Raw genomic sequence first — 276,731 nt, forward strand, 5'->3', positions numbered from 1 at the left:
TTCAGCGTGCAGTACCAGGCTGCACTCAGGAAAAGAACCACCTGAAAAAAAAACAAAACCAGAGAACATGACACTCTGCTGGCACTATGTTTTGCATGTGAAGATTCGGCATGCTTTGAAGGTAAATGGGAGCAGTCATGCAGCAAAGGGATACCCAAGGGGCGTTTGAGCTGGCTTGGCTAGGAGAGCCTCAGAGGCTGCAGGGAGACGCTGGCTTCCACCATTTTTTCCTGAAAATCAGTGGCCACTTGTTATTGCCCATATCGCCGCAAAAACCACTCACAAAAGCTTCTTCAAGAAATCTCTTCTCCACTGGATCCTGTATGAGTGTCAGAATGCTTCGGCCACAGAAGTTAGGCATACACTTGGACAGTCTTTGCTATTTAGGGCCATAGTTTGGTACTTCATCACCACTCTAAACAAGGTGAGATACTGTTTTTCTTTGGAGGGCGTACTGCTTTTGCTGGAAAAATACATTTGATTCTGGCCTCTCCATCTTATACCAGTGACTAAAAAGTTTCCTATATCAGTTCCTATACTAGGTGGCTTATAACTGCAAACAGGTTTCTTATGAGTCCATAGCTGTTTATCCATGTCATTCTTGGGATTCCCAGCACAGTGGGACCTTCATCTGTTACAAAGATTCCTTCGCATAACTACAATAGAAAAAATTCAGTGAAAATCTGTAGGATGCAGGTGGATCTAGCTGCTTTGCTGATTAGTTGTGTTCTAGTAATTTTCAATTATACACAGCAAATGCACTATTTAAAGATTTAAAGATTTTTGTTTAAATGTATTTGAACTTATGGAAAAACATGGTTCCTCTTAACATTTCCCAACCATTCCTGAATGCCCTCGGGTTAGTTCAGTAATGTTTTAGGCTCAAAATTCTTTTAGAAACATTACTTCATATCCCCTAATGAAATACAGTGCTTGCTTTAGCAAACTGTAAATTTGTCAGCACGTGTTCATTTTAGTTTTGTTTGCTTTATTTGGTTAGGAGCATGTTACTCTTCAATCAGTGTTGCAGTAATGTTATTTATCTTGGCACAAAGGGGACACAAAATTCCCACAGAAAGAGAAATCACCCTACATAAATCTACAAAACAATGGGTCAATACAGTCATATGTAACAAAAAAGGTTAAACACTTGAAGTTAATTTCAAAGCCACATAGAATGTTTCTGGTTTCAAGTATTAACCAGATTCATGCAATTATTTAAGCCAACAAACGTAATTGGAACTGCTTCTCAAATTAATTGCATCTAAATTCATAATAGCACATAGAAAAGAATTTTTTATTCTTGCATTAAAAGTGAATATTTTTCAGTTGAACCTGTCCTAGAATAATAGTATAATACTGAAAGTCTCAGTCCTCAGGAGTCATCCTTTCTAAATCTTTCATAAACCCCAAACATTTATAAAGAGAAAAATCTGCAGATACAAATTAAACCCTACATTTTAGTGGCTAGAAAATACTGCTTTTTTTTTCAGCATTCCAATTTTCTGTATTCTTATAACTGCTCAATATTAGCTACAAGTAGCTTCAATAGGAGCTTTGCATGTAAATCTCCTGTGCATAAGTAGAAAAACAGATGAGTTTCCTGCAAGTGCTTAATTATTTTTTCTCTCTCTTGAGATTCCATTTCCTTAGTATGACACTTGTTACTGATTCACCAAGCCAGACTTATTCCTATTAATGTGTTTGAAAAAATCATATTTTATTTGAGTATAAGCATGTCAGATTAACAAATAAAGGGTTAGTTACCATTTAAATGTTTAGGGAAAGCCATGTATGGTCAAATCAAGTATGGATGAATTAGTTCTGAGCAGGCTTTTATTGTCCTTTTCAGATTTCCAACAGTCTGGCAGTTCAGATAAAACAAACTTAAATTTCTTAAAGCATACTTTGTTCTTTTAATTATGAAATAATGTTATGATTAATGAAAAACAAGTTGAAGGATTTAATCTGTATACACTGGGGGCTCAAGAAAATTTATCAGCAGACTGATTTCAAGATACTGAAGGACTAAATAGTTTTACCTTTAAAAAAATCCACTTTGGTGAGGGTATAGTAACATCTGATTATCTCACCTAAGTATTTGCTTTATTAATGTCGTCTTGAACTTCCCGTAGCCTGAAGTGTCTCTCCATGACGCAGAGCCACACTACAGAAATTGTCGAAAGAAGTTAATGAACTCATTTATTATTGGCTTTACTCAGCATTACCACGGAACTGTTTTCACCAAAAATTGAACGGTTTTCATGAAAAGTTAACGTTACTTCACCTCTCAGTTGCGGGGTTTTATTGCTGCGATGACCGCCCTTCGGTCAGGGGTCGGTACATGCCGAACCAAGGGTGGTGCTAGAAAAGCCGGGCGGCACAGCCGGGCCGGGGAGAGCTGTTAGCCCTCAGTCAGTCCCAACAGTCCCCCCCAGCTGTCCCCTCCAACGGCCCCCCAACGGCCACCCCTCGTGGCCAGGGGCCTTGCCCCATCCCCAGTTCTCGGTTGGAGGTGATGGCCAGGTGAGTGGATCCGGGGGGCTCTGGCTGCTTTTTTGGTGCGGAAAGAAAGCTTGAAAGATCGATCCCTAAACGCAGAAATATTAAAGCTGTCGCCTGTAGTGGAAAAGTAGGGCTTCTCTTTAGCCGTGGCTTAGCTTAGGTTACCTTTCCAGCTTTCCTGCATTTAGAGGGGGGTCCAATATGATGAGGGGGGCGGAAAGAAGTTGACCGTGCCCGTTAAAGCCACTGAACTCTTCAGGACAGTAAGAAAGCGAAACCGACCCTGAAGAGTGTAAGATTTTGTGATACTACAGGCAATAAAATAAATTACCAGCTGAGGGTTACTAAACCCGTATAACTGCTGGTTCAAGGAGTGTCTGAGGGCTGGTTGTTGGCAGCGTGGCTGTACGAATATCCTAACGCTTGTGGGCTGTCTTTGAGCTTGTGTCGCTGGTCCTTGTTAGAAAAAGCCAAGCAGTTAAGAAAGGTTTGTGTTTTGTTTCTTGAAAACATGGGTCAGCTGTAAGAAGCCATTAAATAGTTTCCAACTACAATCAGCTACAAGTTAAACAAGCATCTTACAACCGCTGAGGGAAAAAGGTCCTGCAAGGTAACACTGAGGTGTCTTGGATATCCTGTCCCTCTTTACTACAGCACCAAACTTGCAGGTTTTCATTTAGACTTGCCTAAATTTTGATATGCATAGATACAAAGATATCTACAATACAGGTAGAGACTCTAACAAATCATACGTTTTTCGAGCAGTTATGCATTTTATTAGTTTCTCAACATTTTTTGCTGGCAATTGAAAAGGTCAGGTATTTCGATTGACCATCAGCTGGGTTTCAACTCCTTATATTATTTGATCAGCTGAGTCCTTAATAAATTATTGATTATTTTTTATACATTGACTAATAAATTTTGATCCTTGTGCCAAAGCAAAAGGCAGTTTTAAATTTTGTTTCTGTTCAAGAAAACTGAATGGTGTCTTCAGTCTTCTTCAGTTTCCCTTCCTTTTTAGTTCTGCCATCTTGCTATGCTCTAAAAGTTAATTAAATTAGTGGGTCATAGTCATCCCCTCTGTTTTCTCCAATGAGGTTACACCTCAAGCTTTTCCAGGAGGAGCTTGGGGGTGTAGCTGGAAGGGGGTCTGTGTGGACCTGTAACAATAGATTCTTAGAAGAGATGTGAGATAATTGCTGTTAGAGGTACTCATTACTTCTGCACGGCTATTGCTAGTATAGCTGCTTCTGTATCAAAAAATGTTTTGCCTATATAGTGTCATTAGCATATATGCCACCTCAAGGCATGATTGCAGTCTTTTCGGATCTAGCTGTTATGGGTAAGGAGTTTATATTACTCAGTTGGAGCTTACCGCTTCCACAGTTGAGATAACTTTGCCTGTGGACTGCCCTGATCAATTCTGGTGCACAGTTAGTCGTTGCATTGGTATGAACCCTCTGTTCTGCACTAAATAGATTGAGGAACATGCAAGTGACGTCTGAAAGTGTACTGGTTGTGCGAATATTAGCTACTGCTTGAGTGGTAAGAAATGGTAAGGAAACAGCAGCACTTCGTATTCTTGGGGTGTGAAGGGATGTCCCGGATCTAGTAGGAGTGGTTTGAAGGGATTACTGTCACCATTTGCTTGCAGCTGCCTCAACAACTAATTCTCACAGCACTTCCCTGCTGAAACTTTTAGACTGCTAGAAACTTAGTTTATAAAGTAATACTACAAGAAGGGGGAAAGTGCCACTTCCCACCGCTTTTATGTTGACAAAAAACTAATGTTACCAGATGTTCAGAAACAGACTAAACTTCCACATTAATATTAGATCAGGATTCAGCAAACCTCTTCAGCACATGATGAAATTTAAGGTATGTTCATGCTTTACCATCTTGCACTTCATCTTTAATCTAATGAGCACAGTGACCTGCTGCCACTGTGAATGCAGCTAGATCTGAAGAAGATTGTGTGGTTTCGGAAGAGATCTCAGCCACTGAGATAAGACAAGTCCTCCTTCCTTCCATTTCCCAGTTTGAAGATCAACTGAGTGACCTGAGCCCTGATGCACAGGGCTAATTGTGGATCCCAGAGAAACAGGAGAAAACTGAGCTCAAGAGATCAGCTAAGCTCGCAGCCTCATAAAACTATGTTCTGCTGTTGAGGTGCCTTAACTCCCACTGGGATGAGCCAGCCTGCTGCATTGGCTTGTTACACTGCGTTTCAAAACCCCAGACCAAAGACGCTGTAGCCAATGATTAAGCCTCTTGCTATTCAAATGTGAAGCAAGGCAAGATCTTTACCTCTTTCTATTTTATCTATGTCATACGCTTTCTCTTGTGTAATATACAATGGCAACTAACACTTCAAGCAGCTTTTATTCTTCTGCGTACTCTGTTTATATCACTGAAAATGCAATATGGAACATAATTTCAGTGGTGTTTCTTGAATTTAAGTATTTGGCCTGAACAGTTCATAAGATTTATAATGGAATGCAAATAAAACATCTTTTTCTAGATATCAGCTATTGGGACATCAGTCACTTTTTTTGGTGGGAAATGAGAGTGTTCAATTCTGTGAGATACGGGTTGTAAGCTAATAACATATGAAATATAGATGATGAAGGAACTGCATGTCCTGTCAGACTACTTTCTCCTTACGTATCTATCTTTGGTCCACCATGAAGACCAAATCAGTGCAAGGAGAAAACTGCTTTTTCTTGACCCTTTTAAGCAAATGTCAGCACAGAGCAGATTTACAAGTGGTGAATACAGCACAAGCTGGTTTTATACAGTGAGCTAGCATATGTTGAGCCAGATCCTACCCTTAGTTTTGCAGAGGTTGATCTGCAGTAATCTATTTTGATCTAAATTTGATTTTATACGTACATATTTGCAGTTCATAATTAACTGTTGCAAATCAGCTTCTGGAGATAGAGACACCAGTTAGGGTTTATAATACTTAATAGTTTTACCATGTTACGTATTATCATGTCTGGGCTCTGACGATGCTGTGATTGAGGCATGTGAGGGAGTGGAGAAGGGGGGCCTAACTGGGAAACTAAGCTAATATCATATCTGAGTGAGACTTGCGAGTCAGGAAAGAAGACCTCTGCTCTGTCCTGGTTTTGAACGCTTTTTTTACTTTGTATTAATGTCTGCCTGGTTAGAAAGTACAATGGTCTTTTTGAACTGCATTTTTTAGATTACTATTTTTGGCTGGATTCAGGATTTTAAAAAATCCTCAAAATATCTTTTCAGACTCTTTTAAACTTTCCAAATATACTGTATATAGTATATGACTTAAAAAATTCAGAATTTTTTTTTTCTTGTAGAGGTCCTTGTAAAAACGTGCATTCTTCTTTCATCTAAATTATGATTAATGCAGTAAACGTGTTTGCCTTTATAGTTCTACATTATTCATTTTTCAAAGCAAATAAATGTTTAAATTGCCATATTAATTGCCATAATTAAAATAACTGTTTTTAGTTTGTCAACTGTGTGAACTTTCAGTTCCAACACTGCAGAAGCAAATATCCAAACACCACCTGATTTCTAATAAGGCATGCAGATCTTCTGAAGTATAAAGTTCACGCTGAGGGCATAGTGGGGAGACAGTCACTGCTGCAAGTTTAGTTCAGTAGATGTTTTCTTACTGTTAGGATGAAGAACACCTACTCCAGATGGATGAGCGAAACAAAATGTTGAAAGAAAAATTAGTATCTCGTCTCCGGTTTGAACCAGAGAGGACAGAGGTACTGCTTATGGTAAAAGGCAGGTATAGTGTGTGTGAACCGGCTGACGGCAGTGAAAAAGACAACAGTGAACTGGTGAGAATGTGCATGTTTTTAAACTAGACTATGTGTTAATATTTTAATTGCAGTTAATATCCTCCTAGCTATAGTCCCATTACACTGAAAGTCTGACTTAGAGTTAACTATTACGATTATACAGTCTTAAACTAGAGTTAAATACAAAAGCATGTACGGTCCTGAATCCTTTCTAAATCTGGGTGCCCAAAAGCCCAAAATTAGGTCTTTAAAAATTCTGGTCGGTTGCTGCTAGTCCTGGAGTCGGGGTTAGCTTGTGCACTCATAAATTGAAGCCAGCACTGTTGCATGTGCGCTTCTAGACCGAACTCTGGGCCTGGGCAGCTGTGACTCTTGACAGTGTAGTGTTGCTGAGCTGTTAGAGATGTCTTAAGAGTGGTCCGTAAGTGAAATACAAGCAGACTTGTAGTAGAATATAGGGCCTTGTAGAGTCTCTGGGAGTTTGCAACAGTGGTAACATTAAAGTAATTTTTGCACAACTGATTTTGTTTGCCAGTGCAGCTGTGGGGATATTGGGATGTTTTGTAAGACTGAAAAAAGTGATGTTAACCTAATGTGTGGGCAGGCATCCTTTGTATGGACAACCTTGGTATACATAGGATAATCCTAGATTTAGAGTATTTTCACATACAGCTTTTTTTTTTTTTTAAATCTGGCTTCTGTCTGGGAAAATGTTATAAGAATACACGTTGATCATGTGTTTAATGCCTGTGCAGCTGTGGGAGTGAAAGTCTTCCTCCTAGGAACCTTGCAAGGAAAACTTCAGAGACTGCCATTTATCTTGAGGCATTTTCCTGGAGGAAGTATTTGATACTGAGTAACAATTAAAATATGGGAATTTGGAAGAAAAGTAGTTTTGCTTAAAACCCAGCTACAGTCCTGCCATTGTTGGTGGAATCTCCTTAATTTGTTCCTGACCCACTACCCTCTGTCCCTCCAAAGCAGAGCACAATGGAGGGCCTCACATTACTTAATTGCTCTTACCAAATATGCTACAGTATGAGTTAGCCTTCATCATTTAAAATATCTTCTCATAGCACTAAACTGTAGCTCTCAAATATGAAACAGAGGTATTATATTCTGCTTTCCGTTATCTTAGCTTTTTCTTATCCAGTGTAAACTGTTTATTCTCATCATTCATGTAAGGTACCAAAATTCTATTTTATGATGCTAATTTGAATAACCGAAATCAGACCTCTACATTTTATATATGTGAATCCCTTACTCTCTCTATAAATCCATGTAAATTAATCTAATTTACATGATTAAGGGAAGTATTTTCATTTAGTTAGTGTTTGGCTTAAGTGTCCTGAAAAACAATGATTTGTTGTTCCAAATTTAGAATTTCTTTTTCTGAAGGTTTGTAACTATTTCAAGCTTAGGTTGATGGAAACAGGAGAAAGCAATTTTATACTCCATATGAAAACACTAGACATTAATTTTAGTGCTCTGAGCACCGTTATTTTTAAGTCATTTATCAAGATTCTTTTTATAAGTAAATTTTCATGCACGTAAAATGCTGTATATCTTAACTCAGAAAAATTCTGCAATGAAAGCTGAGTTAAGCCATCAGTTGGTTTGCAAATGTTTTCCATAGCTGTTAGATAAATGCCTTCTTTGATTCTTTTTAGATTATAATATATGACCACTCACTTAATAGTTATTGAAATTAATGTATTTCTCTGCCCTTTGTTCCCAGTCATCCTCAGTAGAGAAGAAATATGCTATTCTTCGCACAGCAGTTTACAGAGCAAGCACAGAAAGGAAACACAAAGCAGCAATAAAAGAGGAAGGCGTGTGGTTTGGAAATGTGTATGTGTAATTATATTTCTTTATGATAACTTTTTGTTCTCTGCTACTTAAAATTGGAAGCAGCAATGGATGTCTTCTCCTGAATTATTTGACTGCTTCCTTGCGAATTCTGTGAAGCCTGGATTGACGCTCCAGTATAAACTTTGTAATTTTCACCCATTGCGATAGAGTCTCATCTCATTTATGTGACTGAAAATCTGGAGAAGTGCTAGTGAAGTCATTGCAAACGGAATACAGTCTAGTCAATGGGGAATTATACACTGTATTAACCTGTGCAAATGTATTCCTATGTCCTGTGTTGCTTTCATCTGTATAAAAGATGACAAGTAGTAGTATTTTTCAAATTTAATGATGGAATACGATGACTGAGTTGATTTAATTGTTTAATGTTTATTGTCTTGAAGTGAAACTACAGGAGTGTCCATATTGCTCTCAAATACTGTATCAAACACCTTTGAAGTAGCATGACAAGGTGAAGGGATGATGTATACTTGCCAAGAATTGAAGGTTCAGAAAAATTGCTGTAGTGGGATCAATGAAGTCCAGGATTCTGTCTCTAACATTAGCAGGAGTAGAGGCCGTTCAGGGAGACCACGCAAGCCTGCCTGCCTGCCTTCTGCAGTCCATTTCCCTTGTACTCCCCTAGCATCCATAATTATTGGATTATGAATGTTTGGGGCTGCAGCTCTGCCGTATATCTGTTTATGAACCTGTTGACCATGAACTTGTCTTCTCCCTTTTTGAACCTCCTCATACTGTCATCCTCCACAGATACCTGTGGCAGGAAGCTCTAGATGTTCATAATCCCCAGTCTTCTGGCACAGTTCATCTTTTGGTTTCCTTTCCCTTTCGTACAGATGGTGAGAAAGGAAAATATTTTTCTGAGTCTGAAGTGACAAGAATGCTTTCTTACAGGCAAACCCCATTCCTGAATTTTGTGGATTGGATTAAAACCACAGTTGGGGTATTTTATCCTAAATGCCTTTTTTAAAAAAATGAAGTTTGTCTATCAGTTTCTTCTCAATGGATTTTGAACTAATTGATCTCTTGCATCTAAACTTATATGAAACATATAGACATCTGGAGGATGTGAACAACTTCTCAGTTTGTGAAAAATGATTTTTTGTGTAATGAAACCACAATTTTCATCAGTTCTGAGCCAGGCAGAATGGTCTCCATCCCAGATATTGGAAAGTATCTGACCAGTAAGTATCTGCATTCTGGTTTGTATCACCAGCCACAATACATGCTGCTAATTGTCTAGTTTAATTAGTAGGTGATGTGACAGAAAGCTGAGAGGAGGAATCCAAGCATGGAAATTGAAGATGGAAGTATTTCTGGGGAGTGTTTAGGGAGTATTAAAGCACAGATTAGGAAACTGCTGGTCTTCATTAGTTTCAATGCTCCCGGTACAACTTACTTTGTATTTGTGTATTTTGCCCAGAAAAAAATTTTGGCTTTGTACATTTGTCTTCAGAAAAGCACGTAAATGCTGCTACTAGTATATCAGGGGCTGCTAACACAGATTTCTGTCTCATCTTTCACATACTGGATTTGACTTTGCCAGCACTTTATCATTCTTCAGTCAACAGAGGAATTTTATTCGGGGTTGCCATTTGCTACCTGAGGTTTCACTTTTTTGCTCTCACACTTCTCTTTTCAGAAGGCAAAGCTCCTCTTAGCACAGAACTCTCTGCACTGGCTGTACCATCCAGTTCAGTACCGTCTAGTTCTCCACTCCTTTTTTAGATTTTTCTGACAAGTTTCTTTAAGAAATCTTCTCTGCTCTAACTGTGAGACTGTGAAGAAAGGATTCTGTGACAGTTAGTTCCTAGCCCCCAAGACAAAGGATGTCCTTGTATCTTTGAATTGAGGAAGATCAAGTCTCCATTCATAGGCTCAAGTACAAGATAATTGTTAAGCACCATAATCCTTCTTTGCAGCCAGGGAACTGGTTTGCACCTTTTATTTTTTGGAGTAAGTTTTCATATTTGATTGCATGTTATCACACGGAAAATGTAATTCGTAGTGAATGAGGGCCATTACTGAGGAAGATTCTACTGGTCTAGCAGTCTCAGTAAGACGACAGCAGACCAGCACAGTGCAGCACTATGTCCTAGCTAGAGAAGAGATTAGTTTAAAAAAGGAAAAAAAGTGTTTCTTCCTAACAGTTAGCAGAGGACAGCTGCATAGTCTTGACCAAGGGAAGGGTAAACATGCAAAAATCAAACTTTTTTCTAGTACAAAGAATGCAATTTATAGGACCACGTCAGAGTTTGGCCAATTTACCCTTCCTCCAAGAATTCCAGATCTGAGCGGACATTGGTGTCTCTCATCGTGACAGTCTCATGAGGGAGATGAGGATTTACTTGTCTCTTCTGGGCCATGTTGTCTTCTGCATCTATGTACTGCTGTGTGACAGATGTGTCTCAGATACGTGCAAGGGAGTGACTGTGGTCTCTGCCAGATAATCAGTAAATTTATTGATCTCTAGATAATCATTGTATATGGTTATCTAGATAGTAGATAATCACTGCTCTGTTATCAGGCCCTCTCTCACTTTTTCTCATCTTTCTGGAAAGTGGCTGCTGTTCCCATTCTTTCTGATTAGTCCCTGAACTAACACATGGAACATTCATGGACAGCTTCGAGGTTCAAGATCTCTAGAAGAGCCATACTGAGAATGCTAAGGTAGCTGTTACATCTAGCTAAGACTGCTGGCATATCAGGAAAGCTGCTCTTTTTGCTGAAGACCTGAAATCAGTCTTCAAAAGAACAGGCTGCTGTTGAAGTGCTACCCACAGCTGAGTGTGCATGTACCACAAGAAAGAAGTTACGGTGAACAAGTACCAGGAGAAGAAAGAAGTTATGGAATAGAGTAGCAACGTTGAGATGTATTTTTGGTATGAACAGTGCTCACCCTGTCCTTCCCTTTAATAGTTTGTATTATGGAATTCTGTCCTGGAAGAGAAACTTCAAGACTTGTGCATTGATCTTTCATGCTCTTGTGGGAAGTGCGTCGCATAGTGTGGGGCTGCTGCTAAAGCAAAAAGCTCTGACACATGAGCTTTAGACAATTTCAGCTGCTCTAAGTGATTCTTCTTTGATGCCATTGCCACTTCGATATAATTTAGGTTATGAATTAGCCTTTTCAGTCTGAATTATATAGCCTGAATTTTTTACAGCATATCCACAACTGAGTTGCATCAACACTTAGTTGAAGCATAGTTATCTTAATTAATTTTCCCACCACTGTTCCTGTGGTTTATTTTTGGTTGCTACTGAAGGTGTAATTGGTTAAATGAGAGTAAGCTGTGCATGAAATCATTACTTCCTTCATGGTTTTTACATATTTTTCATTTTGTCCTCACAAGTAAACTTAGTTGGAACGTCACAGATTAAAAATATATCTAAACTGTGTATGCTTTAGTCAATGCAGAAGCTAAGTCACCCACATGATGTGTAAGAAGCTGGTGTAGCTGACTCTTCTCTGTCCTTTTTTTTTGCATTTTAACTGCTGATAGTTATTTTTCTTATGTTTTCATACAGGCAGGCTAATGTAGTTCATATACTTTTCAGAGCGCTCTAGCTTAAACTTGAACTACTTTTTTATGCATATTGAACTTACATAAGAGATTTTCAGATTGGTTTACAAATCTAAGAATGAACTTGGAAAAAACCCAATATAATACAAATCCTGTATTACAGGATTCTTATTTTTATGCTTTCTCTAGGAAAGAATATAATTTACAAAATACGACTTATTACCTTCTTTCTGCTTTCATAGTAGATATCATGCTGTTGGAATTACTAAGAATGAGAACAAATTATAGCATTGACCTTTTGAAGCATTATTTTCTTAGTTGTGTTTTCCAGAGCTTAAACTTAGTTTAATCTTGACGCACTCTTACCTTTGAGGCTAATGAAAATAACGATCAGGTTTTATGCAATACTACTTCTGATGCCTATAGTGTCAGAGCACAAGAGGTAGGGCTGTAATTTTATGTTGATTCCTTTCCCCACCCTCACTGTATATTTTATTCATCATGAATAAAGCTCTAATTCTGTACCAGAGGACAGCTGTATCTTAATCATAAATGCAAACCATGATACAAGTTGTATTTTAGTTGATTGTTCTCTTTTGCCTGTATGACGGAATCTTCAGGGTTTTTCCTAAAAGAGTATATTGTTCCATTTTAGACTCCCAAGAATGCACAAGGAGGGAAGGGAGGAATCTGTGTGTCAGCCCGCTAGCATGTCAGAGCATGAGACAACGAAGTTAAAAAGGAGCATAGCAAAACCGGTGTCCGTCGTGTCAAAGAATGGGAATTTGAAAAAGACACTTCCCACAGCTTCTGCTTGCGAAGGCGTTCAGCATGGTTTTGGCGCACCACCTTCGTCTTCTCTACATGGTAAAGTACCTAAAATGACAGCAAGCGGGGTAATAAAAGGCATGACTTTCTTTCATTGTAACAGTTCTTTTCGAAACGGTTGTAAATATATAGTGTCCTCCAGTGCATTTCTAACAGAGAGTGCTGTAAGCCACAAGCATTCCAGTTTTTACGTCAAGTGTGGTCTGATACTCCTTCTTCTGCCAAAACCAGCAGACTTACTGGGCTTCTGGTATTCGGTGAGCTAGAATATTGCAGTGGGCAGCTGTAGCACGAACATACGCTCCGTCCTTCTCTCTGAAGCCTTTAGAAGGGAACGCTCTTCTTTCTCTGGGCATTACAGGGGATGCGGACGACACTTTCTTTGTGGGCTGTGAATACATAAAAAGACTCCTGCAAAGCTTCACATCTTTCAAAAGAAAAAAAAAAGAAGAAATGGAATAGTGGAGGTGTAACGCTGGCTTTAATTCAGTATACCAACTGCAAAGTGCATCAGAGGATGTGTTTATCCTGGTTTTAGAAAGTTAAAGTTATCCATACTTCTTTTCTGTGCAGATTTACCTGTTCACAGTTTCTTTCAGCGAGAAGGCTGTGCAACGGGTCTTAAATATGCTTTTTTCCCACATTTTGGGAAGTAGACGCTGCAGAAACGTCAACTTGTCGGAAGGTTAACTTAAATTAGAAAATGATTGCGCATGGTGATCTGCTTTAAATGACTGACATTTTCCTTTTTAATGGGTCGGTTGCAGATAATATTGGAAGGACTGAAATGCAAACAGCTGTTTTGGAACCGAGTTGCTGTAAGAAGACTTGTGAGCAACCGAAAGGTGAAAGATCTTCCAAAAAGCCTTTGAGAGAAAAAGTTTATTCTTATGATAGAACAGGTACGTAAGTCATCGCACCGGGGGGGAAGACTGCTCTTAGTTGTGCCTGTACGGCCTGGGTATTTACATCAGATTTACACTGATGTAATGCAGAATACACCCAAGTGCTACAGTCTGTCCTCACCCCTCTCCTGCCTTTAGAGTAAGAGAACATGTGTAGGGGAGAGCTGACACAGACGTAAAAGAGGGAGTGCTGTCACTTTAAGCCTTATTTCAAAGGCTGACAACTTTATCCTCCCTATTCACCTTCTGATGGTTTATTTTTTTATACCTGACCTCAGAGCAGAATTTCCTTTCAGACAGCATTTGAATTCTTATTCTAATGTTGTGTCTGTTTGACAGTTAGCTACAGGGAGTTTTCTTTTAATTAGAAGATTTGTAAAGAACGGTCACGTTTTCCTACTTATCTTCCAGGATTAGTGTTGGGAAAAATAGATTTTGATCATTATTTCTCCATTAAGAATTTCTGTCGCTGCGTCTGAAAGTTGTGGGGGAGTGGTACCACAACTGGATTCTAATTTTTTTTCTTTTTTTGCAAACTTTTTTCTATGCACATTTTAATGGGGATTAAAGACTATGGGCAAAACATATTTTTAATGCTTTCCGGGACTTCTCAAATTGTTTTCCATAATGTTATAGAATCTTTTGTTCAGCTGGAGTGTTCTTCTCCTGCACGGGACTAGATAGGTCTGATTTCTAAAGGGGTAGTAGGTTTCATGTAACAAGGAATTTCTTTTAAATATTAGAAAGAAAAGTATTATTGTTATTCTTTTGTTTTCAACATTCTTTTTGTTTAGCTGAGATTTTGCTCCGTCTTCAGAAGCCTTTTCTCATTCTTTCAGTCTTTTCAGCATTTGAGAAGGTCTTTGGCCTGCAAATCCTATTTTTTCTACCGAGTACTTTGGATTTTGCTGTGTAAATTACACCAAAGATCAGTGCAAAATCACTGGAAATTGAAATTTCTTTGAAGCAAATTGAGCCACTGTTCTTCAATTGCAGGAAAATACATTTGGAATATCTGATGGCTTTTCTTTTCTTTTCTTTTCTTTTTTTTTTTCGAGAAAGGCTTTCTAACACACGTTTTCAGTGTCTTCCAGCTCGGTCTGAATAACATTAGACCAAGCCTCCACACTTGTTAAGGCTTAGGTAAGGAAACTAAAGAATGAATGGCTGGCTGGCTTGTGCAATGAATCTAAAGATTTCATGTTTAAGGGGAAAAAAACCACCCACTTTTTTTTTTCTTTTCTTGATGTACCAGAACCAGTTGATGATGATGTTATAATGCATATCTTGAGGCTTCGAGGCAAACTTGGCTGGCAAACAAAGTTACCGTCCTGTGAATGGTTAGCTAGAGAGGCTGATGTGGCCAGACTCCAGAAGTTCACACTTGAGGTGACTTTCACTTTCCCTTCTCCACATCCTGTGCAATTACACGTTCTAGACATGATGCTGGTTATAAATCCAGAAACACTTATTTCCTGAAAGCTTTTGCCTCTGAAGAAGGATAGATCTGTTCTTAGAATCAACAAAATGTTTAACAAGAATAAACTCTTAGAATGCTAATCAGCAGGATTGAATTTGAATTTTTAAAAGCAGGAAGTGGAAGCCAAATTACGCTTTGCAAGGGTCAGAGCCTTAGCAGAGTTCTGGGAGGAGATGGCCAGAATAGCGGTACCTAGAATTATTTATTCCGCCTCTGGGTCCATAGCGATCGCTTAAACTTGGTACTTAGCCGGTCCCCACAGCTGAGCTATTCTAGCCCTAAGTCGAAGTGTGATCGTGTCTGTCCTGATCAGACGTGCCAAGTACGAGGCCAGTATTTGTGGTGAGTGGGACTGGGCGGTCTGCTCTTGATGTAGCCAAATGGGGCGCCGCCTGTGTTCTCTTACTAGTTTGGTGCATTCAAAGACAGACAGACACATATCTGGTTTAATTTTCATTTTGCATACATGCTTTTTCATGAACAGAAAAAAGTAGGCAATACAGCAAAAAAAAAAATCAGGTTTCTTTCAACGTGCACAACGTTGTGAAATATTTTGGATGCACAATAAAAATAAAATATGTGTTGCATTGTATCCCTTGGGACTTTTGGTTTCAGATGTGGCTGCAAAATACTTAAGAAGCATTACAGTTGTCCACAAAACTAAAACTTCTTCCAGCTATAATGATGCATTTTCAAAACAACTAGATACCACTGATATCTGCAGTCTTTAACTGTTAGATGTTTGCTGCTTAAGAGCTTTATGGTGTTTTTTAAGCTCAACAATGCTTACCACTTTTTATCGATGGAGAAACTTAACTACTAAAAGGTTTCTTCAAGTTTGCATAAAAAATGTGGAACACTAGCAGGGTTATATGAGACCTTTCTCAACAGGAAACAGTAATATTGAAGTAGCTGCTGGTGGAACGGGAAAGTAATTATTTAGAGTGGAAACGATAGAATAGAAAAGTGGGATGATAATAGAATAATGTTCTAGTCAATTCAGTGTTATTACTAAGCTTGTTATAAGAAAGTTTGGATACTTCATTTGCCTTCTCATAGTAAAATCTATAGATATATAACTTGTAATCATGAAAAGCAAATTAGATAGCTACGTATAACTGATATCCTCTTTTGACAGAAACCTTTACTGCTGAAAGACAGTGGGGAATATATATATTGTCTTCAACGAAACAGGAACAACCTTAAAGCTCCCTACAACCCATACGATTTACAGGCTGTCTCTACGAACACAGCTATGCAAAACAAAGAATATTGGACTGTCACAGCTTCATTTGTGTCTGAGGTAACATATTGTACAGCACACAGAACAACACGAACCCAGAGGTTTCCACAGAAAGAACAATTTGCTTTTCGTTTAGTATCAAGTTGTGTTCCCATGGCAGTTATGTTCCCTTCTTTGCTTAAGAGCTTACTGGTCCCTCCTAAAGACAAGTCCTCTGTTGGCTTTGAGCTGAGCACAGCTCATCTTTCTGCTCTGGCATATGTTTAGCTCTTGAGCTACGGTATAGTTCAAGACTAGGTGTCTCAGAAGATGGGTAACTTAAAACTTTGCACCCCGTAATCCACTAACTATCTGCATTTCTGGGCATAGTAATGCACAACAGGGAATACACTCGCACCCTGCATGTCCTGATCTCAGAGAAGGGCGTACCCTCTGCTGATAGTTGTGCAGTTGTGGAAACTGGTAACGTTCATGACTTGTCGTTGCTTTTTCTGTTCTTTTACTCTTTGCATTGTAAACAGGTAAGCCCTTAGTGACTTATTGATTACTCTTTGTTTAGTCTCGACAGCATTATCTTTTTAAAAAAAGAAAAGACCAAAGTTTATTCTCTATCTCAGAATGAGATCTCACGGCTGATTTAAGCCTGCGTAAGGCTGCTGAGAGACCGGCTCTAAGCCACCCTCTCCATTGCGTTGGCACTGGCGATTTCGTGGCCGGTATGTTGGATCACCTCACTGATTTAGCTGAAAATGAATGACAATACTTTATATGTGTATTTGTCGGCTTGCCGGGTTAATTTTCAGTCAGATTAGAGAGCTAATCCGTCTCACCAGGAGCACAGAGTACCGATACGTCTAAAAGAAGCACTAAAAATAATACCGTGTAAGGTTCTGAGCACCACATTGCCTGACGTTTCATCAGTTCCCAAGTGCCTTTGAAGAGAACTCAACTTTGAAGCCCTTTTTCTCTTTAGCGTCAGTGAAGTTTAAAACTAGTACGAGACTAACTTTGCATGGAGGAAGTGATAATTGCATAATTTACATAATTGGATTGTTGCTGGATGCTAAAGTTAAAGTTTTTGTTGGATGTACGAGCTGCATGGTTTGAATGTCAGGAAATTACAGACATGGCTTAGGAACTGATGTAGCTGTTGTTAAAATGGGGAAGACGTTTTTGCTACCAGTGGAGGTACTAAGCTTTTATAAAACCAGACTGGAAGAAAAGAATAACTGTTGGGAACCTGACTGGGAAAAAAAAGGCTGCAACCTTGTTCCTTTGCCTTCAGAATGCTTGCCGTAGCACGTAAACCTGAAGTACAGTCTTGATTTAAATACAGAGTGATTTGTTCCAAAACGTCTGTAATCAAAGGCCTGCTACTTGCTTTGGCTAAACCGGAGAATGATGCATTCAAAACAACTAATCAGTGCTTGGTAGCCAGTCTTCTCTCTCTTACGTTCCTGTGAAAGATAACAAAGATTTCTATGAAAGTCCATCCGCCCGTTGCCACTTTACTGTATCCTTGCCAGCCAGACTCCAGCCCGTGATTTGAAAAGGCATTATGCTAATTCACAATTCCTAATGTTTATACCCTGTCACACAGGTGTGAGCATTCTCTTTGGAGAATGAAAATCTATTTGCTTACCCTGTTGTTGGTTTGGTTCCAGGAGGCTGTTTGCCTACCTGACAGATATGGCGGAGGTTCGCGGAAAGGTTTTTTTGGAGTTTGCTGCCAGAAGGTGTTATGGTGACCACCCTCTGGGTGGGTCTATCTGCCCACATTGTATTGGAAGTCTTTCCACAGGTCTAATTCTCTTTTCCTCTTATTCAGTGTTTTATCACGCAGTGATGGGAAGAAATGGATATTCCATAGTTTTACTTGCTAACAGTAAATAAGGGCATTCAGATTTCTCCTTCTTACATACTTTCTGTGAGATAGGGCATTTTTGTACAAGAAAGGTATTCACTAAGCCTAAACAAATGGATTTTAAAATGTACTGAGGGGCTTTCCTAACCAGGGACAGACTCAGGCATCTGCCTGAACACTTTCCTGAATAGTGTGTATGTGCCGTAATGACATATTTTGAATGATAGAAACATCTTAATATTTAAAATGATGAAAACATCTCGTAACTGTAAGCTTGTTCAAGAATCAAACAAAAACTGCATTGGTCGACAAGATAAAACATGGTGAATTTTGTCACCGCTGAGGTCATCAGCATTCATGCTTTTTGTCTTTGATAATGAAGATTCAGCAATGCTTGTCAAATTCTTTTTGAAAAGGAGTTGTGTATTTCTTCCTAATTTTTTCCCTAGATTTCTGCAGGCCGTAAATTAGGAGAAACGGAAATAACACCGGTGCCACAATGGCTGCATGAAAGACAGCTGTATTATAGGTTACTCAACTTGAATTTCTTTTCCAATTTCAGGTAAGAAAATGAAAAAAAAAAATTGACGTTAGCCAATCACAGTAATAATTTTCAATATCTTTGTATGATAAAATGCCAACTTAATACTCTGTTAATTCCTGCATAGGCATTTTCAAGAATTACAATATCTAAAGACTACTCAAAATCTTTTCAATTCTTATGTCTAAATCATTAACCGAACCAAACATCCTCTTTTCTCTTTTGCTATTTTTTGTTTCTTCTTGTTTATTTATTTAACCTCAGAAAAAGTAAGAATATCTCTAGTAATATCTTCCAAAGCACTAAATTTTAGGAGGCAAGTTAATTCTTCCATTTGTTCTCTTCCACGTTATATAGAATGTATGAAATAGCTAATACCGTTCACCTTATATAGAATGCATTCAAGCAAATCATGTAGTGTAAAATAGAAGAAAATATTTTAGTGGCTGGCTCTTTTGGAAACATCAGTAAAAACATGATAGCTGAATTTTAACCTCTTGCTTAGACTAATATTAAACATCCACCTCCTGCACATTTGGCTCAATATTTTACTATCATTAATTTTTAGTGGGAGATACTTGTTTCTGGTTTATTTTTTACTTTTATCTAGAGAATATTGCTGGAAGTGATTCAGTTTTGGTACTTGACCCTGTGTCTCATGTTGGATTTGTGCATGCAAGTTTTTGTGCGTGCATCAGTCCTCACAATGATGGCATCACAAATTTCACACATTTTTGAAAATGCATTTTATGTTTGCCAGTGCCACATTCCACATATAAAAATTAACCAAAGTAATCATGATTTTATTTTATTAAATTGCTCCACAAAATTCTGATAACATTTGTTGTTACTGAGTATGTGTGTGTATGTGTCAATTAGAGATGGGAACGTTTAGAAGACAGACAAGCCAATTTTAAACTTTTAAACAAAATTTTACTAAACTGACATTCTTTAACTATGCACTTTACGTTAATGCTTAGATCATATCCATTATCAGCCATTATCACTCCATAGTCAGTTAATCCTTCACAATCTCTGTCTGTGAGTATGAAGTACCGCAGACCTGATGCGGTGTGTTTAGCACAGTTCTTGATTACCTCGGTCACTGAGGTTGAGGAGATGAGACTCAAAACCCGTCTACCAAGGGAAGCTGAAACGATAATGAACACGCTGCATCTCTTCTCCTCGCCCAAGCACGTTGGGGAACCTGCCCATTTATAAATGTACTGTGTTTATATTGTTTCTAGACAATCGGCCTCTGCCTCTGGGCTAGGTGTTGCAAAAGCTCAATGAGCACTTTCCCAGACTGCAGTAGGTGTGTTATCCTGTAGCTTAGCTGGGGTTTTTTTGTTTTGTTTCTTAGTTAGCTGCTATTTCTTTTCTTAAAGCAAAAGTAATGTTTGCCCAGCTTTGGAGGTCATGTTTTATCACTGCCCAGTAACTGACCATCAGTGAGTTATGGGTTCTGGGACCCTTTGCTTTCAAACTGTGGCCATATTTTCAAGGCCTTTACTGTTACCCCGTGCTTAACCTACATCCCGACAAGAAATGTCTGGTACCAAGGTCCAGTTTACACAGGAAGTTCTCAGAACAAGTTGGCAACAAGCCTAACGGGCCAGGACAGGGGCTTGGTGCAGCTCGCATGAGGCACAGTTAGCTTAAAGCTTCTCGTTTATTAGTGGCAGAGGCGGTACTATTTTTACTCGGCACAGAAATGCTTATGCAGTTATGGTCTATTAAATATGCTTACGTTTGGGTTTAAAACAAGCTAATATTAATGTTTGCCTAGTGTACTTTGTCTTTTGTGAGTACAACAGGCCTCTGCTTTAGCTATACTTTTATAAGTCTGTCATGATAGATGAAGAGGTGTGGAGGCAACGTTTGGGAGCAGATTTAGAAAGTAGAAACTGGCTAAATAGATCTGCATCTGTCTCCCAACAGCGTAAGTACAGTTAATGAGCTGTTGCAACAGCAGGTGTGACCGTCTGCAAAATTTATATGCATAAATAATTATTTCTGTTGCTTCTAGAATGAGGAAATACTTTCTAGTCTGGAAAATCAATGCTAGAAGAAGCAAGACGAACAAGACCAAGTCAGTCTGAATGTAGGTTTTTCATGCGAAAAGAATTAAAGAATACTTCATCTCCTGCTGTACACTTTACCAATCTTAGTTTCCTTAAATACTTTATAAATCAACAAAGACCATTACACAAATGCCAGGCTACCTGTTGATAACAGCATGGAAGACTTACTCTAATAAAATTTTTATGGTACTTTTATCTTGCTGTGAAGGAGCCTGGAATTTTTATCTGGAGAAACCTGAGCTTTAATTTGATGTTTGTCTAGTGCCAAGCACAGTGGGATTCTGCTTTATGACTAGGGATTTTCACCATAAATGGGATGAAAATAGCAATTAACATAATGTTATATTGTAAAATGAGAATGGTTGCACCAAATCCAGGCTGAATATGGGCTGAATGAGAAGATGGAATTCAGTCTGTATGTTGAGGTGAGTAAACAAAATCCCATCACACTTCATCTATTCTCCTTAAGGGCATCCATTATTAGCATGTAAATAATATTTGTATTATGTAGGTTTGATGATGAAAAAGACATTGTTAACTTCACAAGAGACTTCTTTCCCCTTTTATGGAAAAGTTTCCTGCAGTTAAGATTATTCTTACAGGTTTTTAATTAGCCCTTGTGTTAGGAAGAGACTTCCTTCTGGGGTTTATATCAAAATGATTAGCTTTGTGCTGAGAGCATATGGATTAGATCTTTCACTTATACCCTGGGGTAAGGAACTGGGAAAGTTTGATGGCCTTTTTCTTCTATTTAAACAGTCAAGTGGAAAAGGCATAAACTGTCAGGTAGTCCTTTGTCTGTCTAATTCTAAAGTTACTGAAATAGGAAAGGTATTCAAGTAAACAGGGTTTTTAACTGCATAAAATCTGAAAACTGTCATTTATGGAATGTGTCATTGAAAATAATATATGATGAGTCAGCTTCTAAAAAAAAAATCAAGTTTTCTCTTTGCTTGGCATTAGTCAGAGACACGTTCATTAATTCATGATGAATTAATGCTTAACAGATACATAGCGCTTTCCCTAAAAGCAGATTTTTTGTAGGTGGCAAGTTCATCAAAATTCACTTGGGGCACTTTAAATGACCTGACTATAGAATATTTTTAGTATGTTTTGCCAAAATCAGATTTGTCTTTTGAAATGTTTTTATGTCCTGAAATCATACGATCTTAAACTGTAACCCTTTTATAAACTAGAAAGTAGTCCTGATGCTCTCCACACTTCAGCATTTGAATAAATTTCTGGGTGAGCTGTTCCTGTAAACAAAGATGGTGAAAGAGAGCGTAGTCCCTCTAGAGTCCATAAATTTGTTTTCTTGAGTTTTTGGTTTTGGTTTTATTCCTCGGTATGTTGCTGCTCACATAAAATTATTGGACCTTCATATAGGTAGATTAGTGCAGGACAATTTTTCAAAAGGAAATCACAGAAGGACTTCTATTGCTACGTTGACTACACAGCCTGTTTATGCAACTGATTGTTCCTAAAATGATTTAGATCCCTATGCGTTAAGAAAAGCAATTTAAAAGTTATTTTTTTGGATTTGTTCAAATTCTTTACATTTCTTAAATGTCATGTTGAGGCAAAGTTCTTTGAAGTTTATTCATGCAATAAATAAGTTTGGTTATGCTATTCCTTATTTTAAAGTAATTAAAAAGAATGCTCCAAACATGGATAGTGAAACACAAACACCTTTGAATGGCACGTTGACAGTTCGCTGTCTTTTCTGTCTTCTACACAAAGGTGCGCACATTGCTTCACACAAATCACAAAAATAAAAGCAACCTCAGAGTGGCTATGTTTTGATTTGGAGACCATATAATGGCTTTGTTATCAGAAATAAGAGATTGTGATCTTAGCCCACTTATATATTTATCCTGCCCATTATAGCGCTCCTTTTTGGTGTGTATTCCCCCACAGAACTTGAGCTTAAGACTTTGTTACCAGGAGCATCTGCTGAAGAGACACCCTCCCTTCGAATATCCCAGCGCTATCAGCCAAAGGCATAAAACTTAGTGCTGCTTCTCATCACCTTGCAACTCCTTCCTGGTACTCAGGGTGACATATTTTAATGGTGTTATTATAAAGGAGTTATCTGTTAAATAAAGGAATATCTGGTATCATTTTAGTTGCCCTAAATTCTCAGATTTTGGATTATTCATGGTTTCAGTTATTTATGCCATTGAACAATGGGTTACGTTAATCCAGACAAAACTGTCTAAGATTTATATAAATTATTTTTAAAGAGTAGAGAGAGTTTAAAGGAATCTTACGTAAAATAAAAAGAAAGCAAATATTCTAGAAAAGACCTAGCACTTAGCAGCTCTCTGAACTTGCTAGGGTAGAACATAAGATTATGCCTCATGGAAAAAGTGCTGTATCTAGTTGTTCAAGGATTTTCACAAGTATTAAAAACCAGTCCTTCCCCTTTAAACAAAAAATAAAATCTTTAGACGACAAAGGAAATCAGGAATGTCAAAACCAAAGCAACACTGGTCTCCCAGCCATCCCCCTTAATGGCTTTTAGATTCAAGGTCCATAAATCTCCTACAGCCTAACTGATCCGGAGGGTAGCTCAACAAGGATCCATTCAGCAGCTGATGATAAAAGCCACCAGGACGTCATTTGGTATCTCAGTGCTCACTTGCTACTTACTGCTGCTCTTGCAAATGTGGTGAGAGTGGTCTAAGTCTTGCTAATTCCACTGTTGATTACTAGAGTGCTGCTGTTTATAGTAACTGCTCCAGTAGTTTCCTATGGCAGTCCATAATCTGTCGCTGTTCCCCTGCAGTACCACAATCAACCACGTTCTGCTCGATCTGAGGACTAACTAGTGAGCGGCAGCAGTTTTTCTTTTTTATGGTATCAGTACTAAGCTCTCCTTTGCTTGTATCTAAAATTGTTTGTAGCCTGGTATCCAGCGTTGGTGTTAATCCTTTTAGGGCGTGAGAGAAGCTCCCCACCTCTCAAGAGCCATGCCAGTAGCAAAAATGAGATCCTGACCATGTTTTCCTTCCTTGCCAACCAAGCGGGACTGCTCTAGAAGGAGTATAAATCAGATGAATAAACACAAGAAATCTGTCTTCACAGTGTTTGATAGCAGCCTGCGTGCTTGCAAGGCTACTATAATAATGTCTGCTCTGGAGGTACGGGTTGTGAATAAAATCTTTAACCAATGGATATTGCTCTCACTTCTGGTTAAGGTTAAGTAGATCATGTGTTAATGGGAACTTAACCAGACATAGCCATGTTGCTATGACAAACCCCTTTCTTCAGAAAGAGAAGGCAGCTACTTTCAGATTTCAGGAAGAGCTTGCCAAAGAGAGCAAAGTCCTACAAGTAAAAATAAAAACTCAAATAATAAAAGGAGATCTTTAGTAAGAATAACTGCTAATAAGAAAAAACAGTAAAAATGGAAATATCAAATTATTGTCTTGCAGACAAGATACGATTTTGTTAATTGGGATTCTTCTAAGTTTTCACTTTAAAAATGTCCATAATAATTGAAGGTGAAATTAAGATTTGTTATCACAGAGAAGGTTAACCTCAGGCAAAAATAGTACTGGAGGAAACCCTGAAGGTGAAAAACAAAATCTTCTGGCATTTCAGTCAAGGAAGTTGTTCAGACCTTTCTGACACCATTTTTCTGGAATGTCAGCAAAGATGAAAACAACCAAAGTTCCCCCATTTTGAAATCATAAGAGTATTGCATACTTCTAAGTAGAGTATTTGTCTAAAGTAAAAAGAACACAAGCTGTAGTCTTACTAGATGCCTCTAACAAGAACCAGATCAAGGAAGAAATACAAGTTTTTTGCAAGTTTTTTTTTCCCTCTCTGTTTACTGCTGCATTATATCACTAGTCTCTTAAAAACTTCAGGCCAGTTAATTGGTCATTCCAATTGACAAATGCTATGGATTTTTCTGTGTCACTTCTTCTTTAGGTACAACATTTCAGGAACATCAACAGAGTAATTAAACAGACAGTCATTCAGTTGCTCTGCCTTCTCCGCTTTCATTTTCATTTTTTGTTCTTATCTAGGACTTTCTCTGTCTCTAGCGTAAGCGCCTTCGTTATTTTGAGTTTTGAAATTGCGATTTGCTTTTTGGGGTGGTTTTTTTAGATGTGTGAATTAGATATGTGCTACCCTGGTATACTGTTTACTCTGACATTCTGGAGAGCTTTTTTAACTCATTTCCCTCTACAGCAAAGTATTTAAATTACTTGAAATTCTTTATGTAAACACACCGGTCGTGTGATATAGCTTCAGCAAGGGACCTATGTGCAACCCATGTCAACCACCCTTATTTTATGGTGAAGGAACTGATCAGTGAAGGAAGAAGATCTGCTTTTTACATTGTTGGCTGAAGATTCAGGGCCATTCACAGTACAACCAGTATCCTGAAGGATGCTCCAGACCAAAATGTTCTTTTTTTATACAGAAGATGCACAAAAATAGAATAGGAGAGTATGTAAGAGAAAAGATACTTACTGTACAGTAACTGTAATTCCTTGAGAAAATTCCCCAAGAGGCAAGGCTGAAGTTTTTGCTCTGTGAACCTTCTCCATCTGGTTTGAGTAACTCTACAGGAACCTGTGTCGCAGTTCTTTACTATGAAGGCTGCAGTGAAGAAGGGTGAAAACAGTGTCTAAAACCATGACCAGATTGGGAACTACTTGTAGGAACAGTCCTGTGCTACCAAAACAATGCATGTGTCACAAGATTAAGTGACTTGCAGCTTAAGTGGCAATGGTACTTTAACTGTAGAAGAATAATTTCAGATAGTCTATATTTAAGGCCCAGAAGTGTGTGCACTGCTATATAAAATGAAGCAATATCTGTCCTGAAAAGTTAACGTTATAATAACAAAACATTGAGGGAAAACCTGAGAGGGAAGTAATACTGAAAATGTTGATATCATAAAGCAAGAATTTTTAGGCAGACTTTGAAATAGTTTGAAATGATTGCACAGAATAACAAGTTGAGTAAATGCAAGAAAATACAATTTTGTGCTCTTTACAGCAGTTTGCCTTTTTGATAAGGCTATTTCTCAGAGCTGCAGTTGTTTAGAATGTGTTTAAGTAATTGCTTGAAACTGAGCTCCTCATTCTCTCATCTTACATATGGCTCTGCACACTTCAAGAACATTACAATTGCAAGTAGAATGTGTCAAAGTAGTCCTTACTCTAACAAAATCCTAACAATTCTTAGTAGACAATTGGTTGCAGTTAAGTTAGACATTTTTAATGTACAGAATAAAATCTACAGTTCTTTCTCTTGCAATGTTAAATCCACAGACGGCAAGTCTTCTGCCTCTTAGTAGTTCAATGGCACAAGTAGAATCCTACAACAGACAGTTTATATTATCTTAGCATGGTGAATAATGCTAACATTACAAACATCAAAATCAACACTACAAAAGGAAGTATCTTCAGAAGATTTCAAGAATATTCTAGTTAAGTATACAAATGCTATGAAATACGTTGTAGGAATGACTACTGAAAAGCATATCCATGTGATCAAAGTCAAAAGCTTTAACTATCAGAAAGACTGCCTTCTATATTTTGACAGCCTTCCATTTGGTTGATATAACACATTTGTCTATGAATAATAAAATTGAAGAAATTAATTCACATCTCTTTCAATTGAGTGGATTTATAGCTGGTAAGACATAAACACTGATGGAGATAAATGAGAATATGTTATGTGGTTGTATTCCATATATAAAATTCAGTGATACTTTGAAATCAAATGCTGCTTCTTGACAATGATGTCACTAGACATTTATGTCCGCTTATGGCACGCTGAACCGTATTCTGTTTAAGTCATGGTTCTATCTCGAAGCGACGTGTACAATAGCCTGTATGCATATTTGTAAAGTGGATACGCATGTGTCTACTCTGTCAAGACTTTTTATTACGACGGTCTGTGGTGGGCACACCGATGCTTCGCTTCCCTTTCTCCTGAATACATGAGACATAAGATAAAGTCATTCTAGTTCCTTTCAGTTACCAAGTAGCGACAGACCATTTTATGTCTGTGCTTTTCAAATGGTTCAGCCACCTGTGACTGCTCCCATGCCTTCTTTAAACGTTACGCTATTTCTGAGCCATCCAGCACAGATACAGTACTCGACAGAGTGGTCCTACAATTATTTCTGTGAAGGATTCCAAAACCAGCTGCCTAGCACAATTGTCTAGAGGCTTACTTTTGGAATCATCCATCATGCAAATACACATTGCTCAAGGAAATTATGCCCCCTAACTTTATTGTTTGAAGTCTGTAGTCTACATTTCCTGCTCTTCTCCTCCTCATGTAATCTCAGAATAACTCTGATATATTTGTGGTTCTGCATGTTCTAAGACCGAGATGGCATTGCATGTGCTCTGCCTTGTATCCCTGTGCATTCCACAAGAGAGGATGGCGTATGGATGCCTGTTCTAATATACTTCAGCGAGGAATCTCAGGAATAAAGTCAGGAATTGCAAGTCATAAAAACACTACATTCCATTTTCCCCCTTCTTTATCACAACAAATTCCCAGAGTGTTCCATAAAATCTATCTTTCAGAGCGCCTCACATTGCCTAGCTTTGCCTGGGATTTCTGTTTGCTTGCTTTTTTCAGCAGTCCCTCCAGGTAACCTTACCCTCTCACTGACATGTGTGTTCTTGTTAGCAATATTTGTGCAATATTTATTGAACATAAGACTTATTTTATGTTAACGTTTCATACCTCTTTCACTCTTTAGACACACAGTAGTAAAAACTGTCTGGTAATGTTGAGATTTCCATCTTGTTCTTGTTACCTTGTTCCTTTTGGGTTTTATATTGCATTCTTTTGCTCATTTCATAGCAAACATACATAAAGATTTAAACACTAGAATCTTTTTTCTGTCCTGGGTAATATTCTGAGGGACGAGAACTGTGTGTATAGACAGAAACATTTGTCCAGCCCTTTTAAATTAAGTGATCTTAATGAGAGCTCTTGTGAAAATATTTTCCTGCACTTAGGACTTGAGCAGTACTTACATTGATACACGCTTGAAGCACGTGTGGTATCCCACTGACCGCAGTTACACTGAAATAAGAATCTCTGTAAGCTCAAAATCTTACGCAAAATCAACAAAGGGTAGTCCAATCTGATCAAAGAAATTACATGTATATAAAAGTGGAGAAGAAATTACAAGCTTGGAAACTGAAGATAAGTTTTCCCCTGTCACATGTCATTGCTTTTTGGATTTTCTTTTCATATAAAAAATTAAGGAATGTTTCCAAAATAACTTTCAGTATTGATAGGTAAATGAAAACATATGCACAGATAGATAATATAAAATTCTGATTTTAAATGCATTAAAACTTATAAAATGTTTAGTGACAAACAATCAGACAACTGAATAGTAAATTAGCTGTTACTCTTCTCATTGCAAACTTCACATTTACAAAAAAATGTTGCAAGGGGATAATATTAGTACTCCTTTTCAAATATAATCTACTGTTTGAAATTGCAACCTCTTTATAAAGACTTTTTAATGAAATGTGAGTAAAACATAATGTGTCGCTTCGCAGTTTTAGGTATTTTTGAAATATCACTGTGGGATTAACTGCATACATTTTCTTCAGTCTTAGAAATCAGCATATGCAGGACAGCAAGGACAGCAATTATTGGTGCCAGTAATTGGCCGACTCAGGTAGAGAAGTTCATACAGTTCCACAACCAAATTTTGGTAAGTGTGTCCATATGAAAGCAATAACTCGTTATATTCTTAGCTGTGCTTCCTTGAAACCACATACTGGAGTTAGCGAACAACTATTAAAAATTTCAGATTTTAGTATCTGTTCAGTAGAATCCAATGTACCTTAACAACCAAATTGGGTTAAACTTTGCTTTATTAATTTACATAAACACAGCTTACTGCCAGCATCAATATTTTCTACTTAAATTTCTGCCAATAATTTAAGGTATATTAACATTTATTAGCATAAAAAATGTCATGCGTTAGAGGCATGAAATCAGAAAAGACGTAAGTGGAAACTGAAATTTTTTCAGTCTGTCCCTGGTTAGGAAAGCCCCTCAGTACATTTTAAAATCCATTTGTTTAGGCTTAGTGAATACCTTTCTTGTACAAAAATGCCCTATCTCACAGAAAGTATGTAAGAAGGAGAAATCTGAATGCCCTTATTTACTGTTAGCAAGTAAAACTATGGAATATCCATTTCTTCCCATCACTGCGTGATAAAACACTGAATAAGAGGAAAAGAGAATTAGACCTGTGGAAAGACTTCCAATACAATGTGGGCAGATAGACCCACCCAGAGGGTGGTCACCATAACACCTTCTGGCAGCAAACTCCAAAAAAACCTTTCCGCGAACCTCCGCCATATCTGTCAGGTAGGCAAACAGCCTCCTGGAACCAAACCAACAACAGGGTAAGCAAATAGATTTTCATTCTCCAAAGAGAATGCTCACACCTGTGTGACAGGGTATAAACATTAGGAATTGTGAATTAGCATAATGCCTTTTCAAATCACGGGCTGGAGTCTGGCTGGCAAGGATACAGTAAAGTGGCAACGGGCGGATGGACTTTCATAGAAATCTTTGTTATCTTTCACAGGAACGTAAGAGAGAGAAGACTGGCTACCAAGCACTGATTAGTTGTTTTGAATGCATCATTCTCCGGTTTAGCCAAAGCAAGTAGCAGGCCTTTGATTACAGACGTTTTGGAACAAATCACTCTGTATTTAAATCAAGACTGTACTTCAGGTTTACGTGCTACGGCAAGCATTCTGAAGGCAAAGGAACAAGGTTGCAGCCTTTTTTTTCCCAGTCAGGTTCCCAACAGTTATTCTTTTCTTCCAGTCTGGTTTTATAAAAGCTTAGTACCTCCACTGGTAGCAAAAACGTCTTCCCCATTTTAACAACAGCTACATCAGTTCCTAAGCCATGTCTGTAATTTCCTGACATTCAAACCATGCAGCTCGTACATCCAACAAAAACTTTAACTTTAGCATCCAGCAACAATCCAATTATGTAAATTATGCAATTATCACTTCCTCCATGCAAAGTTAGTCTCGTACTAGTTTTAAACTTCACTGACGCTAAAGAGAAAAAGGGCTTCAAAGTTGAGTTCTCTTCAAAGGCACTTGGGAACTGATGAAACGTCAGGCAATGTGGTGCTCAGAACCTTACACGGTATTATTTTTAGTGCTTCTTTTAGACGTATCGGTACTCTGTGCTCCTGGTGAGACGGATTAGCTCTCTAATCTGACTGAAAATTAACCCGGCAAGCCGACAAATACACATATAAAGTATTGTCATTCATTTTCAGCTAAATCAGTGAGGTGATCCAACATACCGGCCACGAAATCGCCAGTGCCAACGCAATGGAGAGGGTGGCTTAGAGCCGGTCTCTCAGCAGCCTTACGCAGGCTTAAATCAGCCGTGAGATCTCATTCTGAGATAGAGAATAAACTTTGGTCTTTTCTTTTTTTAAAAAGATAATGCTGTCGAGACTAAACAAAGAGTAATCAATAAGTCACTAAGGGCTTACCTGTTTACAATGCAAAGAGTAAAAGAACAGAAAAAGCAACGACAAGTCATGAACGTTACCAGTTTCCACAACTGCACAACTATCAGCAGAGGGTACGCCCTTCTCTGAGATCAGGACATGCAGGGTGCGAGTGTATTCCCTGTTGTGCATTACTATGCCCAGAAATGCAGATAGTTAGTGGATTACGGGGTGCAAAGTTTTAAGTTACCCATCTTCTGAGACACCTAGTCTTGAACTATACCGTAGCTCAAGAGCTAAACATATGCCAGAGCAGAAAGATGAGCTGTGCTCAGCTCAAAGCCAACAGAGGACTTGTCTTTAGGAGGGACCAGTAAGCTCTTAAGCAAAGAAGGGAACATAACTGCCATGGGAACACAACTTGATACTAAACGAAAAGCAAATTGTTCTTTCTGTGGAAACCTCTGGGTTCGTGTTGTTCTGTGTGCTGTACAATATGTTACCTCAGACACAAATGAAGCTGTGACAGTCCAATATTCTTTGTTTTGCATAGCTGTGTTCGTAGAGACAGCCTGTAAATCGTATGGGTTGTAGGGAGCTTTAAGGTTGTTCCTGTTTCGTTGAAGACAATATATATATTCCCCACTGTCTTTCAGCAGTAAAGGTTTCTGTCAAAAGAGGATATCAGTTATACGTAGCTATCTAATTTGCTTTTCATGATTACAAGTTATATATCTATAGATTTTACTATGAGAAGGCAAATGAAGTATCCAAACTTTCTTATAACAAGCTTAGTAATAACACTGAATTGACTAGAACATTATTCTATTATCATCCCACTTTTCTATTCTATCGTTTCCACTCTAAATAATTACTTTCCCGTTCCACCAGCAGCTACTTCAATATTACTGTTTCCTGTTGAGAAAGGTCTCATATAACCCTGCTAGTGTTCCACATTTTTTATGCAAACTTGAAGAAACCTTTTAGTAGTTAAGTTTCTCCATCGATAAAAAGTGGTAAGCATTGTTGAGCTTAAAAAACACCATAAAGCTCTTAAGCAGCAAACATCTAACAGTTAAAGACTGCAGATATCAGTGGTATCTAGTTGTTTTGAAAATGCATCATTATAGCTGGAAGAAGTTTTAGTTTTGTGGACAACTGTAATGCTTCTTAAGTATTTTGCAGCCACATCTGAAACCAAAAGTCCCAAGGGATACAATGCAACACATATTTTATTTTTATTGTGCATCCAAAATATTTCACAACGTTGTGCACGTTGAAAGAAACCTGATTTTTTTTTTTGCTGTATTGCCTACTTTTTTCTGTTCATGAAAAAGCATGTATGCAAAATGAAAATTAAACCAGATATGTGTCTGTCTGTCTTTGAATGCACCAAACTAGTAAGAGAACACAGGCGGCGCCCCATTTGGCTACATCAAGAGCAGACCGCCCAGTCCCACTCACCACAAATACTGGCCTCGTACTTGGCACGTCTGATCAGGACAGACACGATCACACTTCGACTTAGGGCTAGAATAGCTCAGCTGTGGGGACCGGCTAAGTACCAAGTTTAAGCGATCGCTATGGACCCAGAGGCGGAATAAATAATTCTAGGTACCGCTATTCTGGCCATCTCCTCCCAGAACTCTGCTAAGGCTCTGACCCTTGCAAAGCGTAATTTGGCTTCCACTTCCTGCTTTTAAAAATTCAAATTCAATCCTGCTGATTAGCATTCTAAGAGTTTATTCTTGTTAAACATTTTGTTGATTCTAAGAACAGATCTATCCTTCTTCAGAGGCAAAAGCTTTCAGGAAATAAGTGTTTCTGGATTTATAACCAGCATCATGTCTAGAACGTGTAATTGCACAGGATGTGGAGAAGGGAAAGTGAAAGTCACCTCAAGTGTGAACTTCTGGAGTCTGGCCACATCAGCCTCTCTAGCTAACCATTCACAGGACGGTAACTTTGTTTGCCAGCCAAGTTTGCCTCGAAGCCTCAAGATATGCATTATAACATCATCATCAACTGGTTCTGGTACATCAAGAAAAGAAAAAAAAAAGTGGGTGGTTTTTTTCCCCTTAAACATGAAATCTTTAGATTCATTGCACAAGCCAGCCAGCCATTCATTCTTTAGTTTCCTTACCTAAGCCTTAACAAGTGTGGAGGCTTGGTCTAATGTTATTCAGACCGAGTTGGAAGACACGGAAAAGCTGTGTTAGAAAGCCTTTCTCAAAAAAAAAAAAAAAGAAGAAAAGCCATCAGATATTCCAAATGTATTTTCCTGCAATTGAAGAACAGTGGCTCAATTTGCTTCAAAGACATTTCAATTTGCAGTGATTTTGCACTGATCTTTGGTGTAATTTACACAGCAATATCCAAAGTACTCGGTAGAAAAAATAGGATTTGCAGGCCAAAGACCTTCTCAAATGCTGAAAAGACTGAAAGAATGAGAAAAGGCTTCTGAAGACGGAGCAAAATCTCAGCTAAACAAAAAGAATGTTGAAAACGAAAGAATAACAATAATACTTTTCTTTCTAATATTTAAAAGAAATTCCTTGTTACATGAAACCTACTACCCCTTTAGAAATCAGACCTATCTAGTCCCGTACAGGAGAAGAACACTCCAGCTGAACAAAAGATTCTATAACATTATGGAAAACAATTTGAGAAGTCCCGGAAAGCATTAAAAATATGTTTTGCCCATAGTCTTTAATCCCCATTAAAATGTGCATAGAAAAAAGTTTGCAAAAAAAGAAAAAAAATTAGAATCCAGTTGTGGTACCACTCCCCCACAACTTTCAGACGCAGCGACAGAAATTCTTAATGGAGAAATAATGATCAAAATCTATTTTTCCCAACACTAATCCTGGAAGATAAGTAGGAAAACGTGACCGTTCTTTACAAATCTTCTAATTAAAAGAAAACTCCCTGTAGCTAACTGTAAAACAGACACAACATTAGAATAAGAATTCAAATGCTGTCTGAAAGGAAATTCTGCTCTGAGGTCAGGTATAAAAAAATAAACCATCAGAAGGTGAATAGGGAGGATAAAGTTGTCAGCCTTTGAAATAAGGCTTAAAGTGACAGCACTCCCTCATTTACGTCTGTGTCAGCTCTCCCCTACACATGTTCTCTTACTCTAAAGGCAGGAGAGGGGTGAGGACAGACTGTAGCACTTGGGTGTATTCTGCATTACATCAGTGTAAATCTGATGTAAATACCCAGGCCGTGCAGGCACAACTAAGAGCAGTCTTCCCCCCCGGTGCGATGACTTACGTACCTGTTCTATCATAAGAATAAACTTTTTCTCTCAAAGGCTTTTTGGAAGATCTTTCACCTTTCGGTTGCTCACAAGTCTTCTTACGGCAACTCGGTTCCAAAACAGCTGTTTGCATTTCAGTCCTTCCAATATTATCTGCAACCGACCCATTAAAAAGGAAAATGTCAGTCATTTAAAGCAGATCACCATGCGCAATCTTTTTCTAATTTAAGTTAACCTTCCGACAAGTTGACGTTTCTGCAGCGTCTACTTCCCAAAATGTGGGAAAAAAGCATATTTAAGACCCGTTGCACAGCCTTCTCGCTGAAAGAAACTGTGAACAGGTAAATCTGCACAGAAAAGAAGTATGGATAACTTTAACTTTCTAAAACCAGGATAAACACATCCTCTGATGCACTTTGCAGTTGGTATACTGAATTAAAGCCAGCGTTACACCTCCACTATTCCATTTCTTCTTTTTTTTTTCTTTTGAAAGATGTGAAGCTTTGCAGGAGTCTTTTTATGTATTCACAGCCCACAAAGAAAGTGTCGTCCGCATCCCCTGTAATGCCCAGAGAAAGAAGAGCGTTCCCTTCTAAAGGCTTCAGAGAGAAGGACGGAGCGTATGTTCGTGCTACAGCTGCCCACTGCAATATTCTAGCTCACCGAATACCAGAAGCCCAGTAAGTCTGCTGGTTTTGGCAGAAGAAGGAGTATCAGACCACACTTGACGTAAAAACTGGAATGCTTGTGGCTTACAGCACTCTCTGTTAGAAATGCACTGGAGGACACTATATATTTACAACCGTTTCGAAAAGAACTGTTACAATGAAAGAAAGTCATGCCTTTTATTACCCCGCTTGCTGTCATTTTAGGTACTTTACCATGTAGAGAAGACGAAGGTGGTGCGCCAAAACCATGCTGAACGCCTTCGCAAGCAGAAGCTGTGGGAAGTGTCTTTTTCAAATTCCCATTCTTTGACACGACGGACACCGGTTTTGCTATGCTCCTTTTTAACTTCGTTGTCTCATGCTCTGACATGCTAGCGGGCTGACACACAGATTCCTCCCTTCCCTCCTTGTGCATTCTTGGGAGTCTAAAATGGAACAATATACTCTTTTAGGAAAAACCCTGAAGATTCCGTCATACAGGCAAAAGAGAACAATCAACTAAAATACAACTTGTATCATGGTTTGCATTTATGATTAAGATACAGCTGTCCTCTGGTACAGAATTAGAGCTTTATTCATGATGAATAAAATATACAGTGAGGGTGGGGAAAGGAATCAACGTAAAACTACTTTTCTGGGTTTGGGGTTGTTGGGTTTTTTTTTCCAGAAAAATTTATATCAGGATTTTTTTCCTGACAAAGTAGGTATAGAGAAGACTCCAGACTTGACAGGCGGTCTGATAGCTTAGGGCATTTATCTGTTATTTGAGACGTGTGTTGAAATCATTGTTTTACCTGATCTGTTGCATTTTAAAATTAAGCAATTTCTGTTTGTAATTAGCAATATTTCACATCTACCTAGTGTTCTGAATGCAGATATGAGCTTGTCGTATCCATGATTTGAGTTAGTAAAATGTAGTGCATCAGAAATATTTTTAATTTTTTTTCAGTCGTTTGGTTGGTTGGTTGGTCGGGGCTTTTTTCCAAAACAGAATTGGAAGGGAGTGCTAGATGGTCTTACCTGATTCATTTCAGAATTGTGTCAAGACATTGATTTCAATAAAAGAGGGGAAAAAACTCATGGTGGCTGTTCTTTCAATGCCACCTTTATTAATATTGGCAACCTGTTTTCAGGCTTGTGTTGGTATAATACTACTTTGGCCCTACAGGTGGAGGGAAGGCTAGAAATTGAAAGATTTTGGGAAAATCTTTGGTACTTCTGCATACTAGAGATTTTGAAAAAAATTCAGATGCTGACCTTGCTTTGCACATAAGGTTTTTGGGATGTTTGCTGCTTATAGTTCAGTTTTAAGAGGATGACTTTGCAGAAAAAAAAATATTGCATAGTTTATGCAGAATTATGAAACAAACTTTTGAAAGTAAATAAATTAACATGTATTTATTTGAGTTTTTCACTAAAAAATAATGCTAGAAATGCCACATTGGCATCTCCTTATGGTTATGTTTCCCACGCAAGCACTGGCCCATATAAATATAAATCCATTCTGGTCCCTGTGATGGTTGTGATTAGGAAGGTAGGTTAGATACAACAGTGAATGGAAAAAGAATGAGCAGTGTGTGACATCTTTAGGAGATCCTGGAAAATGAAAGTGATAATGACCCAGTGGGGAATCTGCAAGCACTTGCCGAAAGTGAATCAGGGGGGTGTGTGTGTGTGTGTGTGTGTGTGTGTGTGTGTGTGTATATATATGGCACAATGTGCTGTCATGCAGAGATTCTGCATGAGATAATCCCATAATGGAAAGAGCACAATTTCCTAAGTGAGGTCTTCTGCACAGGCTGTTTTGCCAGCACTGCTCCTGGAGCTCAAGCTGGGTGTGATTCTACATGTCACTGTTAGTATAGATATTTCCTAAAAGTGAAATCTTTTAGATTACACATCTTGAACTGCAGTTGCTTTGAGATTAGTAATTGTTCTTTTTTGTCCTTGATTTTTAAAATGTCCAGGGACATTTTGTTCTCAAAGACTTGGCATATTAGTGCACTTGATGAGACTCAGCTAGGGCATCAGAATTGTTGCTCTTGTCCACGCTCCTTAACCTTAAAAGAGAGCTATTTCAGTCCTAGAAGTCATTCCTGCTACATTTGTTGGTGATTTTGAGCAAGATGTGGAAGTCAAGATAAAACTAACAGAAATCAGCTGCTATTTTCATAAGAATTATGTTTGAGTCCTGCATAAGTTAATGTTGACTTGTAAACTGGATTAGCTATAGAAATTTTACAAGCTTGATCAATTTAAATCTATTTTCAACTATGATATGAAACAATTTTTGAAGTTGCTCTTCCAAATAAAAAGTTAATCTAATAAATTAACCTATTGTGTCACCTAAGATCTATTGCATTTTTATTATTTATTAGAATGGAATCAATATTTCATCTTCAGAAAGCTGCAGATACATGTCACGTGTCACATTGTACCTTCCTAGGCATAGACGCAGCCATTGCAAGTATCTAGGCAACTGAACAGCTTCTTTCCGCAAAATGGATGTAGAAATATTTCTGCTTTCCGAGGAGAAGAGTGCTAAGTTTGGCTGTAAGGGTTCTTTTTGCTTTCTTGCTGGATCTCAGTGTTGCTTGGTCAGACTTGAGAGCTTGTTGTAATTATGGCCCCTAATAATTTAATTATCAGCCTCCCCAAAGCCTGCTGTGCTTTTTGGGACCCTAAAATTCCAGGATCTGTAGACTTGCTCCAGATATTCCTGTTCTGCTCCAGCAGGTCACCTTTGCCAAAACTTTAAAAAAAAATTCAAAGAAAAGGTTTCTGACTGTATTATTTCTATCACAGGGGAATTTTCCAGCCTTAGTTGAGGTTAGGAACTTAAATCATTTGCTTGCCACAGCCGTCTTGTCTAGCGTAAATGACTGGAATGAGAATAAGAAACTCCTCTAGTATAACCATTTGGAAACTTCAGCACTAGGCAGTACTTTCCAGCTTATTACTGAGCTCATGGAAATCGCTAGGGAGGGTGCAAATGCTGAGCTAATAGCTTATGCAGCAGAAAGGAATACTTTGAAATGTCTGACCATGAGAAATACGCACATCTGCCGTAACTTTTCCTGATGATGAACTTTTGTTATGATGCTAGTAATGGGAGCTCAAGCATGGACATGAGAGTTCTGTTTTACAATTACTAATTTTTGTGCTGGTTGTTTCTAGAATGTGATACAGTTTTTTGAAAATCAAATTGTTAAACTAATACATATGGAGAACAAAATAGTGCTTTCATCTGTCTCTCAATAAAAACCAAAATTAATAATCAAATTACTATTAAAGAATGCAATGGAACCTTTATTTGCATCTTGCTCATTTACAGAATATTTCTTTGACCATGCAGTTGTGCGTGTATGATGACTTGATATAAATATGCTAGAGCTCACTTGAGCTGCATGGGAATTGGAAGCATTGTCTAACTAAAATTAACAACTTGATCACGAAGACTAATAGAGTTTGCTTTGGGGTTTTTTTCTGATTTTTTTCTATTAAAAGATAGGTTCTATTTACAGGCCAAAATTAGCAGTCCTAGTCATGCTATATAACCTTTTCCACCTCCAACAGTTATTTTTCTTTGCCGTTTGAGAGCTGTAGCCCACGAGGTCAGGGAAAATACTTCTGGCAAAAATGCTAAAATAAGACATTCAGAAAAGTTTGACTTGGCAGCCTATTGTTCTAAATAATATTTGCATATTCTGAATTGTACACAGGGTGCTTAATAGCAATAAGGTTAACCGGGACAGAGCATAACCTTTCTGTCTTCGAGTCACAGGGTACATGTCCATTCTAACTGCAGGTGCCCTTGAGGAAAGTTCCTTTTCTCAAGTCTCTGCAGTATGCAGCTGGTGAGCTCCGGCAGCTCTGGCAGTACCTGAGAGAATATATTGGAGAGAAGGTTTGCTCCAAACTTGGACTACCTGGCAGCAAAGCGGATAACAGAGCTCTTGGTACCAAGCCATCCATGCATTGGTCCTTCCTTTTGGGCTCACAAACGTCCCGTAGGAGGTTGTCTGCTGATATGCTCTGGCTTTGAAAATAGTATCCCTTCTCCAGAAGAGGATGATTTTAGGACTTCTTGGGACCATAAAGCTGGCTGTCTTGTAAACTGTGCACCAAATTTGACAGGCTACCTACTGTAGCTCTATGCCAAAAGTCTTGATGGAAGATATTGGATCTATGTGAAAAATACCGATTTTCCTTTCCCGTGCTATCCCCTCGCTTCAGTTAGTAATTGCAGCAAAGGAAAGGTCAAAGACACCTGAGAATAACTCAGGCAACAAAATGCACTGGGTTTATTCTTTTCATTTCTTAAGTTCAGACTCGCAAGCTATCAAAAGCTTTTTGTCAGATCTGAATTTAATGTCATGACATTTTAAGGTTATGTCAGTGGGCTCCAGAGACAGCTCTCCTGGCTTTCTCTTCAGCCTCCCTTTCAGGCTGTGACAGACACTGATTACAGTCTCTTGTGTGTTGGAGGTAACAACTGCATACCTGGCAAGTCTGGCGCTCTCTCACAGGATTCTTGAAAAATTGCAGACAGTTCTCGTCCCTTCAGAGGGACTGAATTTTTTCAATGACAAAACAAATCAAATGATCCTGTTTATTTAAGTAATTGCAGGCAGCTTACCCTGAACTATTTCCTGCTATTCAAGTCCTCACACTCAGACATCTGCAATACCTTTTGTTTCTGGTGTCTGTGCCATCACAACCCTCTTACCACCATAAAATTCAAGGAGAAAGCAAAATCGAAGCCGCTACCAGGCTGGTCTGGCTTCTTCTGCTTCAATTAATCTCATCTTTCTCTTTCCTTACCTCAAGGTGTGATTATTGCCATTATCTTCTGACCCTCATAAATGCAGTGATTCCTCCAAGAGACCCTGTCACTCTACAGCACTGGAGAGACCGTCTCAATTTATGCATTGCCATGTCCTCCCAGCCTTCTCTCGCTGATCCAGGTCAGTGATGATAGATCCCTTGGTCTTTGAATTGGGTGCCATACAGGCAGCTTGAGAACCCAGGACGTGTGGGAAATAGAGGAGACAAGCCTTAATATCCAGATATCCTTAATATTGTTAATATCTCTTCCAGGGCTCAGAACACTGAGAAGTCAACTGATGAGTCATGACTGCTGTCATACTGCGCTATCTTAAATTGAGAATGGGGATGGGGAAAAGGTCCTTTGCTCTCTGCTGAAAAGCTGTTGGTTTGTTGGGTGATGTTTCAGTTTTAGACTCTCAATAGTCTGTCTCACCAGCAGCATGGAGCACGTTGACAAACAGCCTGAGCTCATTTCAGATCATTAGCAGAAAATAAGGGAGGATGTTTCTTAGGACATTTTTTAAAAACAAGTGTATTGCCAGGGATGACTCCTTCCATGAGGTATGCTAACATAGAGAGGAAGACTTGACATTATAACTTACATGATTTATGTCTATAACATAGCTAATAATCTTGGACCCTAACAAGTCTCGCACATAAATAGAAATATTTAGTGAGAGTAGGAAGCAATTTACTAGATATAATGAACTGGCTATAGTGAAATAACTTCTTTTGATATTGTTCTACCAAATCTAAGTCCATGCTTTAGATCTTGATTCTTCTCATATTAAACTCCCTGCTTGGGCTGGAAGAATTCAGATTGTCCATCAGCTTGGACTGCATTTAGTCAGCAGAAACCTCTGCCCACTCTAGTGAGATTCTGAAATCCTCCTTTCTTCTCCATTCCAGTTTTCTTCAACTACATTAGGATTTGTGAGGATGTTTCCTTTCACCAGATATCTCTGCTGAGTAGTAACTGCTGGGTAGTTCTTTATGTCCTTTTTTTATTCTGCTAGTAATGTGTTAATTATTGCAGCTTTTTTTTCCTCTTCCTCCAGACTTCACAATTTCAGGGTGGATAAAACATTGCACACTGTGAACACCAGAAGTTTGTCACTTTACATCCAAGGTCAAATCTTTCAGATGCTGCCCCAAATCTTTTCATTTAATTGCCAAGGACCCAAGCTGTGTTTGTAACGGAGCTGTTAAGTTGGACAAAAGTCTGTATTATTTATTACCACTTATGCCATGATCTATTTCCAAATAATCACCCCACAGAGCTGAAGCTGTGTCAGCATTCTTGCCCGAGAATCGTTCCTTCCTAAGTATATTCAGAGAAACCATCTGGATTTCTGCTCCCCTCCAGTAGTATGTCATCCAGGGTCAATGCTGTATTGGGCAAAAGGGTGTCAAGGTTTGTGTTTGCATGAAGAGTTCCAAGATCTTCCTCTAATTTATTGTGCCTTTATGACATTCGGTATCACCTAAATATCAATAAATATATGTAATATAATAAATAATAATATGTAGACTATTACTCAGAGTAGAGAAAGTTATTACCAACAGCTGGAGTCCTTCAGGATACATAGTTTTACGCTACCTCCCTCCTTCCCATTTACTCTAGTTGAACACTCTAGGTCAAGCTGATGCTATCGTGACTGCAAGAAGCAAGCAAGCAACAGAGCCTGCTTACGGTCACCATAACTGCTCATGTGTAATTATGGAAAAAATGTCCATCAGTTAATGAAATCAATTGACTTGACTTTAGCTCATTTCTGCTTCTTTTCCTCCTCTCTCCACAGTGATGTAGCCAGAACCCATATATGCTTAAGAAGTTTTACTGAGACACTTCAATTTCAAATTGGTGTTTCCAACCCCAAGATCATCTCAAGACCAGCTTCTTTGGCTTTACATATACTTATTAGAAACTTACTCCACAGACAGGTGCATGTTATTAAATTGTGCAAAAATTTTTATTTTCTTAGAGTTGGGAGAAATTTAACAGAAGCTGGTTGTTGGTTATGAAAATAATAACCCGTTACAAGGAGCGGGTAGCAATATTCTTGGGCACTACATTTGAGCTACTACTATAATCTAGAACTCTCCTTTTCAGGCATATTAGAAACCTTACTTGTAGAGAATACTTTTGAGACAATTAGATCTTTTTAAACATATAGCTGGATATGCTTCTACCTGACGAATAAATCCTATGATCTTCTAAGGCCCCTTGGACCTACTGCAGTTTTTGAGAATGGTTATGTCCTTTCTGTCAGTGACGACAGTGTTAAAATTACTCATTTCCAAATCTAAGATAGACTTGATTTAGTGTTTCAATGGCTCCCTTTTTTGTCTTTTTTTTCAGCTTTATTCAGACACTGTGTCCAAAATTAAGAAAATTTACTATAAAAATGTGTTATAAAACTTACTACTAGTAAAAACAATAAAGTCAGAAGGAAACATGTATTTCAGCAAATATGTTAATAGGCTTTGTCTGGCTCCAGTAACAAGCTTCTATAGACAATAGGTGAAGCAAAGCTGAAAAAGTCTCTTTGTGACTGTAATATCACATATACTAAATTTAAAGCTTGAATTCTTTTGTGAAGCAGGAAACCCAGTAGAAGGATTTCATTTGCTTTTGAAAAGCTTTTTCTGACAAGTGTATTTTTAAATCAAAATCCTTAAACCATTAAAATGCATTTTTTTCCTTTTCACTGAGACAAGTATGGCATCTTTATTTTATGATGTATCTCATCTCTCTTAGGATATGACATTCAATTAAAAACAGCATTAGAAAAAATGTTTTTCTGTAAAAGAAGCATTATAAAGGCATGCTTTTCTCTACAAGCAGCATTATAAAAACATGTTTTTCTGTACCTTTTTTTAACTATCAAATAGGTGATTGGTATAATAGAAATTATAGTAACAGGGAATGAGCTGTATCTTACTTGCAGTATGCAAAAGACTGTTGCCTTATAGACAGATTCTGCTGCTTGTGAGCTCTTTGTGTCTATCAATCACACGTATTTGCCGTATGTGTGTGTGTTCATATATTTATATACATATGTATGTGTGTATATATAAAAAATTTACCATCGAGAGTCAGAATGATGTTTGAAGTGGGAAGTCTTTCTCAAGCCAGTACTTTTACTGCTAGTAGATGTGCAATCATTTTCGCAGTAACAATGTAAGTTTTTCTTGTTTTAAACAAGAACTTATTATTTTAAAGGTAAAAGGCAGACAAGGCACTAAGACAATAAGAGACAGCAAAATATTAATCTCAGGTACATTTGTGACTTAATGGGATTTTCAAGTTTTTGTGCTTTCTCCGCAATATTCATATGTACCATTTTAGTCTAACAAATCTATGCATGTAGCATCTGTTTTTTTAATTTAATAATCTCTTTTGCTATTACAATTTTACTCTTGCAGACTCTGTGTTCACATTGCTGGGTTGAGCATGACTATCGCCAAAGTCACCAAGATGAAATGTAAAAGGAATCATCCCAGGAGTAGCACTAGGCAACATGGTCACTCAAGGACATATATCTGTGTAGCAGTTCTTGTCCTGCTTTTTCTTTACTGTGTAATGATGCAGCAATTTTATTGTTTACTCTCTATGAAAAGCAATCTACCATGCCCTAAGGGACAGTTAAATGTTGTAGCAAAGGGGTAGTATGATTAAAGCCAGGCCTCTGCCGATTTCTTCTTCCAATTACTAGTTGAAACTAAGGAGTAAATATTAATGCAGTGACTTTAAGTAACTGGTGTCTAATTGTTTATTTGTGTTTGTTCATGGTCTTTTTGGAATCTTTGACAACAATAAGCATTTATTTCAAAGAGAGCAAGATTAAACTTAACAGGCTGCCCAGGGAAGTGGTTGAGTCCCCATCCCTGGAGGTGTTTAAAAGACGTGTAGATGAGGTGCTTAGGGACATGGTTTAGTGGGCATGGTGGTGTTGGGTCGACAGTTGGACTCGATGACCTTAGAGGTCTTTTCCAACCTTAATGATTCTATGATTCTATGATTCTGTATGTATATATTTATACAGACGATAAAGGTATTTGAAGATATAATGAAAAATGCACAATCTTTTTCATTAACAGAATCAAAAAAATGAAGGATGGGAACCCTTCATTATTAAAAGTTCCAAGCATAGTTACACAGAAACTTAAAAGTTTGTTTCAAAGAAGTTTGGAAAAGGGTGAAACTTTTTATCTAAACACAAAAAAAATGCAGCCATTTCTGTGCATCAGAAGGGTATTGTGAAGAATCTCTGTGTTGGACAGACTAAGTAAATAGTAAATAAGTAAATTCCTTCTAACAACAGTGATCAGGAGTTGCCTCGCATTTTTAAGAATATCTCTATGACATGATTCTTTAGGAAAGTTCCTGCTGTTGCAGTGAACTCTTAACATTGAAGGATAAAGATAAGTCATTAATCTTATATTAGTGCCATTAAAATAGGTGAAGTTTAGTTACTGCATTGAATTTCTTAATGGTATGTTTCTTGGTGTGTGTGGTCCAAGCACTCTTCAGAGTAACACCAGCCTGGCATTTTGGACACCGGCTTATGAAGTCCCTTTCCTATCTTTTGAGAGAACCCTCTGATTTTCTACTGTCTTGTTCCAAATTCCCCAAGATCCTGAACGGTTGCATGACTGAGTTTTATCTCCCCCATATTGTGTATTGAGTTTTCTCAAAGATACATAGGTTGCTGCAACCTGCTAAGTATGCAAGCTGAAATATTAAATGAATTCAGCTAATTGACTGTTTATAGCTGCTTTCAATTTAAGAATGTAAAGACCTAAATTTTGTACTTTATTTAAGAAGCAATCAGACTTTGATGCATTTCTGTTCCTTTCCAGTTTTGCTGACAGCATGCAATGATTTTCTGTGGACACAGACAGTCTTCTGCTGCTTGGAATTAATTAGCCTTCTAGTTCTTATCTATAGGTGGAGGTATGTGTAACATTTGCTATTAACCTGGGAGATTTTTTGTCATAACAATATCTGCTCCCTACTCTGCAGTGAAATCATATAAGAAAATATATTCTTCTAATTATAAAATTAACTACCCTTGTCTCAAGACTCCTTACTGCCCACTTTGCAACACGAAGATACTTCTTGAGCTGGAGGTTACATCCAGAACATCACAGCAAACAACTAAAGATGTAACTATCTTCCAGGAACTTGTCTGATCCCTTTGAGAAGACAGTTATACTTTCTGCTTTCACAGCATCCTGTGGGCAAAGTAAATGAGCTCTGTAATTTAATTAACAGTTGCGTAAAGAATGTGCTTTTATTTGGTAGTTTTAATCATGGTATCTGGTAATTTCAGTTGAGTCAATCAGTTTTCATTCAAGATTCACCTTCTAGATATTCTTGACTTTTAAAGATTGTAAAGTGTGCTGGGAGATAGCAAAGGTGAAGCCCAGATGTGGCTGAAGGACATTCTATAAGACCCTAAGCCACACATGTAGGCTCAAGAACATCTCTGGAGCTCCTGGCTCTTTGCTTATACTTTCCCATGTATTATGACTTTACAGAAGTTTCACAGTTGGATTCTGTATCTGGGAAAGTGATCTTGTGTGACCTGAAGGCTAATTAATATCTTAATCCATGGGTTACATGTATCATACATACAGGACAAATATTTGAAAGAGAAAACAGTTATTGACCAGAAAGTTATGTGAGATGGTGTTATCTTTGCACATTCTGCAGTCTGTTCCACCCCTATCTGGTTTTCCATGACAGTTGATACAACCTGGGATGCTCCAGCTGGAGAAAAAAAAAAAAAAGAACCAACCCAAAAACACAACAGATGATATGCGTGATTCTTTATGATCTTAGCAAAACACATGGAAGAGCAGAATGCACATACATAGTGTGGACACTGGTGGGACCAAAACCAAAAGACCACCAACGAGAAAAAAACCTCAACCTCAAACAGGTTACTGCCTGTGCACCTATAGTGGAGTGCTAGTGGGGTAATCTACGCTTTTTTTTCCCACCCGAAAATGTGGAACAGTTATTCAGAAAGCAGTATAAATCTAAACCCGTACTTTTCATATTTCATGCATTTTGAATTTTAGTAGCAGTACTGCAAAATTATTTACCCTCTTACTCTTAATAGTGATTGAATGTTTCACACTCCTTCTAGTAAGCAAACGCTACCAAAAATGCCAGCCAACTAGTGTATACGTTTATAAAACTGTGTGAAATGTATTGAAAAGTCATAATATATGTTAGTTTACGGCAGTGAAATACTCGAAGATGATTATAATCTGCTTAAATTATTGATCTTTTTTTCCTGTTTCATTCTTTTCAGGAAACAAAAAGAAATAATTTCTGGAAAAGTGTTCTGATAAGTTGCAGCCATTATCAGGGAAACTCCATATATTTGCATTTACTTGGGCAGCTGGAGGTGTTTTGGGATGAGAGGGTGATTATGAAGATGATTCTCTGATCAGCATAAGCACCTTGTATGAAACTCTTGTAAAAATGACATGAATAACATATAGTTTCAATAATCTTGTGCATGACATATTTGAAGGAGACCCACCCCTTTGTAATTTTCATATATGAAATATATTACATGTCATTCATTAATATTATTGTGTTTCTACTATGCTATTTAATTTTTTCAAGACCAAAACCTTCAATTAATATGCATGATTGGTTTTTAAAAGCCTTCTATTTGAGTATGATTTTGTACATTTAAGAAGAAAATGCAATGAGTAATTCTCTCTCTATTTTCAAATTCGGTGCCAGCTCGTCTTCCACAAACCATGTCTGTCCTTATAAGGATTAGACACAATCATATTCAAATTAATAGCATGACTGAGAAAAGAGAGAGCATTAGGTTATATCCACCATGGTTTCTCCTTTGAATGATATTTTTTGTGACTTGATGAACATCCTTCATAAAGCAGCAGATTATTAAATTCTAATAACTTTTGTTATAAATTGTGCTTAACAACTCATGTAGTCCAATGTGTCCAGAAGAAAATACTGGCGCCAGCAGAAGGCATGAAAAAAGTTTTTAAATCAGATTTTCAATGAACATTACAGCTATTGCATTCACACTCGCGTTTAAATTTGTAAGTAAAATCATGGGTTTGTCAATTACTTGACTTCTTTTAAATATCTGGGTCTTAAGTCCAAAAATGATCATACGAGATGATGTTACTAGGTAAGATTATGCCATATCTTTATTACAGAATGCAAAAATTTGTGAGGTTACCGGCAGACCGAATAGCTTCTGTAGAGGTTTAGTATGAAGTGCTTTTGTGACACACAGCTAAGCATCTTGGAAATTTAATTCCACACCAGGCACGCCTGTCAAATGGTTACCGCAGTGGCATTGGGCAGAGTTGTTTTACAATATAAAGCAGACATCATCTGTATTCTGCTTGTTCCTCATCGTAAGCGGTTTTTTATATTTATTCATATGAACACTTACCAGCAGGCATTTGAGAACAGCATCCTAGGCACCGGTGTGTTAGAGAAATCTGGGGTTAACTGGGAGGTTAACTCCTGTCCTTCTTTCGCGTATCTCTGAGACTTGAGAGAGAGCAAAAGCATAAAGACTATTTCTTTGACCTAACCATGTCACAGACAAGTCAACAAAGTGTTATGACCATAAATACCAAAGGCCATTGAAAAACTCTGCCTGATCTTCCGCTTCTGTCCAACGCTAGAGGGAAAATATCAGCTGAAACAACAGCTTTTTCGGTTTTATGAATTTTGGATCTATATTTTTTGGCACAGATTAAATAAATGTGAGGACTGTAGATGACAAATTGACATGAAGCAATTCTTATCTACATACAGAAAAACACAATTGTTCTTTATGGTGAAGGTTGGAATCACTATCATTTCTCTCTTTCTGGCAGCCAGCTGATTTTACAGTATCTTTTTTATCACAGAATGATGTATCAACTGGAAATCTTGAGAAATATTGTTTTACAGTCCTTTAAGATAAGTTAATGTAGGTGACAATGCAAATGGTAGTGCAAGTGATTATTTAAAAATCTGACTTTTCCTATTTCACTGTAATTTTGATAAGGAATACATTGAAAATATTTACCATTAAAAGTAGTGGTAAAATATCTATCTGCTTGTTGTCTGGGAAACCATATACAAGAATCAGAACAGAGTTAAGAAAACAAACTTTGACTGCTAGATTTTTTTGCCAGTTAGGAAAATAGTGGTAGTAGAATACTAAGGATATAATAAAATAATAAAGAAAGTAAGATCGATGATCTGTCAGCTTTATTTTGACTTTTAACTTTGTTTGTGGCACAGAAGTCACCATGAAGCTGGCTAAACAGACATTTTGGCAATTGATGTTAGTAACATAACATCATTAGTTGACTTTTTTATCTTTGCCCCTCACAGATCCTTTTTTTAATACTAGCTTTTAAGAAAAGCATAAATATTTGTGTTAATATTAATGGTTTTCTGCATTCAGAATTAAGTTAGAAGTATTTAATTACTCTTAAAAATAGTTGCAAATGAGATCATTTAGTTACTACTGAATCGTTTTACTATGTCCAAACACTTCTTTTTCTTTCCCCCATGTAATCTAAAGATTACATATTTTTAGGCAATATTTTAAAGCTGTTATCCAATATTGTCTCAGAGATAAGTTTCCATTTATTCGAGATGGAGCAAGAACATTTAAAGGTAGAAAAGTAGTAGCTGTAATTACATTTTGTTTTCTAAAATTTGATTTTATTTTGAAACGTTAGCTCAGTATTTTAAGTTTTTCTTTTTTTCTTTTTTCTTTATTCATAGAAGGCCTAGGATGTTTCCTTGGGTGCAGACTGTGCCCCTCCACGCAATGGAAGAAATTAGATCAGTTACCATCTTCTCTCATATTTTTGCACATTAGTTCTCCATCCACCTTCTTTGCAGTCCTTGTAACATAGTTTTCAGGTAATAGGTCAGATATTTTGGAGGAATCAGCACATCAGATGGATACTTAAAAAAGAATGAATACTCTAACATTTTGAGCAAAATAGTGTTTTTCATATTGCACTCTGAAGTTGCACGCACTCTTTGTACAATAGAGGGGGAGGGCTTTTAGGTATTGAGAAATCAACTGTGGAGGATGTCGTGGTTTAACCCCAGCTGGCAGCTCAGCCCCACACAGCCGCTCGCTCACTCCCCCCGGTGGGATGGGGGAGAGAATCGGAAGGGTAAAAGTGAGAAAACTCATGGGTTGAGATAAAGACAGTTTAATAGGGAAAGCAAAAGCCCCGCACGCAAGCAAAGCAAAACAAGGAATTCATTCACTCCTTCCCGTGGGCAGGCAGGTGTTCAGCCATCTCCAGGAAAGCAGGGCTCCATCACGCGTGACAGTTACTTGGGAAGACAAACGCCATAACTCCGAAATGTCCCCCCCTTCCTTCCTCTTCCCCCAGCTTTACATGCTGAGCATGACGTCATATGGTGTGGGATATCCCTTTGGTCAGTTGGGGTCAGCTGTCCCGGCTGTGTCCCCTCCCAACTTCTTGTGCACCCCCAGCCTGCTCGCTGGTGGGGTGGTGTGAGAAGCAGAAAAGGCCTTGACTCTGTGTCAGCACTGCTCAGCAGTAACGAAAACATCCCTGTGTGATCAACACTGCTTTCAGCACAAATCCAAAACACAGCCCCATTCTAGCTACTGTGAAGAAAATTAACTCTATCCCAGCCAAAACCAGCACAGAGGATAAAATGCAGGAAGACATTCAAGTATTTCCCCAAAACAGATTGAGATTTCTCAGTTGTGAGAAAATTTTCTGTTACAAGACAGTGATCAAATTGCCCCTCAGCACTAAGAAGATTTTAAAGTTTGAAAATAACTTCAATTTAAACTAGAAGTTGTTTCATTTCTCTTTGAGTGAAACTGAAAACGTATCTAAACTTTGAGGATCCATTGTTCTGAAAATCAATCGGTTTTATTTGTATTTCTGAACTTACAATTCTTTAAGCCAAAATGTTGATGGAAAAGGCTGAAATAGTGTACGCTGAGTGCTCTTTGGTTGCCACAGCTATGCTTGGTCACATACATTTCACTGTGCTCCTGATATTTCTGATAAACTGTATCCCATCTCGAGCCGAAATGCCATCAATCACTGTGAGTTACAAAGCCAAATGCACTACACAATTTGGACTGTCTCCTAGAAGGAATTTAGATGGATTCATTTTTTATGCTATATTGGATTTGTGTCGTGATGTTGATAAAACACCCAGTTGCATCCATGCATAAATGTTACAGAGCCCCTCTGCAGCTTGTACCTATTCAACACAAAAGTCATTCTTCGTGCGTGAGAAACTCAACTGAAAGAGCAGAGGCATGGATGAAAAGTGTGAGGAAACATCCTGCAATCTTGGGTGGCATTTAACTGCATTAAACTGCAGTCACTTTAGCCGAGCGTATCTTAATGACTAGCTTTTACTTACCCAACATTCACAAATTATTAGGAAGTTAAAAGAAAAGAACCAATTTAATCAAATCAATATCACAGAGGCCCAAAATTTCTGGCCAACAATTTGCCAAGTCATGAATGGAAATTTGCAATGAACTTTCCACAACAATTTTTTAGGACTAAAGGTCTTCCAGGATCAAGCTTTTTTCTTCAGAGATCAATAGGAGACACACAAAACTATTTTCCGGAGTCACTCTCTTCTCTAGATCTGTTCCTGATCCCATGGTAGGAAAGTTTATTCAAATTTCTCTGCTTCCCACCAGGAGAAAAAGAAAAACAAAGCAAACTGCTGATCCTGCTCATCACCGCCTGGCCCAGGTTGTTTTTATTCTGTTAGTGACATGGTAGTATTATTAGGAAACTGTTGAGAAAATCTTTTTGTCAAATTGGCTACGTTTTATGGCAGGGTTTACAACCAGATCGCATTCTTCTGTGTTACCATTCATGTCTTCAACGCTGGACTCTCTTAGAACTGAAAATACCTCCTAGATCTGAAAAAAATCAGGTCTCCATTAGATCACTCAGAGTTTATTTTGCAGCGTTTTCAGCCTTGTACCTCCAGATCCGGAGTTTGGGCTTGGGACTAGGTGATCTTTAAAGGCCCCTTCTAACCCAAACCATTCTGTGATTCTATGATTAGATTGAAGACTGTTCCGTTTTTCTCATGGTATATTTCTAAGGAGTTTGATTAGAGTTTTTTCCAATCCAGCCCACCAATGGGACTTCAATGTTATAGGAAATCCTCTTTACCTCTTAATAGGGAATTCCTTTATGGCAAAATTTTCCCATCTTCATTTGTCTTTCCGGTAGCAACTGCATTTGCTAGAGAAGGAAAAAATCAGATGTCTGATAGCTGTTTTTCTTTATACTGCTTTTTGAGGATGAAGTAACTGTCAGGACACTTCCAAGCGCCTTGCATGTGTCTGTATTCCAAGTAAGTCACAAAATTAATTTGCCTGTGATTTCTTCCAAACCCGTATGAATCCACTGCAGGAGCTTGCTGTCATATACTATTAGTTGTGCTTTATACCCACAGGACAAAATTCTTTAAAGGCATTCCTTATCTTTTAGTGTCAGATGCTGAGAAGTCCTAAGATTTACATATTTCATTAAAGAGAATTTCTCCCTGGCATAACTGACTTGTGTAAACATGTTACGAGATCATTAAAAGGGAATCCTTTGCACCAGTTTGGGCTCATTCAGTAAAAGCTCAGGCAAAAATGGGATTATTTTTTTCATGGAGTATGCCTGCAGTTGGAAACTGCAAGGCAGCCCTTTGAAACTCCACTTAATTCTTAATTTGCAATATGCTCCCACTGAGCTTTAATAAGCCAAACCTGAACTCACAGAAATCAGGACTACAGTTTTACCCATTGCTTTGGTGCCTGTCTGGATGTTGGCCTATTCTCAATGTTAAACCACTCTGTCTCTCTTTTGTGATTTAAAATACTACATAACACTAGGAAAGAAGCCCAGCAGTATAGTTAAATGGCCACGCAGAGTCTTTGTGGGATGCTCAGGAAGGTTCTGTCACTTCTTAAGACCTCTTCCAGCAACCGTAGCAACTTAAAATTGGGGGGCTGTTCACTAGTTGTGCTAAGGTACATTTCACAGTCATTTCTGCTTGTCACCTGTCTAAAGATGAAAAGTGGCACTTTCTTATCTGACTACAGTGAGATTCCTTGGGTGCTTGCTCAACCAACTCAGACTAGTTAAGGATCTGTTCTCAGGAAATATAAATTCACTTCTTTTAGCCTTCATGGGGAAGCCCTTCATTCTTACTACACTTCTTAGTGTCCTTTCTTGATGCTGCCTCGTCCAAAGCAGTAAGAAAAACTCCAGGCTCCTGTTGCTGATCTGCTCTTTTGGGATAAGGTTGTTCCCAGGATGCAGCCTAAATTTCTCCCTACAGTAGACTCCAAATTTTACCTTAGTCAGGAATTAATTTGCTGGTGGTCTTTCCTGGATCTTATACCACGACAGCTCCAGCATCTTTTAAATTCCTCAGTGTCAGACATGCCCAATCATTCTACTTATGAAGTAAAAAGGCTTTCCTCCTTGCTGCATTGTTTCCACAGAAGAGATATTTGGATGTGCATGTGTATATGAACAATGCTGCTTCATGGGCATCCAGATACTGACAGCAATTGTTCTAGTTTTTATGCCCATTTTCTGTAAAAATGGATGAAAAATTTTGTCATCTGTTGTTTATTTTAGATTTTTTTTTAATTTTAGATTACAAAATGTTCTAGGCTTTGATGTTTTTATTATATGTATATTCTCCCAACATGATGAGACCCTTAATTATTACAGTAATACAAACCCAGTGATAAATATATCTAGTCAGACTGAAGAGACCAACTTCAATCTATTTTTCATGAACATAAATCATATTCCTGACCTGTGATGATACTTGCCTGAACTGGGAGGAAGCTTGCAGGACACTTCCTCGCAGTGCAGCTGAGAATAAGCCAGTAGAACAAATTAGATGTGGAGTAGAAAGACATTTATGAGGAGAGGCAGACTGGGAGAATCAAGCAGATATAGTATTCTAGCATCTATTTCACATGTTCTCTGCCAGTTGCTATTTTATTCCATTATTACTTAAAAGCTGGGTTTGTTGGTGGGATTTTTTTATCCTATTTTCTTATTTTCTCACTTAACATTTCACTCAGAAGAAGCTGTGAAAATTAAGTATTTCTGTAATAGCAGACACAGGCACAACACATGACTAATTTGATGGAAGAAATTTTTAGGCAAATGTATTTATGGAGGAGCTTGTGTATCCCTAATCTAATATTCTGTAACTTCTCAAAATAGAAATGTATAATGGAGAGACCTGATGCAGTCTTAAACATAGTATTGAAAACGTTACACTATTGTGATTCAGTAAGTCATATTATCTATAGCACTATTACTATTTCAATGTTAATGGTGACTTATCATAATGTCATGAAGAAGTACTTACTTTTGTTTCATTTAGTTCCATTCTCTAAATGGCATAAAAGAATACCAGGTACACTTAATAAAACAATGATTATCATGGAATAGATTGCATTTTTATATTACCTTTCCTTTTTTATAATTACTTCTCTGAATACAGACATACGTTATCAGAAATATTAATGAATGTAATTAGAGTATGGATTTTACATATATATAAGCTATTGGAGTCATGTAGATAAATGGGGAGTCTCTGCATTACCGGTGTATACAGCTAGCAGTTTCAGAAAGAGTGTATTTATTTAACATACCTTTTACAGCTCAGATAATGGCTCGTTATGGGTAAAAGTTGCTGTAAATTGTGCGGACTGTGAAATATCAACTGGGGGAGCACTGCAGCCAAAAAGCGTAGACTTCATAAGGTACAGCTAATGTAGCTCAAATGATATAATCAAGTCCTTACTTCAAAAGTTAATGAGGTCTGTAGTAAACTACGGTTTAGACTGCTGACAAAAACTGTGAGGACATTAAGCAATTTCTTTCACTTGCTAGTACTTTATAAAATAGCAACTGCATTAAAGGAACTGGGCACATAAAAATACCAGGTAAAGCGTGGAGGTGAGGAATGAGATTGGAAATCTGTGGGTTTGCTATTAAAATAATGGAGAAAATTTTGTTTTGTTTTAATAAAGACATTTAAGAAGCATACCTACATTTAGGTAAATCTGGAAACGTACGCTTGTAACAATAGAATTTACCTGAGGTTCAGAGATGTAAGGATACGTCAGCATCTTCGTCCATAGCTGTATTCAGCAGTATGTGTCACAACATGCCTCCAACACCAGCTAAGTGCTATCACACGTTTAATCAGTAAGATCTCTTCAAGCTACGCTGTATTGCTCTACGCATTCAAGAGCAACGGAAGAATATTTTGGATTGCGTGTAGACTAAACAGGAAAATACAGAAGTCGGTAATTTTACTTTCACAATTGTCAAGGCTGTTCAAAATGTGTTGCTAAATGCAAAAGGAAAACGGAGGATGGGAGAGCTTCAGAAGTAACCCCCTGCCCCATGGAGAGTCCGGTGAGCCCAGGAGGCGAGTGGGAATAACCTTTCCTACTGCCGTAGGCGTTCTGGCTCGGAGTCCTAGGAACGAAACGCTCCTGGTGTCCTGTCTGTAGGCAAGCACGAAAGGACCTGGGCCAATTTCAGCCTCGACCAGAAGGTGCCGTAGCTGAAGCTTTTGCTCCCTAGTCAAGTCCAGCCTGCGCGTAAGAAATCGCAAACATTTAATATACCTGTTCTCATATGATGGGCGCAAGGGACAAGCCTTATAGCAGCATGTGTTTTACTTGATTGTGTATTAGTAGGGTCAGTTGCATCTAACCTTTATTTTCACGGAGTTAAGGGATATACTGGGGGAAGTGGAATACAGTGGAACTATAACATCACTAATGATATGGTAATTATAAAGAGGAATATAATTCGCATTTTCTTCATATGCAGGAACAAAAAGAAATCAGTTGATACTTCTGTCAAAGGAGCTATATAATTATTTAAAGGTAATTTTTCCAGGCTTATTTAACAAGAATAATCATCTGTGAAATTGATTTTAAGGTTTTTTAAAGATTTTAAGGTTTTTTTAATATTTATTTAGAAAATACTAATAATTATATATGCACACATGAAGGATTATAGTTTGCTCTTACATGCCAAGAGCTAAATCTGAGCAGAAGTTTAAGTTGTTCTTTCTACCTCCTTAACTTGAAGCAAGCAAAGCAACGGCAGAAAGCCTTGCAGGTTTCAGGAACGCCCTCGAGGAAGCCTTGTGGAACCGGGACCACAGATATGGGATACTGCTGGAGCAAATCCCGTGCTTAAGAAAAGTGCCCCCCCCACTCCCACGCTTTTGAACCCACAGACAGGACCGTGGATTCACTTCCAAAGTAAGTATATGTGGTGGAACTGAACACAGGTATGGGCCCCAGACCTCCAGGGACACACCCTGGATTTCAAAAAGCCACCGGCTGGTGCCACTTGTCACATTACAAAAGCAAGCAGCGGCTGAAGAAAGCAGCCAAAAAAGGCTCAAGTAAAAGCTTCTCTGGGAAGAAATCTCCATCCCTACACTAGCCCTGCCACAAAGGCTTGGGAGCTGCCCCAGGCTGAAGCTTAGGTCGAGGAGCACATCTCCAGGTTGGCGGCGGGTCTCTGGCCATACGGTGGGGACAGGGACAGCGGGCTGCGGCGCACACCGCGATTTCTAGATTTGCTCTTCCCAGCTGCCTTCGAATGAAGTCTGATATATCAGAGCCCTCTGCCGGGCACGTACAACAAATGGGCAACGCCACCAAAATGCTTTCAGCTAAACAGGGGAGTGCAGGAGGTCTCGCTGTATAAAATAAAGACACTGTATGAATTTTTTTGATGCTTCAACAGGATAATATCTCTTCTTTCGTGATTTAGAATCTTGGCCCGATGCTCACTTCGAGAGCGTTGGTTCTCTCTTGGATTGCGCTCTCTCCACAGTCTTCAAACTTCGCCAATGTACAATGCCTGGGAGTTTATATGGATTCAAAGAGGAAAACTTGTAAGAGAAAAATTTACTGACCGCTATTAAATACAAAGATAATGTCTTTCATTTAGAATGTTTTAGAACCATGAATTTTTGGAGACAAACGAATACCCCTGGGGAACGTGCTTTCCAGCTGTAACATCTGCTCTCCCTTGCTGGTTATGGGGCTAAATGAATCTTTGGACCGATCCAGTGGAGTTTTTCTTTTGAATGGAGATCAAGACAAACAAATCTAACGAAATGAGCATATAGGCAGTTTTGATTACAGGTTTAATAACAATGTTGTGCTTAATAATAATTAGTGATCAAAATTAATTAAAAATAATTAGTACTAATGAGGCTTTGTGCAGAACCTTACCCTTTCTGGCACTGCCGAAGACTTTCTGTTTCTTCACTGCATGATTGAAAGGAACAGAAAGAAGTTGCAGCTTTGGCACGTTTGATCTCTAATTTAACACTTTCAGGTCTATAGAACAGTTACATCTGTTCAGCCTAAAGGACCAAAAACATTAACTATAAGAAAATTAATCGGTACCCTGCTTGTTTAGCTAATAAACAGTCATTGCATGATTTTTGTAAATTATGTGTCCCATTTACTTAAAGGGGAGATGACCAGCACTGCAGCACGGCCTGTGCTTTAGGAACTTGAGGGAGGCACCTCGCATCATTTTCCTTAGTGTCAGGGTGATTGTGATGAACCTCTGAAGCTCTTTTGTGGTTGCTCATTGGTTTGGACTGTGAGGAGGACTGTGGTTTCATCACTAAGCTCGACTAAGGCTCAGGTTACTTCTTGATTTAGCAAAAGGCATTTGAACTGGACTGATATTTGGCTCTCTGAAGCCGACTGAGGACCGACAGCTTTTCTTTGCAGGCTACTGCTCTGAGATCCTCAGATCCAGAAGCCAGAAACATGGTTAAAACACGTAAGTTGCCACTCTCGCTGTCGATCCTGCTATGGCCGCTTCAAGCAGATGTAACTCTTCCATGATAAATGGTCAAATTATCCATCCAAAAATCTGTGATTGGACTCCTGAGAACTGCAATCACAGAAGACCTGTCAAGCCCAGCATTGACTATGTCACTTCTCAGAATCTGGATAATTAAAAATTAACACACTTTACACTTTACAGATCCTAATAATTAACCCACTTTAACACCATGAAGCTTAGGGGAGTGGAGTTGTAAGGGTTGTTTAAAAATTTTCTAAATCTGTGTTATTGTTAGTCCATCTGCCTCTATTTCTGCACAGCTGTAAATTTCCTGTAATTCATGTAGGGAGTCTGCATAGCGCTGGTGGCATCAGTGAGGCTGTGACAGGAAAAAGCATGGGAAACTCAGGCTCTTCAGTACCTGGAACAGAAAAAATGTGCAGGATTTAGGCAGTGACTTGTTCTTTACAAGTAACTATTTTAAAAAGAAAGCAAGAGATTTAAAGGGAAAAGAAATAAATACCTAGCTTTCTTTCCGTTAACAACTTAGCAGCAAGAATTGCCTGTCCCTTGCAGCTTTTCTACTTATATTCACCAATTTCAGCTCTTTTTTCCTAGTTAGTTACCACAAATGTCATGCAGTTGCTGTCTCATAGAATGAATGAAGTGTTCTTAAACTATCCCAGACTCCCACAGTGTCCATGGAAGCTGCCGAACATCTTAGAGGGGCAGCAAGGGTTTTTCGACAGCCAGGTGACCACAGGGTTGGTAGGAAAAACAGTCTCTTCTGAATGATCCTAAAAGTAAAAATGTATGATCCCTGTGAAAACAGTTTTTCCATTCATAATCCTCACCTGTTCTGATGAAGGTTACTTTAAGCTGTCTGCCCCTCTGTGGTCTGCCTAGTAAGTGCATCGTAAAAAATTGAGCTAATGTAAAAGTCTTTAGCTTCTTCATCCTAATAAGCTGAATTTTGTATTCTAAAGGAAATTATTTTAATGCTAAATAATGTTATAAATAGATTAGGAATTTTTTATTCTGCAGGTCTTACATTTCAAGCAGGGTACCTCCTGACAAGCTCTTCCTTTTCTAAGCACTAAAAAAGTTTTAGGAAAACTAAAGCTGGAGGATATAGCCTTGGCTTCTCTCCTTTTTGCACAGTAGCAGGTCAAGACCTTCCCCCTTCAAAACAGTTTTCTCTTTAAATATGCCGAACTGTTTCAGAGGTTTCTCAGCCCTGATGCTCTCAGGGACGGGAAGATGATTAATTGATGTCCTTCACTAGGAATGTTTTTTAGGAGATTTAAGCTGCAGTCTGAATTTTGGAGAAGTGCTTGATTTGTGCAAGAAGGAGGAGTTGGATGGTACTGTTGTGAAGCTTATAGCTGTTGCTGAAAAAGCTAATTACTCCAACAGCAGAAAAATTCTTCTTTTAATTTTTCTGTAGGTTCTATGTTAAGCATTAATTATTTAAAGTGTTGAAACTTCTATTTAGGCATTTAGTAATTTTTCAAAAGAAAATTAGTCTCTGAAGTCAGTTTTCCGTGTTTCATTTATGATTTTTAAAATGCAAGTTTAATTCTGTTGTATCCCAAAAAGTACCTCAGCTTGGGCCACTTGATATTTGATATTACACATGCATTTGATATTAAAGATATGTTGGGTTTTTTTCTTCATGAGAACAACAAAGTGGTGGTTTGCTGATAAACTTCCACTATAGCTGAGGTGAATTCCTAATATTCTTACAAATACAGAAAAACAGTTGATTAAGAAAGATGCCCACATAGGGGCTGCAGGTTTAAACAGTGCCATAAGCGGAAACCTTCCTTAGCGTTTCGCACGTCTAGTTTTTCTTTTAGGCAAGGTAAATAATGTTTTGAACCATGGGTTTGCAGAATCAGAGTGTGGGATTTAAAAATGATCACCTAATTTTGTAATTTGTTTATAAACACTAATAAAAAGTGGTAAATTTAGCATGCTCTTCAAGGCAGCTAGAAAGCTGTTTTGAACCCGGTGCTGTTGTATGTAACTGCTGTGAGAACTGGCTTGAAAAAGCTCCTGCATGTTGCAAAAACCTGCCTTAGCCATGACTGATTTTTAATCAAATTGAGGTAGTGTAAATAAAGTGTATCTTTTCTCTTTCTTTCCTTCTTTCCTTCACCACAGTTACATTTTCTCATGTATAGTTAGTACAGAATTCAGATCTAGAAGGAGCTGAAACTCTACAACTAAATTTAAAAAATTGTTTAAATGGTAAATTTGATTCTTCTTGGTCCGATTATATGAGTACAAATCAGAAATGATTCCATGGAAATCGATGTGGCTGTAGTAATGTAATCTCAATAGAACCTGGAAAATATATCAGCCCACAGGGTACAAGCTTGTAATAAAAAATGTTTGTCATTTAAAAAAAAAAAAATCAGGATAGAGATATTCTTGCTTCTTATTGAAAAGTAATTTTGACTTTAAAAATATACTTATTGCACAAAGCTGCTCTTTATCAAGGAAAACAACCTGCGTGCATTTGGTGTAAAGTGAAATTTTATGTTTTCCAAAACTAATCAAGACTTTCGTTTTTCAACATCAATGCATATTTTACCCAAAGCTGTATTATTAAATTCAACAATTCAGATTATTTCCTTTAAGTACACTATTGTAATTTGACTTCATTTTTATCACTTTGTAACCGATCGCAGAATTCAGCCATCTATATTGCTTAACTTTCTTGTCAGTAACCATACGGTATTCCTTTTAGCATGAAATGCTTGTAGGGGCTAACATAAATACCAATATAGCATGTTTCGGTATACGTAACAATGTCAATTAAATGTAAATCTAAAGTACACCTAAATTAAAACCTTAACTACATGGTTTTACATTTTTTCTCTCTTAAATTGTACTCTATTCCAAAATTTAACCACCTGAGTTGAAATACACAAAAGCACGTTGAGGATAATGAAGAACCACTTGACCAACACAACAAGGTGGGACTAAGTCACTCCTAGTCGCTACCTGAAGTTCCCAAGGACCTTCACCGAGGATGAGGAAAGGGCTGAGGTACTTAATGCCTTCTTTGCCTCAGTCTTTAACAGGCAGACCAGTTATCCTCAGGGTACTCAGCCCCCCGAGCTGGAAGACAGGGACGGCGAGCAGGATGAACCCCCCCCATAATCCAAGAGGAAGCAGTCAATGACCTGCTACGCCACCTGGATGCTCACAAGTCTATGGGGCCAGATGGGATCCACCCGAGAGTGCTGAGGGAGCTGGTGGAGGAGCTCGCCAAGCTACTCCATCATTTATCAGCAGTCCTGGTTAATGGGGGAGGTCCCAGACGACTGGAGGCTTGCCAATGTGACGCCCATCTACAAGAAGAGCCGGAAGGAGGATCCGGGGAACTACAGGCCTGTCAGCCTGACCTCGGTGCCGGGGAAGGTTATGGAGCGGTTCATCTTGAGGGCACTCACAAGGCATGAGCGGGACAACCAGGGGATCGGGCCCAGCCAGCACGGATTCATGAGAGGCAGGTCCTGCTTGACCAACCTGATCTCCTTCTATGACCAGGTGACCCGCCTAGTGGACGAGGGAAAGGCTGTGGATGTGGTCTACCTGGACTTCAGCAAGGCCTTTGACACCGTCTCCCACAGCATTCTCCTAGAGAAGCTGGCGGCTCACGGCTTAGACAGGTGGACTCTGCGCTGGGTCAAAAACTGGCTGGACGGCCGGGCCCAGAGAGTTGTGGTGAATGGAGTTACATCCAGTTGGCAGCCGGTCACGAGCGGTGTTCCCCAGGGCTCAGTTTTGGGGCCGGTCTTGTTCCATATCTTTATCAATGATCTGGATGAGGGGATCGAGTGCACCCTCAGTAAGTTTGCAGACGACACCAAGTTGGGCGGGAGCGTTGATCTGCTCGAGGGTAGGAAGGCTCTGCAGAGGGACCTGGACAGGCTGGGTCGATGGGCCAAGGCCAATTGTATGAGGTTCAACAAGGCCAAGTGCCGGGTCCTGCACTTCGGCCACAACAACCCCATGCAGCGCTACAGGCTTGGGGAAGAGTGGCTGGAAAGCTGCCTGGCGGAAAAGGACCTGGGGGTGCTGGTCGACAGCCGGCTGAACATGAGCCGGCAGTGTGCCCAGGCGGCCAAGAAGGCCAATGGCATCCTGGCCTGTATCAGCAATAGTGTGGCCAGCAGGAGTAGGGAAGCGATCGTGCCCCTGTACTCGGCACTGGTGAGGCCGCACCTCGAATACTGTGTTCAGTTTTGGGCCCCCCACTACAAGAAGGACGTTGAGGTGCTGGAGCGTGTCCAGAGAAGGGCAACGAGGCTGGTGAGGGGTCTGGAGAACAAGTCTTATGAGGAGCAGCTGAGGGAACTGGGGTTGTTTAGCCCGGAGAAAAGGAGGCTGAGGGGAGACCTCATCGCTCTCTACAACTACCTGAAAGGAGGTTGTAGCGAGGTGGGGGTCGGTCTCTTCTCCCAAGTAACAAGCGATAGGACGAGAGGAAATGGCCTCAAGTTGCGCCAGGGGAGGTTTAGATTGGATGTGAGGAAAAATTTCTTTACTGAGAGAGTGGTGAAACATTGGAACAGGCTGCCCAGGGAAGTGGTTGAGTCCCTGGAGGTTTTTAAAAGACGAGTAGATGAGGCACTTAGGGACATGGTTTAGTGGGCATGGTGGTGTTGGGTTGACGGTTGGACTCGATGACCTTAGAAGTCTTTTCCAACCCTAATGACTCTATGATTCCATGATTCTCAAGATGACTAGAGAAATCAGAGAAGAAACCTCTGCATAACAGGTGACAAACCAGCATCATTTACCTGTTACACACTTTGCCTGGAGCGCCCGTGGTACCGCAGCAGGCAGGCCTCATCTTTATAGAGAGAAACTTAATCTCTGCCCATGAAACCTGCCTGCACACGTATACCAGTGCTGTGCAGCAGGGAGGAGCGGTCCAAAGTTTACTGCAGGTAACTATGGAATATAAAGATCTCCATGGTGACAAGTTCAATGTCTATTTGTTTCTTAAAGCACCCAAACCTCCACCTTTTATTTAATCATTGCTTCAGCTCTACATTCAGGGTTATCCCCAAATGATACTAAAAACAGCCTAAGTGCGTTTGTTAGGTAGAAGTAGCTAAGCCTGTGTAAATTGTACATTGTGTCTCCCTATAATTTCACGAGGGCAGGGACACACGCAATTATTTAGAATTATGACTTACTGCAGGAGTAGATGAACGCCCCTGGTTACCTCTGCAGGCCGTGCTGTATGTGTGCAGCTGACGATGACGTCCTCTGAGCTGATGGAGGGCAAGTTTTGCCAATCTTCCACTGCCACAAAATCTCAGCTGTCAACCCGCCAACAGATGTTACTCAGTATTAAAGGCAGTCAAAACAGTGGGCTGAATCTGGGCTATTATTTCTAATAGCAAACTTAATACAACTGTGAAATGCACATTGCAATTAATTTTATTTTTAGGGATTGTTTTCATAATGGCCTAACCAAACACAGAAGCAGCACTTTCGGTTGCAGAAATGCAGGATGAGTTACTGGTCCTTGGTCTTCAAATAGAACAAAAATCAATGGTAGTTCAAATATATTGTTGCTTTTATTCAGTACCTTTCCATATCTTCAGTGTCACCTTGTATTATTTCACCTCAAAATCTAATTCCTATACATAAGTCTGTGGTTTGCTCTTAAAAATTAAAAACCTTTTTTTTTCCCCCCATCACTTCATGGCTGAAGAACCATAAGCATATACAAACTTTTGGATTTTTTCAGTCATATCCGTTTGATCCAAGAGAAGAACTCTCTCTCTCCATACATATGTGTGTGTGCGTGTGCCACGCAAGAGATTGTCACAGTGAAACCCAGCAACATTCCTTGTTGGCTTATTTCGGAGACGTCAGTCACTCAGTAACTCTGTCATATTTTCTTGAAATTCTGTCAAGGAAGATTTTTTCCTGAAGCAGGAGACCAAAGACATTGTGGAAGCTGCAGGGAGACTCACTAGCCATGAAAAAGATTTGAACACTTGTTAAATAAGATGAAGAGGTCACCGTTGTAGAAACAAGGATTGTTGCAGAATATGCTCGGGTACAATGTCCTTAGTGATCGTTTTCAGATTTGCACTTCCACAGATGCGGGCTTATTAGCTGCTAAGACTTTCAGCTCCCATTTATTTTGGTGGGAATTGAGAATTTTTAGTCTGGCAAAGTTCCATTCCCTGCAGGCTGTGATAAGCAGATATAAACACATAGAGAAATTGCCATATGATTCCAACGTCTCCCTTTTGTCTACAATATTGGTTTGCTTTCAGAGGAGTCTTGACAAGATTATAAAATCACAAGTAGAAAAGAGCATGAAATAGTTCTGCTTTGGTTCTTTACATCAGTATTCTATTTGAACAACTTTGCCTGAGCATCATTTGTCTTATGAGCAGAAAGGCTTTTCTATTAATAGTTACACTATGGGCTTTTTTTAAAGCTGTTGCCAAAAGCAAATGGTTTGAATTTTAATGGAGCTTTGAGTTCAACTTTTTTCCTTTTTTTCCCTTTCTCTGCTCATTAATTTCCGCTTATATTCCTAAGGACCTACGAGGTACTACAGTACTTTTCACAGGCATTCACTTCATCTGATTTTAAGCTTTAGGTGGATTCTCTTTCTGGTCAGTTTATTAACATTTAAAAGTTTCTGCAGTTTGAAATACAAGAGCAAGAAGGTCCTTAGCCAGGCTGACTAAACCTAGGAATATCCGGCTCTGTGTGCACAGCTCGTGTCTCGGGGATCTCGAGACAGGCTGGTCACGTTAATATTTGGTTGCGTAGAGTGAACAAGGCATTCTAAATATATATAGGTTTAAATGTCAGAGCGTGTTTCCACTGATGAATGTATGATCAGCCGTGTTTCTCACCCTTGGGATCTCTGTGAAATATTCCTCCTGAACATCTGCAAAGACAATTCTCATGGCCGTTGCATGGACTGACTGAAATTCTCTTGGCATCTGCATCTTCCACAAGAAGTATTTTACAAGGGAAGTACTACTGGCTCAAAATTCCCCATTTTCAATTGCAAGTCGTCTCCGTTTACATTTCACACAGGTCCCCAGGATGAGCTTATGATCCAGTAGCTGTTCTTTAAAGCATTACTGCTGCACATTCAGCTTTCCTTTCTTCAGCCGAGGCTGAGGAGGGAACTGAAGAACACGTGGACTCACTGAACCATTACCCTCCTACAATCCTTTATGCAGAGGGCAAGCAGAGAAGCAAGTGGTTCCACGGAAAAATGTCATCTTCCGACAGTAAGGCATGCTATTCATTAACGTGAACATGCGGAGCCGACACTGTGAAGTAACAAGCAACTAGTAAATAACCTGCTCCACCAAGCGTATGTAATTTGATATGCAACACTGTAAAAGACATGAAAAGGTTTTGCTGCAGTCCGCCTGCCCGTGGCCGCAAACGGATCGTGCCATTTCCTATCCCTATTTAGATGGCAGGAGAACAGACTACCTCAGGGTACAAAAGGAAAATTACTTGAAACATTTGGCTACAGTGGCGCTGGATAGTCTTCTCAGGAGAAAAGAGGTTGACACGATGCGAATGTGACAACCAGACACACACAAAAAAGCAGCTGGAGTACCAATCCAGTTCGGCAACTTCAGTCTTTTCTTCAAAAGGTTTCCCCACTCCCGCGATGGGGCACGAAATACTTTTCTCATGGTACTCCGTAACATTGTTATTGCTTACATTTTTATATACAAAAACGAAGAACTGATGTTTTAAAAAAACTTCTCAAAAAACCAAAAAAAAATCCAGTGCTTAGCTTTTCTGAAATATTGAAAACATAAAAGCACTATCAAAGTATTTTCTTCTAATTTTAGGGAACTTCCCCACCAGAAAAGAGCGTTGGAGTTTTTGATTATAAATAGACAGTGCAAGATGTTCTCCATCCACACGCTAGAGAGGTTTTACACCCACTCCCTGAAACAGCTTTCACTCCCCAAGAGGTACCAACTATGCTTCTGATAAGGTTTTAATGAGCTATTGTAATTTTAGCAAACATTTTTATTACCTGTGGTAAGTAACTTTCTGTAGGCAAAATTATCACTACTGTTCCTTTAGTCATCTATCATATTTCCACTAGAGTCTTGTTTGCATTAGGTCAAATTAGCACAAAACTTATTTCCTGCGCAGTACCCCTTAGGTTGTATCCCACGAATACATGAAATCGTTGTTTAGTTTTGACTTCTAACAGAAGCTGTGGGGAAAAATACAATACAATGCAGGCAAAACAAGGATTACTTCTGTCTCTTTACAGTTAAAATTAATTTTATTTTTGGATTAACAGAATGGAGGAACAAAAAGAGATAACGCATTAGCCTTGCCCACTTCACTGGGCTCCCTAAAGACCCGGGGTACCGTCACCTCCAGGCTTACCAATCCACTTTGTACCAGCAGTCAATCTACCGTGCGAGCAAGGACAAAGTCAGAGAGTCACAAAAGCAGGTGCCCTGCTGTGCCGGCTCCGTGACTGACAATTCTCAGACATGTTTAATGATGAGTATTTATTTCTCTGAAGCCATCATCTTTTCCAGTAGAGATAATCACTTTTTCCTAACTTAGTAACAACTGAAGTTACTATCCACTGAGGTTTTCCAGCCCGCTTTTCCTTCCCCTGCCATGCCACCTACTTCTTAGTGCTTTGATTTTCTTCAGTCCAGGCAGATGAGCAAAGTAGCTGGCATAGACAGAGCTGATTCAAAGAACAAATGTGCTCTCAGGCTGACAGTGGATCTGTAAGCTTTTGCATAAAGAGAAGCAGAAGAAAAGGGAGAAACAGAGATCTCCTTTTAAATGGAGATCTCCATTTAAACCTCCTTTCCTTAAAATTTCCAGACAGGCTAAAAGAAGCACCACACGTGAGCTTTTAACGCTCAACCCACAACCACAGATACAAAAAGGAACTTCAGCAACCTTGCATCTTTACTTAATAAGATAAATCAATGTTTTGGTTTTTTTTTCAGACACCATCATGAATTGGAAAAAAAAAATGCACTAAATTTTAAGCAAAAGCTTTATTTTAGTTTATAGGCTTGTTTATATTAGAAACAATGACTTCAAAATCAAATTCACATAAAACTCAGCATGTAAATAAACTGAAGTTATCACTGGTCAAGATCTCTTTCTGAAAGACAAGGGCTCCGAATTAAATTTTAACAACCTTGCGTGGCAACAGATAAAACTGGGATGGCAGTAGCATCTCCTAGTTTACAGGCTGAGGAGTTAAAGTGTCCCCCCCTTCAGTACATTTTAAAATACCAGCTGCAAACCGGTGCAGTTAAACGATTGCTCTATTTCCCATTAATCCATTGAGCAACCATTGAAAAAAGCATCCCAGGTTAATCTGCTACTTCACGGGAGCGAATGCTCGTCAATGTTGTTACAGGCACTGCTATTTTCTTCCAGGAATCAAAGTACTTATCTTAAAACATTTTCCTTACAACCCCAACATACAGATCTTCAGAGAAGACTGTCACAATCAAGCTACATTATATACACTTCAAATGTACAATTATCTTTAAAAAATGCCTGTGTACAAAATAGAGGGTTCTTTTATTAAAAAACAAAAAACCACCACATGCTAGATTTCAATCACATCAACATTTTAAAAGAATTGAAAACAACTGATGAATAACAGCAACAATCTGACTTATTAGGAACCTTCCTGCAAGCAAGTGTAGAGGTACCTGCGCTATATTTAAGATTCTAATAAGCTTTTTTGGACAATTTGTGCTATAAACCTCATGTATGAAGTATGTGAAAAGCTCTCAGTTGTGATGACAGAATAAAAGCTAGTTAATTAACACTAGATTATTTCAGTAAAATATAAAATTATTCTACTTATGAAGTAAATATTGCAAGGGCATCTGATTTACAGCCAGTTAGACAAAGAACACAACTAGTGACTAGAACACATACATTAGTTAAAAAGTCAAATATATACAAAAATATATTAGAAAAGTGGTTGAGTTTAACCACAGGTTCACGTAAAAAATGTTGTTTTAAATAGCAGTAGCAAAAAAATAGCTATGAAAATAGCTAGAAAATAGCTATTTTCTCTCTCTGCAACAGTACAAAAAGCAAAACCTACATATGAGGTAGCAATGCCAAATTAAAAAAAAAAAAAAACCACAACTTTGGACTGAGGACCATTTCCTATATTTTCATAGCATATCTGTCAATACAAATATTTAAATGAACACTTCAATTGTTTCAAGAATTAATACATTAATTTACAAAAACCTTTATTCGATTAACATTTTAAAAAAATTACTGGAAACTGATTTAGTTACTGATTTCTCCTGTTTCTAAAAAAGCTATCACATTTTCAAATGCAAACACTGTACAGCAAAAACGTGAGGCTTTATTATACACACTTGGTAAACGCTATGGTACATCAAGCCATAATTTACAAAGATCAGACCTAAGGCAGCTGTGGTCATTTTATCATTTTCTGACAAATACTTGTACACTGCACCTTTTGCTACCGGGTGTTCAATGCTAGATGCAGGATTAGGGTTCACTAATGCCTTCCACAGCTCTGCCCGCGGCTGAAACAAGTGTTTGTATCATCTACCTTCAGGAGTCTGAGCCAGAAGCGTGGCTTCTCTCCAGGGTCAGGGGTGCTGCCAGGCGGCAGCTCAGAGTCCCCCTTGGTCCGTGCTGAAACTGCACTGAGGGGACTGTCCCCTCCCATCCCATCCGGGGGATGGGACAGTCGTGCCCCTCCACTTCTCCCCCCGATCCCATCCCTTCCTCCCTCCTGCAGGCGCAGGGCAGGAGGGGCCACCTGAGCCTCCCTGACCAAAAAAATCCCATTAATGAAAAGCCAGGAGGGGGACAACCACCCGGCTGAGCTGTGCCAGCTGTGGGCCTGGGGCTGCAGGACAGAACTGCCAGCGGCACGGGCCCCTCGTGTGGGTCAAATCCTCTGCCTCCAGCTCCACTGACCAAAAAGACCCTGCTGCTCCTCCAATTCAGGCCACTAAGTCAGACATCTGAAGTTAGATGGTACAAGTAACACCAAAAAATGAACTAAATGGAATTTCTGTATTTACTGTATTAAGAAATTAACATACTTTACATCACAGTGCTTAATTAAATGCAATAAAAAATGTAAACTCAGGATTCGAGATAAAATTTAACTTGAAAAATTAGGGTTCCAAGACTTTTTAAAATTCACAATTTTTTAAAAATTGAAGTCACAGACAGTCAGTTCACATAACTCACATATTTAAGATTACTTGTACATATGTGTTGATGCACTCCACTGTTTGGTCTCTCTCTCTTTTTTTTTTTTTTTTTTTAAAAAAAGCCTAAATAACAAATAGACCAAGTGCAAAGGTAAGAGGTATATTTTTATTTGCAAAGAAACTAACTTTAGAAGTAATCTGCAAATCAGGCATCTGGAGTGCTCTAGTAGATGTAAGGAAATATGCGGTATGGTACACGCTGACAATACCTTTCCCATGCCACGCCATATTTTTGCTTACAATGATGTTCATCACGAGCTTCTCGATGAACAAGCAAGCAGATGAAATATATCACGTAGAAATATGGTAAGATGTGATTAAAACCTGTAGAATAAAGTGAGAAAGTCACTTTAGATAAAGCAAAAAAGATCCAGAAACATTAGCTATTAACAACATGTACTAAGCTGGTGACATATACTTGTTATGGACTGAAGCATCTTATACTCCTATTGTAAAGCATCAAATACTCAACAGGATAGTGCAAAAATTGTGACATGTTCACATGCAGACAGGAAAAGACCTACAAAAACCCCCAAAAATAATCCTTAAAATTCAGAGTCTCAAAATCTACCAACTTCACTCTCAATGCATGCAAAGCTGGCACATACTTTAAGTTCTTTAGCTATAAAAACCAGAGAAATAGTTAAACCTCTGGAGCACTGAGCTGCCCCACAGAAGCCCCACAAGGTTTTCTCTATTTTGGCTGTAGATGGTAACTCTAGCTTTGCTCAGAGCACACTACTTGACTTGTGGATGAAAAGCTGGACATGAACCGACAATGTGCGCTCACAGCCCAGAAGGCCAACTGTATCCTGGGCTGCATCCAAAGAAGCATGACCAGCAGGTCGAGGGAGGTGATTCTGCCCCTCTGCTCCGCTCTGGCGAGACCCCACCTGGAGTACTGCGTCCAGCTCTGGAGCCCTCAGCATAAGAAGGACACGGACCTGTTGGAGCAGGTCCAGAGGAGGGCCACAAAAATGATCAGGGGGATGGAACACCTCCCCCATGAAGAAAGGCTGAGAGAGTTGGGGTTGTTCAGCCTGGAGAAGAGAAGGCTCCAGGGAGACCTTATTGCGGCCTTTTAATACTTAAAGGGGGCTTGTAAGAAAGATGAAGAAAGACTTTTTTAATAGGGCCCGTAGCGATAGGACAAGGGGTAATGGTTTTAAACTTAAAAGAGGGTAGATTCAGACTAAATACAAGGAAGAAATTTTTTTACGCTGAGGGTGGTGAAGCACTGGCACAGGTTGCCCAGAGAGGTGGTGGATGCCTCATCCCTGGAAACATTCAAGGTCAGGTTGGACGGGGCTCTGAGCAACCTGATCTAGCTGAAGAAGTCCCTGGTCATTACAGGATGGTTGGACTAGATGACCTTTAAAGGTCCCTTCCAACCCAAACTATTCTATGATCCCCTCCCACCCATCCTCACCCCCTCCACAGTTACAGCAACACTTCCACTTCTGTCATTACGATGCTGACAGAGGATTCGAGTCCCTCAGTTTCATGGGGGAAGCCTCTTCCAGGATACTGCCTACAAGTGTATACGCTAATCTAGCATTGTCTACTTTCAATTAAAATCCAAAATAAAATTAACCCCTGGAGGAACACCCGAACTCCAGCATCCTCTCTCAGCTGATGCTCCTGGTCAGGGCATTAAGCACTTGGTGACAAAGTCCCACTCTACCAAAACTCCCTGTGTCCCACAGTCTGCAAACGCCAGACTGTGCCATGGGGTGCGGGGTAGCTCTGCCTCAGCAGTACATCTGTCACGCTCATTTCTGTGATTTTATAGAAGAGAAACTGTTTCAGGCAAGAGAGGAGCCCAGAGCCATTTTTCAGACTTGAATGAGAGGGGGCAGGACTACCATGATCAGATGTATTTTCTGAAACTCACTGCTCTTTCTAAGCTCTTGCAAAGAATCAGGACTACAAAACCCCATTAGATAAAAGGCTTCCTAATTTCCTCCAAGTGTAAACTTCATGAAAACTAGGAAGAATTCATTAACAAAAACTTTGAAACAGAATTCCATGCCTTTGATGACTTTTTTTTTTTTTTTAAATAATGTATTTTGCTTAAAGTCCATCCCTGTACGTGGTAGCCCTTGTCTCCAAGAAACTCCCACTTTTTGGGAACTCCCTTTGAAAACACTATAGCACAGCCACTAGCCTAAAAAATGTAAGGAACAACTTATTAGTAAGCAAGCCCCATCGTTACTGAATGATAAAAGTGTCTGAAAGAAGAGTCAAATCTACAGTTAGATACAAAGGATAAGATGTAAGAGAAAATAGGTGCTGCATTAAGCTTACAACACAGAAATTTGCCCTTCGATTAATTACAGGTTTTAGTACCTCAAATAATTACCACTTTGCATTTCAAACCCAGTCAGATGCCAAAACATACAAGCATTTTTGATAAAATTCACTTTAGTTTCAGGAACTCACCACAGGGTAGGGACCACGCTAGAGCCATGATGATGTCACCAAGATAATTAGGGTGACGAACAAAACCCCACCAACCCGTGACAAGAAGCCCTTTTCCAGTTGCAGTGGGTATAAATTTCAGATCTGTGAATAGAGTACTATAGTCAATACAACAACTGAAATGTGTATTTAAACAGTACAAAGAGACATTGTATAGCAATTGAACAAATAAAAAATGCACTTACAGGCCAATCTGGGATCTGCCGGATTCCTTCGGAAATTATTTTTCTGAGAATTTGCACTACGGAATACGTAATACCCAATACCTGAAAATAAATATTATTTATTTTGCATTTTCAGTATTTTCTAGTTTTCTTTCCTTCAACAAAAGCACTCATGCTCTCTGCCACTCTTACTACATTGAAGTCTTTTCCTCAGAGATGTAATTGATATTCTCGGGTTCTCAGAGCTCTAACAAGACAGAAATGCTATTGGAAACCTGCATTCCATATGCTCTTACACATTACTGACTAACTTCTAAGATTTTGGAAAAGCTTTATTTTCACATCTGCTTTTACATTTATATCTGACTTATAGTTTATTAATGTAACATTGAGTTTGAAATTCATGTAAGGTGATGTGCTGCAGTTTATAAGATTACAGCTCTATTAGCAGCCCAGTATTTTGCTACAGTGCCTACTCCATAAACTGACCAACTATTTACAAGTTCACAATATTAAAAGAACCAGACAATGAAGTATTATCTCGTTTTGAAATTCACTTCCCCCATCATTTTCACAAGGCAGCTTAAATTTTCTTTTTCCGAGGCTGTATTGAAAATACATGATTACAACATACTTGAAATAAAGGTGTTTAAAAAAAAAAAAAAAAAATCTTAACTGAAAATGAAAAAAAGATGTTGTATTTCTCAGGATTGCACATACTAAGTTGTACGCCTTCATATTCTTTCCAAGTATTTAAATTCTTTGTCATGTCTACAAAAAACTTTTTCTTTTAGGTTCACTATTTAGATCAAAGGGACAAACGACAAGGCCATATTGGTGCAAATTTAAGGTCCCCTAAAGATGCAAGATCCTTCCGCAAAGCACTCTGCTAGAAAAAATGAGATGTTTTCCATTGACATGAGTTTGTAACTGTGAGCATCAGGGAAGGAGACGCAAATTGTTAAACAACAAAACCTCTTTTTCCCTAGGTTCAGTAAAGCATAGCCAACAAGCTATTGACTTCTTTTTTATGAGTCACTCACAGTCACTCAGACTGACTTTAAAAGGCATCTGCTACACTTCATTCAATATGTTTTAAGTCACTTCCGCAACTCCAGACAGCATCCATCTAAAGATCCCTCTCAACAGAACAATTAGGTGTCCAGAGTCTCATTTATCCTTCATTTAATAAAATGAGCATTTATTATATTCTTTGTATTGGACAGTAGCCAGACACATGCTTCCATCAGCTATGGTAATACAGAAAACACAATCCCTGCATCTTAGCAAGAGCTTCACCTCACACCTCAAAGAAACAAAATCAGTACTACATTGTTACTACCAGCAACAATAACATTTACTATAACTTACAGTTCAGAATAGTAATTGCAGCAGCAACAGGCCAAGAAATTGCAGTAGGATGACCAACTAAATAGAAGGCCTGCAGACTGTAGACAAACGGAACCCACACCAAATCTCCGAATGCTAGCATGAATCCAAATCCATCATGGGTAATATCCATTGTAGTCAAAATAGCTTCCTAGAAACAAGGAGGAAGGCATTTAGAATTTACAAAGCTTCGTTCATTTAACATTGTAATTAGAAATGGTAACAGTTTAATATGATGTCGTCTACCTCATTCCAAAGAGCATCCACCACATACAGAAGCTGAAAGCTGTTCACAAGTATCATTGACAGAGACGGCATACTTTGATTGTGTATCTTCATCTCGGCCAAGAGCATTGCCAAGTTTATAACAACCTGGTTTAGAAAATATATTATTACAAATTTTCCTTGTAAAAGAAAGTGATCTTTTCTATTACACTGTAGGACATTTTAATACAGATGTTTTTGACCAACGTTTAAGTTTAAAAGAATAATAACCTATTTCAGAAGCCACAGATTGCAACTAACTACATTTCTGAAGCTGTATAACCTCAACATATGAATACTTTAAGAAGGGTTTTCATTTCCCACAAAGCAAAGAAGTTAGAATGTAGACATTTTCCTAAAGTGAATAGAAATGGTCATTAAAAATGTGGCAACATGAAACCGTTTGTAAGTACTTTTATCCTGTTTATAAATACATAACCTTAATACCATTTTTTAATATATATATAAAAAAAAATCCATTTGTGTAATATTTAAGCAAATAGAATAACTAAGATTACTGACTCACCCAGCCAATTAATCCTGGACGCAACTCACAGAAGTATTTGAGGTCAAAACTGCCAATACGAGGGTTTAATTCATGTCCAGTAAAAAAATCATAAACAAAATACCCTGCAGATAAGACACGGTCTTTGTTAGCAATACTCTTCCTTTTTATCTGCCACTACACTCCTCCCCATAAAGCAGTTCCTACTTTCTACTAAAGTTCTCTCATTATAAAAAAAAAAAAAAGCCTTTAGATTGGCAATAAAAATGTGAGAGTATATGCAAAATACAAAGCAAAACCCACATGGTTTATATTTTAAGAGGCGCAAATATTTTATTTATTAGGAGGACTAAACACTTTAGAAGTTATTGTAGGCTTAGTTCTCCTTGACACTTGTTCCTTCTTTATTTTCAGCCTTACCCTGAAGCTCACATCACAGTTTCCATGAACACGATCTTACGGTATTAATTAATTCTACTGTTCCTCCTACTTCATTGCTTTTCTCTGGGAGCAAGAATTCCTTTAGCTATGTCAATTACCTGCCCATCAAGAGAGATGGACAACAAGGAAAATACAATACCTTGACTTCAAGATAACCTGCACTGAGTTAGCAAATAACAAGCACTTTGCAGAACAGTTACAGAATGCTACTATGCCCCTTACAGAGACTAGAACTGCACTTTTCAAAGAAAAAACAATTTATCATCATTTATTTTTTCCCTTCAGACACATATATGCTGCACTGACAAAGGAACTGAGGATATTTGAATACTTCATTTTAATACACTAAATGTTCTGTCCATAAACTCCCTTTCTTAGTCACCCTATCATCATTTTTAAAAGCAGTTTGTTTAATATTCAATGCTAATCAACTTCTCAGTCTATCCTTTGTCCTACAAAAACACAGGCATATAATTGATACTTTCCAGGTAGGCAGTCTCATGACTGAATCAAAATTTCTTTTGAAAACTCAATTCAGCTAACTAGATTTAAAAGTGCGCAGCAAAATAAAAGTTTAGAAATACAGTGCAATTTCAAGTTCTGTACCTGACTTCCCACTGCCAAAATGTCTAGATTTTTCAGTTTTTCTTTCCATTCCCAGCTGTTTCAGGAAAAGGCCCACCAGCAGGGGCACTATGAAGCAAACTAGACAAGCCTCTCAGACAAATGCTGAAAACGGAAAGGAAGGAACTGTCTTCTCATCGCTAGCGGACTAGACCAGCCAAGACATTTTTACATAAACTATGCAAGATAATCCAACTAAAATTTTAAGCATTTTACAGTATCTGAGTGTGAACAAAAAAATTGCCATTTAACTTGCAACATGAATTTTACATTGGTAGAAAGTAAAAGTCACAGTATTATAAAAACCAGCCCTAAATCTAGCCTTTAATTCATAAAAATGAAACTGTAGCAAATAATTGGAAAGAAATTATCCAAAATACTTATAACTCACCAGAATTTCCACCTGGTGCTAGTTCTTCCTCAGGTGCTTTCAGGGACCGAATATACAGATAAATGCTCAACACCATAGAAAAAGCTACAGCTGACACTGCAAACTGCATGAAGTGATCATACAAATAATGAAGTTCAAACTGAAAGTATAATAAAGCTCCGATAGCTGCAGCAGTCAAAATAAAAGCATAAAATCCTAAAGAATGTAGAAGAAAAACACATTAGCCAAAATAAAAAAATCATTGTAGTAGAACCTACCCAGTCCAGCCTTTCTGCATTTTTACTTCTTCCAAGATTTGTCTATATTCCAATAATGTCTTACATGTCCCGTGCTCTTGAGGTTCAAACTTCTGGGGCACAGCAATATACCTAAGACATTCCATCTGTGCCCTGAAATTTCCTGTACTCCTCATCAAAAGGACAAGAGGCAGGAACATTCTGAGTGCTCCTACATGTTTTACAACAACATAGGATCCAATTTCAGATTTTAGTGGAAAAATGCACACCGACACTACTACTGGATAATGATAGCAGGTCACAAAATCTTATCTGTGGGACAGCTCAGAGAACCATATTTTCTTCTTCGAGGAAAAGGACCTGGGGGTGCTGGTCGACAGCCGGCTGAACATGAGCTGGCAGTGTGCCCAGGCGGCCAAGAAGGCCAATGGCATCCTGGCCTGCATCAGAAATAGTGCGGCCAGCAGGAGTAGGGAAGTGATCGTGCCCCTGTACTCGGCACTGGTGAGGCCACACCTCGAATACTGTGTTCAGTTTTGGGCCCCTCACTACAAGAAGGACGTTGAGGTGCTGGAGCGTGTCCAGAGAAGGGCAACGAGGCTGGTGAGGGGTCTGGAGAACAAGTCTTATGAGGAGCGGCTGAGGGAACGGGGGTTGTTTAGCCTGGAGAAAAGGAGGCTGAGGGGAGACCTCATCGCTCTCTACAACTCCCTGAAAGGAGGTTGCAGCGAGGTGGGGGTCGGTCTCTTCTCCCAAGTAACAAGCGATAGGACGAGAGGAAATGGCCTCAAGTTGCGGCAGGGGAGGTTTAGATTGGATGTGAGGAAAAATTTCTTTACTGAGAGAGTGGTTAAACATTGGAACAGGCTGCCCAGGGAAGTGGTGGAGTCCCCATCCCTGGAAGTATTTAAAAGACGAGTAGATGAGGCACTTAGGGACATGGCTTAGTGGGTGGTGGTGTTGGGTCGACGGTTGGACTCGATGATCTTAGAGGTCTTTTCCAACCTCAATGATTCTATGATTCTATGAGTTATCTTCATATATACCTCGATACAGATAGCAGTAATTAAAGTATTAAAATAACTACCAAGTCAAAACTTGAACGCAAAACTCCTGTACTTAGAGTATAAAATCATGTAGAATGGAATGATGTCCAAATATAAGCAGGCAGTTCTACACAGCTCTCACCTAAATACCTTCTATGAACCCTTTCACAGGGTCACAATGGTTGAGGTTAGAAGGGACTTCCAGAGCTCATCTAGTCCAACCCCCCTGGCTCAAGCAGGGCCACCTAGAGCTGGTTGCCCAGGACCATGTCCAGACGGCTTCTGAATATCTCCAAGGTGGGAGACTCCACAACTTCTCTTGGCAAACTGTGCCAGAGCTCAGTCACCCTCACAGTAAAAAAAGTGTTTCCTGATGTTCAGACGGAACCTCCTGTATTTCAGTTTGTGTCCATTGCCTCTTGTCCTGTCACTGGTCTTCTTCCTTTCCTCAAGAAGGCTTTCAAAGTTGCTTTGAGAATTAGCCTTTGAAGCAGCAAGAAGATGGCTTCTGGTTTGTTTTTTTTTTTAATTTTTTCCTTTTTAAACCATCCAAATCATGTAGCTTATTTCCTTCCTCCCTTTATCAGAATAAAATTGCAGGACTATGCCCCTACTAAAGACAGAAGTCCAAAACCAAAAAAGTTATGAGGCAGCCTCAATATGACTCACTTCTGCAGGATGTAATTCACTCTGCTTCTACGATTTACAGCCCTATTCCGACTTTAAAATAGTGCATCTTACCAGACTATGACAAAACCCCACTTAACTTTTTAATACAACATTTGGATTCCACTACTACCAGTCAGTGTCCTTGAACTGACTAATTAATCAAATAGGTAGTCTGGAATACCTGCAAGGCAAAGTACACTTTTCTATTTAAGCCTGAAAAAGCAGGACTGCTGAAATATGTTAAACCATACTCTAAACCTACATGAGAAGCCTGCCTTATTCATAGGAAGTGAAATCAGATCTGAATAAGGACTCAGAACTGTTTTTTGCCAAGCAAGAATAAGAACGTCTTAAATCAATTACAACACACTTCTTATCAGTCTGTAAATCAGAGACATCCAAGATGATCTAGACACATGGGATAAGATCTCTTCAGATCACTCCTGAACATCTCCTCGGGAGCAACAGTCCTTGTCACATGAGCATTACTAACACTTCCGACAGGCGACTGCCCGTTTAGCAATTATGCAAGGAATATGACAAGAGTCACCAGTCACAACTGGATGCAGACCAGGTGACCTGTATAGCGTAACGTCTTGCTCTTGGGGCAGTTAGTTCCTGATCATTACCAACCACCTTCTTCCAAGAAAAGGCTCATCCTACTTTATGAAAGATTTACAAGATACCTAGTTTGACCATAGAGTGTCTCTTTCATCATTTGTATCTTATGGTACTGAGCACTGCAAATCAGACAGCGGTATCAAATTTCAGAATAAGAAACTGCAACATGCTTACCATTTATCCGGTACTGCAGTTTCCTTCCATTTGAAAGAGGCAGGCCTTCTACAACCTAGGAAGAATAAAATACTAGTGTTTCAACAAAGTACTTTCCGAGGGCACTGGCAGGGGAGGGAAATCAAGCCTATCTCTGCCACAAAGACGTTCAGTCAAGGTAACCAGTTGGACACATTCAAATCTGAAGATCATGCACTATTCTCAAAAGCGTACTTTGGATATCAAAAAAAGGGTAAGTTTCAAATAAAAACATTTAAAAAAAAAAAAAATCTCTTCCTAACCAGCCTCAAGAAACAGAACAGCTCCAATCACTGTAAACATGTATAGCAACAGAACAACATGATTCAATGATCTATTTATTATAGTGTTCTTTCAGAATCTGCCAGTATCCCTCAAGTCACAAAAAGAGGGAAACATTTGCCTGATATACACATGGCTAGAATGGTTTATAGCTTCCCATAAGTGAAGATTACATTCCAAAACACTGGATATCAATAAGAAACTGAATATCAGTTTGTCGATTTGAAAGTCAGATACCTAAAACGCTTCTAGAATTCTACCAAGCAAATTTTAACCGTGCTTTGATTTGAACTCCTATATAATGCCTTCTGCCTTTTCTACTGTAAGACTGTGAAATGCACAGCCATTAAAATTCTTAAAAGACTGTGCTATTTTAAGCTTACAGAAATCTGCAGTAGCCATATTCCAGCTTAATATGGAACGCTAATTCACTGCTTTCAAATTCACTGCAATAAGAACATACCCCACCTTCCAGCCTAACGCACAAATTAATTATCCATAAAGACCCAATCGCTACTGAAGGGCTTACCTTTCCAATTGGCAGCAAGTAAAACAGAACTTGAAGGAAAAACCACAGAAGAAAAACACCAAACACCCTAACCTCCCAAAGACTTTCAAGTGCTGGGAGAGGAGGAGGGAAGTTCATAAGACTGGGGTCATCTTGTTTGCACATCAACAGCAAGTATAATACAGTAGCAGGCAGGAAAAATATCAGCATGAAGGTCCCTGTAAACAGAAGTCATGCCATATTAGAAGATAAACATAGAAAATAAAAAAAAAATCGTTTCAGTCCCACTAAAGCAGCTCGATATTAAGTTTAATAACAAAGAAGAGGGTGTCATTATCTATTCCTGAAGCAAGACAGCAGCAATCCCCCAGTCCCATAACGGGATACAGGGACTTTCTTCTCACTCCTATATGGGGTCATATAACCAAACCGAAGGATCACACCCAGTGTATTCCTTTAAAACTGTTCAAAAAACTGTATAAAGGATACTTTAACATCGAGTTTGAAGCACCTAGGTTTTGAAAATGTTAAAACTTTGCTAGTTACTTCTTAAATTTAATTTGGAAATATTTAAATCCCACTGTGCAATGGAAGGCTCAAGGTCTTCACTATATTTCACAGGAGAACCAAGCATAATAATGGTTCTTTGACTGCCACCAATATGAGTACAGACTACGTGAAGCCCTATCAGATGACTCTGGATTCTGCAATCAGGGTCCAAAAATTGGAAAAAACAGTTCTTGACATGACAGCATGGTCAATAAGTTAAAAGTAAAAAACCGTAATTTAAATATGTTAAAATAAAATATATAAAGTATGAAAATAAAAAAACATAAAACCCCATAAATCTTCAACTACTATGACAACTTGCACGCATACCAATTCTTCCACCAAACTCTAGCTCCTTTGTTTTTGATGATGCTTTCTCTATCGTTTTTATTGTCTCAAAAAACTTTTTCTCCGAATGTCTCTCTTCTTTTTTCTTTTCTTCTTTTCTTGGATGCAAGCTGTACTGTTCAAGCACACGCTCTATTTCCAGGTCTGGTTTCAACTTTTGCTGTTAATGAATAAAAAGAATTTACTAAAAAAATTCCCAATTATTTTACTCCAATATTTTTTATTTAGGAGGACATTATTCACTATAAAACACCAATATACAATGTGTTCTACTTCTATACAGTACTTAAGTTTATGCGTTTCTATGAAGAGACTGCTAAAACCAATTTCACTGTGATCACCTAGGCCACGATTACATATCAGCAACAGTTCCAGCACAGGTCATCCATTCCTGCCCTCCTCCCCTCCTTTCTGCCATAACACTGTGCATTAGCTAACAATCAGGACTAAAGAATGGATTTGGCTTAAAAATAAATAAATAAATAAAATTAAATCAAATCACTTTCTATGGCCAAACATTTACAGTGTAAAAGCATGGGAATGAACACAAGTAACCAGCGAGGGTTTGATGGAAAAAACAAACAAGAAAAACGAATGTTACGTAGCTCTAGTACTCTTCCCTTCTGACAACTTCATCTCCCTCTCCCCTGAACTTAGTTAGCTGAACAGTAAACTTATTTGACCTCTAAGTTTTATGTTGCATTCTATTTCTCCTTGATTATTGTATTGCCCTTTTCTAGGGATTTCCGAGAAAGTTAAGTTAGAATGCGACATAAAACTAAGAGTAAAGACTATGTTCATACCTCCAAGATTATGCAGGATGTGTCATTCCTTTCTGTACTGTCAGGTTCACCATTGTACCTTCTGGTGTTATTCTCACTCAGTTTCTGGTTAAAAGAAAAAACCTAGTTTTAGCTTTCTGAAAATAACAGCTGCATTATCTGTAAATATATAATGAATAATTAAGAACATTAACAATCCAGGTTTTTTTCAACTGCAACTGCTCCGGTTTTCTCCACAGGAAAACAAGTGGGTTCAATATCCAAAGCACAGCCAGTTTCAGCTCACAAACTAGGAAAGAAAACTCATTTAAGAAAAGGAAAAGGTTACTAATTTTTTTTTTAATTAACAGTGAAATTAAGAGAGAATACAGCTTCCAAGTTATTTTTAATTCATCATTAGGAACTGCCAAGTACAAAATACATGTCTATTTAGTAATTCTATTAGGAAAGCAGAGGAAATTTCAGTGTCCTATATATGCCACTGCTCTGCACGACTGAAAGTTTCGTTTTCCACTAAATGCCTTTCTAACAAATAAATCATCTTGCAAAAATCCTTTTAGTGAGTCTAGCTTACACAACTCTGGGAAGACACGACTCGTCTGTTTTATTTCAACTTAAGCTTTGTTGGAAAGGACCAGGTCACTCGTCATACAACCACCAATAGATCAATCCTACTCCTCAATTAGAAGCCAGGAGAAAAACACCAAAGATATTTTAACCTTTTTGTCCAAAGTAAAGTGTAGCTGCTGGCTACAAACTACTTAAAACAAGCATATGGTCCACAGGCTATGCACTGGGTCACACAGCTCAAAGTAGTTCACTGCAAAACAAAAACCACAGTAATTTCAGTGCCAAAGAATGCTTTTAGTAGTAGCAATTTACTAAACTATCTATTTAGTTTAGATTGGTCTGGTTTAGTTTAGTTGAAATCTAACTAAAACCTATCTATTTTCAATAGATCAGCAGAAGGCATTTCCAATTCAAGGGACTGTGTCTCAGACAAGTATCACTTGAAGCTATCTCAAGAGCACAAGAGGCAGAAAAAATGCTGTTTGTCTCTTAATAGAGAAACATCACCTCTACTGTGCTTCACTTACAGAACACCAGAACCATTTTTAGTACTCAATATAACCTTCACAAAAAGGCCAAGAACAAACATGATAAATTTCAGCTAAAAACCCCAGATATTTGATAAACTTATAAATCCTTACAGGATAGTTTTTATAATGAAAATAGTTCTGCAATATTATCAATCAGCAAGGCCATAAATATATATTCCACACTTGAATTCTGCAGCAATTCTCCCACAGAAGCTTCACATGTTTTCCATTACTATTGTAATGAACTGTATATGAAAACAGAACTCATTTCATTTCAAATTCGAATACCTACCTGCTATGTGTTCATCAATACATCTTCAAAGTAGGCTAACGTCCTTTGCCCCATTTCACAAGTGGGAGCATATGGCTAACTGACTTCAATATTAAAATATTAAAGAATTTGTGTTTGTTTGAATTCCAAGAACTTTTCACTGTACTGCCAAATTCAAACGGAACTTAACAACATACGTTTACGTTTCAAGAATTTCCTCACAACTCGGCAAGCTAGAAAGCCTATTTTCAAAGAAAAAAAGGCAGTTTGGAAATACACTTTTGCAGCCAATTATGTTGTTCAGGGAACATGAACTACAGCTAGCTTTTATAATAATAAACCCAGTATGCATAAACCAAATCTTTCACAAATAGCAAAAATTTGTTTTAAAAAATCCAACAAACCCACACACAAAGAACAAACAAACAAAAAACCTAATACCAGTAGAGCTAAGTTGGTTTCCTGAATGGTTTTCTTTTTGTCATCTTTATGTTCTCTGCTTTGGGAAGAAGAACGACGTCTGCCTTTTGCTGGCCGACCAGGAGATCTAGATCGAGATCTGCTAGTACTTCTTCTGGATGGAGAACTTGAAGAGGACTGGCTCTTCCTGTGCTTGAATGATGATTGTGACTAAAAGAGGGGAAGAAAGCAAAATCTTGTCTTAGATATTCCAAAGAACAATTTTAGAAACTTGTGGGGTTTTTGTGATGAGGACTCTGGCATATAGTTCTACAGAATTGTCTCTTATTTCCTTTACTGATGCTGTACAAAGGCTGTTAAGAAACGACAGCATACTATTTTGCTGGCCATACCCAAATAATCCTGTCCCAAGTCCAACTGCTGACAATTTCTGTCAAAGCTACAGAAATCAGGATATGGATGTAAGCTATCAGTGTGAGCACCAAGCTCTTAAGCATACTACCCTCTTAAGCCTTAAGAGATGGCTATCATTTCAATTACTTAGCTTTATTAATACATTTGGCATATCAAGATGCAATGACCTGCTTAAGGCAACACAGTTCAAATCAACATTAAAAAACCCCAAGTCAGCTAAATCAGATGAAGATACGTAAAGAGGAAAGGATGTGCTCATATACATATGACATGATCCTTTTTCATGACCCCTAATTGTCACAAATAGAGCAAAATACTTTATGAAACCTTTGGGGACCTAAAACAGTACAAGCTATTCACAGATCTTTTAAGTATGTGCTTAAAGGGTATGCGCTATTTACATTTACAGTGATCCTTAACTACCTGCTTGCATTTGTTTTCGAATTTTCTTATTTAGAAGTGGAAAAAAGTCAAATTAGTATCAACCCTCTGATTACTAGCTTTATAAACTACCCGAAAACACTTTTTCATGAATAATCATGCTATAGAGTTTCTGAACAATCAGACTTGTTTTTCTCCAAAGGTATCACTGTTTTTTCAACATAAAGAAAACAATCACGCTTCTTTAAAAAGAGGGTCAGCATTCTGAACTTCTACTTGAGATGTCACGTCGGAAAGAGCTATTATTTAGCACCAATTCCTTGAAGGCACCAATTCCTTGAATGAAAACTTGCAAGGCAACTATCCAATTATAAGTTCTATTTTTATCTACATCACAAAATCAATATAATCTTCCATTAGAAACACTGATAATTATATAAACGTGTACTCACCCTTATATCACTTTCTTTCAACGCAAGTTCAGTCCCATCTTTGTACTTAACAGTGTAAAGATGAGAAACATCATCATAACTAGCCACTTGTACTTCATAGTACAGAACGCTTCCTGGCCAACGGCCCATCACCACCTCGCCATCAGCAAACCTCCGGTTTGGCATTTTCCAAAAGGAATCCCTAGAAAAGAAATAAATCAATACACATGGCAATGAAACATGAGGCTTATTTCTTCCCTACCCTCTTTCCGCATCATTGAGGCTGGAACAGGGAAACTTTAAAGTCAACAACTCTTCACCTTAAATAGGCAAAAAGCTGCCTGTTGAGAAAAAAAGACAATGTATTTGCCAGAAGAAATAGGTTTAAAATAGAGCAAAGATTGAAGTTAGATGTTATGAAAAAATGTTCAGCTGTATTAATTGTACATCTAGACAGTATTCAGCTATGACATACAATCTCTATCATCAGACCACCAAGACCAGGCAAAGCATGTATTTGACCAAAATTACATAAGTGTAGTTGATCTTATCTAGAGGAAAAAAAGTAAATTAGGTGGTATCCGAGTCCTCTAACCTTCTTTTCCTGTGGTTCTACAAAAATTACAGAAGTGATGATTCCTAAATGTTAAAATAAAATGTCCCAAATCTATTCCGCACACACAGCCACATTACATACTTTCTTCAATTTGTTATGCCCAACACTCAGAAGTTAGCAAACACCAGAATTTAGGCTCCTGTCTGGGTTGAATATTTTCTCTTTTGCACCTATTTAGCAAAAGGCATATAATGCCTTTTGCAGGGGCCTGTAGGAAAACAAAAGTACAGCATCAGAGCAATCACATAATATCCCAAAAAACGAAAATTCTATCCTCCACCATAAGGTTTTTACTTGATATTAGCAAAACGGGGTTTAAGTGACTACCACCCTTGGTCCACCATAGCAGGGTGCTGGGGAAAAAAACCCACAACTGCAACTTAAAGGAAGTAATGTTTTCAAATGTAAAGTCCTGTATCACTCTTTGAAAAGTGCCTTGTATTACATCATTGCCATCTGAAAATAAGTATCCATAGCAGAAGATACTTTTAACCTGAACTTCTGTGATTCAGGCCTCAACATATAAAGTGAGGATATCTTAAAAGTCTAAGGTAGAATACATACTAACTCATGTAGTATCACCATTTGTATGATGAACACAGGAACTTAGAATGGGAGGGGGGGGAACAAACAAACCAGCAAATGTTTGTTTCAAAGCATTTTAACTTGTATGCTACAAATAAGATGTGAAGCCACACAAAATAAGGTAAAAACAAACATTTAACTAGATACTCATTCATTATACATTAACTAACCTGCAGCAAAAAGTTAGATTCTTCAGCAAAAAATACTGTTAATATGCAATCACAGACCTTCATGACACATTGGGGGATGGGGCTAAGTCAGGCTTTTCAATCAGCTTTCATTCTGGCATTTCCTGAAGCTGCTGCTGTTGTCGTTAGATTGTTGTAGCTCTCCAAGTCAAAGAAACCAAAAACTCGGCAGAACTCCCTCACGTGGATTTTACTGCTAATATTCCTAATTGCTTCAGAACAGAAACATCGGGCCATCTCCTTTGCTGTATAGTATTTGAAGGAGTGAAAAGGGTAAGTTTTATCATTTGGTTTCACTGATACTTGCCAGTTAGAGAAATTATCAGAGTTCTAGTCTACGCTTGTAGGCACACGCTCTTCCAGCTCATCTGTCTTCTACCTAGTGTTTCTTGTCCCAGTCTTTCGTTACTTTCTTATTCTTTCTGAATTCCCACTCCTCCGACTCTGTTTTATCCCAGTCAGTTTAACCCCCTCAAATTCTTACCCTTGTTTCTTGTGACTCTGTGAAATACAATTTCTGTATTTTCATTTCAGATTCTTCTTCTCCATTCTCTCCTTACCCCCCTTTAATTCCTTGGGGGTTTTCTGTCTTTTCTGCCCTTGTTCACCAAACTAGCTCCAGTTCCTCTTCGCCAGCGCTGAGCTCAAGATCTGATCTCAATCCCCATCTCTGTCTCCTTGTCCAGTTTTCTCACCCAAAAGACAGTTCTTTAGGACATCCACGTCTACTACTGCCCCTTCCCCAGTCTCTCACAGTTTCAGCTTCTTCCTCCTCTTCCATAAATAGTCTAAACACCGGTCCTCCACCAAGTCCAGTCACAGCTTTCATCAGATGTCATAACCTGATCTATGACTTCATTTCCTCTTTGCTGTTGTACTTCCTACACTCCAGCCAACTGTTTCTTCTCTTGACCTGGAACACCTCAGGCATCATCTGTAAACTCAGAGCCTGACCAGGACAAAGATGCCAGACCCTAGGACAAAGTTGTGAAAAACAGAATCTTTGGAGTTTAAGTCCTTTTTGAAAAAGGGAAACAATTTTTCACAAGGTTGTTACCAAGGACATGTAAACTGATTTTTACGATTTATAACATCCACTTCAAAATTTAGATATAATTTCATAGGGATAACAAAATGCAATTCTCTGCCAAACTTCAAAACCCAGCATTTTTGTACACAAACATGAAGACAGCCCAAAGAAAAGGTAACCTGATGATTTAATTCTTTTTAAAGGCAGATATTAAATATTAAAGCTTAATAATGGGATGAAACATTAAACACTAAAAAAAAAAGTAAATATTACTTCTTACCCTATCAAAAAATACCACCTTGTTCTGCACCCCTGTGCCTCCTGTGAGGGAGCTTTGCAATCCTCATTCCATATATCCCACTTCAAAAAGCTACGCCTTTTAAAGGCAGCCTTCATCTGTTCAGATAACAAAAACCATTCCTGGCATCAAGAAAAATAAATATAGGAAGTCTTTAAAAAAAAAAATACAGTTTAGAAATTACATTTTGAATTTACTGCTCTTTCAAGCTCTACACACACCCCTGATAATTTTCAGGGTATCAGTTGGCATCGGCCTATTGTTCACAGTAGTCCTATACAAACTTTTTAATTCACAGGGCTTCAAAATATATATCCAAGCGACCTCAGAAGAAAATTATTTCATACAGTGAACCCTGTACTGTACAGATACCTGACTGCAAGTATATTCACTTACTCCCAAGACGAAATGTGTATTTTCTGCACCATTACGATTTTCCTTTAGGAACCAGACTCTAAGGGAAGGGCTCAAAAGGATTTTGTATCCTACACCAAGCCAAGACAATTAACGCAAAACTCCCTGGAGCTTAAAAGTTGGTCAAGAAGAAAAATTACTGCTGATTCAACCAAGAATGAAACAATTAAAGAGAAACATGGCAGAGAAACGTATTGCCCCATACATCCATTTCTGGTCTTTCTTAATGACCCTCCCACTAGGTATGTGGAAAGATATTTCACTCCTGCCAAGAAAATAAGAAGAAAAAGACTGCTACCTTGTAGTCACTAGAAGATCATACCACATCACCAGAAGCTGGGTGCAGTTTTAAGAAGGAATAAATAAAAAAAAACACTAAACAAAGTTTTCCCTCTTGGAAGAGCAAAGTTCATGCATATCCAGTGATTCTACTTACTAATTCTGACATCTCACCACTGGTAGATAACGTTGCGTATGTCAGAGGAGGGAGCCAGTTGAATGCAAGAAAAGAAGAAATGGAGGAAAATAAAGAAGACATTGACACTCAAGGCTAACGACACAGCTTCCTACACGGGAAGTTACTACTGAATTCACCAAAGAGACCGGGCTGTGTAGGACCTTTTCCAGGATCACCGTTACTCATTCCACATTTCTAGCTCTCTGCCTCCATAATGGTGGAGGCATCTACTGCTGTTCAAGCTTGGCTCGACTAAACAGCCAAACTGGCCTCGCCGCTAAAAACAAGCGCAAATAAGCCTCAAGGTAAAATAAAAACCTATCAATCCTCAGGCAGGGAAACGAGGTTTTTCCCTTTAAAAAGGCTTTTCACCAGAAACACTGAAAGCGGAGGGAAAGCGCCAGGAACTTGAACTCCCCACGCAGGGCCGCGAAAGGCGGCGGGGTGAAGGCCGCGGCGGCGCGGTGTTGACAGGAAGGGACCCACGTGCCGGGAGAGGGGGGAGGCCCGGCCCCTCGGCCCCGCCCCGCCCGCACTCCCGGCCCGGGCCTGGCGCGGGGCCGCCGCCGTGGGGGAAGGGAGGGGCCGCGCCGGGCCAGGCCGCCCCTCCGCGCCTCTCCCACGGCGCGCCCCCGCCACACCGGATGGCCGCGGCCTTTCTCCGCGCCGGGCCCGGCGTCGCGCTGCCGCTGCGGAGGGGGACGGCGGCGTCCCGAACAAAGCGGGGGAGCCCAGCCCCCCTACCCCCAGGGCCCAAGCAAACGGTCCGGGCAGCGGAAAAGGGCGCCGCTCGTCCGCCCACCGGGAGAGAGGCCTGAGCGGGGCCGCGGCCCGACGCCCGCGCATGGGGGCGGAGAGAGACGGCGGCGGCGATTGGCCGGAGCGCTTCCCCCCGGGAAGGCCGCGGAGGGGGGTGTGTCCCGGCCCGCGCCTGCCCCGGTGCCGCCATTCCCTTACCTGGCGCCCGCCCCCACCGGGCCGGGCAGGAGGCGCTTCCGCGGAGCAGCGGGAGCCGGACCCGAGCGCGGCGCTCTCCGTCGAGGGGAACAACCGCCCTGAGCGACGGTTACGGCCGCACAACGGTCCGCCCCCTCGCCCCGCCCCTTCCCGCCCGCCAACCGCGCCTATTGGCCACAATGCGCCGTTTGAATCGTGGGTGGCCGCACGCTATTGGCTGCCGCGCGATGGCGCGGTCCTCCCGCCCGAGGCCCGCCGCCTGCCCGCCCCGGTGCGGGGACGAGCGGGGCGGCTCGGCCCCCTCACGGCGACGGGGGGGGCTGATAACGGGTGCGAGTACGGAGGGAAGGAGGAGCTCGGGGAGGGAGAGCGGGGATGAAAGGCCGCGGTCGCCATCGCGGCGGCAGGGGCCGCCTCAGGCCCCCTGCGCCACACAGGCCCCGCCGCCGGGCGGTAAACAAAAACGGGGGGGTTGTACGCGGAACGCTTGAGGCGGCGACACCACGAGTGCTCCTACACTGAGTGAACAACTGCCCGTGCTCCCGGCAGCGGTGCACCTAACGGGGCTGAAATGTGGTAAAAACACCACCTCTCTCTCCAAAAGAAAAATAAAAAAGGGCAAAAAAGCAGCGGTGTGGGGTTACCGCTGTCCTTCAGAGGCAGCTTTTCCAGAAAGGCCACTCAAGTTCCTGGCAGATTTTGAAATCAGGAAGGCTAAGCAATACTTCAGCAGGCAAAAGAAAAACAGGTTGTGAAAAAGTTCACGAGTCGTAATGCGCAGTGAGTTTTAATGTAAAATAAGTTGTTTCAAGTGTTTGGATCTTAAAATCGATTAACTCCTTTAAGGATGAAATACGGATGTGTTTGTACAATATTTATGGACCTCCCAAACTGTCTAAATTCGGACACAGGCTGACAAGTCGTATTCTGGCCTAACAAAGCTTCCCAAATCAAGGAGAATTCCCAAAAGACAAGACCACCGTTTTCCGATACAGAAGACTGGCAATACCACACAGGCACAGCAAAAATCTCAGATTTAAAAAAAAAAACTATCATCACCACAAAACAAAAAAACACCCAAAAACCACAACCAAAAATGAACAGGCATAAATAGGGCCTATGGTAACCATGGGCTTAACTTGTCTGAGGTTTGCTGTTACTTATTTGCTCACAAATTTGTGTGCTTTTTTTTTTTTTAAGTTTCTAGCTATGATGTTTGAATTAAGGGTATGGCAAGCTTTTCACCTAAGTAAATGAATGCAGGAAATGGGCCTTCATATGTGAATTATTTAAAAACTTATATTTTAATATTTATTCTGCCTAGTTTGGCCTTGAACTTTTTAATTTTCCCAAGCAATTTTTTTTTAATTTTATTTTGTATCCCCCCTTTTTTTATACCAAATAGGTCAGCTTGTATTTTCTTATGCATTCATTATATTTTTCACTACATGATGCAATAAGAGGTGTCTGAACGAGCTTAAAAGTTACTCAGTCACACCAGAGTCATGTTTAAGCATAGATTTAAATAAATGCAGTCAGAATAAATTTGTTCTGTAGTTGTGTTAAGGCAATCAGCTTTTATCTGAAAGACATTTGATAACTTACTATGCAAAAGAATGCAACTGAAGCTTCATTTCTGGCTTCACATAATGTTTTTGGTTCCATCTAAGATTTTTGCTTTATTACTATTGCATAGTTTATAATTATAGTGTTAAGAACTGTTTTCGGTAGATGTTTTAATCACAGCAACTAATGCTTGGAACGAGCCTGCTTCAATCTGTTGGTAACAGAGGCCTACAATTAATATGCTTAAATATGAAGGTTTTCAGTTGTAATCTCCTTTAGAGAATAAACATGCCTTCAGAGTAATGGTTTGCTTTGGGGATTGTTTATTGAACCTGGATTAGAAAGCTATCGGGCCATTACGAACTGTTTATCGCAATTCTGCCAGTTGACAATTGGTATACATTTGAGAGATTATTTCGGAAATCTTTATGGGACCATCACAGGCCAACCATTAACTGGGACAAATGTGAAGTCCAGTCAGACCATCACCATCAAAATGATACTACCTGTGCACTGCTGCAAGTTAGGTTTTCAGTGTCTGTATAAAGGCCTCAGAAGCAGAGAAATTTGCCAATCTAGACATAAAGCATCTCAATCCCATAACATAAAACTGAGAAAAGAATTCTCCAGGCTTTCATTTTAACGATAAATATTAAGCACTACAATACCACATCTACCTGAGAACACTACAACAGCTGTGTCCCCGTAAGATGTTGATCCTTCAAAATTCAACCCTCAGTTCTCCTTTTGATTTCAGTAAGACGTGTAAGAGGGCTCTGGTGCTGGAGCTGGTCCCACCAAGGCTGCCTGCCACCTTTCCTTCTCTGATTCCTGTCTCTGAAATACCCTTCAGCTGGAGGTGGAAAGAGGGGCAGGGGTTTGGGAAGAAGCCATTCAAAAAGCACTGGGCAGGGGGTGTTAACTGTGACAAGGCTCAGGAGAATGGTGGAAAACAATACTGATAACCAAAAATGGGATTGTTTTACTCTCTTCCAGCAAGGGCCAGGAAAAATTGCTTCAGATGTGAGTTACGATTCTCAAGTTTCCTCAGGACACACACTTAGTAGTAAAAAATGCTTAAGAGGAAATATAAAATAGTTGGCTATGTAGAAATTTAATATGAATAATATTATCTGTACTCTGTAAAATCTGAGTGTTGTCAAAGTGGAATTTGAGATTTTCTACCGGACTGAAGTCTCAAATAGCTCTAATTAACAGCTAGGAAGGCCTCTATAGGCTATGTTTACTTGCACGGTGTTATATACTTCAGTAGTCCCAGGAAGTTCAGTGGTACTGACTGGCCTTGGGAGAACAGGTTGGCTTTACAGAGGACCTCTCTCCAAATGATGAACCCCTCTAAGACTGGAGGCACTGAACTTAGTATCCCAAGATACTAAGTTATCTTTAATTTAATAAAAGATATTTTTAAAAAAATACTTAAGTTCAGAATTGGTGACCATTCGAGTCCCCTGAATTGTTAGTAACCAGGTTATTGCTGCCTGTGATATTATGAATTACTGGTATTACTGTGTGTACTGATATTTAAGCTAATACATCTGGAGACTCTTGAGATGATACATCTTAAGATCTGTTTACTCTCTCAACTGTATGCTTTCTCAATACCACATGAAAACTCAGGTCTCACAGTAGAGCCCTCAAATAAGTCAAATCTATGGAACTAAATTCAGGTTATAGCCAACCTGTCTTCTTTCAATTAATGATCTGTAAACACTTCCTGAAACATTAGATTTTACTATAAATCCTTTGACCTTTATTTTTCACTGTTACATAATAATGTTTGCATATTCAATGTCTATCTTGCATTTTTTCCCCTTCCTATTTTTCATTTTACATGAAAATGTGGCTGACAAGTAAAATAAATCCCATCTCAGAAGTGTTCTCATTCCAATAGAGTTTAAAGACAAAAAAATTAACTAAACTTCCATTGACCAGGTAAATAAAGTTCTTACATTCATTTTTACACTGTTTCTGTCCATCTACTTATCTCTTTTAATGTAAAAAGATGCAGATTTTGATTTTTTTAAAATATAAATAATAAAAAAAGACAATTCTGATACCAGTACCTATCTTTCACAGAATTAAACCCACTTTAAATTTACCAAACCACTTATGCAGCATTAAGGGAAAAGTATACAAATATTTCCAATATTCAGGAAATACAGCCTTAACACACTGCAGCAGTAAGAGCTGACCATGAACGCCCCTAAATTTGTTGAGCTCTGAAATACTTACAACATTTCTGGTCAAAGTTGATCTTTTTCAGTCCCGCAGCTAGATCTAGCAGCCCAGCTGTCCGGGCAACTCCCATGTTACCGTACCATACCTAGCCATCTCTGTGCTTAAGACAAGTATTACTGTTACTTTGGGGTCATTTTACCATTATTTTTTTATAGGTGCTGTAAAAAGGTTTGAAAAACGAGTCCTATAAAGTTGCCAACCCAAGAAGGTTGAGAAACGTTATGATAAATGGCTTTAGCAGAGGCTTCGGAGGTGGGTGGGGTAATGGGCTTCTATTTCCTCTCCCGATTAGCCCTTTGCTTCTGTGGAAGAAAACACCCGTAAGACTTGTAGTGAGGTGGGGGTTTTTATAGTCTGTTAAAAAAAAACAGGTATTTACATATACGTGTACTATATGCATATACTATATATGCATATACTATGTAGACTATAGTGTGTATATATATATACATACACACTATATGCTTTCTCTTTCTCCTTCTCTCTGGTATTATATATGATCAAAGCATCCTAGCCTGTCTAGTGAAAATACCTCTACTGTTTGCATGAGAAGCAGCAATCTCCTAGCTGGCAGCTGTCTTCACGACACACGCAGCCGAGCCGTTACCTGCTGCAGCCAAGTAGACGGTGATGAACACATGCGTTGTCTATTTTAGATCACAAAGCATAACCTGGGAGAAAAGGCAGACTGAATTCTGCACATTGACAAAAACCATCTCCTAGCTGCTTCTCAAACTGCCGTTAAAAAACTAAGGACAATCCACTTTTTAAAGCTGTTGTGAAGATTAAAGAATGCGAGTGTGCTCAGGCACTTTGGGGATTGTTTTGATTAGTATATGTAATTTTATTCATATTTTTTCAGTGATAGAATGGTTCTTAAAAAAGGAGCAGGAGATTTGGGATTAACCTCTGAATTTTCTTGAACTAAATCAATAGAGGTTTTGTTTGTACAGACCTCAGTAAGGCAGGGATTCCACCCTTGACCATAGAAGGAGTTTCTCATTAGATATTAATTTATGATACATTGAATTGGAACTTAAAACCCCCTATGAAGGAACAGCCTGCTAACAAACAGTACGGCTCTGGGTAAATTGAGTTGAGCGCTTGCATTCTGGGAATTTTTGCAAAATGTTTATCTTTAGAAACAGCTTTAAAAAAATGCCCAAGGCTATCAACCGTGCTGGGCTCAGCAATAAGGAGAGGGATACTGATACATGCAAACTGACTTCAGTTCTCTAAACAGGAGAAGGAGAAAAAACCACGTTGAAACTTTGATCTCCACAATAGTGCAACAAGCTTCCTTTCTGTATTGTATGTGAATTTATAAATAAGACTCATTATTGACTAAGGGAAGTTGATGCAATTCTCCAAGCAATGGGTCTTAAGATAAGAGTTTTGGCTACTGTATCTTCTGCTGGGTCGCTTACCTTCCCATTTTTGCAGCACGGCTCTTAAATTACTCCAGCAGTAAGGCCTTGAAACAGTCAATTTTCTGAAGGCTTATGGAAAACACAGACTACAGTATTTCCACATATTTGTAAGATGTGTCAGAGGTATGTGCATTAAAGGATTGTAAATGTTTAAACAGAAAGTGGTTTTAATTCTAGAGAAAGATAGAAAACTTTATTACTTTAAAATACAAAGAAAAGCCACTCTCGCCTCTCAGGCACCCCCTGACTCACAAGCAGTTTCACAGAAGGCTTCTGGCTTTGAACCAGTATCCTCTAGTCTTCAGAAAGAGGTTACAGAGCAGAGCGTGACTTCAGCTGACGCTGCAGCCATCTGGGATCTCCGCAGGATGGGAGGGACAGAGCGTACCTGATCCCGGTTCCTGTGTGACAGCCTGCCCTGGATGAAGGGAGAAATTTGGCCTGGATCGCCGTTTGTAGCACATTAACAATGTTACGTCCCTAAACCATGAAGGCACCCTGGTGCCTGGAAAGAAAAGCAAACAGGAACCTTGGCAAACGCGGAACAGGCAGAACCCAAAGGCTTTGAAGTGACAAGCACACAGGTATACGTGTGTGTGCGTATATTATACATACATGTATATGTATAAAGAGTGAACAAAAATGTTAGCTCTCTAGCCTTATTTTTTGAGCCAATTCATGATTTTTATGCCTGCGGCTGGCAGCATGTGCAACTCCCTGTGGCAGCTGAAACTAGTATTTAAGAGGCTTTGTAATACAGGCTGAAGAGAGCCCTTGGTCCAGAGTGAACAAGTGGTGGAGCTGCTGGTTCTCAGCCAGGCCGGGATCAGCAGCGAGGCTGCAGACCGGGCCAGGGCGGCGGCATGCGAGGCACTGCATCAAGGTGGAATATTGCACCCAAGGCCAGTTTTCAAAATTGTGTTAAAAATTCACTGTAATGATTTTAATGGAATTTAAAAAAGGAAAGCAGTGTACTTCTGGGAGGAAATATTTGAGGAAAATAATTTGGGTAAAATTGGGCAAATATTTGTAACAAATATTTCTAGTAATGGGATATGTAGAAAAGATAAATTCCTTACCAGAGTACAGACACCAAAGAAATGGTTTTATTTAACATGGCGCTCATATTCGGTCTCTTGCATGTGGTGCTGCTGCTATCCTCACACCTCTCATCTTCTTAGTTTAGAAAAAAAAAATCTAATTACTGAAACATGCAGGCCCAAACCAGAAGCGATAAATGAAGAAATCAGCTTGATGCATCTCGCAAAAGATGAGCTCGCATACCTTGGCTTTAGGAGCTGGTATTGCTGCATGTCTACTCCCAATTAAAGTGACTTCTTCTCTGATTAAACCTGTTCAACTAGTCCTGTTCATTTAATTTTTTTTAAATACAGTAATTTAAATGTTAATTAACTCTTTGAACTTAAACAGCTATATTTCTACTAACATGTTAAAATATATGCAGGTACTTAATTTTTCCACTGTGTTTTCTCACGGTGGAGGCTTCAAACAAATGCTGACGTGAAACAAACAAACAAAAAGGAAGATTCATTCAAATGCGGCCACCAAAACTGTAAATCCTGCACATGACATTTGGACTGGGTTCACATTATTTTTTTAGTATCTGCCACTGAAACTGCCCAATAGAGCTGGACAAAAGAAAAGACTTCTAAAATCCAAACTAGCATACATGCATCAAGTTATGCATTTTAATAAATATTAGTAATAAGTAAGTATTAGAGCAGAGCTTCAATGTGTACGTGTGATCGATCCTTCCTGGGCATTTTTCATCACTCAACTTTTAAAATTCTTGTTACAAAACATATCACATAAAATTAGTTTCATTACAAGCAATTTCAAGTAAATTAATTGGAACCTTCAGGGCAGAATTTGCCTGTACAAGCCTACGCCTCCCTCGTTTCTATAAATCTTTCTTACTTTCCTTCCCCACATTTTAAAGTCTATATATCTGTACTCTGGCCATCATTTTATGCATGGCTCGTTTATAACACAACAGCAGCTTGATCTCCAAATTCTTGGTTAAGCAGTGAGCCGCTAACACCTGGAACAGAAGAGCTGAAAGACAATATCGATGTGAAAAGTTTCAGCGAGGCAGTACCTGGAGACAGACAAGAGGCAAAGACAGTCGCGTACTCCAGAGTCTTCTCTTTTTCTCTCTCTCCCCCATTTCTCCCTCGTTCTCCCATTTGCAAGGCAGGATGAGCTGAGCCCAAAACATGAGCTATGGGAAGCAGAGGCTACTGTCAGACTTCTCATTTAATTAAAGGAGAAAGGATAATTAGGATGGTTTCTAGCCTAAACTATCCTAAAAACCGAATTCATAATTCTGGTACTAGGCAGACTGCCAGTTTTCAGACACTTCTTTCTTACGCTAAATTTTAAATGCAGAATCATCCCTGGCTGTTAATGCAACAGTCATCTGTTCCTGCTGTGGATACATCTCTAATCTTCAAGTTTCAGATAGCAGTTGCAGGCATTCCTAAGCAATAAAAAAGTCAGTATTCTGAAACGATTGACTCAGATATTTAAAAAAAAAAAAAAAAGAAGTATTTCTGTTATGACCAATAACCACACAATGTTTATTTGCTCAGCAGTACTTAACCACACACGCACAAAAGGAAACTTAATTTTGTTCTCAAAGAGAGCTAGCGTTGCTGCAGACATCGGTACCTTGGCTCAGAGTCCCGGTAGGGCAATTCAGGCGGCTCACAAATGTTTTTCCCAGCCTGTGCAGGACTGACCAGTCCCAGAGAGCTTTGACAAGGTTTTTAAGGCCAGAATTAGACCGCTGTGCACACGATGCAGCTGGCATTTTCGTGGGCAGTAGGTGGCAGGATTCTGGTTTAAGATTCATCATTGTTAAATACAGTGTTAAATACAAAAAAACCCAAAGACGCAGGTACCTGATACTGAACTGCATGAAATTGCTTCCTCCTTGCCAGGTGGGACGGTCTCGCTGCCGGAGCAAGACGTTATTTCGCTTGGCCAGAAATGCACCTCAGCGATAACCTGACCTGAAAGCACCCTTCCGTGTACAAAAACAAAGACGCTTCCTGCTCCTACGTGCTTTGCGTTTATGCCAACAGGCAACATGACTCACTCTATTTACTTTTAAAGCATGCTTTCCCTTCTAAATTACTCCGGCTAACCTGGCCTGGATGGATCCCTCCCACTGCAACGGCCAGAGCCACGGTGGTGCACGAGCCCACGTGCTGGAAGACCCACAGATCTTAGCAGTGCGTAAAACCGGGCTGCGCTGGACTTATTTTCCCTTTTTCTCGCTTTGTTTTTCTGAGATGAAGCTGCCGTTGTGTGGCTCGGAGGTTGTTCTTGCAAAGCATCAGCATTACTCATCTTACACACACACACTGCTGATGGAAACCAACACCACATGGCAGGAGGACCTCACAGTGCAAAGGCAATTGAGGAACCGAGTCTGAAAAACACACTGCGATCTAAAAAAATACCTGATTCGCTTTCTTACTTCTCTGTTCCTTTCCTCTCTGCTATATATAAAAACATTACCCGGAGCACGTTTCCCCCAGTTATGACCTTTGCCAACATTGCGTCGTCCTTTTGGTGAAGCTGTGGTGGCACAGGGCAGCCGGCAGCAAAGCGATTTCCTGGACTAGCTGAGTTCGGGCTCCATGGAGGTGCAGCATCCGCCCCGTGTTCACCTGCCGCTTCGGCACTGAGGCACCGTGTGAGCTTTCCCCTGAGAGAGGGAGGAAAAAAACCAAACAAACCCAGATGGAGTCACGGAGCAGCTACTGATGGCCAAAAAAGCCGGGGCTGCTTTTGCAGGCTGAAGCAGATAAGGTCTCCAGCAAGGCTAAACAGAAATCAGGAGATCGTCACTGCGTCCTCAAGCCTTCCTTCAAAGCTGGGGTTTTAAAGCATTTTCAAGTTTGCAGTAGAGATATTTTTTTCTGTGCAAGCCAAAGAGGATAAAACAGCATCAGCTGACATAAAAATATATCTTTCAATAGTCCCAGCGGCTCACACAGGAGTAGGTTGGGGTGGCAAAAACTTTCCTATTCAAGGTATTCAGAAACACCTTGCAACGTTCAGGCCACTAAAGCTGGTTTGTAAACAGCTATTGGACCACCCACGCATGCAGTCCCACCTTCCCCCTGAAGCCCTCACTTTAAAAATGTCAAATTCATTGTCCTGGTTTCGGCAGGGATAGAGTTAATTTCCTTCCTAGTAGCTGGTGCAGTGCTGTGTTTTGGGTTTAGGATGAGAACAATGTTGATAACACACCGATGTTTTAGTTGTTGCTAGGTAATGCTTACACCAGTCAAGGACTTTTCAGCTTCCCATGCTCTACCGACTGAGAAGGCTGGAGGTGCACCAGAAGCTGGGAGGGGGCACAGCCAGGACAGCTGACCCGAACTGGCCAGAGGGACATTCCATACCATGGGACGTCATGCTCAGTACATAAACTGGGGAAAGCTGGCTGGGGGGGCCGCTGCTCAGGGACTGGCTGGGCATCGGTCGGTGGGTGGTGATTCTCTTCCAATTCTCTCCCCCATCCCACCGGAGGGGGGGGGGGGGGGCGAGGAGTGAGCGCGCGGCTGTGTGGTGCTCAGTTGCCGACTGAGGTTAAACCACAACATTCATAAATGCACAAAACCTGGGAGGTTTCTTGTATTGCTTCAAAAGAAATCCTCAGGGAAAGGCCTTTCTCTAAATGCTTTCTTACCATGTATTTACATTTCGGTGAAGAAACTGTATAGGTCACCCAAACCGTAAACTTCGCCAATCACACTGCTGCTCTAGCGTTCGCTTGAAATCGAGTTTTGCTTTCAAGTTCAAGATGAGACGATTTGCTCTTCCTGCACACAGCTGCCAACCGCTTCTTGAGCCCTCTCAAGCGCAGCACGTTGTTTCCTTCGCCGGGAGAGGGGAATTTCCGCTTTTCAAAGCACCGAGACCCTCCCCGCACCCCGGTCTATCCCCCGGTTACTGTATACAACCTCTCAGAAGACCAAAAGAAATGCAAAATGCTAACTTGTTTGGCCCCTTTGTATTTATTTGGTTGCTTTGTTCGTTAACTGTACGCGTCTAAACCTTCCTTTCCTCCCCAGAGCAGGCAGGAGGAGTTAACATCAGCACTTAACTGCAAAAGGGAGCCCAGCTGCTGGTTTGCTTCCCTCCTCACTCCCCAGTTCCGAATAAATCAGCACCAGTGATTGCCACTGGCTTTCCCTTGCAAAATGAGAGCCCTGCTAGTCTTTAGAGACTTATGCCTGCTTATTCTATTTCTTTCACTTTATTTTTATTAGCACCGGAGAGCTGGCACATGCGCCGCGCTGTTCTGTTCCGGCTTTGCAATACTGCTTTTCATGTGCATGCAAATAAACAAGGTATCACCGCTCCCGAAGGGCCAGGGAGGAACCGAGTCATACGCTTGAGAGAAGTCGTCTTTAACTCGACAGTTAACAAATGATGCTGAGCAAATCAGAGATTACAGGCTTATAAACATGTAAGAAACTATGTTTATAAATACGTAAGAAATTTATAAGTGCAAATTTATATTATCATATAGGGTATATATTGCACGTAACCCACAATATAGAATTAATAACTACACAATTATGCACGATTATATAATTTATAATTATGGCATTTGTAATATGAAAACCCTATTACTATATATATGTAATATAAACACTTCAGAAATTTTATAATAAAAATTTTACTTGGTAAAGCCAGCTCTGAGCTTTCTCTGCAATTCTGGAAAGTACTTTTTACTTGAAATCTACACAATGCAGTTAAAATCTAGTTTATAGCTTCAGCATATTCAACGTGTAAAAATTTTGCCTATAAACAAGCATTTCCAGAAGCAACGTGTCTGGGCCGTATTATTTTGCTCCTCAGACAGGAAAAGTATTGCACCGTGGGCATCCTCAGCAGCTGCCCTAGCGAGGGCGATTCTGAGGTACAGTCTTCAGGAGTCCTGCTTGTCACAGTAATTTCTCCTAAGCTGCTGCCATTTACCCAGTTTGAGAACATGCCACAGTGCAAGTGTAAAACAAAACACAAAAAGAAAGAAAAAAACAGAGGAAGGAAAAAAACAGAGGAAGGAAAAAAACAAAGGAAGGAAAAAAACAAAGGAAGGAAAGCACTTCAAGCTTTTTATTTTTAAGCAGTTTTCTTTATTTCATTACTTTGCACATTTCTTCCCACCTCTCTTTATCACATTACAAAGCAGCCAAACTTGCCTAACACCCACACTAGTGGCAGAGGAGCAGAGCTGAGCTTTGATGTTGTGCTCTGGATCGGCGTAGCTTGATGTGGAGAGGAAAACAAGCCCTCAACCCTTTCTGCTAACTAAATTTCATCCTCGGGGTGTAAGCGCTTGGCTGCACGGCGCAGCAGGGGACGTGAGGAGGGAAGAAGCAGCACTGTGCCGTTCCCAGAGCAGCACTGCTGCAGCAACACCACAAACATACAGACTTGTTGCCTACACCTAAAGTATCGAGGGGCTTTGATTTGGGACCATCCGTTTGGGGCCTGGAAGCCCCACAAGTTAAAAGAGTTGTTGTTTTGTTTTGTTTTTTAACGCAACCTGTTACCTCTCAGTAGAAACACCATTTTTAGAGATGTTCTCACAGAAACCACTGACACCAATGTCATGGTGAGCTGCCTCTGGTCTTCACCTTATGGTCTCAGGTGTTGGTGTACTGCAGGATCATGGGGGGAAAAAAAATGGGACAAGGCAGAGAGGAGAAATTCTACAGAGAATTATACATCTTCTGCATAAAATACAGCTAGTTTATTCACAGCTGTAGTACTCTTACAGTCTATGTATTTACTCTCTGGTATGTATGATATAGAACAAAATAATATTTTAAAAATATTAGGGGTAAAATTAACAAATACACAGAACATTAAGGAAGAATCTTTTAATGGGAGCTAGAACAAGAGCTTCACCTGAATTGAGGGAAGCTGGAGTCCTGCCTATCGTGCTGACAAGAAACATGGGAGCATTAACCATATCCGATAGGACACCAAGGCTGTGGACTGCTCCACACCTCGCTGGTATTACTATAATTTCATGTTCCTTTGGAGTACATATTTCAACTGCTGCAGTTTATGCATGATTATTACTGAGCTGGATACCAACAGCCCCCTTGCCTGTCTACTTTATGTGCTTACACTGAAGTCCTGCCTTGGTGACCTGTGGACATTAGCTACTGCCGGCTGGGGCTTATTTTAGGGATGAACAGCCCACACAGTGTTCACAGCGTGAAAGAAAGGCATACAGAAGTTATCCTGATTTCTTCCCTTTCCTTCATTCAACACCACTCCTCTCAGCGGTCTCATCCTTCTCTACTGAAGCCCTCTGAAAGATGATGGATGATGCAGAGCAGTCACACGTGCGGCCATCCCGTCTGCGTGAGCACATCGCTGTGCTCCTTCCCAAAAGGACGTCAGGTAGCGAGCAACGACAGCCAAGTCCCCTCCACAGTTTTCAGCCCAACCAAACCTGAGGACTCTGCACAATCTGGTTGTTACGGGGCTTTCGCTAGACCACGGGGAGCGGTTTGCAAGCCCAAACTCTTGGCTCTGAACTGGGGGCTCACTAGGCACGGGGGAGGATGTCAGGATCCAGCTGGGCAGGCGTCTGTCCACCGCCGCAGCCGGCCCTTCCTCTCCTGTGCTTTCTGAGGCCCTTAAAAATCTTTCAGGGAGGCGGAAGAAAGAAGAACAATTCTTACACCAGTTTACTTGCTTCAGTATCTTGACAACCCCGGGAATTGTTCTGACTTAAAAAAAAAAAAAAAAAAAAAAAGGCTTTGATTCACTAGCTTGATAAATTATTTTTATCTAATACTTACACAAAGTTTCCTCTAAATTTTGTCTATTGAAATTGTAGCAGCAAATTCAGTCTGTTACAGCTTCCGTGGCCATTCCAACTCTCCATCCAAAGAGCCTTCATTACTAATGTTTGCAGGGAAATGTCTAGGACCGGATAAAAATACACAATTCTGTGACTGCAGAAGTTACCATTTATCTGAACCAGAATTAGATGACTGTGTGACGTGCTTTTTGAACCCTGCATCTGCCGCCCTCTCAATACATGTATTTCTTTTTTCTCTTCTTTGAGGAAGCCATCTGAAAGCCATCTCAAGTGCAACCTGAGACAGACAGACAGACGGGGGATGATACTTGGTAAAGCTATTTTTTCACATGCTACCTGAAAATTAGGATTTATTTGTCATGCACATCTAACAAACTGATGGCTACAGCACTGGCTTGAGTTGAGAAGGCTGCCCTGTGCCAGTGTTACTATTATATTATTACCTAAAGGGTATTTCTCAGTGTTAAAGCAGCCACACTGTTTGCTTTTTTAAAATACGTATCTGGGGACGAGAGATGGGCTCCAAGTGTTTTTGCGTCCAACCCCAACGCTCCGCAATAGCCTGCGGGTCGCACGAAGCAGCAAGTTGGCAGAGGGGTGTGCAAGTGAGCTCCCTTCGTTCTTCAGCTCGCTCTCCTCATTAAAAACCAGCTGAAACAGCATTTCACACGTGTATGCACGCAGCCAACCTGTAAACGTCAGGGCTGGGAGAATGGTTTTACTCCATTAGCCACCCTCTCTGACAGACTACCATGCAGCACTGTGAGACTTTAAGGTAAATTATGCTTCTCTCAGCAAAAATGCGAAGCAGCACGCCTCCACAGCAACCTCACATACAAAACCTGAGCAGATAACACAAGGGACCATTTACCGGTACCTTTCGTGCACATTAGAGCATGGACTGTGAACGTGCGGTTTCTGGTTTGAGGTGCTGCGATTAAACCAGGAGAAAGCAAAGCAACCAGTGTAGGCTCTGACCTCTCACACTAGGTGTGTGTTTAACACATTGTCATTAGCATGCCAATTATCCATGAGAAAAATGGCCTGTAAAGCCTCCATCCCTGTCTTTCCCTGGGGCGGGGGGCGGCGGGGAATGTACTTTCTATCAACTTGCTAGACTTTGCCTATATCTCACAGTATTTAACTTTTTTTTTCCTGTTTGCAGATTTCTAACAGGATTTTCAATGGAAGTGCAAGCCACTGCTTTGCAGATGTAGGACTCCGAACAAAAGGCTTACGTTTCTTCATTCTCCTCTGCATTTTCCTGAAAGCCTTTCACAGCTCACCAGAGGTTCATCGGCTGAGAATGGCAGCGCTGTGTTACAGAGCAGCCTGACCCGGCGGCTGCCGAGGCATAGCCCAGGATACCCTTCCCACACCGGGCTCCCGGCGCACCCCTGAGCTCACTTCCAAAGCCAGGAGCCTGCGAGTGCTCCCCTCTCGGATGCCAGCCCGGGGGTGACAACCACATGCAGAACCCATGTGGAGAACCGGGAAAGCCTTACTCACATAGTCCCTGGTTCCCCAGGGCATCCCATATACCTTTGGGTGAGGTGTACCTTCGCTAAGCAGGTTTCCTGGGCAGTCTGGTGAAAGCAAACAGGGTTGCAAGACAGTGAGATGAGTACACAGAGAGAGCGTGCGAGTGTGAGTGTGTGTGTGTGTGTGCGCGCGCCAGGGGTTGTGCAATCTTCCCCACGTGCAGCTGTGACCTTGTCCTGGCCTATTTAGATGTCGTTCTCAGGCTCATGCCCCGCTTACCCAGTAAAACCGAGTGTGATTTACTAGGTGTTGGCCTTAAACAGGCTGTGCAAAAGAAATCCTGAGGTTGAGGTACTTCTCATCCCTGCTCCTTCTCCCTCCCCGCCCTTGTTCGTGGGAAATAACTTACGGCTTAAAATCTTGATCTGATGCTTCTTTCGTGGTCTCTTCCTTGCCCGTTTTGCGACCTGTACCTGATGCTGCTGTGCCCCTTAAGGGGTGGATATTGTCCCGGTTTCGGCAGGGATAGAGTTAATTTCCTTCCTAGTAGCTGGTACAGTGCTGTGTTTTGGATTTAGGATGAGAACAAAGTTGATAACACACCCATGTTTTAGTTGTTGCTAAGCAGTGCTTACACTAGCCAAGGACTTTTTAGTTTCCCATGCTCTACCGACTGAGAAGGCTGGAGGTGCACAAGAAGCTGGGAGGGGGCACAGCCAAACTGGCCAGAGGGACATTCCATACCATGTGACGTCATGCTCAGTACATAAACTGGGGAAAGCTGGCGGGGGGGGGGGGTGGGGGGGGCGCTGCTCGGGGACTGGCTGGGCATCAGTCGGCGGGTGGTGAGCAATTGTACTGTGCATCACTTGCTTTGTGTATTATTATTATTGTATTATTATTATTATTATTATAATTTTATTTCAATTATTAAACTGTTTTTTATCTCAACCCACAAGTTTTTTCTCACTTGTGCTCTTCCAATTCTCTCCCCCATCCCACCGGGTGGGGGGGAGTGAGCGAGCGGCTGCGTGGTGCTCAGTTGCTGACTGAGATTAAACCACGACAGTCCTTTTTGGACTGTCCAAAAGTCCTTTGCCTCTAAGAGCAAAGACTGCATTTGCTGTGCCACAGCGCTGGTGTGTTACTAACTGTATTACACTTCTGCAACATGAGTGTAATAAACTGAAATGCAAAAACGTTTCTCTACCGTTTAACGAGAGTAATTTCAAGCTGTGGTAATACAAGGTCTCAATTTTTATCTGTGATTTCAGCATCATGAAATTTACTATTTGCACGTAGGTTAATTCACATACGAAGACACTGAGCAGTGCAGAAGAGATTGATTTTGTGCTTACTGGATTCACCATCAGCTTCCAGATAACGCAGAAAGCTGGGAAGGCTGCTTTGGCCAGTAAATTGGAGGAACTAATTGGATACGCTCTTTCACCGGTAAAGTGTGTCCAGTTCTGAGCATCACACTTTGAACAAGCAGCTGAATTTTAATCTGGAGAGAATTCATAAAATCACCAACCTCGGGGACCCTGAGGGAGTGGATCTCGTCAGAAGCTGCGGGTGACATACAAATCAAAAGCTACAGTATAAACGCACGAGAACACGCTTTTTCTGAAAGCCCGGGAAACTCCAAGGGCCCTAACGGAGTAAGATGTTGTGAACTCGGTGCAAAAACCCCAGCTGCCATTAATGCCCCCACGAAGCAGTCCTGAGACTGCTCTGACCTACATTGCTCTTACCAGCCCTGCTCCAGCTTCAATTAGGCTCCGCAGAAGCGAACAGGCAGCCCTCGGCTCTCGGAGCAGCAACAGCCGACGCAGCATCATTAGCAGGTCTGGCAGCCCACAGAGAAATAATTATGCACATTATGAAGCAGTGAGAGCGGTGACAGGCTCAGAAGGCAGTCCCATAATCAAATGAATGTATAGATAAGAACAATAATAGCATACGGTAACTCAGAGGAAGATAACAAGCAGGTTATTGAAATACGCTTCAAGGAGTAGAAAGATCAACTCAGACAGGAGGGAATCAAACTGGCATTTCTTTTGATTCAAGTTCAACCTCAGCTGTAATCTATACTTTCAGGGTTCGGTCCAATTCAGACTACCAACAGACACCCCCCACCCATCACCACTTCAGCTAGATCACTTCAGACCTCAGCTTCAGTAGAAACATTTTAAAATGTGAAATAGCATCCCAAAAGCGTTCAAAAGTGAGTTTTTCTTTAGACCATTTTTGTGTTGCTAAGCAAAAGATGTAGGAATCGTTCTGATTGAACCTTAGACCTGAGGGACAGAATGATAATTTAGATCTTGATATTGTTCCCCCCCCAAGTTGTCATGAGTCACTGAACCTGTCTGAATTATGGCACATTGAAATGTATACTTCATATATTGGTATATATAAGTATTGGTAGTCTTCAGAAAATGAAAAGTTTTAACGTACTGGAAGTTATATATGAAAAACCAGTAGCATCCCTTTAACATTACACCTGTGGCCTCATCAGCTGCACTTGGTAACAAGTTGTACAGGTTTTGATTTTGGGGTAAGATACAGCATTTTATGCTAAATCCTGAAGCTTGTCAGTTTTCATTGTATCCCATTTACAGTAGATACTTCTAGACAAACATGCAGCAAACCAGCATCAGCTCTTGCAGTACCTGCCTCAGAAAAAAGGAACAGAAAATAGCGGTGTCCCTGTAGAGTTTCTGGGTGCAGGTATGCCTATAGTCCTCTGTAGGCAGGGGGACATTTACTGCTTTCTTTCCTCCCCTCCCCTCCCCTCCCCCAAAATAAGCAGCACGCACTTCGATGTCATGTATTTGAATTCCTACAATTCCAACAACCAGGGCAGGACCTTCCCAGCAACGGGGCTTTTTTCCTTCCTAAGTATCGCGCAATTTAAAAAATAAAATAAAATTTAAAAAATCTCTGGTTCGAGTCCAGTATGTTGGGTAAAATTCAGATCATCCCCTATCAGCACATCTGGAAGCTGTAGGTGGATTGCGGGACACTGGGTGCGTAACAGACGCACAGCTAACCTGCGTATGGGCACCGGCTATACATCCAGGACTCCCGCGCCCGTTTCTGCAGCCAAGCTGCTGGGCTGCATGAAGTCAGACCCTCTTCCACAGGACCTGGATTACCAAGGAGGACTTCACTACTCAAAGCAGAAGAGATGGTGAATATGAAAACGGCGATTCAGGTTCAGTGAGAGTTCACGTAAAACACCGGTTTAAGTCTTCGGGTGGAGACAGACACAATGCGGAGTCAAGCCCTTTTCAGAAGGAAATGAATTTGCTGTGGTTCGCGAGGCTGCACCAAGCAGACACGCACGCTCGGGACGTGGCGCGAAGGTTTGCAGCGGCGTTTCCAACTTCATTCAGCTCTTGCTCACCGTCAGGACAAGCTGGTGGCATCTGAAAGGTGGGGAGGAAATGGCTGGGGGTTTTGTTCGGGGTTTTGGGGGTTTTTTTTTGGTGCTATGGCAGATGAAATCTTTTCACAGCGCACATAACTAGCTGTCCCAGCAGCGTGGTTTCTGTGCTTCAGATCGTTTCCTGTGCACTGCGACAGCCCCTTAATTTCTCCACGTTAGTGCTGAAGTGGTTGCCATGCGGTGAGGATTTTTGTCAAAAACAAATGAAGTTTCAGTAAGCCGTCAGGAATCAAACGCCCAGACGGTACGGCAAGAGTTATTTTAAATTAATATATTGGATCATTTAGGTCAACATTAAGCTCCTATATGCCTTTTGTTATTCTGTTCCAAACCAGATCCCATTGTAACGTTCCCAAAGCGTAATATACTGTATCAGAGCATCAGTCCTTTTGAGTTGCCTCAATAAAAACCTCAGATGCTACTTAGGATCAAATTCCGCTCTATTAAAATAGTCTGAGTTGCGCTGGGCTTATGCCGTTGCAGCTCTGAAACATAACACGAAAACAGTTTCATTTATATAGCACCAAGACCGTGCGCAGTAGGTTTCACAAAGCTTCATCAGCTCTTTGCTGTATAATTTCTCTATTGCTTCCTGCTGTGGAGAGTAAGTTGCACGTATGAATGGCCCTTGCAACTCCGCAGATAAAAGGTAAACAGTATTTTTATGATGCCTTTGATTTATTCACCAAAAATATGTTTACTTACCAAGTTATTATGCAGTACAGCAGTAGGCCCATCTAGCTAATTTAGTCTTTCACTACTATAATTATATGTATATATATATATTCTATACTAATCTGAAACACTGAACCCAAAGAGTATCTGTGCAGGTCTACTACGCTAAGTTAAAATTTTTGCAGTGGAAAAAGATATCTTTCAGATTATTCCCTTTTTTCTTTTTTTGCAATTGCTTAATTATACGTGATACATTTAATGCCATTTTAGATAAAATATGCAGCTTGAAACCAACCGTACAATTTGGGTCTTCAAAAGACATCCGTACCAGACAACATTGCTTTGAATTATATGATAAAATGAGCTACAAGGACTTTAAAGCTCCTAATACAACTGCTTCTCGTTCACCACTGACATTGTGTATAAAGAGACGTGTGAATGCATCTTTTCACATTAACTCCAGAAGAGTGAATCCCTTCTGTGTTTAAAAAGCAGATGTTGCATTCTTTCACGTGACGTGTGAAATTCAGATGACGCTGTATCTTTTCTGGTTGGGAGCCTTGGAGGAGAATAAAGGAGAGTTTTGCTTGTTTAGTTTAAATCACTGAATGTTTGTCTAAAAAGTAATTTGTTTCAGCATTTAAAATAAGCTGAGTGCCAAGTGGTGAACTGCAATTCCCCAGACTTGCACGGTATTCGACGGATTTTCACAGCAATGTTAATTCAAGAGTGATTTGCATCACATCCGTTCTCTCTTCTACGCATCCGCATCAATGACTTAATTTAACCTCCGAGAGGCTGCACACGTATATAGGATGAGCGCCAGGGAAATGCTTACACACGCAGCTGGAGACGTGCTCGGTATTCTTCAGGTACCTCCTTTTGCTTGCGTTGCTCCTTTCTGAGGACATATTGCTTGCTTCGATAGTGTCCCAGTGAAAAATACTGTAATTACCCGGCCTGACTGGGGAAACACGTTCACACGGCTCAGCCGCTTTTTGTCTGTGCCAGACTTCAAAGAAAGGTGACTTCAGCAGGGCTGAGATGTTCTAGGACTGACACTGATGCAGGGAAAGAAAATCCTTAAAGTAAATAAGTAAATAAAAATCAGTGAGTTTATTCCACGATATTTAAAGCAAAGAATTAAACTTGTAAAGTGGATTACAGGGAAATTCCATTTGGAACAAACCGGAGGAGTACCTTGTCCAACCTCTGGCTCAAACCAGGGTCAGCTGTAAGGTCACGCCTGCTCAATCAGAGCTTTAAATGTCCTTGATATGGCATTTTAAATAGGTTAATAAAACATTCTTTAGTGCCTGCACTAATACCCAACTATCCCGTCTATTATCACTGAAAACGCTGCAATTGTAAACCTTGCCAGCAGATGCCACTACAGTAAAGTTGTTATGAAATACACAGACAGTCGAGATGAAGACCTTTTGTTCCTTGGTACGTCTTGGTACCTACCCAGCAGCTTCACAGAATTACTTAAATTAGAAGCTGGTCATTGGAATAAAATCCCCCAAATCCTGCACCACCACCATCCCTCCCAGGGGACTGAGTTTTCTCGGGTTTAGCGCAGAAACAAAACCACAGCATTGCAAAGCATGAAGGTATTGCTTGATGCAAGCAGAAAGGCTGGACATGGCAGATGGCGATGGCTGCATTTAACCCACCCTGGCAGATGCTGAGGCGGACAACGAGGGGCACGACAGAAACTTCGAGAGAAAGCCACGCTTGGAGCATCATGCCTGCAGTTCGTGCTGCCTGAATCCTCGGAGACCTGCTGGTGCTCAGGCAGCCTGAAGCATCTCAGCTCCTTCCATAAGGAAGGGACTAGAAAAGGGCTTGGGTTTCGGTTTTGGTTTTTTGTTGCTCTGGTTTTGGACTTTCACCATAAACCGTTGTTTCTTGATACAAGAAACCTGGCCGGGCACAGGCATCAAAAGCCAGCAATCGGCAGGTACCAGCAGCCATGTCTAGGGAAGGTCAGACTCCACCTCAGCTGGAATATTTTCTTGGTCAGGTCTCTGTTTGGCGCTCAGTCTCTGAACAGCCTTACACTTTTCAGAGAAGGAGAGCGCAGCGCTATTACTAGTAAACTGGCCGGATGATACATGCCTGTCCTTGAAGAGGCTGTGGGGAAGCGGTGGAAGAACCCATCTGCTTTTCTTAGCCTACGTTAGCTAGACAGTTACTCCGTGATAGGAGAAGCCCAGCTGCAGAAACGCTCCTGCCTGCTGCCAGTTAGGCAACCTGAGAAGCCTGATAAGGCTCAAAATGCCATGCTGGGGCTTGGCAGCGGTGGCCTATGACTTATCCAAGGAGCAGCCTGCCAAAGCAGCAAGGCAGGCAACACCACGCCCCAACCTCCCGCAGGTGCCTGAGGATCTTGACTTTATTATTTTAAATGAAACTTACGGTTACAAAGGCGCCATAAAGGAGGTGGGAGGGAGATCAGGTACTGTGGGTCACGTACTATAAGAAAGGTTGAATGACACGGAGTGGGACCTTCAAATCACAGAACAATAATTAACGTATCACCACTTCTGAGCACAGTTGTGGTGGGCACAGGAAAGCAAGAAAACACGTTTATAATGGCTTTACTTAGAAGGGGGAATAGGAACAAGGCAGACATTGAAACAAAAAACACGGCATCCATGCAGTTCCTGGGCATCCTATGAACTGAGGGAGCCCACCAGCTTCTGAAGGAGATGGAGAAGGACACAGGAGAAAAGCACTCTCCTCCCAGGAGGAGAGACAGAGAAGTCTCCCCTGGGCTCTTGGGTTTCTCAGAAGGGAATTTCTCCACTCACGATGCCCTCGGGGCAGGAGGCACGTCCACAGGCCCACAGGAGTCCACCCCATGTTTAATGAGCCTCTCTTCCCTTGTAATCTCACTGATCTCAGGTTGGATGATAGAAACCTACTTATGATAGCACCCAAACCGCCAGCTGCACAGCAGTCAGGGAACTGGAACAAACTCCTTGGGAGAAAAAGAGCCAAAAGGAAGAGCTCCTTGAGGAACTATGGCCCCAATGGCCCCATATTGCCAAGCCACAGCCTGAGAGAGAGGAAGACTTCATCCTCTGGAGGTGCTGGTTTCTCTCCATTGACTATTATCTAGGCTGAGTAGTTTAGATTTGAAGGTCTAACCCGAGTGTGAAAATGGAGATGGTGCCAATCACTCCTGAAGCTGTAGATTTCCTTTAGGGCTATCAGCAGTACCCTTGGGAACTAACACTCCTGATCTTCTCCTGTTCCCAAGAGGCAGTGATTTCTTCCAGCCACGCTTGGGAAAAGAAGATGCCTCAGCACCGCCCCCAAGGTGCTTCTTTCTCTTTCTGTGGACAGAGCAGACTTTTAGGGAGATTGCAGATGGCATGTGTTCTGCAGCAAGGTGCTGAGGATGCAGTAGCTCCCCAACACACACCACTGTGTATTAGCGCCAATGTTCAGCTAAACAAATAATATTCCCAGGCTCCTGTCAGTGACAACTCTAGCTTTACTAACTCCCCAAAGCCTTTCTGCCTTACCAGCCTCACACTCCACTGGCCAGGGGATGGTACCGCTTGTACCTCTCAATTCTGAACACATTGGCGGGATTAGCAACCCTCCACAAGGCAATTTTCTGTGAACTTAGATTAATTGTATGTTTATGGCACATGAACATGTTGCCTCATGTCAGGAAATAACATAACTCAAACCGGAGAACCAAGATTTCCTTCTCTCTTTTCTTTCTTGCAATTTTAGCAGCAGGTTTTTGGTTCAGCTCATACAATGGTGTCACTGTCAGATTTTTGTTAGAAGGTAAAATGCATTTTTTTTTTTTACTGTTTGATTATTTGAAGGATGATTATTTTTGCCTTTCAGAAAATTCTACCTGAACATAATACCAAGGGCTGAGATCAAGAGCCATTCAGTCACTGGAGTAAAACAAAAGAAATGGAGGAATCCTTTAATAAAATCACTTAGAAGAATGAATGCACTTGAGTAAAAACATCACTAATTTGCACCAACTGCACATTTCACAGAACTGAAGCAGCAGATGCAGACCTCTTCTCCTTTCCCTCCATTGACTATTGGTATTTGATGGTCCTCTACCATCATCACTTGACATTTTAACTGCCCCTTTTGTAACACAACCTAGTATTTGTGCATGCTCAACATAAATTTTGGGCCACAGCCAAAGCAGACTAAACACACGGAGTACGCCTTGCTGCCCAGAAACACAAAGTCCACTCATCTGCATCTTTTCTGCTCTTGAAAAAAGCGGAAGCCATTGTAATCGTGGGCTTAAGTTAAGTAAGAGTTAAGATTTATGGATGAAAAGCCCATCAAGAATTAAATTGCTTTGCTAGACTAAGAAAATAGCAGATCCTGATGTAATGAAAGGAATGACCACAAGTTTCTTGTGATATCCCCTATGTAGTTTGCTAGGACGGTTTAACATGAGTATGAAAAACTCCTTTTAAAAAGTCTAATTTTGCAGTCCTCATGCAAGCAAGGCTTCAGTTTTGAATGAGAACTAAAGGATTAGATCTTCTAACCAAAAACTCTTCATTGCTACAGACTACTTTGCATTATTGCATAGAATTTCTATAGACAAATGTAATAGGTTATGGATGGGACCTCTAGGCGTCATCCAGTGAAACTCCTGCAGTGAGACAGGATCAGGGAAGCCTCGGTCAACATCATTGAGATCTTATGATAAAATCCTCCAGTGAAGAAGAATGCAAGATTTTTGTAGCCCGTTTCAGGATTTCACCCCATGAAATAGTTTTAAAGCTTAAATAAGTAATTTTAAAAACGTAAAACTATTTGTTAAAATTATTTTAAATTAAGATATTTCTTAATAACCTAGGTCTTCATTGCATCTAATGAAGATGATTGTCTTACTGAAAAGCAGCCATGGAGAACATGGATCTTCATATCTTTATAAAGAAACTTTTCATATTGGAAGACCAGTGTGCCTTCTCAGTCGAGTCTTTTCTAGGATCAACATATCCAGTTCTTTCTGATTTTCCATGAAGGTCATCCTAGCTCTCCCACATCTCTTATCCCTTGACTAAATTCAACTGTCTATTCTCCTCCTCCCCAGTTCCAGGTAGGATGGAGTGAATATTACACATGCCACCCATATATTATGCTTTTAAATGCCCCTCAGTTATTTCACAGGGGTCTGTTTTGTCTTTCAACAAATACTACATCATGGGCTCCCATCAGGTGTGACACCCAGCTTACTCCCCCCATTTTCCCCAGAGCATCCCGTTCAACTCACCCCCCACCCACAGCACCAGGTAAATGTAACACAACCATGTCTGTGGGTCTCTTGCACTCAAGTATTCCGCAGTTCATCTGCACTGAATGTCATATTTAGATTTTAGGCCATCTCTTCAATTTATCAGACTTATTCTGAACCCTCAGCCATGTATTTGAAATGACTAAAAGAAGCGAGCCCACGACAGATGTTCATCTGGATTCTACTTGACAGCATGTCTTCCTCCCTCTCCATTTGGGCAGGGAAATAAATGCTCCTTGCAAGCATCTTCTTCCTTTCTTCCTCCAAACCAGTCTGAGCCATTACCATAACAGCAGCGAGCTCTAAGCTACACTCTCAACTCCCTTAATATGGTCTTGCGTGACACTCTCAGAGCATCATTAAAGTTAAGATACAATCTTGAGCTCTTCCTCCTTATCAGCTAAGCAGATGACCTCATTCAAGGAAATGGTTTGGATAGGTTTGTTCTCTTCAAATCCGCGATAGTGCCTATTTTTTTTTTCTTTTTTAACAAAATTACTTTTTGAATACTTACAATCACACGTTTTAATAATTTTTGAGGATCAAACCTATACTGATGTGTCCACAATTCCTCCAGTCCTCCTTTTTCAACCCTCTTCTCATTGGTAATATGTAGACTGTGTTACCAAAATCAGCTGGTACAGAGAGCGCTTTAAACAATCATTTATGTTCAAACGTCAAACCACGTATTTCTGGAACCTATCAAACGCACATCGTAAGACAAAGAGGCTGTGAAGCTACAATGATGTTAATCTTTTCTTGTAAGAATGCCGCCATGCCTTAGAAAAGCCTCTTTTTCCATACAGTTTTACTGCTGCTTACAGTGCAGTTGTTCTGCAAAAGTGATTTATAAGAGCATTGTAAAGCATCATGCTTTTCGCATCAACCTTTCTACGACTTGTTCATTTTACAAACTAAGAGATGACTCTTCCAATTGTCAGGCCTAAACTTTAATCCTGCCTCTGGAAGTCAGCTGTTTCTTTTCTGGGAACCCCACCACTATCAACAGCAATTAACCTTTATTAGCAATAACAATCCTACAGCTGGAAATATCCCACTTGACAATTCTGGGGGCAATGCAGAAGCTAGAGTGTAGTTCAACATTACATCGTCGGCTCTGCAGGATAACAGGCACTAAAAAAAGTCGTCCCGAAAGCATAAAGGCATTTGAACTGAAGTGTGATATTCTACCTTTGCTTACAGTCAGGAAAAGAAACTAAAATTATGAACACAGATGCAAACAGTCGAAAGGAACTGCTGGTAAGAAGTTAGCCATTTAAAACAGAGGCATTAAATAGGCATTAAAATACCCAGCCCTTACTCTGGGGCTGCTTCTGAAAACGAACAACGCCGCTGACCAACAACGCCGCTGACCAACAACGCCTGCCGCTCGGCAGAGAGGAGCTGCACATCAGCTCTGAGGACAGAACCACCCTTTATTTCCTCTGACTTATCCCCAAACAGGTACAACCCTTTCTTCAACTCTCAAACATTTCCATCGTTGCTTCCCAGTTATTGTTTCATGAGATTGTCTCTGCCACCAATGACTTTTTTCCTTATCCCTGTCTTGGTCCAGTTTTGTCAGTGATACGTTTGACCCTCTACATCCCACACAGACCGCCATTTCATCAATTCCATTATAGCTTGAGATCTTGGAAAGATCTTTGTTCATTTTTTTCATTTTAAACAGAATCTTGTGCGTTTAGGAATAGGGATCATATGCAGGAACATCTTCTCCTAATTGCCCCATTGTGTTTTTGCTGAAGCTAGCAGAGTGTAAACACCCCACCCCACCCCCATTACAATTAAGACCTCTGTTTCCACAGACCTTATTTTTCCTCTTCATTGGCTCCAGCTATTTTACACGTTTCCCAGGACATAGCACAATATTGGGCATTGTTTCTGGAGCGGAACCGCCCTGCGATTTACTCCAGCAGCTGCCTTTGCTGGGTGATAACACAGCAAATGATTACTTGCTCGTTGATATACACAGGTGAGTAACACTCCAGTTTGAGCATTCTTGGGGGGCATTTCATAGGCTTTTATTTTTAAATTGCATTCTTGATACTGGAGTAAATGTTTGGGCGTTTGTACTACCGTGTCCTGAGGCTTGTCAAGTATTTCTTCTACTTGTTTAACGCCAAAGAGCATTATGCCAAGCAGCACAGTCCACATCACCTGCCTCCTCCCCACTCCTCCATAACTGCAGACAGACTATTTTTCCATTCATTACAGCATCACTATTTTTGGATATAACTGAAGATCCTGATATGGTGGGACTCTGGCTGTAGGGAACCAACACAATACTAGTATATGATTGCTCATAAAGCCCCAGTGAACTATGGTGAGGCGCAGGTCCTCTGGAACCTAAACTGAATTACTATATCCCAAATCACCTTAGCAAAGATTTGCAAAGTAGCTCCATATCTAGAGGCTCAGAACCACTCTTCGGCTAATGAGGCTCGCCAGAAAATCCCCACCTGTGCCCTGAAGTGAGCAGAACATCTCATCTGCTGCAGCCCTGAAAGCTCAGTAACTCTGAAATACTAAACTCTGGACCAGAGAACCTGAAAAGGTAAAAAAAAAAAAAAGAGACTCTGAAGCTCATATATATGATCAGTAGTGTCTCTAAATTCTGACTCGAGGACCCTTTCTTTGTACAAACCTGTATGGATCCCTTTATCCCCCAACACATACAATTTAAATATACAGCACACAAAGGAAATACCATGCTATGGAAGAAAGGTAATTGAGGCATCAGCAGAAAAGAATGCAGCTCCATAATCAGTATTTAGGTACTTAACGGTATTAATTACCATAAGTGAGATAAAGAGAGAAGTTAAGAAATCAAATAGTCAAAGTCAAGGCAGAAAGCCAGAACACACAACTGATCCCTTAAAGAAGGCTCACCCTGCTCCAACAGTCTTAGAACATGAATAACCTACATGTAAGGTGGCTTCATGTGGCTTCAGACAAGTGTCATTCTCCAGAGCAGCCTCGGGGCCCTCCCTTGTTTGCATCGTGCTGTTCTAAAAGGCTGCGGTACACAGCACAGTCAAAACATTAATAGAGAAAAAAACCTCTGGTAGCGAAGAGACAATTCCTGATTGACGTATAGGGAAAAGCACTGCATTCTCTGTAGCCCGAAGGATGGAGTTGGAGGTGAGGGCTGTTCATCAACTGGCATTTGGATGAATTGACGGGCCTCTGAGTGTAGGGGAAGGGGGTTCTAGATAGTCTATGGTTCTAGACCAGGTTCCGGATCACATTCTAGGTCAGAGGGTGGGTCTAGATCCGATGAAATGGAAGCTTCAGTAACTGCTTCGTTCAGCAGCCTGGACTTCGTTAAATGAAGTACATTTCTGTAAATTGTTGTGGTATTGACCTTGTATGTCTTCTGTATCTCAAAAGGCCGACAAAAACAGTCAAATCTTGAGTTCACAAGAAGCTACAAAAAGTCTTTTGGGAATATTTTGATAGTTGAGCAACAAAGCCGCATAATTCATGGCAATTTCTAGAGTATATCCTACTGTTTTGCACAGTGATCCGACTTGAAAATTACATAATTTATGTTGTCCACAAGGCCTTAACACTGCAAGGGAAAGAAATCAAGATGGCTCAAAGATCTTAAACAAACAACGTCCAGCCTCCAACACAAGACTTGCCTTGTGCCAGCAAGCTCAAAGGGAAAAATGCTGAAAATACATTAGCCACGTAGATGTTTTGTGCTTTATTATACAACAATCATCTTTATCTTCACAGCACCTGGGAGACATTTAGGTGTCTGATTCTATACTGTTTCCTACTATAAGCTTTGCATTTTTTACATGTAACAAAATTGATCAATTTTTAAGCATGACTTGCAAGAAAATAATTTTACTTGACCCACTTCACATTTGCTTCTCACCCTGTCCTCCAAAAATCTTCATATCTTTTGTCATACTGAAGATTGATTCTATTTGGGAAGATGAAGACCTAGATAAAATTAGTAAAGGACACCACAAAACTGCAACTGTGAAAACTGAACAATGGAAAACAGTAAATTTAAAAGTCTCTTTAAACCCATGCAAACATTGAGTGAAGTAACCCAGTCCCCCCTCTGAGCACATTTAGGCCTGTACGTTCCCATGTATTGTACATTTATTAAAAGTGAAGATAGACAACCTTTACAACCTGCTTAACCGGATGAGATGATTCGATGTTCACATCTCCAGAAACTTCAAATATATAACCAATGGCTACAAAGATTTCGGCTCCTACGCTTGAAACAACACTAGTCTCGAAGTGATGTCTTTTGGCATCAGATGAGATTCCTGCAACCCTCACCGCCAAGCAGGCAGACAAGGGCAAAATGCTGACGTGAAAGGGGCAGTTCATCCTTAGCGTCATGCTAGATGCTCTGCTCTCCCTGCAAGCTCTCTGCTCACGCCTTAGGAGTTTTCTTTGCCATCAAACACTGAGATCGTGCGTAACACAAAATGAGTTTGGAGGAAGAGCTGGCACATAAACCAGCCACATCCGATTTCTACCTTCTGTTATCTGACAAGATTAGAGTAACCGTGGAAATAGGTAAGAGTCCCTCCAGCAGTCTAATAATACTGCTCACGATCACTAGCGAAACTATGAAATGCTGTAGCGGAAAGGTATGCATCTGCTTTTGTTCAGTTACAAAAATCAAGGCAACAGAAGTACTAAGAAAAACCAGCTCGCTGTAGCTTAGGGGAAGGATGCTGCGCCAACAAAGCCAGGAGCACAATCCAGAATCCATATTGTGCATCCTCGACACAATACTGTTTTCTAGGTGAGGTCAGACAAATTCTGTCCTCCCCTCAGCACAGAATTCAAGTTTATAAAGCCACAGCTACCTTTGAATTAACACGTACTTTGTAAGTCAGTAGTTAACTAAAAAATGCCTTTAAACTATAAAAAAGCCTTTTTAGCTTAAATAAAAATGCCTTCAGGCTTACAGGGTTAGTCTCTACAGCTGTCATAACAGGGTTTTGTTAAACTTGGCTATGCTGTTTCTAACTGCTGGATGATGGCATGCTTAAGAAAAAGAGCCGAGGAGCTCAGTATGGCCGCACCGGCATGACCATCACAATTATCTCCTACTGCAACCTACGCGGAAATTAAGTTTCAGCAGCAGTATTTCAGCTTTTAGGTTCTTGTTTTGGTTAAATTGGAGTTGCTCCCTCAGTAGCATGGGGCAAATAATTTGTATTTTCTTGAAATAAGCTCTGTGATGAATATACACAAGAAAGGACGTAAAAGTTCACAAAGGAAGGAAAGCATTTTTCACATTTAGCATTTAATCAGGCATCTGGAGGCCTAAAGTTTTGGTAGGAAGGTTAAGGCTTGCTTCACAAGGTGGTTATTTGTATAAACCAGGCCCGATCACAAAGAGGTAGAGGTTATTCCCATCTCTTGGCAGTCCGGGCCGATCAACTGCCAGCCCAGCTCGCAGAAACAAAGTAGGTAAAAAAAAAAAAAAATAGGCTAGAGAAACTGAAATGCCTTGTTCCTGCCTCAAAATCCAGCTCAGGCTCTGCCACGTGTGCAGTAGGAGAGGACAACCTTGCTCAACAGGCAAGTGAGAGGCTGCTGAGGGAGAAGATTTTGGGAAGCCTGGAGGAAGAACATGAACCCATATCCATGTGTTTAAAGACGAATTTAAGCCTAAAAAGACCATGGCTGAACAGTCATCCCCTGCCTTTTCTGAAGCTATTTTAAGACTAAAAACTCCTGAAGGAAGTTTTTCTCCAGATTTTGAAGGGAACAGTTCAATTAACAGTTCATTGATGCTTCAACTGCACCGTAGGATATCCCCTAGGCTGAAACTATGACAACTATGAAACAAATCTATTTTGATTTTCCTCATTGTTCTACATGTTGAGCATCTAAATCCTTCGTTAAAAGCAAGCCATCGTAGAGCGGAGACTTTTCTGATTTCTGCCCTCTCTCAAGCATTTCAATTACCTTTCTACCACACCAGAAAAATCAGCAGTCCATAGAAAAGAACTACACATCTTACATTCATTCAAATAATCTGTACGTATTTCAGAAAGAAAACTGATATTGTGCTGTATCGGAATGGCACCTCTTCTAACCAGGAAAGCACGGATATGAGGAGGAAAAGAAAAATTAATCTGTTATCACCAAGAAACTTGTAACACAAGTGGTTTTTTTTTTTTTTCCCTCTTTCCAAACCAACATATTTTCAAGAGGAAAAACTGAAAGTAATGGGAACATGAAATCTATATGCAGTTCATAAAAATGGTCCTTTTATATTTTAAGTCACTGTTTGCAGTACAGATTCTCAACCCATCTATGATGCATCTTTGCAGCACTGCACTGAAGTTTTCCCCTGGGAGCATTAGCTTTGGCAACGACACCTAAAAAAAAAAAAGAGACTCTGAGATAACTCCGTAATTGGAGCATTTTCATTTTTATTCCTTTTAAAGCAGACATCAAACCATTTCTGAATTTAGTGAGGAATTTCTCCATAAAGAGCCGTTTTCCTTACCTCTAGCAAATTTAGTACTACTGAAACTCAGCAGCAGAGTTCAAAAGTCCCCTAACGCTTGTAATGGCTGCATCACCCTGTAACGCTGGCTCCAAAGTGCACCAGCTGCCGATGCTATCCAGCTCCTTACTCAAAAAGGAGGCATTACTTGTCAGTAATTGCTATTTATTTATTCAGTATCTGTATCTCAGTTATTTAGCAAATCAATTTTAGTTTAGAAATACTGCCAAATGCCTTTTATTCTTTACTCATAGCATACTATAGTATGTGAAGTTACTAGGACATTGATAACACACAACACCGTACGTAAAAGGCATGCCGTTCCGGAGCATACAGATTGGAAGTAAGCAATTAAAAATAGTTTGAGCCATTCTGTGCACCTCTGACGGCATTAGAAGCAGGATTCCCAACCTCCAGTAAAAAAAGCCATTTCCTGTAATTCAAGTTATGTTTTATTGCTTACATATTTTTCATAGATGCATATAAAATGCTGGGCAGTATTTACTAGATTGTATAAATACAAGACAGTTACATCTGATGGCTGGAAACATTTCAGACTAAAAAGACCAAACTCTGTAATACAATGCGTATCGACTTCAGAGAAGCTGAGAATACTCAGGGCTTGAAGATGTGCAACACTTTTATTCATGATAGCTGAGAGCATATAGAGAAACATTCGCGATTTGGGTCCAGTTAAACAAAGCACGAAACCTGTTGCCTTTAGAATAACGTAGAGGGTAAATATATAATGACTTATTTGCTCTAAAAGTTGCAGGCTGACCAACTGACACTTAAAGGCATTGTTTTTTTCCCCCAGAAGACCGATGACTTCATGGCAATGAAGCTGTCATTCAGCAGATATATAAAATGTAATTATCAATTTATTACGCAATGGAAAAGCCACGACTTTACCGCTGGTGCAGGCCGTGGTCGTGCTCATGGCTTCACAGACAGGCTGCGCTGGGTCTGCCTGCACAACATTCAGACCTCAAGCTGTAACACTGCGAGGCTCTGCGCTTAGGGAGCCGTGTTTCAGACCTGAACTCGTCTCCTTTTATATTAGTCAAATATGTAAAAGACATGACTTTGGTTATATATTTCACCTTACGTTTCTATGCCGTTAATGAAAAAATAAAAGCACGTAAGTAAAAAGTAATACAGCAGGAAAATGCAGTATTTTATTAAGCTCTCATTCCCCTCCCCTTTATTATTAACGATTATTAACATTGTCACCTCTGGTTTTCCTCACACACAATGCTTGGGAGTACATGAAACCCAGATGTTCCAACCAACATTCATTATTTTGACCATGCTAAATGTGCCACCATCTTCAAAGCCTTTTGCAACTTTCTTCCTTCATTTTCAAGGAAGGAATTTGCATTTTTGGCTGTCAGAAACCCTCTCTTCTGGAGTTCTCTCATTTGCCTACCACTGCTGTGGACTTGTGATTTCGTTACCTACTTTCCCTAAAGGTGCACTACCCGATTCCCATCCCTAAGCTCATCTCTGGACATCTCTACCTTCAGGTGACGTTCAGAGGCACTTCCATTACACCATGTCAAATAACTCATTCGAGAATTTTTCTTTCCAATTACCTTGTGCCACTACCAGCAAGTGGTAACCGAGCCCAGCCGTTCAACTGAACTCAAACAAAACTGTTCGTTCCCAAATGAGAGCCCAGAGCATCTTGCTGACTCCATGATAAATTATAGCAAGTAGCAGCTCACCAAGTATTACGCAAGTGAAACGAGATGGAAACAGATTTGAAAAGTAATACAAACTAACAGATTGAGTGAAGAACTGAAAACTCGTGTTTTCAGTTACAAGCAATAAATTGCAGAACCTCCACATTTTCAGCTTGCAAGTTATCATTTTGTAAAAGCCTTCTTTGAAGAGTGCTTTTCTTTTTTTTTTTTTTTTTAAATAATTTGTTTAAAGAGTACTTGAAAGCTGTCACTAGTACGCAGCCTGCGTGTTCCCGTTTCGTGTAGTTTGAAATCTGTGTGGGAATATGATCTTGTGAAGACTTGGTATGAGTTTGTCACTGCAACTTCACAGATGTTTGCTTGACTCCAGAGTATCTGAGAAGAGTATTTAAATCTCTGATGGATTTCCCCCCCCCCAATGAACTAGAAACAGGACAACCAAAGCAGACTTAGGGGGCTCACCCAGCAATGCTGCCTCCCAAAATGACCTGACCACACATTCACCTACCACGTTAGAGAGATACTCCAATCTCCAACTTTGCTTAGTGTCACTTACTAGCCTCTTTATTAACAAGCACTTCAGGGGGAAAAAAAACCAAACCAACCAACCAAAACAGAAGAGAAAAGGCAACAAGCATTTGATTTCCTTTTACTGCTGGAATAAGGCTTCCTGATGATCAAAGCCTGAACCTGCGCATCCCTAGCTAACTGCACTCTGCCTTTGGGTACACGGTATTTATTAGGCACTGCACCTCCGACGCACCTGAACTTCCAGTGTCTGACGGGATTGCACTCCTCAGCTTCCCCGCTCCTTCTGGGTGCAGTGGTCATCTCCTCTTTACATACGCTCCGTTAAGTCACATAACAGTGCTAATTTCAGTTTTCTAAGTGACTAACTCCTACTTCAAGTCACTTTTGGGAGGTCGAACATGTAAACTGGCTCCATAACCGAGAGATCCACTCCTGTACAGCCAATAACACGTAGCATAACGGTAGGATATAAAAAGGTTCGACTCTGACAATCCAAACACTGGCAAATATCTGAGTTAGAGAAAACAATGTTTAAGACCACATTATAAGCAGAATACAAAGCTTTGCCCTTCAGGTCAGGCTACGAGGAGTGTTGCGCTAACGCAGATTGTTCCAGTAATTCTTGAAGAAGATCTGCTGACAAAACCAGCATATGTGACAACAGTCCTTCATCAATGCCAATGTCCTTCTAGCATTGCGGGCACCCGGCAGTATCAGCTAGTACTCCTCAGGGCTGCACTTCTGTGATCGCTCACTCTGAACAAGGGAAAGGATTTTTCACGTACCCTGTGAAGCCCCTTGATGGACCAACTCCATTGGGGCTGGACTCCTCTCGGACCCCTCTCCGCTTTTTACACTGTAGCATGTTGTCAGCCTGTGGGACTGAGAGCCACGGAGAGCTTTTCTCGTTAGCAGAGCAAAGATTACTGGGCAGAGAAGGTAAGGCAAATTTTTGGCCAATTTTGTCTCAAATACGAGCATCATTCACTGGCAAAGATAAAGGTCTCAGCCTAAGAGCCAAATAAAACTCCGTTTCTCATCTGCTGTGGCCACAAGGCTTCATGGCAGTGACAGACTTCCCTAGATCCCCGTTCAGGAGGCATTTATGAGCGTGTCTGCACTCCCCCTTTCCTCAGGGCTACGTTTCATTTGCTGGGACTGGTTCTGCAGCATCACAGGACTTACCGGGCTACGAAGGGTCAAACTGGTTTCACAATACAGTACTGGGAAAAAACATCAAGCAGCAGATAATCTACCTTCAACACGGAGGCAATCTTTTTTTTTTTTTTTCTTTAAAGGTACTAGGCCTAGAACAATGGGCAAGCAGCCTTAAGATTGCCCAGAAAGCCACCTTTGCCGACTATCTAAATTTGCAGATTCCAGCAGCATCCAGACTGGGTTCGAAACCTGTTTGCGAGTTTTCAGGCCTCTTGCAGCCCCGCTCATTTCTAGCCGCTTCCTTCCCTGCAGGTATCAGCCTACACTGAACACTTCCAGAACTCCCTTACACTTTCTCTTCTTACACCCACCTCCCTGCTACTTTTTATGTTTTTCTCTGTCTGTGTCAGCAGCTTGCAGACGAACTCCTAGAGGCTCTGCAAGGAAAACCAGGATATAGTTCAGCACGCTCACAGCGTAGTTCGCATAGATAACTTTATTGCTGAGTTGAAAGTTGTTCAGAGAGTAGGTAGGGACTTAAGTGGCTCCAGCTGGCTGGTAATAAAAAAATTACACTTAAGATTTAAGATGGTAAACATAGGATCACGATGCAAGATCACTTCCAACTCTACCGTGCTCGAGCAGTTGCAGAAAAGACCTGCAGTCGCAAAGAGAAGTGAAAATGTCACACCAGGAACAGCTCTAAAATAGGTTGGGAAGGGAGGAGAAGGTCCACGTAACTGAACGACGGCGGCAGCAAAATTAAGCATCTCAACACAGAAAAACATCAGCCTGCAGCTGAGAGCTGCAACAGCCAGAGCAGCCATACGGTTCATCTGCAGTAGTTGCTCAACGTCTTTGCCATTTAACTGTTTATCAAAGTAGGACACCAGATAAAGAATACTCAGAGTAAGATTCAGGACACCAAGCTCCATAAAATAAACTTTAGAAAATGCATTTATTGACTGAGAGTCCAACTGGGATCCATTTATAAAATGGAGGTAATTTTACAAAGCTCCTCAACTTTCAGCATCACTGTGACGACCAGCTACCTGAAGAACCCCCTGTGCAATGAATGAAGGTGCTGATTACCAGGCAACATGCAGACACTAGTGCTGTGACTTTAAGGTTTTGCTGAGCTTTCCCAACATCTAGAGCTACACCTCCTTTTCCGTATCTTGGACAACTACGCCAAGTTCTATTACACTTTTTTTTTTATTCAGATTATAAACCCAAATCAACTTGAATATACTTCGTGACATGACGTATCAATTTCAAACAGTCTTCCGTGACCATCTCCAAGGCATTAAATACTTAACTCCTGTCAGGCATTCATATGGGCTAACTTAAAGAAATAGTCTTTTGAACGTAAAAAAAAAAAAAAAAAAATTGTGACAATTGATTTAACAAACTTGCTTCTCTCTCTTCATTAAGACTCTCCTAGATGGATGCAACTGAGCATTAAGTAATCCTCAGCACTTCCATACCCCAAAATCACCCCCTAAGAGAAACGATTTAAGTGAACTTTAGCCTGTTCTTCAAGTATTTTGCACTGGCCCCAGATCCACTGCAATCACTGATTCCTTCCCTTTTCACCTGCTCTCTATAAAAAACCCCACAGTGATATCCTATGGAGTCAGGAAAATTTACAGTCCCCCAAAGAATTGTTAGTCTTGGGTACAAAGCCAGTTTTGGAAACTTTTTCCTTGCTCCCCATCAGCCCAGTCTTGTTCACCTACCGAAAACGGAGGGAATCTTCTCTTGATTTTGCAAGCTTTGTAAGATTAGTTGTAAGAGACAGGCTGGCAAGTAATATTTAGCACTGGAACTGAGTCTACTTAAAACATTTTCAGAAGAGCCTATGTAAAGTGCTGATAATCACCAGTTTGATCAACCACAGACCACCTTCCTACTTTTGTAATACACAACTTTAAAAAAAATAGATACCGTACGTCTCTTGACACCGACAGACAGATTCTGTAACCGTGTTCAGAAATTTAAATCAGAAGTTTTTACACTTGTTGCCTAAACACTACCCCAACTTAGACCATTTTAGAATCTAGTAATAATTTTATTTAAAAAAAACCCCTTTATAACTCTTTAAGGTTGGTGCCAAACTTGGCATTGGTACCAATGGCTTGCCAAAGCTGTATTACCCCATTATCTCTCTGAACAAAAAAGCAACAGCAGAGAAGTACAGCTTTCAGGATGCTAAGTCAAGGACATTTAAACAGCTACTCTTAATATTCCGCTGTAAGACAAATAGAGCAAAACTGTCCTTAGTGTACAGAAAGCTACATTAATCTTTCATGGTATTGAAAATAAGTCACGAACATAAAAGCAGCAAGAGAAAGAGTCGGACTAACTGTAATTATTTTCCCCCGGTCTTTCCCTCTCCCTCCCTTCCAAGTTCTCCACGGATACAGAAACCGGTGTATGCCGTGTGAGAGTGTAAATCAAATCATACCTCTAAAATGGATTTGAATTTATGTACAGCAGTTACCGTTCACGAATGTTACACAGTCCCTGCAATTACATTCTTTGTAAGGTAGGTCTTCGCTTTTCTCTACTGAATCTTCTGATGGAGAAACAGAAAGGAGGGGTGGAATCAAGGAGTAAGGAATGATCAGTCATTAAAATTTCTGGGAAATCGAGTAGTAAACCTCGGGGAAGTTTTCTATGAAGTTCCAGAAATAATTGGTGGCAACGTGTATATATTGCAATTTTATTTCATTCGCTCAAACAAAACGTTAGCATGTAAGAAATTTAAAATGACACAATATGATAAAAATAGCAGAGAATGAACCGAGAAACTAAAAAGAAGGTAAACCTAAATGCATGAAAAGTCAACATTCATTAGTGATCATCTTCAGTCTTTGATTGACACTTGATGCTCGATAACTTTTTAAAACAATGAACTGGAAATCATTATGACTATCTGAAGAGACTTCAGCACCAGCACTAAGATTTTTACATTCAGTTGGTTTGCAGTTGACTTGGTAGCCACTTGTCTATAGTACAGGTTTATCACAGGTCAGATCACAGTGTTGAGGAAAGCAACGCCTTCCTGGCATTAGAAAGGATCCCTTAAACTGCCCTCAGCTCAAGACATCCATTGTACAAAAGCACAGAACCACCACAATATGGTTTTTAAAGAACTTAGTTACCGGTAAGCAAAATAATCTTAGCTTCTGCAGTTCATTTTCAATACTGAAATCTCTGGAAACGGCGCAACTGTCAGTAGGACAGGAAATGTCTACAGTAATCTTTAATTCAATCCGATTTTCTGGAAAGAACCAATTCGGCAGTTTGGGATTACAGAAAGTATGTGTGTAGAAGCAGCACAAAAGACGACATCCGTTCCTTTTTCTTTTAAACAGAAATCATGTTAATTGTAGACCAAGGCACAAAACGTTTAGTGCATAAGCCAGTTCCTTGCACAATCTAGTAGTTCATCCTTTAATTTTGGACCACTTGTACCCATTCACGCTATTCCACTATGCTACTCCTGAACTCTCCTAGAAACAAATCAAACATGATTTCTGACAAGGGTAAACTTCCTTAATGCTCAAAAAGTCCGTGTAAAACAAAAAGTTACAGCAACAAAGATGAAAATGCCTCCTCTTGTTTTGAGAAAAACAGTACCTGACAAGCTTACTACGGATTTTTTTTTTAATGCCTTCAATAAATGCATGCAGAAAAATGTTTTTGTTTTTCTTTTTTCTTTTTAAAAAATGATTAATAAATGGAGTTAGGCAATATTTCCACTGTAGTCTTCTCTTAGAATTTGAACCTATAGAAACAGGAAAAGTTTGAATTGGAGAAAAATTTCCCATTGAAGCCTTTCCAAAGCTGTAAGCACTGTTTTGCTTTGGTGTTCAGCACTTAAGACAGTATGTAATTGAAAGCATTTGTCCTACGAATGGAGCTGCATATACTTTTAAGCTGAAACATTAACGTCTCCAGAAGTTGTAAGTAAACTTTTCTTTTGGATCAGCACAGATCCCAAAGCAAACATGGCACTGTTACGGCTCAGAAAAATCGACAGTGCAAAGGAAAAGGGAAGATTTTGATCCATATTCTTTGTCCAAAGCACTACAGATCCAATTCACAGAATTTCTATTCCACTGAACTGTACCACATTAAAAAAAATAATTAAAAAAAATATAATTTACAAGCATAAAAACCTGAAAACCTTGGGAAACAGAAAGGTATCATCTCCCCTAAAAATGATTCTCAAATTGTTGACCAAAACCAATGGCATACCATTGCTGTTTTTCAGGGTTTGGGTTGTGTGGAGCTGTGGGGGTTTTTGCTGGTTTTGAGTTTTTTGGAAGGAGCGTGGCAGATAAATTCGGAGGAGAAGGCGACATTTACTGTGACCTGGTGCTCCGTCGTTCTAAGGTAACTAACTGCTGTCCTGTTTCATTAAACAATCAAAAAAGGAGTCTCAGAAAAGAGTGAAGCAGAGGGTCATGGTAAAAAGGTGAAGGACAATGCACTTACGCAGGGGCATCCTCAGTAATTCAGATGCCTACGTGTTTGTTCTCCTACTGAGAAATGAGTTAGGTTCACATGGGAGTTTCAGAACCGTTATGGAAGTATTACTGAATTTCAAATAGAAAACTGAAAAAGAGATACAAAAGGATTAAGTACCTGGTTCCATTAACATGGTTACTGATAAAAGTCACGTTTTCCTCATTATTACACATGCATGTAAGATGAAGAAAAAGTGTAGAAAGTAATAAAAATGTGTCACCTTCCCCCTCCCTCATCCCGCATCTTTCTGGGCATAAATTAAGCCTTACAAATGAAAAGGCTACTCTGTGACATGCAATTTTTCTTTTAATTAAAAAGCTGGCTGTGTTGTGTTACATTACAAAAATGTCCACATGCATAAATCTAAAAAAAGCCCCAAAATCTACTGTAAATCTACAACATACTAATGATTTACATTTGACTGCTGATTCGCATTATGTAGAAGTCTTAGATTTGGTAAAGCATCGTAACAATGTAGGAAGGCATCTACATCTTTAAACTCTGGACTGTATTTGCTTTTTTTATTTTCCTATAAAATTGCATGAAGGCTAACTAGAGAGGCTTCCTATCATAAAATTCCAAAATCTTGATATGTCATCACTGTCTAGGTCATTCACTTACAAATATTGCCCTTTAAAAGCACGCGTTTCTAATCGTTTCATGTTTTGTGAACTGAACTTCTACATGTCTGATCTTTTAAATTATTCATGGAAATATCAGATACGATAGGAAGACAAACCTGAGATACATTTGAAGTACAACAGTATAACTTGCTAACTCCTTCATTAATAAAGAAAACCTCTCTGAAAAGCCTTCCCGAGCTTTTCCCTGTTTTTTGTCTTAACAACAAATTCTGAAACGTGTGCAATTTTATCTTGACATGAGTAGACTTCAAAGCACTGTGATCTTGTCTGATAGGTGTAGGAATTTCTGCATAATCATTACAGTAACTTTAAGAGTCTTTTCCACCCTGCTGTAAAGGTCAGAAAAAAGCTGCAAACTAGGAGGGGAATAGCATATCACCAGAGTGATGTGTCTGAAGCTTTTCAGAATAGGTCGTTTCTCCCTCCTTCCAAGTGTCTGTCTGTCTGTCTCCGTTTTCTTCTAACAGCTCACGAAACGTAGTCAGTTTTATACCAAGTTAAAGAGTCACATCGGCTTAGTACTAGTCTTTCTATGCAGTATTCGACTTGCTGAGTTCCTGCCTGATAGCTAGAGAGAAAAAGAGAGAGAGAGAAAAGTTAACAAATCAAATAGTCAAAGTCAAGGCAGAAAGCCAGAACACACAACTGATCCCTTAAAGAAGGCTCACCCTGCTCTAACAGTCTTAGAACATGAATAACCTATATGTAAGATGGCTTCATGTGGCTTCAGACAAGTGTCATTCTCAACCAGGCAATACCCTTTTTCCTCCTGTAAAATTTTTGTTAACATCTTATTTTTCAGTTCTGCATCTCCAGGAAGTCTATGACCTTACCTGACGACAATCACTACCACTGGGATTATCAAGGAGTATATGCGTGGGCTCATTTATTTAATTTTTGTTTGTTTGTTTTAAGAGCAGCCTCAGGGCCCTCCCTTGTTTGCATCATACTGTTCTAAAAGGCTGCGGTACATAGCACAGTCAAAATATAGGGGAAAGCACTGCATCCTCCATAGCCCAAAACCAGCCAGCTCTTTCTATGACATCAGTTGATGACATCTGATATTTTACCAGCAGTGGTCAGTTTAATACGACTTTTTTTTTTTTCTTTTTCCTTCCCCCCCACTTTATTGTGGTATTTTCCACAAAGCAAAAAAAATGCACACCAAGGTAGTAAATCACACACAGAGTTTTATTTACTTCTCGACTGGTGGACCTTTACGATTATGCTTTCTCACTGATTTCCCTTAACTACGGAAGACTACTTCTTCTAGTAGTAGATAGGAAAATATCTTCTGTTAAAATAAAAATGAAAATTGTGAGAATTCTTTTCTTTGACTCTTATGTTACAGACCAAAGAGGAGAAGACTGAAAGCTGGAAGCACAATCCTAGTCTGAATATTACCAGTTTTGAAATATGCACCTCAGCAGCTCTGGATTATTTAAAAATAACCCACCTACCACCACATGATACTAAGGATAACTGCAAATCACTCAAATACAGCATCCCTCCAACCACTTTTAAAAGAAGTTACTTGGTGTCAATGTTCTATTAAAATAAAACACACAGGAGAGAAAACATTGAAGCACATCAATCAAAACAGGTCTGGCACAAATGAAAGTATGCTACCAGACTAAGAACAAAGCTACTTTTACCAATATATCATTTTCGGGCTAGAAACACATTATATTTACATTGTTGTGCACCTGTAGCTACTTACTCTAAGACTGAACAGCAGCAGCAGCAAACAGATTGATACCTACCATCAATTAGCTCTTCCTTTAATTTCGTTAACTCCTTCCTCATTTCATCTAAAATGTCCTATGGTGTGAGAGCATAAATAATAGATTAGTTTTACAACATGAACAGATTAGGTTTCCCACCTGTAATTTTCTGGAGAGAAATCTGAAATTCTTCCAACCTTTAATCAACCTTTAACCCTTCTGAAATGCATAACCCACCCTTTAGCTTCCAAGTTAATCCCCAAAATCTAAAGCATCCCTAAAACATTCTTACTGCAGGTACAATGAAAAAAAAAAACCTTCTGTAGAAGTCCTACAAATTGATTCCTGTAGAACTTATGAGAGGAGAAGGGACATAATGAAGATAGAATATTGTATTAATGTAATTGCTAAAGAAAAGAGTTAAAAAAAATACTTGGCACATCCCTTTAAAATAAGAAAGCTTTGCTACAGATGAAATGTGATGTGGAATGCAAAAAAAGTAGCTAACTAAAAACCACAAGCCAAGGAAAAAAAAAAAAAAGGAAGATCAAGTTATCAAAGTATTCCCAGTCGCCAAGCGGAATGTGAGGGAATGAACATGACAGAGTGAAGTGCCACCCCCTGCTTGCTGTTTTCTCCATCCTTTCGTCTAAGTGATGTTAACTGATGATTTGGTGACAATGTTTTTACAAGCAGAGTGGGGGGTAGCGTCTGCTTCTGCAGAGGAGACTGTCACCTCCTGGCCAAATCTGTCGTCAGCAGGAAACTAATCCAGAAGATTTCAGCTGTTTCTTTTTCAGCTTTGGGATTAGCATGCTGTTCGCAACTGAGCGTGCAATTACTCTAGCATACTCTAGACTTGCTGAGTCCTTTATGAGCTGTTGGTGGGAGACACATGCGTGGACACACCTTCCCTGCCTGAAGTCATTCTTGGCATAAAAGCGCATACCAAAGCTGCAGAGGTCGGTCTCCCAGTTTGCCAAGTCTTAGACAAGGAGCATGGCCACCAGTTGCTGGGAAGGGCAGTGGCAAGTAAGAGCTTGCCATGTGTCCAGTAGAAAGAGTGTGGGACAATTTTGCCTCCAGAGAAAAGAATCTTAACAGAGGCAGCGAGAGTCAGCGTGCCGGGAACTTGGAAGAGCTGTGCTTTATGGGATGATAGGATCCCCATCCTCTGTGCCTTCAACTCAAAAGAACCACACAGAACAAAAAGAAAGCGCCCCAGAAAACAAAAGAAAACAGAAGAAAAGAAAAAGCAGTCAGACTGCTATCAGCAGCAGTATTTCATGGAAGCTGTAGCAAGAGTACCACAAATCCTCTTGAGATGACAGAACAGGAGTACCCCTTGAACTAGATTCTAGAACCACCCCACATATGCTCCAGAACCACCCACTGGTCCAAAGCACAATCTAGAACCTGCTCTAGAACTGCCCACCAATCCAATAACTCAATCTAGAACCAACCACGGCACCAGAACCCCCTCTAGAACTTATCACTGAGCTGGAAACCCAATCTAGAACTTATCACTGAGCTGGAGCCTACTCTAGAACCAACCACCAAGCTAGAAACCTGCTCCAGAACCTCCCTTCCCACTTGGGGACCAGCCCATTGATCCAAACGCCACTTGAGGAACATCCTTCACCTCCAACTCCACAATTCACACCCCTCTAAAAACCACTGCCGCCAACACCATCACCATGGCTCTACAAACAACCACCCCCCGAACCCACCAAGTCTGGAACCCACCCGCTGCACAACCAACCACTGCTCTACAGACTCCTGAGTGTAGAGCCCCCTGGCAACAGCAAGCACATCACTCCCCTTTTCAAGGACAGGGATCCAACTTCAGCAGAGCCTTGCCTGCAAAAGGGGCAGATCACACCCACAATACAGTGTGCTCATAGTCTCTGCCAGAAAAGTAACTAGCATCATCTCAACATGCTCCCCGAGAAAAGGAGCTTCCACCAGCTCAGCATGGACAAATGTGGCCAAAAAATAGTAACAAGACCTCAAACATGACTCCCCGTACCACACAACTCAGATGGGCACTGAGAAAGTACAGTACTGCTTTTGCCGAAGCATCACGCAGCAAGCCACCAGCAGGCCAGCTATCCCCATCATACCACCCCTCTTCGAGACTGCCACCTACACCAGAGACACCATGCTGAAATGCTGCTCACCCACAGGAATCAGGCTTCCCTGCTGCACGTTGGCCTCGCAGTTGTCAAAGACTCTAAAGATTACTAGATGCACCACGAAGCACAACAGGGCAAAAAGACACAGTAGGATTCTTGCACATGGACAACTCCAAACACCTTACACAAGTCTACTCAGGTCAGCATCAGCCCAATGCCTCAGGCAACAACTGCTCTCAAAAGGACATCTGCACTGAAAGCACCTACCAGCGGCAGCAAAGATGATCATCCTAGGGCCTCCTCAGCAATGGGGGACTTCTCAGTAGTCAGAGGAACACAAATACCTTACACTCACTTGCTCCTCTGGGGGCTCCTGTTCTTAGGAATGTGGAACATTTGCTCAGTCTACAGATCACTAATGCTCTTAACTGATAGCTCCTGTCACAGGAGATCCCTTGCCGAGCCTCTGGTTGCACAGGTTTGTCTGTTTGGCAAGTGTACTTGACAAAGGCCTGTCACCTAACCAAACATTTTCCAAAGCATCCCATAACGTCTTTTCCTCATCTAACAGCAGGCGGCTGCTGCCTTCTTCCCACAAGACTCTCCTCTGCTCTTAGCCAGGATAGCCACACAAATGGTGGTATCACTGGATGCTCTTTCACCACCAATGCCCATGGGTGCTCACATCTAATATTAAAACATGGTGATACTTGTTCTGCTAGAACTGCTCTGAGGGCTTGTTGTTTGTTTGCTTGCTTGTTTGGGTAGAGAGAAGAGAAGGAAAGGTTTTCCAGGCAAACCAGTTTCCCAGTTCCATCCATAGTATCAACACCATCTTGTGTGTGCTGTCTAATGCAAAAGCAGGAACAAGCATCTGTGAGAAAGTAATGGGGCTGTGTAAGCCGCCATCCTACAGTTACAGCTCCTAAGAAACACGTCTGGGGAAAAATAACAACTAATAATTACTAAATCATTATTTAAGTTTGGAACTAGTTAACAAAACAGTTAAAAACTGGTATTGGACAGCTACAAGTCCTTATACCCAAGTTTTCTATTCAAAACATTATATACGTACCTGCTTCAATCTGTCATAATCTAGACCTTCTGACTGTACTCCATTGGCACTGGGTTGCCCCGTTGGTGTAGATTTTGGTCTGCAGTACAAAAACACATCCATGAATTACTGGTCACTCATTATTACAGGATACATAGGACTTCCCCATCAAACTTGCTAATATTCATCTATTGCAAACATAGTAAAGAATCAGAACGAAGAAAAAACATTGGGAGTGGGAGGGTGGGAAAATCAGGCAGACCCAAAATACCACACAGAATAGAAAGCAACAACCAAGAACATTTTCCACACACTGGAAATATTAATTACCATAAGAATAAGTTATTAGTTCAAAACAAGAACTTTTCAAGTAGCAGACAGATTTCACCGTCAGTGGTTTCTGATGTTTTCATAATGGGCATGAAAAGCTGAACACCTTCAAATGTCAAATACCTTCCCTCCTCCCTTTTCAACTGCGTACTCATTTCAAAAGAGGCCCTCTCAAAGAAACACTCCCACTAATGACTACATGTTGATGCTGTAACTCTATGAATTACAGGTGGAATCACCCTGGCAGATTTTCAACATTTGACAGGACATGGCTGAGCAACCTTATCTAACTCCCTTTCAACCTAAATTATTCCATCAATTGCTTTCTAAAGCTACTGAAAGCAAATACTGTAACAGCAGCAAGATTTATAAGGTAATACTTGAGAGGAAGTTCCAGTGTTTTGGACTAGGTCATGTTCAATGTTTGCTTACGTAATACTCTCAAGACATCGAAAACTTGCTTACCAAGATCATCTTGCATTTTTAACACACATTCCAGAGGAAGCAGTTTTTCTACCTTCTCACCTCTCTTCTCTGATCCCCTCTGTTTATACAAGGTGTAACTCACTCGTGTACTTACTATGCTTCCACAGGGCCTTGCATACCTACAGCTATGAGCGGAGACAGAACCTAGATGCTAACAGCAGGAATACAGAAACGGTTCTCCAAAGCAGGGATGGAGGGATGGGTGGTGTGGGACAAAGAGGGAGGAATGTTCTGCTGTTCTTAATTACTTTTTACATCTTGGCTAACATTCTCTCTCCATTACACTATAAAATGTTAAGCCAAAAAGAAGCTGTTGATAAAATTGCTGACAGTTCATGTCAAGAGGTTTCCCCAATGTTTAGAATTATCACAGTACGCTAACATTAAGGAAGGGCAGGGTATTAGTAGACTAAACTGGGTCCTATTTCATTGTCCTTGTATGTGGCATCACTGAACAAAAAAGCCTGGCCTAAACTCAGTGTCTCACTTCAAAATTCTTGCATAGGAGGAATTCATGAAACACTGCATTTTTCTGGATTCGTTACCTGAAGGTGCAGCCTTATTTATTACAATGGAAGGTGGCCAGGAACAAAAAAAGACAAACCAGCAGGAATGGCACAGTTCTGCGCTTTATATTCTCTCAAACACACAGTATAAAACTAACTTTTTCCAGAATAAAGCAGAATGTGAGGGACAAGCAGTATATCCATTGCTTTAGTTCTTCCGTTTATTTATGTATTTTTAATTTAGCCAACACAAAAAAAGTTTTGTTCGCACTCAGAAGAAAAAGAATAGTAAACCTATATATATTTCTTTGTTTTTACAAAATCACTACCTTCAGCTTTCATGCCTCTTCCCTTACAAGACAGCAGTTCATCCATGAAGAAACTGTCTGATTACACTGTCTTTTTCAGTACGAGCTGAATGGCCCTCATACTGGATTGTCTTGATGACTTTTATAACCTGACAGGACTATTTTCTTATTTGGTAACTGAAGGAAAACACTCAAAATGCGACTCCCAACAGAAAAGAGCTACTACAGAAACTTTCTCAGGTTTGTGCTTTTACCTCTTGCAGGTTCCCAGTGTGAAAAATGTTAAGAACGAACATGGGACACAAGTGTTGCCTATTTTTCCTCCCCCTAACCTGTAATAGGGCACACCTGTGTCACTGAAAAGCCTGGCACATTCAAAAAAATTCATGAAAACCTTCACACACATTCATAGCTACCGAGTAATTCTGGTGACAGAAAATTTTAAATTGGTACACCCGAGCCCATTCATCTTTTCGAAAGGCAATAACTCCAGTGTAGGTGGTAGAAAGCTCTCGACAATTTTTTTAGTGCTTCGTGGTTATTTCTGTGCACTGACAAGTTAGTTATGTCAAGCCTAGTGGCACCCATTTAGGAAAAAACTGCCGGCAGTTAACCACACAAAGCAGAGTGGTGGCAGGAACATTCTGCGTTGTTATACCAGCTCGGTTCTTCACTTGGGATCACAATACTCAATTGCTACAGCTGTTTAGACATTAGGTCTACAGCTGTTTAAATGTAGGTTCCAAGAGAGAAATTGCTAACATTATTATTGCTTGAAACACACCAAAATGAAATACATGATCCACTGAGTAAAACAGCAGATGAAATATTCAATAACTTGATAGTGGAAGAAGCTGGAAAATAGAATTCACCTTGCAACCACCAGGAAATCTACAGTGTGTGCTAATGCTATGAAGACAAACCACAGTTTAGGATCTTTTACAAAACTCTTTAGGTATCGACAGTGTTTAGTTCATTATGAAAGAATTCCTTGCTCAAAAATATTCATCAAGATGAGATCTTTGGCAATTGCTGCTGCATCACGTATCTGATATTTAAAGTGGTACTTGCAGTTTACACCTCAAACTGTGAACACGAACTTACTCCAAGCAGAATAGCATGAGTTTTTCAGATTCTCCATCTATAGTTTCTGATCATTTCCATTGACTGTCGCTTTGTTCCCGTGCGCTATGGCATTACAGCATTTACCCAACATGACTGAAAAAAGAATCAGTGTCCTCTCAAATGCAATTCCTGGCAATTGATAACAGGCACCTACTACCTGCCTTAATGGAAGAACCCAAACAAGAATATACTTTAATATTTTAATAAAATGTCTTATGTCTTTAATATTTTAACGAGATGACTTTAAAGAAGAGCTCTCCACAGACTGCTTCGTGTTTCTTTTGCTTCAGATCTTTAGAATAAAAAGACAGCTCTACCAATCATACGCTATATACTCCTGCTATCTGTCAAAAATCTCAAAAGGAAAGCCTCTTTATAAACTCTACCACTCAGTATTAAGAATGTATTCCATTTTTGCTTTCTGAAATGCAAGACATTCTTCATTCAAATATGAAAGACCGTAATTTGTCAACTACATAATTTCTAATCTCAGGCAAATCTAGCTGTCTTCCCCGAAAATTATCCTATTTTTCTTTCTTCAACTTGCTCAGAAGAAAGATTAATGGTGAATGCAGTTGCCATTAAGAGAAACATTAACTATTGAAATTTAGTGAATAAAACATCCCAACTATTCGATCCTAAGATGGCTGAAGAGCTCTCCCGTGTGGTTTTTCATAGCATTGCTTAACAGGACAGTGAGGCCACCTTGATAGTCCCTAAAACACCTTAAATCAAGCATGCAAGATAAAGATTTTATTCATGCCAACATGCAGAATACACCACCCAAGATAAGTAGCTAAAAGGGGAACTTTTCATACAAAAGATTAGGTAGTCACCACAATGAGTGCCTTCATGAAAAACAAAACTGGAATTGACTCAGTAATTCTGAGGGGCTCTAACACATTTACCTGTGGGAAGCTCTTAAAAGCTGAAGGCTTTCAATGTCAGTATTTTATGACTACCACTACAGAGTGTGAAACTGAGACTACAGCTTAAAATACACATGATGTTAATTCTAACTTGTGAATATGTTCCCAACAGAAACATTAATTTATGTTTAACAAGTCCTTTTTTTTTTTTCCCTTTCCGATGTTTAAGTCAGGCAAAATCTATTTGTTATCTTTACTTCATTTGCAAAAAGCAGATGTGAAAACTCACCTAGAAAATTAATTGCTATTCCTGTGTATCTAAACTTACATTTTTGAAAATCTGCTTCTCAAGACACTGCAAATGGTTCACTAAATCCTTGCATATCCAACAGGAATTTGTACCTTTGCAGGTGGTGACTACCAGAAAAACCAGTATTTAGTATGAATTCATAGCTAGTTCTTAAGCCATGTCAATTTGCCTTTGACACCATCTGCTTTTAACCAGTACAAAAATGGGCTCAACTGAACAAACAAAATGTCAAGAGGAACCCGGTGGTGCGTGTGGTGATTACCAATCCATGTAGAAAAAGTCCAACCCTGAACTGATCAAAATGGTTATTACAAAGTCTCAAATGCCAACAGGATGATACCTGTTTAATGAATCATAGAACCTGTTTTCAGAAGCAAGCAGATTTTTCCATGGAGATTCCCGTCTACAAAGGGGAGAAACACTACCTTAACAAGCTATAATAGGTCTTAATCTTGTTCAGTTTTAGCACCTTGAATACCATGGAGTTTCACTAGTAGTGTTCCAAGAGTTCTATTTGAATGTTTCAGAAAATACTAAAAGCACATAGCTTAAGTCTTTTCAAAGTCTGCTACAAAAAAACAGGCCTGATTTTAAACAGGACACTAGTTATTTTAAAATACTTAGAACATTAATTCTGAATAACAACTCCTTCATTGTCTACCTGTTTGGAAGCTCTAAAGAGAAAATTTTGCTTACTTGCCAGTTTCTTAGGTATGCTTTGTTTAATCCCCATAAATGACTCATATCCTCTCTGTAGAGGTCAGAAGCAGGTTCGCAAGCCTTACCAGGTGAAAGATAACCCCTTTTGGCAAACACAGTATTAGCGTTTCAAATAGCAGCACCCTTTGACTAACTCACTCAAAGAAAGTTACTTTAACTTGGCAACTGTTGAGAATTAAGAAAAATGCAAGGATATTCAAGAGAGACTTCTACTAATACCTTTTCTTTCTCGGTCCATGAAACATTCCTCATCCTGGCAGGGTAAACTGTCAACACTGACTAGAAAACTGTACCAGCACTCTTAAAATATATGCTATGGCACCTTCCAGCAGGTTATGACAGCACTAGAAAATAATACTGACATTCGATAAACATGGAATTCTTATTTTGGAAGTACTTTTAGAGTATACACCCAGTGAGGTTCTCAACAAGCTGAATTCTATCAACATTTTCCATTGGATGACTGAAGACAAAAGCTTGATGCAGAGATTTTCTCAATACATCTCAAGAGAAGTCTCGAAACTCCTCTGTACTCCTCTAGGTCAGAAAACATTTTTAAACAGACCTCAGTAACCTCCAAATGTCACCGGCTGAAACAAGATCAAAGAAATAGGATGCATAAAACAGGCTGTAGGAACAGGTAGAATAAAGACTTAAGGACATCCCAGACTCCCCAGAGGAGTTTGATAAGGAGCGTTGCCCTATTTATTAATCCTTTCACTTTCCTTTCTTCAATTGCTTATCCATAGGGTATCTGGATCTATATGGCTATCTATCTATAGCCAAAGGGCCACGTCAGCAACTATCTTAAACAATGTGAAATCTAAAATGCTCTTTAGGATTCCTTACACAAATTATTTCCGTGACAAGTTCCCTCTCAATGCCGTGTATTGATACCCCGATCTGCTTGAAAACAAGAGACCTCGGTTAAAGCAGGTAAGACCTACGGAGGGGCAGGGCAGGGGAAGAAGGTATGGGGAAGTCAAGGCTAAAGGTAAAGCAGTATTTTGTTACATTAACAATATAGCAGAGAGGACATCACCACCAATGTCACCTGCTTTTTGACAAAGAATAAAGCAAGCAACCAGAATCAAGGCTGCAGACATTTTAAGCTCCTGTACTTAGTCATTTCTGAAAGACAGACAAGGATACTGATATAGGATGAGAGTGTTTAGTGCTGCATTTTAGAACTGGAGACCTCGATGGCAACCTCGACCACAAGTAATGCCACTTAGAGAATAATTAGTTTTTCTTCTCTAATCACCAAATCTTGTATAGCTGTTTCCAACAGGACAGAATTTTAAGGAGAATTCAAGTCATTTCAAACACAGCATTCTCAAGTTTAACATGTTCTTTTGTTTTCTCTCAAGAAATTCAGGTAACTTTGTCAGATTATCACAGGTCAGAATCCTTTAATGTCTCTATGCAGAACATACAGGAATTCCAAAATGAACCACAAGCCTTCTGCTTAAGATAAATGGCAATTAAATACGGCATAAAAATAAAAAATATTGCTAAAGCAGCCATTTCACTCTTTTGCATTACTGAAACGCCTACCAAAATGCCCACTGCCTACCAAAGTTCCAGCTGACAAGTTACCAAAGATTGGTTAATGCAGTGAAGGACGTATAATATTTCTACACTTCTTTAGGATGGACTTCCTTGGACTGGTATGAGACAGCTACTGAAAATTGTCACAGAATCAAATCTTACCAAGATGGCTTAAGTATCTAGATAACCATTCTATGACTAGCACAGAAAAAGAAAGGAGAAAACCTATTCACTAGATTTACTACTGGATATATGAATCACAGCACTGAATTTGGTTCTCCCTTACAAGAAATTTCAGACTTCTTTAAAATTTAAAGAAGTAGAAAGAATTAAACATTGCTGTAGGCAAACATACACCTTAAAAATTGAAGTTATGCACCAGCAATTGTTAAGGAATCTTTTTGGGTTTTACTTTTGACTTTACTGTCAAAAATTTCATTTACTAGCATTCTCCAAAAGCAACTCTTCATTCTTAATTAAAACTGCCAAAAGCAGTTTCACAGCAGTAATTTTAAACCCATACATTTTGCTTTTAATACTATTAAGGTGATTTTTGCTATTTTAATCCAGTATCCTTAGCAGCACGAGCAACAACAGCAAACATAAGGAAAAGATAGCTGGTACAAAAGGGAGTACCTGGAGATAACAGGTGACTTGCTTCCATTCACTGTATTTGTTCTTTCCCAAGGCTTTCTTGTTAGTTCTGGAAAACATAACGCGAAGATTAAAAACTGTCTTTTTCTATTTGTTGTGTAATTTACGTGAGGAAACTTAAAGTACCTGGCAACTTAAGTCAGCCTTTTTTGGTGTTTTTTTGTTTGTTTGTTGTGTATTTTTTTTACTGCATTGCATTAGTTCTTTCATATTAAGCTACCTCCTGTTCTACCCATCTTATTTTTAGTCATACTACCATTTATGTTGTGATAGCATCTTAAAGTGTCACTTTTGTTCTAGACATTGTAAATGCCATTTGATTCTTAATCCAACTGGGAGAAGGTCTGCCTATACTTTATGTATTTTATTGCTTCAGTTGTGAAACATGGAATTCTGGAACCGTAGCCAAATAGCTTCAAATACTGGGGGAACATGTTTTTAAGCCACAGGAGTTTTCCTGAGCTGTTAATGAATTATGTAAAATTAATTCAGTGTCAATTTCAATGAAGCGATGAGCAGACCTCACTCAACTAGAACACCTTTCAGCAACAAGGTACTTATTTTCCACCAAAGTCTTGTCCCCAAAAAGATACTTCTAAAGTTGCAATATATCATTTCCCCCGTTCAAAATAATACAGATTCAAAACTAAAGGTACATTGGCCGTGGATCCAGAAGAAAGTGTAGTTTACTTGCCACCTGTGATACTAGACAAAGTTTTACTATGCATCTCTTCTCCCATCTGGGCAGTTTACACTCTAAGGGCAAGCACTCTTATTACACACTGCAGAAGAGGACTTTTGGGCCTAGTCTATAGACATGAGTGATTTGTAGTCAAGTTTTAAAAGCCCAACCTATCTTTATACATGCTCATGCTTAACTTTCCATTCTGGAGCCTGCTTTCAGTTCTGCTTAGAATCCTCTCCAATAAACTTTGACTCGCTACCCTGAGTTTAATACAGTGATCTAAAGTCCCATGTGAAAGCTAGCTTTACTGTGCACGTTTGTTTGTCAACAGCAGACAGGCAGAAATCACAGCCGAAACGGGGCAAACAGTTCAGTTAAGGACTGTTTATTTTTGTGTTCTTCTATGGTGAATAAGATTATTTTTATCATAGAATCATAGAATAGCTTGGGTTGGAAGGGACCTCTAAAGGTCATCTAGTCCAGCCCCCCTCCCGTGGGCAGGGACATCTTCCACCACATCAGGTTGCTCAGAGCCCCGTCCAACCTGACCTTGAATGTTTCCAGGGATGGGGCATCCACCACCTCACTGGGCAACCTGTGCCAGTGTTTCACCACCCCCAGTGTAAAAAATTTCTTCCTTGTATCTAGTTTAAATCTACCCCCCTCTAGTTTAAAGCCATTCCCCCTTGTCCTGCCACAACAGGCCCTGCTAAAAAGTTTGCCGCCATCTTTCTTATAGGCCTCCTTCAAGTACTGATAGGCTGCAATAAGGTCTCCCCAGAGCCTTCTTTTCTCTAGGCTGAACAACCCCAACTCTCTCAGCCTTTCTTCATAGGAGAGGTGTTCCATCCCTCTCATCATTTTCGTGGCCCTCTTCTGGACCCACTCCAACAGGTCTGTGTCTTTCTTATGCTGAGGGCTCCAGAGCTGGACGCAGTACTCCAGGTGGGGTCTCACCAGAGCAGAGGGGCAGAATCACCTCCCTCGACCTGCTGGCCACGCTTCTTTGGATGCAGCCCAGGATACGGTTGGCCTTCTGGGCTGCGAGCACACATTGCCGGCTCACGTCCAGCTTTTCATCCACCAGTACCCCCAAGTCCTTCTCGGCAGGGCTGCTCTCAACCCCTTCATCCCCCAGCCTGTATTGATACCAGGGGTTGCCCCAACCCAGGTGCAGGACCTTGCACTTGGCCTTGTTAAACCTCATGAGGTTCACACAGGCCCACTTCTTGAGCTTGCCCAGGTCCCTCTGGATGGCATCCCGTCCCTCTGGTGTGTCAACTGCACCGCTCAGCTTGGTGTCATCTGCAAACTTGCTGAAGGTGCATTCGATCCCACTGTCTATGTCATTGATGAAGATATTAAACAGTACTGGTCCCAATACAGCCCTGCGGGACGCCACTCGTCACCGATCTCCATCTGGACATTGAGCCGTTGACCACTACCCTCTGGATGCGGCCATCTAACCAATTCCTCACCCACTGGACAGTCGACCCATCAAATCCATACCTCTCCAGTTTAGAGAGAAGGATGTTGTGGGGGACCGTGTCAAAGGCCTTACAGAGGTCCAGACAGATGACATCTGTAGCCCTTCCCGTGTCCACTGATGTAGTCACTCCATCCATTTTTTTTTCCTTTTAGTGGTCTCACCTATGCCCTTCCTCAGGACATACCTATCACCACAGATGCTTCATTCCTTACGGATCAGGTTTTCATTCCTTACAATCTGCACAAGTTAAAACAGTCTTTCTGTAGTGTGAATTGTTATGACTTACTTGCTATTGTTACTTACTCAGGACTTTAATGCACCACTGATCTTATCAGTCTTTATTTCAGATTTTGGGTTTATTTATTTGTTTGGTTCCCTTTCTTTTGTATTGCTCAGCTCTGCTAAGCTGGGCAAGCTGAGAGGCAGAAATACTCTTTCAGAGTCTCATATTGACCAGGAAGTTCTCTGGGATGCAGCTAGACACTGAGTTGCAGAAGTCTGCTAGCATAGCCTGTGACGCAGCAACTACAGGTTGCCAGTGCTAGTAATAAGTCTTAAGCTTAATTTGATATGCCAAGCTTCAGGGCTTGTCCTTCCATAGGAGTTATTTCAGCAGGATTTTAGCTGCATCTGCAAAATTATTTGAGAAACTTTAGCTATGGCTGCAGCTTGCTCAAGGACCACATGATTATACTTATCTAGCTGAAATAGAGAACATTATCCAGTCATACATCTACTGCCTATCCCATGGTTTTGAGCTTGTTTTGTTTATATAATTACCTAACATGTTTTAACTTCGGTTTTACTTAGCTTTATGTGACTGTGTATTTCTTCCCCTAAAAGGAACATACCATATACAGAGAAGGACTAATATGTCTAAGTAACCACGGTGTAACTCTCCCTGTAAGCAACAGGAGAGAGAGAGAACACAGCCCCTTAGCAGAGTTGAAATGTATCAAAATAAACCAAAGGAGACGCAAGCTTAGGACAGAAGAAATGTCCCCCCTTTCAACATCATACTCCTCCTGAAAAAGACTGTGGAACTCTGATAGTTCACCTCAACGGCACATAGGAAGGGTAAGCGCAACACCAAAGAAAGAGGTAAATGCTAGCAAGTCTGTGTATAACAATTTCAGTCATATTATTAGTGGTAATTAGACATAATTACACAAATTTTTGACCTGGCCTCTGCTCAGTATGCCAAGCATTCCTCTTAAACATTTTAGAGACAAGTTCCAATGATGAGGCACAGCATTACCAGAGCATTTTACATCATCAAGAAATGAAGTGAAATCTCTCCATTGGAAGGAAACAGTCAAATCTCTGGATGCATGTGACATTTTAAAAAAGTTTGATGAGGCTTCTTATCATGACAACCAATTAAAGGAACCACTTCTCTTCCACTGTTTTTGATTTCCCTCTTTTGGGCCTATATTATTACAAGAAGTGTTCCAAAAGCAGTCATTTCCCCAAGACTAATATCATCTCTGTGTTTAAGAGAATGAAGCAGACTCCTACGCTAAGGGGAGGAGGAAGGATGAAAAACTTGATTTGTATTAAGTCATTTATTGCCTTGGAGTCTAATTTCTTTAGACTACCGGCTGTATCTCAATACTAACAGTTTTCCAGTTATTTCCATCCAGACACACTTAGCTCCTAGCTCTACTTTTTATCCCACAGCTGCCTGGGTTCTGTTCACCCTATAGCAGTGGTTTTCAATATTAAGGCCTGCACACCATCAAGTGGCTGAATCACCTAGTGAAGAAGTATACACATGGGCAAGTAATCAACAGAGAAAGCTAGAACATACTGAAGACTGGTATATTCATTACCCAGTCATTTTCCTTCTGCTTCCAGTATCTTTTGGGATGACAAACTGCAGGTTATATGGCACATTCTCCCCCTTTTGTATGCACGAAGGGGGAGGTTGCCAGGGAAGCGAAGGGTACAAGAAGGTACTACTAAAGGACAGGAAAAGGAAGTCTTGAGCATCACTTGAGTCCTTGGAACACAAGCATTTACAGTATGAATACATATGCATGCTGACAATACATCTTGGCCAACTACAGAATTGGTGAGATGTGAGCTTTCCTTACTGACTGCAGCAGAAGTGTTGGCTACACAGTTCCAAACTCTGCCACAAGCATACCTCAGCAGAGGACTCATGGTTAGAGAATTTCTACTCTGTGCACTTATATTGATTTAGAAAGGACACCTGCATGTGAGGGAATCTTTACTAAAGTACGTGGAAGCGGCAACTGTTTCTGTCTGACTCTGATAGTCTTGTACGTCTGCCTCAAAGGAAACAAACTACTGTCCCAACTCGTGTCCTGCAATGACTGAGACAACTTGCTTTCACATTCACTACCAACTGCTTTCTGTGCATCAGCCCCACAGGTTCAACACAGGAGAACCCTATACCAAGCACAGTGTTCCAGTGGATGTTCTTTTTATCTGTTATCTTCTGAAACACTCCTGAACCAGGACCCATTCTACAGCAAAATGCCAGGCTGTAATCATGGGGGAAGAGGCAGGCTCCAAAATTCAGCACAGCTGACTGAGATTTGTCATTAGGTTTTAGCATTATAGAGTCACAGAGTTCACAAACCTGTGCTACTTACCAGGTGTGCTTGTTGAAGAAACCTTAGAAGTTGAAGACTCTGATTCTTCCTGATCAAAAGGGAGGAGAGAGGGAAAAGGGGGGGAGGAGGAAGGGAGAAGAAAAAACAAAACACCTTTGACTTGTGAATCTAACAGATTAATCTCAACTGTTTAAATATTTATTTCACTTTTTATATAGATTTAAAGGGTTCTGCTCAATTGTATGTAGAAAATGTGCAAGCACTATGCACTTCACAAAATAGTGGTTGTGTGCATATATATGGTAAAGTAGAATCTTTCTCATAATCTAGTATTGAATAATGTGAAGTAGATAAAATTTCTCAACTCACATTTTTATCTTCTTTCTGCTCTGGTTCTGTTGATCCCTTTTCAGCAATTCTTCTCCTATAAGCAGAGACAAAAGTTACCAAGATCATCGTGGCTTTAAGATGGAAGAATGTTGTTTAGTGTAATTGAAGACATATACAGCTTGATAGCTAGAATATCGAAAACTAATGTTTAAAAAAGTACTTTCAAAATACTTTCAAGGACAAAGCCCTCCTGCGAAAGCGACTGGGCAATTCTTTCTCCTCTTGAAGTCTGTATCCCCTCCCCTACTGCTACACAAAGACTTACACAGAAGAAAAAGTACTCGATTACACTCAAGTAAATAATGGCTATTCACAAAACATTATGAACTTCACAAAGTTCATGAGCAAGCCGATGTTTATTTGATCCTTAGCCAGCTGCAAACAGGCACCCAAAATCCTACCTCTACGATGACTAAGCAGCTGGAGCACAGCAGAAACAGCTCTTTACCTCCTGGCCAGCAGGGCGCTCATTTCTTCCATCAACCCACTGCCTCCCAAGGGAAGTGGTCCGTTTCCACGGCCACTGTCTGTTTTAGATGAAGCAGAGCCGCCGCCTCCTCCTCCACTTGAACTGGAGGAGTCTTCACCCTTCATAATACACAAAATAACAGCAGATGTGCAAATGATAGCCGACAATGAAAGAAGCAAAGTTCACATACAAGAAAGAAACAACTGTACAAAGAATGCGATGGGCTGGTAGTACATCCTGTAATGCTTTTTTAATAATGAATTAAGCCTACCCCAAAAGTCTCGATACTGCTATTAATCTTGAACAAAAACTACAACCGGTTCAGGAAGACAGGATTTAGAGACAGGAATCAGAAGAAGAAACAGAGTTGTATTTACCCGTGAGACTTTCCTAAGTTTGGCTCCAGCAAGTGCAGCTGCTAGTCCAGTTAAAGGGCGATTTTCTTCGGACACGAATCCCACTGAAAATCCAGAGGTGGGGAGGGGTGGAGCAGGAGGTGGAAGGGGAACGGGAGGAACTTGGTTAGGAAGTGGAGGAGGTGGTGGTGGTGGAGGCCCTGAAGGTGGAAGTGGAGGTGGTGGTGGTGGGCCAGGAGGAGGTGGGACTGCTACTGAAGACTGAGCTGGGCCAGGGGGCAGGGGGGGTGGGGGAGGAGGTGCAGGTGGTCCTTGGACAACACCTAGTATCAAAGAGAAAACAAATAGACTATATTAAGGATTTAAAAAAGAAAGATCTTATTTCCATTGAAATACTGGTTCTTTTGCTCAGTGTATGAAACGTTAATACTGGTAAGGGTCCTTTTTATAGGCAAGAAAACACTGCAAGTTTCAGCAGGAGAGAAGCATTCTTATTAAACGCACTAAAAATATTACATAGTATGCTATGAGAGATCAGACAGTTTCAGAGACATTTACATACAAAACCCCTCCAGTCAGGTTCTGTGCTGCAACCAAGAAGAATCTTACACCAGGAAACAGGCAAAGCTTTTATAAGGAGTCAAGTAAGGCACGAGCATCATACCACGTAGGAACAATACTGTGTGTTCAAATGGTGCTAAACAGAGTGACTTCTCATTGTACTAACAAGCATTTAACACACCACCCAACCATCTGAACCCTTGAACTGTTTGAGTTCCAACGCTAATTTCTAAGCTGTATGAAAATATTTCCTCTAAAAAACATTCCAGGAATCAACTTTAATAATTTAATACAAACACTAATTAGTGAGTTAGAAGACTGACATATTTTAAGCTGATGGGAACAGGCTCGTCTATATTTTTATCTATTATTCCTTTAATGCTTTAAATTCACATATTGCTATGCAATACAAAATGTGTTTTGAAGAAAGAATATCTGATGATCACTGTGTTGTCATTATAGAACAGTTTAAGAAATTGTAACCAAGAGAACAGCCCCACACATCCTCCCCCCGCCTCACCCAAACTGCCATAAGCTACTAAAAATGCTGCGCAACTACCTTAAGCAACCTCTGCAGGCAGAAATGTCACGTGTCTTCCTGGTTTCCTACTCTGCTAACCACTGTGTGTAAATTCAAAAGCCTTTTAAACTCTCTTGGCGTCACTCACCATCCACGTGCACACTTTTATTCCATACTACAAGCGAGGCCATTTACCCTAGTTCCACTCCACCCCAGAGTAACTCATGCCTTCATTTAAGACGAGGGTATTACACAGGATCTACTCTGCACGGCTTGCGTGTGATGAAGCCATAGTCTGCTCATCCCCCAGAAGCCCCTCTGCCCACACCTTTAGCTCTGCTACTGCAGACTTACGTACATAAGACCTAAATCTATTAAATCAATATAAAGGCAGGATTCAGGTTAACAAAGACATTTGCATCTATGTAAAACACATTTCTATCATATTGGTAGAGTGTCCGTTAAGACTGTCACCTGCTTTACCAAACTTTTTTCCTAATGTCTTTTTAAGCTACACTGGCAGAATACCACAGGAAGACCTGTCTTTATATATATGTGCGCATACAGCCATATATCAAAATACGACCACTGTCCAGAAAGAAATGCTGTAGGTGTTACATACTACTTTCTAAATTTGAAACTACATAGAGTATCAAAGTGGTTCAGATTATTCCTCACTTAAGGTCATTCACATGTCTAAAGCTGCATATACATTCTTCCATGTTGGCTGCCACTAGGAAACTAATGATGCTGCCTGTTAACACCATGTTCCAAATAAACTAACAGTGCAAGATTTACCAAGCAAGTATTCGACAAGCTCTGTTCTCGACAGGTGAGAGCTTAAGAAATCAGAATTTTACTTATGACAGGCCACAGAACATCAGCTCTTCTCCGCGGAGCTTTGAAGTTTCCCTTACCCCAGTTTTCCAAATGGTATTTCGTTGTGGTATTAAGATCACTGCAACTTTGGAAGCATTGTATTAATTCTTCGGGGCAGTTACAGGCTTTGATACCAATTGGTTTCGACTGCATTCCTGATTAGTGCATTAGTAGCAATAACAGAAAGCCTTACCCTGCTGGGTCGTAGGTTCAATCGGCTGAGAGGCTGCCTGCAAGACTGGCTCAGAAGCAGAGGAGTCTCCCAGCACAGAGTTTAGAGAGTTCTCAACAGAGGCAGGGGTAGCTGCAGAGGGAGAAGGGAGAACACTAGGCTTGGATGAGGGAGTCGAGGCATTCGGGGAGTTGGGAGAAGGAGAAGCTTGAGGTCCAGAGAGTGACAGAGGCGGAAAGGAAGGCAGTGGGGGGGGAGGAGGTGGCGGAGGCGGAGTTGGACCTGAGGTAGAAGGTGAAGGAACTGGATAAGCCAGGTTTTCGGGAAGCCCGTTAGGAGCCGTGGGAGACGTGGACATTTGGGTCACTGGATTAGAAGCCGACACTGGGAGGACAGGTCTCGGACCAGTAGCTTTGCCTGGTGGACTGCTTATCATTACTGGAGGAGATGGGGGAAGGGGGGCAAAACTGGGCGCAGACCAGGCAACAGGCTTTGTATTTGGAGGCAAAGTCGCCGGGGCATTGACGGGAGAAGGGGGCCGAGAACTTTTGTTCAGCGGACGAGGAACCGTAGCATAATGGGGGAGAACAGGGTGGAAAGCTGAGCCTAAAGATGTAGCAAAACGTGATGCAGAGTGCCTTAGAGGCGGTGTAGGGGGAGTGGAAGTCGGTGGTGCAGAAGTCACTACAGCGTACTCCGGTGTGGCCTCTGACATTGGTGCTGAGACTGCTTTTGCATATGATGGAGGAGGTGCTGAAGGAGGCTGGCAACTGGAGTATTCAGGAAGTGGAGTGCTATACGGGGAGTTGTCGAAAGATGGAGCTGGACAGAAGATGGAAAGCAGCAGCAAAGGCAGGATAAAAAAAAGGAGAAAGAGAAAAAGGGAGCTAATGAAGCAACAAAACCAGCATTCAAACAAAATGTATAAATGTAGACTACAGTTAGTACCAGAGGATTAGGCACAAGTGAAAATACTGTTAGGAAAGTTTTACATATTACCAACAGCTGCTTTTAAATTTTTACCAACTATTTTTGTGCCAACATTTGAATTTACAAGTACGTTCTAGAGTAAGTTTTCTCAAATCCCATCTGTGAGATGGATTAGATACAGGGTTGATTAATGAGTCTTATCAGCTTTTATCATCATTTGGTTGCAAACTGCAAGCAAGTGTAGTGATCTTAACATTTGTAACAACTCCACTAACAAAACTCATACCATAGGCAGCAAGTATCATCTTTCTCTTCCCCAGAAAAAGCTCCATCGCAAACTTGAAAGTACCGGGAATAAAACTACCAATAAAATCCTCTGCTCTAAAGTGACTAGCTCTTACATAGTATTCCTCGACTTTTACCATCAGCTGACTTCTTATGTAAATTGAGTTTGTTACTAAAGAACAACCAAGCGCTTGACAAATGTTCCATTATATTACCAAAATGAGAAAGCTTTCAGTTATCGCTGGATACATTTCCGCAGGCAGTGCATTATCTTATCTACAAATACATATGATACATGTCACTGAAATGTTACTACAACGATAAATTAAGCAAGACTTCATACTGAAAGGCATTTCTTGCACCATTACTTTGCCTTATGTAGGTATATACCTTCTACATTTAACACACTCAACCTCATATGTTTGGGGTTGGTTTTTTTCCCAAATTATGCAGTGAGCATACATCTTGTTTAACAGAGCAAACAATGATAAGGTATTTAGAAATTTTAACTCATCATACTTTAACCAATGTTGGAGGTGCCCAACACAATTCAAGTTCTTCAAGAGATCAGAGAGTACGGCAATGGAGTGAGCAAATAGTGCAAAAAAATTTATTTCAGAGTTAATGGAAAATTATGACAGGAAAGTCAAGGATCTTGGACTTCTTGCCATAAAAAAGGAAGCAATTCCAGCAAATAGAAGCCTGAAATACTGACTGTTGTTGCACCACTGTACTCACTGCCCTTTGTTTCTTCTCTCTCACTCCATCACCCAAACACATAAAGAGTAGTCTAGTACTTGAATACACTCAGTTTTGAAATTCTTACCAGCATTTGAAATTCTTCTCTCTCTTTCCCATTCCAATTGTTCCCTTTCCAACTGTTCTTGCCGTTCTCTTTCTTGCCTTTCCCGTTCAAGTCGTTCAAGTCTTTCTCCATCCTGCCTCTCCTTCTCTTGTCTCTCCCTTTCTAGGCGTTCTTGCCGTTCCCTTTCTTGCCGTTCTCTCTCCAGTTGCTCCTGTTCTAGGCGCTCTCTTTCAAGTCTTTCCCTTTCTAGCCTCTCTCTCTCCAGCCTCTCCCGTTCCATTCGTTCACGATCCAGCCTCTCCCGTTCCAGCTCCTTCTGCCTCTGTTGCTCTTGCAACTGTCTACAATCGTGAAAAAAGGAAAAAGACTAAGCTGCAAAGCGAAAACCAAAAATATCAAGCAACTGTTAGAGGACAAGAAGAGATAAACTAATCAACAATCTTTGCACCAGTGAGAACAAAAGCACAGCATTTGTACCTACATAAAATTCTTAATTCTACGTGTTATCTTTCTGAGCTGGGTAATAGTTGTATTATGCTCACAGTAAAAAGAATCATATATCCAATTTCCTCTCAATTTAACATTCTGAGAGACAGCTTTCAAGACGTAAGAATAGAAAGCTGTTGCTGATAATTTACTAACTGATGCAATCTTCCCAGTTTGGGATATGGAGTTACATTTGTTCTTTGCACGGTATTCTATACTCGAAGCAGTGAATAAAAGTACAGTGAAATAGCAGTAACACGAATACTCAATAAAAAACCCCACCCCCAAACAAATTACGTTTTTTCAGATAAACTAGTCAGCTAGTATTTATCCAAATTTTACAGAAGCATCAAAATGTATACGTGTCCCTCTCCACCTGCATACTACTACATGCACATACAACAACTGGCGTCAAGATGAGAACACCCTGAAGGCAGAGGAAACTGCACATGGTCAGAAAAAAAAATCCAGGGTGCAGCAGCCAGGGAAACACTGCAGGGAGCCGGCAGGGTTTCCAGCTCACGGGAGTCTTTGCAAAGGAAAGCAGAGAGGGGGAAGACATGGAGAGGAGGAAAACAAGTAAAAGCCAGGCAGAGGAAATATAAAGAACTTCCTAAGGGTAAGAAGGAATCATGCAAAATTTGCTGCCAAAGCCACTAGGTTGGCTGAAAGAAAGGACTTTCCTTCAGAAATACAGTGGGAAAAGCTGTAAACAACCCTTTTGCTTTTTCTCCTCAACTTGTTTTACATTTTCTTTAGGTTTTGGGTTTTTTTAAAATTATATTAAAAAAAGACACGTTTCTAGTTGGCGAAAATATAGCTTTTTGATTTTCAAAGCTTTTTCATATCTTGGGGGAACTCACTACTAAAACAAAAATTAGGCACATCCTCCTCAAAGCTGTGGCCAGTATGTTCCTGTCAGTACATACCACTGAAAATGTTATTGTCCTCTATTTTAATTCTTATTAAAAAAAAAAAAATCATGACGTTTATATACAAGTTTTTCTTTTTAAAGCACACAGCCATTTTTTTCCACCACGCTTCAGATGCAAACTGAAGATAGCTTCTCACCAAATACAAAGCACAGGCAGCTTTTAACTATAAAGCAAAAAGGAGACCTAAATTTTGACACCTTAAGCTATTAGATATGTATTTTCTATGGACTGCCACTGGGCAATCTTATTTGGAAAGGTCATTAGTAATTCTATAGTATACGCTTAGAGCCATGTAAAACTGAAGCCTGAAAATGAAGGGAACTTCAGCTATTTCGTTCCTATTCATGCTCCGAAAATACTGGCAGAACTGGAAACCCCAGCTCATACACTGTTACTATTGAAGTCCATTTGCTTTCAGAACAATGTTTTTCCTTTAAAAAAACAAACAAAAAAACCCCTGTAAAATACTGAAGTTTCATAATTGCTATAAACAATTAAGTTCCAGTTACGTACAGCAAAAGGACTTTTCCCTACTGAACTTGTTACCCAACATCCTCAGAAGCTGCAAAATAGTTCTGCTCCTGTATCAATTCTTCCATCAGCTCCTGCTCTCCCATGTAACAAAGTTGTAATAGCAGTCATTAAGAAATTAGGGCTGCAACTCAGCTTGTTAAATGCTTGATTTTTAGCCTCTGAAGTCCACCAAAAAGTCTGGTAATTGACTGATACATATTTGGAACCAGTAGAGGATTTCTACAAAATATCAAGAGAATATAATATAAACCACAGAAATTTAAGCTCCAAAAGGGATATTAAGGATATTTTTGGATTACATTTTTGCTTGCTCTGTATTGTACAAAACTAGTTTTATTGTGTGCTCTTTTTCCCTCAGATAAAAATCTATTATTAGAGGAAAGCAGGGTTTCATCATACATAGCTTCAGCTTGGTCATCTTAGGCTCTTTTTTTGTAAAGGAGAGGTGGATACACTGCAGTTTGTAGCTAAAAGGCTATTCAGAGCAGGAGTCAACATTTACAGACTCCAAAGCAGCTTTTGTTTATTTTGTTCATTCTTTTTCATTCATTTGCCAGAAACCAGCATATTCTACCTAAGAATGTACACACTATTAATCCTAAAACTAAAATGTAGATAAGGCATTTGAGGTTATAAACATTTCGGGTTATATTTAGTTTATGAAACTAGACGGTATCAATTCACTGGGTTTAATAACACATCAAGCAGCTGGCCAGATATTGAAATTTTCTTTTTCTCAAGTTCTTCATTTCTTTACAGAAATAGAACCTCGACGTAGGTCACTTCTCACATAAGAGCAGTGTCACTGAGGCAGTTCTGCAATCAGCCATAGCAAGAGCTGTGCCATTTCGTATTTTCATAAGCAACCTGGAAAAGAAACAGTGAGGTGCTCTTGACTAAGCTCCTTAATATTAAATTTATTTAGGATAGCAAGGATGATGACTGATTATGAAGAACTACTGATGGGTCTTCTAATTCCAAGTAACTGGGAAATAAAATTGGCAAATAAAACTCAACTGAAATATAACTGAAGTGACGCAGCGGAGAGAGGGGAAATCTGGTAAATTCATATACAAAATGCTGGACTATGAGTTGACTACTGACTCAGGAGTGAGATGGTAGGGTCATGAGAGACAGTTCTATAACAACATCCATTCATTGACATGTTCTGTTCAAAACCATAAGCCAGATGCTACACATTAGGTGAGAATTACAGAGCAGTACAGAAAATACCATCATTCTGCTTCACAAACCCTGCATCTCTGTTCTCATCTCAAAAGGGTTAAAACAGCAGAACTGAAAAGGTTCAAAGAGCACCAACACTATGATCAAATGTACCAGTTTCCATTCAAAAAATAACTAAAGAAGCTGGAATTCTGCATTTTGGAAAAGACAACTGGAGGTCTATAAAATCCTGAGTGATGAGGACATCCTAATACAACAGCTGGGAGGAAAGAGTCAATGCAGCTAATAATAGCAAAGCCCCCAAAAATGTAAATAAATAAATAAAAAGAGTGAGCACTTCTGCACATCAGGCAGATGAGCCGTGGAACTCCTTGCCCGAGTGATTCAAAGAAAGAATAGGAAAAAGCCCATGGAAGAAAAAAAAAAAACCAGCCAAAAAAACCATGGAAGGTAATTTAGAAAACAGAAATTGTGTCATGCACAAGCAGTTGCTGAACCAAAAATGCCCAGAGGATTGGAGAGTAGCAGGGGAAAGTATTCCAGGCGTTTGCCCTGGCCCAGAAGGGTGAGGACTTCTGTTAGTTTTTACTTAAAGCTTTTCTAACTATTGAAAGGGGTACGTCTGTGTGTGTATGTACTATGTACAAGGAGGGGAGGAGGGAGACATGGACGAGGAGACTGTATATAAATGTATACTCTGTCTCCATATAGCATGTAATTACATGCAATTTTAGCTAAAGTGTAAGATGTATGTCTAAATCAAACTGTTTCTTTGGGATTGACTAGTTCTCCTAATATGTGTGAACACGTTCCTGAGGCTCACCTGGGGTTTTTCTCCTCTTTAGAGAGCTATAAAGACACACAATGTCCATGTGTCATAACAAAATGTATCTAAGCATTTAAACGCTTTAACCTTTATCCGAAGCAAAAAATATTTCAGTCAGCAATCAACACTATCAAACTGCATTGGCTGTCTACAAAGATTAGATAAACAGCAGTGAGTTAACCACTTTCACCTACACAGGACCTAAATGAAAGAGTTCTCATAATTAAATGAATATTGAGTGATTCAGTATTTAATGTTTTATTTTTGTAAAAGAATCCTCATTTTCCATTTCTTCAGGAAATAAAGGAATAAAACCAGAATTTTTTAAATGTATGAATAAAAAACTATGAACAAGTTGAGCACTTTGCTTATGATACAAATGCTCTACCAAGAGAGGGCAGCAAAATACCTTGCAAACATTTCCTATCTTATATAAGATTCCCATGCAGTAAGATATATGAGATGAAATACACCATCCTTGAAAATAATTTTAAGTTTAAAATCATTCTCATTATGTATCACTGAAGCATCCCTTTGTCAAGAAGGAAAAGAAAAAAACCAAAACAAACAAACTCAAAACAAAAACCACCACACACCACAACCCACTACATTTTTACAGTAGTTTTAACAATTTTAATAAACCTTTCAGATAGAAAACCGAAAGTGGCACAGGTCAAAAGATCAGTATGCCAGTAATGCAATCAAGTTGCTTCAACACAGCTTAATGAGCAAGGATGAATTTCATAAACTAAGAACTACAGCTTAACAAGTGTAACAGTTGTAGCTTAAAAAGATTAAGAACTCATTTTGCTAATTAAAAAAAAAGGATAAATTTGTTTGCAATAAAACCCCGCTTTGTTTAGTTAGCATTAGAAAATGTAATTTTATTTTAAAATTTTGTCAGAGGTCAAAATTATATTATGCAAAAGCATTAGTAGATTAAGAAGAGTCACTACACATCAATTAAAGCATTTCTGAAATGTCAAGACTTTGGTAGTTCTGAAGCATGGGAATGTTCAAGAACATTGTGAAAGCAGTACATAAAAATCCTTCAGCCTTAGAAAGCACAGTATCTAGCTATCAGGACAACTTTTTCAAAAGCTAAAGAGGTACTAAAAATGCCCCAGAAAGCTATCTTATAGTGAAATGCTAATTATGCTAAGGCAAAGTGATCCTAATTATTTTAAAGGTGTGAATTACTAGAATCTAAGAGCTAATTTACATTGAATAGTTGAGACAGTGCTATAAAACTGAACAGCACGTCAGTCATATAGGCAACGTAGGTACTGTTGCACGTTTAGATTCAAAGAGTCAACTTCTGGATTTCCGAATAGCTGCTAGCTTTATCACGCATTCTACTCATGAAACTTTCTTTTTGGATTTTAATTACTTCCATGCCAAAAACATCTTAGGAAACTTCACTTTGGGGCGTCGATGGGGACAGGTATTGGTTGGGTTTTGTTGTTGTTGTTTGTAAATTAACTTACTTCAATATTGCAACAGCTTTTAAAGTTATTTCCCCTCTTTTTCTTGCCTTTATACTTTTGTCCAATTAAAGAAGTATGAGGTGGTATAGTCAGAGGATGAAGAAAGAATCATATTTACAATACTAACTTGTGACTTTGAACTCTATCAGCATTAATCCTCCAGTTCTTTGGGCAGCCAAGAATCAGGAGCATGACTACATTCTTGAAATAACACAAGGAGAAAAATGCAACGAGTAGAGTTAAGTACACACTGTTGCATCCCTGCTGAAAAAACCCCCACATTTTGCAATGGTGAAGGTGTTTAGAATTTCTCCTACATGACAACTGCAAAACAGAATTGCTGTTAGTTTAACCAGGTGCACACAAAGCCTTCCTAGTTTGCTCTGAATCAGAGCATAAAGGAGAATAACCATTAAGAAGTAGTGCTACTATCTCAGCTCTTGATGTTGTATGAAATAAGCCAATACCTCATGTACACCAAGATCACTTTCTATCATGCCTTTCACTAGCAAGTAACATCATTACATTCAACAGATCATCACACACAGCAACTAGGAAGCTATCCCAAAATAATACTATTCGATACCTTTAGATCTGTATTTTGGGAGGGGAAGGTTGTTTTAACTTCTGCTCCTGGAGGTGAATGACTGACAGCTATCCTCTGGTCCCTTTGCTAAGGACTTCAACATAGTTATTCAAAAGAATTGAAGCCTCCATCAATTTTCTTAAAACATGACCATTACCACGTGGGTTGAAGGGAAGACAAAGATCTCAACTAGATTAAGAAACTTCAGTGTTCACTGGTAAAACGATATTCTCTGTCAGAGCAGACTTAATAGCCAGAGAGAACCTGTCTTTTTCTGGAACGCTTTTCATGTTTAAGCCCGTATCTTGGTCATCTGCAGGAGTTACTGCAAGTGTCTCAGCTTGTGGAAAGACTGTCCTTCCACCAAAGTATGCCTCAGCGTTAAGCAACTCTCATTGTGCCAAAAAACAGAGCTGTTGTCACAAGGGCACCAAGAGAAAAAAACCTACATGTAACAAATCCATTGCTGAAACAGTTTGTGAAAGCAAATAGCTGTCTGCTCTGGCAGGTCACCTTGTTTCCTCAGGTGGAAGTTTTTCTGTACATTCACATAAATCTTCAGGATTCAAACACTGGCTTGCTTTGCTCTTGGACGTGAGATCAAGCCATTAAATTTTTTCCTAAAAAGATGATAGGAAACTGCACCGAGAAGACCATATATAAACCTGAATAACAGAATTCAGTCACAAACCCGAAAGGCTTCTTGTCATGAAGCCAGATACATTAAAAACAGTGGTATTTCCATGAACAGTACAGACAGAAGCATCTTTGTATCACATCCAAATTCAACAGGCACTGAGCTGATAGACATTCCAAGATGAACAGAAACTGGTTTGAAGTATTTGATCATAAAACTCACTGTAGAAAACAAAGATCCAAGACAAAGCCTGCAGAAAACAAAATACCTTGAGGAACAGAGCTGACTGAAGTAATTGCTGCACTGAGTGAAGAGGTCAGCTGCAGGCAGATAATACATAGTATTTGACAGCTGTTAGTCATCATTTATGAACACACCAATTTCATATTCCATTCTTTCTTGGCTGAATAATTTGGTGTCAAAGCAGGGCATCAAATCACTCAGAAAGATCAATAGGAATACTATCCCCATTTTGTCTGCTTAAAGATACAACAAGGATGGGGGAAAAAAAAAAAATCACTAATAAGATGAGTGTATTGAAAAAGGACATAAAAAACCATCACTTGAGCCACTAAAAAAAAAGTCAAATTAAAAAAAAAAAATCTTAAAACAGATTCTCTTGAGGGGAGATTTTCAGGTTTGTGTCACACATCTTTTTTTGCTTCTTCTGAAGAACAGTTTCTTGTTTGTGCTGTTACCTATTCTAAAACAAACATGGCATAGCAGAAAACAGACACAAGGATGACACCCAAAAGGCAGCATGAAGGTTGACCATTGCTAGCTTAAAACATTGCAGTAATATATTCTGCACTTAATCTATTCTAAAAGTTACCGTTAAGACATTCTGTGTAAGAAACCAAATGCGATATAACAAAAGTATTCAACTACATACTCATCTTTCATTCTGTGCTTCACTAGTTTTTTTAAAAATGTAAATTTTATGACCCAGCATAAACAAGAAATCTAGCAATAATGCTACTATGTCAAAGTTCGAAAGGTAAGTGTATAATATCAACCATAATTAATTACCAAAAACCTGGATTCATCAACCCAAACCAATGGAGTTGTTCAAACTGTGTCGGTCATCTGGCCATTAAACTTACATTTACCAATTAAATAAATATTAAAATACACTTAACCATTAAAATATATTTACAAATTTTAAAAGTTGCATTGCAATGACTAGCTCTGCAAGAAAAAGTCCATAGTATTCCAGTCCTGGAGTCGCCGTATGCCTAGACTTTCAGGGCTGCTTTGAGCTCTTGCACCAGCTCCTCTAACCCTGCCTCAATCTATGGAGCAATAAACAAGACAGTAATGTTTGGAGTTTTATTCTAAAATGCTGAAAGCCCCAGCATGTGGGCATAGATACCATTATCTAATCTAACAGTCACTACCCACTAGAATACATCTCACATGATGGCTCTCCTCCTCCCAGCACTGAGTCACTGCACAAACAGCGCAGCTGGCTGCAGACAGGCTACACAACGCGTAGCTGAGCTAGAGGCGCCAGCACCAGATGCAGGGTGACCTCAGCTCCATCTGAAGCATGTTGTCGTCTACAGAAGAGCAGCTACCTTGTTACTGCAAGTAACTGCATGTGCTCTTGGACACAGATTTAACTAGATACAACCGTTTATAGAAAGAAATAAAGAAGTGCTTTAACATGCTGGTTATTTTGAACTTAGCTACAGTCTTTTGAACTTAGCAGTCTGCGTTTTAATAGCTTAATCCTCTAATCTTCTTCTGCACAAGTTCAGAAAAGGAAAAGGTGTGTCTGCTAGGGCCCTTCAAATTTGCAGGAACTTGTCTGAATAATAAAAACTGAATATAAACATTAAACTTGCACTTCCATCTTTAAATATCAAATATTTATTCATCATTCCAAAATTCAGCATTTACCACAGAGCTCACTCTCCTGTACGGTCACATAAACCTACTGAATACGCATCTCAAGACCTATACATTAATGCTTATGTACCATGGAATGAACACACACCACCCCCCAAATTTTGTAATTCATTAACAAAGAGGAAATATAGTCTAAATCATGTCAACACAGATTGCAAATTTCCATCAACCACAGGCAGCCTCCACTGAGACCGAGAGCATTCATGAATAAAAAGTACACTTGATGCATCAGTAACATGACCTCAGCAGAAATGATCAAAATTTAACCTCTTTGCATCTTCCTAAGCTCTCTCAGTTGCATGAACTTCACTTTGCATCACCTAAACTGAGCTCTTGCTATATGCTCTCACTAAAACTCTTACCAAGTTCACTTTATTTTTTTTCAAGTGCTAACAGTCCGGACAGCTTCTACCTGAGCATACTGCACATCATTTCAGAGAAACCCAGACAAGAGCTAGTCAACTTGATAAAAATAAGCAAGAAACAGACACTTAGAAGATCTGCAAAGTTTGACTGTTTAAAGGCAAGAGGTTTGTGAAGTGAGTTTATGTATATGCTCTGGAACTGACAATTACTTCCAGTTTCAACAGTGGTGGACCTCTGGTTCTTTAAACAGTAGTGAAAGGTGAGACTGTTTCATTTGTGTCTTTTTTTAAAGTTTGTATCAAAGTTAACAATCAAATTGTTACACTTAATGCAAAAATTATAAAGGCATTTTAATTTACTACATGTATCATGATTTTGAAACACTACACAAATCTAGAGGTCATTACAGCTACCTCCAATGTTCAAGCACCTATATCCTGATTGATCACCACTGCATGTAACACTTCCCCTGTCGATTTGATTTTCCCCATACACTAGTATTAAAACATCCAAAACACTAGTATTTGACCTACAGGTTGGGGTTTTTCCCCCCTAAAAAATGTCTGAAACCAGGACACCAGCTATGTATTATTTCTCATTCCATTGTGATCAAAGTCTGCAACATCATCCAACTCCTCCTGTTCTCCTTTGTACTTGCGTATCTCAACTTGCATCAGCAGCGAGGACTTACTTTGTTCAGCAAAACACCAAATAAAATGTGATCATTCCAAATGATGCAGGAGGAACTGCCTGTTCTTATGCTCCTCGCACTTCCACAGCAGTCCTCCCCTCTTCCACCTTACCTAGGAACCTCCCTCTCAGTATCTGTCAAATGCTTTACTGAAGCCCAGGAACACCCCATGAACTGCCTTTCTTCTTTTGTAAAAGAAAATATTATCCGGGTACAGTTTACCGTGCTATGTTTTATCTGGTTAATTATTCTTTTCTTCAAAAGTAGTTCTAAAGCTTTTCACATTAGCAAGGTCAAACTAAGAGGCTTTCATTTCTTTGATCAAAAGGGATTTAAGGTCTAACAACAAGCTTTTATGTTATAACCTCAAACCACATTAGTTGGAAATAAGAAAATAAGAGAAAGAACTAGGTTTTATCAGTCAAGCAAAAACTGGTAACCAACCACCACCACGATAAAGACATGAAGAGGCAACTATAAACCTGAAGGTTATTAGATACAGGATTTCTAATAGAGAAAGGGATATATTAATGCTCTTTGATCAAACCTCGTCAAGCCCAGTTTTCCTCTCCTTGACCTTTTCAACTTATTATGTAAACTAACAGAACACATGAACTTATCTGGCATAAGCCAGATTGCAGGAAGTCATCTATGCACATCAAATTTTAGAAAAAAAATAAGAATCTCAGTAGCAGAAAAATCTACTTCCATTGGCAACTCACCCTCAGTGGTATTGTAGTGAGTATGGTTGGGACAGAACTAATTTCATAAAAGGGAACCACAATAACCAAAAATCCTGAAAAACGTAGAACAGTTTCTAATCCCAATTTCATGTTTTGCATTAAACAGGAAAAAACCCACAGAAATGAAAATTTTGCAGAAAGGGTAAGATTTCAAAGAGACATTTTCAAAAGTGTTAACTAAGATACTTGTCAGAATCATCCTTCAAGCAACATCCATATTCAATTGCAGCAATTAAGGCATCAATTTTGCCAATGTAGTCAAAAGACTGCTTAATGGAAAAGCGCCCTTCTCAGTCTGCTAAACATGTCAATGTTACCCAACATCTACAGCTATTCAGTACTGTAACCAGACAGCACCCATTACCTCTCCCTAAAGCCAGTTATTAAGTCTCTGAAAGTTAGCCTTGACAGAACTAAGGAAAACTTTACTGTGAATGAGAAGAAACTGTGAATGGAAAGAAAATGAGAGGCACTAAAAAAAAAAAGTCGTTATTATACCAGAACTCTGTTTTCCAGAAACTTTGAGGGCAAGGCAAAAAAAAAAAAAGTCTTTAGGATGAGGTAAACAACACTGACTGACGGGTCTTTTTGCCTCTGTCTCCTGTCCTGCTATGCAATGCAGAGGCTGGAAAGATTGAAATGGCTGCAGGCTGTTCCATGAAACTACCTCAGCAAGCTCAACTTGAAAAGTTTACTGATGTAACTTTGACCTGCTGGAAACCCTTAGCTTAGGCATTAACAAAACCCCTTTGATTCCATCTAAACCACGTCTCTGGAATGCAAACTTCATGTAGATTTTGTAACATGCACAGCACACAATACAATCATATGACAGTAGTCTACTGACCACTCTTATACCCTAAACCAAAAAGCCAACTACTGTATTATATTCATATGCCTATCTCAGATTAGAACTGTTTGCTTAGTTACAATCTAATCAATCCATACACCTTTAAAGAAATCCTACTTCCTTAAAATAAGCTGTCAGATAAACGGCACAATTTCAAAAGCAAAGGAAAACTGGAAACAGTACATCTGGCCACTAACTAGGGAAAGGTCATGGGCTGTGGGAAATCAGTAGAAACCAGGCTACCAGGGACAGAAAGTGACAGGCAAACTTTCCTTCCTTTAAATTATTATACCTACATTGCTACTGAATTGTGGGATGCAGGTTTTTTTCTTTCAGTATTTCCACACGTTTTCAAAACAGCTCAGGAATTATATATGTAATAATTACTAATTTACAGGGTAAAAAAATGTAAGTTATTTTACCATAGTTAAAAATTAAGATTAGCAAAATCTCAGAAAAAATACTTTTAATCTGTAAAATCAAAAACATTCCTTTAAGTCCATCAGTAAATAAGAAACTGCTACCCTTGTCAGCCTCTGAACTTGTACTACATAAAACTAAGAAGCCTCTCAAAAGATGTTATGAAAACCACACCACATCAATACTACTTTCTAGCACAGTCACACACCAAGTTTTCTTTAACAGTATCATCCCAATCCACGATATGAACTTAAACTGTACGCAAACTTGAAGTATTTAACAATTACAAAACCCCCTAATATTCCACTGTCGTGTTCATGCAAACTTCTAACAATTTTGAGTACTTACGACAGAAGTCGGTCAAGTTTTGGTCCATTACGTCCCTGAAGGCCAACAGGGGGCTTGTATACCTTCATTATTCCTTACAATCTATACACTTTCTCTGTTTCTGGTGTTCTTGGTCTCTTTATTTATGAAGCAGTGATGATTTTGAAGTTATTTATAAACATTAACTCATTAAATTCCCAAGTGTCATATTAGATACCAACTCAGTGACTCATATTCCTGACAATATATTCATTACGGCTGGAAGAGAAGGTAAATTTACATGCACGAGTAGCACACAGAGGCATGCCATGAACTAATCTTTTATTTTAAAATAGTATTTGACATTAAGTAACTCTGAAGTTATTAACAAATACCATGTCAACTGAAGTTGGCTCATTATCAAACAATCAGTGGAATTTATAACACTGCCTGACTACCGCTCTGGCAAAATGAAAAATAACCCATACAACAAAACATCCCTTCATTTTGGAGGATCGAAAATGGAAGCTGGAGTGTTTTAGAGCTTGTTATTACTGTACTTAAATGAGTGCAAGTTAAGGAAAATTACAGTTATCTTCAAGTACTCCCTGACAGGGAAAGCATACACCATGTTTTAAGGTTTCTTAAAAGAAAGTAACAAAGTTATCAATTCACCAGACAAAATGATTTCATTGACCACCTTAGGTGTAATCTTGGCCTCAAAAACCCCAGTGTTTTAGATCGCACATCTGGTCCTAGTGGCTTTACAGATTGTCATCACTGCGCAGTAAACAATGCAAATGTTCAAGTAACAAGCTCTGCAGCAAAATAAACAAAGTAATATTACTACTTTAGCACTTTTACTCAAAATGTAAGGCATCTAAATCCTTTCTAAAATAGAGAAAAATCTTTGAACCAAAATAATACACTTTTGTTGGCAACGATCTAATTTAATTCTTCAGTTTCCAATTTCCCCAAGATTCTTGAACACTGGTTATAAAAGTGAAGGAAAACACCAGATCAGTTGAAGAGCTCTCTCTAACATGCCATTCTTCACCAGTCACTCCTTTGGCAAAACATTTCTGAGGAAATGTTTCTATTTGCGCCTAGGAAAACCCTGAAGCTACAAGCCACATAATTTAACAATGGTATTAGTCCTTCTTTGAGCAGAGGGTTGGACTAGATGATCTCCACAGGGTCCCTTTTTCAACTTTAACTTTTATGTAAGCAGATTTTTTTCCTCAGGCTTAGAATAATTTAAAAAAATATCTTCCTGAACTTAACATGGGAGTCGGTCAAACACTACTGAACCCAGGTACACTTAAGGGGAGAGATATGAGACCAGCTTTTAAAGACAACTATTATCAAGCCACATCTTAAACAAAACCTCCACCTCACAGACACATTTCACAAGCAATAGACTTAGCGAAGCCTGCCTTTCTACTGATCCGTCACAAACCCCATGTTCCTTCCTACGCAGTAACATTTATTCCCTTCTCTTGCATTCCCTGTAGTCTTGCTGCTCCCCACAGAATTCAATTCTGCCCACACCGCCTTTACCCTTTACTGAGACTGGAAGTGTCACTTGTAGATATGTTAAAAGTAATATACCTAAACCTTTTCTTCCCAACTATTTACTACTCTCTACATTATGGTAGTAAGACTATTGTTATTACAGTCTGAAAGCTGAAAGACAGTTACTACAGAAGAGAAGTTCTAGCTGAAAGTTAACTGAACTGTATTATAACCATATAGTTACAGTAGTAAAGAGACCGGAGAAGCATTTGTGAAATGTTTTAACAAGATTACGTGTTGTTCTTTAGGCTTAATGACACAACGGCAATAGCCTTTCCACAATCTGACTAGCAACATGAGTAAACACTCATTCCAGTTCTCTATCCTTCTTTAGGGGAAAAACAAATCAAAACCAGGACCAGACTTCAAAAGAGGACATTATATTAGATGAAAACAAGTAGAGCACACTGATCAAATGAGAAAGTGAAGCCCTAAGAATGCCATCTGATAATATGTCCTTTACACACAAAAAATTTCAAGATACTTGCAGCGCTCTTAATACAGGGCAGCACTTTTTTCTGAAGAGACGTCTATCTACAATGCTCCTCTGAAAAGTATTTCAGCATTATAAATTTCAATTAATACAGCCTTCTAAAGGAACAGGCAGGAAATAAAAATATTAAAAGTATTTTAAAAGTATTTTATATAAAAATATATTAATATTAATATAAAATTAATATTAAAATTAATTATATTATTAAAATAATAATATAAAAATATTATTATTATTTTCTGTAGAACAGAAAAAAATACCAAAAGAAAAAAGCTTTTTAAAAGTCTGTCAAAAGAAGCAACATAAAAGACCTTTATCATGACAGCAGACTTGCACGTAAACACAGACAGATTTGTAATGAGCTTCTTGCTATTTGTTTTTAAACAAGACGACTTTCAGATAAAGCGATCCCTGCTCAGATTTAAGAACATACTGCAGAAAAGAGACGGACATGTATGACCAATTCTGATGTCAAAACTTTGTTCAACACATATAGTTAGTTTATCAAATCTATAATACGAATTATTCCCAAACTAGCAATCTGGTTCTGCTCACCTCTGCATAAACAAACTAAATGCAAAATATCAAAATAGAAAAGACTTCAGTGCCAATTAGACCCAACATGTTAAAATATTTTTCCAGTTACCACCGAAAGCTATTAAATGCATTTACACCATCAATCTGGACCACTTCCTATTTATTCAAGGATCCTGTTCCCTGCATCTGCACTGCATGTGACCTAAATCACTCCCAGCATCCCTTCTGGAAGGGAACAGCTAATCTCCTGGGAATATTTTGACGGTAAAATAATCCAGGATTGCACCACAGGCAGTATGCTTGAGACAGCCCAAGGTCTTGATGTTTTCACTTAACCCAGTCTGACAGCACTATCCTAGAAGACTTTGCCATTTCATATACCCATATCCCAGACACTCAATCTACAGCACTAACCCATATTGCCACACAACAAAAGCGGGAATATGGCAGCTAGAAAGTTTGTTCCCAGAACTTGGGCACATGATCGATATGTAGCAATTATTAAAAGGAACTGAAAAAACCCGTATGTTAAAAATGCTACGGGTCTGAACAATATCCCACAGGGCATGGGACAGGGAACAGCTTAGCTTGGAGGAGTGCCGACTGGTCAGGGGAACAGGGACTACTCCCTGAGGGCAGCACAGATATAACCAGTATTGCTACAGCTGAAAGTTAAACTACTAGAGGTTCCATAAATGTATACACTGAAAGCAGAAAATGAAGGTTTCTTTGCTAAAGAACTAATATAGTACAAAGGCGAACAAGCTTTCCAATGCCAAACAATATTTTGTTCTAGTGCATCCACATTCAGGAAGAAAAATTCTGATTCTCCATGATGATTTAATTCTCTACTTCTAAATGTTAAAACATCCTTCCTTGCTTGCTACTTTCTTCTTTATAAGCATGTGTCAAAAACTGAAGGCACAACAGTCACTGGAAAATTAATTAGTCTGGTTAAAAATGACAGCAGTGAAATCTTCCAAGGCCTCCCATCTGATCTTCAACTCTTTCATGACAGGCCAATAGCAATTGCATTGTTTGAATGGGTGGAGGTCACGAACAAGGGATATAGCTACAATCAAAGTTTTTACACAGGAAAGCTGCACTACTGAAAATTGCAAACATACAAATGCTGCCCTAATGCAAGATAGCGATTTTAAGTCCTTGACATTTAATTTCTCATCATTAGTGAGGAGTTACTACATTCTTTAACTGAACACCTGTTCACTTATAATACCGTACCTTCTCTGGATTTCCAATTCTTCTTGTGATGGACCATTCTGTACTTGAGAGGGAAGCTGTGAATTCTGTCGAGGCAATGTAGGACCTAAAAGAGAGGACAGACCGTAAGTTAATGATTTAAACTTTTACTTTGCAAAAAAGCACAAAAATCAAAGAAAAAGGCCAGCCATCACATGACATTATAGGAACTGTTTACTTCTGCTTTTTAAGCCAAACAAGCTCAACAACATAATACAGCAAATAAAAACTGCAACAAATGTTACCTTACATATTTGCAGAATGGATTTATTTCACATGGATGAAAAGGTTTCACAGAAATGCAAAATAAATTTCATATATGATGGGACTGAAAAGCTTTGAAAAGCACTCCAAGTCTGAGATTTTCTTAAAACAATGAACAAATACTCTTGGGGGAACAGAAAAGGCTCAAAAAATTAAAACACTCACCTAAATAGAACACTGGAAATAAAAAAAAAAGAACAGGAGAAAAAAAAACATCAGAAGCTTATCACCATATTGAGAGAAGGAAGATAAAGTATGTTTCTACAGGTCACACCAAAATTTACTCAGATTTTAGCTCATCAACTTGGATCAAAGACCTTCCTTTGTGGATAGGCAAGTACTGCGTCCAAAGGAACAGAGGCATATAGTGAATGAACAAACCGTGCATTCTGCTAAGCACAAGAAATGCAGAAGAGAAGGACATGCAAATACATCTTCGACTTTTACTAATGGGCAATTCTGAATTATACATCTTTCAAATAATTGTATATGCCCGATCTGTCTTCTAAAAACAGAGGCTTTTCCACTTTCCTCACAAATGTCTTTACAGCACAAAATTATTTAAAAAGAAATAATAGAAGTGAAGGATGGAGAAATGTGGAATGGAATACAGTAGATCATGCATTGTTTCTGTAAGAATGGGCAGTAAAACAGGAAATTATTTAGACCATAGCTACACCTAAGATTATGGAATTCATAAGCAAATGCAGAATTGAAAACAACAAAAATGTATCCAGTTCTGAAAAGGTCCCAAAGCAAAACAGTAATTTCTTGCTGAGATTCCACCAAACTAGTTAGAGTGGTGAAGTTGTAATGAGATCTCCCCTATCTCAGATACCAAAATGTAAAAGTTGTTTGCCATCTGAAGTTGTGAAAGTCATCCAAAAACCATGAAGAGACCACGTGTGATATACTGAGACATCAAGGACAGGCGATCTGCCTCAGATTCAGCAAATGAGTACCCTGTTTAAAGGGTATACAAAAGGTTCATTCGTACAAAAGGGTATACAAAAAGGTTTATTTACTCAAAACAGCATAGTATTGTTTCTACTGTGGTCATAAAGACAACGAATCCTGAAAATTATGAGAGTGTATACCATCTACTGTACCCTACAGTTGAAAAGTAACGTAAGAACTTACTTCTAGAAGATAAAAGCAGGAAGTGTACTACAGAGGTTGTGTCTTCCTTATTTATTCTTGTCAGCAAGTGTTAGGTGTTTCACCTAAGTGTCAGGTCCTCATACCTAAGTACATGATGTTGCCCTGGATGTACTATTTTTGCTTGGAGTACCTCCAAGAGATACCCACAGACATAAACTGATATTATTTTTAATGCAAAAGATTTAACTGCAATGATAATTAATAATTAAGTTATCAGTAAGTAGAAACATCTGTCATATTGCTCATCTGGAAAATTTTTCTGCTTTAAAACTTCTGAAGTCACACATCCTCCTCTGTCATCTCCCCTGTGTGACAGGTGGTAGGCTTTTATGTCCGTTAAGCTATGACCACAGCTCCCAAGCAGCCGGGCGGTTTGCTTTCTGCACCATGCTGCAGCCTTTCATGGACTTTTAGAAGTAGATGCAATCCAGCAGCAGCTGTGTTGCTGCTTAAAGCTGCTATATACCACTGTCGCTTGCCACATTTAATATAGTCCCTTCCCTCAGATCTGCCGTTTCTCAGTATGAAACACATTGACCTAAAAATTAATAACAAAGAACAAAAATAAAAAGAAATGGTCATACTATGGCCATTTACCAACCGGAACTATTTTGTACAGAAAATACAGCAGAAATGAAAACCTCAAACTTCTACCCATTTAATCTTTAAGAGTATTTAACAGTCTTTTTGAACAAGGTATTATCATGCTGCAGTAGCTGAGTTTGGACTTCCACTCTACAACCCTTCTGCTAGTGTCCCCCCAACTCTTTATTTTGCTAGCACCACTGGAATCCGACCACCTAGCTTCACTTCCACTGGCTATTCAAACCAGCCTAGCTATCAGAAAACCTGTTCTCATAGTCTGAAACTTTGTTTTAGATCACGCTGTCAGAAAATCACATTCTCTGTAAATTCTGCAGAACACAACCGTCAGCAAGCCAAGCTAACGTAACCTGGCCAACCTACTCCAGTAAATTATATGCTTCTTTCATAGCTATACATGCAAGAGAGCCAAAAACAATCACCTGCTAACAATTAACATGGTTGTTCTAGTATTTCTTATACATTTTTGCCATAAGGAAATGCAACCTGAGTATACCAAAGGCTTTCAGGAGAGAAAAGTTCAGCTACCAAGTCATTTGGCCTGTTCTCTGACAAATTCCTCTCTGCAAGCATAGACTCTTAATAACCACCATGCTAACAAACACCAGCAAGTTAAAAGTACATACCAGGCAGAAAAGTAAGCTGACACGCCGGAGGGAAGGGATACCATCCAGAGGGACCTTGACAGCCTTGAGAGGTGGGCCTGCACAAACCTCATGAAGTTCAACAAGGCCAAGTTGCAAGGTCCTGCACGTGGGTCGGGGCAATCCCAAGCACAAATACAGGCTGTATAGCAGCCGTCAGTACCTGAAGGGGGCCTACAAGAAAGCTGGAGAGGGACTTTTCACAAGGGCATGTAGTGATGGGACATGGGGTTATGGCTTTAAACTGAAAGAGGGTAGATTTAGATTAGATATAAGGAAGAAATTCTTCAGTATGAGGGTGGTGAGGCACTGGAACAGGTTGCCCAGAGAAGCTGTGGATGCCCCATCCCTGGAAGTGTTCAAGGTCAGGTTGGATGGGGCTTTGAGCAACCTGGTCTAGCGGAAGGTGTCTCTGCCCATAGCAGGAGGGTTGGAACTAGATGATCGTTAAGATCCCTTCCAACCCAAACCATTCTATGGTTCTGTGATTCCATGTTTTATCCTATAAAATTAAGTTATTACAGCAAGCCAAGACCACCACTTCATTGCTGAAATACAACTGTCTGGATAGTGGGACAGATGGTATAATAAATAAATAAGCAGGGGCTAGCTAATAAAAAACTCTCTCAGAGGCTTTTGAACACTTCAAGATACTTCAGAAACATCAACCCCCAAGAGAAATATTCACAGATACTGCCTGGAAAAAAGTCTGATCCTCTACAGGATTACTTTATCTTCAGAGACCAGTACAAGCCAAGTAAGAGACGAGGCTGAATGGTCTATTCATCCTGAGTTTAAGGAAAACCTAACATCTTTCTTTTTCTAAAGAAAGCACAGATGGTGCACTCCACGGCACACTGACAGAGGATATAATTTCATACTAATTTGTTCAGCAGCCATTCCAGTTTAAATGCTTTCTGTTTTTCAGCTTATTCTCACCTTTGCTTCACCCTTCCTCTATGACAGTTCAGGCAACTGTGTAGTGAGAGATGGACTGGAAATCCAATGCATTAAAAATCCCAGGGGAAAAAGCCTGCAAGAAGTGTTTCCACCAGCTAGATCAGGGTCGGTTCTGGTTCTTTATGCAGTCACACAGACAACTATGCTGGCATAGCTCAGAGAATGACATCAGACTGCTGGGGGCTGCTTGAGCCAAATTACGCATCCCCAACATCACCTTTTTAAACCACAACCAGAGTTGTAGTTTATCAAACTCCTTAACTTCATTTTCACCTCCAGTTGACTTCTTACCTCTGTTCTCCATTCAAGAGCTGATTTAATCCCAGTTGCACAACCCTATGGAAGTATAATTAGCAAACTGGAGATGGAAACACATGGTTTCTCCTCCCTTGATGCCTTTCAGTTCCTCAGTTCCTTCAATCTTTGCAGTTACATTGTCTGCTTTGGAGTTTCACCCCACTTCTTTTAATGTCACCTGCCTTACACTAGCAGCATTGACATAGCACCTGGCTGACACTGAAGACATCATATCTCTATGAGGTAATAGACCTAAAATCCCACAAGTATCTACTGTTCAAGATTGGAACAATACATGTACTACAGGTTATACAATGAGCTACAGTGTGTATTTTCATTTGGCTGGACAGGCTTGCTTGGGAGCTGGTAACGTAAGGATAGGTGAAGTGGTTTTTGGGGGACCACTGGCAGTCAGATCACATGAAGTCTTCCTCCGAACCCCGCATACCCTAGGGTTCAAGAAAGCCGAAACACACACAAAAAACCCACTCCTGCAATTACTGTACTGTTCAGAGTACAGCATTAAAAGACAAAAAAAAAGTCTTATTTTTTAAAAATCTAGCACCTCTAGAAAAAGTTGGTCAACTGTTACACAAGAATTTGAGGTGAAGATCTCAATTTTTCCCCCAGAGAAACAGTTTATATAAACAACTCGGTAATGAAGAATTCCCACTCTTTCATTTCTCAGTATTAGTGCCAAAACTAAGCAACATTCCAATTACACAGTATGATATTCAAATCAAAGTATGACTGACTTTTCAAAGGAAGAATGAATTGAAAGCAGACAGCAAGTTAATTTATATAGGCATATGCTATAAAGATAAGTGTGATGACTAATTGTAATCTTTAAAGAAGATTTTCAGTAAGGACAGTTTGAGTACACCTACTAAGCAAAGAACACACCCCAGGCAAGAGTTCAAAACCACAGCAAAAAGATGTATTTCTGTTGTAGAATATAAGAACTTTAAAAAAAAGCAAAACAAACCAAAAAACACTGTATTTTACTAAATGCTTAAAGGTTTTCTGAATGAATGAAAAGCAGGCTTTTTCAGAGATCTATACTAGGAAGTAATAAGGAAAATTATTATGGTGAAGTAACCTCTTTCACTTGTCTCTAGCTCCTTCTCCTCCCATTCAGAGCCTGTCCTGCTCTAGGACATCACAGAACAAAGTCTGGGGAGACTTGCTAACTAGCCTTCCGCAGAAGCAAAACGGCACCACTCCTCTAGACCTGGACTTGTATTACGGATTTATAAGCAAGACTATGATGGTCAAAAACAGGGGCATTAACAAGTGACAAAACTATTATCTAGTACTTCTATTCGGTGAATCACCTTCCAGCGAAGACTTATCTTTCCTTCAAATATCTACTTCCTCATACACAGGTACCACTTTGTAAGTACCCTCAGCTGAGTTAATTTACTCATCACTTTGATTTATTTTAGCAGAGTGGTAACTATGTTGCATTTTCTATATTGACAGTAAATGTTTTCCATTTCACTTCACAAGCACTTTTACCTGATCAAGGTAATAAAAGGGACCAAGAATAACAAAAATATTCATTAAAATACATTTGAATCTAAGTAGAGATAAGCCTCCTATCAATGCCAGCAGAGCCTTGGAAACAGAGTGCTCATAACCCGGGTGCTAGGCTTGGCTCAGCACTAGCTTGCTGGGTGACCTCAAGCAGGCTTGCGGTTTCCCTCTGCCGTCCTTTTGTGCAGGGGGAGACAGAGACAAAGCTTCGACAGTAGAGTACTACGGTTGCTTAATGAAACTACAATATCACAATCTTTAAAAAAGCAAGTATCAAAAGTTAAATATATCAATGCCATCTATTGCAGGATATTTATTACTTTTTTCCCCCCGTTCTGTCAAAATCTGATTAAATAGCAACGTTATACATGACAACTGTCACTTTTTGCATATAATACTAAAGAAAGGAGCCTTTCTAACAAAGCTGTATTTCCACGATTATGCTCATGATTTTATGACAACATCCTGTTCCCAAAAGGCAGCAGATTTAATACGGCTACGACTTCTACTGGTAATATTTTTAAGACAACAATATAAACCCTCAAGAGAAAAATATATTAACATTCCCCAATATTTATTAAACAAAACTTTATCCACAAAATTAATGTACTTCTATGTATGTTTGACATGCAGTTAAGACCAACTACCAGATTTTAATGAAATTCTTCTGGTTGCCTAATCAAACTTTAATGCTTTCACCTGATACACCACCAATCCTGAAGAACCACACAAATCAGAAATACCACACAAGCAACCCTTAAAAGGGAGTATAACTCTGAAAACTTAGCAACTCTCTCTTCACTTCCAAATACCACAACTAACACTGATGATGCTTTCAATAATCTTATGTGCAATTAAAATGGAACAGAAGTATTTTGTCCAAGGAACAGTTAAAACTTCCTTTAGGTCAATATTTTGGCATATAAATCAGGATTAATCAGGATTAGCTATTATAGAATCTAGTAACTACAAAAAAATTTCTTTAATCAATCCCACATTTAAAAGGAAAAGAAAAAACTTACAAGCAAAAATAGAGATATTATCCATCTTCTGACAACACAGATAATAATACCACATCATGTTACTCCCATTCTGACAGAGAGTGCTGACAGCCTGCTCCAGAGGCTTGCCAACAGTACAGGTATAGCATAATTACTTCATTGCAGTAGCATCATTTTCCTCTCAAAACAAGTTTAACATGATGTGAACCACAACAGTACGAGGAAAAGCATTTGAAATCTGCCCCAAGCCCCGCGTATACATTTCTTATTTCAGTCTCCTATAGTCTCTATACATATTCCAATTAGGCAACCCCAGTTCTTGTTTCAGTTTGCATTTCCCAAAGACACTAAATTATTCAGTCTTTGATGTAAGTAAATGCATTCCCCTATCAGCAAGGATTTAATGAACTATCTTTGCTGTAAGAGAAAGGACCACACATTAGTATACAGCTGTGGAAAAAGCATGCATCTTTTCCCCATAAAGGTTTGATTATTTAATAACTGGACAACCTAACTTCTAGGGTTACTAATAATTTCAAAGAAATTTAACCTCAATTTTTTTTCCCCAAGGTAAGACTAACAAAATAAAGAGACCCTGGAAACAACAACAAAGCTTCTTTTTCCTCCTCCTCATTTTCCTACGAATTAAGTGTCATCTAAGGCAATATTAGAACAGCTTCACTGAAGCCATTCCTGTCCTTGCCTTTACATCCAGAATATCCCAAAATCTTTTCAAGAACCAATATATAACTGTTAAAGATTAGTACAAAAGCCATCATGAATCTTACATATATGTAATTCTATTAGAAAGAATTAGAATAGGCTTATTTACAGTTGTATGACATCCTTCAGTTGTTCTTTTGCCGCTTTCACCTTCTGCAACGAACAACCCAAAGTAACTCCTCAAATGCAAATTACACATATATAAATCTCATAATTAGTTTCTTATTCTCTTAGCAAGGCTTTCCTGGGACTGAAGACAGATGCCACACAAAACAACGCCAATTCCAGCTGAACTAGAAGGCACTTTTTGCAGCAAAACTGAGTATGATACCCCTTTGTTCCTCCCATCTCCCAACACACACTTCCCTTACTTGCCCTCATTCCTTCAAAGGAATAATCCATTTTCTCACACATCAGAGAATTTTCTCAGCCATCTAATTTCCCTTCATTGAGGCTTTTCTCTCATTCCAGAATCACTTTGATTGCAACACTAAGCTCTACTTAATGCAGATATGAAAATTTTCTTTGTAATGCAATGCAAAACCTTCGCAGAAAGCAGTTATCTTTACTCTCGACAATTAAGACCAATTACTGAATACCTGAACACACTGCACACAGCCTTAAAGCCAGAAATCCTCTTCAAATGACCTCTTAAACTGATGACACATACTTGTCATTTAATGAAGGTGTAACTTTTGACCACCTCAGACAACTATTTAATGAGTAAGTCTTTCAGTATTTTCCCAAATGAGTGCCAGAAACAAATCTTGGTTTGTTTTTAATACATCTCCAAAACAGTATGGGGCAGGAACTTGTAGCATTAGTCTACCCTAAAATTCCAGAAGAAAGTGCAGTTCTGCGTTGTCTTTCTCTTCTGGATTTGCAGGTGGCCTACAATCTGCTCTACTAGCTAGCAGCCAGCAGGAAAATAGGGTCTGGTTGAATAGCTACTAGCTAATATGATCATTCAAACCAGAACGGAGTGAAAACACTTTGACTTTTACATTGATTTAAATGTAAGTGTTCCAGCATAAGAGAAATTAGGACGATCACATGATCGGCACTGCAAAGGGGGGGGGGGGGGGGGGGAAGAGGCAGCGTATTTCAGACAATTTCACTTAACAAGGCAGCCATCAGTTCAGAGACCTTTGAGACAAACCTGTACTGTCTTTTAGAAGAAAATTGCCAGTTGCAGTAAAGCCTTTACTCTACTCCAATTTCAAACACTTTCATTCTGCAATCCAAACTCATTAGAATGACAAAAAGCCCGTCCCACTGCCTGCTCAGTGGTACAGGCACCCACTGTCTTCGCCTCTGCTTCTGTAGATCCACTAGAGGGAGATCCTAAATTAAACAACCTCAAATTATGCCACCAATACAACAGGTGAAGATGCCAACTGCAAGCAAAGATCAAGGACATTTTTCAAATATATGCAAGAGAAGGAGATTATGTCAATTTTTTTTCCTTTTAAAGAGTGAGAACAAGCCATAAGTAACAGCTGACTTGCAAACCAAAAGGATGTTCACGAAATAATCTTTAATATTCCTCAGAAGTCATTTAGATTCCTGTGAACTCTTGCATAAAGTTTGAAATTCATCTACAATTTTATGAATTTCTGAACAGTATGCTCGGCTAACATTAAAACTGCTTTCCTTTTATGAACAAAATAAAACTTAAAATAACCAAGCTAATAAAAGAAATTGCCAAAATGAGAAAACACAGCACAAAATAAGGATACTGCAAGAATCAAACTTTCATTGTAAGCGATTCTAGAGTAAAAGGGAAGTTATCTATATAGAATTTCTTTATTTTATGTGAGTCGGAGATTCTATATGCTGTTTTAGATATATTAGAAAACACAGCAATTTACATAAATTATTAAGACACAAGTTGTCCTCTTCAGGTACAGATTTTTGAATCAGTATCATCAGAATACCAACTATGACTGCTTATGTTAGAAATTTTTAAAAGTCTAGCAGATAAATTGGAAGAAACAAAACTATCAATACATAATGTGTTGATCTTCACATGTTACCACAAATTCTTTCATAACATATACCCCCCAAGACCTTTTAAAAAAAGGCTAATTTGTTGGGGGGGGGGGGAGAGAATAGGACACAGTTGCAATCCATTTCCTAAAATGAAGAGCTAATATTACAGCCTCAGAGCCAGTGACCTGACTAAGTAAATATTCAGCTATGTCAGAGATGCTTGGGGGGGAAAAACCCCAAAAAAACCACAACACCAAAGGATTCATTTCTAGCTGCACTTTTAGGAAATTATACCAACTATAGAGAAAAGAATGCATTAAACTGAGCAAGGAGTCCAATTAGTTTGTTTCTAAACTGCAAGCTACTTAGTATCCTATTCCATTATTGAAGCAGGCATGTTCAGAAAGATACTTGATCTTTTTTACTTCTTACACTGATACAGGTCAGAAAAATTAAGTAATATGTAGATCATACACTGACAAACCTCCCAGCTGATAAAACTTAGGAACACTTGTTGACAGTATTTCAACACAGATAAATTATGAATATTTATCTTTAAACATTGTCTGGAAGTAGTAACATGCTTACAAAAGCAATTCTATATGCATAATTATGAATTTTTTTACAAGCAGCAGTGCAAAACTACTCATTTTCAGACATTTGCTGAAGTGACACTGATAACATTAAGCTTTGTTTTTATTTCATCTTGATGGAAGCTAGAGCACCTACGTATCTGTGAAATAGGTAAGTGATAGCTACTCTTAAACAGCCGCAGTCCTTCTTGGCTGACAGAAGTTACAGAAGAACAGTTATCTCCTCCTGTGCCGATGGTGTCCACCATTAGTTTGTGATGCAGCTAATTAATGCATTTTGACTTGCACCTACTACTACCAGGTCAAATCACAGGAAAGAGAAACCAAGTGACTATCTTACAATTCAGAAAACTTAGAGGTTACAACCAGTCACTATCAAACATAATGACACAACTTAATTCATGTCCCTGTCCGACCTACATCTCAAAGCCGTTAACAACAAACTAGGTAGACTACAGCACAGTAGCCAGCAACCAGGATGTGATATTACAGTCATACTCAACTCTCATTTCATGAACCACACAAAAACCCACCTGAAAACAAAACAACCCCCCCAATCATCAGGGATTAACTGGTATTAAACTGAATGAAGTGGACAAACTCAAACTGAAGGGCCACTTCAGAGACCAATGAATAGACTACTGGCAGAACAATTTGGAAGAATTCAAGATTTGGGATGAGCAGAGGACTGAATTCTAAGTACAGTGGTTTTTTAGACTCATTGCAAAGCTCAGCTCCCCCCCTCCTCCTCCCATCATTTAAGAAATTACTGAAGTGATGCAACAGAAAGAAGAGTTATTTTCATTGAGTTGTTTGCTCCTGTGGAGTTACATTGATTCTAGGCTATTGTTTGAATGACATTTTCTATTATTAAAGTCACATTCAGGGAACCCCCTAAAAATACTTTTAGTTTTTTCCAAGTCTAAATAATGAGTCTTTATGAACTGAAGTGGCATCTTAGTTCAATAAAATTTCTACTTCTGCAGAATATAACAACGTAGCTGTTAGCTCACATGTACTTTGCATAAAACAGCAAGAGAACTAGTCATTAGACGAATTCCAATAATCTGTGAAATGAAAAACCAGACATACTGAGCAGTTAAAAAATGAGCACTGCCATGCCTGCCTGTCATTTCAGCCTCTCTGGTAACTCAGTTTTAGTGTTAGGAGAAGAAGGAGTTAAATTAAATGATGAAAAATATGTGTGTGTATATACACATACACACTCGTTTGAAACATGTTGTACCAAACTCTTCAAGTACAGGTAACAGGAAACAACATAAAATCCTCAAACTTGTGGTGATTACCATAAATCAGGCCTTTTCAGACTTTACATCAAATGAATAGAAACCAACACTTCGTGTGTTCCCAAATGTTGCTTGGGAGATAGATGATAAACAGTCAGAATGCATGAAATATTTACAGTCAAGTAACCCTTAGGGAAAGGAGAACTGAGGGATTCAGAGGAGAAAATATCCAACTGGGAGGTAGGAAAATGGGATACACAACTGGATTATTTTAGCTGGCAAAAAGAAACCTTATACCTCTAGCTACCCTTTATATTTTGGCCTCATATGCTGCACAACAGCATAAGCACTGCAGAACGTATCATCCTTCTTGGTCTAGGTAGCTTAGTTTCAAAAGGTAAGTCTTGAAACAACTATCAGAATGAAAAGCAGCTTGATAGTGTCACCCTTTTTTGCTGTAGTTGAGACAGCGCTAGTAAGGTTATCTACAGCCTCTCTTCTACACAAGAGAAAGAAAACTGGCAGAGAAGCACTATCTCTTGTTACACGGGCAATCTTTAAAGTTTAATGAGGACAAAAGAATTCTATTTGGTTACGAGAACACAAAAGTATCTTGAAGTCTTTTAAAATAAAAGCTCCCTCTGTGTGTGTCCCAGTGTTATACTGACCAATTTGCTGTAGAGCCTATCTAGAATATATTGCAGACACCACCTGGAGACTGAAAGCCACTAAGTTTTCCACCAACGTTTTAAACCCTCTATGTCATCCTGTTCTCCAAAGAAATTAAATGACAGATTTGTTGTCTAAATTATATGTGCTCATCTGAACGTTACCCCTGGATCCAAGGTCTCCAAGCTAGAAAACTCCGTATGGTAAGACCTGCCAAAGAAGATGACCTGAATTCCGAAGTTTGGAGGAAAACGCGTAACTTTTTCATAATAAACCAGTACTCAACGAGAAGGAAAAAATACCCATACACATTAAGAACACTGGATGTCTCTAGAAATCCTGAAAAGTACCCTGATTAAGAGCTACGCATTTGTTGGTCAGGTGTTTTGGTTTTGTTTCATTAAAAAAAAAGCAAAGTCAGCAAGTTTCTATATATAATAGATAACATGAAAACATGTTTACTTGTTAGGAATTGCATTTACACAGATGGCAGTCAAGTTGAGAATCGCTATTAAGCAGCAGCAGTTAGGCAGACAAAACACCCAAATAATTAAAATGGCTAGAGGCTGAATCACGACTAGAAACAAGACTTACTGACTTTTATGCATAAACATTTGAATTTTTTCCATCTCTGTATTTGAACAGTCTTCAAAAAAAAAAGTTAACAGACTCTTACCAGCTTCCTGTGAATTTAATACTTCTAAGGCATGCATCATGGCACTTGCGAAGACATTGGCATCTTCTTTGCTGCCAAAATTCAGACCATACACCTGCCTAGCATCCCGCCACTGGTGGAAGGTCTGTGTAGCCTGATTGTACTTCAGCCCTTTCGGAATGGCACAATTTATTACCACCTATAATCATAAAAAAGAAAAATTACTTATGTTTAAAATTGCTATTTTACCACAAGTTTCAGCTTCACGTAGATTTTATTCCCTAACCATGTAGGTTAACTCCAGCCCCCTGATCCACAAGATCACAATGTTGAAGCACATAGCCATTTCAATTTTAATTCCAATGTCACATGAAATCAGTGAAGAGAATACACAAGGGGACTAATGAGATATTTTGTATCAACTTTTGTAGCTTAAGCATTCTCATTTCAAATGACACAATGATGTTTCATAACAGCAGTGTAGTAATATCAACAGTTCTGACTTTTAGTAGCAGAGTACTTGGTGTGAATATGTATTTGGATTTCAGAAACTCAGTTTTCCATTAACTTCAGAGTACTTGTTAGAATTATGTTTTTTAATCAAGTAATCACCTTCTCACTGTGGCTGCTGCACCCCTAGCTTGCTGTGCTTTCAGTAGCAGTCTATGTGGACTTCTACTATGTATCACAAGGTATCATTTTGCAAGATCATTATGGCTCACACAAAAGGCTGTAAACTCAAGCTAGTAGGACAACCATTTATTACAAGCTACATTCCACTAAGAGGATCCCATTGCACTTGGATAACTATATCCTCTCACCTTTTTCAACTGAATAACATGAAAAAAAAACAGGTTTCTTCTCAGATGAACGCACAAAGATCATTTCATGCTCTTGGAATAAGTGTTTAATGACAAATCACACAGGAGATTATCAATCCATGCTTCAGGTGTGTGATAAATGACCAAGAACAGACCAAAAGAATTTTATGAAATGCTGGGAGAGAGGGAAACAGATATAGAAGCTTTCCTCAAAGAAAAAGATTAGATCTTTAACCCCAACCCAAGTATCACAAGGCAGAGCATATTTCAAGACAGAGTGCTAAGTTTGCCATTTAATCAAGATCTAATAACATCTTCATCAAGGAAATTAAGATGTAATCCTTGTTGCTCCTTCTCAACCTCTCAAAGTGGTAGATGATCAGCATTACCAAATGTCAGAAGGTTTTTTTTGAATGAACTGATCTGAGAAAATGAGAAATCATGCATCCAACTTTTCATAATATGGGAAGAGCTACAAGAGAACTGTTGGTACCTACGTAGACTGCAGCTAAGAGCAGAGAGTAGGGAAGAAGAAAAGTTCTTAGGCTGACACTTTGCCTTAAAGAGAATCCAATGACTTCTGTGTACACCACTAGCTTTTATATCTGTCTGTAGGAAGGAATGGTAAAGAGCCCACAAGGATATCGCCTTGGACGTATATAAAGTGCTTAGTTTATGGGGAAAAAGCCAAAATAAGCTTTTGCTACTTCAGTTCAAAATAAAAGTAAATTTTTTATTTACAGTTCCCATAATTTTACTGAAGACCTACTTCTTAATGTTAAAAACAATCACAAGAACAGCTTAAGGGGAAGAGAAGTTCTCTGGGGCAGAGGTACGACTGCTTATCATCTTAGTCTACTGTGCCTGGGAACATTTTGGCAAGAGCAATGGCCGTGCACCTGGGCTGGCAGATGGCCAGGGCATCCCTGCTGTTTCTGTGCTGCCGTACTGGACAGGCTGGAACTCCAGTGTGAACTCGAGTCAAAGGGACTGTGACCTGTGGATGAGTCCACGTGGGAGCAGGACACCCCGAAGCGTCTGTGGCCGTGGTCATGTTGTGCCGCAGCAGGTAGACCTCTGAAGGGATTGTGGCCCAAGGATAAGTCCATGCTGGAGAAGGTACACCTCGAAGCATCTGTGGCTGTGGATAAGGCCATGCTGCAGCAGGTACACCTTGAAGCATCAGTGGCTGTGCACGAGGTCACGCTGGAGCACCTCAAAGCATGTGGCCATGGATAGGCCCACGACAGAGCAGGTACAGCCCTGGAGGGACTGCAGCCATGGGTAAGGCCATGTTGGAGCAGGTTTACTTCTGAAGGGACCGTGGCTGTGGGTAAGGCCACGCTGGAGAAGGTGTATCTCTGAAGGCATTGTGACCCATGGAGAAGGCTGGAACAGGTGCTCCTCAAAGCAACTGTGGCTGTGGATAAGTCTATGCCGCAGCAGGTTATACCCCTGGAGAGACTGTGGCTCATAGGTAAGGCTCCACTTGGAGCAGTCTGTGGATAAGTCCAAGCCAGAGCCGGGGCAAGGGGAGGAGTTCACTGCAACGTTAAACGCTATAACCTGGCCCAAAGGGACCAGGGGTGGAGATTGTAATGGAAATACCTTTAAATTGTTGTAACCCAGGATTTGAGTTGCATGTTATAGAAATTACTACAGCAGGAACCACCCGAACCAATGGAGGAAGAAGCAGTGCCAGTGCAGCAGTGACCTGACCTGAGCTGGCTTTGGTGCCCAAAAACTCCACAGAACACACCACCTCCCGAGTGACCACCATAACAGATGGAGCCCAAAGTCAAGGACTAAATGAACTCAATGGGCATTTTGTGGACATTTTTCAGGGTTGGTCCATAGACTAAGGGAATGATACCTGTGTATTGTATCAAAGGATGGGAAAGGGGGTGGTGGTTAATGAGGATGTATTGGGTAGTGTGGGACCTGAGCATGACGTCAATGGTATGGAATAAGGGGTGGAGAATGTGCTGGTTTTGGCTGGGGTAAAGTTAATTTTCTTCACAGTAGCTAGTATGGGGCTGTGTTTTGGATTTGTGCTGGAAACAGTGTTGATCACACAGGGATGTTTTCGTTACTGCTGAGCAGGGCTGACACAGAGTCAAGGCCTTTTCTGCTTCTCACACCACCCCACCAGCGAGCAGGCTGGGGGGGCACAAGGAGTTGGGAGGAGACACAGCCAGGACAGCTGACCCCAAAGGACCAAAGGGATATCCCACACCATGCAATGTCATGCTCAGCATATAAAGCTGGGGGAAGAAGAAGGAAGGGGGGGGACATTCGGAGTTATGGCGTTTGTCTTCCCAAGTAACCGTCACGCGTGATGGAGCCCTGCTTTCCTGGAGATGGCTGAACACCTGCCTGCCCATGGGAAGTAGGGAATGAATTCCTTGTTTTGCTTTGCTTGTGTGCACGGCTTTTGCTTTACCTATTAAACTGTCTTTATCTTAACCCACGAGTTTTCAGACTTTTACTCTTCTGATTCTCTCCCCCATCTCACCAGGGGGGGCGGGGGGGGAGTAAGCAAGGGGCTGTGTGGTGCTTAGTTGCCAGCTGGGGTTAAACCACAACAGAGTCCTATTCCAAATTTTCAGATTCGCTTACCTGATGATCCTGAATCTTCCTGCCCACTACTCTGAATGTGTTGTTGCCTGTGTGATGATATATATGAACTCTGCTGAATCCAGTTGATCCACCAGCTGGTACCCATTTCTTATTGGCATCATCGTAGACCATTACAGCAGCTCGTGCTTGGCAGATACTCTGTTCACTGTTAAAATACAAGTATTTTAGAGTAGAACATAAAATTACTTATGGCAAATTATCATCTTTTTGGTTAACTTTTTTTTTTTAAACTGAAAATCTTGCAAGGAGTATTACTTTAACTTGCTGAAACATCCACCTTCCAAAATACAAAACCGCTAGCACTTTGACTTTTGCTTAAAGGTGTTCGTTCTGAAAAGTTGTGGTCAAGACAAACACACCTAACTACTAATCAAAGAGATCAAGAATAGATTTACTTTTTTTTTTTGCACTTTTTCCCCTTGCACATTTTCCCCCACCCCTTTCTCCTCACCACCGACCATGAAGTTTAATTAAATGCCATAACCACATAAAGTTTTCTGCAAAGACTAGAGAACAAAGAATCTGGAGTTGCACTAGCTTTGTACAGCTTACATTTTCCAGTGGCAATTACTTCTACGAGAAATGAGGATTGGAAGGCCCTTGCTCCTTTTAACATATATAGAAGAAAACACATACACAGGATAAAGTTCAGCACAAAAAATTCACCTACTCATAAATGAAATGCTTTTTGGTTTCGACATATTTTACAACAGTTGACACCTAGATGTAACATTTTTCTCCCTGAGAAAAAGTTCTATTGATTACTGAAAAGCACAATTTCATCAGTAGCTAATCCTGATTATGGCACTCATCTGGAAGCTAAGGTACAGCCTAAAGTTAAAAGGGAGTATAACATGAATGTCATCATATTAGAAACACAAGAAAGCAGAACATACCATAAACACACTATTTATTAGGAGAGGAGTGGGTGATACTACGCAAGTTGTCTTTACGGGAAATGTCCAGATGCAGACAGGAAATAAAAATAGAAAGGAATGATTTCTTATCAGTAAGTCAAATTCTCTGAACATACCACTCCAGCACATCCAACATTATAGAAAGCACATGATGCGTGGCTTGCAAGGAATGTGGCCTGCCATTCGGAAAACTGAGAAGGCTGAAGAGACATGCATTCTTCATAAATTATAAAAGGAAAGTAATGAAATATTTCTTCATATTTTATGAAGGAGGGAGAAGATGAGTCCCCCCCAGTCTTTCTTGGGTTTTTTCCATGGGTTTTTATTGGCTGGTTGGTTGGGGGGGGTGGGGTGTCTTTTGGGGTTTTTGTTGTGTTGTTCTTGGTTGTTTGTTGTTTTTTGTTTTTTTTAAAGACCATGCTGAATTTCCCAATATCTTATTTCCATCTCCCAGCACAAGAAAATTCAGCAGTGTGTCCAGCTGTTTTGTTAACTTTCAATACTGACATTTTTGAGAAAACATTGCATCAATTTCTATCACACTTTCCGTGACACTCCAACAATTAGAAAAGCTCTCAACACTGGGATGCTTTTCAAGGCTGGGGGAGAAGAGCGAATACTGAGATCATGTCTCTTATGCATGCGAGAGATTCAAGATCAGATGAGGAAATGTATTCTTAATTTTAAAAATGCACGTGTTCTAGTCTCATCACCTATTCAACAACTAGATCAGAATGGGATAACAGCCTCTAATTAGACCACCCTTTTCCTAGCCAGAAATTAGTTCAATATAGGGATGGTAAAATTATAATATGTGTGTATACAGTGCTTCTTTTCTAAGCATAGGTCATCTTCTAGATTACAGTTTTGACTGAAAGGACCACATCTGTTCCAAGAAGAAAGATTAGATACAAAGAAAATAAAATTAGTTAAAAGTTTCAGGTGTTTCACAGTCCCATTAAAAACATGCCACAGGTAAATAAGAAGGTTCCCTCATCTGAGAAGACAACAATGCAAGAACCTACTGAATTTCTTTATTTTTAGAGTATTTTGGCACACAACTATCTTAAAGTTCAAACCTAGAAACATTCTGTACTGTTCACAAAGTACAGAACAAACAGTAGTGTTTTTTCTAAAATGCATAACAGTTATTACAGAAAACTTCTGTAAAATTTCTGAACCCCAAACAAATTTTTGCTACATTTGAATTTGGATCTATCACAGACATGACAAACCATAGGTGACAGGACCTAGATACTGATTTGGAAGCAGAACCATGTGGTTTGCAAGGTTCTTGCCAAAAAAATAACTTCATCTCAATCATGTGTCAGACAGATAAAAAAATCATTTTGATTCTATTAAAAATTGAGACTATGAGTATAAGCTAATATGTTCCAATTACAACAAAGGTAGAACCAGAGAACGACTGAGTAATGGTACAGTGATCAGAACACTTAATTAATAGGACAGACCATCGAGTTCAGACATTATTCAGAGCATTCTCACTCTTTTTTGCCCTGCCATGGTCCTTCCACAGGCCTAAGTTTTTATAAAAGCTCTGGTTTTACAAGATTTTATTTAACATAACAAGAATAAAAACATACTCATTTTAGACCTATTTGGTATTCAAGTGGCACAATTCATAAGTGCAAATAAGATGACCTTGAGTAGAATTTCTAGCTTTTTTTAAACAACTGTTAAACTATTTTTAGTTCCACTTCTCAGGCTATGCCTTATAACTGGAAATATTACACAAGTCTAGATCTCAAATATTTCATGCTCCATTTAAAATATAAAATTCTTTAATTTCCTTAATAGCAGGGGATTATTCTTAACCATATAAAGGTACAAGATGATTCACATACTTTAAAAAAATGACAAATACAAACAATTTCCAGTTGACCTATTCAATCATTACACAATAAGCCTTCTGCCTTCATTTCACACAAATCCTGTAACTAAAATTTTAATGTTCCAGGTCTATAATTTTCATATCCAGGTACCAATCTGAAGGTGACATACTCCCCTCCTGCCAACAGTTCCCACCACCCACTACTTTGTTTATCAGACTGCAGCAGTAAAATGGAAAAATGAAGCTATCTCTATCAGAAACAAATTAAATCATCATGGTGTGCTAGCCTTTTTCCAGGGTTCAATAACTGTACATTACTAGACATAGGGGAGATTAATTCAATTTCTTTCTCTTAGTAGAAAGTTCTGCACTCTGAAGTGATTACTTTGTTTTGAAGAAAAGCATGGAGGCAGAAGCTTTAGCAAAGAGGAATTTTTATGTCTGCTCTTTAATGACCATTTGATAGTTTAATATTTGAGTATAGTATATAGTATATTACAGCAATTAGACACCATAAGTCTCAAAAAAAATTTTGAGACTTTTCAGAAATAAGATGCATACCTGAACTCCACTAACCTCAAAGGGCTACACCAAATTGAAAATCCATGCTATTAGCTCATGACTATCTTTGACAGGTCTAATGAAAAACAACGTTTAGTTTTCTTTCCATGATCCACCTTTTCCTAGGAAAATGCTGAGTTTAACATACAGACTGTTACTAGAACCTGAGCCAGTGCCCTCTGTATTCCTCTACTATATATGAACTTAAACTTCAGTTCAAAGGAGCAGGAGCTAAGCGAATCAGAACAGTGTCATTTACCATATTTCTTACTCTTCAAGCTTATTACACTTCCCTGCTGTACTTCTAGCAGGAGACAGGTCTTCAGTGATCTCAGGATTTATACATAAACTCTTCACACTCCACGGGGTTTTCTGCAGTACACGTCCCTTAGACTGCAGGAACTGACGGTAACATGCAAGAAGATGATTTATTTCATTCAGTGCACCAGAATCACTTTGGTCTCATCAAACACGCCCTTTTTTTTTTTTCTTTTTCCTTTTACAGACAGGTTACTTTAGCACTAGTGGGAAATAAACAAATTGTCTACATTCATATTGCAAGAGAAAAGGAAAAGGGTCTTCATCTATTTGCCATATCATTAGACCTTCAAAAGCATCCTACAGGGTTTACTTGCCTATCTACAAATTTTCCTTTTTCTGGTGTGCTGTACTGGTGTAATGGTTCCAGAAACCATTACACTTGGATTAGCCTGCAGCTTCCCAACATGAGAGCTCATTAGGGGATGAGAGAGAATGAGCAAAGGGATCCATCTCCAGCTTCAAATGCTACTGCCAAAGGCACAGCTGCTCAAAGAACTGATTGCTAACTTATTAGGGCAGTAGGTTGGGGAACTAAAGTGACAATCTAAATATTAACTAAGAAAAATTAAGAAATTTTCTGTTCCCAAGTAAACTTACCAAACTAAGTATATGAAATTATATGCAGAAAAAAGGAACATTCATAAAAGGGAACATTCACGCAAAACAGTGCTTACCAAAACTTAGGAAACAAGGTGTACAAGCTCTCTTCCCAAAATGTAAAGCTTGATAAATAGTTGGATAAATATATTTTAGGAGGAGTTCTTCTCTAGACAAAGATGTAAGGCTCTGATTGTTAAAGCCAACCATTATTCTGGATAAGTCCACCTACAGCAATACCATATAAAGCCAAAGACAGGGTGGTTGTTTTTTATTTGGGGTGGAAGAGTGGGGGGAGGTCTGGCACTCAAAAGGCTCACACAAATAACCACAGTAGTAATGAATCATAAGTATGAGATTATTCTTATGGGAGAATACACTTTCCTCCTCCAGTGATGAGATCATACAGAAAGCTCAAAAACCATAGCAAACTGAACCCTAACAGACATCATTCTTTCGCCCAGATGGAATCTGTTCATTCTTTCACATCCCAAGTTCTTAAGCTCAGTGCACAGTGACACCAATGCAGAGTCTGCTGACCTAAGCCTTTTTTTTTCTCCTCTCCCCAAAAAGTGGATCATTGGTTTTCCTCTCTCAAGAACTAAAAAGGATAAACAGATTTAAATGATCAAACTCATATGGAAAACAGCACGATTGCAGACACAGAAAAGATCATTTAAATATACTAACAAGAGCAAGGAAGAGCTGTAATTGCTCTGATTCTCAACCTTTAGTATTTTTGTCAGTGATGTAACAATGAGGTTTTTTGAAAATCATATCCCACTATCACTTCTTCTGGTGATTCAGGGGTTTTTTGCTATGTTCTCAATTTACAGAAACATAACAACATGTTCTTAAATGTGCAGTCTTTGTGGGGCAGAGGAATGGAAAGAGACGCTGATTCATCAAACGCCTGTTTAGGATTTTCAAACCATGTGGCACAAAGCTAGAAAGAAACTTCAAACATTTCCAATACTAACATCTTAAAATACACATTTCTAAAAAGCAGCTAAATGCTGGTCCAGATATCAAATTTTATATCTTGGCAGTGGTGTTTTGTAAGATGATTTTCCCTGCTTGTTCCTGAACCCTGACTGGCACATCACAGTGAAAATGTGCTTCCCGCTTCACTATTAAAAAAACCAAAAACAACCAACAACAACAAAAAAAAACCCCACAACATACCGTGTACTATACCACTACTTTCTATTAACTAAAACAGACACTTTGTAGACAAAGTTGTCATGTATTCTAAGCTGCTCATTTGGCTTAACTCAGTAGTTAAGCTACTTGTTAGTATCTTAAAGTTAACATAAGGATGTTTCCAATGCCCTCAAATATGCTCCTCACATTATGGTCTGCTGAGAACCAGACTGAACTCAACTACATACATTAATTTTTTTTTTTTTGGGGGGGGGGAGTAGGGGAAGGGGTTTGGATTTGTTGGGGGGGGATGTGAGTGGGTAGAGCAGAACTTTGGGTCACTTAAGTTTTTAACTCGTAATCCACTGCTTTAATTTTACTCATTTTCTGAACTTTAGCACTTTAGCCGAAAGCAAATCTCAGAGGAAGCTGAGTATAACAGTTACCATCTCCTCCTGCCAACTAGACCGGCATCCACGCCACCAACAGGACATCATGAAAAAATATAATCCATTTGGGCTCAGCAACAGTTAACATAGTAGTTCTTAAAATAAATTAATTTTCTCTGTAACTCATCCTCAGATGAAAGGTAAGAACCTCAACTTTTGCTGCATTACTAAAACCTAGCCGAATATGCTGCTGCAAGGGAACATTACGTGCTTGGTGCAGCAGAAGGAACTACGCTGTGCTATGCCACTTGCATCCAGCTTCAAATGATGTGGCTCGCCCACTCCAACACTTCAGCTAGTACAGAATTTAGTTGCTATCCAGGTTTTAGAATAAGACTAAATTGAGACAACCAGCTGACTTATCTGACTGGTTTTCAGCCAGATTCTTCTTCTGACACTATAACCCCCCCGAGGACAAGAGCGGTTGTTGATTTCTTCCAGCAGGTCAAACTCAAACAAGAGCTGCTGTTCAAATGGAGGGTGAATGCGGAGGGAGTAGTTCCAGATTGCTTCACTAACAGCTCTCCTGCTAATGAGTTAGTACTTGCCTGTGCCTAGAAAACTTTTGATTGATAACTGAGAGATTCATTCATCTCTCCCACTTTCTCATCTCTGATAACTGAGAGATTCATTCATCTCTCCCACTTTTTCTTCTCGTGAACTACTCAAAATACAGATTAGCTGCAACATCAGAAACCAGAGGGAAATCCTGTATGGGAAAGTCCCAACTGGAAATAAAACTACTACTGCTGAGGAGCAGGGGAAACTGAATCTAAACACTGGGATTAATAGCCGGCAAAGGAAAGGTGCTTTGCTTTTGACACAGAATTCTGCAACACTCCATTCCAGAGTTTTAGTTGGTACACAGTTTCTTGAAGCTAAACTTTCTTTGCTCAATGAGCACCTTCCACTGAAAGAAAATTGCTTTTCATCTCATGTATAAAAGCATTTAACATTAATTTAAGAGCAGTCTGCTCTTGAAGCAAGTGCAATTTACAGAATAAATTTATCTTGTTGCTATAAATCTGTTCCTTCACAATTTTGCAGTTTTAGCTTGCTCCATAGCAGCAGGTGAATATCAAACAGGTGAAGGAAATCATTGCAGGGCACTCAGGCAGAAAAAGAAATATTATTTACAACAACAGCTTGATGTCAAATGAAAGTCTACTTTTCACATAGAATTACCAATTTATAACCCTGGAAATTTTTTTCTTAACATTGTTTCACATGCCATATTTAACATAAGAGTATTTCATACAATGGACACAGTAATTTTGAGTTGGCAATTCAATATTGTCTCTAGGTTTGTCATATGCTGATTCACAGAAAAATTCACCTATTCTTTTCATTAAGAATTGTTCTTTCAGTTTGAAAATGCATGCTGGAGTCAGACTGAAACGCTCACAATCTAGAATACTCTTCTAGAAATACTCATCATCTTAAGATTTCTCTATAAATTGTTTTTCAAATGGACAATAACACTTAGAGAAAGCACATAAGCTGAAACAATCTGGATGGGAGACCTGAGAAATTGGAAGAGAGAATGGGTTCTAGCCACAGACAGTGCAAAGAGTGGCAAAAGCCACTGAAGTTACATGAACATTTCAATAGAGGAAGAGTACTGTAAAGTTTTGAACCATCTTAGCATATTAACTGGTGTTGTATTGGTGGTCCATTGTAACAAAGTGATAGGCGGACTTCAGAGCAATTTGACGTCAATAAGTGCTAATCCCTAATCTATTCACACTCAAAGGGAATCAGGGATATCTAAGAGAATATGACGACAGTCAAACCAAGAAATAGCCACACTACAAAGATGAACCTCAATAAAAACAAAGGATTGATAGGAATTAATAATAGCAGACTGAAAACCATGGATTTTGAATAGCATGAATCTAGTTATATTAACAATGGCTAACTGTGTATATAATATGCAATAATATAATATGCTATAATATTAATATATTATTACATATTATTCTACATACGTGACTAATCTTTAGTCACAATCTCCATCCTAAACTTAAATTCATAAATACTCTCTGAAGTCAACCTTCCAAGTTTCATCTCAAACTGAAGATGACATTAAAGGTACCTAGCATGTATACATTTCAGGCAAGGAACTATTCAACCAGTACAAGAAGTAATTTCTCAAATCTTAAACTAAAGAGATTGTATGATTACCTTAAACCAGGTATCAGTTTTCAAACAGGAACAGAAATTAAAGTCATTTAATAGACAAAGGAAGGTGTGTTTTTTTAAGCAATTACCTCAGCAGACAAAAAGGAATGACCATTTGCTGTCTTGTTTTTTTTAAAAAGAAAGAGTAAAATTCTTAACTTTTAGCATCCATAGTACGCATTTCCTTCTGTAAAACCAGAGATGCTCAAAACTATTATCTAAAAAACCATGATCCAACTCAGGACTTCATCTCCATCACTTAATTTTCCATAGGTTACCTGCTAACCTTGATTTTTTTTCCCTTTACTTGTTTGTATTACTGTACTATCCAGATATTTATCTATTTTTGTGTCTGTTAAGAGAAACAGTTTTTCACAGCTTGCACTTCAGGTTCAAGGTTTTCCTTATAGCTGATTTGGATTGAAAAAAATGCAGCACTAGAATATTATACGTGTCCAAAAAGCATGCTCAGCCTTGGTACAGACAATACTTTGGATGCTTAAAACAGAATGTGAGGTTTTAAATCTCAGTGAAGAATTTACTTTGAACATTCAGACATTATAAAGTTTGTCCAAACTTTACTGTCAAAAAAAAAAAAACAGGTTCACTTAAAATTCCAAGTTATGAGATGGAGAAGAGCTTGGATATACTGGAAATTTATACACAAGATTTGGTCCTTGCCTTGTATGTAAACCTAGTGATAACTTCATCGAAAGACTTTATTAGTAGCCTTCATTATTTAGCTTTGAGAGAAGATTTTCAATGAAGTAACCTGCAAATGACAAAAGCAGTATTTTCCCAGCTTCTTCTAGAATTTTCTAGATTTTTCATCCTATAAAGGATCATGAAGATTTTTTTCAATAGATGTTTCCAACAGATGTTTTGAAAAAAAAAAAAATCAGAACTACACAGTGGCTGGCTATTTCATTATAATGCAATTGCACTGCGGGGGGGGGGGGGGGGGGGGGGGGGGGCAGAAATCTTTTTAGCCATTATTTTTATACTGGTTAAAAAGTCTTACATTTAGACTCCATAGAACCATGAAATAAGATAATTCAGTTTACGCTTCCTCCATGCACTCATTCTTGTTTTCTTTTATCCTCTTACACAGGGTGTTCTTTTAGACATGGCATTTTTGGTAATTTATCCAGATATTTTTCCTGAAAATACTGCATTGTTATAATCAAATCCATTTTTCCACTAATTCTTCAAACACATTTCTCAAGGGCATTTACTACTTTACTTACACTAAAAGGTTATGCAGAATCTATGCAGTAATTTAAATAGATTACGTTTCCTCAATGCAGATTCGATACAGTGGCGTTGCAAGCCAAAGGTTTTGCCACAGTAAGGTTAATACTGCCTGAATAGCGATTTTACTCAGCAGTAAAACAGGAGCAGAAGACTCCTACCATGATCTTTCATCCATCTCAAGGCAGACTTTTATCAAAAATCAGTTTCTTGGTTTGTCTACCTTTTGACAAAGCTAATGGAAGACAAGCTCTACAGCACAATCTGGGAATGAACCAATTTGTAAGCACCAGGGTACGCTGTAATTGAACAAAGCTAACAGCCATAAAATCAATACCTTTACTGAATAGGAACAATCATGACAGATTTAAAAGTTCAAATCTTCTAACTTAAAAGTCTTAAAGACCAGGTCCAAAAGCTAGCCAGATACATTACTTCTTTCCTATAAATAGTCTCTTTTTGATGGCTTGTTGCTTTCCTTGCTACAATTCCATGAATCTGAGCCCAGTCATACTGTGGAAAGCCTTTTTAAGTGGGCATGAAAAACAACATATCTTCAGCAACTAGACTGGCAGTTGACTATTTCCTGTGAAAAACCACTTAACATACATTTCCTATCTTCTGTATGTATTTTAACAAAAAGTGACCTTATTATGTTATTTCTTAAGCTTTTGACACATGGTACAAATCACAGCTTTCAGAGTCCAGATTCCCCGGGCAATCTGAGTTCCCAAAGGCACGCTGCAACAGAATCCGTCATTACATTACCATCGCTGCGGATCATGTAACTCATTTTACTTTCAGATAAAGAATGCCCAACTCCCCCTGGAATAACAAGATAGTAGCATTTTTACATTACCTATTTAATATAATGGCTGCTTCTGATGTAGAGAGCTGTGTAAAGGGAACATGGCTGATCTTTGATTGAGACACTATAGCCCCAGTGTTAATATATGAATATGCAATTCACAGTTCATTACAAGAAAGATTCTTGTATGAAGTGTCTTTCTATTACTTAATTTCACCTAAAAATATGAAAGTAAAAATCATATTTTGTTAATTGAGCACTTGTTTTTAAACACCGAGTTGACATTAACATGAATTAATCAAGGAAAATGTGGGTCCACTGCAGAAATGAAACAGGTTGTTTAGCACCAAAGGACACAGAAAAGGGTACATGTATTTGCCTCGGTCTCTGCTGGCAAGTTTTGTTCTCAGACTTCCCAGGTCTGCATGAGTACTGGAGTACTACCTGCGATAGAGGAAAATTAAGTTAGGGGCCCCAGTCAGACAAATTGGATACAGAAAGTCTATTGAATTGAACAGTATGCTCCCAACGAGGGTAGAGGTAGCTAGGTGGTGACATCGTGAGGCCACTAACGCCTTCACAAGGTGATTAAGAGAAGTTCCTGAGAGTTGGAAAAAGGGAAATGTCATGACCATCTTCCAGCAGTGCAAGAACCAAGGTTCGGGGAGCCAGAGACTCAAAGGGTTGCAGTAAGCAGTTTGACATCTAACTAGTAAGCAACTACTGGTGAATTTCTCAGGGGTCAATACCAGCTCTGATACTGTTTAATGTCCTTGTTAATGACCAGGAAAATGGGATGGAATGCAACTTCAGCAAGTCTGTGGATGGCTTTCCCTAAATTGGGATAGATGGATATGCTGGACAGTAGAGCTACTGTTCAGAGGAGTCTCAGCAGGTTGGAGAAACCAGCTGACAGAAACCTCAAGAAATCTGAAGGCAAGAGCAAAAACTTGCACCTGGGACAAAATAACCACCTTGCTGCAGAAGGTGATTATTCCCCTCTATTCAGACCATATCTGGCATCTTGTGCCCAGTTTTGGGCTCCCCAGTAGGAAGAAAGACTTTGACAAATTGGAGCAAAACAAACAGAAAACCATTAAGGGGGCTAGAGAAAAACATGCATGAGGAGAGGCTGAGACAGCTGTGTTTGTTCAGCCTTAAGCTAAGGCAGGAACATAACTGCCATTCTCAACTACTCAATAGATCATTACAGAGAATACAGAGCCAGAAACTTCTCAAAAGTGCACAAGAGAAGGATGAGAGGTAGCGGTCGAAAGTTGCATGAAAGGAGCTTTCAACCAGGTAAGAAAAAGTTACACCAAGAGAGCAGTTAAACACTGGGACAAGCTGCCCAGAGGAGCTGTGCAAACTCCTCCCTGGGAGACTGCAAAATTCAGCTGGACAAGACCCCAAGCAAGCTGACTTAACTTAGAGGATGGCCCCTTCTGAGCAGGGGACAGGAGCAGATGAACTCCAAGAATTCCCACCTTGACTAAGTCATTCTATGGTTCTAGAAGAAATAAAATTCCTTTGAGAAGGTCCCACTGATTTGCAGACATATCATTAGTACCTTATTCATGACAATAACTGCCTTAGCACCTCATTTTATTGGAATGTTCTGCCTAAAAATAACATCATGCATTTCACACTTGAAGTTTCAACCAGCCTCTCCTTCTGTAGCCTATAAAGATCTTAAACACTAGTAGTAGTTCTAGTGTTCAGCGTCTAAAAGTAAGAGGTTTAAATAAACTACATAGTATTTATATCGCTGACCTGTACTACAAAATAAAAGTCTGAATATTTAAAATAGCATTTTACTAAGCTATTTTAGATTGTTATGATTAGCGGAGTAACTCACTGAATTTGATTGCAAAAGAAAATCAAAACATTACAGTTCTCAACTATGGATGGAATAAGGGAGAGCAAGACAAAAACCATCGAACTCAAGGATTTGGTAAAGAGTCATCATTCTTTCTACTATTAAGAAAACCACAATACACCGTGAAACTATTACAGGTATAGTGAAGTGAGACAGAGAAATTTGAGCACATTACTTCAACCGAGACACTGCTCGGAGTAAAGTGGAAGGATTACTCCAAACATCTTATATGCAATACTTATATAATCCTAATGGGCCCCCTCACCCCCCCACTTTTTTCAAGCACCCGGCAGATGCATAGACGGGACTTAAAATCAATACTCCCACTGGAGTAAGGCAGAAAAAGTAAAATGTGGTTATAAAAAAAGCAGGTGACAAATTGTTTTCCATGTACAGGAAAAGGAAGAAGAAAAAAGCTTTAAGAATAAATTTTGGTCAAACATTAGAAGAAGTTAATTATAACAGTAGTTATGCTCCAGAACAGTTAACAAAGGAGTTGCTAAAATCCCCTTTCACTTGAGATTCTTTTTCAGAAAAGATGAGACAAACACCTGTCAAGGCTGATCATGGTATTACTCACCTCCTTCCTCCAAGAGAAGACTGATTAGATCAGTGGAGCTTTCCTGTATGCCAAAGCTCTTTGCACAAGGACTTGGGGGTACTGGTGGATGAAAAGCTGGACATGAGCCGGCAATGTGCGCTCACAGCCCAGAAGGCCAACCGTATCCTGGGCTGCTGTGTTGGGTTGACGGTTGGACTCGATGATCTTAGAGGTCTCTTCCAACCTCAATGATTCTATGATTCTATGATTCTATGATTCTATGATTCTATCCAAAGAAGCATGACCAGCAGGTCGAGGGAGGTGATTCTGCCCCTCTACTCTGCTCTGGTGAGACCCCACCTGGAGTACTGCGTCCAGCTCTGGAGCCCTCAGCATAAGAAAGACATGGACCTGTTGGAGCGGGTCCAGAAGAGGGCCACGAAAATGATGAGAGGGATGGAATACCTCTCCTATGAAGAAAGGCTGAGAGAGCTGGGGTTGTTCAGCCTAGAGAAGAGAAGGCTTTGGGGAGACCTTATTGCAGCCTATCAGTACTTAAAGGGGGCTTATAAAAAAGATGGGGGCAAACTTTTTAGCAGGGCCTCTTGTGACAGGACAAGGGGGAATGGCTTTAAACTAAAGGGTGGTAGATTTAGACTAGATATAAGGAGGAAATTTTTTATGCTGAGGGCGGTGAAACACTGGCACAGGTTGCCCAGAGAGGTGGTGGATGCCTCATCCCTGGAAACATTCAAGGTCAGGTTGGACGGGGCGCTGAGCAACCTGATCTAGTTGAAGATGTCCCTGCCCACGGCAGGGGGGTTGGACTAGATGACCTTTAGAGGTCCCTTCCAACCCAAACTATTCTATGATTTTATCTTTCTCTTCCTTCTGTCCTCATCCAAAGCTTTCCCTTTTCATGTCTACTGTGCTACCTGCGGCAACCACCCCACTCTTTCACCTCCTCCCTCCTGTCTCCCTCCCTCCTGTCTCCCTCCCTCCTCTACTTTATGCTTTCTTGCCCTAGCAATTGCCCCCACTTCACTCACTCCACAGCCCTTGGCTAACATGACTGACTCCTCAAATCCCCTCATCCCAGATAGGTGCCATTCTCACTTCTCTAGGTAAGACCACCTCTCCCCATAACCAAGCCCAATACTAACTCCTGCTCCTCACTAGCGTCACTGCTTCTTGATCTCACCTGTCTCCGTCTCATCACACATTACCCCTACTACCAACTAGCAGTAAGATGAGCTGCACCTATTCTGCTATTCTGAACTGGCCCTGAATTAAGCCGTGCGGTGCAGCAGCCCCTAGAGGTGCAGATTGCACGGAGACCTGCACCTCATTTCCCTGGAGAAGACGTTCACTAGAGAGATGCCTCTCCCCTATTTAGAATCATAGAATCATTAAGGTTGGAAAAGACCTCTAAGATCATCGAGTCCATTTAGAAACACTGGACAAGAAAAGGCCCATTTCAAAAAATAGCATTCTTTTTCTGTATGCCTCAAACATGCACCTGATTTATGGCCTGCCAGAAAAAGAACTGTGAAAACTGACAATGACTAGCCTGCATTTTCACACAGCAATAGCTCATAGGACACAGAATTTATTCATCATTAAGTTCACAAGAAAGCCATGGAAGAATTCAAAACTGAACAAACTTATACTAGCCTTATCGATGGCAGTTTCTTTGACACAGCGGTCAATGTTTACTAAACACTGCAGAAGAAAGGGGTCAGCATACCTTTTTACAACACTGAGATACTGAAAAGTGATTAACTTTTTTTAAACAAAGAAAAAACCTGCATCTCCAATTAAAAACTCTAGCTTCATCACCATAACATTGTGCAACTAGATACCTCAGTACTCACAAATATTGTGCCTGGTAAGTCAGCACAGATGCACCTTGCTCACCTAGGAGGCCACCTTCCACTAAATAAACTGAACTCAGTTTTTAGTTTGAACAGCAGTGCCTGATAAACATCCTATTCTCCTTTCTGCTACCTAACCAACCAGCCCAGTGAACACCTCCAAAGTAGAGAGCGTCCTACTCAAGTGATTTAATTTCCGAGCAATGATGCTAGATGACACTTACTAAACATTACAGATGTGCTTATGACTATGACAAAGATTCTTCCTAAAGACTATTAGCATTTTCCAAAACCATTATAAAATTAGAAGAAAAATGACTGGGGTAGTTTCAAGTTACTGAAACAAAAAGCTTACTAACATTTTAATAGGTAAGTACAAAACCAGAGAAGTATCCATTGTGTTAGTAATCCTTATATTCTGAAAAAGCGTGCTGTACCTAGCACAAAGCTATTTTCTATTCTTCACAAAAAGCAGCAACAACAAAGACAAAGCAACACCTCAATTTTCTCAAGTCAATCTTGAAACACTTTCTGTTCCCTAAAATAAACGTACTGCTAAAAGCTTATAGTCTTGTGCCATATTTATTCTACTCCATCTTATTCTTCTTTAGAAAGCAATACATGTATTCTAAAGCGTATGCAAGAGGCAACTATTTTCTCTACTTGAAAGACTTAAGACAAATAACTTTCCTAACCTGGCACTTTACCACAGCAGCTTAGTAAACCATTCTAATGTTCATGCCAGTTCCTTATCTCACACACACACACACATTTTCAATACATACACTTCACATTTTTAGATTTGATATCTATTATACACAAAAATCACCTTTAAAAAAAACCAGGAAATATTAGAAATAAGAATAACTGATAATACTAAATTAACAAGTTGTAGAAATCTCTTAAATAGAAAAAATTAGGCTAAATTCATGTCAAACAGAATCTTACCATTTTCAATAATTATTTCTGAGACAACAAAAAGTGAAAAACATCATGGCAAAATTACCTATGGTCGGTCGACAAGACAAAAAGACGCAGCCTTTTGTGCAGTAAGCCTTGCTCCTTGCATACTCTCCTCCCAATAAAGCGTGTAAGATTGATTCATGAATTTCTGAAATCTCTTAACAAGTCAGTACTACAAAATACTTCAAATATAAACACACCTTTTGACAATCTTGTCCTTATTTCCAAACAAGTGAATTCTTAAGCAATCCAAGACAGTCATGGTGTAGTAAGCAAACACTGATCTGTAAAAATTACTCCAGCTACAACTGCTTGCTTGTACAGGAAGATCTAATAAGCATTCTCATGTTGTGTAGTCAGTATAGACATTTATGATAATCTGTAAAACAAAGGAATACTAAATTTCCACTTACACGCCTATCTACAGTAGAGCTCTGCTCCCCTTTCTGAGCACAGGTTTCCACGCACAAATTCCACCACAATTCAGGGAGAGATTATCATCATCAAGTTGACGCATTCTGCTTCCACTTCAGTTATGGTTTATTTACATTTGCCTTTGAACACAGTCAAAGTTATCACCTATATTAAAATACGAATTCAACTTTCAAGCCAAACTACTGCATTTACTCACTGAACAGCACATTTTTCTTTCACCCTTCCTTTCTTTGATCCAAATTACTTTTTGGCAAGTCTAATTCAGCCTTATTTTGGATAACTCTGATTTCTTTTCCACACCATTTAATCTCTGAATATCACTTTTCAGAAGAGTGATTATTTTTTTCACTCCTCCTATACCCTACCTATTAGTAATATCCTTCTTGAAGTAGTTACTCACACAGCTATTTCAGAAGCCCTTCTTCCAAGTTTGACTTCAAGTCAGTCAAGATTTTAGCCTCTAACTTGAAGAAAGTCCTGATTCCACCCTACACAAACCCCAATTCCTCACTTCTTTCAGCAATTTTTACTAATACACTTCCCTCAAGGTAATAAGACTTGTCTTTTCAAATCTAGTCCCTTAGGTATAAACCCACTTTCACACACTCTTCTATTAAATGCAGCTTAAATTAACCTACAATCATTCAGACCTGTGATCATTCTTCCTCTGCATATCCTTCATACAGTGCTATTTAACAACAAACAGTAAAAAATTTTGCACTTCCCAAAGTCTGAATTTTGGCTTCATCAGTTAATGATTTTGATGACAAGGTAGTAAAGGTGATTTGATTTAAAAATTCTACCACTGTTTTATGGTAGCCATGCTTGATTTAAAAAGAAAATCCTTTTTCAGGAGCTGGTGGAAGGGTTCAGATGACTCTGTCCTGTAATACATGTGCTACTGTAATTCTAACAGAAGGGACGTTACTTTTACATTAATGAGGCTATAAGCGAAAGGCTTGGAGGTTCTACTCTTCCTCTCCGAACTAGTAGCCAAGAACAGCACAAGCAGAAATATGAAAAATCAATGCTAGCATTCATTGCAAAAGTATTTTGAGTCTCGGTGACCCACTTTTAACTTTGAACACCAACAGACGATTGCAGTAACTAATTCAATCTAGTTAATAATTAACTTTAACATTTGTACATTCATTACATCTAATGTTCTGTCCTAGAAAAAGGGATGATCTAGATGCACCACAAACCATCGAGTAGAAGCTGTTTGATTTTCTCAATGTCAGCTATTTCACGCATCTCTTGCAATAAAAATTAAGCACCTAGAGTGAAGCGGCAGTAAGCACAGAGCCCTTGAACAGAAGTGTATCAATGCAGATGTGGGCTCTAAACACTTGTTTGAAGGGGTTTTATCCATGCAGAGTAGCTAGTATAAACGGACATTTGAATTGTCATCTCAATGAGTAAAACAAAAACTATTTTTCAACATATCTTGCCTCTCTGAAATAGGTCTACTATCAAAACTCTACAAAAATGGTTACCCTGTGAAAAAAAACAAAGAGCGGTCTTACTCCAGAGCAGACAACACACACATACAAGAAATGACCAAATCATGATGCAAGTTCATAAAAGTTGTAAAATTGATCAACATCTGTATCATGACATTACACACTGTTTTTCCAGAGAGCCGCTCTTCTAGTATTTCAAACCTCTTGGCAATATAATTATTGTTTAAGATTGCAATACTTTATTTCCCCCATTTTAGGATGTTTTGTTTGTTAGCTTCTTAAATATTGTCATTGAGATCTACCTTCACACCAGAAAAACAGTTACCAAGTTAAACAGTGAAAAACTGCATTTGCCTTGGTTTCCTAGTCTCAATTCCTAGGCGATTCAGCTGTCTCCCCAGTTGTTCTCTCTGCTTTGGAAATGCTCATGTTTCAATACAAAACCTGAATTTTAAGACTGAGAAGTTAACTCCATTTCACAATAATATTAATCTTAAATAAGCTAATCTGTTAAACAATAAGATCTACAGTAAAAGAGATATAGCCACGTTCACCTGAAGAACTTCTGTTCCCTTACAATATCACCTACCTCTACCACCAAGTTTTAGAAAAAACTATCACATCTACTGGTGATAGCAGCAAGAGATCGTATTTCCCGAGTCCTTTCAATTTAAAACTTTCCCAGGCAGGACAATTCATACCTTTCTTAAGTATATCTGCATGAACAAGCACAAATAATTATTCAACAAATCCAAACCTCTGCATGTGAATTTCTATTTGTATTTGGGCACAAGATTTGACTCCAGAGTGGGCTAAATCTGCAGACAACATTACTCAAAAAAAAAAGCTTACGGATTTTTATATTTTCATATGTTATATTGTATACATTATGCATTATATAAAAAAACTCCATTGTATAAGTCTTTTATACATAATGGTATTACCAGCACTACTCAGGAAGTCCCTTAAAGTTCTGACAAAAATATTTTTTCCTTGTAGGGCAGGGAGAAAAGTAGTTACTGGCTTCCTTTACTAGAAAAACAGGAAAATAAAGTTTTCAAACAGCAATAAGATCAAAAAACCCTGATCTAATAAGAGTGCATTTATTACATTACTATCAAAACTGGAAGAGATGTTTAGATACTTTTTTCTAGTATTAGTTATAATCAGATGTCAGTTATTGTATCTCCTTCTCTTTAAGGTGTGTAACTCCTTAACCTTATCTCACATTGAAAGCCCAGTATTTAAACCTAAAGTAGTGCACAGGTTACTACTACTTTGTATCTAATTTTTCTGATAATCTTTTCTTACCTAAGTTTCTTCAATGAATCACTAATGCAAGCAAATACTTCTCATGAAATTGAAAGCATAAATTCAGTCCAGAAAGCACCAATACAAACAGCCCAAACAGAACAGCAGCTCTAGCCCATTAAGGCTTTTATTCTATGGTTTAAATATTAAAAGTATTAAAAATAGATGAGAGGAATAAAAAGCTAGAGACCTATACTAATCACTACTTACCAACTGCAAAAAAACCCAACATTTGTAAGCTCCAACTGGAAAAAGAATATTTAAAAGCATAATTATGTATTCATTGATTATTTGTGCTAATAAATTATTTAGCGGAGTAACTATAACACAAAGGTGAGTTGAAGAATGATTTTGCTCACACTAGAAAATTAAGACTCCTTATCAGCATATCCATTGTTTAGGTTTGTGCTAACTGCAAGTGCCAGAAAGCTTTATCTGAACAAGGATTTTCACTAGTTCAGCTAATCCAGCAGTAATTATTGGAAAATGCTATTTTAAAGTATAAAAGCAGCACAATCCAGCTGGCATCCCATGGGCCTCTTTCATTGTACAAGATGGCTGTTATGGAGCTAGAAATTTAACGTGGCTTTCATTACTCTAGATCAACAGTCCAACCATTGTATTATCTTTCCTCTCCAGCTATAACTTAATTTTAGAAACCACCTTTTCCAGGCAATCTTGCATTATTTTAATCAGCATTTTAATTTATTATGTTACTGTCTATGGGAGTCATTTAAGTGCTAAGATACCTTAAGCTTCATGCCACAGGACAAAGTTCTGCTATTTACAGCATTTACTACTAGGTTGGGTTTTTCCAGTGTCATGACGCCCTTCTAACAAGTACTTCAGAAGTTTAATCTTTAAACCACACAGGGAGTGTCTTGCATCTTCTCTCTTACAGAAGGTTTGGGAATCCTACTCTCTAACCAGGGCCTTCCAGAAGATTTGTTGCATTTAGTCACCATCAATATCACTGGCATTAGCAGGTTCTGCTTGCAAACAAAGATTTTGAGGCAGTTTTGGTTTTTTCATTTGGGTTTTTTTTGGTGGGGTTTTTCTGTCTGGTTTGGGGCGGGGGGGGGATGTTTTTAACTCAGGCTATAGTCATATACTACTATGCTGTAGCACACACATCAGTTTGATAACTCCAGCTACACACTTAACAAGACTTGGTTACCTTCAGTTGTTACCCGCCCCACAAAAGCACTCTTTCAGGTAAGCGTTGCACAAGACAAGGGGCTTAACACGATATTGCATTTTCAGACTAGCTAAGCATTCATATTCTGGAATATATTATGTGATCAGCTGCAAACTTAAGGTAAGCAAACAAAACAGGCAGACTGCACTACCAACCATAAATATATATTCTGTGGGGAGACACAGAAAAGAGAAGTAGTTTTATTATCAGTTTTACGCCATATGTGGGCATATGCTACAACCACAGTTCAGTTAGCTGGTCCCTGATATAGTATAATCCATTTTCCATTTATGCATATTCAGTTGTCCAAATCCACTTTTTAAAGAGCAGGCGATGAAATCTAACAGTAAAATTAGGTTAATGTAACATGAAACAAAAGTCAACAGAACTTAGTTTACACTTCCGTATGCATAAAATGAAAAGGTAATGTTTGAGAAAACACTAAGAAGTCTATAATAGACTTTAGAAAATTATATACTTTAAACTTCTTTCCATTACGGCCTTTTTTCTCCCCTACATCAGCATATTAGTTGTGGGATTTCTTTGTTTTGTTTTTAAAGTTTATCATTGCCTTTAAAAGCAAAAAGGTAAACTGCTTGTTCTCCCTCCTCCTATGTACAAAGGACAGCATTCACTGCATCTATGAAGTACCTAAGGGTGGTGAGTCATTTGTTTTGGAAAAAAAGCTCCCAAAGGCTATCAAGCAAGACTGTTGAGATAAAGCCTTTCAAGACTTACATCAGGGTTTCCCAGAGACTACGTGTGCCAGTAAGTGCAGACTAATCACATTTTGTCAGACTGCACACTACTTCTGAATCCACCTACCAGCATGCCAGTGAGGATAATGTAAGCATAAACTATTAGAAGCACATGCTACTCCATGCAGCTCTTCTTCACACAAGTTGCTTCAGAAGTGCTTCATGGCTTTTTACAAAATTAAAATTAAGACAAATGGACTCATACAAAGCAAAAACAAGCGGGAGGGACTCAAGGTTCTGATTGCCAGCAGTGACTGAACAAAGCAGAAAGCTACACAAAGGCTGTTTTCAGACCGTAGGAGAAAAGAAGCCCCAGCACACTGGCTAGCTACCCTGTCAGCACAATCCACTGAATAATCCAAAGTTCTGGTTTGGTTTAGAAACCAGTTACTTCAGCTTTTATTCCAGCAATCAAAGGCTGCCAGTGACCTAGGCAGCCTAATCAAATCCAGGCCTTGTTAAAAACAGTAGTTTGAACATCAGTAGCTGTTTTTCTTATGGTACTCGGTAAGACTAACAGCATCATCTGTACTCAAAAGCAGGACACAAAGTTTATTTAAATCTTTTAGAAGTTCTGGGGTACAGATGGTTCCAAAATTCCTGAGCATGTACAGCTTCTCTTCACATGTAGTGCACTGTTAACTTTGCTACCAAAATGCTCAAAACACTCTGTTGTACTTGAGTTGTTCTAGAAACTTGAGGATGTTAGCCAGCACAAACATCTGCAGGTGCCTGGCAAGTGCAACTACGGCAATTTAATATCTGTTCACCACCTTACCTGAGGTTACACCATCTCCACAGCACAGCTGCAGAAGCATACATGCATTAGCTTCTCAGATGCTGCAGTCCATATTTAAGTCTAATTTCACTTCAGTTAACAATAACTTCAGATGTTTATCCTCTAGCTGCTACTACTGCCATAGCAATAAGTAACAACAAATGCTTGAAAAATCAGTCTTACCAATGTCCCTGAGAAACCAGGCATCAGTTCTCCTCTGAAATCCTACAGTATTTGAATAAATTCTAATACATTGGGACAACTCTGATAATGAGATTCAAACAACTGACCGATGAAGGTTGAATAACTATTAACTCGCTCTTCCTAAAAAAAGTTCGAGCATTTTGGATTTGTGGTATTTGATGCTGGTTCTGAAATCCACTGTTTGCTCTCCAAAGCTCCAGTCACTGTGAATTACCTGTCATGCTAGCTGCATAAATAGGTATAAAGGATGAAGAGGAAATACAGAACCTTCTCTTCTGCTTTTTGTAATACATTGGTCTGAATCTGTCTGCAAGAAAACAGACAAGAAAATTGTGCAGCAAAGTTTGCATGGATGTTCTTTGTCCCAGAATCAGGTTGGTGCTATCCATGCTCGCCTTTTGTAAACAAAGTCATGTTTTTAGAAATACTGGCTAATGGAAGCTTAGGTAGACTTAAAACTTGCATGTATCAGCAACATTTGCAGTCATTAAGATACATACAGCAAATTTATGGTTTTGAAAGTTTTTTTTACTTCAGCATATATGGAGAGGTTACATTTTTAACAAATTGAATTAGAAAAAAAACTGTCAGAAGGTACACAAGGTCTGTTTGCAGAATGCCTCCTCAAATTCCTGCTCTGTGCACGCCATTTGACTCAGTGCAATCTGAAAGACAACAGGTACTCGTTTTTCGGATACCAATTTTTAGCTTGAATCAGTGAAGCTGTATTGGAAAAATATCTTTAATTTAAAGAAATAAAGAAAATTCTCTCTCACCAAACTTTTAGAAGTACTTCAAATACTTTTTGATATTATAACATCACTTATTATTCTAAAGCAGTCTCCAGTCTTAAAAACTATACAACTTTGCCAGGAAAAAACCTGCCTTACAAAGCCCCACATTCTTGATTCTGAGGCTAAAATAACTTTCCATAAAGTCCTATACCTTAAAGAGTTGCACTCGGTTTCTGATGTCTCTGAAGCTTCTTTATGATCAGAAGCCAAAGCATTGACATTTATCATTGTACCACGTTTCATATAGTTTTAAGTGGGGTCTACCTAAATAGTAAGTTATTGCAGAACCCACTTAAACTTTTCCTAATGGCTAGGCTAAGCAGCCTGGGTGGGGCAGCCCTTGTGACTGAAGGCTCCCTCCAGACCCCTTCTCGGTTTGATAACAAGCCTGCTAACAACTAAGAACACTTACAAAGGAGAATTTCAATACACCAGCACTTTCTCTGAAGAGAAAGCCATAGCATGAAACTAATATGTACTGTAATGGTTAGTACTGTAGTCTAGGTTTAGTTTACCTGATGAAGCCTAGATTTAATTCGCTTGAAATCTCTATACTTACATTTAACTAACAATCCCATCATTTTGATTTTTATTGGAAAAATATTTCGTCTTGCTTAAGACTTTTTGTTCAGCTTGTTTTCTCTACACCAATGCAGAATCACAAGAGCCAAGAAATGCTGTTCTCTGCAAGATTTACAGGCGACAACAGCCAGAATCATGTCCATCCTTCATCAATATTCGATTTTGGGTACTCCAGTGATAAAACTCAAACCAAATGATTCAATTATAATAGCAAGTTGCTATAAAGAGAACTTCATTACCAATTTGTTGTCACTACAATTTTAGTAGGAACTTCAATTTATTGCAGTATTTTTTGTATTTTAACCTAGGTTATGGTATTATACATGCCTATGAAAACAATTATCAGAACAAACATTTATAGCACATTCTTGTATTAGAAAAACCACCAAATCAAACCTTGAACACCTTTTCAGTCAAGAAGTTTGATTCCCCAGGACAAAAAAAAAAAAGCATTTAAAAAGAAGTTACATTCAAAACATCCAAGTATACCCTAATTTTTCCAGCTAGTTGTCTGCAAAAATACTGCAGAGAAACAAAATAGTTAAACGCAAAGTTAGACATCTTAATTGGATCAAAGAGATAATTCATTAAGCTCACAACAGTTTTTAAAGGAAAGAAAAGGCAGAGTTTTTATGTATTATAAAAGCTATTCACCTTAAAATGGAGTTCTCGGTTATTTATAAAGGCATCTCATTGTGGTCAACATATATGCTTACTAGGTGCTACCTCTTTGTAATTCTAATATACGAGACAAGTAAGGCCTTTTCTGCATCATTCACTGTTCCAAAATCCAAAAGAATCTAGTTTGGCCTAAATTTAAATTATATAACCTCCGCTTCTTTCAACGGGAGCTTTACAAGTGTAAATAAAGACAGCTTGTGGTCCTGACATGGAAACTTAATTGAATTTTGAATGAACTAGAACACAACTACGTTTTCTTACATACAGCTACATTCATTCTCTACAGCTAGCAGCTGTCAGACAAGAATATTAATTTTGATGTAAGTAAATGCACCTTCAGTGTGTACACTAAATGTAAATTTTTTTAAACTGCATTTCAGATTCCCCAGAACAAAGCAGGAAGAGTTACTCATCAGTTTCTTGCCTGTACTTCAACATTAGGCTGTTAACCTCTTGAATACCCAAAGCCCAGCAACAAAATTGGCACCTTCCATCACTGAAGTACTACTCCTGTTCACAGAAACGGAGGATATGAGAGAGAAATCAAGCCCAAAACCTTCATTAGTGTCAGATTAAGACTTAAAACATCCAGAAATTTATGTTAAAATTCCCAGAGGAACCCTAACATTCATGATATACAAACTATGCCAACCCACAAATATAAGCAACAAAAAAATATAATCGCCACCATACAACTTTAAAGAGGTGTAATTTCAAGCATTTCACTAGATTCTAACCGTGATACTATAGATGGTGGGGTTTTCTTCCAGGCAATAAATACTTACACCTAAAACCTCAAGCGACAAGTAAAACACTTCTATCAAAGTCACACTATATAGAGTGCTGCCACCATAACTATCTTCTGAGGTCACCATGTTTTCTCCAGTTTGGTTTTACAACTCTCATAACAAGGAGATAGAGGAAAGGAATGTGGAAGAGTCAACTGATACTACTACACCATAAAATTTTACTGAGTTTTTTCCTGACATACAAGGGATCTGTGAATTTAAAGTTTAAGACGACTTAGTGCTAGCATTTCTGGATTGCAGGTCTAAACTTGCAAATTTAATATTCGTCTGTATCACAGGATTTCTACTTCAGTTTTCTGTGTTTTGCTCTATACACAGCTACCTAGGTATAGTTAAAAAAAAAAAAAGAAAGAAGAACAAGCAAAACTATACTGACCTGTAATACGAGTAATGAACGAGGTACAGCAGCAGGACAGCAACCTGAAGCAATAGCTGCAAGGAAGCCCTGCTCTTGCTCAGTGTAAATCGTAGACAAGAGCTGAACAAGTTTCAAGCTCTTCCCTCCAGACATAAAAATTACGCAACATGTACTGCCTCTGTGCTACATACAAAGAATACTTTTATAGAAACGGTTTCATAAAAATATTACAAACTGCTAGAGCAATCACTAAAGTAACCTGTCAAAAAATTGTCAAAATGTTTAGAAAGATCTTTCCTTACTACTGCAGACCTTCATTTGCTAAAAGGAATAAACTGGAAGGTGCTATTTGGCTAGTCTAAACTACTTCATCTGCATATCCATTTAATCCACACTGAGGGACATTAACAATGCCCTTTTGGCCTTACACTAGCACAAGCAACATGATTGCTCCTCCTTTTCATTTCACTTGTAGAGAAATAAATTCACTATACTGTACTACATACCATAAAACAGACTGCTTAACAGAAGCAGAACTCACAATGAGGGGAAAAAGTGAAGCCAGTTGCCAAATTTGAACTTTTGATTTGACTTAACATCAATCCCTACCACCCTAAAGGTTAAAAAGTTACAAAGACAGTGAATTTCTGGACTTTGTTGCTACAGGAAGTTATGGACGTAGATAAGATCAGCAAGCTCAAAAGGGATTAGAGGAATTCATGGATTAACAGGTTCTTAAAAAAAATAACAACAAAAGGAATCAACAAGCATGTTCCAAAACATCTCAAATCAGACAATGGATTCTAGGGTGCTGGCAGAGGGGGATGAAAAGGGATCGTGAAGTGGCTGCAGGTAGTTCCTTCCAAGCAGTTTCTCCTATTGCTACTCTCCCGGACAGAGTACGGGACTAGATTCAACCACTGGTCTGCCCAAACAGGACACTTCTCTCTTTTAATGCTATTCCGATACTGAAATCTCTCTAGTTCACACAAAATCTAACTCTTTCCATGGGCAGGGAATCCTAGAACTCTGAAATTTGCCTTGTCTGAATTATACATCCTGTTTTCTTTGTTTTGTTATCAAGGGAGTTACATCTAAGATAGGAAGCAAAGTCTTTTAGATTAAGAGTCGTTTTCTATTGTTTTAAGTAGTCAGAAGGAAGTCCCAGTTTAAATAAACAGCCATACTGCCCAGAGATCAACACCGGGGAAATCCTTGCAAGCTTTCTTTTTTTAATCTGACATTAATTTTAGATATAACAGCTTTCAAACCTATTTGCATGATTTCATAGGTAATCTATTGCTACACTACTTTTGATATATTCTTACCTAGTATTTCATAACAAAACACTCAGCCTACAAGTCCCTAAAAGCCCTGTTCTCTAGTTAGCAAGCAACATCAGAAAAGCATTGTTACATGCCCCTCTAATAGCATGTTATCAGATATAAGAAATTTAAAGATAACATGCTGAAGTACAATGCAGACTAAGACTGAATTTTAGACAACAAACAGATCTGTGTGCGCTCCACAATGTGTGAAGAGTTCAGTATCCAAATTCTACACCGAAGGAAAAAAAAAAAGATATGATCATCTCTTCTGCAATGGACAACAGCAAAGAAGCACGCATATGTGGGTCAGTGACACCGTTGTATTTACAGGCTAGATGTGAACAGTATTGTCCTCATTACTATCACACACAAACACACAGTGTTTAATCTCCGTGGTAAGGAATTATCCAGGAAGAACATTTATACTTCCAAAAGACTCTAAACCGAAGAGGAAAGCTGAACACAGTCAACTTTATAGGCTTCTAGAGATATACTGCCTGCAGTCATCTTAAGAATTTAAAAGCAAAACCAACCATGTAAATTATAGTCTCCCACATCTCAGCTCCCCCACAGCTACTAAAAGGATGGGAAGTCTGCCCATACTATCACCTTTAACTACTCAAGACCGATACAGCAGTGCAGCAGGTCTGGCTAGACAATGACAAAAGAGAAAAACAACTCCTGCTCTTGCTTCAGCTGGAGAGCTAACAATAGATGCAGTGCATTCCACACATCAAACAGAGCTGCAAATAATCCCAGCATTTTTCGCCATGGTCACATGGAGTACACGGGCTATGTCACTGAAGTTCTCCCCAACCTGGGGAAATACTGGGGGAAGTGTTGGGGTTTCTGTAGCCTGCAGCCACTTTTTAAAATGGCTTTTTAAATTATAATCTCTGAAGACGAGTGTAAGCAAATAGATTCTAAAGTGGTTTGAGCTGACCAAGCCTTGCCTAAACTGTAGATCAAGACATTCTAAAGCTAGGAAACAAAAGCTCCCATTTTAGACAAGAACCTGTTTTGCAAACAAGACCTATAAAAGAACTTTAAAAATGCAAACTGAATTTAGGATTGATAGTTGAGCTGAAGTTTGTCCAGTTAATCCCAAACACAGGAAAAAAAAAATTAAAGATCTTTATAAGAATAAAACAGCATTTTTTAAAATAGTTTTAATTGGCATTACAAAAAATAATGTTCAATAATAATAATGTTCAATTAACTTCAAAAATTTTAAGACAAGAATAACAGCAAAAAAAGCAGATATACAGTTTTAGACGAAAAATAGGATTCCGCTTCTATTTTCCACAAAGCTCACAATGAACTACAATTTTAGCAAGTGCTAGACATCGCTCATCAGAATTTACTGAAGTTTAGACAAAGCACAGATCAGATAAAAAGTTTCATAAACAACATTTATTTTGACTGAACATAATTAAGTTCCAAAACCCTGAACTGAGCTAAGTTATTGGGGGAAAACACAGAAAACAAGGAGAATGGCTATATGCATTAACACAAGTTTGAAAACTCCACTACCAACCAAGGCCTCTTTACCCTATTAAAATTTTTGGTAGCAGCTCCACGACCTCTGGGCTACAAAACCAAACTATAAAGACTGCCTTGTAGATGTTCTCCTGGTCATCCCATCTACAGGTATGTGTAAACCTACAGTAATCATCTGGAAAGTGCACTTGGCAGGCTGAGCTAACAGAAAGACGACTGCCAAGTGAACAGAGAAAGCATTTGTTTCGTTAAGAACTCCACTGACAGAGGTTTAAAATGCAAGTATCTATTTCAGATTTTCATTTGTGCCTTTTCTGGCCCTGCTAGTTAAGATTTACAGGTGGGAGTGAAAAGCAGCACTCATTTTTTGAAAGGAACGTGATACTACTGCTAAGAAAAATGGTCACTCACTTCGCACCTCTAGATTTTACTTAGTACAGTAAGTTAAATTCTTTCTGTACATGCATTTGCTAGAGCTGGATAAAAAGACTGGACACTCTCCCCACTCCCATTCCCTTTTTGATCTGTTCCTCCATATTATCTATGACACATTTTAAGCCTAACATCCAATAGGGAGACAAGCAGCATGGAGTTACTCACTTAAACCGAAAGATACTCAGCAGTGTACAGTAGATTAAAGGAACTCCATGAAAAGACCATAACTACAAATAGTAGCTTGTTGCAACACAAAAGAAAAGCAAAATGAAAAACGTTTCCACATTTTTGAGCCATTTTGCAGACAGAAGTTGTCATACTGGCAATTGTTAATGAAAATTCAGCTAGTTTCTAGAAGTAATCCATGATTACCAGTTTAAGAGCTTATCCCCTAAGTGTACCAACTAGCTACAGAGAAAATTAGTATTTGACAACCCTGTGTAGCAGTGTTTCCAACACTTTCAGACTGTTACGAAACACAAATAAGCTGTGTACAAAGAAGGCAAACTGTGCCTATCTTTTCAGGTAGTATTTTTGCTAGGTGCAGAAGCCACGACTACTGCTAATTACATCTCAGCAAAATTAACTCTCATGGTACAAAACAAAACAGCTTCAATCAGAGATTTATTTTCAAGTAAAACATTTTGCTCTAAAAACAATTAGCTTATACTGTAGGAGAAGAACATACTGACTATAAGTCACAAAATATTCTCCAATGCACTAGACCTCCTTGAAGTATGTAGATTCCTGTTATGACAATATACCTCATTCTGATGTAAACCTGGAGTTTCTCCTGAAAGTCAGAGCAAGTTCAAGCATTTTAGATTCAGTACAGAACTCTGCTACAATCCACTGCAGCATGTGCAGCAGACAACACCCTGGGTCAAACAGAAAGGATTTTAAGCAGGCGCCTACGACACACTGGTACCACGGGTAAGGGAACAAAATCTGAAACATACTGCAATTGTGTAACCATAGCAAGACAAGATTTTAGGTAAAAAGAGGGTTATTCCTGCAAAACCAACTTCCTTCCCTCTTTTAGGTTACTATCAGTAGGCTGTAGCCCAACAGCTTACCCCACAAACTGTTATACCCTACTTGGATTCTAAGAGGGTAATCCTTCTTGATGCGATGCCTCGAACATTACCAAGGAATCTCATACCATTCTCACTCTTTACACTTTACACTTACCTCTGTGCTACTATTAGTGATGCTAGCAACAGAATGCTCCACACTGCTTTTTACAAAGCTCATGTTTTCAACTGTGTAAAAGTTTGCAAGGTTCAACCACGACAGATGACTTCTTTGTATACTGTGTCTGCATCTACTATGGATTTTTTCCCCATGAGAAAACCCTGAATGTCATAGCTACAAGCCTGAGTTTTCAGAAGATTGCAGTTGTTGGGCTTAGACTGAACAGATTACATTCCAAGCTGAGGAGAGACTCAGCAAAATTTTCCCTGAAATTACTACCACTGTATTTTCAGACCATGGAGGGATGTTGGATCAGATTTGCAGAAGCCTGTGGCCCACTGGTTACCTCTCAGAGCAGATGTGAGGTTCTGAACAGGGAAGGAAGCAAACTGTCAGGTTTATAAAGTTCCTATGTTTAACTTGAATCCTAAGAAAAACAGCAGTACAGACTATTAGTAAAAACCTGCTAACAGATATACATCTTCAATGTTACTTAAGAACTAATAATGTCAAATAAGTTTAATTTCCTCTAGGTCTTCTGGAGTCCTATGCTAATTACTGTAGAGAAGTAGCAGATGCTGTAGTATGACTTGGTTCTTGACAGAATTTACAGGGCATTTTCGTAAGAAAGATATACACAAAAATTACTGTAAGGAGAGCAGAAAGAAGTTTTGAAAACCATATTCAGATAGCAGCTATCGATGCTACACTCGGAGAAAATACATCAAGTGCAGTTTTGCGATGCCTGTGCTGCAGCAGAACCATAAAGAAATGGAAGAGTATGCTTGCTATCATTAGAGAGGACAGAAGCCCAGAAGAAGATGCAAGCAGAAAGGAGGACAGGGTAAGAATTCTGAATAATACCGGCATACTGGAAAAGTGACTGGAGAAGAAAAAAGTTCAGGTCTACATTTAGATATATTCCAGTGAACAGATGTAAATCAATACATGACAGACTAGACAACAATCAGCCTTGGCTTCCAAATGATGTAGACCAAGAGGAGAGTGACAACTGGCAGGAGGTCTAAAAAACAGCCCACAATGAAACATTAATGAAATTGGTGATTTTAATCTGGAAAAGACTTAGGAGAAACATAAACCCTCACATACACTAGAGGTAGCTTCAAAGAGGAAAATAAACTGTTCTCTACTGTCCACAGTTAGTGGGTATGAAAGCCTTAATATACAGAAAGATTGATTTAAATCATGTAGTGAGACAAAAACTACAAAGATAATTCAGAATGGGAGTAAGTTTCCTGATAGAGGCGATACCATCTCAGATTACAGATACATTTAACTGAAGTGCCCGAACTGCAGCCTACAGACCAGAGCCTGCAAGAAAAATCTGTCTGCCCAGACTGCTCCCTGGCATCATTTTTCCCCAGAGCCTCCCAAGATATAGCCAGAGAACAGGTACAGTTATTTTGAAAACCTGTTCCTTGCTGCTCTGGGGGTACCACAACACCTCCCTCCTTAATAACCAGGCCTGCATCTGCCATGTAGCCAAAACCCATAGAAGTGACCCATTCCATCATTCATTATAGAGCAGCTGCACCTCCGAGTATCTGAAAGGAGTCACCTAAGTGGACTGTCCCATTATATAAGACAGGTGAACATTACCTGTCTTTTAGTTATATGGTAAAGGAGAGATCAAGATAGACCAATTCAAAGCATCTTCAGAAAAAGCCACATGGTCTAACCCACACAAAACACTAGAACAATGAGCTAAGTGTCAAGGTTCTTCCTAGTCCTATCATAAAAAATGACGAGTAAATATTGATGGGTCTTAGTTTGGTTGAAGTTAGTGACTCTGATTAAGCACAGTATGAGCAGAACGTAGATTCCTAGAGTTACAGTGTTCCTCTCTGGTAAGTACACACTGTTGTAATCACAGTTTCAGCTTCCTTCACATGCATGCTCTACCAGCAGGACAAGAACTACCAAGAGTTACTGATTTTAGGTAGCACATGTGGTTGAGAATCTAGCTGTTCCAAATCCATGCATATTTCAAGTATCATGGCACATTATGTTTGGCTTATTATTTCATTTTTTAAAGAACCTGAGAAATTACATAGTATGTTTAAAAAATAACCTTCAGAGTTAAAAAAAAGTACAAGAGGTAAGAATGACTAGAAGTGCTGGTTGCTTATATATGAGTGACTTATGGTTGTAAAACTATTAAAAAGTCTTAGTTATATACTTAACTCCTCTCGCCCCTCCCACCTTTTTTCTCAGACTACCTCTGACTTCGGATAGATGGACTGAGGAGTAAATGAACAGCTAGTAGGTTTCTTCATTATTCAATGTGTAGTGACAATTCTGCACGTTAATCAAAACTTGTTCTGAATACCAAATTCAGAAGTTATTCGTGGTTTAAGCACAGTGTCATAAAATACAGCATTTGAGAGCTTCAAACTTGAACACGCTTATTTTTAAGAAATTAGCAAAAGTTGGAAATTAAAGGAGAAACAGATGGGAAGTTGCTTCCTCCATTGGAGAGCTGAAGCGCAATAACTGGTGTACCAAGTCTTCTGATGTTGATCATTTAATCCAAGATGATCTAGGGCCTTTTGTCTTCAGTAGCCATATAATGTTCTCTGTGCTTTGAAGGATTAGGGTATATGCTGAATAATTTAACGTTTTGACAGATCAGGCCCGCAGTCTTAAGTTAGTCAATAAGAAAACAAGTCAGGACATTGCTAATGAACATCCCTGACAACTCCGAACAACTCAACCAGCACCAAAGGACAAAAACTCTTGGGGGGGGGGGGGGGGGGGGGGGGAAGGCAATCAGTTCTTGCGGAAAACACTGAGCTGAGACCATGAAATCATCTTATCTTCAAGCAGTTCCCTACCTCATTCATTAGACTTTCCAACCTCTGCAACAGAGAAGGACAACCTAAAACAAAAAAAAAAAGCAGCCTGCAAACCACAATCTAATTTTTTCTGCAATCCAGCCTCTATTGTAGGGAAGGAAAAATAGCATGTAATCGTTCACGTGCTTCCACATTCTTTTTACATAATTCTGCATATAGTGTATGCATACAGGTATTAATTAATGACCAAGAGCTGGTAGGCTAGTGTGACTGAGCACACATACATAAAGAATGTATTCGCTTTTCAACAGCCAAACAGAACTTTGGACTACTTGTATCAAATCTACAGGATTTGCCCCAATTTAATTTCAACTGGGGGGGGGGGGGGGGCCCGCAGATGATGGGTATGAAAAGCTGACTACTTTGTAATAGCCCTATTTATAGCAGCATAGCACCTGAGCTTAAGGGAAAAAAAAGAAATCAAAATAGTATGCACTACCCATACGCTGATTACTTTCATCTGGCAACCATTAACATGGAAATGGATTGTTACTTTACCTGCTGCATCTTTTTGCTCATTTTGGATTGCTACTCCATTATACTATGAAGCACAACAGTACAAACTCCTCAAAGTAAAAAAATAAAAGTAAGGAAGAAAAGATGGGAGGGAACAAAAGGAAAAAAAAAAATTTTTTAAACAGTGTTTGTTCCTAGCTGTTAATTTTTGCTGTCAATCATTTGCCTCTCCATCCCAAAGTTATACTTGGAAAATTTCTGTGGAGATTTTCGTTAGCCCTGGATGCTGTCAGCAAAATCATAGCTGTTACCAGACCTGGAGAAAAAAGGAGAGGGTGGGCTACATGATAATGGAAATTAAGAGATTACTCCCACAACATTACAGTTGGATTTAGGGTCCAATCAGATAGAAGTGGAGGGGTAGTTTAGATACCTGAAGATAAAAATAAATTTATTAGTTTTTAAAGCATTTAACATTTAACTTTAAATGTTCTTTGTCCTATAACGAGAGTGTTTTTAGAACATCCATTTTCTACTTTGAGTTCCTTTAAGATTTACCTAAGTAGCCTACCAATGCACTACTTAACTTACATCTCAAATTTCCCAATTTCCTGTGCATATTCTAGAACTTCTCCATTCTACACATTAAAATAAGTTCATTTCATAGAACTGTTAGCTTCACAATTAAATTATTTTCTGCCCCCCTCCTCAAGAAGAGGAGGCAGTCTTACAAATCCCTACTGTTTCCTGTGCCAAAAGATACCATTAAAACAAGTCATCATAGCATTGAAAGCCACGGGCAGTATTCTCATTCTCGCCAAACAGTTCTGCAACAGAAGCAAGGATTCCCCTTCCCAAAACAGAAAGCAAAAAGCCCCCAGGCATCCCCGTCCATGTCTTTAAATCATTTCTCTGCAACAGAGCTCAGGTTTGATCTCACCAAATATAGAATGCCCTAAGAATTTTTTTTAGGTTGCATCAGGTTCTCTTTGTGTACACAGAGAAATGGTTTTTATTGGGTCTGCCTGGGAGCAGGCATGCAGTGCTCTGGCATTGAGCTCCGAATTAAGCAGCAGACTACAAGAAAGAAAATGGTATTATTAAAGGCTGCTTGCTCCTTTAATGATGCTTTATATATTAGAGGCAAAACGAGCAAGAGAACAGTACTGAGAGATGTTTCGAATCTCTCCTAACTTCATTTTGACTCTTCCTTTTGACTTCTGCTTTATTAAGAAGCCACACATAGGTAAATTTACAATAACATTAAAAAACAGCTACTTACAAATCTGCTTCACACTGACAATTTAACGAGATGTTAGACAATGGCATATTTAAATTCTAAGAGCAGAAAAAGTGACAGTATTTGACCTGCTAATTTTAGTATCTAACTTAATTTCAGCTTAGATTTTGTAAGTTGGCTTTCAAAATCCACAACAAAACTCAGAGAACTGCTTAAAATAAGATGGATTATTACATAGGATGAACATCATAGCACGTAAGACACAATGCATGCATTTTATTCCTAAAAGCACAGTATTAAAAATCCACAGCTTTCAAGTTTCTGTATTTCAGCCATCTATATTGCATGACAGCCTTTGAAACAAAGATCAAATTAACATCATTCTAGCTTTTAAATACTATTTTTGCCTTTTCCACTACGGAAGTCTAACTAGATTATAAAATAATGCCTTACCAGATGTTGTCATTTGTCTATTACTTAATTACTGGTTCCAGAGCCATAGAAGATAATTTTCCCAAACACGCCCTGAACATTTATTCCAGAATCCATCTAGAGCGAATGTAAAGAGTTTGGATGCTGAGATTGGTTGGTTTTAGCACTGGGGGGAGTGGGGAGGTAGGGAGGGGAGGTATCAACACATTCAAATATCAAAGTTAATTCTAATCGTTAAAAATTAACTGGATCTTTTGGTTTAAAGATTCATACAGTGCCATCTGCATTAACTTTCTCTGCATCACATTTAAAGGTTTTCAGAATTCATAGCCTAAGATTTTTTCTGTACAAGAAATTTCTCCCTTTTGAAGTCTTAACATGTTGCTTGGCAATGCCATCCCACCTCGGGGAAGATAACCACCGCCCCTTTTTGTCTGGTTGGAAGCCTGATTGTGTCGCACAGGTGTCCCATCCATCCGAAAACAAAGAAAGGCTCTGCAAGTACGCTGACGTCACCGCAGCTACAGCAAATATATACTTCATACTACAGTCCTACAGGAAGTCAGAACCATACCCTCCTGTTAAAGTATAAAATGAACGTGCAGAGATATGTGCCGGGAATACAAATTTAATATATCCTGTACTAAGTGACATTCTGTTTGTTGCATAGCAACAGGAATCTACTGCAGAAAAACAATATGGAACTTTTTTTTTTACTTGCCAAGCTACAATTAACCCCAGTCTTCCTGAGAAACAGAACATCCACGGCATAACCATTACCTTCGTCACCAAACTAACCAAGATGCTATGTCCAGCACTTACTCTGTTTTACATTAAAACGATTCTGTATATTTACATGGTTGTAGGGTATGGTGCTGCTGAGAGAAAATTCATTGCTACAGTGCATATGGCCAGCAACATTTTAATTCTATAGTAATGTCTGATAAAAAGTTCTTAGATGCATAAAATTTCCATTCTTAAATGTGGAATGGTCTCATGATTTTATACCAGATTTTTGTCATACTATGTAAAAAAAATTAAAGCTCTCAAATTCTAGAAGAAAAGCCTATGGCTTTATTTCTAAATAGTTTTGCTTTGTTTTGTTTGTGTTGTGTGTGTGTGTTTGGGGCACTGGTTGTGTTTTGCAAAAAAATAAAAGTATCAACCCAAACTACTTTGAATTTAAGATCTGTTATGAATTTTGAAGCTAAACTACGTGTGGACACGTCTCTTCACAGGAGAGAAAGTTTTTTGTAAGACAGTATGAATTGCATAAAATGTCTCCCCCTTCCCCGAAGAATAGGAAAATTATGATCACTCAACTGGTTGGGAAATTGATACATTGATACATCGTAAGTTTTATGAGAATATGCAACACCAAATTGGGGAGATTCCCCTCTCAGTTTTTTGGTTTTTGGGTTTTTTAAACACCCTCCCCATCCCAGACAAGATCATGGTAAGCTCCCCGAGAGTTACAACCAAAATATCTAATGACTGGGCTTTGGGGTGAGTCCGCTCCCTACACCCACCCCAACTGCAGACATACTTGAAGACAGGAAGCTCAATTCAGAAGGAAAAAATTTCAATTATATGGATGTTGAATACTGAGATTGCCACTATATAAATCACCAAACCTGAAAGCATTCCTAAGAGTTGCACTAACAGCTCAGTCTTCATCCTAACATCACTTACAAAATATGTGCAATTTCTGTAGAAGAACAAGTTAAGAAAAGAAGTTATGAAGGCCTTACTATGTAAGACCTGGATAACGTAAAACATACCATTAATGAACAAGCTTACAAACACTTCCCAATCCAAAACAGCTAAGGATTTCTCATGCCATACAGTCACTTCTCTCCCTCTTTATTCACAACTAGTGAGCCACAAAACAGACCGGACAGAAATCAGCTACCTGATCGTAGGTGAAGATTGTGCATCAAATATTGGGAATCGTAAACAAGTGAACACCTTCATACACAGGCAGCACAGAGAGGTTAACAGTACGCATCAGGAAGAGTGTTTTCTTTTTATTGTTGGGGCAGGGAGGAATGCAAGAGGAGAGGTTGCTTGTTTTGCATCCATTTGCCCTAAGAAAAGGGTGCACATGAATTGAAGGCAAGATATTCAGAGTATTCAGAACTGGTTTAACTGTACACTCTTCTATCCTGTGATGACTAACTAGGGGCTTCAACAGGCCAAAATAAAATCCTACTAAGTATTATTAAGCATTAGTCATGTCTAAAGATACAACCTTGCAATGCAATCCACTTTTATCTGCATCTTACAGACTTACTATACACAAGTCACACTAGTGACCAAGACCACGTCCCCACAAAAATAACACAGATGGGCTCCTCAAACAAGGCACTCCAAGCATTTTTTTTTTTCCAGTGATCCCCAGTAGTCAGATGCTTCAAAGGAAAATACACCTTCACACTTTACACGGGAACAGTAACATATGAAAAGTATTTTCACAGTTTTACTTTTTGACATTTTTCTCTGCAATACAATCTCTACTTCCTTTATTCAGACATCATGTTTGCAGAGTAATGCAAAAACAAATTGCAATTTAAATAGTATCCTACAGCTGCTTACCTGTTTTCAAGCACCTAGTTCCGTATTCTTTGAAATAATAGTTATACCAAATATTGCTACTAGGTCAGACATCAAAACTATGAGCTACCTATAAAAAAATAAAACACACAGCAACATTCACCTGTATCTGCAACGTGCCTGCAACAATCCACACAGTACAAAATCTCCACATGGTGTCTCCAAAGAATTGAATAACTTTCTCAGGAACTCAGCACTTGATTGTCTAGAAGCTTGCCCGTTGTCCTGTTCCCCACCACTGCAGCAGTTGATCTAATAAAAGGTATTGCCTCTCCTTCTAAAACCTTTTTCCTGTTTATATCCTTAGAGCAACACAGTTACAGCAACAGTATTCATAATCTGCGAGACAACCTTTGTGTTTATCTTACTGTCATCCATTCATGGATTTAGCTACTGTTGGAAACAGTGGCAATTACAGGAACACGGAACTGTTCTATCAATGAATAAGAAATGTACAGAAAATAAAAAATATACAGGAATACGCTTTGGTTTTAAAGTTGCCTTTACAGTATGCCAAACCAAGAAGCCCGAGATGCACTATTCTTTGAAACTTTATGAAAAGACTACTCTAAGATATTGGCAAAATACAAAATGAAGTCCCTGAACCCAGTAGTCCAGATTTCTTCACCTCACAACTTAGTTGTAAGGTCAGATGTAAAGTTCAGCAGTAATAATTTTGAGTATAATTCATATATGATGCAGTTAACTGAGCTGATCACTAAACTAAAGGCTACTAGACTCATCACACCATATTGTGGAAACTAGGACAATGGTACTACCACAATCCTTCAGATTACAGCACAAGATCTTTAGGGTGCAAAATTTGTTTAATTTACTTATTTTATGTATTTGATGCTTTGGTCTTCTCCCTCAATCTCAAGTTAAAATTTTCATCTGAAACTCACTACTGCATTTCCAGACAGTAGCTAAAAACCCAACGAGACCACCGAAATGCTACGAAACCTCATGCTCAATTACTCTCCAAAACATGTAACGCTGAAGAAGCAGCTGAAGTACTGGATTCAACTTCTGCCTAAGTTTATCAGCAACAACTTACTGCTCGAGTGCTCTAGCCGTTCATCTGCTCTTCCTTCTACTCTTGATTAGACATGGATTTCCTGCTAGCTTTCTAAGATTAACCTATCTCCTCAGCCTTCTCTTGGTCAGAAGAACATTTAACTGGATAGGGTTTCCATGTCTTCACTCACCCCGCAAACAGCAGGCTCTAACCAAGAGAAAAGTATTGATTACTATACACAGTGACTACTGTCTCCATGCTCCGTTTCAGACCAGATGGTTCATATCTGACTAGGAAGGCAGTCCTGTGTTCAAGACATATTTCATATACTTTGTATCTCCATTCAGTGTGTGTATGTATCAGCTACTTCCTGCTCCGTCCTCCTGCTCTACTCACACCAAAGTGATTCAACTAAATACATCAGTGTATAACAATAAATTAAAATATAATAGTTGCTTGAGTTCTGACTATATTCTGAGACACCTATCAAAGCAGGAATATTCTGAACTAGAAAAGTACCTTTAAACCTAATTTCAAACAAACAAAAAAAAAAAATCAGTATTTTTGCTAGAGTACATAACAACCAAACTATGCCTGCTCTTAAGTAATATGTTCCATTCTTAGACTTACACATACAAATGCTGAGCCTCAGCACTGATCATTTTCATAACAGTGCTGTTATTCACTACTTTGACTTATTATCTCTGCCATAATTAGGTTCATTTGGATTAGGTTTCACTGTTTTGTCAGTCTGGCCACACCATCTATTTCAGACAATAGATAACAATGTTTATTCTGAAGTTGTAAAGTCCATTTAACTTAATCCACAGTAGCCAATTGCAGTTTTCTAAAAATGGGCTTTGTAAATGTGTTCAAGAACACAGTACAAGTTTTCTAGTAAAGCTTCACTGTGTTCAATTTTAAGTACAAATCCAGCAAGTTAAAAAAAAAAATCTGTTCCATTAACTTTGAGTACTTTTATAGAAGAGTCAGCATTGTTTAACGGACTGAGGTTTGCCAAAAGGATCATATACTTTCCTCGAATATCAGCAAGAGTTCAACATAGGAGAGGACATAAAAGATGTACACATCACTACGCACTGTTTATAAAAGACTCCAGGCTTTTAAAAGAAAGCAAAGAAGGGGAAAGAGATTTTTATAGAATGGGAAAAGATAGAGAGAAAACAAGTTTTCAAAACAAGTAGCAGTGTATATTGCTCATTGTAACGCATTATTGACACATCTACAGTAGCTAGGGAAAAAAAAAATTCTTGCTAGCCTAGAGTTGAAGCTTGGTACCTGAAAAACACTTACATTTAACAAAAGCAATTTCAAGCAGTAACACTACCAGGTTCAAGGCCCAGATTTACTCAGAGCATATGCACAAGTCAGATTTGCAAAGCCAACCAGAAAGCTGAACAGAACCTAAAAATACCAACCGCCTCTTTCTACCAATGCCAGTAAAAATACCACTAATACAGCAGTATTGAAAATTTTGTTGGAAATACATGAACTACAACAGAATTCTAATCATCTTCCCATTTAGCATTTGCATTTTCAATCCCATACAATAAGAAAAAATGCAACTTCAATGGAAGTCTCCACAAAATACACAATTCTAGCAGATATGACCACATATGAAGACATATACTGGTCTATACAACTGAAATATAAAAGCATTTACCTGTAGCCAGACGAGACCACAATAAAACATTTCCGTAACAACATGCCCTTCAAAGTGTTTCAGTTAAAAAATCTGGTATCACTGTACGGTAACTTGCAATAAAGTGACAGCAGTCAGTGGCCTAAAAAAATTTTAAGTATGAAAACTATATTTTAGGAAGTTGCTTTAAGGAGAATGACACATACATAGAAATTTATTTCCTCTAGAAAGAAAATTAAAATATTTCTCTAGTTGCTATAAAACTGCAACTAAGGCATAATAGAGGCTTTAGCTATACCGATGATTACTCTTGTTCTTTTACTATTCTGCTAAATTCCGAGTTTTAAAATTCGGTATTTTTTAAACTAGACGGCTAGTACGCTCAGAACATACAACAACCACACCTCACCTTCTTTATGGAATTTGCAATAAGTATAGATTACTTTGTAACCTGATTCAGGCAACTGAAGTTTCAAATTTGTGAAAAATAACAGAAGAATGAGAGAACATTTGAAACAAAATCCTTCCAATCTTGTTTGTGCTGCAAACTAGGAGTTTAGAGAGTTATTTCTGGCAGCATACCAGTCAAGCAAAGTAGCATTTTTGTACCACCCTCTGGAGTGCAATCAGTTTCCACTTCTCTTCCCCCATACTTCACTGGGTGTCAGCACCTTTCTTTACCATAATTTAAAAAAAAACAAAAAAGAAAAAGAAAAAAAATAGAAGAAAAAAGCCACAACAGCAACCTACACACTTAGCAGAGAAGCATACTAGTTTTGGACTAAACTGAAACAGTTTTTACTATTCTTCCTTTATATAAGCCAGCTTTGCCTGGAGAATTTTCAATATGTGAAACTAAGAGCAGATTTTTTTTTTTTTTGCATGAATATTGATCGTGTTCTCTTTTAATGAGCCCTGCCTAAAGATTACTCACGGAGAGCAAGAGAATCTTACTTCAACTCCTCACAGTAACTTGTGCATTGATTCCCAAAACATGTGCTTATTACTAGCAGCTCAACTGGAAAGACTAATCCAAAGTAGACTGACAATTCATCTCACATCACGTTGAACAGTCCCGTTTTCTCCACCAGGCTGTCACTAGCATTTGGGCAGTAAACCCAGAAAAATGTCACATCACCTCCCAAGGAGCAGTTCCATAAGCTGCCCGTAAGTGTCTACAGAACTATAAGATTAGGAGCAGCACATGCATAACAGTGTCAAAAAGTAGTAAGCATGCTTTTCACATTCATTTTTGGAACTTTTTAAACATTAGGCATGAAACAGCTACAGTGAAGGAGACTTGTAATAAGTCATAGTAGGGGAAAGGCTGATCAACTATTAGAACAATTAATTACGAGTATCTGAAATAAAACTCAGTGTTTTCCTCTAAAACTTGTATTGGTACAGAGCATTTTAAAATGAGGCAAAACTACTTCCAACTCAGTTACTTAGATATATGTTTTTATTTCTTCAGTTGGAAAATTTGAAAGTTAAAATAAGGTAGTGCGTCCATTTCTAAAAGGGAAAAAAGATTCTGTATGTTATTGAACAAAAAAAGCTGTATACAAACCTCGTTCCTTTCCAGGTTTTTGAGAACACATGGGAAGCTAGGTCAGGGGAGGGACATTAGGGACGCAACGCTGGCTTTTCATCTGGCAGGTTTAAAGTGACAGATACAAAAGTGGCTTTGCTCCCATATTAATCCCAAGAGAGGTGCCAACAGCCCAAGAACACAAGGTAGTTTTACACAATTCACAAGGACTGGCAGGGAAAGGCAGGGGTGGGGTGGGGGAGTGACATAGGCACTATTGAAAATTACTTAAATATATTGAAGCTGTTCAACAAGGCTTGTGTGACTTCTGCCTCTGCTACATTTACTTTTAGCGACTACTAAAAGTCAAATTTTTTGAATCAAACATAAGAAACACATATCTTCTGCTTTCTCTCAACACTACAGCACTCTTAAAACCTAAACACGTCTGGATGTTTAGAGAGCTGGCACATGTATTTCTACACTGCTGAGTGGAAGTAGGCATGATCTGTCAAGAGCAATTCTAGATGAAAGGTCAAAGTAAAGAAGGGAATAATTCTGTTTCACAAATACATTTGCTCTCTAGTAATGAAAGCAAATGACTCTATCCAGTGGTTCAGTAACCTACTTCTGTAATAGTTCTGCATGAAATGCACTGGCATGGCAAGAAGCAGTTCTCATTACTAAGTATTTCCAATCACATGCCTAAGGCAGCGCCACGATACGTCACTTGGGGCATAAGTGTGCGAGCAAAGCATCCGCCAAAACAGGTGCCGGAAGAATAATTCCTCTCCTGTTTATGGAAGTGTAGAAAAAAGGCTTTTACGATATAGCGGTCTGAAGCAGGACGCTAACTAACTCGGTCTTGTTTTCTGACCTCCAAACAACATGAAGCCCTGAATCAGAGTCAAGAAAAAACTTGTACATACCCTTCCAGAGAGCATTCCTGAATTATACACACTCCCAGACTGTTTCTAATTTTTAGAGGCTGACAACATAATTGCTAAGATGGTCATAAATAGCTTTTTCTAAAAAATTTGTATTCTGATTCCCACACCCTCCATTCACACAGTAACCTTTTAAAGACTTATACTTTTACTATCAAAATAATTCACTAAACTATCCAGAGACCTTGAGGGCAAACCAGTTGTCAGATTCCGTATCAGGTGGGCAGAAACAACCCGTCCAAAAATTACTTGCAACTGTCACAAATAAAGTGCTAACTAAAGACTGCACTTCTATCAGACAGATGACTCAGGCCATCTGTTAGTTTACTTAAGAACAAGGAAAGTAACCTGAATTCTTGCACTCACCTGAAAAAAAAAAAACCTGCCTACGCCACCAATTTTACTCTTGAGATATGAGCAATTTTAGGAACTGTATTGGTTGCAGTTATGCGTATCCAGTCTAATTTAACTGCCTGCTTGCACTTCCAACATTTTGTCAAATATTTCTCAACTAAATTAAGCTTTCTACTTCAAATATGCTATTCGTGCAAGTATTAAAACTAAAGCAAAGGCACAATTCCAAAGTGTTACCCTACATACTGATGTACACAATAATTTAATGCCACCGTTGAAGATAATGGCTTTGCTACTCTGGTATTTTACTACCTTAAATAACTGCAGTTATTGCAGTAGACTGCACCATACTACTGTCACAAATAACACAATGCTCTTGTATACCCACTTTTCTGGAAACCCTGGGAAACGTATGTGGGTTCCTTCAAGAATCCCTAGTCCTAATGAAGGTACATGTTTTGTTACTTCTGCTGTGGGCTTTCACTCATGTATTAAAGATGTAAAAAAACCAGTGAGTGTGGTATCGGATATCTTAGCACAACATTTGAAATACAATGAAGGCTTACTAACCCAGGCACAAAATACACTGACTTTTAAATGATAACATGGATTACATTCTAAAGCAGCATACTTGAGCAGAAAAGCTGCTGAATGTAAGTAAGTAGGAATGTTAATATGGTTTAGAGACCACAAATGTAGCTTTTTATCTTGAAAACACAAGTGAGGATATGACATGATTTTCTAAAAACTCAAAATTTATAACAATTTAGCTGCTTGCCCTATCTAAATACAAAATGAACATTCACACGTATGATACGCATAGTAGCCCATCGTAAATACAAATTAATATACTGAGCTCTGGAAATACTAGAATTTTAAATTCTAAAAAAATACTGTTTCTTTCCCAATTCCTGCAACTTGGGTAACAAAACCAGACTAAGCAGTCTGCTTTCTGACTAGCACACTAATGAAAAACAATTCTTTCCCACACAAAGAAATGGATGTAGTAATCCCAAGAGAAGGCTGTACAGTTTGATTAAAAAAAAAGTCAGTATCTTGGAAAGCTCATTTATTTTTATTGGAGTTAGCATACAAAATGAGCTAGATACCAAAAAACTAAAAATTTAAGAGAATGCAGCTAACCTTCACTGCAGAATCCCAGCTCTAGCAGGAGAGTTATGTTTATCAGCTTCCATAATACAGATTTCAACATATGCTTCAATAAAAGTCTGTTCACACACGTTCTGCTTGTACAAATACGATGGGAAGTTATGCTACTACTAGAACAGGGGCACCGAATTGTGCCGTTACCTAGATTTTAACTACCTTTTCCCTCCACCACATTCCAGTCAGCTAGTAAATGGAAACCTCACTGAATATGCCTATTCCTGGATACCTATTATGAGATAAGTGCATTCAGGAAAGTATATTAAGAGCAGTACTTAGTCAGCTAACCACAATACAGTAAGAACAACAGGTGTTCATGGGAATCAACTGTTTACCTAAAGCGGGGGAGAGAGACACACACAAGCCCTATTCAAGCTGGCTCCTGAAACAAGTAACTTCATACCTAGGATAGACCATTTAACTGGAATATTTAATATCCAAAGTTTATCAGCAACCTAAAACCCCTAACAGATGCTACTCAAATAGCACATGATTTTAATTCAAATACAAAACAAGAATTAATTCCTGTGGTCAATTTGTACGGCTGATGTTTGTGTCTTACTGAATTGCTGATTATTTTTGTGTCTTACTGAATTGCTAATTATTTTATTATATGAGGAGGCTCTTTACAATGATGTTTCATTTTATTTGATGTAAGGAAAACCAGTTTGCTCTTCAGTAACTGACCAACCACCCAGACAAGATGTGAGATCTTAACATGAAATCATCAGAATTATTTCAGGCTCGTGATGGCTGAAGAATAGGCTCTCACGCATGTATGTCCCAAAGGACAGAACAGAAACTGAGGGCTTTTTTTCTTCCTCCAGCTCATCTCAGAAAGACTTGTAGTATTTATTTCTTTTTGTATTCTTCGGAGCAGCAACTGCATACTTACTTGCAGAACAGCAATAGCAGAATGCAGTTTATGCATTCCAGGAGACCATCAATATCGTGTCAAAAGTATGTTTTTAGTATTAACTGCTAAGATTTAACACCTCCTGCAAACAGAGGAGCTATATATGAAACGCTGGTCACTTCTCCCGTCTACCTTGTCACTCCTCCCCCATCACGACCTGCCTTCTTGACCAGCAAATACACATTAAAAGACATTGCCCGAACAAAATACAGCGTGAAGATGCTGTTTAAACATGTTTCAGAAATATACTGTCAATCCTAGTCTAAACAAGTCCAAAGAGAGAGCATGCAGTGAAAGCTTGCCATTGTACTGGAGTCGGACCAATTAAACAAAACTGAGTCAATTTAATAGTGCCTCTATAGACAGAAAATACTTCTTTGACCACATCATTTTCCTAGCCTGTGTAGTTTAATTGGTACAGTTTGCTTCTTTTTTCGAAAGGCTTGGAACCGAGCGTTCTTGAAATCAGAATTCTTTGAAATACCCAATGACCACTCAGAGCGACCATCCAACTTGCAAGGACATTCCCTTTTACCAGCTTAACACTCTGCACTCACGAGCAGGTAGAAAGTTTCAGACTTATAATATATTCATTTGCCTATACTTACTAACTGCTTCAATTCAACTATTCAAACATCTAAATAAGCAACCTAAGGGTAGGTTCAACCTAGACACTTTCCTGTTATGCTGGTTAAGAGAAATATTTGTGCTCCCTCCAAGCTGGCAGAAGTCCTAGCACACATACAGTTACATCAGCGAAAGAGTAGTCTTTGCTGGTATAGCTTACTTCACTCAGCATCAGCCGCACAATTGAAGTACTTTTTGCCAGTAAGAAAACCAAATTTGTATCGGGCTTCTCAAAATATTTATGCCAACTCTGGCCAGATTAACAGCAGTCATTGTGTTAAAGACCGTCAAGATTTAAAAAAAAAAAAACCCACCTCTGTTTAAAGGATCTGGATATGAACTGTAAGTTTTGTAAGTTGTAACTTTTTATTTTCGGGGCACCTGACTTCTACATGAGCAACATGAATAAGTGAAAATAAATTATCACAAGCCAAACAAAGCTTAAAATAACACAGGACATAAATACCTACGGTTAACAAAGAAAGCTAGAGGGAAATACAGAACACAATTGTAAACAAAACAGCAGGGAGATTGTTCCCATGCTTCCCGCTGCAAATCTGCCCTTTCCATTGAAGGTGTGCACACACAGGGGGGGGAGGGGGACACCCTTAAAGTTCACAAAACGTAATTAGGATTTTACTGTAATTTACAGAGAATTCTAATGGCTCGTCAGTTTTTTGCAGCAGGGGAATTGGCTGGTTTTCATCACACGAATCTTGCCGAGCTATACCCCAAAGGACCTCACCACTTACGGTCATCTTTAAGACAAAGAAGATTCAAATCCAACTACGAGCCAGACAGTATCTTCCAGAGGAAGAAAAAGAAGAGTAACGCGGTTCCCCAGCTGTTTAACCGAGGGACGGGCCTACAGGGAGCACACCGTCCCCGGACAGACAGACCAGCGGCTCGGGCTACCGAGCCGCATTTCTCACCGGGTCCTGCGCCAATCCAGAAAGAAGATTATGGAAACAGAGCAGGCACTAAAAAGAGCTGGGGGGGGGGGGACGGGGACGGGGGACGGGCCAGGGAGGCAGAAAATCGCCTTCAAATGAATGAGCCGGCGGGGAGCGGGAGTCCCCGGCGGGAAGGCAGGCAGGCAGGCACCCACCTCCCTCCCTCCTCCCCCGGCCCCCAGCCGCGTCCACCTCTGTGTTTACATCCGAAACCTCCAAACGCGACACTTTCCCGGCTGCCGAGAGGGGGATCCCCCCCCCCCCCCCGACGCCTCTTTATTGATTACACAGGGAAAAGCCCAGCTGCTGCTGCAATGCAACACGCGCCGGTTAAGGCGGAGGGGAAGGGGAAAAAGGGAAAAAAAAAAAAAAAGAACACCGGGAAAGAAAGAAAGGAGACGGGCGACCGGGGCTCACGCCGTGCCGGCGCGCACCGCCGCGGCCAGCCCGGGGGAGGCGCCGGAGCGGGGCCGCACACCCCCACCCCCCCGGCCCGGGCCCCGCTGCCGCCCCCCGAACGCAACTTCGCCGCCGCGGGGGACGGGGACGGCGGGGCGGCCCCTCCCCCACCCGCCACTAACAATGGGCCCCTCCCCCACCGCGGGGCTCCCCTCAGCCCGGCCCCCTCCGCCGGCCGAGCGACCCCCCCCCCACCCCTCACGGCTGTGGACCGTTAGAGGCGGTGGGTACGGAGCACACACACGCACACACACCCCCCGCCACCGACCCGCCCGCTCCGGCGCCGGTCCCTCACCTCATGGTGCTGCCCGGGGTCGGGGAGCCGCTCCCGCTTCTTCGCTCGCTCCGCTCTCTCCCCCGCCCCGCTCCTCGCCGCTCCGCAGGGGCCGGCGCGTCAAACGGACAGCGAGAGCCCCGGCCGCCAGCGCCTCCCCGCCCGTCTCCGCCGCTCCCTCCGCCGCCGGGCCGGGCCAGACCACCGCGGGGAGCCGGGGGGTGGGAGGGGACGAGAGAGGTGGGGGAAAGGGGCGGGGAGGAGCGAACCAACGCGCGGGAAGGGCGCGGGGGGGGGGGGGGGAGGAGAATGGGCGGGCGGGGGGAGCGCGGGGGAGGCCGGAGACACCGGCGGGGCTGAGGGAGCGGCGGGGGGCGCGGCGGCGGCGGCGCGCAGGGGACGCGGCGGGGGGGGGGGGGGCGGGAGGAAGGGGCGGGTTGCGGAGGCCGCGCCCACCGCCGCGCTGCCGCCCGCGCGGGTGAATGGGGCTCGGCGGCCCCGTGCGGGGGCGGGCTGGGGGGTAGGACGGGCCGTCCTCAGGTGAGGCAGCGGCTCCCCGGGAGGCGCTCCTCAGCCCGTCCTCGGGAGAAGCGGTCGCCCGCGGCAGCTCCTTCCCCAGCGGCCCCGTGCCATTGTCCTGCGGGGCCGAGGACAGGCGGGGCAGGGCACCGCGGCGAGACCCTGCTCCCGGCCCGCCCCTCGGGCCGGGCGAAGCGGAACCGGGCCCGCCTCGGGTGGGCCCCGCCGGGAGTGCCGGCGGCGGGGCACGGGCCGTGACCCGGCGCCTGGGAGGCGTCCCGGAGCGGCGGGGCGGGCCGGGCTCCCGAGGAGCCGCGTCCCGGCCGGCGGAGCTCTGCGCCTCTCGGGGCTTCGGGCTCGCCAAGGCCGGTTCCGAGCATCAGCAGACCTCTTCCCCTTCCTCACCCCGGCCCCTCTGCTCCCGGCACCGGCGTCTGTCTGCCCGAGTAACCGGCGCTGGGTATTAGTGGTAACACTGGAGTCTGTGCGTAGGAAAGAGAACGCTTAACCCACGCAGCCCGCTGCGTGAGCTCGGCAGGTAAACTACTGCGGGTTTCTGTGACCGCCTCTCTGTGCCCTCGGAAGCGTGTGGCCTCAGACGCGTTTTCAGGAACACAGGAATGTTATTTCAGCTTTACATCTTTCGCTAGTCCCGCGTCTGTGCTAAATACAGGTTACGTTTTGCTTTTAGTGCTCCCAGCGGATCCGAGACGCGGAATGCAGATCTTTCTTTGACCCGGCTCATGTTCAGCTCATTTCTGTCAAGCACCGAATACCCATTCTCTTTTGTCTCCATTAATAGAGGTGATGAGCAAGTATCTTTGCAATTTCCAATGACGTTAAGGCATCTTAGTGCTTTTTTATCTCTGATTTCATTTTTCCCTAACAAATACCAGCGCTTTCTAGGGTTTAGTTATTAAAAATTTATTGTACATGAGAAATAAATGTACATATATCTTTTCTATAAATTTCTAGACTTTTAGATATAAAAAGGTAAAGAATTTTAGAAATACATGTATCTTCTTTATATACTTCTGATCTAGGTTTCACACATTTAAGTTTTTTTACCATGAATCTCAGTTATTTGACACTATGCGTACAACCTCTTCCTTGATCAGTATGGTATCTGAGCCAGGGTCATCCACTGTCAATTAATGGCGTCAGTAACGCAGTAAGAGAGGAGCTAGTCGATGAAAAAAATGGTCAATTGTTAGGAAATACTAATTCAGGAAAAAGGACAGGCTCTGAAACTGGAGCTAATGAATAACAGTTTAGTAAGAAAATTAACGTGTTTTTACTGGCATAGGGATGATGTCAATGAAAATGTTGCAGTAGAGGTGAATCACAAAATGCAGATGAGTAATCAGAAGAAAAGCAGCATCATACTCTTAAAAATTAAGTGGGTGCCTTTCACAACAATATAAACACAGTCTGAAAAAGGGGGCACAATTGAATCTGGTAAATAAATCTATCTTAATTGCTCCCAGCAAATACTCAGGACTCGAATGACTGACAATGGACCTCAGTTCTTAAGGAATCATGAATTTTCTAAGATCTGGGCTTCCTATCACCAGAACATCCTCCAAATATAACGTTTGAAAAGAAAGCCGTTCTGACAGTGAAAAATATCTTGAAGGCAGCCAAATATAAATGTTAAGATCCATATCTAACTGATATATCTGTGTATCTATATAGATATATGTAAGATATATATCTAACGGGCTCCAGAAGATGTATCAGTAGAAGGAATGGCAGAGACAGTCGGAAGAAGAAGGATTTTATTCTTAGATCCCAGTTGTTCTATACCAGAAAAAATCAGGATCATAATGTGGCTGTTTGGTTGGACTGTTTGGTCATATTAGTCAAATGTAAAAGAAGTTTGGCTGTGACAGGTGTCTAAAAACTACTAAAAGTACGCCTGGGCTACAAGTCTGCCTGAGAGGGAATGAAAATAGCCAGAAGCCTTACTCCTGCAAAATAAATATTGTCGTTATTTGTGTTATATTGCTTAGTGTTCTTAGCCAAATCAGATATGGTCATAGCTGGATTTCTCAAGACATACTCTGTGGTACAATACAATTTGTAAAAATGCCAGAAGGATCATTTTGCATGCTGGCATTGCAGATGTCACCAAGTGCAAAGTCATTCTGGACGCTAGCTTAGTCAAAAATCCCATTGACTTAATCTGTAACAAAATATTAAATCTGCAGTAACTCATATTAGCAGTTACATGAGAAGGAGGGGAGCCAAAATGATATAGGGCAGTGTGCTGGTTTTGGCTGGGATAGAGTTAATTTTCTTCACAGTAGCTAGAATGGGGCTGTGTTTTGGATTTGTGCTGGAAACAGTGTTGATCACACAGGGATGTTTTTGTTGTTGCTGAGCAGGGCTGACACAGAGTCAAGGCCTTTTCTGCTTCTCACACCACCCCACCAGCGAGCAGGCTGGGGGTGCACAAGAAGTTGGGAGGGGACACAGCCGGGACAGCTGACCCCAACTGACCAAAGGGATATCCCACACCATATGACGTCATGCTCAGCATATAAAGCTGGGGGAAGAAGGAGGAAGGGGGGGACATTCGGAGTGATGGCGTTTGTCTTCCCAAGTAACCGTCACGTGTGATGGAGCCCTGCTTTCCTGGAGATGGCTGAACACCTGCCTGCCCACGGGAAGTAGGGAATGAATTCCTTGTTTTGCTTTGCTTGCGTGCGCGGCTTTTGCTTTCCCTATTAAACTGTCTTTATCTCAACCCACGAGTTTTCCCACTTTTGCTCTTCCGATTCTCTCCCCCATCCCACTGGGGGGGAGTGAGCGAGCGGCTGTTGGGCTTAGTTGCCGGCTGGGGTTAAACCACGACAGTCCTTTCTGGCTCCCAACGTGGGGCTCAAAGGGTTCGAGATAACGACAGGTTTGATTGGAATCTGCTAGATCGAATTTATAGCTGTTACTGCTCTTTGGCTATTCATGGGCAGGCTCCTGTGCTTGCCATGGGGCTTGCTTGCCTTACTGTATATTAGAGTCTAGTGCTCGATTGTGGCTGCTTTTTGCTTTCGCTACTTGTTGTACTGCTGTGCTGCTTATCACCTTGCTGTGCTGTGCCTGGGAACATTTGATAACAGCAATGGCCATGCGCCTGGGCTGGCAGATGGCCAGGGCATCCCTGCTGTTTCTGTGCTGCCGTACTGGACAGGCTGGAACTCCAGCGTGAACTCGAGTCGAAGGGACTGTGACCTGTGGATGAGTCCACGCGGGAGCAGGACACCCCGAAGCGTCTGTGGCCGTGGTCATGTTGTGCCGCAGCAGGTAGACCTCTGAAGGGATTGTGGCCCAAGGATAAGTCCACACTGGAGAAGGTACACCTCGAAGCATCTGTGGCTGTGCACGAGGTCACGCTGGAGCACCTCAAAGCATGTGGCCATGGATAGGCCCATGACAGAGCAGGTACAGCCCTGGAGGGACTGCAGCCATGGGTAAGGCCATGTTGGAGCAGGTTTACTTCTGAAGGGACCGTGGCTGTGGGTAAGGCCACGCTGGAGCAGGTGTATCTCTGAAGGCATTGTGACCCATGGAGAAGGCTGGAACAGGTGCTCCTCAAAGCAACTGTGGCTGTGGATAAGTCTCTGCCGCAGCAGGTTATACCCCTGGAGAGACTGTGGCTCATAGGTAAGGCTCCACTTGGAGCAGTCTGTGGATAAGTCCAAGCCAGAGCAGGGGCAAGGGGAGGAGTTCACTGCAATGTTAAACCCTATGACCTGGCCCAAAGGGACCAGGGGTGGAGATTGTAATGGAAATACCTTTAAACTGTTGTAACCCAGGATTTGAGTTGCATGTTATAGGAATTACTACAGCAGGAACCAATGGAGGACAAGCCTTACAAGAAGCAGTGCAAGTGCAGCAGTGACCCGACCTGAGCTGGCTTTGGTGCCCAAAAGCTCCACAGAACACACCACCTCTCTGGTCCCGAGTGACCACCATAACAGATGGAGCCCAAAGTCAAGGACTAAATGAACTCAATGGGCATTTTGTGGACATTTTCAGGGTTGGTCCATAGACTAAGGGAATGATATCTGTGTATTGTATCAAAAGATGGGAAAGGGGGTGGTGGTTAATGAGGATGTATTGGGTAGTGTGGGACCTGAGCATGACGTCAATGGTATGGAATAAGGGGTGGAGAATGTGCTGGTTTTGGCTGGGGTAAAGTTAATTTTCTTCACAGTAGCTAGAATGGGGCTGTGTTTTGGATTTGTGCTGGAAACAGTGTTGATCACACAGGGATGTTTTTGTTGTTGCTGAGCAGGGCTGACACAGAGTCAAGGCCTCTTCTGCTTCTCCCACCACCCCACCAGCGAGCAGGCTGGGGGTGCACAAGAAGTTGGGAGGGGACACAGCTGGGACAGCTGACCCCAACGGACCAAAGGGATATCCCACACCATATGACGTCATGCTCAGCATATAAAGCTGGGGGAAGAAGGAGGAAGGGGGGGACGTTCAGAGCAATGGCGTTTGTCTTGTCACGCGTGATGGAGCCCTGCTTTCCTGGAGATGGCTGAACACCTGCCTGCCCATGGGAAGTAGGGAATGAATTCCTTGTTTTGTTTTGCTTGTGTGCAGGGCTTTTGCTTTACCTATTAAACTGTCTTTATCTTAACCCACGAGTTTTCCCACTTTTGCTCTTCCGATTCTCTCCCCCATCCCACCGGGGGGGAGTGAGCGAGCGGCTGTTGGGCTTAGTTGCCGGCTGGGGTTAAACCACAACAGGCAGAGATCAATTATAAATGTTGAGTGCCTTTTTATTTCCAGGTCAATTTAGCGATGTTATTGTCAAGAAATTAAAGTAGTCTAGCAGAAGAATGAGTTAGTGCTGTGTACATATTTATGATACTGAATTATGCATTGAGAAATCTGTAATCTCTTGTAGTGGGCCCGTGTGTTCTCAAGCTGTAATCGTTCGATGTGTCGAAGTCACTTTGTGCAATTCTGCCGTTATCTTTCTCGCTGACGGGACCCTCCAGTGGCACAGTATGGGTGTTAATGCCCTCCGCATCACCTCCCACCGCTCTTCCTTCTTCTGGCAATGACAAAAACAATGTGGCAGAAAGCCTTCGTAGCTGGTGGTGTCACGCTAATAACCTGGGGCCGCTGACAACTTACGAGGCAGAGCCACGTAATGGCTCTTCTCATTTGTGTCCAAGGACCGTGTTTGTGCCCTCCTTCCTCTGGATCCAAGCACCTCAGAATACCCCAAAGCCACTTCGCATCCCTCCCTCTTGCATTTTCTGCTGCTCAGCTGCAACTGAGGACTGGAATTCAGATGTTTCCAAAGGCTAAGCCAGCTCAGGTTGAGCGGTATGGCTCTCCAAACAACCCGACTAATGAAGGCTTTTTGAATGCTAGAGAAATGTCTCGCCCAGGCATAAACCAGAAGAGAATGTGTTTCTGTTTAGTATCAGCCAGATGCAAGAGGCTTGGCAGGCTACTCCTGAGCAAACCCAGCCGAATCCATCCCATCTCATCAGCATGGATCACCCTTAATACAGGGTCATGAGGAAGATGCATGACTAATGTTGTGAAGACATTAGGGGAATCAAAAAGCTTCAAAAAGTGGAGTAATCCTTCCTCTCACAGCGAGGTTCCCCCCTTCTTCTCTGAAACAATCTCCTGCTTTGCAGTCTTTGTTTCTTTCGAAAATCTGTTTGTATTTAAGAGGAAAAAGTAGCTGAGATCTTCATATGTCTTACTACAGTCAGTGTCCTAGGACAGCAGCGCTTATGCAAGATCACTTTGGCCTTCTTTGATGATCTGTAAATAGCATAATGCAGGATACACAGTCAGAGAGGTTTCTGGAGTGGGGGGAAGTGGGTTTTTCTGGTGGTTTTGGTTTTTTGAAGTTTATTGTTCTTTTTACTTAATGTGTCTAGAGTTTGGTTTTCTAATATGTAGGAAAAGATTTTTTATTTCACTTGTTTGGATTATTTTCCATAGAACTAGTATAGAAAGAAAATGCAATTTACTATATCATAGAAGTGAGAGAGTTGCAACAAAGCATGAGCTTCCTCTCTGGTGATAGTGAAGAGCTTTCCAAAAATGGTGGACTAAAAGAAAATGGCTCTGACAGCGTGCTCCTGTTAGCATCTAAGATTATCAAAACAGAAGTGAATTAAGTAATTTAATATATTATTCTCATCACTGATTATGTTAATCTAATTTATAAATACATCTTTTGCTCTGGACCAGACACAGAGCTGACGCCTGAACCAATTCCATGAGGTCATGGTTAGTTGAACAAGATGAGGATCAGACTACTATATAGATAGTTAAAATATACTGGCTAGTATAATTCTTCCTGTCCTCTTCTTTCTTTCCCTCACCCCCAAGTCATTTTCAATTTCAGATTGCCATGAGTCAGCCGACTGCTGAAGTGTTGCATAGCAGACCAATAAAGGAAATGCTTTCAACCAAAAACTCTTTAGCTTCATTTTATTTATGAAATTATGCAGTATTTCTCAACTGTCTTGTGGAGGAGGGAGAGTAAACTATCTCTAAAATTCTTTAAGAATGCTAAAATAAACAATTATTGCCATGACTTGGCAGATAACGACAACAATAGCCAGCAAGGTCTTTTCTTAATGGAATAATATTTTTGTTTTGTTGTAAAAAAGGCAAAACAACATCACCAGAAAAGGAAGCAAATCTTTTGCTATCAAACACAGTCCTTTGACTCCTGAATGTGAAGCTCGGTCTTCCTACCAGCATACCCTGCTCCTCGTTATACAAGCAAACAATTCATAGATCTTCCACCAAGCACCTCCGAAGAGGAATGAAAACAACAGCTGAAGCTTTCCACTGTGCATCTTTCCACGAAGGTTCCCAACAGTGCCCCTCGTACTGTCAAACAGCATTAGCAAATCTAACCACAAGCCTCTGTAGACGTGAGTCTGGAGTATGGTATGTGTCTTTCAGTCTGTTCCCAGTAGACTCAAATACTTAAGTGAAAGTTCCTCGAATAAAAAGAGATTGTTTTTTCCCCCTAGATTTATCATGAAAAGAATTGTATTGTGCTGCAGGCTATTCAGTGAAGGCTGAAGTCTCTTTTTGTGTAAGTACTGTCTATCAAGTGTAAATCGATGCATTGTGTATTAAGTGTAAAAATGCTTTTCTGACACTCAGATAAATTATGATTGTTGTTTTGACCCTTGTCTTTCATTCACCTCCACTCAGTTGCTGACTTTTGTGGTTTCTGAGATGACATGTTGATTTAGGACCACTGCGAGAGACCAATCTCATCTCTTACCTTCCATCTAATTTTATACTCTTATCCCCTAATGGTCTTATTTGCCACCAGTCTGCCTTCTTATGCATTACCAATAAACTTTATTCATTATGTTCTTTGCTCTCCCTTGCTAATGTCTTAGAACAAATTGTACTCTGCTGCTTTATCTTATGCTGGAGGAAAAGTCCAGGCACAAAGCTGGCCCAGGATTTGGTTAAGATTGTTTTGAGCCATCTTTTCTTACAACTCCAGATGAGTTATGTTTTAAGTTCCTCAACCACAGCCAAGGATTTGGCCCATTATGAATTAGTTATTATTAATAATTGTGAAGTGCCCACAGTGCACTTGTAGCATAAAAAAAGGGCAGGCTCCTTGCCTAAAAGAGCTGTTACTCTAAGGGGATATCTACACTGCAGTCTCCCATATCTGAGCTAGCTTTAAAATACTTAGCTCAGTTAGCTGGTATTAGTTACCTGGTACATTCTAGCTGAAACTGCATTGAGCTCTGCGAGCAGCTGCTCACCTCGCTTCTTGGCCCCAACACCGGCAGAGAGTTGACTTTACCAGAGCATGTTCACTGCACCGTACCCCTTCATTCTATCCGAGTTTAGGTAGACAGATGCCAAAGGGGGTGGTGTAGCCATTCAGTTGGAAGCCTGTACCAAATTTCACCAATTTAAAGCTACCTTGCACTTCGCAATTAATCTTTAACGGGGCGGGGGAAGGGGGGAGGAAACCAAACAACTTCAAAACATGTTGTGAAACCCTGGGAATATTCTACTCTGACTCCATTGCAAATACGTTCTGTCTTTTGACCATCTTTCTCCTTTCTCCTCCCTTCTATTTTAGATGACTGACAACACGCTTACTATTGCTGGTTAGTTTCCATTCACTGCAAAGCTGGAATAACTTACGATGAAAGTACTGTCCCAGTTATAGATGAATGACAACACTTTTACTATAGCTGGTTAGTTTCCACTGACTGCAAAGTTGGAATAACTTGCAGTAAAAATAATGTCCCGATTATAGATGAATGACAACACTTTTGCTATTGTGAGTGAGCACCTGTGGGCTGCAAAGCTGGAAGTAACTTACAATACAAATATTGTTCCAATGAAGGTAGAAGCTTAGTAAGATGATGATAACCTCTTTAGTCCTTTCCAGCACTGCAGATTTTGCTTTCTGGCAATAGCTATAGCCAACTCCATAATTTGGATTTCAAATTTAGTAAGTGATAAATCATGCATGAGACCCAAAATATACAAAGCAGCAGTTGCAAAAATATTCTTCTTCAGTATTTTAGAAAGAACATCACAAAAATGTTTGCCAAATGAATTAATGTTTCTATAAAAAGGCATGTGAAGAAATGAGCTCTTAAGAGATTACAACACTAACACATGCCATTATTATTACTATAACTAGTTAGCAACAATTTCAAAATTAAGATATACTCTATAAAATCAATGAGAAGGAATTCCTTGCAATTGGCCCCAAGTCACGCTTCCAGGACTAGGGATCTGTATCTCAACAATAATCGCTCTCTCTGCTGAGTATTCTCCACGTCCTCTGTTAGTTCAGCTCCCATGTTTCACAAATACAACCACATAAACAGTGATGGATTTTCTCCTGCTCCTTCCAGCCTCAGACAGAACAGAACCGTCTCGTACCCCATTTCCTATTTCACAGGTTTTTTTTCTAAACAACTCATACCGATTGTTTGCCACTGACTGGCATGGTGCAGTCAGGAATTTAGGTATTACGGTCAACCAACTGCTTTCCAAGCATACCGCTCATTAAAAAGTACAGCTGGAGAGCCTACATTCAAAAAATAAAGGTTTTCATAGGAATAAGGCCTTTTTCAAATGCTTGCTGAACGCTGGGGTTTCTAACTGGCTAGTAAGAAAGCATTGCTCTTCTGGAGAACGTAAATAAATAGAGGTAGTAAAAGACCAATAAAGAAACGTTCCTCACTAGACTGTTTCCAGAGTTTTGTTTAGAAACCAACATTATACTATCTGGAATACATTTCACCGTCGGGAAGTTCTTTGTAAAACTTTCCTTGTTTCTCTTAGGCTTACTATGCTTCGAAAAATTCTACCTTCCCTGTATTTTTTTCTTCTAAATAGCTGTAAATTTTATCATGGGCTTCTTCAGACATCAGCTGTCCCTAAAACATCAACTGCTCTATGTCACTAAACAAGATTTTTCAATGTTCCCATAGCTCAGTTCCTCAAAAGCCTCCACTACTGTTTTGTGGCTTTGTTCTAAGCTCCCTCCAATGTTTCTAGTCCTGGGTGTGCAAAACTAATATCTATTCAAGGTGCAGCCGACTGCTCTTTGCTTCTGAACATGGAAACGGAAATCACATTTCACGACACTATTTCCACTAGGGTTGTTGTCACTCTAAAAGAGTCTGTGGATTTATAATAAAAAACAGGTAGCACCAACTGTGTGAAGACAGACTGATTTATAACCCTAAGGGATGCTCAGACAATCATTTTATTTAATTGTCACGACTGGCTGAACATTTCTAACCTTCTAATTGTGAATAGAGGTTGCCTTGTGCAGCGAAATGACTCTTACAACAATGAACCATTCATTCTGCTGGGACTACACCAGTGGGTGGAGGGGAAGTGCCAGCTTTGTAATGTTTGAAATTATTATTATTAAAACAACCGTACAACTAGGATATTGGCATATCTGCAAAGAAATAAAAAGCCTTCCATCTCTTACCTGTTCATGGTTTAGAACCGCCCTAAGCTGGTAGCAACCATAACCATTAGATTGGGTTGGTGTACTCATAAAATCATCAGTAATACGAGCTGATGTGATGGTAAGAGAACATGCTCAGACAAAAGATGCTAGAAAGATGAGAAGCCTGTCCCTTTCCGCAAGAGGTGACTGATAGGGTGAAAAATGCAGAACTGAATGAGAAGCGGTGCAGGATTTGCAAGCCTGTTCCTAAAACCCAGCAGCAAGGGAAGTCCTTGTGTGCTCCTTTGAAGCAATGGCTGAGAACAAGAGCAGGAAAAGAAGTGTTATTTTAGCAAAAAGGCGGTGAGGGTATAATGCTAAAAAACCGATAAAACCCTGTAGGAATTAATCAGCATTTTTCCTGAGAAAAGAACAATATATGGATCTACAAAGGCAGGGAATGTATTTTTTTAAAAGAAATACCATATAATAGTGCTTCATAGACCATTATTCTAAGCCTGATCCCAGAGAAAATATAATACCAAAGCCAGTCTGCCTTTGTAGAGGTGGGCTTTGCATTTATCATTTTAATTTTGGTTTTAAAACCAAAGAAGGCCAGCTATTTATTCTGATAAAGCTGCTATGCATCACCCTTCCATCTCGTAACTTCATCATGGAAGCTCAAAAGAAGTTTTAAGAAAGACACATTACAAGGTTCATTTGACAAAAATCATCGTTCCCTTCACGTGCTTCTCCACAATCTGGATTAGATGGTGTGTTTGGAGGACAGCTGAAAGGGGAGACGTGTCCCCCATCCCACCAAAGTGCAGGGATTCCTGCTTCATAGCGGTCCTTCCGGGTCGACTGTGCTTGCGGTAACTCAGAGCAGGCTGGAAGCTGCTGCGGGCTATGCTTGGGAAGGGAGAGGAGCTAGCTAAAGCACAGAAGATGAACTAGCCCAAGGAACCCTAGCGGGATTTTAATCAGATCACATTAGGTCAAAGCGCATCACTAGAAGTGATGCCTTCAAACCTGAACAAAATGAGACTAAAAAGCATTGCTTTTGAATCCTTGCCTGTGACTCGTACGGAGATGTAGGAAATTTCACCCTAGTAAACAAATATTGGTCGCACTCATATGTTAACTAAGAAAGAGGTGTTCTTGCCTCTGCTTACATACGGATCGCTGAGGAAAGCCCAAAGCGGTTGATTCTTTCAGGAAGATCAGCCTGGTATAGACTGCAGAAAGGTCTCGGACACAGGAGCTCTGCTTGAGCACAGCTCATCAATGAACTTACGCTGCAAAGCTCTTCATTTGTAGTATTTTCAGGCGAATTTTGGAATGGAACTTTTAACTCATAGAAATAAGCAAATTATCTTCATTATCTCTGCATTACGGTCTCACCCATGACAACGTAATGCTGGTTTATATGCTACACAAGTATCTGAGCATGTTGCTTTCTGTCTGAGTTGGTCCCTTAGCACATGCAAATCAGATGAGACTCTGACCCACAGAAGCTGTGACCTTACAACAGGGCATTTCCTCTTCCCTTCGGTTTCAAACATAGCAGCTCGTATTTTCATTTACATGAAGATCTTCTACATCAATTACACCTGAATTTTATGCTGTAATTAAGATCCCTTTGCACCAAAAAAGTGGTTCAAAATGCATTAATTAATTACATTAAATAAGCACACAAGAGACTGCCTTGCAGTTTTTGTTCCTCCTCTAAGAATTTTGTGAAGTTAGCTGCAATTCACAAAACTGCTCAGCTTCATAAGCATTTCTCCCTCAAATTCTCTGACTTTCACCTTTTGCACATCTTACTGGTTTCTGTGAGGGCTCTCAAGCAGCCACAAACGTGTTTCTGTTCCTATATCCTACCATGTACATTTGCTAAACCCTTTACAACAGGTTTTCCTCAAAAGCTAAGAACTTTCCATAACCTAGTTTTTACCTATCAAGTTCTGCAGACGTACTCTCCTGAGATGCTGACCTCACTCGTTTAATGATTTCTATCCAGCTACTGCATTCTTACAGCAGCTAAATGAAGGAGTTCTGACTGACTGTAAGAACCAGGGAAAGGTTTGCGTAAGTGTATTCAAAGGACTTAAATGTAAAAGCGGAACATCCACAAGGCAATTAAAAAAAGATTCCTCTTAACTGTCCAGTATTGCATCTTCATTGTCTCTTCTCCTGTTATTATGTAAAGAAACTCTTTGTTTAATGTTAAATTTATTATTACAGCGGTGAAACGGGGTAAGAGTTTTAGATGGGTACAGAAACTACAGAGTAATTGCACAGCCGTGGTCATTAGCAGGGGAAGACAGAAAGGAATGCTTAGTTGGGAACAGTGGTCCTCCATAATTCATTGAAATGCCAAGATTTCTGAATATTCACTTCAAAAGAGGGAATCTTTGCCACTATTTCACTTTACCGTGACTTTGTCCAAACGGGAGTATCATGCAGAATTCTGCTTTGCTGGTTTCTGGTGTCTTTAGCACGATGGAAATAAATGATGAAGAATCCCTGTGCTCACCAAAAATAGATCATTTGCAAAGCTGACTGGGAATCTTTGTACAAGAAAAGGGAAGGGTTAGACGCTATGATCACACGAAATGCAAATTATAATCCATGTTCAGAATACATGGCTAGCAGAGCTCACCCAAAAGGTTGGAGGGGTAGATCTGATAATGCTATATACTGTCTTCTGCCTGTGCGCTGCCTGTTAAGCTCCTCTGTGATGGAAGGGAAGATCTTGGCAGCCTTTGGTTTCATGCCTGCCATTGCCACGACACTACCATACATTCCCTTCAGCATTGTATATGTCTTCCTTTACCTCCCAGCAGCGGCAACATCAGTTACTCAACAGGAAATGTCTCGAAATAAGCCTTTCATTTCAGGAGTCTGCCAAAATGAAAACACTTTTAGAAATAGACAACTGATCTCATAAACAGAAATAAATCTAAAATTAACTGAAACCAAAATCACATGTTTCCCCCCCTACGCCCCCACCCAGGTCTCTGGGTGTTAGGAATCTTAAGCTGTACTCTCCATTCTGAAACTAAATTAGACTTGCAGCCTGAAAACTAACCTCAGACTCAAACTTCGGTGGAGCGGCTTGGAATGATACGTTCTATACTTAGATATAAATGCACAACTTTAGATTCATCTCTACTCATAATTTGTTTCCTAGAAACAAAATCTTATGATTTCAGTTCAATTAGATTGTGTATCTTAATTAATTCTCTAATCTTTCTCTGGAAGCAAATCATCAAATAGAAAAGGCATCTGCACCGTTCTAATTGACTTAAATAGAAATAATGAATGCACAGCCTTTAGGTTGATTGGACACCTGGATTATTTCTCACTGAAAAAAATAATACATCTATCCACAAGCAAATTTTGGGAAGAGAGCGACTGGTAATTTCATCAACAAAGCATTAGAAAAAAAGAGGGCTAGAATTACACACATTTACTAGGTAGAGCCTCTACTACATCCACTGTTAGGGCTTCACTTTGAAGACTGAAATGAAACAGCAACAGTTTGTTTCTTTCAGAGATTTCTGTAATAGAGGAGAAGGTAGGATCTGGTCCATGTATGGAAATTCTGGGAATCTTTCTGAATAAAATACACCAGGAATTGCGTTTGCCGCCTTTATTCCTTCTGACTGAAATAATCCCACTGAAATCTATTTCTTTTTTTTCCAGAGAGAATGGGTTTATCTTTTATTAAAAGGATAATACTATTGTTACACCTAGAAAGCAAGAAGCCTTTCCAAAAAAAAGTACCTTGAACTAATTTTTACAGAATACAGACCATTTACTTTGCAAGATTAATCTCTTGTACTTGGAATTTCATGTACAAAACGCAAACCTCATGAATTATTCCCATAAGGATTCATTTAACAGGCTTCATTATGTGGAAAGGGTATAAAGCAACCGAAGACCTAAAATGGCTGCTCGGCATTATGTTGTTCTGTGGCTGCTAGCATGATTTACAACTACGCATTTTCTGCTCTTGTTTCTTTAGCTTAGTGCTGAATTATAAATGAACAACCGGATCCTGGGATTCTTCTTCTAGTTCGAAAATAAAATTAACCTGATCGAGGGACAGTTTTTTAACACAGTAAGTCAATGAATTCTTTATAAGGAAATGCATTATTTGGAGAAAAAGACCCCAAACCCTCTCAGACCTTTCAGTTGTGCACTTAAATGAAGAGTAAAGAAAGCTAGATGTAAAACCAGACCACGCAATTACACGTAAGCTAGTTTGATGCAGTTCAAGTAACTGTATGGATAAGCAATTCACAATGCTTCGTGTGAACAGATATTTAAGCAACTAAAAGGCAACTAGTATGCTTTGGCCTGATTTGAACGTACACGTGCAGTAAATTTGTCTGCTGACGTAGGTATTTGACAACACGTGCAATCTGCAAAATCACCTCCAGTCTTCCTGACATTATGGATCTTTCTGTCTGCTTAACAGTTGTGGTCCATATCTGTTATTAAATAATGTATGCAAATGCTGCAATCCCATCCCACAAACGAATCACAAATAATTACTGAGCTTTTTTTTTTTAACAGATGACGCAAGCCCCTGCCTCAGGGGCTTGCAGTCTACCTCAATAACGGGCTAAAAAGGTTGAAAATAATACGCAACACCAGAAATTAGGGGGGGTCTGGCACCGTTCAATCCTAAAGGCTTGAGACAAGACATTGGTATGAAGGAAGAGGAGACAGAACTGTGAAGTCCAAAGTCAAGAGGACATTAACTCTAAAAAGCCATCTAAGTTTTACTTTCATACTGGATGCAACCTCAAGAGCTGCTGGAGGGAGAATCGCCTCCGTGCATGTAGCCAGTCCTCGCTGTATTTCTAGCTCTGTTGTAACTAGACCTGAATTTTTAAAATTAAGCCGATGCATATCTAGGCGGGTCCTACTAATCTAAGAGATGCTGTTGCGCTTTGTGGTTGCAGATCCCCAGATGGGCGTGCCCATTGTCCCTTGTGCCTTTCCAAAAACCCCAGCGTGTGGCCATGCCCGTCTCTGTGGGCCGGTCCCCCTTGCTCCCCAGGGCAGACGGGGGGAGGCGTCTGTACGGGCCCTTTGCATCCTCTGACCACAACCACCAAAATAGCTCTTGGGCCGTCAACCGCGGCCCTGGGGAACAGGGAAGGTTCTTCAGCTCTCTCCTTGTATTATAGGCCTGGATTAGGCTGATTTAGCCTTATTTTTTTGTAAATAAGGCACCAGGATCTGCCAGCAACATTCCTCTCATTTTATCTGATCTCATAAGAGTTATTTTTAGTAAGAACTGGTTTGCCCTGAAAGAAAGCTATTCTCTAAAAAAAGCTTTGTACACTTGAGACATATGGGACAGAAGGAAGCCTGCATCTAGCATTACATTTTTTTTCCAGTCACCAGAAAAACCCTGAAATCGCCCTTTTTAGCAAACAGAAAAGATAAATGGGTTGGTTCTGAATTGAAAATAATAGATATGCCTTGTGCCATTCTTGACAACCTTTTCTGAAGTCTCATTAGCTCACAGAACAGGTGCACAACTCCTACCTCTTTTTATAAGAAAGTTACACAGGTATAATTCCACCAAAATAGCAGCTGAATAGCTATAGTAGAATGGGAGCTATTTCTGTCGCTTCTCTCACAAAAATTAATTGAAATAAATGCTTTACAGCAGCAACAACATCAGCCGGTCCCCCTTTCTGACAAGCTTACAAGCACTGCAGACATTGCTTAGGGTCATCATACTCCGTATTTTGGTACACAGACTTAGTGAATGGCATGCATGATATGCTTACTAAGCTACTTTGGATAAACATGGAAAAAATCTAGTGGTGTACTTGTCACAGACCAGAATGGTTTCATGTGCTATGTGATTTGAAGGGAGATTCCTTTGCTGTGTGTCATTTACCTTTTATACATTGCTGTTGCTCAGTATTTCATAACCATTAATTCTTTGGATGCCCACACTGAGATTGTTATATACATATATGCATGAAAAAAAGAGAACTGTGCATTCTTACATGACGTCACATTATAGTCCACAAACAGCTTTATTGCTCTTTACCATGTTTGGGAACAAAGGGAAAGGGATGCCAATGACGTATGTCTCACATTAGAACAATTTCCTTTTCACACTTGGAAAACAGAGCTCCTCTCTTTTACATACGTTTTACGTACACGCACATAGCCTTGGGATGTCAGGATCCGAGAAAAAAACCTCTCATGTTTCACATGTAAATCAGTGACAGCCGTGGTCATGTGCTAAATGATAAATAATCTGGTGAGGTGAAGTCAGCAAAAACTGTCATGAGTTAATTTTTAACCTCATTTCTTAAGCCATGATCTTGCAAATCATAAGGATCTTTGAGTAGGTTGGGCTCTGTCACTCATGAATTAACTGTTGGCATAACCGATACAACAGCAAACAGCGTCCTAGACCATAAACGTCTTTGGGAAAAGAACTGTTGTGTCTGCCCAGTGTATAGCACAAGAAGACCTCGCTGACGACTGCCTTTCCTGGCACACCTGCCATGCACACGCTATGCTTCAATTACTGTTCATTCGTTAAATCAGTTGACACCGCGGGGAGAGAATGGTGATATTTAGCGTACAACAGGAATTCAGGGTAACGCGGGATCTGTTCCTCCCTCACGTTCCCCCTGTGGTACTCTGAAACCGCCCTCCGATGCCTCTGCGCCTCCATTTCTGCCTGCGCGGTAATAATTTCCCCCTCCTAGGAAGGCTGAGAGACTGTAAATGTTTTTAAAGTGAACTGAGGTCTTCGGTTGCGATTTTCAAAGTAGACGTAGCTATTTTATAAAGTAGGTTGTGACATTATGGATAATAAAGATAAGGCTTCCTGTAGCTGAGGTTTTTACACTCTCCATTTAAGTCACTGTTTTCTAGCTGAATTACAGTATTACAATATTAGCAAGTACTAACTATGACGGCTGAAAGTTACCGTGCTGGGTATCCACCTCACCTGAATACTTTTAGATAATTCTAGCCAAAGTAACCCGGGCAAGAAAGAAGGGTGTCGTTTTGCCTTAAAAATGTTCACATCCTTTTCTGTAAAAATCCTACCCCATCCTTACTCTGAAGGAGGAAGGCATCACAAATGCCGATATCAAGGAGGCACCTTTTGCTGTTCATGCCACGAGCCTCCCAATTTGGCCAAACCTCTGCACTCAGTCAGTCAAGAATGGACAGGCTCGGATTAAACTTGTGTGGCGTGACAGAGAGCTGGGTGGGAGAGCAGGGGGAGCAGCCCTGTGGCAAGGTACCAGGGGGTACCTGGAGTACCAGCGACTGACCCGTGGAGCTTGGAAGCAGGAGAGCCTAGGACAAGGATTAGGAGAAGGGGCTCCCGGCAGCTGGAATGCAGCAATGGCGAGGACTAAAAGGTGAAGCTGAAAGGAGACCGAGAAACAGGGATGGGGACAAGCAGATGTAAGGGTAAGAGGGGGAGAAATTGGGACTGTAAGAAGGAAAAGCTAGAGGGACCAGGAGCTGAACACTTCAAAGTTGTGTTAAGAGCTGACTCTGTGCCTAGCTGTGTTCCTCCCAGAATCTGGAATAGAACCCAGAATTTCTGACTTGCAGTATTTTTCTATTTTTCCTACTGAGATCCACTAAAACAAGTGCATGCCTTGTCTCCTTGCAGCCCGCAGAGAGGATGATACACTTCTACATAGTAAGAGATGTCCATGGACCTCTGCTTCAATCTGTGGATCTGGAATTCCAGCCCTTCCAATGAAACAAAGGGAACTAAATGTGGTAACGTGTGAAAGGACATCAACTTTCCTTCCTTAAAAAGCTAAGAAATTCTTTTTTTTATATATGTGTGTGTGTGTGTGTGTGTGTATACACACACATAAACTAGTTTGAAAGGAACTTGTAATGTCAATGCATTCAGAAAATAGGAAATACAAGAATTGATGTTGACCTTGCAACCATTGCTTATCTGCTTTGACCACTTCCGTTTGTATACAGTCTTTATTTCTGCCACCTCATGCATCGGTTCCTCCAAGTCATCTGGTGCACAAGAATTACTTCAACCTTTTATTATTAGCATTAGTAAGTGTTTGGGTGGTGGTAGGCCCTAAGCCGGTGGGTGTTGTGTAAGCACAGAGGAGAGCCAGTCTCTTCACGCACAACTTTGCAGTCTAAAGAATCTGGACTGTAATTCAATAGCTGGAACTTTTTGCTGCAGTGCTCAAATTGAATTCAGCCAACCCCCAGCTTATCTCACTAGTTTTCCTTCTCTTCGTCCTTTTATTTTTTCTTCACTCCTTAGGCTTTTATTTCTTTTTTGTTTGTTTGTTTGTTTCACCCTTTTTCAATAAAAACGAGAGCATTCTATATTTCTCCATCCCTGTTTTCCCTTCCACCTCCTCTGTTTCTGTGCTGCTTTCCCACAATTAGCTCACTTTTTTTTTTCCTTCATCATTTTTATTTCCCTCTTCTGTCACAAGGAATGAAGCATGAGCCTGGATCTTGCATTATCTTTGTAATTATTTGAAGCTGTATTACGTCCTCAGACCACCTCTATAGTCACGAGAGTTAAAACTTGATTTTTTTTTTTTTTTTTGATAAAAACTGATTCTTGGCAGCCTTCCAACTATGATATCAGTCTTGTAACATTTGCCTGAGTTTGCTGACATCCTGAAAGAATGCTCTCAGGAGGTGTATTCTCCTGGCTGAAAGGGCCAGCAACGGCACATCACAGTCAGTCATTAGCCTGCCCGCAGCTGATTATTTTGGGGGTTGGAACGGTGCAAGGGGAGAGAATGAAGCCCCCCAAGAGGCAAGATCTGGAAATGGCTGGAAGAAAGATGTGCAGGGGGGATGAGGGATAAGCAGAAGAAAATCTGAGGAGGAAAAGGAGGAACTTAAGAGCCCAGAGGCAGAAGCAGCAGTAGCCTAGAGGAGAGATTTTCTTAGCGTGATGGAAAACAGGAAAATAAGTACTGATTAAATTTTAGTTACAGCATAATCCTAATCTATGAGCAAACCTCCTGGTGACATCAGTATGAGATCCAGTGATAACCGGAGAGGTTATAATGAAACACGATAGCCTGCCTTCTTTTCTCCTCAGCTCTGCTCTGTCATCTTCCTTATCCATCCCTGTTTTCCCTGCCTAGGCCTGCCCAGCTCCTACGGAAGTTAACAGGGGCTTTGCCGTCGCCTTCAGGAGGAGCACGGTTGGGCCCCATTTGCGGATTACTGTAAATTGAGGCCAGCCTTGGCGACGTGCTCTCGGAAGGGCCAGCTCCACGTCAGGAAGTAGGGGATGTTTCACTGACAGTCTTAATGCACTGCGGAGCAATAAAACTACTGGGTTCTGGCATCTTCTGGAGCAACATGACAAAAATTGCAGAGTCCACAATATTATCCTACCCACAGTTTTCCACTGACCCTAATTATAGTTCTGTTGCTAAAGCTATATAATTTGATTTTCAACAGCACACCAAAAAGGCAGGAGCTCAGCAGTTCCCAGAGTGATTGCACACAGTTTGCCGGACAAATGGATTTTGCTTGTAGACAGGGTTAAGGTGAATAATGAATTAAGAAATTAGATGTCTAAACATTGGGTCTCCGGTTGGACTAAAGGATGAGAACTAATATCTGTTAGTTAGGGCTGGCATGCCAGTATCTTTGAACTCCAAACGTTCGAAGTGGATGATAGCTTTTTACTCTTCATGGCAGGTGGTAGATCCAGTGGAGGCCACAGCGTCCTTGCGCTTTTATTCCGAGTGTAATTCTCATATCTTCAGAGATAACGAAAGGACTAAGCACCACTGGCGTGGTGGCACTTGGGCCTCGTGCATATGACAATCAAAGCACAAATCTTCTTCTGCTTATCCCCGTTATTCGTCCCACTTGACTTATCTTTTGCCATTTTGAAAGCAATTTTATAACTCGGCGTCCATTGGTTGCTCGTCTTCTGTCCTTTCTGCTCTGACTGCCCAGCTGGTGGCAAAGCAGCATTAGCTGTCGCTAGAACCTGGTCTGAGACCAGTGAGCCATTTCACAGAACATATTAAGCAGCATTAGCTGGTAACACAATCAAGACCCATCCAGACAGCACTGCAGCTACTGACACACAGCTGAAAGTCTCCATTTCCTACTGCCGAGACCCCAGCTCACCCAGTGGCTCTCTCTTGGGATTTTTTTCCTTTTTAATGAAGCAAATCAGCAGAACACAGACTGTAGCTTGAAGTGAGAGAAAAATATTTGTTAGAAATGGAAGATGTCGAGTTGTAGCTCTCCAAAAAATTATCATTTTACTCACCACGTGAATTCATGTTTGGATCTTAAAGCATTTTGCCCTTCTCTTATTTCTATACGTGTGTGTTTTTATTTTGCTGTTCAAGTCCCTAATCTCTTTCTTGCCTAATTTACTGTTGCCACGCAGTTGTCATACACCGGCGAGCTGGCGCCTCCCCCACCACTGACAGATGAGTATTGCTGTGGTACGTCAAGAGCCGCCACCCTCAGCTGCCCCGTCCTTCTGACGGCGGTCTCCACCTGACGGCCGAGTGCACAGCGGGAAGCCTGTGCTTCCACCTCCGTGGGGGAATTGGTGCAAATCCAGTTTAAAACCCAGTCGAGGTGAATGGAAGCAGACAACCAGGCTTTCCATGAAGACACTGAGATGTGACGTACTGTTTTCTGCCGACGTTGCTCGGGTGGTGATAACCTCCAGCAAAGCAGCAGGGTGGGAAGCCTGGGGCAGCGACTTCTGTAGCTGCTGCAGCAAAATTCACCACAGCTCATCTCCCAACACGGAGTAACGCTCTTGGCGTTAGTGGGAATTGGGCATCCTCTGACTAAAATGAAAAGCGGCAAGGGACATGATTTCAGATTGTTACTGATTTTGTTTTGCTTTCAAAGGCAGCATGATTAAAATTTGGATTCTAATTACCTGCCTTCTTTTTTAAGTAGCAGTGCCTAACTAATCCCCATCAGTGCTTTCCCTAAGATCAGAAGCAAAGCTGCCTCTAAAATATATTTTTTAGATTCCAAGCCAGCCACATAAAAACAGTGACCAAAATGAAACAGTTCTATGGTGTTCTCATTCTGTGTTTAATAATAAAATAAAACCAAAAAATACTAATGCAGTGGCGAATCCTGCAGGGTGCTGAAAATTGCAGACTGTTGTCTGAGCTTGCACTCTGACCCCGGCTTACATTTGTCTGCTAAAGCACAGTAAGCACACATGATATTATAGAAACAAATAAAACATAATTAAACCAATACATTCAGGCAGATAAACTAATGAAAGGTTTACCACTTCTCAAAAATGATGTGATCTCTTGAAGCGTGGTATGTGTTAACATAATACATTTCCGTGCTTAGATTTTCAAAACCGCAAAATACAGACATTTATAGGTACGTGTTTCAAATTTAAAATAATCTTTTTGGAAGGAGCAGACAATTTCTTTTTCTGACACACTGAAGGGGAATAATGTTCATTGTTTATGCATTTGCTCAAGCAGTGGAATTTTACATGGCTAAACTTCACTTCATCGGATGTGTATCAGTTTAAATTAGCTCAAGATCCATCCCAACTTTCATTTTTAGATCACAGTCTTCAGAGGAACTGATTTATCAGGATGCCTAAATCCAGATGCACTACAAATTAGCCAGGAAAGACAAATAAGCCTCTTGGCATAAAACAAATGAGCTGAGGGAAAAGGAATGTGAAAAAAGAAAGAGCTAAGGGAAAGTAAGAAAAAATCTGCCAGTGGGAAGAATGCAGAGTTTCAAATCTCGGACGCTACCCCACTTGGATTTCCTCATGTTCCACCTTCACTCCAGCCCCTCCTTTTTTTTTCTTTTTTTAACATTGCCTTCTGGACCACCTCCCCTGCTCTCATCGATCAGCTCTCCGCTTTTTCATTTGCATTCCTTTTTAAACCACTTCTCTTTGGCAAACCTTATAAACCATTTAGCGTGCCTGAATGAGAACAGTTCAGAAGAACCGAAAAGCTTTGTGCATGGTCTGATCAATGGTAGCTGCCTGAGTACGCTTTAGCTCCCATCAAATACAAAGGAAAACAGAATAGGGCCTTAAAATGAAAGGTAGTCGATAGCAGACCCCTTATCATCCTCCCGTTGGGTATAGCGGTTTGCTGATTCCGGAGTTGTGACGACTTTGTAAAAAAGTATGAGTGAAGGAAAATTGAAACGCTTGTTTGATACCGGTGCTGGCAAGAAAGAGTGGCCAAGTGTTAGAATAACTACCCTTTAAGGAATTTGGGATTAAAGGTAAAATCCATCCAGGCTGAGACCAGGTCTCCTTAGCAGAGGAGCAGCCCAACAGAGAGAAATCCTTCTTCCTGCACAAGCTTTCCTTTAATGGTGGCTAATTAACCTGGTGTTACGTTAAAGATTTACCATATTTATCAGGTCTGACTCTGTTCTTACTCATCACTGTTTAAGAACAGAACAGAGATAACTTGTCGTATTTTCATCCTCGTTCATGTAGTTTGGCTTGGGTAGAGGGTTAAATGAACTCAGAGAAGTTAGTTCTCTTAGATCACGTACAAGATGCAGTTTTACCAGGCAGCACTGACTATGAGACAGTTAGTGCCACATATATTACCATTATACTCCTCTGTTCTTGATTTTGCTCCTTTTGTTTCCTATCAGACTCCCTAGAGGCCTTAGTTTGTATTCATTCACTCTCTCAAACGTCTTCCCAGATGCTCAAATCCCACTTCTGTTATTGCAGTTTCTTCCAAATTTGCCTGGATCCCTTGTGCAGAGTCAGGACTTTACTGTTCCTTAGCTCAGCGTTCTCCTGGCTGGACTCCAGCTCAGGTAATTATATCCAGGGCTCTCTCAGACTCCTCTCTCTAGCTGCATTTGGAGAAGTTATTCTTCCCTTTCTTTTCCGAACTGCTTTATAACATTGCGGATGCTGAGAACTGATGGGATGTGTATTTCGGAGAGGCTGTGCATTATGCATTAGGGGTGAACCAACACCTTCCGCAGGGGGACTGAAAGTACCGTCACAGCTTCCTTTTCGTTTTCATTTCCACGCTATTTTAAGTGGACAGTTGTCACACAAAGAAGCTGAAGGACAAAAATTTGGTCCAGATTAATCCGTTGTTGCTATTTGAACATGGAGGCTTCTCCCTCTAATTTACTATTCTGAATCTAGCCTAGATTTGTTCAATAGCTGTTCAGTGGCTTATGTCACTTGAGCCGGTTGTCACAAGATGCTCACAAAAATAGATTTCTCACTTATTGGGGGAAATATCAATACAGAGGCTAAAGAGAGAATGAGCATTGCTAGAGGTAATGCCACTACATCAACCAAGAGGCAAACTACAAAGCGAAAGCAATAGAAAACTTAATTTTGCAATGCCCATGTTCAATCTGCCTGTTAACCAGCAGTTCTCCAATTCTGGTACTTATCCAGTGCCAGGCCAAAGACAGCTCAGAGTATCCTTTCCAATGAAAAAGGATTCAAACAGAATCACAAGGAGTCTGAAACATTTAAGTGAGAGGAAAAATATTTTCCTTCTTAACTGAGAAGTATGAACCATGAATTTAGGTAAATTACAGAAAGAAGAAAAATATACAATAAAAAACAAGACAGAGAACAGCAATTAATCTACGTACTAGATGCTGCTCATTTCCTGCAGGATACGGGCACGAGAACTGGCTGCAAGTACTTATGCAAGCTCATCTAACTGCCCACTGCAGTGCAGTTCTTCCAAGGCAAAGAAATGGATCTTCACACTTCAAGTGAGTAAATTATAATCAATTCTCACTCCCTCACCTGGGAGGAATTTGGGCTGTTGCTATCAGTTAGTGTTAGTTAGCTGTTCCCTAGTCTGGGCAGAAGTGCTGCACTCAGGAAAATCTTGGGAAGACAAATGATTCAGGAGAGGGTTATGGTCACAAGAAGTTTAAGAAATGCTTTTCTAATCTAAACTTAAAGGCTTTATTTTCACCATGGGCCATCTATCAAAGAAGGATTATCAGAGAGCAGCCTCATCTACTTGGCCCTGCTTGGAATGGAGGTGGGACCAAATTACCTCCGGAGGCCCATTCGAGCCTAAATTATTCTATGGTTATCCTCCAGCCTCCATGATGATAGCCCGTATCTGGAAAGAAGGCGGTCGTGCCCGCTCTGCACCCACGGGGGAATCCTTCATGCCGGGGAAATTCCTACTAAGGAAAAACAGTAACAGAAACATCTATCTGATGCAAAAGTGATATAGACTGTGTTCAATATTTTTTGTTTTTCCTTTCCCCTCAAATCTTCCGGGTTTTAAAAGCTGCCAGGTCCAGCTCAGCTTTCATGTTAAAAAAAAATTATACCCAGTTAGGCCATGACTGAACTTGGATCACTTGCTGAATTAGGTTCTCCAGACTTCACCTGATGATGTCCACCTGGCTGGGATGGCTTCTGCACTTGTCCCAGAGGGGACTGTGGGGAGCGAAGCGAAGAGAGGGGAAGGGAAGGACCAGGGGTCTGTGGAAGCGTACATCTGGAAGTTTAAGTTAACCTTCTCCTACTGCAGAGTTAAGTTAGCACAGCCCCCGTGCAGTTTGGATGACAGGACTTGGCTAGTGCAAAAATAGCTGGCACCAGGTTCAGCCTCTTCCCCTTCTGCTAAGCAGTCCTTCCATGCAAAAAGAAATTGACCCCACTGTACTCGGTAACGTTTTTATCCTCCCTCCCCTGCAGTTCAGTGGTACGTAAGCAGTGATAAATCCGTATTTAAAGTACTGTTGACTGCTTTAGAACTTCAGCAGTAAAGGAAATAAAGTAAGCACATAAGCATGTAGCCCTTGCACCGTTAAACATGGCGTCTACTGCTGGGTATAACTTAAAAGCATGGTTGACTAAGGAGCTAAATAAAACTGTAATGCACTACTGTATGATTTATATCACGGGGATTTTTTTGTAATCATCTTTGTAAGTGGAAACCAGGAACGGGTGTGCATGTTTGCACAAGACAAATGACAGGAACAAACTTACTTATTTTAGGATTCTTACTGCAATCAAAGCACTGGGGACAAGGAGAGAGTCAAAGTATACAAATATGCTTGAGCGCTGGAATTTTTATGAAGAAGAAATATTCACTCTGTAATGATATCCACATAGAATGGATGCAGTTGGCTTACGTTATACCAGCTGAGACGAGTCTGATGATGATGATGCTACGACATGAATAGCTAATAAGAAATGTAACTTGTATTCTTTCATGCTCGTGTATTTTCAAGAGGTGATATTAGAATGAAGCCAATTCTACAGCTTCGTAAACTTCAGCATCTGTTTCTTTTTTCTATTTGAAAACTTCAAACCTCAAACAGGTTTTGAGGCCAGCTAGCAGGCAAGTAAAAATTGCTTCATCATAGCCAGCTCAGGATTTTCTTATTTGTTGTTATGGGTAAAGATGTCTAATGTAAGAATAGCAACAGTCTAAACTTCCACAGTACCCATCACCCAAGCATTTCAAGTACTTTACAAATATTGCTAGGTGAATTTGCATTGAACAGTGACAGGCATCTTATCAAAGAGAAGCAAAGGCACCGCTATTGTGGATCAAATTTTCAAGAGCATTGCCAGTCTTATTCTCTGCAGGGTCTTTATACACGGGGCAAGCTCACCATGGTATAACCCTTACCTTACTTTAGTCACTTAGTAAAAGAGCCTCAGACTGCTCATATACATTGCTGCAAATGCTGTAACAATCTCCTCTTCTCAAAATTCATTAAGACAGCTATGTATTTACTTTTAAAAAATGTTGTCAGAGAAACAAAGCGAATGCTTGAACTGCTGCTTTTCCAGAATGTCCTTATTGGCTGCATGATTGCGAACGTTTGTAGATGATGTCAAACTTAAAAAAGGATGTGGAAATAACCATTAGCGAGCCAGAGGTGCCTGTGAAGGTCATAGAGGGTATAGAGAGGGATATTAAGGGAGTGCTGCGATTCAGCTGGGAAAGATCAAAGAGAGCCAGATAACAGCCAGGGGACATCAGAGTACCATGAAAGTTGCTGAGCATGTAGGAAAAGCCTGCGTAGTGCTGTGGGACATAAGAGAAGTTGAGTAAGATATGTATGTGAGAGGTCCCAGGGTGATACGGAAAACCAGAGGAGACATCATCGTGACAGAGCTGTCTGAGAAAGCCTCACAACGCTACGCGATGCGAGCCTCAGGATGACGATGAAAACCAGAGAAGGCTGAGAATTGCTGGGGACACAAAAGACAATCAGCTAACACAAGGGAACGTTACTGAATGCAGTCGCATCAAGAAGGGCTACAGTTGCTGGGTATAGCTAGAAGGATGTTTGAAATAATAAAGTCACAGTGTCCAGATTTTATGGGGAATAACACACGCCGCTGGAGATCAGCGACCAATAAAGGTAAATGAAGAAGCAATTAGAAATATGCCAAGGAAAACCGTATTATATCATGAAACAGAAAAAAATTCATTGCTAGAGAGCATAAGGGAGAATCTGAAAAATATTTTCAGCAAAAAGCTCCCCAGCCTTAGGAACCTTCTTGGAGCAGCTGCTGAGCCTGAAGAAGGCTATAGCGTGTTAGGGAATGAGAGCGCGACCGTAAGATGCCAGAAACCGTGAAACAGATTGTGAGTTGAATGACAAATGTGTAAACTGCTGGTTGCTATAAAGGGCCACAGTGTCAGGAAATGTTGGAGCCTGCTGTTCTGCTTCTGGAGGCATCCAGGAGGAATGCAAGTTGAAAGAAGACTGTATAGGTTGAATAGCATCACGAAACATTGGAGAAGGCCATGAATACCTTTAAGCCTGTTCAGCGGAGGGATCCAGACTAAGGCAGTGAATTACTGGAGTGGTTAGCTATGCAGCCACATAGAAACCGAGGCGAGGCTGTGATCTCCCAAGGGCCCAAGATACCAGGAAAAAGCTCAAGAAAGAATGCAGATTGCCAGGGGGACTGAAGAATCCTGCATATAAACTAGGGACAACTGAAAAGCTGTGAGATCTGTCAGGAAGCACAGGCTAAGGTCACAGACTGAAACAACTCAGATGTCTGGTTTCACCATTTGACTAATAGAAGAAAGATGTGACCCAAGATAATCCTGCCTGCTTCTCTTTTGGAGTGCAGAACAGAATCCCTTTCAGTACTGTCTTAAAGCGATGAATGCTTCCTGCTGAACAACCAATGCCATGTATGGAAAATAGCTATCTATCCTATGTCATTGTATGTGTTTAAACTGGGCCTTGGAAACCACACGGGACTAGGAGAGGAAAATAATCTCTTTGGGACAAGGGAAACTTTTTAAGGGCTAAGTTGTGCTTAGCTCTGCGTGCTGGCGCAGGGAGCCCTTTTGCCTCTCACAGCACAGTTACGCAGCAGGCAGAGATCACCGGTCTCTCACCATGAGTTTATAAAATACTGATAGAGAAAAACAGTATGGAAAATATGTTTTATTCATGCAACATCTAACTCCAGAGCACCGATCCTAAATAGAGTAACAAGGCCAATGTATTTACAATTCACAGTGCCGACTGGCTCTGGAGCAATGCCTTGCTGGAGCCTGGGCAGAGCGAGGGCCTCAGTCCCCATCTGGCAACCCGGTTTTGCTGAAGAGACACTCCATTTGAAACCTGCTCCTTGCTGCATGTCTTCCCCGGGGGAACGACGATCGGCACCAGCACTTCAGCAGCGCATCTCCTCCCTCCCCCTAGCACAGCTCAGCCTCAGGAGAGCCATTCTGCAGCCTGCGTTTGGATGGGGGGGAAAGGGGAAGAAGACAAAGAGTTATTTTTTGTAAGATCTGCTGCGGAAGGCTGAAAACAGCCAGGTTTCCAACCTCTTTCCTTTGTTTGCCTTAGGTCTCTCAATTTCTATATCAGGCTCTGGTTCAGCTTCCATTAGCGCTTCCTCATCAACATCGTTAACAATGGTTTCCTCACTGAGGGTATCACTAGGATTATACTTACTGCCAGAATCCTCTGGCACAAAATCACTGTCTGAGTCAGAGCAGAGAAATAATTAACCCTCATGATACTTCTCTGAGGAATGAACAGAATACCTAACAAGACTTTCGGGGCATCAAATTGATCCTGCTCCTAAGGAGAAAAGCGTCCACACGCTGAAGTTAGCATTGCCGCCGAGGAGGTTCCTGTGTCAACGCAGGAGACATCTTCACCTCACCTGTAAGTGGCCTGCCTTACCTTAATTGTGTTAGTTACCTTACATGTCTAAACAGCAAACCACTTGTTTACCGCTCTGGCCCTGGATTAGATCATGGCTTCATTACCCCAAAAAACTATCAGTGTCAACAGATTCTCAGCTTCTGTGAAACTGGTCAGGCTGGAGTCAGGCAGGGCAAGACTATCTTACTCGAAATTACCAGCATTTGATTTGCAAACAGCCTCCAAACACTCCTGATCATATTCTCGATCTATAAGACTAAATTTATGATTCAACCTACAACTCCAGAAACTGAAATAGAACTGCTGGAAATTTTTCCCCACTTACGGAGAAGAGTGTTGCCCCACAGAAGAGAAATAAGCGTCAAGATTTACAGAAATTTGCATGTTTTTGCTGTTTTCAACTCTAGAGACGAGTTTTCCTTCCCTCCAAAAAGCAATCAGTCACTTCAATGGCAGACATTCGCAAGCAAAGCTAATTAACTTTCTAGGTCCAGAAGGATCCCCTCCCAAAAGCTGATAATATGTCTCAGTGGGGTAGGAGGAGGATAGTACAGTCCTAGCTGGCTGGGAGGGATCTCTGGAGAAGTACATATTATACAGATTTCTGTCTGCAAAAAACAGTAGTCTGCTAAGATCTGGAAGCCTCAAAATCCTTTCACTTCTGCTGGGAATTTAGTTCAAAGCAGCTGCATGTAAATTTTGCACAGCAAGTGCTACGCTGCCAAAGCTTTCTCATGATTCTTGTTTTTAAATCAACAAGAGTAAACTATGTAGAAGAGGAGCTAGCTTTAGGGCAGCTAGATTTACCCTGTTTTAAAATAAAAGTGAAAACAACCCTAAGGAAAAAAAAAAGGATTTGAAATATGTATGAGCAGACGCACTGCCCTGCCTCATCTCTTTGTGCTGCGTAAGGGGGACACAGATTGGCTGAATCCTTATAAATAGAGATCTGGTACAGAGATTCCTCAGAAAACATGCAGCCACCATTCCCAGTTCCTCTCCCTCCCAGGCAGGAGTGGGTAAGAGGCAGGGAGACAAGGAAGGAGGGTCAGCATTAGGCTGGGAATTGCCTGAAGGCCCCTCATCTTTCTCCAGGCTCTAAAATGATGAGAGCGGTGAGTATTTCCTCCTTCGTTCACATCCCTTGCATATGCTTTCCTGGTATCTGTGTGACCTCTAAACTTCTGCCTCATCTGAAAGAAGGGGGAACTTTGTCATTTATTCCTGAAGTAGCAAGATCACTTCAACCTTTGACTTACTTCATACGCATAAAAACCAATAATGAGATCAGTAGAAGTTGCTAATGGAGAGAGAAAAGCACCTCAGCGAGAATGCAATTGTTAGGACACATTTCAAATCTTGTTAGTAGTTATCCCTTCGACATAAAGTCACAGCCCTGGCATGTAATTTATACAGATATTCTCCCTGCCCCCACTCCTACCCACTACCTAGATCTCCTTTCAGGTTTTTAATGTACCCCAAATCTTATGAAAACACTAAACTTACAGATTTGAGGTTAAAATTTCTCTGCAGACTCAAGCCAACCAAAGGGCCAGGCGAGTACTTGTAAGCTCCGTGACAAGGATTGTAACAGCAGCACCATGTTGGAAGCAAGGAAGCCCTTCCCAGCACAGATCCCAGCTCTTACGTGTGCTTTATGTGGGCCTGCGAGCCCTATAGCTACACAAGCTCTGCATCAGACATCTTTTAGAGAAAGCTGCCGTTCTGTAGACACCAAAGGAACGTGTGTGCTTGCAGTTGTTTCAGGAATTGGCAATGCAAATGCCGAGAATCCACTTTGACACTAATTTGACCATAATTTGGACCTCTACCCGTACCAACTCTTGACCAAGGACAAACGCTCGAACAGGAGAGCGTGAGGAGCCTGCAGAGGCTTCAGTCTGCTGTGCATTCTCGGCAACAGCTGCTCTGCACAAGGTTTTTCTACTGTTGTAACTACGGGAAGGGGTATATGGGAAAACAGCTGCACCGCTGTGGCTGCCCAAGTTCTGCCTGCCAGCCGAGCTGCCCAACACGCCTGTGCGTGTGCGCAGCGCGGGGCAGCGGCTGGCGTCCTCTTCCGCCTGCAGCTGAGGGGACGGGAGAAGCTGCTGATTCAGATCCACTCCCCCTGCTCAGCCCGTCCTACTTCTTCTTGTGGAAATTACCTCCTCTTCAGATCTGCCTGCAGAGTGGCTCGTGTGGACACCCCCTAACCTACTTGGGCCAACCTGAGCCAGACTTAGCTTAAATGGATTAAGTAGGAGGTTTTTGCTAACCCGGTTTGATTGAAGTGGGTTAAGGGGCACTCACACAAGCATCTCTGCAAACACATCATGAGAGGGCATTAATTCCTGGGAAAAGGCAATGACAAGTGGCTGGGACTACCAGCCTCTTTTACTGACACAGCTAAATCAAGAGTCCACTCGAATGAGGCCGCGCAACTTCAAGGACAGGCATGAATTTACTTTGCAAACGACAAAAGTTACTGTTTCCCACCAGCTGCATGTTGCTGCTCTCACAACAGCACAGGGGGAAGGGGAAGTGTGTTACTCTCTCGTTGAAGCAAGAAGTCGGCAGGGTCCACCTGCCAGGAAGGTTCAAGCTTTAGCGTTACAGCAGACGAGGAACTGCTCATGTCTTCCCTTCTGCAGGCTGAACTGAGAAGGAGGTAATTTCCGTCTGATCTGGGCTGAGACATGCAGTTTAGAATCAGAAGTCAACTTAGTAAAAAGTGCTGAAAGCCCTTCTGCCCCGGGGGCAGTTACGCTGCTCCAGAGGACTCGGGAAGGTATCGCTATAAGCATCTAATCTCACTTGCCAGTTCTGGTGGTTTGTACTCTTCAATTACGTCAGCCATGGCAGCATGAATAGCACAGGTAAACCAGCCTTAAGTCATGCCTATCAAATAAAAAGCTTTTCTATTTAAAGATTAATGTAAGAAATCAATGTGCTTCCCGTGTGTGCCAGCAGATGATCTAACCCCATCTTCAGCATGCTCAGAAACTTCACGTAATGGTGATACAAAATCTATGAGCAGTTAATGCTAAGAGTGTCTGTCTGCTTCCAGAGTGCTCCAAATGTCGGCTCACGAGCTGGCTACCACATGTGTTCGTCTTTTCCCCGAAGGCCATCACGAGGACTGCTATTTCATTCTCAAATCTCAATAGTCAATGTTGTGACAGCCTAGAGTCTGCCCTCTAACATATGTTTCTTTCATGGCAGCACATTAATTTGAATGTGTTATTATGCTGAAGGGACTAAACTGACCACTTAACAGGAAGGGATGCATCTTTCTAGCTACCACAAGCAAACGGCTTAACAAGAACGCTGTCAGAACAGCATCCAAAAATGAAAGGGCAGTTTCTATTAAGGCCAGGCTGGCAACACGGCCATACGTAGGGACAGCTCTCTTGCTAGTGGAACGGCTATTGACACGCACATACATAAGCTCCCTAACATACAGTGAGGACCATATTAAATGACAGGGTTTTTTTTTCTAACGGTTGAAGCAAACTAGGAAACAATGCTGCCTTGGGGAAGGTTATGGCTAAAATACATGGCAAGTTTGGATCCCGGTGTGCCCACGGCTGCGGGCTCCCCAGCGGCCCCGATCGGGGACATGTTTGGAGTGTGTTTCCTTTCACAGGAGCACGGGCACTGGGGAAAAGGAGGGAGGAGAGTAACAGGCACCCAGGTCTCATCCTGACTTGAAGTTGTGACTTGGCTGGGACAGGCAGCGGGACAGGGCCCCAAATCCTGCTGTCCACATACAGCCTTAATTGTCATGAACTGTATTTTAACGATCAAGTCACACCAATATTTAATTACCCTGTTAGGACAGTGTGGGCCTGAATCACTCGATAAGATGCTTATATGCAAAAGAAATAGAAAAATAGCATTGATGTATTTAACTATACATGGCTCAGGCTGGGAAAACCCATAGAAAGGAGCAGTGTGTTTTGTGCTCCTTCAGGAGCTGTGGAGTGGAAACCTGTGGCTCGGTTTGGCGTGTTATAACCCATCCAGGAGCACGAACTGCTTCTGACTGCAGACTCAGTTCTCATGGGTACTGAGATTCCGAAGCCAGTGAGATGTCAAAGACCTCAGATCTTACTGTACTCAAGAACTATCTGCATCCTTATGCACATAAATGGCCTTACAAAAAAAAATAACCCAGTGTAATTAAAGTTTGCATCAGTACAAATCCCAAGCTGGTTTAGACCGTACACACACAAGAATGGAATGTATAATCACCGTGCCCATGCCTTCTCCTTAACTTCACTGAGGGCTGGGTTGAAGCTATTTTGAAAGAAGTGACTGTATCTCCTTCTTTAAGTATTAAGCATTCCTGGCAGCAATAATTGCCTTGTAACTAACTCCTCATTAGCACTCTTTTAGACCTGTATAACTGCGCTGACTTTATGTTGCTCCTGGTCCAAGAGCAGGATTATCATCTCAGCACCAAAGTCTGCTCTTAATTAAACTGTTACAGATACAAAAAAAAAAAAAAACACTGAAATAAATGGAAAGACTCTGGATTTACAGCAGCATAACTGAGATCAGAGTTTGTCCTATTGTTTCCCATCAAATCCATAATTTAGCATGATAATGCACAGTATTGTGTACAAAGCTTCTTTTAGCTGGAAAGACCAGGTTGTTTTACCCACCAGTAGTATGTCATGGTGACAGATAACTATTTTAATGAATGTAATACTCTTATCTGAATTCCTTATCCAGGAAAGAAAAGTACACTTGCAAATAAGAATATGGCACGTGCTTTAGATTGAATAAAAGCATTAATGTGAAGAACAGGAAACCAAATATCTAACCTTGAGTGATGCTGAGCAGCTGCAACTTCCATGAACTTTGTAGGAGTTGCAAGAACTCAAGATCTCCGCGGATGATATTTTAAGATATAATGCAAGGTCTTTTTCTACTGTTTCTTTCAGTTTGTCATTTATGCAAAGGAAGACACCAGCTAAAAAACTAAAGAAATTACCACGTGGAATCCAGATGCCTGAACATAACTATACGAAGCAGAACTTGCAGTGGCAATGCATGTAGAAGCTTGCTCAAAGAGAGATCATTAATCATGTACATACAGGTTGGATGAGGGGGAAAGGCCCGAGGAAAAACCGCATGAAAAATCTTCATCACACAAGTACTTACATTATTGCTTCATAGCTTTTTATGGCCTTAAATCCAAGCTAAAAAAGACATTATCTAAGGTGGTCTAGGGAATATAGCGAGGATATACAAGGACAGACTGAGGAAAGGGTAAATGAGGTTTTATAGCATTCCAGATTTCACTTACAAGTGATGGAATGGCCGTTAAGACCGCTGGAATGATTTCTTGCATGGACGAAAGCAGGAACTCAAGAAAAGAAAGCAAGATAAGTATGTATGTTTTAGCAGAATTCTTACTAACTACTAAATTATTATTGGCCGGACACCAAACACTCCACATAGTGATAAACAACTGTTCATTTTATTTCACTAAACAAAAAGCCCATTGAAAGATTTCTACTATTACTGCATTCACTGGAACTCACTTGAAAAATACAGTTTTGGACATACATCAAATACAACTTACAGCTGAATAACTGCGGTGGTCTAAGTTACTTTTCAAACATGTCAAGAAAATGTTCTGTTCTCCAAGCAAGTTGAGAACAACAGGGCGAAGCAGCACACTAACTATAGGTATCAGACATTCCCTGAGGCTCAGAAATAGCCTCTGTTTTTAATTGCCGAGATTTTAGCAACTGGCCTTGCTTTCACGGGAGCTGGGGGGGAATGGTTTCACATACGCCCCCCCATTTTTGGTGGCAAGCCAGCAAAAACAGTAGGAATTCCCATATCCTGTCCTGCCACCAAAAAAGGTACATTTTCAACAGCTGTGTCAGCACAACAGTACGTAAGGCCACACAGTAAACTGGAAAAATGAACTGATCTCGGTTAAAAAAAAGTGTTACTAAAAACAGTGCTGCTTTTAATCCAAGCATTGGTTTGAACCCCGGCACAGAGTTACAAACAGCTGTGGCAGCACAACCGTGGGGCCATAGGTGGTGGGGAAGAGGAAGTCCTTAAGATCTGCGGCCAGGAACAGGCTATGTGGAATTGTGTATCAGGCTGTATATAACTGTCATAGTGACACATCACATTTTCTTCAGAGGTAAGGACAATTACGAAATCCCTGTCTCTTCCTTGCCCTGGCTACTGCAGTTTGTTACCTTCAAAGTTGTGCATATATAATAGATTTAGAAGCTATATACTAAACTGGATCACAGAAATCATCTGGTTAAGGAAAAATAAATACGAAAATGGGTTTGTTTTCTAATCTTGCTCCGTTGCATTAGCTTAACTGAAGAAATTGTGTATTACAGCACTATTGACTGGCCATTGGCAAGCTCTTAAGACAACTCTTGTGTCAAAGAACACATAAAGGATCCTGAACATTTGAGTCAAAAAGAAAATCCTCTGAAAAGCAACCCTAAGGTGCTTCTGGACAGCCCAAAATTGGGACTTCTCCTTCAGAAAGAAAATATCCGTGTCCCACTTGAAAGCCCGGATCCAAATTTCATGAGCAATGGTTCTGTGAAATGTTATACGTGTAAACAGGGTTTGCACTCCCCACACCTTTCATTTTCATGTATTTACATCCCCTACATGTCTGTAAAGCACTACCGAAAGCAATTCCTACTCTGCTGTTATAAATGGTTACCCAAAACCTAAGATAGTGGAGAAGCACTCCCTGCAGGTTAGGTTCTGTGTTTGGGGTAATTGCTTTAGGCTCTGTCGGTACATCTACCACTTTTAGCCAGAGCTGTTGATTATCAGCCTCTCTGAAAGACAACTCTTACGTTTCTGAAGCTGGGTTCTCAGACACACCAGCATCTAAACTCTGTGAGTGGTTCTGGAAAGGAAAAAAAAGTCTTAAGTCTTTCATAGCCTCCACTCACTGGTGCAAAGCCCTTTAACAGAATTGTTTAGACCACATAACACCCACAAGTCGCAATTTATTAAAGTTTGGCAGTGGAACCACTGCAGACTTTTTCAGAGTTGATCCCCACAGTAACAATTATTTTCTGCTTTACTGACTCAGGGAAATTCATTCTAGTTTTTCTCCCCTTACCTCTCATCCACCCTTTTATTTCTGTCCCATGTTTCTTCATTCTCCCTTGCGCCTATCGTGAAAAAAACTACAGCTAGTATTTCCCCATATTGCTAGTGGAGACTGGAACGGCCTGCATAATTCGTCCCCTTACATGCAGATCTGCCCTAAACTTTCCAGTTTATTTTTTTGGCCACAATGTTGAGGTTTGCTCAGTTCAGTAAAATGAACTTAAAGTTGTGAGTCATTATCAGGAGCTTCTGAATTTTCAGTGCGTCCCCATGAAATACAGAACTGCAATTTTTACGTGTTTATTGTAATCGCAGCCGCTATGCAAGCCGTGTAACGTAATACTTAGCACTGTGGCTGGCTACAATCTTTGTGCAATTAAGGAACAAAATCACAGGTCACTAAATGAAATGGGATTTTAAAATGTAACAGGAGAAATTGTGGATCTTTCCCCCCCCCCCCCCATTTCTCTTTTGAAATGAATTCTAGTCAGTTTTATGTAAATGCTTTACACAGACACACACATATAATTTTGAAAAGCAGGGTTCCCCAAGATCTTTGTAATTTGAAAACTTTCAGTCTCTTTCTGAAGCCAGCAGCTTGACTTCCAGCGCCAAGCCGAGCCTCAGCACCCCTCTGGCAGGACTGCGGCTGCCACGGCGGCCCAGAGAAGCCAGCAAGCTGCTCCTAAATATCCTTTTTGTTCAACACGGAGCCACCCCCCAGCTTAACAAAGGACCTTCCAGCCTGGGAAAACCTGGGCTCGATTCACTTGTGAAAGCAAACCGAGTTAACATCACACTTGCGGCCCGCTCGCCCGCCTGGCCGGGGCTGGCCTTGGGCCCCGGCCTCACCTCCCGCCGGGCCCTCCCAGCCAGGTCAGGCCAGGCCGGGCCGGGCCCCTCGCCCGCACGCCGGCCCACCCGCGCCCCCAAACCCCGCCGTGGGCCGGGAGACTGACGCGGAGACGGCCTGCACCTGGCCTGGCAGAGCCCCGCGGGTGCCGCCCCCGCCGAGCGCCCAGAGCCGGGCGGGCGGGCGGGCTGTCCCTCCGCCGGCCGCGGGGCTCGAACCCCGGGCGCCCGGCCGGCGGGCTGCCAGCCCGCGCCGCGGCGATGCGGCGGCGCAGCCCACGATGGGAGCCCTCACCCCCGCTGTGGGCGGGGAGGCGCCTGCCGGCAGCCCGCCGCGCCTGGCGGGGTCGCTGTGGCAACGGCGCCGCCCTCAGGGCTCCCCTCTCGGCGCCGCCGCGCGCCCTGCCTTCGCCGCCCGCGCTCCGCCGGCGGGGCCAGAATCTCTGACTCAGGCGCTTCGCGATTGGGCGACAATTTCCCGCCGACCAATGGGGGGTGCCGGCTTGCCGTGACGGAGCGCCCGCCTCCGGCGCCATCTTGCCGCCGACGGGGGGAGCGGAGCGCCGCGCCGTGCAGCGCCGCGCCCGCCATGCCGCACTACCAGGTCTGGGAGGAGTTCACGCGCGCCGCCGAGAAGCTCTACCTCGCCGACCCCATGAAGGTGGGGTGGGAGCCGGGCCGAGAGGCAGGGCGGGCGGGCCTCCGCCGCCCGCGGTAGGCCCCGGGGAGCTGCGGCTTACTGGGGTGAGGTGGTGGGCGCCGGCGCGGGCGGCTTGGTGGCTCCGGCGCTCTCGCTTCGTGTCCTCTGGCCGCCCGAGGAGGCAGGCGGTCCCCTGAGCCCCGGCGGGCCGCCCTCGCCGGGCCGCGGAGCTCGCTGCGGAGCCGCGCGGTGCGGCCTCCCGGGGGGTGTGTGTGTGCCTGTCCCAGCCGGGCCGCGGAGGCCGCCGCGGCGTCTCGCAGGGGCTGTAGCCGCGCCGCCCCCGCCGGGAGCAGTGCTCCCGAAGGCGGCCCTGGCTGTGCGCAGCTGGCTGCGCTCGGCGGGGGCGCTCGGCGCTAAGCGGTTGGAGGGGTTTCTCGAGGTGCAGTCCGAGTGGCCTGCATGGAGGGGACAAGAAGCGGCGGCAAGGAAGGGGGGTAACTCGCTGGTGTCGCACCCGACCTTCCTTTTCCACGAAAGAGGAGGGAGTTCTCATTTAACAGCCCAAAAACGTACACAGGGGACGGTGTTCAGGTGTTGTTATCAGCGACACGTACGAGCCTCGAGAGCCCAACTTCAGAGACGTTGCGCTTATTTGCAGTGTACTTGTGTCTTAGAAACCGGGATTAAAAGATTTGTGTTGAATGAAGAGTGTGTCGAGAGTTGGTTTATTTTATGAGTTTACAACGTATAAGGCTATATCGTTTGAATTTGTTTTCCTAAAATACTAAAAGAAAGCGTTCATTAGCTCCTGCATTGCACTGTTGCCTGCAGTGTCACTTCAGGCTGGACGGTGTTAGCTTCCTAAAGAATATTTGCTCTAGGAATTAACTTCTTGGTATATGACTGCTTTTTATTTCTGGTAACTCCTTCAGGAGTATAGTTTGTGCAAACATTAAAAGCAATTCTTCAGTCTTCAGAATTAGCGTTGCGTCTTAACTAAGTAGCACAAAAGGTAATGTGGAACTCATATGCCTGAGAAGACTTATGTAAGAAAGGCCTAGTTTTCCTCACCAAAAATAGAGGACACAGAGAAACCTTCAGAAGTAGTGTTTAACATCTGTTTTTAACTAGCACGGTTGACCACTTCATATGCACTTGTCACCTATGTACAGATAATAAATTGTTTTACCTTCTTATGCTCTGTAATATCCAATTAAATGAAAGTGTTTGGGAGGGATGTCACTGCAGCCAGGAGTTGCTCTCCCCCTTTTCTTAAGGGACGTACATCCAAAGGCAATCTCTTCCCATCCACAGCAATGAACTTGTCTATTTACAAAGGAGTTTACATAGGCCCCAGGGTCACAACATGAGTACCTTCCTTTTAATTTGCCGAAGAACTAGCCTGAGAAGCTGTTGTATGTAATTCGGCTTGTCAGGAAACTGAAGGAATAACAAGAATCATGGGAATGGGGGTGCGTTCTTCGCGGGCTGGTGGGGCTAGGTAGTGAGTGGCCTTGCCTTTTGTGGGAGCAAGTTATCTACTGAGGTCATGCGTGCTGCTTGTGGCAGCCTCTCTTGTGCTTTTGGGCCTGCGCAGTTGAGAGATGTTCTGTTACACAGCTGTGTTGTGGTGGGAGTATGACACTTTGCTAAACAAGAAGGCTAAATCTGATGAGATCCATCTCAGAGCAGGAATTTCAAAATGTGTTTTGTAGTCAAGGACGTTGTTGACCATTAGCACAGGTCACTGTACAACAAAGACCTGTTTATAGCGTGAGTTCAGAATGTTCTCAAAAGGACACCTTGCTTTGTTTTTAGTTGCTGATGCTAGCTGAGACTAGAAACAGTAGATACAAAGTCTCTGGCCAGTTCTGCATTCAGGAGGAAGCATTTAATGTTCAGTCAGTTGCTGAGGATATTGATTTTTATCACCACGGTTTTGAGAACTCTGGTGATTTGAGAGTCCGGAAGGACTGCGGACAGGTTAAAATGCAGGGCAGGTGACTACAGCAGTAATTGTTTTAGTGAGAAGATGAATGCTTGCTTTCAGACTTCAAATGTAGCCTTACTGAGTCTTGAAAGCAATTTAATTTGCAAGAACTCTCTTCAGTCTTCTGATTTTAGTTACTCTAAAAGTGTTACTCTTGTACCATCCCTTTCCACTTGCAAAACATCAGAACACTTCAAATATGTGCAGCTATTGAATTAACTGTAGTGACTGGAAATACAACTTTTTAAAAAGATAATAGTTTAGGTACCATAGAAGAAAAAGCAGTAATGTTGAGCTTACCCCACTCAGTTAATAGCTTTCAAATCTTCATGTAGAACTTTTTTATTTGTGTTTCAAGTCTATAAACATAAGCTTCCGTTTAGTTTTTCTGAAGTGTGATGTATGGCGAGGGGATATCTTGTGTTGATATGACTCTCCTAGTTTATCTTACCTGTCGCTGAGGTCCCTGCAACTGTCATTGCTGTATTTATAGTGGGTTTGAACATGCCCAATGTGAAGCTTCCTGATGCTATTATAATAGCAGTTTAAAATGTTAGGCAGGGAAATGTGATGGTTCAACTTCCAAACCATCCTGGCGGTAGGGTTAGTGGCCAGCAGAGCTGAGGACCACCACAGAGGTGGTGAAAATGTGTAAGCAGTACAGAAGTCTAGTAAAAGGCAGTCTGAATTTGGGCAGGTTTCCTGCAGATATGTTATGAGAATCGTTAGCTGTAGGTGCTAATTCATAAAATGTTTGTCATTTCAGGTGCGAGTTGTTCTCAAATATCGACACTGTGATGGGAACCTCTGTATCAAAGTAACGGACGATGTAGCTGTAAGTACAGAATATATTCCCCTTTCAGGGCTTATTGTACGTCTCACAGACTTGCATTTTGCTGTCAGCTTGTGAGCTCTTAGCCATTGCCTTGAGAGTGCCTGACAGTTTTCTCAAAACTTACTGTGCCCAGCCTTCCCTAGTTGCTGTGTCTGTGACTGACATCAACTCTGTACAGTCCATGAGAAGTTCTAACACTTCAGTGTTCTTTATGGGTGTCAACAAAATTATTTTGGGATTCTATGAAAACAAAGAAAAAGAGCACTACAAAAATCTTGGACTCTCTTGTCTATCTGAAAGTGCTTCACGGAACTACATTGGTAGCTTCTGCTGAAGTATTTCAGGAGCATCTTCACGCAGATGTGTTTACTAATGCGAGTGTGGTCCTTTTAATTTGTTCAGAGTGGTGACAGCTTCCAACTGTAGGTTAAGCTCCTTATTTGTGATTATGAGACAGTGGAGTGCTGCAGACTGAATGACAAGATTCGCTTGCGGTTCAGAAATCCCATCTTCTGAAATACTGGTACAGTGTCAGTTACGCATTCAGTAAAAACTGTGGTGTGTGCACTCAACATGGAATGCTGCAGTGTCCTTCCAAGGGTTGCTGTACAAGGAGGTAGAGCTGCTGCGCTTACTGGTTGCCCTTGTCCTAAATAGTCTGGGAGGATGCTTAGAAGCGTGTGTGGGGCTGGGATGTGAGATGGTGGGCAGCTGGTAGAAATGTGTCGGCATGCATCAGCGTGTGCATGCTGACGTGCACGCCAGCGACAGGTTCTTGGTGCTAGTGATGTTATAGCCAAGTTGTTGTTCTGCAGTCCAGAGTAAGAAACAGCAGTCTGTTTTTCCAAATCTTCAGATTTGGAAAAATCAGATTTCCTCTTTCCAGGAAAAATAGCCTGGCATTGGTATTTCCAATACCTGGGAGAGATGTGAAACTCCAGTAATGACACTTGATAATATAATAGGGCTTAGTGTGGGTGAGATGTTGAGTATGGGGCACTGATAACAGGGGGAAGTGAAAGGCAGTTAAATTGAAATCTTCCATAGGGGAAAGTTGGAGTCGGGTGATTCGTGAAATTGGGCTGTTTTCAGTTACAGGCCTTCCTACCTGCTTCCAGTCACGGGAAGCTGTTACACCGCTGGGGGAGCAGGGGGTTGGGTTGGTTTTGTGTCTTTGGGGTTTTTTTTCTAAAGGTGGGAAGGGAAGTTTTCCTTGCTGCTGACTCTGTAGAACTAATACAGCTGAAGGAAAAAATCACCTGTTTTTTCTACTGTTTGCCTCTGAATTAAAATAGGAATTTAATGCTGGCAAAAGTTGTCGTGTTGACAGCACTGGAGAATGGAGCATTCTGGGGTTTTTTCATTGTTAAATCAGCCTGGGCAGTTGTACTCATGCTGTACAGGTGTAAGGAATTACTTAGTCTGCAGAAAAACCTAAGCGGGTCTTTCTATGGTAAATCACTGGCATGTTACTCCTGTTCCTTTTGCGTTTACAGGCTTGTCACATGAAGGAGTTCCTTTTGATCTTAATCAGATGTTATGTTCCTTATTTAGGAGTGTCTTAGAAACAGATTTTTACTTGGGGGAGGGGATCCTCTGCAATGGGAAATACCGAACTGACTTTACATCATGGGCAGTGTAACATTACGGACTGTGAAAGGCAAAATAAACTTGCTTTCAGAATATAGAGAATAGGAAAGTAATTGCAGGTTTAAAATCTGCTTCTGTTTTTAGGCAACACAAACGAGGGTGTCTTTAAAGACAGCTTTAAAACCCAAGTTTTAGCACCTTTTTTGAGAGAGAAGAAACTAGGATAAATCATGAGCTTCTCTATTTTCAAAATGGAAGGCATGAGCCTTTCAGAGAAACCTAAATGTAAACACAGATGTGTGTGTTTTTTAAAACAGGGTAGGTATGTGTTGGTGCTGCCTCATGGTAACAACGTGCCACAAATGAACATTTAAGTACTTCCCTTGTTCTGTGTGTTCCAAGCACAAATTTGTTGCAACTGTAAACAGGATAAAAGCAGTTCAGTGAAATCTGATATTAAGCAACTTTCTCTTACAGTGTTTGCTCTATAGGACAGACCAGGCGCAAGACGTAAAGAAGATCGAGAAATTCCACAGTCAGCTAATGCGACTCATGGTGGCTAAGGAATCCCGCAGTGCTGCCATGGAAACAGACTGAATTGCTGAAAATAACATGAGTGCTCCGGTCATATTTCACTGGAAGAAAATATCTCTTGGATTTGAACGAATACTGGGACAGGAGATGCTTTTATGTACCGAAGTGGACTGATGACAAGTCTGAAGCTATTTCTCCCCGCTCCCCCAGGACTCCACTTTGGAAAATCAGAAAAATACTAGCTTTCAATTGAAAGCATTTATTTATTTTTGGGAATTGAACAAGAAATTATTCTTACACATTGGGTATGCTAAGAAGACAAGTAAATATTTTAAATTTCCAGTACTTTAGTCTGAATGTGATGGGCCACAAGGATATTTCTGGAAAATTAAATTTCATATGGATTTCATTGTGTTCATACCTTATGCTGGTGTATTCTCACAGTGAGAAGGTTTATTAACCTGACTAATACTGTAGCACGATGACTGGATCTAATAAATATTTACATAAATGGTATACATCAGCGGGGTTCAGAAGAATGGATGTTTTCTGAATGGGAAGGTTAAAATTGCCAATTTGTATTAGCACTGTCACTAGCAAGATTTTAGCTTGTAGTATTGATCTTGGTTATAAGCTGTGCAATATTATCTGTGATGCAGTTTGTAGAACTTATATTGGCTAAATAATTAAACATCTGTATTTTAAAACTTAAACTTTGCTTTAATATTGCTAGAGACAATGAGAAACTGGGAGTTTCTTTTCTGCTTATGCAAATATTGCTATTAAAAATGTATGTGGCTTTTTTCCAGTACTTGAACTATTTTATACTAGCAGGGGGGACCTTTTCCCATCCTTGCTTCAGGCAAAGTTGAAGTATATCAGCAAGACAAATTCTAGAAGCTCTTGCCTATTATGTTAACCAAAAAATGCAACCAAATACTATCCAGGTTCCTTATTTCAGCAGCTTGCTAACTGTGCATTTTCAAATGTTACATGTGGCAGATGGATGTCAGCCAACTGAATAAATGGATGAAAACAGCTTAATAAATACTTAAATACCACTGTCAAAAATAGACCAATGCTCCTGTGGCTTAGACTTGCTTCTCATTGTTACCTCTGGTAGGGTGATGGAAGCCATAATTGTCTTTTGCAAAGGCTTTTTGCTTGAAAACCAGTGGCTGAAATTTATGCTTGCTTTGACTAGATCTTGCATGCTTAAAACCAGATGGATTTTTTTAATGTAATTATGCTATTGGTCTAACTAGGCTTTTCCAGGACTAATATTTTGGGTTGAACCAATCCACGAAAGTAAAGCAGAGCCATATGAAGACTTGCCTGTAGTGGCATTTATAGATAACAAAACAATCTATTTAAATAGCTACCTGCTGTCACTTACATAAAAATAATTGAGCTACTTGGAAGCAGTGGAGTTCCCACGTTTGCCAAGGGCTCGGCAAAAAACCCAGGCTTGCATTAGAGTACCCTTTCAGCTGAACATAGTGTTGCGTATTGTTGGAAAATATGGCGGTGCTAAATTCCCAGTGGCTGCTCAAATTCTAGTATACAGGAGTGACTGGTACGTATGTAACATTTTTCTTTTTGTATTGGCTTTTGAAATACAAGTAAATCCAGAGAGAAGGCTTAAACTTTGTTCATAGTTAAACTTTAAGATACTGTAATGCTGAAAATTTTCCTTGGTGCTCCAAATTACTATCTTAATATTTCCAATGTAGTATATGAAGTAGTTAAACCATTTTTGTATAAAACACTGTTCTGCAGTATGAATGGTTGCTACACGAACTCATACAAGATTTAAGCTGTTAAATTGGCAGGTGAAAAGGCTGCAGCTATTTTAGTGTAATTTTTGGATATATCTCATAAATTGGTTTGGTGTGTAGATGTCTTCTGTGAGCTGAGGTACAGAAAGGCTTGAGTGGTATTTGCTCGTGCATGGGGGATAAAAGGAGAGAGAGGGAGAGAAGACTGTAGACGGACTTGGTATCCCAAGTGGCTGAAAGGCTTAAGCTATATACTTGAGCAGGTTTTAGAGGGGGGCAATTACAGTACTATATATTAGAGTAGCAGTTGTCAGGGAAAAGAGGCAGGGAAATGGATTTCTAGTTTTCTAAACTCGGAAATCATTTCTGTAAAACCAGAAGGAAATACTGATGATACTTTCATAAGAGCATGTGGTGTTAAGCTTGTTCTCCATACACTGACAGAAAAACTGTGGTGGTTCTGTGCAGTTGTAATACACAAGAACACTGATAAAGCTACTGCTTTAGAGGGAAAAAAAAAAAAAGCTTTTGGAAACTTCTTTAGAAAAAGACAGGTGCTTCTTGACTTTGTCCTGGAATTCTCAGCAACTTCAATGCTGTGTTCATGGGGTGGTAGAACTCAAAGCTCTGCATATTCTTGCTTGTACTCTTGGTGAGAGTGTGCGTGTGTGCATATGTTCACTGATCGCTTTCCTAATAAACTTTCAATGAGTTAGTCCATCATATTGCTATCTACTTGAATGTGTCCACTGGTATGTTATGAAAAAATCAGCTTAATATGGCTGCTGCACCAAAGGGGTGATCGAATGCATTGCGTGTGAAGCGCTGCATTTGGCAGCCCAGCATGGCAGCAAATGCTGCTGATCACCAGCTAGGAGTTTGTGCCAGCTACAGGCTGCAAGCAGGCAGCTCGGGAGCAGACAGGCAACCTGAGCAGTTATAGACGGGTAGCCACCTTTGCAGGAGAAGTGGAATGATTTTTTTAAAAAAAAAAAAAATTTCCCTTGCTATAGCTAATTTTGTTGCTGCATGTTAGTTACCTTCAGTAATTCACCTTCAGTAATTGTTCTGTTTTGTGAGAATAGTTTAATAAAGAATATGGATCTTGTTATTGTACAAAGAAGTTGGATTAGTTTACGCATGGAATTTATTCTGTTTTTCTGGTGTTTTCATTTCCTGGTTTCTCGGAGTGTCTTGATTTCAATTCTTCCTTTGCGCACAGCACTGAAGCTGACCTGGTGTCCGAGCTCTCTCTTACGTGCAACTACATCACTTGTTTTCCTTCAGGGGTTTTAACCCTGAGCTTCTCTGTACGTAGTCCATTCTGTGTATTCTGGATTAGATCCTTAAATTATCTGTAGAAGTGAGAATTTTGGTCACAGGTCTTTGTTCTAGAGATCCTTATGAAAGAGGCCTTTGTTTCCACTGAAGTCCTGACCTAATGCTTTTAAGAGTGACAGATTTATTCTGGAAAAGTGGATGCTTTGGTGCCTGAGTCTGTCAAAATGGGAAATGGAACTGAAGCCAAGCAGGTGCTTTTAAAAACGTTTTAACTTGTCAAAATGATTATATTTCATCTCAGTAAGTTCCTTCCTGCAGTATAAAAGTGGGTAATACCAATATTTTGCTGTAATAAATGTGAAGAAACCCTGGTTTCTGCCAGATGCGGTCAGTAAGACTTAGATGATCACTTATTACCACAGGTTGATCTTAAAGGATTACGTCATCTGGAAGGTGTGTTAGCCCTCTTGCTATAGGCAGAACAAACCCTCTCACTTAATTCATCTTAAGTAACGATGGTAACGCAGTGTTGTCCCCCAATGCACCTGTGCTTTTTTCACTTCTGTTCCTGGCTTAGGGGAAGATAAAATTATAACACAGAAATCGTACTGTAACCATGTTTTAAATTAAGTTTGAGATCTAAAGCGGAAAAATGAATATATAGCAAATAGGTGTTTTTTTCCTGTATAACTTCTTTTCATCTAGACTGCAGATTGTGCACAAGTCCAATTTCCTTCAAGAGTCTGTGAGCGTTAGTGTGTGACCTCAGGGAGTAGGAACTTAGCTGAAAACAGTATTATTCTTCGTACAATGCTCTGTGCTGAGGTAACTTTTAAATCTAATTGACTGAAACAAAGCTGTTTGGTCAAGCATATCTAAGGAACCTTCTTGTGAAGATCCTTTAAGAAAGGTATCTGCTAACTTTTTTTTTAAAGGAAACTAGGCTATGAAGAACTACGTGTAGTTTTTGCCGAAGTTCATAGTGATTTGCTTTTCAAGACATGGGAGTGTCGATTCTGAAAAGCTGATACCACTTTAAAGGTAGATGCTGCATGACTCAAGATAACACAACTTCGTTTATAAAGATTTTATCTTTTACAAAGGCTTTCAGAGTTCAAGGGCTGGTATTTAAATACAGGCAAGAGTTGAATTGTGTTTGTTGCTGGGGATGACATAAACACATGCGTTTCATCTCTTACTACTTTTACAATAAGTAGACTCTCTAGACTGACTTCCAGATAAACCTCCCCACCTTAATGCTGGGCTGAATTATCTCATTTTAATTACTATGCACTGAAGGCAGATGTGGGCTTTTTAGTCTGTAGAAATGTTATTTCTGAGATACGAATGATGCCACTACTTCAGAAGCAGATTAGTTACTCAGCAGAATACAAACCGTGGTAGCTTGCGAAGCCCTGCTTATCATGCAAGTTTGCATAGGTCCTGTAACTGTTCTAACAGGCTAAATGCTCTCAGGAGAATGTGGGCTTAAACTGGACTGTGTAAAACTGAAGTCTGTGGGAACCGAGCCAATAAAACCACGGTCACGGTGCAACAGAGTTAATTGCCTTTATGCAAGTTCAGGCCCTATTGTTGAATGTAGTCTTTGTTTCTGGTGAAAGTACGTGCTTATTTTCTTACATCGTGCCAAAGTTAGTTAGAGGTGTATGTTCTTGGAGTCCTGTAATGGGAACGCAATTACTTTCTGCCATTCTAAAAACACGTTAAGTCATTAGTGCCACCTCCGAGTGCTCTTACGTGAAAACGCCCAGTCTTCCAGCAAGAACCGGTATGCTCAACCCATTAGTACTCCTCATACAGACAGTTCCGAGGTGCTATAAAACTAAGAGTAGAGTGTTTCTCTTAAACTGTAATGTTGGTATTTATGAAAGTGTTTTTTGTTTAAATCAAGACCAGCTCTGAGGATATTTTCTTTGGTTTTGTAGCAAGTTTTCATTTTGTGCTCACATTCCTCCGTCCCCTTTTTTGTGGTGATTCTTAGTCATTTTGTTAGAATTTAAAACATCAGTCATACCAAGAGGTCTGGGAGAGATTGGGGTTTTTATTTCCTTTGAAGTTGTGTTTGCATCTTGGGTTCATTTTTTATCTAGAAGAAGTGGTATCTGTTCATAAGAAGACTAATCTGCATCGTTTGGCTTCTACTGAGCAGAATCTTCCTGAGCATGTGTTCACAGCAAGATTTCAAAGTCTGGTTTCTTGGAGAGGGGGTTGAGTTTTCTGGACACCTACTGAATGGCTTTGCTGGCTGGTAGTGAGCAAATGAGAATTTGCTGTTCGCATTGGCCAGCAAAAATATGTATTTTAACTGGATTGCTCATGCATGTAAATACAGCCATCTATAATGCAGTTCTGCTATCATTATGTGGCTGAAAGATGAAAGGCTTGCCTCAGGGCACTGACAAATGAGCTCTGGCAAACTGTGTGTGTGGCTTAAAGATGTTGCCTCCCGAAGGCATTTGCTCCTTTAAGGAGTCAGCAGGATGAACTAATGCCTCAGACACGTCTGTGCGAAAATCAATGTCTTACTTTAAATTGCCATGAAAAGATACCTTTTAAATTTGGGGGCAGGAGGGAAGCTGACCTTTTCAGTGAGTGACTGACGGTTGGGTCGCTTTTTTAACTTTTTTTAAACACATTTGCTGTGGCAGTGCTACCATACGGCTGAGGGCAGTAACCACAGAAATAAACAAGATTCACCAGAGGGTTGTTCGTTTGTGCCCAGAGGCAAACCTTCCCTGTGTTGGTCACGCAGCAGACCCACGTAACCCGTGACTATATTGAAACATGCAAATGACCAACCATGCTTTTAACAGAGCGAACAGCTGCTTTGCAAATAGCTTCTTAGCCACTGCAGCAATATTCCCTGTTGATCATCTAATCAACGTGCAAAGACTGGGATTCCACACCAGCCGTGGCCAATGTAACAGCTGGCTGCTCATCCCTGTTGCTTCTGCGGCACCGATCCTAGCCTGCCTCAGAGCCTCAGCTGAACCATTTCAATTTACCAGTGCATCAGAAAACTCCTTAATGTTCTGGAGAGCTGCTGTTTTGGTGTGCTGCCTGGTTAGTGTGCTGAGACGGCTTCACAAAAGGTCAAGTGAGCGCTAGAGGCGGTGAAATGGGAGGGGTTGAGAGCTCCCAAGAGGGGTGAGGAGAATGATGGGAGCGAAAGAGCCAGCAGTTAGATTGGCTTAGGCTGCCGTGGGACCACAGCCTAAATAACTTGCACCGTGTGATTTCCCTGACTTGCTTGTAAAAACCTCCTCTCTGTCCCCCTGAATGCTCTGTAAGGTACATGCCGTACAATATTTACCTAAAAACTAGGTATGTCTGAATTTGTTTCTGTATCGTTCTAGTTCATACGGATGGTACAGAAAATGCGGAACCAAACATTGTAGATGATATTCTCCCTAAAAGCCTGTAACGCTCTGGTGGCCTCTCAAATGGAGTAACCGGAACTGAACACACAATATAAGGTGAAGATTTATAAAACTGTGTTGTAATTCTTAACATTCTCGAAGTGCTGATGTTGGGGCAGGGGTTCAAGAAGGGATCAGCGCGTTGAAAGGCGTATGTGACTGCAATAGCAACTGTTCAGTGTGCGGTAGCTCCAACCCAATAAATTCTTAAGGCGCCTCCAGAATGCATCCAGGTGGCCAACCCTCGAAACGCCTACAAATACTGAAACACCTACTGGATATGATTTCACTGGTGGTGAGAATGGACTGTTTTGATTTCACAATCAGAGAAGAGTGTTTTTCTTCCTCATTCTTTTGATTTCTGTATTAAGCTTCCTTCTTTTCTGACTCTTCATTCCTTCCTTTTTCATTTGTTTTAAACTTATTCTTTCTCTTTAGATCTTTAAGATGTGTTCCTCTTATTTTCCTCTTTATAGTTGATCACGGTGACTTTTTGGTTGGCTTGGGGGAAGAGGATTGTTATACGGTTGCATCTTTACATTCTGCTTGTAGGTGTAGTAGAGGATTTCGTTCTCAAATCTGAGCTTTGGCAAAGGGAGATTCTGCGTTGTCACACTTGCGAAGGCTACGTGTGTAGGTGTCACAGAAGCATTAATAATAAACTGCATGACTAACTTCCTTATCCAATAATAGTATAAGAAAATATTTTTTCTGGATATCGAAAAGAGCACTTAGGCTTTAGCGAATGAGAAGTTCCTTCTGCTCAAACTCAGTGTTGGAGTATCTACCTAGACTGCTGCAATTAATTTACTTTCCTGTAATGCAAACTGCATACTACTTGACATTACTTTATTTGGCTGATGGCTGCCTACCAGTCTACAACTCGTAATGATTAGATATCAGCAATTCTCTGTAATAATTTGTCATCAACATCTGTTTTTTTTAAATGGTTCCTTATATTTTAAGATAAAAACTGTTCTCCAACCATGTTGTTGTCAGTTTCTCTGTGCTTACATGAATCTTTGCCAGGACTCTCTGCAGTTTCCCTCACACTAGTAGTCCTGTAAGTTTCTATCATGGCCGTATCCTCCCCCTAATTTCTGTTTGCTGTAACAAGCGCCAGCTGCTTTGAAGGTGGATATAATGCTGTGTAATGCTCCTCTACCTCAGCTCAAGACTCTAAAGCAAAAATAAGGAATGCTGGACTATGGAGTTGCTTGTGTTTTCAGTGTCTCTGGTTTGTTTGCTTTAGTGGTATTTGCATCTCCGTGTTTTCCTTTGACAGGCTGTGGGAGTTGTACAATTTTCACAACGAACAGCCAAAACAGCTCCAGTTAGGAGGAATGCACGTGAAGAACTAAACCTGATGTAATCTTCCTCCGTTCTCTGTTTGTTTGAGGTAATGTCTTTGCTCATTGCTGTTTACTGCTGCTACTACCATAGGGCCTAAGAGTCCCGCTGATGAACCAGAAGCATCATATGTTTAGTACTGTCAAAGCGCAGAGGAAAAAAATAATATGAATTGGCAATTTAAGACGGTTGACACCCACAGGAAGACCTATACACAAGAGCGATACTTCCATGGTAGGGACTTTGAACTACCCTGTCAGCTTCATGAAAGGAGTAACTGGAAGGCGCTAAGGAGGTAACAGGGTGTCTTCCTGGACGACTGAAGACACGTGTTTTAAGAATATAGGACAGCCTGGATAAAGTATGAAACTACTTCTTTAACAAATTACAGAGGCTGGAATTACTGGCTAACTAGAGGTTAGGGTTGGCATTTTTATAACAAATAGGGGATAGAAGAAATGCAATTTTTCATTAACTAAAATAGTCAAATACGGTATCTATTGGTAGCTGTAATAAAGTGTTATGACAGTGGGACGTAATACAGTTGCATTTTATCTATCATCCTATAAAAGTTGTTATGTTTTACTAGAAATTCAACACAGTCTTATTTGTATGTTTGTGAAATCCCTGTAGTCCTACGGAAGAAAGATGGGTTGCTACTAATGCTTTTGGCGTCTCAAGAAAAGTAGAACGGAGCTGTTGGTGAGGATAGATGTCCCAGAAGGGGCAGAACTCCCAGCCAGCATGTTTGGTGTGGAAGAAGAAAACAACAAAAAAAGACAAGCCTTACTTACAGAACTGTTGCTTTAAAACAGATTACTTTTTTAAATTTAACTGATATTGCAGCTCATAGCAAAAGAGCATGAGAACTGCACCAAATACTCTTTGGGCAAAGGACTGCGTGAGCAGACTGGGATGAGAAAGACGTGAAAGGAATCCTTATCTGTGATCACAAGTCCGTCTGTTAAGACTTCTCTTCAACAATCCAAACGAGAGAATTGAGATGGCGTGGAGGTGATGGAAAAAGTAAGATTGGAACTTGGGCGTGAAGTGACAGATGAAAA

The 276,731-nt window shown here is 40.2% G+C and overlaps 4 protein-coding genes and 3 long non-coding RNA genes across 13 annotated transcripts; 4 read left to right on the forward strand and 3 right to left on the reverse strand.

Annotated features, from left to right (window-relative positions):
• Nucleotides 1-12,405: 12,405 nt before the first annotated feature.
• Nucleotides 12,406-19,849, forward strand: DNAH14 (dynein axonemal heavy chain 14). The gene is made up of 6 exons (XM_076335334.1): nucleotides 12,406-12,562; nucleotides 13,291-13,425; nucleotides 14,684-14,817; nucleotides 16,047-16,211; nucleotides 18,465-18,577; nucleotides 19,804-19,849. The coding sequence occupies exons 1-6, from the start codon at nucleotides 12,406-12,408 to the stop codon at nucleotides 19,847-19,849; spliced, it is 750 nt and encodes a 249-aa protein (XP_076191449.1).
• A 45,031-nt stretch (nucleotides 19,850-64,880) lies between these two features.
• Nucleotides 64,881-86,268, reverse strand: LBR (lamin B receptor). The gene is made up of 14 exons (XM_076334654.1): nucleotides 86,192-86,268; nucleotides 81,668-81,848; nucleotides 80,442-80,630; nucleotides 78,651-78,734; nucleotides 77,830-78,007; nucleotides 76,972-77,168; nucleotides 76,143-76,197; nucleotides 73,397-73,591; nucleotides 71,962-72,065; nucleotides 71,418-71,543; nucleotides 71,154-71,322; nucleotides 69,804-69,884; nucleotides 69,580-69,702; nucleotides 64,881-67,461 (listed from the first exon to the last, which is right to left on the reverse strand). Exons 2-14 carry the CDS (start codon nucleotides 81,830-81,832, stop codon nucleotides 67,301-67,303), a joined length of 1,827 nt encoding a protein of 608 aa, XP_076190769.1. The 5' UTR covers nucleotides 81,833-81,848; nucleotides 86,192-86,268; the 3' UTR covers nucleotides 64,881-67,300.
• Nucleotides 83,120-85,565, forward strand: LOC143158567 (uncharacterized). The gene is made up of 2 exons (XR_012995028.1): nucleotides 83,120-83,308; nucleotides 84,662-85,565. It is a non-coding gene; the product is annotated as an uncharacterized LOC143158567 (long non-coding RNA).
• A 5,343-nt stretch (nucleotides 86,269-91,611) lies between the features above and the next one.
• Nucleotides 91,612-94,483, reverse strand: LOC143159091 (uncharacterized). The gene is made up of 4 exons (XR_012995105.1): nucleotides 94,371-94,483; nucleotides 93,566-93,688; nucleotides 92,526-92,622; nucleotides 91,612-91,864 (listed from the first exon to the last, which is right to left on the reverse strand). It is a non-coding gene; the product is annotated as an uncharacterized LOC143159091 (long non-coding RNA).
• A 28,396-nt stretch (nucleotides 94,484-122,879) lies between these two features.
• ENAH (ENAH actin regulator) lies at nucleotides 122,880-225,707 on the reverse strand. 7 transcript variants are annotated; one of them, XM_076334655.1, is made up of 15 exons: nucleotides 225,593-225,705; nucleotides 178,860-179,025; nucleotides 175,441-175,618; nucleotides 163,057-163,141; nucleotides 147,268-147,587; nucleotides 145,248-146,048; nucleotides 143,116-143,417; nucleotides 142,718-142,857; nucleotides 142,249-142,303; nucleotides 141,919-141,967; nucleotides 137,106-137,172; nucleotides 134,539-134,601; nucleotides 130,286-130,364; nucleotides 127,115-127,172; nucleotides 122,880-125,919 (listed from the first exon to the last, which is right to left on the reverse strand). In XM_076334655.1, the coding sequence occupies exons 1-15, from the start codon at nucleotides 225,595-225,597 to the stop codon at nucleotides 125,882-125,884; spliced, it is 2,406 nt and encodes an 801-aa protein (XP_076190770.1). In that variant the 5' UTR covers nucleotides 225,598-225,705; the 3' UTR covers nucleotides 122,880-125,881. The 7 variants fall into 7 exon arrangements, with proteins under 7 accessions (XP_076190770.1, XP_076190774.1, XP_076190772.1 ...); XM_076334659.1 differs by having other exon boundaries at nucleotides 145,248-145,358; nucleotides 225,593-225,696; XM_076334657.1 differs by lacking the exon at nucleotides 134,539-134,601 and having other exon boundaries at nucleotides 225,593-225,707.
• A 657-nt stretch (nucleotides 225,708-226,364) lies between these two features.
• On the forward strand, nucleotides 226,365-230,400 carry LOC143158569 (uncharacterized). The gene is made up of 3 exons (XR_012995029.1): nucleotides 226,365-226,628; nucleotides 226,782-226,894; nucleotides 228,478-230,400. It is a non-coding gene; the product is annotated as an uncharacterized LOC143158569 (long non-coding RNA).
• A 32,352-nt stretch (nucleotides 230,401-262,752) lies between these two features.
• On the forward strand, nucleotides 262,753-270,316 carry SRP9 (signal recognition particle 9). The gene is made up of 3 exons (XM_076334663.1): nucleotides 262,753-262,890; nucleotides 265,626-265,694; nucleotides 267,762-270,316. Exons 1-3 carry the CDS (start codon nucleotides 262,819-262,821, stop codon nucleotides 267,879-267,881), a joined length of 261 nt encoding a protein of 86 aa, XP_076190778.1. The 5' UTR covers nucleotides 262,753-262,818; the 3' UTR covers nucleotides 267,882-270,316.
• Nucleotides 270,317-276,731: the final 6,415 nt, after the last annotated feature.

The sequence above is a fragment of the Aptenodytes patagonicus genome, chromosome 3 (assembly GCF_965638725.1).
Source record: "Aptenodytes patagonicus chromosome 3, bAptPat1.pri.cur, whole genome shotgun sequence".
Classification (NCBI taxonomy): domain Eukaryota; kingdom Metazoa; phylum Chordata; class Aves; order Sphenisciformes; family Spheniscidae; genus Aptenodytes; species Aptenodytes patagonicus.

Coding starts and splice junctions, on each gene's coding strand:
- DNAH14 (XM_076335334.1), top strand. CDS start 12,406: ATGTCAGAGCATGAGACAACGAAGTTAAAAAGGAGCATAGCAAAACCG. Junction 12,563..13,290: donor ACCTTCGTCTTCTCTACATG/GTAAAGTACCTA, acceptor GGTCGGTTGCAG/ATAATATTGGAAGGACTGAA. Junction 18,578..19,803: donor AATTTCTTTTCCAATTTCAG/GTAAGAAAATGA, acceptor TATTGTTTCTAG/ACAATCGGCCTCTGCCTCTG.
- LBR (XM_076334654.1), bottom strand. CDS start 81,832: ATGCCAAACCGGAGGTTTGCTGATGGCGAGGTGGTGATGGGCCGTTGG. Junction 78,735..80,441: donor AAACCAACTTAGCTCTACTG/GTATTAGGTTTT, acceptor TCTTTTAACCAG/AAACTGAGTGAGAATAACAC. Junction 78,008..78,650: donor CATCCTGCATAATCTTGGAG/GTATGAACATAG, acceptor ATTCATTAACAG/CAAAAGTTGAAACCAGACCT.
- ENAH (XM_076334655.1), bottom strand. Junction 175,619..178,859: donor GGAAGATTCAGGATCATCAG/GTAAGCGAATCT, acceptor TTATGATTATAG/GTGGTAATAAATTGTGCCAT. Junction 143,418..145,247: donor TGAACCTACGACCCAGCAGG/GTAAGGCTTTCT, acceptor CTTTGATACTAG/GTGTTGTCCAAGGACCACCT.
- SRP9 (XM_076334663.1), top strand. CDS start 262,819: ATGCCGCACTACCAGGTCTGGGAGGAGTTCACGCGCGCCGCCGAGAAG. Junction 262,891..265,625: donor ACCTCGCCGACCCCATGAAG/GTGGGGTGGGAG, acceptor TTGTCATTTCAG/GTGCGAGTTGTTCTCAAATA. Junction 265,695..267,761: donor AAGTAACGGACGATGTAGCT/GTAAGTACAGAA, acceptor TTTCTCTTACAG/TGTTTGCTCTATAGGACAGA.